Here is a 288,358-nt window from a genome sequence, read left to right as displayed (position 1 = left end):
TGATTACCAAAAAGCCTTTGATAGTGTACCCCACTCATGGTTACTACAGATATTGGAAATATACGAAGTAGATCCTAAATTGATACAGTTCCCAAACATAGTAATGAAAAACTGAAAACCACACTTAATATCCAAACAAATTCAGATAACATCACATCACAGCCAATACAGATTAAGTGTGGAATATACCAAGGAGACTCATTAAGTCCTTTCTGGTTCTGTCTTGCTCTGAACCCACTATCCAACATGCTAAATAATACAAATTATGGATACAATATTACTGGAACATACCACACAAAATCACACATTTGCTATACATGGATGATCTAAAACTACTGGCAGCAACAAATCGTCAACTCAACCAATTACTAAAGATAACAGAAGTATTCAGCAATGATATAAATATGGCTTTTGGAACAGAAAAATGTAAGAAAAATAGGATAGTCAAGGGAAAACACACTAAACAAGAAGATTACATATTGGATAACCACAGCGACTGCATAGAAGCGATGGAAAAAACAGATGCCTATAAATATCTAGGATACAGACAAAAAATAGGAATAGATAATACAAATATTAAAGAAGAACTAAAAGAAAAATATAGACAAAGACTAACAAAAATACTGAAAACAGAATTGACAGCAAGAAACAAGACAAAAGCTATAAATACTTATGCTATACCAGTATTGACCTACTCATTTGGAGTAGTGGAATGGAGTGACACAGACCTAGAAGCACTCAATACACTTACACGATCACAATGCCACAAATATAGAATACATCACATACATTCAGCAACAGAAAGATTCACATTAAGCAGAAAGGAAGGTGGTAGGGGATTTATAGATATAAAAAACCTACATTATGGACAGGTAGACAAAGAAAATTCTTTCTAGAACGAGCAGAAACTAGCAAAATACACAAAGCAATCACACATATAAAGACATCAGCTACACCATTGCAATTTCATAACCACTTCTACAACCCTTTAGATCACATAACATCAACAGATACAAAGAAAGTAAATTGGAAAAAGAAAACACTACATGTAAGCACCTGTATCATCTAACACAGCCACACATAGATCAAGACGCATCCAACACATGGCTAAGAAAAGGCAATATATACAGTGAGACGGAAGGATTCATGATTGCAATACAGGATCAAACAATAAACACCAGATATTACAGCAAGCATATTATTAAAGATCCCAATACCACAACAGATAAATACAGACTTTGCAAACAACAAAGAGAAACAGTAGATCACATCACAAGCGGATGTACAATACTAGCAAATACAGAATACCCCAGAAGACATGACAATGTAGCAAAAATAATACATCAACAACTTGCCATAAAACATAAACTAATAAAACAACACGTTCCCACATACAAGTACACACCACAAAATGTACTGTAGAATGATGAATACAAATTATACTGGAACAGAACGATTATAACAGATAAAACAACACCACATAACAAACCTGACATCATACTCACCAATAAAAAGAAGAAATTAACACAACTAATTGAAATATCCATACCCAACACAACAAATATACAGAAGAAAACAGGAGAAAAAATTGAAAAATACATCCAACTGGCTGAGGAAGTCAAGGACATGTGGCATCAGGATAAAGTCGACATTATACCAATTATACTATCAACTACAGGAGTCATACCTCACAATACCCACCAGTACATCAATGCAATACAGCTACATCCAAACATATATTTCTAACTACATAAATCTGTAATTATTGATACATGTTCAATGACCTGAAAGTTCCTAAATGCAATATAACATGTACCGCACAGTTAAAAGGAAGTCACACTTGATCAAGGTCCGTGTCACTGTCCATTTTTGACCAGACATAACGTCTGAGAATAGAAAGAAATAATAATAATAATAATAATAATAATAATAATAAAGATTTTATTGTCTTTAGGCCATTACAGCAATTGACAACGTCAAATGAAGTTACATATTATAATACAGTGTGATAAGGTATCGACTACTGAAATATTTTAGCTTATATTACAATAATTTGTACAGTGGGTCATCTGTTGGATTACTGCATTTTACAGTTGAAGAATTCATTGATATCATAGAACGGGTGGGCAATAAACCATTCATGCAGTCTTTCTTTGAATGTATGTTCAGGAAGATCCTGTATGGCATGTGGCAGCTTATTAAATAGTTTGTGCCCTGTGACTTCATAGCTATTTATTGATTTTGATAGTCTGTGGTAAGGCGTGTATATGTGTTTGATGCTTCTTGTGTTGTAACAATGTTCATTTTCTCTATGTTTCACATCTTGTATGTTCTTCTTCATAAAGATTAAGGCATTGTATACATAGAGGTTTATTACAGTCATAATTTTTTGTTTGGTAAATAAGGGTTTGCAGTGCGCCTTATGTGAAGAATTTGTAATTATCCTAATGGCTTTCTTCTGCAATAATAGGATGTCATGTATATGACTACAGTTACCCCACAAGATAATGCCATAGGATATTATACTTTGGAAAAATGCAAAATAAGATGATCAGATGTATGTTTCAGGTACACAATTTCTGAGTCGTCTTAATAAATAAATTACTCTAGATAGCTTACTACTAATATAGTTTACATGTTGGCCCCAGGATAACTTTTCGTCTAAATAAACTCCCAGGAATGTAGTGACTGCAGTCATCAGAGGACTTCTCCATAGTATCCAACACAGATATGTGTTGAACTGAGAGACTTGATTCCAAATCCCAGACAGCATTTATAGCGGATAGGGTAACACTAGAGATCAATCAGCACAACATCTACTGTTTGTGATCCTTCTCCACCAACGATCGCCTATAACCCAGTGAATATATCACCGAACATCTGACATCGCATCGAGACAGAATGCATTACAAATGCTGGAGAAATATCTATCGACGGCGGCGTGAGGGAGTTGCAAATACCGGTTTCATGCCACTTTCCTTAGCCCAATCACTTTCTAAATTCAGTAATTATATTACGAGGTTGTATCGTTGGCTACGTGTAAGCGCACTGTTGGTCTGATACTATACACTCTAACGATCACCGTCTACATTCAGTGTCAAGGTATTTGTCTGTAAAAAAAAACACTTCATTCAGAGGTAATGTCATACCTCGATTTATAAAGCCAATATAGCTTTCAATATGGATTCTTGCAGAACCAAGACCACTTGTGATAATAACAGGGCGCTGACTTATAAAAAATATGGGGGGGGGAGGCCCATCCTGGGGGCCTTGCTCTGGGAAATTTTCTAAATTTTAGATGAACAATGGTGAGTTTTAAAGTTTTTAAGCATTTTAGAGTCATATGATCAAAATTAGAACCCTGAAAACTGTACTCTCAATGACTCAACTCTCTGGGAAACTCGACTAGTGTGACATATTTTTTGGCTTTGAATATAGAAACAAAACATAAACACACACAGTATTTTAATAAAAAGCTACAGTAATAATCATGCTTACAGACTATTACATAGCAGTTAATATATAGATCTGAAAAGAGTGAGATTATATTTAAATAAATCCTAAACTATCATTAAAAGACTAAAGTATAAAATATTGCTGTCACATAGTAGTAGCACTTTGATTAATAAGTGAAATAGCAAGGACAAGGGTTCATTAAATAAAAACAATATCTCAAAGTTAATGATTTAAAACAATTAATAAAGTTAATACAGTATACCTAATACTTTCAGTCAACAGTATGTAAATAGCGAGATTTAATTAGGGTCTGACACCCTAAAAATATTTAAGTATTTGAAAATAGCTAATGCATTGTATTGTAATAAGTAATACAATAATAAACTATTATTAATATTTCGAAAATGAAAATTTAACATATGCACGTATTTAATTCTCTATTTTATAAAGATTTTTTATATTGCTCTAAGTGCCATTATTAGAGTGTCTTTAGAAAGGTGCAAATGTCGACCATCTGACTGGATTACTGAATACTGTAAGGTAGAGGGGTTTGGTTCTTGCTTGCTTAGTCTTGAATTGAGAACAACCGTGTGAGATGAAATAAGAGGTTTAATGTCACAATATTTTTCACCAGATTACAGGTTTTCACACAGTTTTCAACTCACCAACACAAAAACAGTGGATGTTGCCAACATCAAAAAGTGAAATAAGTTTATACACAACCATGTTAAATATTAACTCTCTGAAAGAACATTAAACTCAATGTTTAATTGGAAGTTTCTTTACATTAATCCTAAGCACAATAATATGAAAGTTTAATATGAAAGTTTAATTAGACGATTCTTCATAAAATCGCTCCTACACATATGTTATGATGTTGGTCAGTACTACAAAAATCGTTTCCTGCCACCCATTTAAGTGGTTGCCTGCATAACTCCCACATTGCGGCTTAGCTACGCCATAGTGGAGCTGGCTTTTAAAAACTAAAAGTGACTTGACTCACGTTCCTTGTTCTACCTTCCACTGAAAGACATGCATTGTATAGGAATGGTGTGTTAATTGCTGTCGATTGACTGTCATCCCTTTTTGAATTACATATTGATAGGCTAATATTCTGATAACTGTCGATTTACGTTGGATGTCATCTTCACCTTCTCATTGCGATTTGTAAAGGTCTCATGTAAGGTGCGAATCTGATCATTTATTCTGCCACCTTACAATATGAAGTCGTTGATGACTGGTCGGATATCCAATTCATCCAAAACATCTCTATGGTAATGACGAACAGCCAAGTTATGTAATCGCTTCTGTTCCATTGCTGATCAGAGGCATGACTTCAGGCATCTAAGGCCGCTAAATGACCATTCTGCTGTTGCTGTTGTGATCTGAACTACTTGGAAAAGCTTAATGCACTTCACTACTTCACATAACTTTTCTCCAACTGCAGGCTCTAGTGTAAAGTACTCTCTTACTTCACATACGTTTTTTAAGACCAGTTGTTTTTTATTAGTGACATCGGTTAACATATTATAGTGTAAGCACAGTCTCTCAATGTCTAGGTCATTTTTGAAAATTCAGTACATTTTTCCTAATTTGTTTCACCTCTGTTTACTAAATGCAAGCAGTCTCGTTCAACTGCAATGACCTGTGTGAGTGCAGTTGAAGCAAACCGCTCAGTAATGCAAGATTGCACTGTTTAACAAACTTCAATGTAAATAGCTCCATAGTATTCCTTTGGGATGTTGAATATGTACAGTGAGCTGTTTTCACTGTTTTCATACTTCTTTGGTATATTTCGATTCTGAGGAAGCGAAGGATCATCAACTTGCGAAGGTTTTTCTTTTAAACACAGTCCCCAAAAGTGTCCAGAACTAGTGCGCCTTCCATTCAATATGCAAATCAAGCCCTCACATATTTTTCCCCGATAAGAAACACTTAGATGAGGGCATTGAATTTTTTCATTGACATCCTCTGCTGGGTTCATTGCATGGCAAAAAAGATATAAAAAGAAATAAGTCTTGAATTGCAACGTTGACTCAAGGTAGTCTGCACATTTGTAACCTGCCTCTGTTCTGTCCTCTGCAGAAAATATTTCAAAAAGCTCTGGAAGTTTTTCGAAGTTTTTCAATATTCTCAAGATACTAGAAGCTCGCATAGTCCATCAACTCGGGCAGAGGGGTCGTAGACCAGCTTGATCGTTGGTGCTCTCACAGTGTATGCTTCTGAAAAGTGCCATCCTTTTGTTGGATTCCTTGATGGTGTTTATTAAGTCCCAGGCTAAAGCCATAATATCCCTTATAGACGTAGGATGGTGGAGACTGTCTACAACTGCCAAGTCTAAACTGTGAGCAGTGCAGTGCAAATGATGTGCTTTTGGTTGTATATCCATAACCAACTGTTTTAGTCCTTTGAACTTACCTCTCATATTCGAGTCACCATCATAGCATTGTCCTCTTAAGTTATCCATTGACAAATCAAGACGAGTGAAAACGTCTTTTAAAATACTAAACAGAGTTTGTGATTCAGTGTTGGGGGTCTCATATAAGCCAATAAAGTTTTTGTTGATGATTAAGGAATCATTGACAGTATGAATACAAAATGACTCTTCTTCGTGACTCGAAGAATCACTTGTTTCATCAACCATAATAGAAAAATGTTTAGTCTTCTTGATTGAAGCAAATAACTTTCTCAACACAGACTTTCCTAGTAGATCAATGATCTTGTTTTGAATATCGTGGGACGTCCACTTATACCGCGAACGCCCTAACCAATCTTTAAACTTGTATGTCATTCTTTCGGAGTTCCAACAAGCAAAAAAAATTTGAGTTTACATCTTCGTGCCCTCTAATTGCTAGTCCTTGTTGGCATAGAAATTGCACAGTAGTAAAAATTGTCTCAAGGGCTAAACGGCCTTTCTTCATATCGCTATCATTCAATTGGCAGGCCACACTTCGATTAGTGATAGAATTTATTTTCAGATCACCTTCCTTATGTGTGAACGTTTTTTCATGAAGACAGAATATATTCAAAACCTTTTTCCAGTTAGAAAACCCTATGGAAGTAAATGCATCTCCCCTTTTTTTTTGAAGAAAATTGTAATAGATTTTTAGAATCTGCCTCTTTGCAGGTTTTGCAAAAAACGTTTTCGGTAGACGCTTCATATTCTAGCCATATATATTTGATCAACCAAGACTTGTGAAATGATTTTCACTTACCGGCTTGTCCAGGTTTTGGCTGTAAATGGTTTACACCTGAAGAAAAAAAAATGGTTCAAATGGCTCTGAGCACTATGCGACTTAACTTCTGAGGTCATCAGTCGCCTAGAACTTAGAACTAATTAAACCTAACTAACCTAAGGACATCACACATATCCATGCTCGAGGCAGGGTTCGAACCTGCAACCGTAGCGGTCACTCCGTTCCAGACTGTAGCACCTAGAACCACACGGCCACACCGGCCGGCTTGCCTGAAGAAGATGAAGCAACTGATGACATGATAATTGTTGGAGAGTGACTTGAAGTATCATCAACTTCCAAGCGCGCCTTTTTGATAACAGTTTTATCCATTGCAAACTTAATTCACAATACACTAAGAGACTAAAGTAAATGAATGAAATATAGTCATATAAAATTGTCCACTAGACACTAAAGTCAGAACACTAAACACATCTGTAGCATGCAATGAACAAAACTGTCGACACTGAATGACTGCGACAGCAGGGTGGGCTTTGTGTAAACATAGCATCATAATGTCTTGAAGCATCAAGGCTATCCGAGGCACAGGGTTCCAGGCACTTCTGCACCAGTTCTTTTGATGTCGCCGCAGCCGCAGAGCTGCTCTGCCAGTGCCGGACTTTACCCAAAGGTTCACACACCGGGAAAAATTCTAAGTGTGCCCTCAGCACGACAACACTATCTTGATTCACAACACTCGTTTTCAGTTAACCTGCTTACTACTGTAATAATTATTTGTTTTTACTTATTACTGGATGTATTTTTAAAAGTAAATATCAACAAACAAGGAAAATAAAAAATTCCAAGATAATTTTGTAATTTTACAAAGCATAATATAACTAATAATTTTCTTAAATTATTGGTGGGGGGCTCCGCACCCCAAAACAAATTTTTCACGTGGCTCGCGCTCCTAGGCGCCCTTTGGAGTCGACGTTTGTGCATGGTAACATACAATAGTTGTTGCGATCGGGTTTTTTAACATCTGGCAGTATGTAAGATTATTACATCTCTCTTTCTAAGGCACAGTGGTACCACTCGCAAGAGAAACGTATGAGACATGTCCAACCATTTTTTATTTTCGGTCAGTATTATTTCATATTGCAAGCAATCAATTATTGACGAAGTATTATACTTAGTGGTAGGGGATGCGTGATAGGTTTGCCTTGAGCATCAGGCTTATAACGTATGTGTTTGTTTTCCGACATGTGCACAGGGAATGGCTTTGTCCAATCGTAAGGAAGGTATGGATTTGATGTGGAATACTGTGATAGCAAAGGGAAGAGTATGTAAAGTCATAAAAATGGTACAAATATTTCTATTTCCAGAGCCACAGCCGTCAGCGGGGTGTATTTCCGATACTTTACTCACTGTCGAATGTCGTTCAACTGAAGCTGCAATCGTCACATTTAATTGTAAGTATAGCGATCAAAAGTATATGACCAATTTCCTAGGACGATTCTGTATAGGGGTGCGTGGCGCGCCAGCAGTGGCCTGTGTCAGGAATGATTCACATTTCCCATTAATGGCAGGAGCCGTTCAGATGAAAGGCCTGTTGGGATGCAGGAATGTAGCTGACTGAACCGTGTCGTCCTCTAGATGGCCGAATAGCGAACTAATACTTAGTATGTGTCAGACAACTTTCGTGATTGCGTAGAAATTTGAGAAGATCAATATGGACATGTGTTCGCGCTGGACCGTTATTCCCTCCCATGTAAATTGTCCGTTTGGCGGCTTCTTCACACTTCCCATCTTTATTTGGTTGAGAGAACATCTGTTGTGGTGTGTGTTGAGTGTATCTAGCAGGTAAAAGACGGGTGAGGGGCACATTTGCTGATTTTCTAGACATGAGAAACACCTTAGTTGACTTTGTAAATTATAAGGAAGATTTGGAATCTGTTGTATCACCGAAATCAGTATTCACGAGTGGAAATATCAGTTTCCTCTATTTTATTCGAGTTTTCACTTAAAAGTCTTCACAGACAGGATAAGTTTCTGGTTACTCAATGGTTTACTGCATGGTCCACCTCGCTACGGTTTCGGGTTTGTAGAGAAATAATTTCCAGTCTATATCTTCGGAATTATGTTGTGCGAGTGATCGGTAGGATACTCCTATGTGCTTGGTATCGAGAAATATCGCGTAAATGCTATAATATTCTGGCAAACCATGTGAAAATACATGTGTTCTTGTAATCCCAGAGTCTGGAGATGGATGTAGAAAGCAATCAAATAGGTCGGGGCCAGAAGCAGTTACGTCTTTGCGCCGAGGGGAACCGATCCAGCCTTTGTACAACAGTCTTTGCAGTATATGTAGAAGTGTCCGATGGTCGCCACTGCATGTCCTATCGTGAGGGAGGTATATATTCAGCACATCGATAGCCTTAAAGGGAATGAAAGATTATTTTTAAGTGGAAAATTATGAGCGCTATAGATAGATTCGTTCCAGAACCGCGGTCGTAAAGAGAAGGCATATTCAGTACATTGCTTAGTGTCAGACTACGGCAGCATCCCTAATATTTAATTGTAGTTACACTGATAATTTGTGTCTGGTTCCCAATATTCTTGAGAGTCTGGAGATGGCTGTAGAATACATAGCAGTACAAGCAGGTCAGGGCCAGAAACAGTAACGCCTTTGTTCCGAGATGGGTCTTGCCCATCCTTTGTACATCAGTTCAGAGATTCTGAGAAAGCTTATAGCTTATGACGATTTGGCTTGTGGCTCCCCCTGGGAGGGCGAATGGTGAACTAATACTCTGTTTGCATTGAGTTGTCTTTGGGACCACGTGTGTCACATGTATACTCTGCAGAAATTTGAGAAGATTCAATACGATGAGTGTTTGTTTTGAAAGTATTGACAGAGTTCCCCTGGGATGTGAGGTCGTCCGCAGCCAGTTGGCCTCTCTCTCTGTTTGACACGCTCTACTGTGACTGCGGTCATGGGAAGCGTTTACGGTGGTAGTTTCCTCCGTGGACACTGCACAGTGGCACAGTGAATACGTGGGAGGTATTTGACGATCTGTAGATCACTTTTGCAGGGTACAGGCGATCTGTACAAAATAGTTTTATGCCACTGAATGTCTCGTCTGCAGTTAAAAGGCGGACATTGCTTCCACACCTGTAGCATTAGTAATTTGACAGGTAAATTCAGTAAGAGCCAATCAGAATGCTCCATTCATTTACAAGACTTCCTTTGTGCTGGGGCATAGGAGTCTCTCCACAGCCATGAAAACGTTTGTATTTCAGAGATGTTTGTTGAAAGCACCACTTAACGATTTCCAGAAAGGGTAACATATGATGGATAGGGTGCCTCATTAGGACCATCAAGAAGAATACAATCGGTGTTATTTTGGGCTATTTTTGTGTGCCATGGGAACATTTCACTGTGATGCGTCAGACACGCTCCGGGGGGGGGGGGGGGGGGGAGGTAAACATGTGCACGGCTAGATGCAGTTTGCATATCCCATTAGGATTGCTAAGAACAATGCACCCTGTGCTATTCTGAGATGCATTGGAGCGGATTTCTATAGTGCGACCTGTGATGTCAGTATCCATAGGTAGAGAGGCAGCATGCCAGCAACAGTTAACATGTGCGTATGGCCCAGAGGCGTCTTGCATGTGAGAGCTATGTGAACGCCCTGTCTGGTGTACGCATCCAGACTGTGACTTGGCTCTTATTTACATAGACATGTGACATCAGTATAACACTCGAAGAACTCTAACTGTATACCCGAAAATATATGCGACTTTTACCTGCTGGCTGCAGGCTGCAAATAGCCTTTGCAGTGTCACTGGCTTCGACATGTGGAACAGTTTGTTGATATATAGCAGTTGACGCTAGTTCGAAAGCGTTTGTTACGTGCACTAAGTGTTTGTGCACAACATTATTTTTGGCTGTTTAAGCGTCGTGAGCGTATTTTCAGGGACTTTTACTTGCACTATTTTGACAATTTACGAGTTGTGTGCGTGTCTGTTGCATTATTTTTCGAGCAGGTCTGTAGGCTATGCTATGCATTATTTCAGTAATTTACAAGTTGTCTGCATGTCTGTACATCAGTGTACAGTATTATTTCGGCAATTTATGAGTTGCTTGTGGGTCTGTATGCTGTGTATTGTGTCCCCAAGCACATCAGGGTGAGTGTTCTGTTCCAGTGTAAAAAATGTACTATGTTAAATCCGTCTCTAAATAAATTGCTCGAAAACAAATAAAGTACACTCCTTCCTCTCTCCAGCAGTCCAGCACAGGCTGAGTCATTTTTCCATCATTTTCCCCACAGACCGCCATGGGATGAAAGTGAGCTCTCTTGGCAGTACTGTGTACTAGGCCAATTGGACTCCAGACTCATGGTGGACACAGTGGATGGAGCTACTGCCTCAAATTGTTTAAATAAAGACTGCGTGCAAAATAGAGACTCATGTCCATCCTATCCAGCAGCCCAGCTCAGGTTGAGTTCTTTTCTTGCCATTTTTCCTTCACAGACTGCCATCTTGGATTATGTCATGAGAGGGATGGCAGCACCCTTTGGTGGCAGTACTGTGTACTAGGTCACTTGGACTCCGGACCTCATGGTGGACACACTGGGTGGAGCTACTACCTCAAATTGTTTAAATAAACACTGCATGCAAAATAAAGACTTATGTCCATCCTATTCATCACAGGCTGAGTCCTTGTCCCGCCAATTCCTAGGAAGAGGTGGTGGTTGGATAATTTAGGTTAGTGAATGTAACCCAAGTGAACTATGTTCCTGCCATTTTCTTAGGTTAGTGGAAGTAGCCAAGGTGTATTGCATTGTCCTGATGGAATTTGAACTTCCCGACATTTTCTGGGGGATGGGAGGGGAGAGTGAAGGGAGGGGGTTAGGTTAGTGGAGGTAGCCCAGTTGACCTATTTTCCCGCCAAAATTTGTACTTCCTGCCGTGACATCTTTGCGATGTTGCCTTATCTATCTCCGCCATCTTGAATAAATTGGCAACAATGGAGAGTCGGGTGCTACAAAGGTTGTTCTGCTACTAACATTACTGCTGAACCCAAAGCATGTCCTTCCTTTTCTCCTCCCACTTGAGAAAAAACAGTCCAATGGTTATTTTTCCATAGGTGCCCTAACTCGTTGAAAACGTGTGAGGGGTTAACAAAGCACCAGATAGATTTCCCTACCAAGGATCCAATACTTGCTGCAATGCCTACTGACGAGAATAAAATCTTAAAGCTTAAGATTTTTTTCCACAATTAGCGAGAACCCTTTACCATACGCTATGATTCATAATGTCCTCTCACTCCTGAGGTGGGTTGCAAAGGTGATCCTACACATCGACACAGACATTTTGCTGCTGCTTATGAAGTTGCATGCTCATACTATTCAAGTCTTAATCATTTGGATTCGTATGTTTACACGTTTGGTTATGGGATGATTAAGCACCATCTACATACTGCCATATGCATATCTACATCCTCTCTTATAGAACCTGCAGTCTAAATTGTTTGTTATTAAAATATTAGTCATTGTATAATGCAGCTTATTTTATCGCTGAGTATTACATTTTAAGAGAGTCAACTTTCCCCCAACTTACTGCTCTAATACAGCAATCTCTGCATCTAACTTCATCACAACAAGAACAATGAAGATAATATCTACAGAGTCAGCTACTATGGGACTTTATTCAAATCATATCTAAATTCTAAGCTAGTCATAGCTATTTCCAGTACCACAAGACCTGTTTTAATATACGCTGAAACCAAACAGTAAACCATCTATCTTAGCTCCTGAATGATTACTAAGACTTACTAGGGATATACTACAACAGGCCATCACTAATCTGCCTCTTTTTCTTGGCATGAATGATTCATGTATAATGTTGAAGGGAAATGATGGTACAAGTGACAGTCAAGTATAAAAATGAAAAAAATATTGAATGACAAGTCACAACTGTAAATTGTATTTAAGCCACGATAAAAATATCGTATCAGAATAAAAGGAACTGCAGATTGCACTCAGTGTACCAGTTCAAGTATTGCAGCTATTACAATAGTTTATGTGCAGAGTAATTAACAGGTTTGCTTATCACAGTAGAATAGATAATTTCATTATTACATCGTTCAACACCATACTAGATAACTGAAGTCATGTTGTGGGAACATGGAATGGTGCAGCTATGTTTCACTGTTGAAGCTTAGCCATGGTACATTGCTAGTCCATTGTTCTTCAGCAGAGTTAATTATTATGTTCTAAATTTACCTGTACTATATTACCTTTAATATGATAGAATGCAATCACATTGTATTGTTGCAGTAAAAGTAGGTATACTGAAATCATTGGAAGTAACAATCCAACAAGACACTCGATCTATTGCTGATGAGAATGAGTTTGATGACCATAACTGAAGATAATATTGACACTGTAAAAATACGGTCACCTATAATAACAACTAAACAGATCGTCCAATTCCATAAAAATATTGTAAGAGGTCCATGACTAAGGAATTTATTGCTAGCGCACTCAAGCAGATGTAACTTCGATGGATTGCTCACACACTGCCTGTGATATTTAAGCTACAACAGAATCGCAGACCAGAGAGCAGTAACAGCAGTAGTAGTAGTTGTAGCTCGCAGTTGGGCGATAAGGCCAGTCGTGGAGAATGATGGCGGTGCCTGAGCGATGTAGTATAAGGTAAAAGAAAAATACTGTTGTTTTTTATTGCCGTGCACATATGTTAATTGCTACAACTGATTTTTGTACTCTTGTTATATCACATTCCCATGTAAATGTCTTCATAAAATCCTTCAATAATAATTTTTCTTATAAAGATAAGTTTTGACAGTCATTCATCTGAATTTCAAGGTTTTGCTAATTTCTCCTATCCATAATCTACCGATTATCGTAAAGAAAATCAGTTGTTTTTCATACACAAAATCTAGTGTACAGCATTGCACTGGGCTGTGACAGAAAACATTCTTATAGGAGCAGATATATACGCATTATCTGGTGACATCATTGAGATAAGAATTTTCAGTTTATTCAGAATGATTTTTCAGGGTCATGACGCAGCACTGCTGACGTCCAGATTTGCCAGTTTAGATTCAGAGTCAATTAATTGTTGAAAGGTTACATAATGAGATTTCTGTTGAAAGGTTATATACGAGCAGTCAATTTTTTATTGCGAGGTTACGGAATTTATCTGTTGGGAGGTTGCAATATGTTTTGTTGTCCTGCAAGGTACAAAGCACATTGTCACAAAATTCGATCAGGGCGAAGTAACTGCAGGTCCAGAGAGGTTAGTTGACATGCCTCTGGGTGACTCCATGGTGTTACATTCTCACAGAGCATGCCTGGCGTTAATCGCTGAAATGTTGTAAGCAGCGAGGTGTGCCAGCCTGTGCAATGCGCAGCAAAGTGCGAAGTGGGAGAAGCCGCCAGAGGCTGAGGATAGGTGGATGGCAGTGTGGTGTAGGTGGTATTATGGTCCACGACAGGTGTGGCAGCATCGGGCGTTATGTGATCATCGGAATTGGCGGAGGGGGCAGCATATGTGGCGTAATGATTAGAGGCTGGTGGCAGTGGTAGAGCTGGTGTCATCCAGAGCATCAGTATCAACAGCGATATATGCAGTGGCGGTGGCGATTAGGGCTCCATCAGTCATGAAGTGAGGCGCTAAACCTACTGTATCCACGAAGGAGAGTGGGGGTTTGGTACGTTCGATTGATCTAGAGACTGTACTGGACCCTGCCTACCTATTTGTGCAACTGGTGGAGATGACTGACAGTGAGTCACATAGGGCAATATCGATATATTCTGGCAGAAAGTCACACATATTTAGTTGTACTTTGAACCGTTTGTATGTTAGCTGTGGAGGGGCCGATGCAGGGCATGCCACCAGGGAACTGGCTGAAGTCCATGAAGGGTTCAGTCTGTTTAAGGACATAATAGTGGTTTTTCCCAAGATAATAATTTCAAATGTGTTGGCATCCTACTTGACAACATGGCATGGACCACTGCAAACGGGGAGGAGGTGCAAAGTAGGCGTGACAATATCTATGCACAGCATAACATGGGAACAGGTGTTAGGAAATAGCAGACCACCTCATAGATGGCCAAGAGCTCTCTATCGAAAGTCGACCTCTTGTTCTGTTAGTCAACTTTCGAGAGAAGAAACGCAGCAGCTGTTACGCTGGCGATCTCTTTTTGCAGTACCGCTCCAATCGCACGGCCGCTGGCGTCTGCAATGATCACGAGTTGTGCGTGACGGAAGGGTGAAGGCGACAGCCTGCACGAGGTCGGTTTTAATCTTGTCGAATGCCGTTTGCATTCCAGGTGTCCACGTTTGCCAGTGGTGTTCTTACCGTGCTGCGGCTCAGTCAGAAGCACAAGTATTTCAGCTGCATGCAGGAAACAACGCCTCTGTCAACTGACGACTCCAAGGAAACGGCGTAGTTCTTGATAATCCAAGGGGCGAGGGAAAAGGCGGAATTGTTCCCTTTTCTCCAACGTGGGACGTATCCTGGAAGCATTAACCAAATGTCCAACGAATTAGATTAGATTAGATTAGATTTACTTTCATTCCAATTGATCCGTAGTGAGGAGGTCCTCCAGGATGTGGAACATGTCAACGAAGGTGACACGATTCCTGTAGTTGGCGTTTATTGTTATTAATCACGACGCCATGCCCCGCTAACTTGTCCAACACAGTGAGTAAATGAACTTTATTTTCATCAGGAAACTGTGAGAAATTATCACGTCATCTAGATAAGCACAGCAGAAGGACATGTTAAAAAAGAGTCCGTCAATAATTCTCTGCCAGGTCTGGACTGAGTTTTTTAACTCACACAGAATAAATAAAAACTCGAACAGATAGAATGATGTGATTATTGCAGTTTTTGGCATATCCTCGTCAGCCACAGGTATCTGTAAATAGACCCTTTTACAGTCAAAAACACTGAATATAGTGGCACCAGCAAGTTCGTGTGCAATGTCTTGTAAGTTTGATACAGTGTAACTGTCTGTTATAGTCTGGGCATAGAGGTACCGATAATCGCCACATAGTCTCCAAGTATTATCCTTTTTGAGGGCAGGCTTGACAGGAGAAGCCCAGGTACTGTTGGATAGCCATACAATACCAGCACTCAAGAGTTCGTCCATTGCAGCTTTTGCCGCTTTGAGTTTTGGGGAGTTAGGATGAGCGGGCGACAGCGGACCAGCAGGTCAGGGTGATGTTGATGCAATGAACTGTCCCTTCATGGATGATAAAAATAGTCTGCAGCTGGATGGGCTGGCGTGAAGTGTGTGTCGAGGGCTTAGCAATAGTTGTTATTGTGAATCGTCAATGTACAACGTAGTTGTGGAGCCACTGTCTATAACACTGGGTGTGGTCAGCTGAGCACAATTAGGTAATGCGATTTGATTGATCTGTTTTGAGGTCGACATATTGTTTTTATCTTCAGGCCGTGGGTGTAAATGTTGCATAATGGTGAGTTGCTGTTGTGCAGTATGAAGCTCGCTAGGTGTTTTGGCAATGTGTGAGCAGAGAAGCTCGTTGGTAGCATACATATCTGAGTCGGAATGCTGGAGTTTGGAGTCCGTGGCAGACATTGTGCAGAGCACATCCAGAAGCATTTGACATTTCAAGATAAGCTCGAGAGTCACCTCTGAATGCGAAGTAGGAGACAGCAGCATAGAGAGGGAATCACTGATCTTGCCGCTGATCAGCCTTTGGCCATCGTGGTGCAGGTGCAGAGCCTGCTTCGGGTCTGGCAGCAAACAGGACTGTCTGAAGAAATCAGCTCCTAAGATGGCCCACCAAGTACATCGAGGGCAAAGGTACATGGTTCCCGAGATCACTTGTGATGGAGGCAGGTGCCAACCACCGTATCACAGAGTCATTAGCTTCAAGCAGATGCATGGATGAAGGTGAAAGTATAGCAGGAGCTAGAGATGGTGGAATCGTCCTGACGTTGGCTCCAGTGTCGACTGAAATGTAAGAATTCAATTGTGCACCCAAAATGAAGAGGTGAGAGCCATGTGGTTGTAGATGGGACCTGTGGACACTATCACAAAGTGGTGATTTGCGGCGATATAAAGAGGATGAGTGACCTGGTGCGCCAGTATCAGGCCATGAGATCAGTTTGGGTACGAGCAAGGCTGTCTGCAACGTAGAATGATGGAGCCAAAGCGAGTGTGGAACCAGCAGAGGCAATGCGTGTGGACGGCTGTAGTGCCCGGCTGACTTTCATTGTTTTGACTGGCAGGCATGGGATTGTGACCGGGCAAAGGCGCACTGGTGGTAGTCCGCACTGTAGGCGTTTGTTTATGTTCCTTGCTCGGGAGAGGGCATGGAGCAGTAGCAGGTGCTGACTCGGTAGATTTCCAGGGGTCCAGTGGGTCTCAGTACATCAGTACATGCTGGGTTCCACTGCATGCACAGTAGGTGTGCAGTAGTGGACAGAACTGTAGGCAGTGCGTCAGCTAGGATCGGCTGGGACTGTGTGTTGTAAACAATGTAGGTAGGGGCGCTGTCAGCTGAAGCAAGGTTATGAAAATTAATCAACGAGCAGTGCTGTGCGAGCGCTAGGATTCTGTCAGCTAGGTGTACTTTGAAATCTAGTGGAGCGTTCTTGTATGTGGGCATTGCGATTTGAATGCTGTCTGGCTGTTTTAATAGCCACAATGTCTGCAGTACACGATCCGGGGGCAGGCTCGTATCGATTTGCAGGCAAAGTTTACACCACAGCTCTAAAGGCGTTCTGTGACCAAGTGATGTTTCGCTTATCACTAGATGAAGTTGTTACTCTGGCAAGTGGGATAGACGTTGAAGCAGAAGTGCCTTGATGGTTTCATACTTGTTCATTTGAGTGTGCAAATCGAACAAAAAGTCACCAATGAGATCGGAATTATCACTGAGGTGGTTGAGAAGTACTGCAAATTTGATATTGTTCTCAGTGACACCTGCAAGCTGCATTATGCACTCACTAAGTGCGAACCACAGCACAGGCAAGTGCACTTTCAATGGAGGGAGTTTCGGCCGATGGTGTGCATAAAGATTAAGGGCCTTTGTTAAGTGAGGTTGGCGCCATCATGAGGTCAGTGTTGCCCAGTGCAGCAGAAACATCAGCAGCAGCAGAGGCATCACAGAGCAGCTCATCGTAATTCAGTGAAGAGATATGTGGAACGGTAGGCACGGCAGAAGCGAAAGAGTTGGGGAGAGGGGTTTCATAAAGTGGTGAAGAGAAACACAGCATGGTAGGCGTGTCAGGTGCGGAAGCATCAGGATGGAGCATGTTGAGATCAGATGAAGGTATGTGTGGCACATTACAAGTGAGCTGAGCATGAATATGGGCGTGACCAGCGATATGTGGTGCACAGTGCTGGTTGACAGGAACCGTCGAATGCTGTGAGTAGATGGCATGCTCACGAGGTAATGAATCTGGAAGGCAGTTATCCTGAATTTGGTCATTACACACACATGGAGGAGTTGCATTGTGTGTGCGTCATGCATAGTGGTGGCGGCTGCAAGTAAATGTGGGATGGATGACAGAGATGTGAGACACTCATGTGACATGGCGGTGGTCGCGGTGTAGATGACGTGGACGAATGTCGCGTTTTGACATAGGCCATGTCGGGTAGTTCGCTTTTATGTCCAGGAAGATCACTTGAGCCCGCGCTATTTTCTCTGGAAGGCAGTAAAAGTTGCAAATAGCTTGAGGGTCGTTTAGTGGGAATCGTTGTTGGCCAGCTATCGTGGCACTCTAATGGTTTCCATATAGTTTTGCAAAACACTGGCAATGCTGATATACAGGGTGATTATAATTAAATTTAAACTTTCAAACTGCTGTAGGAATAACACCTCTGGTCAGAATGACATCAAATTGAAATGGAATATTATCAGAGAAGGGAGAAAACGTATGACAGAAGAAAAATAAGTATTTACAAAATGTAGCAATGCATGGCGCTGTAAGCATCATAATTTAATATTGGCCGACTATAAATGACAAATGAATCATGCAAAAATGCCTAAGACGTACGTTTGACATTAAACAAACTGTACTACTCAATGCGCATGGGTGTACAAGTGTGATACTGTCAGTTACGTAAGCCCATCCACCACGGCAAGGTCATATCACATCAGATGGGAAAAATCGGTGTTTAACTGTCCTGAGGCCACAAACCGCACAAAAAGCATCACTCACGTCGGTTTTTAATTGTCCTTAGGCCAAAAACCGCATAAAAAGCATCAATCAAAATCAAATCGGATTGTGATTGGGGCAAAAGATGTTCAGTATGCTGTCCACCGTTTTCTGCAAAAAATTGAAATCGAGAAGCAGCATGTTCCACAACTGATCGAAGTGTTTCTAGGGTCACATTCAACATGTGTTGCGCAATTTGTGTCTTCAGCTAAGTTTGCAATCGGAACACTGAACACAACATCTTTCAGATAGCTCCACAGCCAGAAGTCACACGGTTTAAGATCAGATGATCGTGACAGCCAGGCTGTAGGGAAATGGCGGCTGCTAATTCTAGCATTTCCGAAATGGCGCTTTAGCAGCTGCTCAACTGGATTTTCAATGAGTGGAGGTGTGCCATCTTGCATAAAAATGATCCCATCCACACATCCATGCTGTTGGAGAGCCGGAATGACGTGGTTGCGTAGAAGACACTCATAGCGCTTACCAGTGACAGTACAGGTAACAGGACGGGAAGCACCTGTCTCTTCGAAAAAATATGGCCCTATGATAAAAGATGTCGTAAACCTGCACCATACAGTGACCTGCATGTGGATTTTCCATTGCCCATATTCGACAGTGCTGTGTATTGACATTTCCTGTGAAATGGAAGTGACCTTCAGATGTCCACAAAATCTCCCACAGCCAATCATTGTCCACTTCCACGCGAGAAAGAAATTCTAAAGCAAAGATCTCTCTTGCTGGCAGGTCAACAGGAAGGAATTCGTGCACATGGATAGTAAGAAGGATGTTTTGCAGGATTTTACACACCGTGCTCACGGGTATTCCAATGTTCGGGTAATTCTCTGTGCACTACATGTTTGCACACCACCACTCGTCCCTCCTGCATTGCTGTCGCCACTGCTTCCACTGACGTCGAATCAATTTGTTTTCTCTCTCTACCAGGTTGCACACCAAAAGACCCTGTCTTTTCGAATTTCCGAATCATTTTCTCCAGACCCACGGCAGTCATCGGACCAACGCCTTTTTTCAAACCCTTCAGTGTCTGGAACTTCTGCAGAGCGACGTGTGCACAGTCATCATTCTTGTAATACAGCTTTACAAACAGAGCGCGATCCCGCATTGAGACAGTCATGGCGAAAGTTTCCATTTACGTATTCTGACACATACAGCGCCATCTATTGATCAATTTTCATACTATTTTTTTCTTCTACCATACGTTTTCCCCCTTCTCCGATAATATTCCGTTGCAGTTTGACGTCATTCTGACCAGTGGTGTTATTTCTACGGCGTTTTGTAAGTTTAACTTTAATTATAATCACCCTGTATATGATACATTATGGTGCACCCAAGTGTGTACAGAGTATTAACTTATACTGTACTTTGCAAGCATGAGAAAGTTATGGGATGGCAGATAGTAAAATGAGGTATTTTTTCTAATATATAAGTTGAAATGTTTGGTAGTCTTACGTGATTTTTAAATATCACAGTCTTATACAAGGGCCTGAAAACTATTTGAACAGGCAGCCACAGAGTGATAGAGGACATCCTGAAATAAAATGTTCTAACTCTCTAAGAATAATTCAAAATAAAAGTCTACTTTCCTTTATTGAAATAGTACATCTTGATCAATGTTGACACCCACAAGACCTTGATTCTATAAATAATTGATGTTTCCTGTCCTACTCAGCTCACGAAGCAGTTGAAAGATGCTTTTTACTGTTTGTTCCCAATTACGAAAAGATGGTCGCTCACCTTAAAAGTAGAGGATAACCTCCGCCACTTGCAACATGGTTTACTATAAAATAGTGGGGGGCCCATAGAACAGAACATAGAGAACGAAACAGGGGTTCTCCAGATAAATTCTTAATCCAAGTACATTCACTTTTGCACACTTTCCCTAATTGTATGTGATATATTATTTGACATAACACAATAACGTCAGCTATTATTAGCCGGCCGCGGTGGTCTAGCGGTTCTGGCGCTGCAGTCCGGAACCGTGGGACTGCTACGGTCGCAGGTTCGAATCCTGCCTCGGGCATGGGTGTGTGTGATGTCCTTAGGTTAGTTAGGTTTAAGTAGTTCTAAGTTCTAGGGGACTTATGACCTAAGATGTTGAGTCTCATAGTGCTCAGAGCCATTTGAACCATTTTGAAGCTATTATTAACGCACCAACATCCTTGCCACAGTGGTTCCAGTCAGATAACCGAAATTAAGTGTTGTAGGGCTTGACTAGCACTCGTGTAGGCAACCATCTGGGTCTCCTGAGTGCTATTAGCAAGTGGGGTGCTCTCAGCCCTTGTGAAGCCAATTGAGGAGCTACCTGTCTGAAAAGCGGTGGCTCCAATCATGAAAGCTGGCAAGGCCCAGGAGACCAGTGTACCGACAATATGCCCTCCATGTCCGCATCCAGTGACGCCTGTCGGCTGAGAATGACATGAAAGTCGATCAGTACCACTGGGCCCTCTGAAGCTCGATCGGATGGGGAGAGAGAGGTCATTAACACCATCCAAGGTGTAAGTGGATGTGGACAGATTTACAATGGAGTGTAGCACATTCCCATACGGCTGCCAATGATGGAGTAATTTCCCAGGTGCAGAGACCTCGTTACTTACTGTATGTATGATTGGTGCAGACGATAATGGGAACACTTCTTCCAAAACTGCTTCTATCATTGGTACCATTGACCAACCAGCACCCTTCATAGCTACAAAATTACTTACATCGATGTCAGTTGATGACTAACAACTATCGCAATTTTTCTGTAAGTATCTCTGCGCATTATTTATATTCTATAAAATCCTTAGCCTGATAATTCTGAAATTTTGAACTCCACAATTTTCCAGACAGAACTGACAGTAGATGCTGGCCTCTGAACTGTCTCTGTTTCAGTTTTGTACCTTTTAAAACTTAGAACATTATCTTTAAACTTGGCACAACATCATTATTACAAATAATGAATAGAGCACTTTCATCTTGTCTTTGTAGCTTAATAACAAAGATTAGTTAATCTAATTCGTTTTACAAAATTTAGGAATGAAAATTGGTTTTTCGTTAATAATTCAAAAAGTATATGAGATGTCCTCATGGAATCTTCTACCATACGTTTTTATGATAAACTGAAACTAATTCCAGAGGTAGAATTCTGCAACTTTAATACTAAGCCCTACTAATACTTAAAAAAGAGAATAAGTAATACTACAGCCCTCTATCATGTGTTTTTATGATGAACGATATCTGATTACAGAAATACAATTTTCTAGCTTTAATATTTCGCACCTCTTAGAATTTTAGAAAAAATGGATTTCTGAAATAACTTACCAGCGTACCACATTTACAATATTGGACCTTTTCATAATCTTATACAATCAGAGCAAATTTTGAAATAATGTTTAAACATTTAAGTACATGATGTAATCTGGTTGTTAGCTCCTCACAGCATGCTTCAGGTGCTCTGTTGAACTGACCTTGGCTGTGTAGCTGCGAAAAATCAATACTTTTCTCACCCCACTAGAGCCAGCTCCTTCCCTTTACTATCTCCCCCCCCCCCAATTTTCGGTGATAATATCGCTTAGAACAAACTCAAATATTGGAAGCAAGAGCTTATTAATGATTTCGTTACTTAACAGCACACACACACACACACACACACACACACACACACACACACACACACACACACACACATATATATATATATATATATATATATATATATATATATATAATCACTGATCTTAGTCACTATGGTGAGTGTACTATGATCATTTTCTTAATTCATTTTTGAAGAGGGAATGTCACTACGAGATGTGTTCTTCTTGCCACTCTGTAATTATACAAGGGAAAGGGAGGAGTCACTTTGGTTTCTGTCCTTCCTCACCATTCTTCCCACACCACTCAGAGGTTGCAATTATATGATGCCTCCATGTCCCTGAGAAACAAATAACATAGCCTTGGCTTCTGATTTCGTAATGTACTAAGGGAGGATGAAATAAATTCTAGATCCCTCCTCTTTCTCCTTCTTAACTTAAATACTGTAATAAAAGTCAACAGAAAGATTTTTTCTGTTTAAAGTCAATGTCCTTTTTCTCAGGATAAATTTTCAGTTATCAGTTTTCAAATAATTTTATTATGCTTTACCGTGTTTGCCAAATTGATTTGTCATTTTCAGAAACTATAAATAAAATAATCAATATCGTTTTTGAAGATTACCATTACAGTATATCACCTTTGTAGTAAGTGAAACTATTAATGTCCTCTTGCTTAATCTTTCTCTGCAGGACCTGATTCATGAACCCTGTTCTTCACAAAATTCTACATTTTTCTTTTATATATGTCCACATTGATATTTACCCTGTCGTCGTTTGTCTAGTTCGCATTATATTATTCTTTCAATAGTTGTTCCATTATTTTGTAAAGTTGAAGAACCTCAGTGAGCTTTTATCTGTGCATGGGTCAATTAGCAAATGGATTATCTTACTATAGAAGTATTTTCTTGTCAACAGCTGTTTTACATTTTCGTTTCTTTTATTAAAAACCGGTATCTATTATATTTACATTTCTCAATAATCAGCATTCCTTAACCTTTTTATCTGTCTATACTATTATCCACTTTTATCAACAGTTACATTTCAATTTATCATTTATCATTTATCTTAAGCAAGTGTATGCGTTTTTAAATAACTTCTTGAGATTTGGGGGAAATAGATATACTTCTCTCCTTTTGACATTTCTCCATAATTTCGTCTGCCTACTGACCCCATTACATCTAATTTTTTTTTATTGAATGGATCATCCTAATATCCTCATTTCTATTTTCTTATGCCAGCCTGCTGACCTTTTTACTCAAATATATGGCATGATCATCACACCATATCCTCACAACTCCTTTATGTTATAGCAAAAACGGTTTTCTTTGCCTCTATGTGGCACAGACTTATTACATTCTTTTATATACATACAATATATTAACTAATTTAAACATACTTAATGCAGAGTTCAATTCTTTAGATTTTAGAAAACTTCAGCTTTTAGTACTATTTTCTTATTTAATCATTACTTTCAGCTATTATAGCCCATACATAGTCTTCCTACTATCTTCTCTGGTCTTGTCTGAAGCTATAGAAATTCTTAAATTCTTTAGTGGAAACTACTCTCGCTAGTGCCGTATCGTATTTTTGGAATGTGAGATCTGGTAATAATACTTAAACTAGGAAGATTTTTACTCACTAGTAGGTTATTTACAAACATAAGTACATAAAATTCCGACTCACTAAGATAGGAAAAAAACTGGAATAAGGTTGCATCCAGCTGTGACTGCAAAGTATGCCACAATGTATATCTGCCAAAGAGTGGCAGACTCCCTACAGACTACGATCTACAAATTTCTTCAGATCCACAATGTTCCTGAGACCCAATATTTTCTTGTTTTAAGGGTAGGCCTAGTCAAGCCTGTAATCATTTACATTGCATTTGTCTATTATTCTGAAAGATCCTTGCTATACATGCATGAACTACTTGGTTTTTGCTGAAATCTTCTTGCATTTTTTTCTTCGTCTTAACTAACGCTAGTTCATCAATCCTAAAACTAGCGAGGGTAGACTTTGCGCCATGATTTTGTTTCCTGTCCAGTGGTCTTTCCCAAGTGTTTGTTCTCACATGCATTTTCTTTTTATCTGGGGATATTTTAATCAGAACTGGAAAATCAGCCATACTTGTAACGATATTATGTGGTTCCAGATTGAATGTCAGTTCTCAAGCAGCAAACTCTGTTGCAAAATGTTTGAGGTTGTTGATGATATCATTAAAGTTTTTATATGACCGGCCCATGCACAATAGGTTTGAAATGATCGATTTAATTCATTCACGACCTTCTACCTCATATTTCCTTGGGGGAAATAAGCCAAGACTTCTATGTGTCGAATCCCTGATTTCTCCACAATTTTTTTAACCTGTCTTATACAAATTGTGGGCCATTATTTGATTCTCCTCTAGAGGCAGAAAGGGGACCAAACAGATCTGTTGTGAGAAGTAGTGTCGTGAAGTAGTGCTGGAGGGAATTGACACCATGAATGCTGCAGGGCTGTCCATAAATCGGTAAGAGTACAAGGAAGTGGAGACATCTTCTGAACAGCACGTTACAAGATATCCCAGATATGCTCAACAATGTTCACGTCTGAGGAGTTTGGTGACCAATGGAAATGTTTAAAGGTGTCATATAGTCCTGCTGGAATTGCCTAAGTCCGTCGGAATGCACAATGGACATGAATGGATGCAAGTGATTAGACAGCATACTTATGTATGTGTCACCTGTCAGAGTCATATCTAGATGTATCAGGGGTCCCATATCACTCCAACTTCACACACCACACACCATTACAGAGCCTCTACCAGCCGACATGCAGGATCTATGGCCGTACACGTCCATTGCTCCATACAATTTGAAACAAGACTCATCCGATTAGGCAACATATTTCCAGTCATCAACATTCTAATGACAGTGTTGATGGGCCCAGCCAAGGTGTAAAGCTTTGTGTTGTGCAGTTGTCAAAGGTACACGAGGGGCCTTCGGCTCCAAAAGCCCATGTTGTTAATGTTTCATTGAATGGTTCGCATGCTGACACTTCTTGATGGTCTAGCATTGAAATCTGCAACAATTTGCTGAAGGATTGAATTTATGTCACATTGAACGATTCTCTTCAATAGTCGTTGGTTCTGTTCTTGAAGGAGCTTTTTCAGGTCGCAACGATATCAGAGATTTGATGTTTTACTGGATTCTCGATATTAACGGTACACTCGTGAAATGATTATATGGGAAAATCCATGCTTCATTGCTACCTCTGAGATGCTCATGCACCAACTATAATACCACCTTCAAACTCACATAAATCTTGATAACCTGCCACTGTAGCACCAGTAACTGATCTAACAACTGCGCCAGACACTTGTCGTCTTATATATGCATTGCCGACTGCAGCACCCTATTCTCCCTGTTTACATATCCGTATATGAATATGCATGCATATACCAGTTTCTTTGGCGCTTAGTGTATTTTAATCCTTGAATATGTTACTGACTTACATTTAGTTGTATTTTTATTGATTGTTGCCTACTTGTATTTACTCTTCTATGACAGCACTTCCATTTTTCACCTGTGTATGATATTCAGTTCTTTGAGTGACTGACCTTTCCCCACACTATTGAACTGTAGAATGTATTTTTGCTTGCTTTTCATATATGTTGATGGCTTCAATTTATCATAATGTGTTTATCAATTTGATGTAATTATGGTTTAATTATTTCAGTTTTGTTTACTTTGTATAATATAATTTTTTGGCATTCTATAGAGACTCGTATTTATGTTTCCATTTGTCTGTTTCTGGGCTGGATGAACGATTTTGTGGATCTCTTGTATGAACAGAAACTGATTTTGTTCTATTGGTAGCAAGCACACATTTACGTACATTTTGTCCTCTCAAAATTTAGTTGTTTGTTTGAGGCTGTGTGCCTCTGCATTTATCTTAGAACTATGATCGTTTTATGATATAAAATTTTTCATAATATAATTTGTGGGTTTCACACATAGTTATTATGAAGTAGATAAGAAAATATGGTGCCTACATTCACAGCCCTAACTGAGATATCACTGCTTTACATAATTTTTTTACTGTTTAGAGGGCACTGTGAAAGAATCAATAAGTATCTTCTTGGCTCTACTGCTTAGTATCCACATTTCACTTCTGTACAAAGCTATATTCCATATAAATACCTTCTTACTGTAGGTAACTCATTTGTACAAATATATAAATAATGAAAATGATAGGCCCAAGAACAGATCCCTGAGGTATACACTTTACAACTGAAAGACATTATGACTTTTGCACTTCAAATGGCGGCATTCATACAGTACACCAATGATACAGGATAGGGTGTCAATGTTAAGGTCTCTCAGAAAGAAATTTTGGCTTTGATGGTGAAGGGGATAGGGTTAAATGGTATGGTGTCATTATGTGCTAACATCCATCGAAAGTTAACCTATTTTCTCGATGCCCACACTTGTTATAATACCGGAATTTATGCTGTTGCATCATACCAGTCTTTATTTTTTTACTCTCTTCTCATGAAATTGTAAACATTCTATGAGAACTTGGGTATCCTTTCAATGAGTGTTCTTCCACAAGAGAGGTATGATATCTGAAAGCAAAAAATGATTTTTGTTTTATGCCACCTGGACAGAAAGTGAATAAACAAGACCACAAATTAATGGAAAGGTTATCATTAAATAATGTTTAATAACACTGAAAAAGGAAGCTATATTCAAGTATAAAGAAACAATCACAACAGATAATGTAAAAAGGCTTGATGTATTGACTTATAAACATTACTTGATGTGTTTGTATGTATATAATTTCTATGGCAGACAAATGTCGATGTTTTTAAATGTTTGACCATGTTAACTTTGTGAAGAAGGTTTTTTTTATGACTATGGCAATAGTTATTAATAAAGTATCATTTCTAGTCTCTTAATCCTGAATCTATATTCTGACATTTTGTAGCGCAGATGGGCTCTGATTACCTTATCTTCATAGTTCGCTACTTGGCTAAGTAAAGTGACATTTTGTTTAACTTCTGTGTACTGTGAACACACCTCCATTTTACGCCATTGTTACCTTCTCTAATAATTTTGTGATTGACATTTGAGCTAATTGATGGTAAGAGCCAGCTGCCAGCCAATTCGAGCTCTTTTCTTAGCACCAAGTGATCATTGTTTTGCTTGCTTTGCAAGTAAATAGCCAGTACAGACCCTTGTCAAATGTAGCCTGTTACATGCCTACAGGCTTGCACCCCTCAGCTGTAATACGTCAGTGACAAAGTTTATTTATTTGAGCTGTAGGTGTTTCATTCCTTTCTGCTCAAAATAACATTAATGATCAATTCTCTTGCTGTGGTTAATTTTTCGCGTTACTGGGGGCCTTATGGAACAGGAAAAAGGCTTATATACATGTGAATACATCAGAAACATAGATTATTTGCTCAAAAAAATACATGTACAAATAAAGTAACAATATTTCGATAGCAGTTCCTTATTCTTTGTGTCTTGTTTGTAACTGTTAAGTAATATTCTCAATCAGCTGGGCTGATTGCTACACTGCAGAATAATTTTTTACTTCAAAAAACTTTCCATAACATTTTCTATTCGTGTGTGGTGCAGAAAATTTCTTTGTTTACATCCCTTTCAGATACTGGTCTCGTTTGTAGAATGCTTGAAGTAAATTGTGAAAAGCATACAATGTATCACGAAAATAAAGCAGGAAACAAAATGATGAAACGTGAGAACCAATATCTACCTTATGAATATAATTGTTTCTGCTCTTACTGTGGTACATGTATTAATGCTATAGACTTTCTGCTGCATCTATGACAGATTTTACCTCTTGTGCAAGGCACACTATTTTTGCTATGTGTCCATGCATAAAGAGGAAAAAGTGTGTGATCTGTTACAGAACTACGCGCTACATAGAAAGCTGATAAATGGTATTCCTAAAGATGAATTCGCTGCTGCATTCAGAAAAAACTAAAATTAATCTGCTACCAGCTACACATATTTAGAGTATGAGGTGCTATGGGAATATTCACCATAAGAGTTCACAATGTGGGAAGAGTTACATAGGAAACATGGCATAAGATTAATAGGTTGATCATCAGTGATGAAAGCGAGGTATTGCTAGCTACTGACATTGGACAAATTCTTTTTTTTTTTTTTTTTTTTTTAGATGTGTAGAAAACTTATCTAAGGTAGAATTTTCTACTGAGGAGAAAACTCAGTTACAGAAATTCATGAAATATATTCCTGTTATTCTTTGATACTGTCAATGGGTGGGGGCAGGTGGGATGACGGGACGCTGTATGCAATCTGTTGATTCAACAAATGCATAGATAAAAATCCTACATCGAGATAACAAATTTTCTTTACTGATTGCCAGTTTTGGCAAAGTGGACGCTGTAGCTATGTGTGATTTGTGATTAACCTTGTCAGTTTACATAAACAGTTGAGATTTTTAGTTTAAGACTTTTTATTTAACTAGGCGACTTTGCTCTAGACAATATGATGATGTTTAATGAGTGTCACAAACTGAACAATAATTCAGGTTGATCTGAAGATGCCTCTGTAATGAGCCAAAATTGGTAATCAGTAAAGAAAATTTACGATCTTGATGTGGGATTTTCATCCACACATGTTTTAAGTATATTCCCACCATACCAATAACAGAAAGTCACTTACCAGCTATGATATTGGGAACAAAATCTGTTTGTACATAAATGAAAACGTCATGCACTAAAGAAGCACTTAGGGCTCAGCAACTGAGGGCAAACTAAATGCAGAGATCGCATGTTAGTGGTGTATACAAGAACAATTAACTTCACATTAGCACTAATAGTAAGATAAAAGAAAATGCAACAATAGCGATAGAGACTGATAAAGGCTATAGTCTTACCAAAGTAAGAGAGGATGATTATAACAAAAACATATTAATGCTTTTTACATAGAATGACTTTGTAGAAGTAGACAGGGACCTGAGCAAATTATTTCAATCCATGCTAAGAAAAAAGACCGAAAACAAGTAACTTCTGTTACTTTAAATGAGAAATGTGGTCTATTTGGAATGAATCCCAAGCTCGTGCTGGTCACTGCCTTAACAAAACTCCAAAAAGAGATCAAAATTGTCCATATCGTTACTAATATGAAAGAGGTTCAGAAGGCAGAATATAATTTTTATATAAAAAAGTAGTAATGCATATAGATTTTCAGCAAAATACAGTAAACCCAGTAGTGAAGTTTTTGCAAATCTGTCATTCACTGATTACAAGCTACTGGTGTCATTCAACACAGTCTCTAAACAAATGTGATGTGACAGCTGAAACTTTAAAAATAAAAGAGAAAACATAGTACAGTATGGCACCATGGGAAAAGACAAACTATTTAAATTTCTCAAACTATAAGAGTCTAGTTTAAGTCATAATTACTGTGAATTTGGTGGGAAAATGTATCAATAAAAATTTTATTTGGCGATGGGCAATTTCATCTCTTATTATTAGCAGCCATTTTTATTAATGATTTAGATACAGTGATATTTCGCAACAATCAGTTTATGGTACAGAGGGCAGCTATGTACAAACACTATCTAGATGATGCATTTGATACCTTTATTGTCCTGTCTCAATAAAGAAAGGGGAGGAGTATTTGCATGCCCTCCATATGACTATTAGCCAACAGCACCACAGTATTAAATACAGTCCAGAAAAATAAACAGAAAAGAAAATTAATTTCTTTGGTCAGACATAAAATAAATTAAAAACTTTAGATTTATCATAAACCAATGCAAACATAGGGGAATAATAGGATAGGATTCCAAACGCCCACCACAGAATAAAAGGTCGCATATTTTTGCTATAGTGGCTCGTCTATGAAATCTTCTGTTAGATGAAATAAAAGTACAACAGTTAGGTAGTCTGAAACAAATAGCATTAGCAGGCAGTTTCAAGAGAAGTTTACTCATACAGGTTCTCAGCAAGTACAAATGTGACAAGGACCCACATAAGGGTACTGTAATGAAGTATTATGGCTGTATTTAAAAAAAGATAGCACATGTTTTCCCCAAAGAGGATAAAGTAGCATTTTGGACAGCAATCAAATAGTGTTTTAAGCTAAGACATAATAAGAACAGGAACCACAAAGCTTCTGGTGTATATAGATTACAATGGTGTGTCATGTGATATTTTTCTTTCAAGCCAAACTGGTCGTAACTTTAACGCAAGATTTGAGGAACACATCAGTTTGAACTACAAAACTGCTTTTCGCCATCATTTCTGAAGTAAAAAGATATGCGGAAAGTAGTACTGGAAATATTATGAAAATTTAGCACATAGTGTGCATGGGAATTAAGTTAGACATATTAGAGCATGTGAGACATATAAATAGACATATAAATGAAAAGTGGAGCAGCCAGAACAATTATTGAATGAGTAGTCCTAATATAAGAGAAATAGTCTTCTTACTTAATCAGTGAAGTGATATGACTCAGCACAACTATCAACTGACAGCTGTAGCATAATAACACAACACTCTGCAGGCTATCATCAGTTGTGACAGCGTCTGAAGCTGTTGTCCATGCAATATGAATACAATTTATTTTAACTAAAGATGTAAGATTAGAAGCAATTTTATGAAATTTATCATGTCTTTAAAGGCACAGCAGTCAATTGACAGCTGTAGCAGAAAGTGGCAGCGATCTGTAGGCTGCAAGTACTTGCACTAGCATCTGCTACTATTCAGAATAAGATTTTTATATCTGAAGACATAACGTTTTTATGGCAGTTTGAACTATTTAAGAGTTCTTAAAGTAAAAACTGTAAAATATGCAATTCCAGCATCTGAGGCTGTTGTCAATGTAAAATCTTTATGGATACTGTTTTTGTTTTTAAGCAAATGTATAACTCTACAAGAACTTTTTATGAAGACTGGAGTAATTTTAAAGGTTTTTAAATGGGAAATGTTTCGTGTTTGGAATGCTCACATTGATAGGTAATGTTTTAAGTAAACAAAGATACAACAGTACTGCAGCATAATGATAGTGCACATGAGCACTTATTGAACACCGATGGCACCTTTCAACTACAGTTCAACCACATTTGCTGAGCTGTCCTGTTGTATGGAAGTCGTTTGTGACAATATAAAGCAGTTCAGACATATACTGTTAGAATAGAATGAAACTTTTATATATTACTCAGGAATATATTTTGCGGTAACAGCATAAAAATACAGGTATGTTATAACCACTGTGACTATCTTCTGTGATCTGTATGTATAGGATGTTTCACAACTTTTAACCTTTTGTGTTTGTTGTTGTTGTGGTCTTCAGTCCAGACTGGTTAGATGCAGCTCTCCATGCTACTCTATCCTGTGCAAGCTTCTTCATCTCCCAGTACCTACTGCAACCTACATCCTTCTGAATCTATTTAGTGTATTCATATCTTGGTCTCCCTCTACGATTTTTACACTCCATGCTGCCTTCCAATACTAAATTGGTGATCCCTTGATGTCTCAGAACATATCCTACCAAGCGATCCCTTCTTCTAGTCAGGCTGTGCCACAAATTTCTCTTCTCCTCAATTCTATTTAATACGTCCTCATTAGTTATGTGATCTACCCATCTAATCTTCAGCATTCTTCTGTAGCACCACATTTCGAAAGCTTCTATTCTCTTCTTGTCTAAGCTATTTATCTTCCACGTTTCACTTCCATACATGGCTACACTCCATACAAATACTTTCAGAAGAGACTTCCTGACACTTAAATCTATACTCGATGTTAACACATTTCTCTTCTTCAGAAACGCTTTTCCTTGCCATTGCCAGTCTACATTTTATATCCTCTACTTCGACCTTCATCGGTTATTTTGCTCACCAAATAGTAAAACTCCTTTACTACTTTAATTGTCTCATTTCCTAATCTAATACCCTCAGCATCACCCGACTTAGTTCGACTACATTCCATTATCCGCATTTTGCTTTTGTTGATTTTCTTCTTATATCCTCCCTTCAAGACACCATCCATTCCGTTCAACTGCTGTTCCAAGTCCTTTGCTGTGTCTGACAGAATTACAATGTCATCAGGGAACCTCAAAGTTTTTATTTCTTCTCCACAGATTTAAATTCCTACTCCTAATTTTTCTTTTGTTTCCTTTACTGCTTGCTCAATATACAGATTGAATAACATCGGGGAGAGGCTACAACCCTGTCTCTCTCCCTTCCCAACCACTGCTTTCCTTTCATGCCCCTCGACTCTTATAACTGCCATCTGGTTTCTGTACAAATTGTAAATAGCTTTTCGCTCCCTGTATTTTACCCCTGACACCTTCAGAATTTGAAAGAGAGTTTTCCAGTCAACATTGTCAAAAGCTTTCTCTAAGTCTACAAATGCTAGAAACGTAGGTTTGCTTTTCCTTAATCTTTCTTCTGAGATAAGTCGTAGGGTCACTATTGCCTCACGTGTTGCAACACATCTACGGAATCCAAACTGATCTTCCCTGAGGTCGGCTTCTACCACTTTTCCATTCGTCTGTAAAGAATTCGCGTTAGTTTTTTGCAGGCGTCAATTATTAAACTGATGGTTCAGTAATTTTCACATCTGTCAACACCTGCTTTCTTTGGGATTGGAATTATTATATTCTTCTTGAAGTCTGAGGGTATTTCACCTGTCTCATACATCTTGCTCACCAGATGGTAGAACTTTGTCAGGGCTGGCTCTCCCAAGGCTATCAGTAGTTCTAATGGAATTTGTCTACTCCCAGGGCCTTGTTTCGACTCAGGTCTTTCAGTGCTCTGTCAAATTTTTCATGCAGTATCATATCTCCCATTTCATCTTCATCTAACTCCTCCCATTTTTTATTCATTATTCACCCCACTCCTGCATTACCCATATTTAGATTTTGTATTTATAACCCTGTATTCACCTGACCAGAAGTCTTGTTCCTCCTGCCAACGAACTTCACTAATTCCCACTACATCTAACTTCAACATATCCATTTCCCTTTTTAAATATTCTAACCTCCCTGCCTGTTTAAGGGATCTGACATTCCACGCTCCGACCCATAGAATGCCAGTTTTCTTTCTCATGCTAACAACATCCTCCTGAGTAGTCCCCGCCCGGATATCCGAATGGGGGACTATTTTACCTCCAGAATATTTTACCCAAGAGGACGCCATCATCATTTAAGCATACAGTAAAGCTGCATGCCCTTGGGAAAAATTACAGCTGTAGCTTCCCCTTGCTTTCAGCCATTCGCAGTACCAGCACAGCAAGGCCGTTTTGTTTAGTGTTGCAAGGCCAGATCACTACAGCTATCTGTATCGCTGAGATACACAAGCCTCCCCACCAACGGCAAGGTCCATGCTTTATGGGGGGTAGGTTTGTGTTTATGAAACAATAATTAAATTGAAACCCTTAGCTGCTGACAGGTGTTGTTGATATACATGAAAGATGAAATGGGAGAGCTGAAAATGTGTGCCCCGACAAGGACTTGAACCCATGATCTCCTGCATACATGGCAGACGTTCCATCCATCTGAGCCACTGAGGGCACAGAGGATAGTGTGACTGCAGGGACTTATACCTTGCACGCTTCCCGTGAGACCCACATTCCCAACTGTCCATAACCTACATTCATAGTGTTCCTAATAGATATTTGCCCAGTCACTCATTACTCATGCCAGACTAAGCTGACGAGTCCTGTAAGAGTTTGGGCTAAGTGTGTGCATTCACACAGAAGAATGTCAATGGCCAGGTAGCCTTTAACTATATGAAGATGGTATCTGTTCCCGAAAGAACAGATGCCATTGATGACCATGCAGTTTCTCTAGAATGAAATGATAATTAAATTGAAACTCTTAGCTGCCGACAGGTGTTTTTGTTATATATCAATGGGGACAGCTGAAAATGTGTGCCCTAACCAGGACTCGAACCCAGGATCTCCTGCTTACATGGCAGATGCTCCATCTGTCTGAGCCACAGAGGGCACAGAGGATAGTGCGACTACACGCTTCCCATGAGACCCACATTCCCAACTGTCCACAACCAATGTTCATAGTGTTCCTAATAGATATCACAGGTCTGCAACATAAAAATTGTTTCAAATTTATTAAGTGATTGTTATAATGTTTTCAACGCTGATTTCGGGAAAAATAGTGAAAAAATTCCATCACGTACAGTTATTTCACCAACTGCTTGTCTAGTTTCAGCTTTATTCGATATTTCAGCTCTCTAGTGAGTTTGAATTTTGTTTTTTAGGATCTCCATAAACTTTTATTTAGCCGTTTTTATACTAGATATACATAAAATAAAGAGTGATTAGGAGAAACCAGCAGTATTTTCATGTCAGTGCCTGTCTCTCGCGCTTCCCCTTCCGCTGCCATCACCAAGGAGTGAGCTTCTGCTATTGTCCTGCAGTTCACAGTACCTCTTCACTCTGTGCTGTTCACATGTTGTTGTTACTAGTGCTTTAAAGTAGTGACTGTTTTATTGTGTTGTGAAGTTGTTTTATGGACAATGGACAATGGCTACCAGAGGACGTATAAATTCGCCAGATTGCTTCTGCTACATTTGTGGTAACTATACAGTTAAAAACCAACAAAGAAACATTTCCGATTTTGTTGAAAAATTATATTTCGCCTATTTTGAGATACTGTTAGGCGATCAAGATAAGCTTTGGGCCCCACACAATGCTTGTTCAGTGTGTGTTGAAGAACTGAGGCAATGGTTTCAATGTAAAAAGCAGTCCTAACGTTTTGGAATATCAATGGTTTGGAGGGAGCGCAAAAATCATAGTGATGACTGCTGTTTCTGTTCTTGCAACGTACGAGGTTTCAATTTTAAAAACAAAAAGGATGTTTCTTACCCTAATATTCAATCAGCCATTCGCCCTGTTCCTCATGGACCTGAAGTACCAATACCCTCTCCTCCAAATTCTTTGGAGGATATAGATGATCACGAGCCATTGGCTCAACAAGTTGATAGTGAAGAAATCAGAGATTGCTTCGATCGTGGCACAACCGATCCCATTCCATTCTCACAATCTGAACTGATGGATTTAGTTAGAGACCTAGGCCTTTCTAAAGAATCGGCAGATGCTTTAGGATCTAGATAAACATATGTTAGCTCCTGGTACTTCCTTTTCTTGGTATCGATCGAGAGAAAAGGATTTTGTATCTTTCTCCTCTTAAGAAGGTGACCTGATGTTTTGCAGTGGAGATTTTTTATTGATTCTTCAAAAAGAAGCCTTAAAGCAGTACTTCTACTCAAGGGCAATAAGTATGCTTCAATACCAGTTGGACACTCAGTTCACTTAAAAGAATGATATGAAAACCTTGAATTGGTTTTAAGCAAACTCTGCTATTCAGACCACAAATGGACACTATGTGGTGAACGAAAAGTGATTTCAATGGTGATTGGTCAATAAAGTGGCTATACAAAGCTGTCTTGCTTTCTCTGTGAATGGGACAGTAGAGACAGAAAGCAACATAACATACAATAAACTTGGCCCTTGAGAAAAACCTTACAGGTAGCGGTTAAAAAAGATGAGAGGAAAGGCCTTGTGGATCCCAAAAAGATGTTACTTCCACCATTTCACATTAAGTTGGGGCTGATGAATCGATTTGTTAAGTCATTGACAAAAGAAGGGGAGTGTTTCAGATATCTTTGTGGACAATTTCCTGGTTTATACGACGCAAAGCTAAAGGAAGGAAACTTTGTCAGACAAGACATTAGAAAACTAACGTCAGATCCCAACATTGTGGACAAAATGGAAACAAAAGAAAATGCTGCATGGACATCTTTTAAATTAGTTGTTACCGGTTTCCTAGGAAACAAGAGATCCAAACTATAAGATAATCATCACAGACATGCTCGACAACTTTAAAAAGCTGGGCTGTAACATGAGCATTAAAGTTCATTTTCTCCACTCACATCTTGACTACTTCCCTGCAAACCTTGGTGATGTAAGTGAAGAGCAGGGCGAAAGATTCCACCAAGACATCAGAGAAATGGAAAGAAGATATCAATGAAGATGGAATGTCAACATGAGAATAGACTACTGCTAGATGAGAAAAAGAGATAATCCTCAATGAGTCCACAGCCGTAAAAGCAATAAAAGAATCTTCAACAGAAAGTGAAAGCGTTATTATAAGGAATTATGAGCTTAAAGAGAAATGGAAATGTACTGGAAATGTAGTTTAGAACATGATTTACAAATAAAATAAAATTTTATAATGTTGGAAAAAATGTGATAAATTGCTTAAATTTTGTTATTATACCCAAAAATACTCCCTTTTTGAGAGAAAACCTGATGTGATAGAAAAAAATGGATTGCATTTTTGAAATCAGCGCTGAAAAGTACATACAAGTCAGTTATCAAATTTCAAACAACTTTACAAAAATATTTTTTTTGCAGTCCTGTATATTTGCCCATTCACTCATTACTCGCGCCAGACTAAGCCGACGAGTTCTGTAATAGTTCAGGCAAAGTGTGCACATTCACACAGAAGAATGTCAATGGCCAGGTAGCGTTTTACTATATGAAGATGATATCTGTTCGCAAAAGAACAGATACCATTGATGACCATGCAGCTTATCTAGAATGAAATGATAATTACATTGAAACCCTTAGCTGCCGACAGGTGTTGTTGATATACATCAACAGGGACAGCTGAAAATGCGTACCCTGACCAGGTCTCGAACCCTGGATCTCCTGCTTACATGGCATACAATCCCTCCATGTGAGCCACCGAGGGCACAGAGGATATCGCTACCGAACGGACTTATCCCTTGCACGCGTCCTGTGAGACTCCCATTCACATCTTCATATAGTTACAGGCTACCCGGCCATTGACCTTCTTCTGTGCAAATGCACACACTTTGCCCAAACTCTTACAGGCCTCGTCAGCATAGTCTGGCGTGAGTAATGAGTAAATGGGCAAATACCTACGAATGTAGGCTGTGGACAGTTGGGAATGTGGGTCTCACAGGAAGCGTGCAAGGGATAAGGCCTTTCAGTAACAGATACCATCTTTATTTTGTCTTTTTATTTTTCACGTTTTGCCATATGAAATGATTCGAAAAGTAACAGACTCATCTAAAATAAATCTCCGTCACGAAATGTGTAAGCAACTGTGACAGGAAATCATATAAATATTGAAATATAGTTGATGGTCCTTTATTCCAATGTAGTGCTGGATTTCCTTAGAGATGTAAATGTTTGCACAATGATGAATAGCCTCTCTAACAATTATGCATGACTGTTCATACTAAATAACTTATCTGACTGCAGTGGAAAGGTATACTGAGAAACAATTGCAGCAAATAATGAACATCTAAAAAAAATTCAATGCACTGTTACAGGATGCTGACTGTAGGGATGTGAATAATTCGTCGTGTAACATATCTTAATTTAATATACTTATAGATGGGTTTCTATCAGTGTTTAACAACTGCTTTCCCTAGAAAGCAATGAATTATTACTCTAATAACTATGAAGGGTGAATAAAACGAGTAGGAAGATTTAAATGTTCAGTAACGTAGATAAATAGATTGTAGTGTCATATATCAGCTAGGAACTTGAAACATTTAATTGCAGACTGGAGTATGAAGAAAGTCTGTGGCTCAAACCAGTAAACAGCTTATGAGGTGAGAAATGATTCATCATAATCAATCACTGTATAGAAAATTGTAAAGTAACAGAGACTAATGCCTAATAGGTGCAAAACAGATCAAAGGGCTATAGATAGAGAGATGCTGTAAGAAAACATGTTTGGTTGTCAAAAGTTGCAGTGCATGAAGCCTTCAATGACTACCATACCAGGGTTATATCAAAACATCTCTCACAAGACCCAAAGAAATTCTGATCATATTTAATAGCTGCTAGTACCACTGAAGTTAGTGTCCAGACACTCATACGGTGTGGCAAGAGCCATGACATACTGAAGATCCCTCAAACAAAAAATCGTGCACAGTTGTTGTAAGAAAGCACTGCTTAAAGCCGGGTTCACACACATTACTAAATTGACGCCACAGCTTGTGGCTTTGTGTAGTGGCACCTTGAGGTACTGTCCACAAAGGATGTCACGAATTCTACACAGTTTGCACAGCTTTCAACATGGTGTCAACTGAAATCATGTCAGTAGTCTTAATGTTATAACGCAGGTTATAGCACAAGAGGTGTAACAAGAGTTAAATGGAAGCAAGAGAAATCTAAATGTTGGATCTCAAAATATATTTCAGATAGGGATAAATAAGGGGCCACAAACACATTTACCTAAGAAATAACACTCAAAGACGAAAATGTTATGACAAGCTAATCAACAGTTGACATGTGAATATCAGCTGCAGACAGGCCGCTCTTCCATGATTTTGGAATTCATTGTATTCATTGACCGAGGCTTTTAGACTAAACAATTTTTAGTTTAAAATGCTATTTCTCGCATATAAATCCCAAATTTGTACAGTTCTTGATCTCAGAAATCACGAAGTTTATACAACTTGCTTTTTTCGTTATCAGCTTATTTATTTATTTATAAAGAAATCTTCAAGACTGTGGGATAGGTCTACGTCATTGGTTTGCACAAACACATTGATACATAAAATTAAACACTGGTCATTGTTCTTGCAGTTCAGAAGCTGCAAAAGTGTGCCCGGCGACTACTGTTTTGACTTCCTTCAGTAATAAAACGAAAACACACTGAAATAAAATGAAGTACAGCAGCAATTACTCCACAACTGTAAAAAAATCCGCATGTTTCGTAATAGAGCTACCAGGGAGCGCCAGCGTAAGAAAAGTAGCGTGACCAAGAACAAACTAGTTGAATTTTTTGTGTCGTGACGAAAGTCTTGAGTTGCGCCACTGAAAACTGGAAGTTCACCTATGTTACTGCACTCCATCTGCAGTATGCCACTAGATGTAACGACACTTTTGTTGTGTGTGTGAACCCGCAGGTGGACAGTCCACATGCGACGATCTGTAAATGCAATAAATCGCTGCAAATATGGTGTGTTTACACGATGCAAGTAACAATCTACTGCTTGCCTACCGACTATCAGGCCACAAATGAATTTTCAGTGGGAAGCGAATAAAACAACTAGGTTAACGTAACTCCAGAGTCTATTTCCTTTATTCAGAAATTCTTAATGGAGGAAATTCTGTTGTGATCTAAGTTCGCAACTCCTGTTGACAAAAAAGTAAAAAAATGTAAGAAACAGAAAGAACAAGCAAAATGGTCTAGACATTGGTGGCTAAGTGAACGCAATTTTCGAAAATAAAAATACTTCGCATGTTACAGGCTGTGCCCAACAGCTGGCATGATCATTTGCGGATAAATATGGAAACATAAAACTGTATTCTGGTGCTCATAATCCCTTGTAGAAAGAGAAAAAAGCACTTGTATGAGCAATTACTCTGCATGAGAGGCTGACGCTGACGTTAAGATTCGTGGCAACAGGAAGAAGCTACAAGCAGCTAGAAATCTCTACTGCAGTTTCGAAACAAGCAATGAGTGAAATCATACTCAACACATGTGAATCTATTTATGCTGTCCTAAAGGAGGATTTTATGAAGGTAAATAAAGTGCCTCAATTCTGTAACACATCAGTTCTGGCACATTACAGATAATAATACTTTTACCATTTGAAATTCATTGTTGACATATTCTTAAACATTATAGATCTGGCCAGAGAACTATTTTAGATTGTTTATGAGGTGGAATTTTCAGCTGACTGCCTTAAGTCTACCAACAACTTGTTAAAGCCCTTAGTATCAGAATATAAAACTCCCCTCTTTACTTTAGATAAGTATTCACAGTCTATGTCGAAAGTTTTACTTCTAGTACTGTAGTACCATAGTGAATTCTACAGTTCACCTCTAACTCACACTTGTAAAAAATCACATGTTATTTTTGGAAGTAAAGCAAGTGCAAGGATCCCTATGTCTATGAAGGTACTCCTGCAAGCTTTCTTATTATCTGCTGAACACAATATTTGGAGTACACTTCCTTTAGAATAGATAGGGCTTAGTTTTTATTGTTACTCTCTAACATAATGTTATGGCATAGGACGCTACTGAATGAAAGAATTTTAGCAATCCCTTTTTGCAGGTCAACATAATGTGAGTGATTTATAAGTGAAAAGCAAGCAGACAGACAATTTCAGTTATCAACATGCTAATGCCATCTCAGTTTGAGGAAATAATTTCTGTTAGTAGTAGCTAAAAAAAGGCATTGTGTGAGGTTATGTGCTATATCTGCAGTCATTTCCCTCAGTTCCTACTTATATGCTTTTTGTCTTGCAGCTAGGCGAATAGAGTTGCGAAAGAAAGTAATATTTAGATACTGTGATATTCTAGGAAAAACCAACTGTGTTTCATATGATCATCTTCATTGGAATCACTCAGGAAGCAGAGGATGTCAAAATACCACAGACTTGGCTTATATATTTCATCTTCCCTGGCGCCAGATCAGATCGAATAGAGTTCGTTACTTTGCTTAGCTCTTTGGCGTAAACAATTTCCAACGAATTTATTTCATTTTATTACCGTTTCCCTCTTTGCCGTAGGGTCAACCTCTCGTAATTTCCCTGTTAAAGAAATATAAGCTGCTGCCTTGTTATCTCGATCACTGTATTCCTTGCTCTTAATTACCCACAGACATGTGTGCCTCCTATACATTACAATAAGTTCAGCAATGAACTCTCTAGAGCAGGGGTGGCCAGAAACCGGGCACGCGGGCGGCCCTTTGGTATGCGGGTCGCCCTCTCTTGTCTTCGGCCGTGTTCTACGTATATACTCGTATATAAGCGTCCGACAGCGCGCGGCAGCTTCAGATGACAAAACACAATTCCCCCGTCTAGTTACGGAAGTGTCCTAGGTGAACGACGTCCGTGGCGCTGCCTGTCCGCTACAATTAGCGACGTTTGAATTCAAACTGTTTGAATCTCTTCGCTGCAGCACGCGCTACAGTGGGAGCGACAGCTGTGAGTATTCTCGCCAAAGCAGTGGTGCTGAAGCGCCAGCTGCTATGAAGTATTTATCATCCGATTTTTAAAAAACTATCCGGTGACAACATATGATTCTTCCGCCTCTTACAGCTTGATACCTTCGTTCGATGAAGGAGTGAATTTATTTTACATAGTTACTGTGCTGCACAAAAACTAAGTAAATTACTGCACGAAATTTTAAATAGTTGCAGAGGTAAAATCGTATTGTGTAGACTTCACGTGTAGTTCATGTTAGGCTGCACATGATTGCGTATCGAAACTGAGCTTAAAGTTGAGAACGGAATGATAACTCCTTTCATTCTCAAGATATTGGTTGTTATATCCGCAGACACGTCGCTCCCTGCGCGCCCGAATAGTTTCCTGCTCATCAGAAACGAAGTGGTCGTAAAAAATCGTCGTATTTCATAAAAGCTTTAAGATAACGAAACGAGGTTTTTTGAAAACGACACCACGCAAAAAGAACGTATATTGTTGAATAACTAACGCTTGAAACGTTTTGGTCAAATGTTTGAGCGGAGCGGAAAAAGACTCCCTATAAATTACACAGTGAGTTTTTGTCCGAATTTTCATAGCCAAACAAAGAGTGAGAAATGAACAAACAGAGTATTAAAGTGACTAGCATGACGACTCCTTTTGCAAGTAAACATTTAATTTCTTGACAGTAATCAAGGTAAATAACCAAAACTCAATTACTGATTTGAGGAAAATTTGCAATATTTCACGAACAGCTAGTGACATATATCTAAAGTAAGTGTTAGAAAATTAATCTCTTCAAGGCCTAGAATCGAATCAAGTACTATATATAGGAAATTCGTGAACAGAAGATGCAGAAAGGCAAATAAGGTGACAATAAAATCATGCTTTCTAAATAAAACTTGAGAATAAAGAAGCGGAAGAATTCGGTTAAATATATTTTGGAATGATATGTTTAAAAGAAATAAAATAGGTCAGAAAAATATTTGAAGTGCCTCTGAATGATACTCGGAATTATGCACAGAAAATAAGGTGCATCAAATATTTCTCTAATATGTTTTGTTTCTTACTTTTAGACAAATCATTTCGCAAAACGTTTAACTTTCTTTTCAAAAATTTTGTATGCTATACTTAAGCAGACTATTTAGATTAATTGAAACGCTTGCTTTGAACATTGATTCTTGATTAACTACATATCCAACAATCAAATATCATTTCAGTGTTGTTCATTGTGTTTTATTAGAATTTATCCATATGATGGACTGGGGTAGTTGTGTATATACTTAACGATCAAGTAATTTGGCAACATCTTAAAAGATACGAGGTGCATTCAAGTTCTAAGGCCTCCGACTTTTTTTCTAATTAACTACTCACCCGAAATCGATGAAACTGGCGTTACTTCTCGACGTAATCGCCCTGCAGATGTACACATTTTTCATAACGCTGACGCCATGATTCCATGGCAGCGGCGAAGGCTTCTTACGAGTCTGTTTTGACCACTGGAAAATCGCTGAGGCAACAGCAGCACGGCTAGTGAATGTGCGACCACGGAGAGTGTCTTTCATTGTTGGAAAAAGCCAAAAGTCACTAGGAGCCAGGTCAGGTGAGTAGGGAGCATGAGGAATCACTTCAAAGTTGTTATCACAAAGAAACTTTTGCGTAACGTTAGCTCGATGTGCGGGTGCGTTGTCTTGGTGAAACAGCACACGCGCAGCCCTTCCCGGACGTTTTTGTTGCAGTGCAGGAAGGAATTTGTTCTTCAAAACATTTTCGTAGGATGCACCTGTTACCGTAGTGCCCTTTGGAACGCAATGGTTAAGGATTACGCCCTCGCTGTCCCAGGACATGGACACCATCGTTTTTTCAGCACTGGCGGTTACCCGAAATTTTTTTGGTGGCGGTGAATCTGTGTGCTTCCATTGAGCTGACTGGTGCTTTGTTTCTGGATTGAAAAATGGCATCCACGTCTCATCCATTGTCACAACCGACGAAAAGAAAGTCCCATTCATGCTGTCGTTGCGCGTCAACATTGCTTGGCAACATGCCACACGGGCAGCCATGTGGTCGTCCGTCAGCATTCGTGGCACCCACCTGGATGAAACTTTTCGCATTTTCAGGTCGTCATGCAGGATTGTGTGCACAGAACCCACAGAAATGCCAATTCTGGAGGCGATCTGTTCAACAGTCATTCGGCGATCCCCCAAAACAATTCTCTCCACTTTCTCGATCATGTCGTCAGACCGGCTTGTGCGAGCCCGAGGTTGTTTTGGTTTGTTGTCACACGATGTTCTGCCTTCATTAAACTGTCGCACCCACGAACGCACTTTCAATACATCCATAACTCCATCACCACATGTCTCCTTCAACTGTCGATGAATTTCAATTGGTTTCACACCACACAAATTCAGAAAACGAATGATTGCACGCTGTTCAAGTAAGGAAAATGTCGCCATTTTAAGTATTTAAAACAGTTCTCATTCTCGCCGCTGGTGGTAAAATTCCATCTGCCGTATGGTGCTGCCATCTCTGGGACGTATTGACAATGAACGCGGCCTCATTTTAAAACAATGCGCATAATTCTATCTCTTTCCAGTCCGGAGAAAACAAATCAGAGGCCTTAGAACTTGAATGCACCTCGTAATTTGAGTTGCGGTGTAAAAAGTGTAGATAAAATTTAGTAAACATAATTGGTGACAGGGTTGGAGCTGTGTGGAGTTAAAATACACCATGCTCATAAATTAAGGATAATTGCATAATGTGGTGCCACACAACGTGGCACTACACAAAACTGGCGCTAATAGCATAGGCACATAGGGAACACAGAGGACACAGATCTGTAAGTCCACGTTATTCGTTATAAGATGAGAAAACCCTCCTGAAACACGCATGCTACAAAACGCCACTGTTGCCTGCGCATATACACCAACATCAGTATGGGATATGATCACCATGCACATGTACACAGGCCGCACAATGGGTTGCCATACTCTGGATCAGGTAGTCGAGCAGCTGCTGGGGTATAGTCTCCCATTCTTCCACCAGCGCCTGTAGCAGCTCCTGAAGTGTCCTAGGGGTTTGAAGACGTGCAGCGATATGTCCACCAAGAGCATCCCAGACGTGCTCGATGGAGTTTAGGTCTGGATAACAGGCAGGCCACTCCATTCGCCTGATATCTTGGGTTTCAAGTTACTCCTCCGTGATGGCAGCTCAGTGGGGCCGTGTGGTATCATCCATCAGGAGGAAGGTGGGACCCACTGCGCCCCTGAAAAGACGGACATACTGGTGAAAAATGACGCCCCGATACACCTGACCTGTTACAGTTCCTGTGTCAAAGACATGCCGGGGTGTACTAGCACCAATCATAATCCCACTCTACACCATCAAACCACGACCTCCATACAAATCCCTTTCAAGGATATTAAGGGGTTGGTATCTGGCTCCTGGTTCATGTCAGATGAAAACCTGGCGAGAATCACTGTTCAGACTATACCTGGACTCGTCTGTGAAAATAACCGGGGACCACTGTTCCAATGACCATGTACTGTGTTCTTGGCACCAGGCTTTACGGGCTCTCCTGTAATCAGGGGTCAGTGGAATGCACCTTGCAGGTCTTCGGGCGAATGAACCATGTCTGTTCAGTCATCTGTAGACACTGTGTCTGGAGACAACTGTTCCAGTGGCTGCGGTAAGGTCCTGAGCAAGGCTACGTGCAGTACTCGGTGACTGTCTGTGGGCACTGATGGTGAGATATCGATCTTCTTGTCGATCTTCTTGTGGTGTTGTACACTGTGGACGTCACACACTGTAGCGCATGGACACGTTTCCTGTCTGCTGGAATCGTTGGCATCATCTTGAGATCATACTTTCTGGCATACGGAGCGGCCCGTGCTGCAACCTGCTGTGTTTGACCAGCCTCCAGCCGCCCTAGTACTCTATCCCTCATAGCGTCATCAATATGCGTTCTTTGAGCCATTTTCAACACACTGTCACCATTAGCACGTCTGGAAACCTCTACACACTTACTCGCAGCACCATGCTCTGATATGCACCAACACACCTCTGCGTATGTGGACTGCTGCCAGCGCCACCGTGTGACGACCGTAGTTCAAATGCACTGCATGGTCATACCCTAGGTGATTAAACCACCAAACCGCCCACCAGAGCGTTGTTTCACCATTTATGAGCATTATCCTTAATTTATGAGCATGAGTGTGTAAGCAGTAGCCTGGGCCGATCCAAGATTCAAACAATGACCCTAATATTAGCTGAAGATGCAACTTTTTTTTTAACGCTGTCTGAGCGGTAACGATGGGAGTACTTTGAACGACAGGCGTCTAGAGCCAACAGCATAAAGCCTATTTTACACGATGACTCTAGCTTGCGCCACTCGTTGCATGCAACGAGTTGCACGCCAGTGGTATGGTATATGTCCGTAGACACCGCGCCACCAGAATGCATTTAAATTTCGTCGTTTGTGAGTGCTGTAATCGTGTATAAAATGAAAGTTTTGGCAGCTGTGCGAATTGTGGCGCAGCTGATGCTTGTTTGCATGAAATCGCTGCATAAGGCAAAACATTAAAAAAAAATAGGAAAAGCGTTTGGGTTCGTAGCTGAATAAAGAACCGACATCAGATCGGCTGGTCAGCGACCTTGCTGAAATAAATAGTCCTGGAAGACCATATAAGTTATATTATCTCTGTACTACAATTCGTGAATGGGAACCAGTGCTGTAACATTTTAAATAAATTAATATTGAATAAAGAATTCAGCTTCCCAAATTTGTGTAGCCTTCTCTCCTGTCAACCATTTCCTTTAAAAAAGAATCGGCCAGTTCGAACCATGGAATTTTAGTCTTGTAGACGTGAGCTGTTCTGCAGCGGGATGTTTTGCTTGCGTGTATTATTCTTATGTCAAACTTCCTGGCAAATTAAAGCTGTGTGCCGGACCGAGACTCGGACTCGGGACGGTTGCCTTTCGCGGGCAGGTACTCTATCAACTGAGCTACCCAAGCACGACTCATGCACCGTCCTCACAGCTTTAATTCTGCCAGTACCTCGTCTCCTACTTTCCAAACTTCACAGAAGCTCTCCTGCAAACCTTGCAGAACTAGCACTCCTGGAAGAAAGGATAATGCGGAGACATGGTTTAGCCACAGCCTTGGGGATGTTTCCAGAATGAGACTTTCACTCTGCAGCGGAGTGTGCACTGATATGAAACTAAGCCATGTCTCCACAATATAATTTCTTCCAAGAGTGCTAGTTCTACAAGGTTTACAGGAGAGCTTCTGTGAAGGTAGGAGACGAGGTACTGGCAGAATTAAAGCTGTGAGGAAGGAACGTGAGTTGTGCTTGGGTAGCTCAGTAGAGCAAACTGCCAGGAAGTTTCATACCAGCGCACACTCCGCTGCAGAGTGAAAATCTCATTCTGTATTCTTATATCGTTTGTGCATGTACTCCTATTGTTTTAATTGAGTGGTTCTGCTTTACAGCTCAAGTATTGTCTACCAATGCGTGTGAAGATCCAGTATGACAGTCTCAAAGGCAGCAGCAAGTCGCTGCTTGTTTTCCTAATCAACATCCTGCAAAACAACTAAGCATAGCACTGATACCCATAAAACGAACAGTTTCCTCCGTTCAACACTATATTTCACCTTGTTTACTCTCTACCTACAGACCTAATCTCAATACTCGTGTAACTAGTGTCGCCAACGTTGGAACAAACCGTAAATGTTTAGTTTTGCCAATGAGTTGCGCAAATGCGCGTCGCGCAATGTGGTCGCGTTAAAGCTGGCCTAAGGAACCCTCATCACCTGTCACGCTACGTCGATCCCTTATCAATTAATTAAAGCATCAGCTTAAGAGAACAGGTTAGGCCGTTCAGATTTCCGGAATGTGTCTTTTTCATATATGTATACAGTTTGAAAATTCACTCGAAAAGCTCGCAACTCCAAATGAATGCCGTTACTGAAAGGAAAGTGTTGGAATGCGATTCGTACAAAACCAGATTTACCGATTTAAGTAAAACTATGATGAATTAAAAGGGGCTAGCATGTGGTATTGGTCCCCCTACTGAAGTTCTGGTTGTAGTTACAGACAGAAGGTATTATTACCGGCCGGCCGGAGTGGCCGAGCGGTTCTAGGCGCTACGGTCGCAGGTTCAAATCCTGCCTTGGGCATGGATGTGTGTGATGTCCTCAGGTTAGTTAGGCTTAAGTAGTTCTAAGTTCTAGGGGACTGATGACCGCAGAAGTTAAGTCCCGTAGTGTTCAGAGCCATTTGAACCATTTATTACTACTGATTGTGAGTCGGCGAAGTCAACGAAATGCGAAATAAAGACTGTGGTAACATATTGACGTGTTGTGCTACCTAATGATTATGTTCGCGCTATATATAACTCTTTTTGCATATTTCAAGATCCTTTGGTCATAAAAACTAAAAATTCGTGGTAAATTCAGATAACATATAGTAGATTATCGTCATGTTTCAGATATTTTGAGGAATATTACATTAACACTGAAAAATGTAAGGCGATGGAGATCTGCAACGTGGATTTTACCTTAAAAGATAAACCGCAAAAACGTGATGTACATGGGAATATTCATGTATTTTACAGTTTGTAATAGGGAAGGTTGCTTTTATTTGTTTCGAGATCTGTCCGTGAGGATTTGTAAAATAATTCACATTCTTCTAATCCAAACGTCTCTATTACGTGTCCTGTGCCTACACTTATTTTAAAATCATAGGTAAACTGGGGGCAATATGCTACAGTGTTGAATATTCTTCCTCCTGAGAAATTTGTTTCGATTGCGGTATTGTATTCTGTACTGATGTGTCATAAATGCATCTTGAATAGTTATGCTACTGTAATTTTCACAGATTAAATGCTCATCGTTTTCCAGGTTAACTGAATCATTCGATACCACCATCATCAAAACAGTGGACGTAAATGACTCTTTTAATACAATATACATAGCCATAACAATAATTATATTTGTTCTTACGCCAACAAATTCGTTGACTTAGCAAACTTACCAACAACTTGTGACCTTTTAGTGTAGCCTAGATTTCGGCTACAGCCAAAAAATAGTATTGACTCACAATTGATGTCCGCATTCTATTTGTGTTCATATGCCGGACATCACAACTTAATTACATCAGAGTAAGTATTAAAATGCAAATACAATAAAGTGGTGAAAATGCTGTAACCCATAATCTTAATAATACAGCTGTATATCACAGTCTGTGGTTGAGTTGTTATTGAGAAATTAAATAAGTGTATATGCGACATTTGCGATATGGAATAATAAACATCTTCGTTGTATGTAAACTACTGCTACTCCTACAAATGCTCACCAAGACAGGGTGAATAAAAATAGCCACCGTGGACTAACAAAGGATCGCTGTGACGTGATCTTAGCGACATCTATCTGTTTGCTCGGTAGCTGAGGGTCCCTTACGATGTTGGCTGCAGTCTATGTTCTTGGGCTGCAGGCGCCTTTCTGCAAAAGCATCATTTAATTGGCAGAGTAGTCGCACCTGCGACACAGATCAGCTTGCAAGTGGCTTGATTTCATATTATGCAGTATTAGGAAATTCGTAAAACTTAAGTTATGTATGAAGAGCTGTATTATACTGTTACAGACTATTGGCACAATCGCATATACCTACAAAAATAAAAAAGAAATAAAAATTGAATTAAAACAAAATCTGAGTTTGCAGCTGTGTTACGTCAGTAATATTGACTGAACCACATAGTTCCTTGTAAAATTCTTACAACGTTTCAGTTGAGATATACTACAAGACGCAAAATCAAATACGAGGCGTGTTTTTTAAGTAAGGTCCGTTTTGTTGTAGACACTAGTAGTTCGCGCAGATACCGCAACGAGCGCATGCGTCGTTTACCAGCATGCCTCGGGAACAACTGTGCACAGTTTCAGCTCTGTAGCTAACCTGTACAGTTCTGTCCTGTGCTTTCAAAATGTTTAAGACTATCAACTCGCCTGCTGCGTGTGAGGTTCTCTTAGTGATACGGCTTTTCAGCAGGGAACCTGTCTGCTGCAGAATTTTTTCGACAAATTTGCAAAGTGTATGGTAATACTGTTATGAGTGAAAGCAAAGTGTGTAAGTGGGTACGAGAATTCAAAGATAGCTGTGACAAAGTCCATGATGAGGACCGCTCCGGTCGCCTTTCTTTGATTACATAAGGTTTGATGGCTTCAGTTGAAGCAAGGATTCGTGACAACAGGCGCTTCACAATAACAGGTCTCTCAAACTAATTTACTGACGTGTCGAGATCAGTGCTTTACAACATCGTTTCTGAACACCTAAAGTTTAGTAAACTGTGCTCCCGTTGGGTCCCAAAAGTCCTAACAGAGGACCACAAAAAACAAAGATTTGAGTGTGCGATGAAGTTCTTGACTCGTTATCGTGAAGAAGGTGACAGCTTCCTGAGTCAGATCGTAACTGGAGATGAAACAAGGGTTTCGCATATCACACCTGAATAGAAGCAACAGAGCATGGAATGGAGATACACACACTCGCCTCTAAAGGTGAAGACCAAACAGACTGTCCCAACGCAAAATCATGGCGTCGGTGTTTTGGGATAAGCATGGTGTTTTGTTGGTCGACTTCATGCAACAAAGAACCACTATCAATGCAGAAGTATACTGCCAAACCCTGAGAAAGCTACACAGAGCGATTCAAAACAAAAGATTCGGCTTGCTGACAAGGGGAATTCTCCTTCTCCATGACAATGCAAGACCTCACTCTGCAGGTCAAACCCGCAATTTACTGAACAGTTTTGGCTGGGAAGTTTTAGACCAGCCACTCTACAGTCCCGATCTTGCGCCAAGCGATTACCATGTGTTCCTCTGCCTCAAACAACACCTCAGTGGCAACCGTTACAATGATGACGACGTGAAAACGGCAGTGAACTCTTCGTTATCAGAGCTGGCGGCAAGTTTTTATGAAGAGGGTATTTTAAAATTGGTTGAGAGGTATGATACGTGTTTCAACAAACTTGGCAACTGTGTCGAAAAATAGAGTGAAGTATGTACTTTCTGAAAATAAATTTACTTTTTTGAAATAACCTTTTGTTGTGTACTTATGTTGAAATGGACCTTACTTTAAAAACATGGCTTGTAGTATATGTAGCATGCCTTTAGGGATGGAATAAATTATCATAAATACATGTGAAAGCCAAAAAGGAAGAATAAAATTTTCACTCTGCAGCCCAGTGTGCTCTTATATGACACTTGCCAGCAGATTAAAACTGTGTGTGGGCCTGAGACTCGAACTTGTGACCCTTGCCTTTCGCAGGCAAGTGCTCTTCCAACTTACATGTTTTTGTTTTTTTCCTTTGTTTAAAATCCCATTTTATTCGTAATTATTCGTAATTCTTCGTTACATTTGTTTGGGGCAAACATCCCCTGACACCCATTCAAGTTCATCGTTGATCCAATCACTTAGTTTTTCTTATTATAGAGGGCAGGTAACCCTGTGACTGAACATGCTGGGCTACCATCCCCCGCTACAAGTGAGCCACCCAAGCACACCTCATGACCAGTCCTCACACCTGTACTTCGGCCAGTACCACCTTCCAACCTTCACAGAAGCTCTCCTGCGACCCTTGCAAGACTAGCACTTCTGGAAAAAAGTAGAGCTGTGAGGACAGGTCTTGAATCGTGCTTAGACAGCTTAGTTGGAAGAGCACTTACCCAAAAAGACAAAGGTCCCAAGTTCCAAAAACAAAACAGAAATTTCATCATTATCTAATTATTTTCGTTTACTGAAGACATAATATAACTGATATCTGGTATGAACTGTACACTCACTGACAGGCACAGGTAGTTTATCACATTGTTGTCATTAAGTGACTTATGTCAGGTATGCACATGCTTTCCTCTTGAAGGAAGCCTATATTCTGCAGATTATGTCTTTCGCTTGCTTATGTAGAATTTATGTTACCACAACCCTCAGCAATGACAACTAGCAACCAATGAAATATAAATTCATTAAACAACTCACTACAATCACATTTAATGGTTGCATTAGCTATGGCATTCAGAGCAGAGCGTTCAGAGCATACTGAATTATCATTGGCTGTCGGAGCACATGTGATGTAGGTTGGCAGAACAGGCCTAAACCTGACCGCCATCATTCGTGACTCCAACAATAATATGGCAAACGGTCTTGAAAATGTCAGTATTGGAACAAAGTTTGTACCACCCCACTGTCCATTGTTGCCAGATGTATCCAAGATGGTGACATATAGCCATGGCAATAGCACATGACGTCATCCAAGATGGCGCCCATGACGTCAGCCAATGATGCAAGTACCGTTATTCAAGATGGCGGATTTTGGTGTGAAAGTGCCAGGCCTCCCTCTCCCAGAAAAATCATGGGAAGTTCAAATTCCGACAGGATAATGCATCACACCACAGTTATCTCTACTAACCTAAGAAAAATCGAGGGAAGATAGGCCACTTGGACTATCCCCACTATAAGTCATCCAATCGCCAATTCCTCCTATGAACTGGCGCCAATTTGAATTTTGATGGTAAAGAAAGGTCAATTCGCATATCTCTACTAAGCTAAGAAAATGGCGCCAAAGAAAGAACACTTGGACTAAACTCAGTCACCTGACTGCCACCTCCTCTTAAGGATTCGTGGGATTAGGATTAGACCAGTGCTGGACATAAGTCTTTATTTAAGCAATTTCATGCAACACATCCATCCAGTGTGTTCACCATGAGGTCTGGACTCCAACTGACTTAGTACACAGTACCAGCACCAGAGGGCACTCCCATCTGTGATGTGATCCAAGATGGCGGGAAACACTGTGCTCGCCAAGAGATCCAGACTCAGACTGACCTAGTACACAGTGCCACCACCAGAGGGTGCTCTCATCCAAAATGGGGGCTATGACGTCAGGTGATAATGCAAGTATGGTTAGACCTGTGACATCACAGGAACACTGATAGGGTTCTCACCCCAAATCCAAGATAGCGGCAGCGGGAAATTCAAAAAGTGCCACGCCCCCCTGCCAGATGGAAAATTTAAATTTTGTCACATTTTTGCGAGTGCCACTCCCACCTGGAATTGGAAGGAAGTAGTTAAAGTCTCTACCACGATCCTCAACCGACCACCACATCCCACTGACAACTCATGTTGGTGGGTTAATGTGTACTAATGTGTACTAACATATACAGTGCACAACGTCATAAGAAGATGGCGGCCATGACGTCAGTTGATGATGCATATGCAACATAGCCCAGGCAGAAAGTTTGAATTTTAGAGGGAAGGTAGGCCAATTGAGCTACCTCTGCTACCCTAAGAAAATGATGTGACATAAAGGACACTTGAACCACCTCCACTATCCTAAGCCACCGGACCGCCACCTCCTCCTAGGGATTTGTGGGAGAAGGACTCAGCCTGCACTGGGCTGGTGGAGAAAGGAAGGAGTGTATTTGTTTTGGAACAATTTATTTAGGGATGGAGTATATTTATTACACTGAGGCAAAACACACTCTCTGACATGCTTGGGGTCACGTCACACAGCCTACAGACAAGCGAACCACTAAAAGACTCTGCAAACATGCTTGCTAATCATCAACTGTCAAAACCATGCACCAGTCTTTATTTAAACAATTTGAGCCACTATCACCATCCAGTGTGTTCGCCACGAGGTCCAGAGCCCAACTGACCTAGTGCATAGCAGCACCACCAGAGCTTGCTGTCATCCCTCTCTCTTTCTCTCTATTGACATTCTAACGGGACACCTCTGATATGCAGATACTGATGTCACAGATCACGCTGTTCCACACCTCATGACGTGTGTGTGTGACACGTATATGAATGTCACAGATCGTGCTATAGAAAACTTGTTTCACCACTACTAAATAATTCAGTATACTGATGTGCAGACACGAAATCGTAAACTGTCCAAATAACTCATACCAAATAACTCATAGCACAGCCTACAGACCTGCTCGCAAAATAATCCAACAGACACAGGCAAGCACCCTCCGCCACCTCCTTTCCACTAGACCGCACAGGAGGCTAACGGCAGCCAGCCGTGAAGTGACGTGGCCATCAGCTCTCAAAAGACACACAGACGCCTGTTAAGGTCCCACACGCTTGAGGTGGTGGAGCCCCTTTCATACTTGACACCTGAGAAATTCCTCGTGAAATACGTAATCACCTAGGTGCTGGATGCAGGTGAAAGTTCGCTCTATTTTCGAGTATACAGTCACTGTTATACTGACATCACAGAACTCCAAGGCGCACTCACGCAGTCTCCATATGCAAGACACCTCCGGGCAGCATATGTTTTTACTGTTGATGATAGACTAGCTACAAACCTTCGCAAATGCATCTAACAAGGTTCTCAATCTTACACTCATGCCACTTGACTATGTAAAAAATAGAAACCGAGTCGAAATTGTGTAGTTTCCCAGAAATAGTTAACACTCGCTTTCTTGATGTCTCAGCTTGTATGCAGGAAAATTCTTGCGCTAACAGAACCTGTTTACGAAAATAACGCAGAATAACGTCGAATGTAGTCTTCCTCTCAGACCTAATGTGATACCCACTACGTCACATGTTACCCTTCCTGCTTTCACACACACAAACGTTCCCTCTGCTATGTAGAAGTTCCTAGATCCCACCACAAAGGATGTGAATGAATCGAGCATTACGATTGGCTCTTATCAAATTTACCCACCGAATTAAAGATGCCGCCGGTATCAAAGCACCATCCACCTTTCCTTTCTTTCTGGAGACGGGACCCTTTGGCACAGATCGCTAAATTGCACTCGCAGTTAAACCCACAAAGTTGTCTATAGACCATCAAATACATACGAGACACACAAGAATATTGGAAGCCAGGAACATATTTACCAATCTAACTACAATTAAATATTATTACGATTACCGCAACAGTCTGACACCGATCGATGTATACGTAATTTCTTCTCTTGATGGTTGTGCTTCTGAAACGAATCTCAGTATCTATAGCGCACATAATGTTCCACATAAAAAATCTCTCTCATAACCTCGCGGTTATCAATGTGCTGAATCTATACATCCCTCACGATAGGACACACAGTCATCCACTCTAGTCATGCCACAACATAAATCATAGTAACTTTACAATGCAATATATACACATTTTACACTACATAAGCCACAATTACTTTAGAATACAATATATACGCAATTTACACAAACAGTGCATTTATCTTTTAGATCTGTACAGCACCCGAAAAAATTGTGGTATGTCTACACCTACACCGGCTATATGTCACGATGCTCCTCAGTCCTAGGGAAGCACTGTCAGCCTTTTCTTTCTTTCTACAGACCTGACATTCAGCGGCAATAAACTATTTTACACTCATCACTATATTGCACCGAAAACTAAACCTCGGAAAATGCCATACATATCGTCAAATACGGATTGTTACTCAATTACACTGCTCTCCCACTGAGGACAGGAGCTTGAATACGAGTATTAGAGTGTGAAACCTATATCCATCCCAGCAATATATCACCGCGTACCGTGTCGATGTAGTAAACATAAAATTCATATCCTCTGCCATACAAAATCATCCCTTTTACATCAGAGCGCCCTGAGCGGACCAAAGTCGCTCGCAGAACTGTTCTGCAAATTCGGGATCCTTTGTCCTTGGCACAAACGCGTTACTGTTTCTGCTCTGAACCTGCTCCCTTGCTTGCTCGCTCTTCTACGCACATCTCCAGACTGGGGGATTACAAGAACACACGTATTTTCACACGGTTCGCCATTATATTAGACCTTTTTTCGCGGTACTTCTCGATATCGAGCACTAGGCAGCATCCTACCGATCGCTGGTGCAACATAATTCGCAAGATATAGACGGGAAATTATTTCTATACAAACCCCAAACTTTAGCGATGTGCAGTGTGCTGTAAGCCACTGAGTCACTAGAAACAAATAAAGAAAACTAATACTTCAAATCTCGAATACCAATGTCAGTGATGTAACAGATTCCGAATCATCCCTATAATTTACAAGCCAACTAAGGACTTTCCCATGTCTAGAGTACCGGCAAATGTGTCTTCCACTTGCTAGATGCACACACCACAATCGATCTCCTCTCAACTAAATAAAGGCACGGAATTTGCAGAAGCTGTCAAACAAACAATTTACATTGGAAGGAATAACGGTCCAGCGCAAACGCACCTCCATACACTATCTTCTCAAATCTCCACTTGATGACAAAAGCTACTCAACACATACTAATTATTAGTTCGCTATTCGGTCTTCTACACGATGGCAAAGTTCACTCAGATACATTCCTACACTCCAACAGGCCTCTGCATTCGGATGGCTGCTGCCGTTGATGGGTAACGTGAGTCATTCCCACCACAGGCCATGCATAGAAGGAATCATTCTAGAAAACCGGTCACATACATGTTTTATCATTTTACTTACAATGAAATGTTATGATTGCGGACTCAATTGAACGGCATTCGACAATGGGCGAAGTATCGGAAATACACCCTGGTCAAGGCTGTGACTCTGGTAATGGAAGTATCTGTACCTTCCTTATGACTGGACGTAGTCATCTCCTTTACACACATAAGATCACAAACAGTCACATTATAAGCCTGATACTCAAGTGCAAACATATCACGCACCCACCACTACTACTAAGAATAATAATTTTTGACCATTAAATGATTGCACATGATGCAAAATAATACTGACCGAAAATGAACGATGGGTGGGCATGTCTCTTAGGTCTTTCTTGCGAGTGCTACCACTATGCCTTAGAAAAAGAGACGTAATCGGTCAGACGTTACAAAAAACCTGATCACAACAAATACTGTATGTTTCCATCACAAGCGGTCTTGGTTCTACAGCTGCATGCAAGTATCCATGTTAAAAGCTACAGCCACTTTACAAATCGAGGTACGATCTTACCTCTGAATGAGGTGGGTTTTCCGGTCAAATACACAATAATACACAAATGTGTATTATTGGGCCAACACGTAGCCCATGATGGAACCTTTCTTTTCTGTGAAATTAAAACGTCAGGTTTCGTTGAATTGTGTGTTAGAAACTGTAAAAAGTGAGTCTTACTGTGATTTTCTACAAGCCATGAACTTAGGTCATCAACTGCACTATTTGAAACCGAGCCAGTGTTGCACACAACATCCTTTACTACCAAGCTAGTGTCATCAGCAAACAGAAATACTTTAGAGTTACCTGTAATACTAGAGGGAATATCATTTATATAAATGAGGAACAGGAATGGCCACAACACTTATCCCTGGGGCACCCCCAATTTGATTGTACCCCACTCAGACCCCACATCACAGCCATTGTCAACATTGTAAATAATGACCTTTTGCTGTCTGTTGCTAAGGCAAGAGGTGATCCAGTTATGAGCTACTTCCCACATTCCATAATGGTCCAACTTCTGGAGCAATATTTTGTGATCAACACAATCAAACGCCTTAGTTAAATCAGAAAATATGCCTAGTGTTCGAAACCTGCAGGACTATCCTGCAGAGGACGTGTTACTATTTCTTCTGACTGCCTGCTTGACAATTCCTATTAATTCACGTAGCCCTGCTGAGGTTCTCCATGGACAGCAGTGAGGACGCTGCTCCATCTCCATCCAGATTCTCGTCCTCCTTCATGTTGCACTATACCATGCTTTCCACCAGGGAAGGTAGTTGGGGCACCTTGTTTTGGTTGGCACTCGTGTCAGAATGGCTGCCCTGCCTACACTCTCCAGATGGAAGACTGAGAGTTTCGGTGCCATCAAAATCAGCTCAGAGTCCGGGTGGGCACCCTGGTACCCATCCCAGCTATGCCACCAATTTTGCCGGTGTCCCTGTTGCTAGGTGGTGTTACAGCCCCAATTTCTATATGTGTCAGTGCCAGTCAATGAGTCTATGACATCACAGCCCTCAGCAGCAGCTCTGGTACCCCTCCAGCCACTGGACAGGCCCCTCACTGGTTCGATGTCTCCATTGTGGCCTCATCCTGTGGCAGATTCACTTCCATCTTCCCCACCAGTGTCATGGATACGACTCTTGGATTGCCCATTGCTGCTCCTGTCAGTTTGTGCTCCTACAGCTGGTGTCAGGGTGCTCCTTGCATTGACCACTTTACTGACTGTGAATTGCTCTCCACTCCATGGCCTCCACAGATGTGTGCACTGTCTCCACATCATGGCCATCCACTCCTTGCTCGGGCCATCAGTGACACTCCACCCCCAAAGGGAGAGGGATATAGTGACCTGAGTAAGATTCCACACTCACAATCCAGGTGTGCAGGGTACGGTTTCACACAGAAGTTGCAAGATGCTAGCACTGGCAGAGGCCTTCACTCTCGGATGCATGCACAGACTCTGTGTAGTGCACTCTACGGCCAGCTGACGGCTTATAGAGTCAGGCCTGGCCAGCCTCACTTTTGTCATGTATTGATATTCAGCCTATGTATCTCAGATTAGTAGTGACACCATGTTGTGGAAAGTGTTTTCCTGTACCAGTATTCCTGAAGTAATAAAGTGTTGTGCTTGTTATTATCTGTGTTTTTGTAGACAGGACAACTGCAGCTTCTTTCAGTTGGGCACCTGATAAATAAGTTTCATCCATCATGTTTGCAACATATGATGTAAAGTATTTGGGAATTCTTTAGAAATCACAATTTTCCACATTCTTTCTGTTTACTCATTCGCTAACAATTAGTTGTTCAAGAGGAAGCAGACTATCGGACATAAGGATTTAATTATGAAGAAGTTCAGAAATGCACTGAATTTCTCTCAAAACAGAAATGTTAAAAAAGAGCAAGAAAGGTTTTAACTATGTTTTCTATTTGTGTATGCAACTTGTGAATCAAAGGAATTTGGTCTTGAAAATAATGTGTGAATATAGTGAAGAGTTCTGTAGATGAGACTTTACTTTTCAAACTGACTGTCTCTTGAAACCAGTCACAACAAAATTTGTATTTTCACCTCAAAAAGTTTATCACAGAGTATCACAGCGGCAGTGCCTTCTTGCCACGCACTGTGCCTCACCAGGTCTCTCACAGTGCTATCAGCTAAGGGCCTCGATTGTTGTCTTGCTACACACTTTGCATTTTTATTTACCTAACGAGAACTAATCACTTATGTTGCGCGACAAACATGTTTAACCCATTAACGCGTGCGTTGCCATATGGCAACGTTTGTAACACTTTTTTAAAATCGTTGATTGCACAACATCAACGAAGCGAGAGTGTTGGCAGCACTGAATTCCATTCCGCAAGACTGTAAAGATCAGTACAATTACAATACAACAGTTTTAACAATACATTTAAATTCTGCGGCGTAAGCAACGTTGGAAGTCGTTGATTGCTGAATGACAAATAAAATGAAGTATAAGTTCGAGTAAGTATGTTTTACACAGTAACTTACGATATATAATTTGGTTTTTTAGTATGGTTTTGCTTTAAATACTGAAAGATATATTCATTGGGGGTAACTGCTTGCTGTGAAATAAATTACGTTCATTTAGGCCGTTTGAACGTCGTCGTTGACATATGGCAACGCTAGGCGCTTGTACTCAGTAAAAGGACGAATTTTCGAAAGATTGGAGATATTTTGAGACAGCAATAGAGAAGAATGATGGATTATTGTATGTGCGGTGGCTGGACAACTCAGTTGTCATAATGATCTCTTCTTCATGTGGTGCACAAGAAGTTGGCCAAGTCAAGAGATTCTCGCAACTAAGAAAGCGAAACATAATGATTCCCAGACCAAAACTGGCAGCCAAATATAACACGTATATGGGAGGTACTGATCAGAATCTAGTATGCTGTCGCATTGCAATAAGAAGCAAGAAACGGTACTGGTGTCTCTTTGCATAGATGTCGCCATACAAAAGTTGGTTTTTGTGTAATAACGCAAGAAACCAAACTATTTCTCAGCCTGATTTCAAGAGAGAATTAGCAACAGTGTACGTGCAAAGACACCAAGCTTTACCAAAAGGAGCCGGGAGGCCATCTGCCTCAAGGGCAAGTTCCGACGGCCGCATATCAGATTCAATTAGGTTTGATAAGACTGACCACCTCGTCCAGCACACAGAAGGAAAGAAGAAGAAAAGGTGTGCACACAAGGACTGTAAATCTACTGTGAGAACAATGTGTTCAAAGTGTAATGTGCGATTGTGTATTGACTGTTTTATTCCATTTCATGTAAAATAATGCCGAGTTCAAGGTTTGATTTTTGATTATTAATTGTACTGTGTTATAAAGTATCAACTGTATGATGAAGACTGAATAATAAATCTGCACAATACTTGTATATGTAATAAGAAATTTCAATAACCTACTGATTTTAGTTGAAGTTGTAATCTATATAAATTTAGGTAGTGAAAGGGCCTAGCATTACCATATGGCAACATCAAATATCTCGCTAATGGCGGTAATGACTTTTGTCGAAACAACTCTGTTGTGTAATTTATGGCTTTTACAGACATAATAACGCAAATTTTTTAAAAAATCACGAAAAAATTAAATCCGGTGCTAATGGATTAACATTGTAAATTACATTTTATGCAATGCATAAATGTAAAATATGCATTGCATAAAAATGTAATTTACAATGTAAAACGTGTTTGTTGTACAACATAAGTTACTAGTGCTCAGTTAGACCATTCTCAACCAGTTTCATGGACTCAAAAACTATGGCATCATAACCATTTGACCTATAATACAGTAAGATTGTGTATTTTAATTATTATGTATAATACTGCCCATTGCCTAAAGTTTAGTTTGGAATGTTGAAAAAAAACTATGTTTTTTGCAGACCATAAATGAAGAGTGCTCAGTTTAACAGTTTCTGAGACAATATCAACACCTCACGAAGCTTATCATTATAATAACAATTTAACTTGTAATATTGTGTACTTTAATTATTTATTGTACTTAACTTTGCCCATTGTGTAAATCGTAGTTTCAGCATTAAGAAACAAGTTTGAAGCACAACACTTTGCAATTGGAGAGTAGCTTTGCTTATAATGTTTGGTTACATAAGAACCAGTGTCCCTTTCAGATGGCAGTCAGTTCTTTCCTGAAGATGGCGCAGTAAGCTGAAACCTAGTTTGAAATAAACAAAAACTCTTTGCTTTTATTTTCAAGGTGGCTACCCCTGCAACAGTAGTAGTAGTTCTCACCGCTGCTCACCCCACTACCTACAAAGATGTTGGCAATATTTGGTAAGCAGACACCTTGTTCCTTTGTTGTGCATGCACAACTATTGGTCACATGAGCACTACATTTAGAAAGACGACAACTTAAAGAGCTGACAAAAAAGAAAGAAAGAAAATGTGACTAAAGATGAGAAATGAGGCTGACTCCTCACCCTGAAAGTTGAGTTATGAATTCTAGTGCAAGGATACTCAACAATCTTCCAATCCTAACCACTTCAAAACAGTCACTCTTCTTCAAATTCTAGATTCAAGGATTAAAAAGTTCTATTTGCCCCATGGTAAGTAGCAGTAATGTTATAAAACAGCATGACAAGTAGAGAGCTGGAACTTTAATAGTGGCAACTGTTTACTTACAACGTATACAGAAGTTTTTATGTCCTACAAAGTAGTCACCATCTTTGTATATAACCCACTGACAATGATGTGGAAGTTATAGGATATCCTTACCAGTGCCAGTTGTGTTGATATTACGAGCGGAGCAGTTCTATTGCCTGACAAATCTCTGCAGCAGTTTTGAGGTGAGCGGTGTGAAATGCCTCCTTCAATATAGGAATGAAGTTGAAATCACAAAGACCTTCAATATAGGAATGAAGTTGAAATCACAAAGACTTAAGTGCAGGAGTATGGTGGGTGGTACAGCACTTCCCAGCCCCACTGATCGAAACAGTCATGATCTGCACCGTATCTGCCCAAACATTGTCCTGCACAATGATGGGCGGGTCCTACAGGAAATGTCAATATCTCTTTCTCTAACCTGATCATGTTTGGAACACAGCCAGCAACAGGTTTAGAGAAAGAGGTGGAGAAACTTTCTGCAGGACTCGCCCATTGTCATTTTGCATGACAATGCTCGGGAATATCAGGCGCAAATTATGACTGATTTGTTTGATGGATGGGGCTGGGACGTGCGGTACTACCCACTGCACGCCTGGGTATCTAGCCCTTATGACTTCAACTTCATTCCTAAATTGAAGATAGCACTTCATGCTATCATGTCTGCACTGTTACAGAAATCCATCAGGCAATAAATTGCCCCACTTACACTATCAGTATCGTTGGCACTGCTAAGGATATTCTATCACTTGTGTAAATTGTAAATAAATGGTTGCCACATTAACGTTCCAACTCTCACAGTAATGTACTTTAAACAGGACTCATTATATACAGATATAGGTAAGCACATTCTCTGAAAAATGCCAGTGTAAATCAAGTAAACAAGAAGCTACCAACAGCAGCATCACAGTCCAAATGATGAAGCTTATTATTAACCAATTACTGCCAGTTATGACAGGTAGCTTCAATAACTCCTTAGCCACGTGTTTTCCCTGAAGGGTGGAAAAAAGGGACTTATTAAGCCACTACCTACAAAAAACATTTCCACAGAATGCTAATTACTATGCTAATTGCATTCTTCTCACTGCTCAAGATCTTGGAATATAATGTCCATAATCATCTGTCAGGTACTAAACTACAAACAACCTAATACATGAATACCAATGAGGTTTCCAAAACATTGCAGCACAATGTTTACTTTAATAAAATTAAGAGATGACCTGAAGCTTGCCGTGACTAGACAAAAGGAGACTGTCATGTGCTTCTTAGATTTTAGGGAAGTCTTTGACACTGTTGAAATTGACATTTTATTTATCAAATTTAGCAACTTAAATTTCTTACCACATGCAGTAAAATGGTATTGCTCACACCTAAATATGTTTATACTTCCAATTGTTTATTATAGTGATGTTAACCTGCAAGGTATTTTTCAGAAAAGTTCACTGTGTCTGCGACTGATGATGAACATCTGTATTAGATATATCTGTGATTTTGGACACATTGATCATTTCACAATCATATGTGCAGCTAGCCTGGCTGTGTGCAGGCAAGCACATGCAGACTCAAAAGTCTTTGCACTGTCCTCCAAATCTTTCCTTGACCTTAAGACTCTCGTCTCAGCAACACTGCAGGAAATATTGCTCTCATCAGAGCAAAATCCATTCTGTCACATTACGTCACTCAGCTGTTTCCTCAAAGTCCTTTTCAGTAATAGGAACCTGAGTCCTGGAATGGCTCCTCTCATTATGTCGGTGAACTGAATATCATCTAAAGCTTCATAAGACAGTTGATGGTGTATGTACTGAAGCAACAATAATGTCTTACCTTTGCCCTTATATGCATTCCTTACCCAAATAGATCCTTTTTTCCAATTAGATATTCAGTTCCCAGTGCTCTTAGCTAGCACAATCTACCTAAATTTTTCTCTGAACTTCCTATGTCGGAAAATATCACTTCTGTTTACCTATAAATGCATTTTGCATCTGCCATTATTATTATTATTATTATTATTATTATTATTATTATTATTACTGGCAGCACAGCAGCAGCACTGCTAGTAAATATTTTATTAGTTCTTACAAGACGAGAGAAGGGAAGTTGCTACTCACCATACAGCGGAGATGCTGAGCCACAATAAAGAGACTCACACAATCATAGCTTTCAGCCATTAAGGTCTTTATTAGCAGTAGACACACACACACACACACACTCAAGCACAACTTGCACACATGTCTGCAGTCTCAGAGAGCTGGAACTACACTGCAGTGTGTTTGTGTGTCTACTGCTGACAAAGGCCTTAATGGCGAAAAACTATGATTGTGTGAGTCTTTTTATTGCACCTATCGCGACTCAGCATCTCCGCTGTATGGTGAGTAGCAACTTTCCTTCTCTCGTATTGTTACATTCCATCCTGGATTTTCCATTGTTTGATTTCATTAGTTCTTGGTTGATATTATTTATTCAAATGGTCTCTCTTCTCTATACACATACGTTCAAATCATTTTTAATTCTATTAACACTATTTCATTGCTATCTGGCATACTGATATTGAAATTATTGTTCTTTCTTGGATAACTGATGTGAAAAAATTCTGTATGTGTGAAATCCTCATTCAATGTAAAGAGGGCCTGAAAACCCTAAACTGATCAGATTAAAAAAATAAAATTGATGTATAGCTTGATTCATTCCATATCCTTGAACATTCTCCTTCTTGATGGGATCTACAGAAAACAATTATTAATTAATGGATGAGTGGGATGGGATCAAACAATAACAATGAGAGGCAGAGAACCCAATGCAAGCCCTTCAACAGCTGACACAATGGTGCTGTATAATAAGCTTTTAGAAGGTAAAGGTTGAGGACCACAGGAATCCCTTAACAAGAGGAAAGGGTAACGTGAGGTTGAATACCCACATATATGCTTTAATTTTCACATTTTGTGTTTCATATGAGTGAAAATAGATACAGGTATGCTGGATTTTATGACAAACACTCCACTATACACAACTTTTTCATTTAATTATTTTTTTTAAAAAATTGTATTTACACACAGCAATAAACATGTCAGAACTGCAATCCGTAAATCACAAAATTTAAATGTATGTTTCTGTAGCTGATGTTGAAATGCAAACATTATTAACAAATACAGTCAACAAACTGTGGATACTATAAAAAACAACATATATACAGATGAAAACATTCAGGCATTTTCATTTACAATTTTTGTCCTCAGGTTCCAAACAAAATATATTTACATCTTCAATTTTTTCTGATAAATGAAGATTTACAGCACACATTATTACAACTAATTTGTTCCACACAAGTCTTTTTTTCTCTGTATCTGAAATGAAACCTCCGATGTTTCACTCTGGTTAGATAGCAAAGCATTTCTTAGTATGATCACTCTCTTGCCACTAAGAGACAACACTATATGCGCATATTAGGTGTGCGCGCATGCTCGCTCACACACACACACACACACACACACACACACACACACACAGAGAGAGAGAGAGAGAGAGAGAGAGAGAGAGGGGGGGGGAGGGAGGGAGGGAGGGAGGGATGAAATTGGCTACTTCTTTACAGTGTACTTAAATACAATACTTATCTACTGAGATCCACACTTTTTAAAAACAGTGTCAAATTTATTGTTACAATAAAACAGCATACTGGCATCCTCTTACACAAACTACAGCTAGCACAAGTCAACAGGCAAATGCCTTTACCACTTTCATGGATAAGCATTGTGCACTGTATGCACTGATTTTTAATATTAAGACTTTCAAGCAGTATACAAACAGGCTACTACAAGCCATAATTAATAAATATAAGAAAAGAATTAGGAATACAGTGAATCACTTTTCAATTATAACCACTCTTCATCTCAGTTCATTCTACAAAATCACAGACCCGTATACCTCAGTTTTAGGTAATTTTAAAAACCTATATGATTCGCTGTATTCCCAAACTTTCACACAGTGATACATTCTGATAGTGGTGATGAAAAACCAGTGACGAGAACTTCATTCTGTGAAACCTCGATGTGGTATATTCCATGTCATACACATTCTTTCTGTATAGCAATGTAATTTACTCAACAACATCAAATTCATATTACAGTAACACTTCAACAAATTATTTATTCTTACTACATTCACTGATATCCAATAGTAACTTTGGTTAGCTGAAATTATGGTCCCATACAACACAAAAATCACAATGCGCACACAATTCACAAAATGTACTGAGTCCATATCACAATAAAAAAGGAAATGATGCAACAATGTCCTGCATCACGAACATAATCAACAATACTGGAGATAGATAGCTCCTTAAGTAGCAATCTTGATAATTTTTAGAATTAATCAATCGGAGGGCACTTCTAACTAAATATTTCCACTGTTTTTCTCAATAGGGTAGGTGTCTTTCGTAACACATCAAGTAACACATTCATTCACACAATATCAGCATTTTCTACAGCAGTTCACAGCAGGATAATTCTTATTCTATGGTGTCTACCTCAAGTGCAGATGGTAATGTGGTGATTCACAAACTGACAATTAAGTAAAAGGAAGGAATATTACCACAAAACACACACACACACACACACACACACAAATTACAAAAGTTGCACCACATTAACAACTACATACGTAAACAGAATTCAGCATGGGGCTGATAAATGAACTGTGCCCAATATTGTGCACACACTACACTAAAGAATATGGGCGACCGGAATAAAGCAAGTTGGTTTTTCAGTATATAAATGAATAGTATCTTTTCATATTTTGAATTGTGGAAGTGAACCCTGGTAACTACAATTTGTAGACTAGATCACAGTAAAAACAGCAATATCTGTACTTCCATAATGATGCAAAACAATCACTGTGCTCTTTAATGAGCATATGACAAGAGTTTTTAATTGAAAAGCTTTAACTCTGATTGTAAATGAGCAAATTTAGCATTAACATTATGTTAAATATGTCACCTACCCTAGCTCCTAAAATTTAATTAAGAGTATTTACACACACTGTGGTCTGTATCCCACTTCATATTTAACTAATCTGTTTTTAAAAATTCTAGAGTTGGGAGTCATCCTGAACAAAGTAATGAATCTGAGGTTTTTATGTTTTGCGCAAGTCACTGGAACAAAGATGCCATCAAATACAAAGAATGAATTTATCACTGTCTATTGTCACATAATCTACACGTGATGTTGTCAATCAGTCAATAATACCTTCAAATAAATTGAAAAACATTTGTGTAATGACAATTAAGGTAGTGTAACCAGGCATTACTTAAAAGAAAGAAGGGAAAGAAACACATACATTATTAAGTAAATTAAGACTGTTCAGGTGATTTGAAATTGCTTTTAGCTCTATTAAAAAATGGGATCCATCAATACAGCTACTTATTGCATTTCAAAACATATTTTTAAAGTGAAGAATAAGGTGAAAGTGGTAATTCTTCATTTTGGTAGAGGGCCACAGACAGAGAACACAAACATCATAAAAAGCTCAAATGAAATGTGTACTGTTTCAGCATAACCAGCATTTGTGAGAATTATGACCCTTCAGAAAATACTGAAGATTATTTCTAGCATTCTAGTCTTCTTGAGTTATCTAGTTGAAATTTGCTCAACAGATAATATATATAATATTGATACGAACATGAAGTCAAGAGCTGTTAGCAAACAGAAAATCAGGCACAAATGATATGTTACTCTGAATGCACTACCCAACATCTGTTGCTGTGAACATGTATGGTCAAACAGAATTGCAGATGGAGAAGGTTATGAAACAAGAATTCCAAATGTAAAAGATTATGAAACACTTGCCAAGAATTTGAAGTTCATGTATCCCAACCTGATGTCTTGCAGATACAGAAAATTATACTGGGAAGAAAAGAAAAAAAAAACTGCAGACTCGGCAGTGTATAAAGGCAACAAATGACTGACTGAGAAATGATGAACACTAGAAACAACAGTCATCTAGGCACTTTTCACTTTCCTGCTCCAGTGACTTAAGATATAAACACCATCACCGCAGATTAAATGCACTAAACAAAATCTATAATAATTATATGTTACATTTGTAAGGCACGGATTGTAACTGCAGTCACTGTGACAAAGATCAAAAACAGAATTGTAACTTCATCTATGATTATTTATGAGTTTGATAAAGTAAAAGAAAAATTAGGACATATTTCTTAAAATGGGAGAAAACAGTGATCTGTGAATGGCATTTTATGTAGTATCTTAAACACTGACGGCACTGTTGAATAATACATGAACAAGGTAAAATTTTTATTTGGTGTGAAATGAGAAAGGTGATTTCACTATGTGAACACGCTGTAAGAAATGCTAAGCAAAAAATTTCCAGTTACATATGAAACATCAATCTCATGCACTACTACATTATATAACTGCCAACTGGCAACTAATAAATAGGGGTTAATATATTACAATGAGCACACATGCTGTCTGTGACTGTCAAACCTTAGTTGGTTTGTCACACACTCCACGTGTAAACTATCAAAGCAACCATTTATCTTGCCACGATATCTAGTCACTTATGGCATTAAAACATTTTTAACCTATGAGATAACAGAAATAATATATTTTACATAAATATTCCTTAATATTGCTGAATCAACCAGTCAATTCTAAAGACAAAACTGATAATGAAAGAACCAGCTTTAATGTAAGAAATAAGACAACACTTTAAAAACTGAAGATTGTCTCAACTAAATTAAAATCCGTTTGTCAACTTCTTACTCGGCAGTGAAATGGTATTTAATGAAGTGAAATCAGCTTTGAACTGTGACTGATGATGATGAAATTTAACCTCGTAATTCAGAAATAAGCTTGCAGGTATAGGTTTTCAAGTGACTTGTTTTCGGAATAAGAGAACAAAGACTGTAACAAATAACAGTATTTTCACATTATAGATGGCTGCAGACTGACACTACAGAAACAAAGCTTTTTTTCTTTTTTAATCCCACCATGGAATTATCGGTCCAAGTGGGAAAACCTATACAATTATTAAGAATGGTACACAAAGTGTTCATCATAAAATCACACAAAATTATTTCCAAAATCCCAGACTTTTACAATAATATAACCAGGGAACATTATCGACTTATAGAAAAGGATTTGAAGGAAATGGCTGTGTACAAAATGAAGTACAGAAAATCTCACAGTGAAGATGCATAATGACAATTTAAATAATGCCACACATTAAAAATACCTGAACTTGTGTACAGGAGTTCAATTTCCATTATATAATAGTCTGGTGCTTTAATAAAGCCATTAAATAACATCACAGATTGAAATAATGTAACAACTGCCTTAATTTGTATGACTAAAGCCACAAATAGTTACATACAGATACATATAACCGTTTAATCATGTGGGTATACCAATGATCAATACGCTTCTTTTCTGTTGGTAACAGACATGGAGCATATTACCTAAAATAATTTAGGTCATTTTCTTATGCCTTACCTTGGTTTTTTAAACAAACCAACTCAAAAAGTATGAAAAAGAGATTAATATAAAGTTTTTAATACTTTTAGTTTTAATTTTTTTCATATCTTTGTCTTTTAATCTTTTTTTTATACTTTTCATTTTTACAGGAAAGTTCCGACATTATTCACAGTTTGTTTTTGTAACACTGTAATGAAACATGACATTCGAATTCACAATATAAGATCCAGGCTGTGTTCAATCATCTCACAGGGACTGTCTATAAGTGATCCAAACTGCCAAATATCATTCACTTATGCCTTCTACTTGCTGACAAAAGCTTTATTAACATACTAAGTACAATAATACAATATTTGCACCTAGCATATCAGAAACCCCTGAATATAGTCTCAGCTTTGTAAAGTGTCAGAAATTCAGTAAATATGTTATTCCAAATTTGTACTAAATGTCATTCACAACAGACTATAACAATCATACAGATAACACTCACCACCATACTGTTGTCTTTTAAACTACTACTATTATCTTCATACACTTACATTAAACGAGACATCACACAAAAAGCAACAAACATCTAAAACTGGGCACAGAATGTGTAGTAATGTACAAAATTAAAAGTAATGTTATCTAAGCTTAAGAATTTCACACCCAACCTTACAATAACAAAATTTTAGAGTATTTGGCTTCTCCATTGAAGACAGAATAATGTTTGACCTCTAGTATGATTTACTGATTTGTGAAGATGTAAACAAAAAAGCAACACTATTTTTTACATATCAAGCTCTTCCATTTGGAAGAAATAGGTAAACCTAAACCACAAAATGTGAAGGGTTAAGTATCCAGGACATGTTGATCAACACACAACACGGGCACAGCTCTAATCATGGACTGCAGCATGCAACAAATTTCAGATTTTGAGTAAAGACCTACAATCAAACAGAAAACTAATGTGGGACTGAAACAACGAAGTTATGGAGTAAATTCCAGGAAAGAAATATGTGGTAAGCGATCTGCATCCCATTTGAGAAAACACTGGAAAGGGCAAGAAATGACGAGAAAGAAAAGAGAACGACATTGTAAAAAATTACTGAGCAAAATGCCAAAATACCTTTAGTACGGCCTAAATTACTTACTTCAGATAGGTGACAATGGCAACACCAGAAACGAGTGCACCACTGCTGTCACCAGTGACTGTGACCAATCAAGCAGATGGAGAAAAATTACTTCACGCTGAAGTAGGGCATTTACAGATAAATCAAGTAGCAACAAGTATAAAAATTATAATAGAAAATCTGTGGCTGTGTATTTCAGAGCCAAAAATAACAGGAATCTCACTATCACAAACTTTATTGATAAATAATGTGAGTCATGTTACTGCCAGAACTCTCTGCAACAAGGTATGACACAATTCATCTTAATAGCTTATGAAGTTTTCAATCTTGCAGTGTATACAATTAATACAACTGCAAAATCTGTTTTGTTTAAAGGAAACAGAAACAATAACAACTTTCAGGAACCTAGATTTCTTTTTGCTGAGTAATGTGGAGTGCAAAATTTTTTATCAGGATTTATACAATGTAAAGTACAAGGCCTCAACAAGTTCCTGACAAAACTGAATCATCCATCCTCTATCACAGTTACAGCGACATTTACAACAAAGAATTTTAACCTTCCCCATTTTAGCTCAGTCTCAGAAGTTTCTGCACGAGTCATTGTTCACATGAAAATGTACTCACAATCTGTGCTATACTAGGGAAAGGGAGGCATGCATGATAAATAATAACAGTCTGAACTAATAACCCCTATCACTGGCAAAAACTTATTGTCATTATGAACATATTGATCCACATAAGGTGCATATACTTTTATATTCTTCATGTATCTCTTGATGATTATTTTAGCTCTTCCTTTAAAAGAATGCATATGTTCGTATTTTACAGCAAAGTATTTGGCATCTTGCTTTCACTGCATAGACAATCCCTTAATAGCAGAAACATGATATGACTTCCAGTTTCCTTTTATTTTCTATTTAAAACATGATAAGGTGTCAGAACTGCCAGTACCTTCCCTGCAACACGAGGTAGGTGGCAGAAAGCCATTGTCATACCTCAGGCATCTGCTTCTCAGCAGCATACAGGGTAACAGATGCAATGTAGTTATTAGGCATGACCTGCAACAGAAGACATGCTATAGAATATTAACAAATCTAGAAAACAAATATACGAGAGTAAATACTGACCAGAAACTCTCATTTAATGATCATGTCAGCCAGATAACAGAAAAAGCAGGACATCTTCCCTACAAAATGGTCAGAATTAACACTGATAAAGATAAACTGCTGCTACAGACACTTCAAAGTGTGCACTCTTCACAATGCACAGTAGGTTTTGTGACCAGTGCTGCTGTGTATCACTTAATATCACAGCTGCTAGAAAGGGATAAAGAAGTGTGCTATTATGACTATCATGTGGTTTCAGGACATCATCTGTGGAAACACTACACGCAGTGTTTGGAACATACCTGACAAACATCACCATCGAATATAAGGCTGCAACATACTGGCTGAAGATGGTTGAAAAAGACAAGATGGCAGAAATCAAAGGTGAGCACATCCATATATTGGAACAACTAAAACTTTGGACAAAGATACAGGCAAAGATCAGCACATTCCTCAAACTGGTGAACTATCAAGAATGGAGTTCCACAAGGGTCAGTCTTGAGTCCTTTGTTGTTCTTAATATATATTAATGACTTGCCATTCTATATTCATGGAGAGGCAAAGTTAGTTCTCTTTGCTGATGATACAAGTATAGTAATCACACCTGACAAACAAGAATTAACTGATGAAATTGTCAATACTGTCTTTCAGAAAATTACTAAGTGGTTCCTTGTAAACGGACTCTCACTGAATTTTGATAAGACACAGTACATACAGCTCCGTACAGTGAATGGTATGATGCCATTAATAAATATAGGCCTTAATCAGAAGCATATAGCTAAGGTAGAATATTCCAAAGTTTTAGGGTGTGTCCATTGATGAGAGATTAAATTGGAAGAAAAACATTGATGATCTGCTGAAACGTTTGAGTTAAGCTACTTATGCAATAAGGGTCATTGCAAATTTTGGTGATAAACATCTTAGTAAATTAGCTTACTATGCCTATTTTCACTCATTGCTTTCATATGGCATCATATTTTGAGGTAATTCATCACTGAGGAATAAAGTATTTATTGCACAAAAGCGTGTAATCAGAATAATAGCTGGAGTCCACCCAAGATCATCCTGCAGACATTTTTTTAAGGATCTAGGGATATTCACAGTAGCTTCTCAGTACATATACTCTCTTATGAAATTTGTTATTAACAACCAAACCCAATTCGAAAGTAGTAGCAGTGTGCATAACTACAATACTAGGAGAAAGGATGATCTTCACTATTCAAGATTAAATCTAACTTTGGCACAGAAAGGGGTGAATTATACTGCCACTAAAGTCTTTGGTCACTTACCAAATAGTATCAAAAGTCTGACAGATAACCAAAAAGTATTTAAGAAGAAATTAAAAGAATTTCTGAATGACAACTCCTTCTACTCCATAGAGGAATTTTTAGATATACATTAAGGAAAACAAACAAATAAACAAAAAATTAATAAAAAATAAAAAAACACAAAAAACAAAAAAAAGTTGTTATATTAACTTAAGTATGTTGTTAAATTAACTTAATTATGTCATGTATGGGAAAATTTGACTCGTTCCACATCATTACAAAATATCGTATTCATGATCCATGGAACTAGTATTAATCTAATGTAATCTAATCTAAAGGGAGAAAGACCCCAGTGATAAGGCATGCCATGTGAAAAACTTCTTTCCCGATCACTGTGAATGAAATTTGTTAACCCCATCTGGTGTATTGTTCATTTCCTTAACCACCCATGACCCTTATCCAGTGCATTTCTACAGAGTGGAGCTCAGTTAGGATCCTGAATGTACATGAAGAGAATACGAGTCTCTACAACATATTCTTCAAGAGTCACATTGTGGACCAAACAAAACAGCTGCAATTGACAGATAAAGACATTGGACAGTCACTATGAAAAACTAGAAAATGGACAGAACTGAATACTGTTGCAGACCACGCACCAAGAACACCACACAAAGAATACAAAGACAATCATACAGACAGACAACACACCACACAATATCTTGTTTATGACACTTCAAGCAAGAATACTGCTGACACAGAAGATGACAATGAGCAGCATTTAGAACAAATTATAAAAGAGCAGCAAAGATGACAACATGATCTTACTAATATCAAAAGCTATCATGACTACATGGACACAGTGAACACTAGACGTACAACTGACACCAGAGTAAAACTAACACACAAAGGAAACTCTAGAACATAGACGAACATCATACTTAAAATTACATACATTAAAAATAAAACTCATACCCAGTTATTGTAACCATTAAAGGCACTGTAATGATTAGGACAAGATTGTGCCTTATTATTGTATACCAAAATAACACACAAAAAGTGTATATCAACAGAAATAATCAATTTTTGAAAATATAAGATAATTGGATGGATGAAAAGTCTATTCACCAGGTGGCAGCAGGAGAGAACATATACAAAGGTTAATGAAATGAGCATGCTTTTGGAGCCAGTGGCTCCTTTTTCTGGCAGAAGAGGAGAAGGGGAAGGAAGAATGAAAAGGACTGGCAAGGTTTACGAAATGGACAGCCTTTTCCTAAAACTCCAAGAACTGTGGCAGACTTATTGGATGGGATGGAAAGGAAGCAAAGACTGATTGTTGGGGATTTCATCAGGCAAGTTTCAAAAACCGGAGAGCTTAAAGGTGGAAGATGGAGTAATAAGCAAGACAAGAGATCACAGACGAAACATCATGCAAGAGTTAATAAGAGCAGGAAGCCAAGTGCATTGTATATGGTAGAGGCAGGAGGGGGCGGGGGGCGGAATAGACAGGCCAGAAAACAAAAGGTATAGGAAGGTGAACAGGACTGAAAAAGGGAAGAGTTACAGAGAAGAAATGCTGAGACCACAGAAATTAATGTTAATTAAGACCAGGTGTGTGCTGAGAATACAGGATATGTTGTAAGCCCAGTTCCCTTGTGCAGAGTCTGGGAAACTAGTGTTTGGGAGTGGAATACAGATGGTGCGTGTGGTGAAACAGGCACCAAGATCACAATTGTCATGTTACAAAGCATGCTCTGCAAAAGGATATTGTGCATTGTCAGCATACACCCTCTGCCTATGGCCTGTCATCCTAATTGATAACTTGGTGGAAATTGTGCCAATGTAATGTTCACTTAGCAGCTGCAACATAACGTGTCATTTTACAGGTGGCTCTATCTTTAATAGTACACTAAACTCACACTAATCTGGCTCTTATTAGTCTGGAGCCCAGTAATCTGGCCCAAATCTGGTCCCTAGCTATTCAAGGAGAAATGATGTGAACAACAATGAATTCTCATTTGCAACAATGTGTTAGTTCATTACAATGTTAAACAATGCTACACATATTTGAAATTGTGGCTTTCTCTAGAGTTCAGTAGCGTGGCTTCTAAAAGAAAACACATTAGCAAGACCTCAATGAGAAACATGAAATTTTAGGTAAGTTGAACTGTTTCTTAGCAGAAAGTTATTGCTGCTGACTTTCAACTATTTGTGACATTGAAAAGGGAGATGATGTTTGACAGTATGGACGGTGAGTTGGGAAAATGGAAAGTTATGTGAAAGAATGAGAGTGAAGAACTGAATGGATCTGTTTATAGATGGTATACGACCACATACTACATGAATTGCAGTCAGTGGCCTGATGATAAAGGAAAAAGCAGTCACATTTAACAAGCATTGTGGTGACAGTAAACTGTTTGCAGTAAGTGTGGGTTGGCTGTGAAGCTGTCAAACTGAAAAAAAAAGAACATGGTGTGCAGCAGCTAATGGTCACGGGGGAAAGTCGTTCACCTAACAAAAAGATGCAGAATTGTTTGTAAAGAGGATATAGGAGAATACAGGAAGAGTATTTAGCTGATAACACCTTATACAATGCTGATGAGACTTGTCTCTTTTACAAGACGCTTTTTTTCCCCAAAAATATTATCTACCTAGAATGAGAAATTAATCAACAGAAACAGGGCTTAAACATTAATGGTTCGTTGTAACGCAAATGGGAGTCATAAACCACCACTTGTGGTGATCTTGTAAAATCCCAACACCCACACCGTTTTCAACACAGTGGTATAAATACATTACCAGTGCAATATTGTGCTCAGAAGAAAATAGGTGGATGTACAGAGAAATGTTCACTCTGTGGTTCCATGAGGTATTTGCACCATATGTGAGAAAGGAGCTGAAGAAGAAAAGCTTCCGCTGAAAGCTATCCTTATAATTGACAATGCTCCCAGTCATCCTTCCAATGTCACACTTAAAAGTCTGTTGCTATACAAGTATTCTTTTTTCCACCCAATGTGAAAACCCTGATTGAGCCCATTGTGCAGGGAATTTTGGTATCAATTAAAAGTCATTATCGACATGCACATGTTGTCTCCTTGGTGAATGAAAAGCGCAAAACAATCAACTTACAAGTTGTTGACAGCAATGAGCCAGTCAATTCAAAATCATCAATTGCTGACACTTTGTACATTGACATCTTCCACGAACTTCCGGGCGGAGCAGAAATTGATGAAGATGATGTTGCCAATTGACTGAATGAGGCAAACTGTGAGATATAGGAAACTTTAACAGTTAAAAAAAAAGAAAAGGCTCAAAAGTGGACAGGGAAGTAACAGTGATAGTCATGAAGAAGAGGACATAGGAGGAGACAGCATGAGGACTTCTCACTCTGATGGTATTGAAGCTACAGAAATCTTCATCAAGTACATTATGCAACAAACACATACATGCAGTACTGATGTAAAACTTTTAAAGCAGTTGCATGATAACAGATGCTGCCATTACTAAAAATTTGTGGCATGTTTCATAGAGAGTGATATATCACACATGTACACATTCAAAGAAAGTTTTTACCAAAAATGAATGTATCTTTGGATTAAATAAAGTATAGTCCATTGTAGTTAAACAAAATTTCAGACATTCTCAATAATCTGGTATGTCCACTAATCTGGTACCTATGTATGCAAGGAATGGATGGATTAGTGAGAGTCTAGTGTATACGTTTATTACAGGGCTGGTATAGATGGTGGTAGGAGGGTGCAAAGGCCAAGTCTTACAGTGGGGACAATCACAGGAGTATAATCCATAGTATAGGGAAGTCAGTGCAAAAGGAGTGTAGGGTCCAACCATGATATTGCAGACGTTGGGTAGGGGGTTGGGGCCATAAAGCTAATTTGGGGTATGATTTTGAGAAGTTATAGCCTTGTTGAAGTAGCTTATTGATTCATTGTCTCCTACCTCCCGCGACAATCCCCACTGTGTGACTCACCCAATGCACCCTCCTATCGTCACACATACCAACCCTATAATTGGCAAAATATATACTACTAATAGGAGAGCCACCTGTGAAATAACACATGTTATGTACCAGCTGTTATGTAAACACTATTTGGCCTCTTAATTTGGTCTGACTACCACCAAGTTATGAATGGACATAGACAGAAGATGCATACTGCCAACACACGATAGCCTGTTGCAAAGCATGCTCTAAAACATAAAAGTTGTGACCTCGGTGCCTGTTTCGCCTCGTGTACCATCTGGATTCTTCCCCTGAACACCAGTTTCTCAGAACTCCGCACGTGGAAGATGACATTACAACATGTCTTTAGTTAGCGCCACCCACCTGGCCTTAATTAACATTAAATTCTTTAATCTGATCTGACTATTGCCCCCCCCCCCCCTGTCCTCTACCATGTACAACATAATTAACTTTCCACTCTTATTAAATCTTGCATGATGTTTGGGGTGATCTATGTCTTGCTTATTGCCCTACCTTCCACCTTTAGTTTCTCACATTTTCAAATCTCATCTGGTACAGACCCCAACAATCAGTCTTTCCTTCCTTGTTGTCCCATCTGTAAGTCTCCCCTGATCCAGGGTTCTGGGTGACTTTTCCGAACTCTATCTATCTCCTAAAGCTCACCAGTCCCCTTCCTTCCCCTTCAAACATTTTGCAAGAAGAAGAAGCCACTGGCTCTGAAACCTTGCATGTTTCCTTAACTTTCATACATGTATTCTCTTGTCCTCACTTGGCAAGTCAGTTTTTATCTATACAGTTACATTATACATAAAAAGTGTATAAACTTAGAAAAAGGTCTCAGCTGTGCAGAATAGAGACTTCAATCTTTCGGAGACACTGTATCTGTGCAGCATGATGTATTAGAACAGTCTAGTCCATTTACATCTAATGTCATCCAGGAAAACTCTATCCCTGGACTGTGTTTGCGTTGGTGGTGGAACACTCTCAAACTTCCGCGGGGGGGGGGGGGGGGGGGGGGGGGGGGGGGGGGGCGGGGGGAAGAGAGCGGGGGGGAGAGAGAGAGAGAGAGAGAGAGAGAGAGAGAGAGAGAGAGAGAGAGAGAGAGAGAGAGAGAGAGAGAGAGAGAACACCTAGATAATAGCAGTGTATGGTCAGAAACACTTTCCTGGCATGGTAGTGATGACAAGACACAAATGGGATGAGAAAACTTGTTTAGTGCAGCAGAAACCAAAAAACAAGAACAAAACAGACCACCATCTCCATGAAAGTGTGTGTTCAAAATTACAACCCTGAACAATGACGCAGACCTCACATCTCTGTGTTGGAATATCAGATGTTCTGGGAAACACTGGGAGTGACTCAGACTTTCCCAGTAGCTATTGTGGTGTGTACAACACATTCTTCAACACTGTTAATGGGTGTTTCGTGCACCAGTGTTTTCACCCAAGTATTCAAGGCAAGTGAGGTATGGCAATCTTGCTAGCCAATGCAGCAGAATACTCTGGACAGTCAAATGTTGACAATGCATTGCATCAGATGGCAACAGGCATCAAGGCAGTAATGCAAGAGGGCCCCATCATGCTCAACCCGTATGGCAGAATGCAACGCAGTGGCTATGTGTGCATCATCCAATAGCTACAGGAATACTTGCCGAGAAAGATGAGACAGGATGCACCTGTCAATCATTAGAGCAACAAGTAAAGCCCAATGAGGTGATCCCAGGCAATGTCAACCCATACATTGAAAACTTTCTCTGAGCTGTACGGGTTCTTGTTGCATGTGGGTTTTTGTCCAACCAAACATGGTTATTATGTGGGTTGAATATTCCCTTCCGTGTAAGGTCGTCTCATCAGTGAACAAAAGGGCGGATGGGACATGTGGATCTGTTGCATGTATCTGTAAATACCACCATGTGAAGGGCTCCCCATCATCTTTGCCCATCAGAGTAGAGACCTTTCATGCACTTTGGTACTGGGAGATGAGTTTTTGCATTTGTCTCTGGGAGTCCATGGCCAGTTCTAGCAACGTGTGGACATATAGCCCAGAGTTCAAACCTTTTGTTAAGACTGCACAGTATTTGTTTTTATGAAGAATTAGATTAATCCATAAAAGTTTGTGATTAGTCGAGGATGATGTAAACGGAAATATCAAATTTTCCTAATGAGAACTGAGACTTTCTCCAAGGGTATAAATTCCACATTGCATGCTGTCCAGACATAACAGAGAACTTTTTGAGTCCTAAAATAGGATGAACTGCACAGTATTTGAGCAAGAATTCCAAACCATTATAGCTTATTAGCTGATAAAAAGTATGATTGTTTGAATAACGGGTTGTGGATTTAAATTATACGGCTGCTAGAGAGGGAGGGAAGGGGAGGGAGGGGTGGAGAGGGAGAGCGGGAGGGGGAGGAGGAGAGGGAGACAGTTGCTAGTGTGCAGAAATTAGTGAGACTATTTTTGTACTTTCGTTTCTGGAACAGTGTGTTAGTGTGGACTTAGTAGCAAAAACTATGTATTCAAAGTTGTTTTATCCAAGTATTTTAATTGATTTACAAATTACAGCTAGATCTAATGAAATGAACATACTTTATAGTAATGAAGCAGTTAATTCCATGCATTCCATTAACATGTGTAGTGCAGCTAATTTTTTTATCAGCTTTCTCAGCTGAGAAATATCATTTGTCATTTCAGAGCAGACTGTGCTTCTGAAAACTCACTGAGGCTAGTAATTTCAAAATTAACAGAAATATGGATAAGGAAGCTCTGACACATTGCCACATACGTAAAACACTTTTTAGTTTGCTTAGTTGGATATTCAGATAATTTGTGGTTTTTGAGGGAAATGTTTAATTTTTAATTTTTTTTTTTCAAACTGGTGTAGATTCACAATTTCTTGCTTGGTATTAGATGAGAGCTTGTTTAATATAGTTGCACCAGAGTACAGAGTCGATACCAGAAAAAACACTGTGGCAATATTTTAGTGTCTTGTACTGTGCATTTACAATATGGTTGAAACAATTATTGTCAGCATTGAAAATGATTAAGCAGTAAATGCACTGGGAAGTGAGACAGAATTCCAAGTTACTAAAAATGTTTTCTACAAGAAGTACAGTTGTCTTCATTAAATGGTATTCTCACTGCTAGTTTTTGCTGAAGAAAGACTTTATTTGCATTTGGTGAACTTCTCCACAAGATAATTCCATAAGACAAGGAGGAGTGAAAATATGACTCCTGTCTTTAGGTCAATGTGGTTGGTTAGGGGTCAGTGAGGTCATCAGTTCCTCAGTAAAGAGACTGTTCATCTGGAATTAGCGATGCAAGCCACAAACTTTATAAACTTATGAAAGCAAGGAAGAGTTGCAAAATCATGGCACTGAAAGCAATATTGATACCACACCTGAGAAATAATTTAATGCGAGAGAAAAGTATATGAACTAGGTGGGTTTTCAGAATCAGAAGACTGCTCCAACGATTCCCTTATCTCCTCATTTGATAGATCTCTTCTCCGTAACACTTTCAGTTTGTAGAATACATAATTATTACACAGGCACTTACTCCATGGGGCCTGGGGGGACTGAGCCCTCTCAAAAATTCATATTGGGGGGCAGTTGTATTAAGCTTTGTAAAATCACAAAATTATGTTGGAATTTTTTATTTTCCTTGTTTGGCGATAGTTACCTTTTAAAATACGTTCAGTAATGAGTTAATACAAATAATTATTATGGTAGTAAGCAGGTTAACTGAAAACGAGTGGTGTGAATCATGATAGTGTTTCAGTGCTGCGGGCACACTTAGAATTTGTCCCAGTGCGCGAACCTTCGGGTAAAGTCTGGCGCCAGTGGGCTAGCGCTGTGGTGCGACATCAAAAGGACTGGAACAGAAGCGCTTGGAACCCTCCGCCTCACGTCGCCTTGACGCTTCGAGACATTATGATGCCGTGGCTATATAAAGCCCACCCTGATGTTACAGTTATTCAGTGTGGACAGTTTTGTTCACTGCATGCTGCAGATGTGTTTAGTGTTCCGACTATATTGTCTAGTGGCCTATTTGATATGACTGTGTTTCATTCGTTTACTTTAGTCTCTTAGTGTAATGTGAATTAAGTTTGCAATAGATAAATTTGTTACCAAAAAGGCGTGCTTGGAAGTTGATGATACTGCAAGTCAACCTCCAACAATTATTGTGTCATCAATTGCTTCGTTGTCTTCAGGTGAGAACCATTTACAGCCAAAACCTGGACAATCCCGTTAGGGAAGATCATTTCAGAAGTCTTGGTTGATCAAATATACATGGATAGAACATGAAGCATCTATCAAAAAAGATTTTTGCAAAACCTGCAAAGGGGCAGATGCAAAAAATCTGTTACAATTTTTTTCAAAAAAAGAAAACAAGAAGATGCATTTACTTCTGTAGGGTTTTCTAACTGGAAAAAGGCTTTGGAAAAATTCCATCTTCATGAAAATACATTTACATATAAAGAAGGTGTTCTGAAACTATCACTAACCAAAGTGTGGCCTCCCAATTGAATGAACAGTTATATAGTGATATGAAGAAACACCATTTAGCTCTTGAGACAATTTTTGCTACTGTGCAATTTCTATGCCAACAAGGACTAGCAATTAGAGTGCACAAAGATGTAAACTCAATTTTTTTTGCTTGTAGTAACTCTGAAAGAATGACATACCTAAGTTTAAAGATTGGGTTCGGGGCGCAAGTGGACATCTCACAACGTTCAAAACGAGATCCTTGATCTACTAGGAGAGTCTGTGTTAAGAAAGGTATTGGCTTCAATCAAGAAGACTAAACATTTTTCTATTATGGTTGACAAAAGAAGTACTTCTTCGATTCACGAACAAGTGTCATTTTGTATTCATACTGTCGATGATTCCTTAATCATCAACTAAGACTTTATTGGCTTATACGAGACCCCCAAAATTGAATCACAAACTCTGTTTCGTATTTTAAAATAAGTTTTGCCTCATATAGATTTGTCAGTGGATAACTTAAGGAGGACAGTGCTATGATGGTGCTTTGAATATGAGAGGTAGGTTCAAAGGACTGAAAAAGTTAGTTTTGGATATACAACCAAAAGCATGTTATGTGCCCTGTACTGCTCACAGTTTAAACTTGGCAGTTGTAGATAGTCTCTGCCATCTTACTTCTATGAGGGATACTATGGCTTTAGCCAAGGACTTAAATAAACACCGCAAGGGAATCCAACAAAAGGATGGGACTTTTCAGAAGCATACGCTGTGAGAGCGCCAACGACACGGGCGGACTACGACTCCTTTGCCCAACTCGGTGGACCATGCGAGCTTCTAGTATCTTGAGAATATTGAAAAACTTTGAAGAACTTCTAGAGTTTTTTTGAAATATTTTCTGCAGAGGACAAAACAGAGGCAGGTTACAAATGTGCAGGCTACCTTGAGTCAGTTTTACAATTCAAGACTTTCTTTTGACTTCTTTATTGCCATGCAATGAACCCAGTAGAGGATATCAATGAAAAAATGCAATGCCCTCATCTACGTGTTGCTGATCTGGAAAAATATATGAGGGCTTGATTTATATATTGAATGGAAGGCGTGACAGTTTTGAACACTTTTGGGAATTGTGTTTAAAAGAAAAATCTTCACAAGTTGATGAACCTCCACTTCCTCGGAATCGAAGTATACCAAAGAAGTATGAAAACAACGAAGCCAGTTCACCACACACTTTCAAAACCCCAAAGGAATACTACAAAGCTATTTACATTGAAGTTTGTGAAATGGTGCAATCTTGCATTACTGCATGGTTTGCTTCAACTGGACTCTCACAGATAATTGAAGCTGAACAAGAGTGCTTGCTTTTAGTAAACAGAGTGAAATAAATTTGGAAAAATCAACTGAGTTTTTCAAAAATAACCTAGACATTGAGAAACTGCACTTACACTTGAATATGTTAGGCAATATCGCTAACAAAAAACAACTAACCTAACCTAACCTAACCCAAGTCGGTGCCTCTGAACTGTTACAAAATAATGCACCAAAATAAACATGTGCTTATCACAAGGAGGACTGTTGAACACTGAAAGGACAACAGTGCAAGTCAACAATGGCAAATGACGTAACAGATGCTGTGCAGACAGACATCTGGTTGTTGAAAAACTGCTTCTAACTGTATATGGCAGGAAATGTGCACCAACACTAACACAAAGCCATAGGCAAAATTTTATAATTTTTCCAAAATTATGACTAACTTGACAAATTAGGAAAAGTCTAAAATTTCATTAAAATAAACTGCATAGTTACAAATAGTGAAGATATTAATCATCAGCCTCTGAGGACTGATGGTAGGTACAGAGTTAATGAGGTGCTGTAACACCTGAACTGAATTTTTCCTGCCGATATAGCAGAATTGCTTAAATAATGCCTCATGACCACATACTTCAAATGGAAAGATAAGTTTCATGAACAGATGGATGGCCATTGGGTGCAGTCACAGCAAATTTCTTCACGGAAAAAATATGAAGAATGGGCATTAGGAACTGAAAAAAGAGGAAATATATTGTTCTGTTACATGGATGATACGTTTGTGTTGTGGAGAAAGGGCAGAGATAAATTAGGTCATTTTCATGAACATTTCAATGAGGTTAAACCAAAGATTCATTTCATTACAGAGGAGGAGGAGGAGGTAGGCCTTAGATTACATTTCCTTGATGTACTAGTCATCAAGGAAGAAAATAGTAGCTTGGGCCACAGGCTACACTAAGAACCTACGGGTGTGGACCATTACCTAGACTGGGATTCCAATCACCGTCCATGTCAAAAGTGGCATGTTATAAAAATGTTAGTGGATTGAGCTATGAACATTTGTGAACTGGTGCTGCTTGAAGAGGAAATGGAATATCTCACTAGTGCATTACTGGAAAATGAATATTTGTTTGTTGAGATAAAAGGAGAGTGAAGACAGCGACGAAATAATCATAGCAATGTACAGGCTTCTGTAAAATCCAAGGTTTCCCCATCATTCATAAAAAATGTTAGTGGCTGCATAGGAATGATCTTGACAAAATGAAATATGAATGTAGTCTACAAACCCACTTGGAAAATACTGATACACCAGCCAAGGACTGCTGCTGGATAAAGCAGGAATATACGGGGTACCATTTAGTTGTGGAGATGTGTACGTGGGTGGTACTAAGAGAACAGTGAAAAAATTATTAGAAAAACATATGGTAATTGCAGAAAGGGATAACACAGACAGATCAGCTGTTGCAGGAAATACTTTGCAGCAAGGAGATCGCTGGGTTTGATTTTATAAATTTCAGATACTGTCAGCCATAAGCAGATACCACAAAAAGTTATTCAGAAAGGCTTTAGAGATTATGATGCAACCAAATAATTTTACCTCAATTACCAACAAGTCAGAGTGTGTATCAGGCATTCGAAAAAGCTAAAGCACCTCTGTGAGATGCCTTCTGCAGACAGGGATGAAACCCTGAGTTCCAGTAAGAAATTCACCCAACCAAGGTGTGATAGACCAGAATATTTTAATAAGTGTGGTTTAATTAGGTAGTGATCTTCAGCAGGGGGCCACCTAACAGTAATGAGGCCAGTCTAGGAAGGATGTCGTTTGAGGTGTTGTAGGACTCTACATCTACATCTACATCTACATCTACATACATATTCTGCAATCCACCATACGGTGCGTGGCGGAGGGTACCTCATACCACAGCTAGCATCTTCTCTCCCTGTTTCACTCCCAAACAGAATGAGGGAAAAATGACTGCCTATATGTCTCTGTACAAGCCTTAATCTCTCTTATCTTTGTGGTCTTTCCGCGAAATATAAGTTGGCGGCAGTAAAATTGTACTGCAGTCAGCCTCAAATGCTGGTTCTCTAAATTTCCTCAGTAGCGATTCACGAAAAGAATGCATCCTTTCCTCCAGAGACTCCTACCCGAGTTCCTGAAACATTTCTGTAATACTCGCATGATGATCAAACCCACCAGTATTGAATCTAGCAGCCCGCCTCTGAACTGCTTCTATGTCCTCCCTCAATCTGACCTGATGGGGATCCCAAACGCTCGAGCAGTACATAAGAATAGGTCGTATTAGTGTTTTATAAGTGGTCTCCTTTACAGATAAACCACATCTTACCAAAATTCTACCAATGAACCGAAGACGACTATCCGCCTTCCCCACAACTGCCATTACATGCTTGTCCCACTTCATATCGCTCTGCAATGTTATGCCCAAATATTTCATCGACATGAATGTGTGAAGCGCTACACTACTAATGGAATATTCAAACATTATGGGATTCTTTTTCCTTTTCATCTGCAATAATTTACATTTATATATATTTAGAGTTAGCTGCCATTCTTTACACCAATCACAAATCCTGTCCAAGTCATCTTGTATCTCCTACAGTCACTCAACGACGACACCTTCCTGTACACCACAGCATCATCAACAAACAGCCGCACATTGCTATCAACCCTATCCAATAGATCATTTATGCAGATAGAAAACAACAGTGGACCTACCACACTTCCCTGTGGCACTCCAGATGATACCCTCACCTCTGATGACACTCACCATCGAGAACAATGTACTGGGTTCTATTACTTAAGAAGTCTTTGAGCCATTCACATATTTGGGAACCAATTCCATATGCTCGTACCTTAGTTAGGAGTCTGCAGTGGGGCACCGAGTCAAACGCTTTCTGGAAGTCAAGGAATATGGCATCCGTCTGATACCCTTCATCTATGGTTTGCAAGATATCATGTGAAAAAAGGGCGAGTTGCGTTTCAAAGGAGCGATGCTTTCTAAAGCCGTGCTGATGCATGGACAGCAACTTCTCTGCCTCAAGGAAATTTATTATATTCGAACTGAGAATATGTTCGAGAATCCTGCAACAAACCGATGTTAAGGATATTGGTCTGTAATTTTGAGGATCCGTCCCTCTACCCTTCTTATATACAGGCGTCACCTGTGCTTTTGTATGTTGGGCAAGAGATCTGCGATAAATGCAAGCTAAGTAAGGAGCCAATGCAGTAGAGTACTTTCTGTAAAACCGAATTGGAATCCCATCAGGAACTGGTGATTTATTTATTTTCAACCAATTCAGCTGTTTCACAACCCCAGGGATGTCTATCACTATGTCCTCCATATAGGAATCTGTATGAGACTCAAATGGCAGTATGTTTGTACAATCCTGCGTGAAAGATTTCTCAAATGCTAAATTTAAAACTTCAGCTTTCGTTTTGCTGTCTTCCGTTGCCAGGCCAGACTGATCAGTGAGTGAGTGGATGGAAGCCTTCGACCCGCTTACCAATTTTATGTAAGACCATAATTTCCTTGGGTTTTCAAGTAAGATCTTTTGCTAAGGTATGATGGTGGTAATGGTTGTATGCTTCGCGCATCGCTCTTTTTACAGCAGCATGAATCTCTACTAACTTTTGCCTGTCCTCATTCTCCCGATCTTTCTCGTACCGCGAGTGCAACCATCTTTGCTTCCTGAGCATTCTCCAAATTGCACTGTTAAACCACAGTGGGTCTTTTTTGTCCGTAACCCACTTTTTTGGCACATACTTCTCCAATGCGTGATTTACATTGTGTTTAAAATTTGCCCATAATTCTTCCACGTCCATCGTACCGGAAGTAAATGAAGTCGATTCATTTACTAAAGTGGGATGCTAACAACTGCTTATCTGCTCTTTCTAGTAAGAATACTCTCCTAGCCTCCTTGACCGACTTTTTAACTTTCATAACCATAGTCGTAATGACGACATCATAATCACTAATCCCTGTCTCAACACTGACACTGTTGATGAGATCTGGTCTGTTCGTGGCTACCAGATCTAAAATATTTCTATTACACGTTGGCTGTCGATTTAGCTGCTCAAGACAGTTTTCGGATAATGTGTTCAAAAGTAATTCATAGGACGGCTTGTCTGTACCGCTTGTAATGAATCCATAGACATCCCGGTCTATGCTAGGTAGGTTGAAGTCGCCTTCGACTAATATAGCATGATCCGGTTACTTCTGCGATACAGAGTGTAGACCCTCTTTGAATGATTCTAGAACTGTCACAGTGGAACCTGGTGGCCGGTAATAACACCCAACAATTAACTTTATTTCTCCTAGCCCTGTTAAACGTGTCCAGATAACTTCACAATCACACTCTTCTTCGACCTCAGTAGAAACAATGTTTTTGTCAACTGCAGTGAAGACACCACCTCCTACAGTGTCTAATCTGTCTTTCCAATACACGTTCCAACCCTCACTAAAAATTTCAGAACTTCCTATCTCAGGGTTCAGCCAGGTCTCAGTCCCGAGAATAATTTCAGTGCCACAAGCTTCCTGGAGGGCAGTAAATTCAGGAACTTTATTCCAAACACTCTGAAAATTTACTGCTAATATCTTCAATGATATAGCTGTTGCAATGTCTTTGGTTGCCACCCATGGCTGAAGGGTGCCATGGGTGGCACTGAAGTGTGTAGGAGACCCATCATTAAAGAAACACAGATGAGGATTGCAAAGAAGATGGTCAATCAGAAGGCTCCTGCCAGACAATATGGTACTTCCCCATAGGTGATGGTGCACACTGAAATCCTGAAGCAGGAGAAATGAAGGGGATGGGGATGGGGGTGAGGAAGGGTGGCAGAGGGGGTGGGTGTTGGATTAAGGTGGTCCCAAAAGGAAGCCCTGTAACTGGTAAGACACTGGAGGAAGATGCTGCTGTGACGTGAAGCTGTATTTTCCGGTGCTAACATGGAGCTTTAAACAATACCAATGCTTCAGGCACATGTCTTCTTGGTGTACATATGACCCAATATGTGGAAACTGTGGTCCACCATTTTACAAAAATACACAATGTGTGCTACCACCTGTCCATGTCAATTGCAGAAATGACCACCATCACTGAGCTACTACCATAATAAGAAATGCAAAACCCATGAACTGAAGGCCTCCTATTGCCTCTTATATTTTGGTGCTTGTGAAACATTTACAATGTGCTCAGTGAAATCTAGTGGTCCCTGAAGATGGTGCCACAAGAGCCATGTGAGGTGAGGGCTTATCAACCTCACAGTCAAGTTTTATGTCAGTTACCACTGACTACCTGGTTATAGTAGTAGCAAAGGTTGATAATGCTCCTGGATTTTGTGTTACTTAATTAGGGTAGTACACTGTGGGTATTGGGAAGGATAATCATTTGCGCAACTGACACAGATACACCATGAAGACATAAGCCCAAATTGTTGGCATTTAAAGCACTGTGTCAGGTGTGGGAAATACATCTTCACATTACAGCAGTAATACATGATTTTCACTTTCTCTTGATGCAAATCATCCTCAAAAGCGAGGATGATTGCTCCAGAATTAATATTGTTATCTGATGGGCCTAGACATACAAAATGGATTCTGCACATTCACACAGTTCAGCACCCATCAGCAGCATAAAGTATCTGAGAAAAACTATACCCTGCACCATGTATGTACTCTTCTGGAGCATTATGGGAACATGTACAGTACACCACCATGATTTTTACAAGTGTAATGCCCATGATTGGGTAGGATTCACAGTCCAAATTAAGATGTAACCACTTTGTAAGTTACTAAGGGAAGAAACTTCTGCAAATATGTTTTCAGAATTCTCTAAAAAAACAGTGGCTTAGCAGAGAGAAAGGACCCTCCACCTGTCTGTGTGCAAACAAACAATTGAGGGTTATGCTTCTGCAAGTCTCTTGGGTTTGCTTTCCTGCCATGTCACAGCCACAGAGGGAAAGTTTCTAGGGTCATAATGATCTCCACTGAAGAATTCTGACCTGTCTGAGCATCATAGCCAGTGGCTGATAGCTTATGTCTTTCCATGGTGGCAGGTGCCCACCATGATGCCACCTACTGCAAACACCTCGGGCATCAACGACGCATTCCATCGTTAGTCAAGGAGTTAACACTGTACAGGTACCTGACGACCCATCACATGGACTGGCTACTGTGCTGGGTATTGCATGACCTCCCCTGCACAGCCCCCAAACTTCAGTAAAAAATTGGAAAAGATGGAGGTCAAACAAGGAGTTAACACTGTACAGGTACCTGACGACCCATCACATGGACTGGCTACTGTGCTGGGTATTGCATGACCTCCCCTGCACAGCCCCCAAACTTCAGTAAAAAATTGGAAAAGATGGAGGTCAAACACAGATGTGGGAACCAAACTTAAGGTAACTGAAATAGGTGGTGTAAAATAAAGTAACAGGGTGGGAAAAGCCATAATCTGCATCCTACAAAAAAGCTAGGTTTTCAGCTGTGAATCTGTCCTAGAACATAAAAGTTTGAGAAAAGATATAGTCAAAGAGAAACATTGCAAGACAGGAAAGGAGGAATTACTGCAATGGCTTGGGGCCCTAAGCATGCCATGCATGAACTCGCAATATAATTGCAAGCTCTCAGGGGGCCTTTAGATCAAGACGATTCAGAGATGCTTTTAAAGGCAAAACATAGTGAACTGAGTTTCTTGATTAGATTATCTATGTGCTGGCTCCATTTTAAATTTTAATCCACTTGAACCTCAAGGAATTTTACACATATTAGTTTCATTTCATGATGACCATTAATGCCTACTTCTGGCACTATCATATCAGTACTGCACGATGTTTGAAATTACGTAATATGAGTTTTTGTGATATTAAGGCTTAAAAACTGTTACCTGTAAATCACTTGTAGGTCTGTGCAGCTATCCAGAGCTTTTTCAGCTAAGGTTGAGTTTTGATTTTTGATTAGTATACTTGTGACATCAACATACATTAATTACAGTTTTTGATTGACTCATTCGTTCAATTGTTTATCATTTTACGCAGATCCCCTCCTTTCAAGAATGTGTAACGAGTCAAGTTTTACATCAACAATTGTGTAAATTTAATCTGTGTAGTGTGTTAACAGTGAACTATAATTATACTGCTTAATGCTATTCATGCTTATGAGAGTTACAATTAATACAGTAAATTAGAAAGGAAGCAGCTACTTTGAAAACAGTGTTTTTCTTCTAGTTACACTAAGTATCTGCTGTTTACTGCTATTGAACAATTCTTTAACATCACTGCAAGAACATTTGTGTACATTAGTGACAAGAATGGGCTTGGTACTGATCCTTGTCAGTTGAGAGTGAGATAGCGACTGTGGAACGCAAAGTTTTCTGCATTCTTGAGTTTGCAAAAAATGAGTTGCAAATTGCAGTGCAGCGGGCATTTTGTATCAAATTTGATATTCAACCACCAACTCGCAAAAGCATTGGCCATTGGTTTAAGCAATTTAAACAGACTGGGAGTGTGTGCAAAGGAAAAGCACAGGCAGACTGCGTGTGTCAGAGGATGATGTCAGACGGATTCACGAAAGTTTTGTGTGCGGTCCCAATAAGTCTACCAACAGAGCCAGTTGAGAACTTTGAATACCCCAACCAACTGTGTGGAAACTTCTGAGACGGTGTTTGCTGTAAAAGCCCTATGAATTACAACTTGTGCAAATTCTCAATCCCAATGATAAAGAGAAGCATTTTGTAATTATGTGCTAGCAAAGATGGAGGATGACGCATTTCTACAGCATGTAATTTTTAGCGATGAAGTAACATTCCACCTTAGTGGAAAAGTCAACGGACACAATGTTTGCATATGGGTTTTGGAAAATCCACATTCACCATTGCAACACAAAAGATACTTACCAAAGATCAATGTATTCTGTGCCATATTCTGTACAAAGGTTTATGGACCATTTTTCTCTGCAGAAAGAACTGTAATGGGACTCACGTACTGGACATGTAGGAACAATGGCTGTTCCCTCAAGTTATGGAAAATTCCCAGGACTTCATTTTCCAACAGAATGGAGCTCTCCCTCCCATTGGTATCATGATGTAAGATGCTTTTTGAATGACTCGCTTCCTCAGCACTGGATTGGTCTCAAGGAACTTGAGGACCTGGCTCTGCACTTCTGGCCACTGAGACTATTTCTAATGGGATTATGTAAAGGAAGCTGTTTATGTCTTGCCTCTACCAAACAGTCTGAATGATCTGCAGAACTGGATCACTGCTGCCATGCACTCAGTAACAGCAGATACACTTTTGCGTGTGTGGAACGAGTTTGGCTACCGCGTCTATGTTTGCCATGCTGCCAATGTTGCTCACAATGAACATTTGTCACGTTTCTCATTATTAAATAATTATTAAAAACTAATTAATTACAAATTATTACAAGTTATTAAATTGATATCAAACATTATAAACAGAAGCTTTGAAACTTCCTTCTTTCATTGGTATAAACCTTGTTCATTTTGGATTTGCACTGAAATAAATGGGAAATTTTGAAAATGGGTCCATTATTTAGAATAACCCTGTATATTATCAAACAAAATTATGATCATTCTGTATTGAACAGCCCACATACATTTGTCAATAATACAAATTCTATCACACTTTTCTTAAGTACTGATGCTATTTTCTACTCTTAAAATGACTCAATTGAGGATAACATTCTTGAGTTACGTCTGCTGAGGTTTCTTCGATCCAGCATCCTTTAAGGATAAGGGAGAGCTGTTCAATAACGAATAAGCAATGGCACTGAATGCAGAGGACTACAACTGGACTAACAAAATCTTATAAAAATGTTCCACATTGGTTAATGTACAGAAGCTGAAAATTTAGCAAATTCTGTAAATACCCTGTGGCTAGCATAATATTCTGGGTGGCAAGTATACAATTTTGTGCTAATAATAATGCCTTGCTGATCAATAAAATACACATACCGTATTTACTCGAATCTAAGCCGCACTTTTTTTCCGGTTTTTGTAATCCAAAAAACCGCCTGCGGCTTAGAATCGAGTGCAAAGCAAGCAGAAGTTCTGAAAAATGTTGGTAGGTGCCGCCACAACTAACTTCTGCCGTCGAATATATGTAGCGCTACACAAACATGCTTTGTGGGCACAAAGATAAATACTGGCGCCAAAACCTTTTTTTTTTCTCGCTGCATTTTCATACATTGTCCAACAAAGTAAATACAAATTCCGTATTGTTCATCTTCGAATGTAGCAGAATTTCAATGTACTACGAAAATCCGACTGGCAAGACTGTTAGGGATGTTTGTCAATATGGCCAACTCTACGATCCGAGATTTTTCCTACCCGTGAGAAGAGATGGTTGCTAATAGGAACCTGATGAAATGTGAATCACATGCAGTATTCTCTTCACCATAAGAATAATTCGAAAATAAACATTTTTCCATGTATTCTTTCGTGTTTGCTGCTATCTCATTTAAATCCTGTCTGCCTAATAAACTACGAAACTAGAGTGAGACAACAGCAAACGCGGAAGGAATATACATATCGTGTCATGTTTATATTCGTATTATTCTTATGCCTAATAGTGATATAGTCATAAATGAAGCACGGCAACTGACTAGATTTTAAATGTAAGATGACTAATTTCTGTGCAGAATTTGATGTACTAAAGAAGCGGCCGCAAAGATTTTCAAACGGAGAAAAATTTGCGCCTAACTCTCGTTCAGGACATGTTCTATCATACGCAGTCTATTATTTGGTTCTTGTTGATCATTATCAAAGAAAGCAGCAGTGTAAGTAACAACAAACTGCAGTCTCTTGCCATTGTTTGGCTAATGAGACGATTCCTCTTTTAAAAAAAAAAAAAAAAAAGCGGCGGTAGCGGGCACAAAAGCAAGTCATGCCGCGAGCGGCGACAGGCCGTAAACACGCTCTATCAGAATGCGACAAACAATGCATGACACAATACAGTAATGCATTTTCAGCTTAGAGTGACGTAAACACATATAACAAAGAAAACGGCACTTATCAGATCAAAGCAAAATAAGCAATCGATTCAAACCAGACGAAGCACGTGAAAAAGGAAGGGTACCCGTATAAATACGGACGGAGCGCCTGACGCATAGCAATGGCTACCTGGTAAAGCTTAACTGCTAAGCTTACGCCTCGAACCAAACTACTGTAGCTGTATCGTCTTTCATTCGACCTAAATTGTGTCTCATTACAATGGACCAACTTTGTTTCGATTTGGAGGTGCGGCCTAGAACTTTTCTCTCCCGTTGAATTTCGAGTCTCAAATTTCAGGTGCGGCTTAGATTCGGGAAATATTTTTTTCCTTAATTTCGAGTCTCATTTTTCAAGTGCGGCTTAGATTCGAGTGCGGCTTAGATTCGAGTAAATACGGTATACGTATTTCAGAGTCACTGGGACTGAGTAAAAGCTTTCAAGTAAAATAGATCAGTTCTGTTTCAATTGCAAGCTCTTTTGTTGAGAGAATTTCAGGCATCCAAAATTGCATGGAGTCTCACTTTCAGATCACTTAGGTTTTGCAACTTTATATCAAATAGGAAGTACAAGAATCTCAGCTCACAATGGCACTTCATGCAGGTTAAAAATACAGCATGTGTAACTGGAATCAAAACTGGTATTTTTCATAAGAATATCTACAGTCAATACACTTTTGCTTTTTTCAACATAGTATCATGTAAATAATAAAACGAGGAATTTGCTTAGTAGGAACTGTGTGAACAACATGAATATGGGCTGCTAGATTTTTTCACTTAGACATTTTCTGATAGAATTAATGGTGTTTTCAGTGAATTAGATTAAAAAAGAGATTGATAATTTCACGCAGATGTTAAAGATTTTGAACTTTTCCCACAAATTATTTATGTTATGGTGAAAATTACCTAACAAAGACCAGCAATCCCCCAATCACCATTCTTTAAAGAATCAAATTCTCATGAATGAAACAGCTTCAGATGTTTGACTACTTCACAATTGAGTTAATGTGTTAAATACTTGATGTTAAGTATGTTAAACCTTTATGGCTAGAGACGCAAAATTCTAATAATGTTGGTTTTATCCGTTTCAGGTTATTCACCCACAGACTAATGATTAAGTTCCACAAAGGCTTGAAATTATTATTGAGGATTGTTGCAAGTCACTAAGAGCTGTCATTCTCAAATTTGGATGACTATAGTTTGGGTAATTTGCATGACGTGATGTACACTGCCTCAACATAAACACTACACTTGTTCTTCTGTGTTAGTCATCTACAGACTAATGAAAAAGTTTAGAAAAGGTTGACATTATGTGAAAAGTTTGTTGGACATCACTAATATTTCTCATTCTCAAATAATGGATGAATATAGTGTGGGTAATTTGCACAACGAGAGGTACGCTGCCCCAAGACAAATACTTGTCTTTCAGTTTTAAATCTAAAACATAAAATTATACCTCCTAATAAGTAGTTGGGACAGTATTTTAATTTTTTAAATTCAATCAGTAATTATGTGAAATACCAAAAAGCAAATTTTTGTTGGCCCTGAAAGCTGTTAGATAGGCTACGTGCAACTGGGTTCATGTATTAAGAACCATGAACCAGTTTAGCTGTTCAGTAATACACATGACGAATTCTCATAACAGTGACATTGAATTTAGCCCCAAGAAGATCAGTCAGCCACTCAGGCTATCAAACAATCAGTAATTTAACACAATTGTTCCAGAAAGAGATGTATTACCATGGACAATGTCCACAATGCTAAAGTGCATAGGTGAGATTTTGGCTAAGCAAAACATCACGACAAGTTACAGATCAGCAATGGGTTTTGTCGCGTAAGCAAAATCTAGTGGCTAAGAAAATTTGTGAGAGAAAAAGACAGGACACAATGGTGTATGTTCAAACAGTCATGTTGGCTGAAATCACTGAAATTAAATTAGCTAATGCAGGCTTGCCTGAAGCTGTACTGAAACGAATGGATAAAGTACTAGGAATAAATCAGCTTTGTCAGAAACAGTTCTACAGCTGTTTGAGTCAATAATATGGCTACTGATAATGAAGAAAGCATACACAAACAGTTTGAAATACAGAGCAAGAAGCTTGAGATGAATTTTCTACCCAGACTTTTGAAAAGTAAATGCGTAGTAAGAGAGACAATTGATAATAAGTTCCAAGCAGGACAGATGGTAAAATCATAATTTTATGATGAGTTTCTGCTGAGTGTGGGACCTCCATAAACCATGGTCAGCCAGAATTGTGATAACTCAGAAATCAATTTGACATTTAGCTTTCTTTGGTAAAACAATGTCAGTGAGGATAAGGGAGAGTGCTGAAACCAAAGAGGCAACTAACGTAAATCCTTCAGCAATGTGCAGTTGACAATTTGTAATGAATCCTGAACTGTTGCTGATTATACAGAATCCCACTCAGTTTGAAGCTATTCCAGGTGCATCAGGTGTATTAATGAATAATGTGGGAGATGAGTTAAATTTTGCCTCGACACTCCTCAATGAAAATGTGTTAAAATGAAGATACTTTAGATATTTATACTGGACAGAAAAACTATTCACTGGCAGTATTCATTAATGATTTAAATAATGAAAACCATACCAGTTACTTATTTTTGATGCTTAGCACAACATGTTTTGAGAATTTATTCTGATTTTCAAGTGCATTTGTGCATCTGTTTACATAAATATGTTTGGTGATGTCTGCATGTGTGATTTTCTGACTCTTGCATCTTTTTGATGATAGACTACAATCAGAAAATTAGACAAAATGAATCTTTGAGAGTTTTTAAATGCTAATATTAGAAATGGTATTTTTATTTGTCTACAAACAAAAAATATTATTTTCAACTTTAGCATTTAAAAACTCTCAAAGATTCATTCAGTCTGATTCTCCAATTGCAATCGAGAGGTCAACACTAGCGCAACAAGTTAATCACATGATATTCATTTGACTGTTGCCTGTAAACACGTGCCACATCAGTGCTCTTGGAAGAGAGCTATGGTGGTGACATGGTTCTGTTGTTGTTCCCATGTAGTGATTTGTTGACGGTGGGGAGGGGGGGGGGGTCGAGATTTGAGCAGTGATTAAGTACGTCGTAAAGAAAGGTATGAAAGCAAAGGACATTCATGCCTATTTCCAGGAGAGCTTAGATGATGATCCGCGCAGGGGTTGGCCAAGATGTATCACTACTCCAGAAATCATTGCGAAAGTGCACAAAATGGCCATGGAGGATTGCCGATTGAAAGTGAGTGAAATTGCATGTCATCCGAAAAGGTATATCACATTTTAACAGCAGAATTATAAACGAAAAAATTATCTGCACGATGGGTGCCACGACTCTTGATGCTGGATGAAAAACGCATGAGAATGGACAAATCGGAACAATGTTTGGCCTATTTTAGGAGAAACGACCCATTGTGTCAGGTGAACTTCTAAGTAATTTGTCAGTTGAAGACACGGCTCAATCCAAGCATCTCCTTAGACACTGTTCACCTCACATGTTATATGCTTCTAAGTACTGATGACATTAACTAATGGTTGCTTATGTTTATTCTAATCTCAAACTGAAGATGTTAAGCACACCATCAGAATTATGGGTTCTCATTTCTCAGATAATGTGTCTAATATATCTAAGTAGAAATGATTTAACTAGAGTAATCCATAAACCATCCAAAATCAGAGTGGTATCTTTCTTGCAAACAGCCACCAGCCTAGTCCCCTCTAGTGTCGTAGAATGAACTTGTAATCATTATGCGAGACATAAAAATAGACCTGCACCTAGTCTTGCTCTGTATACAATTTAAGGAGTGTGTTTTGTTCTTATATGAATATTATACTTCTGGATCCAACACATAACACCACCCACATCCACACCCTAATAGATACACTGAAGAGCCAAAGAAACTGGTACACCTGCCTAATATTGTGTAGGGTCCCCACGAGCACACAGAAGTGCGACAACACAACATGGCATGGACTCAACTAATGTCTGAAATAGTGCTGGAGGGAACCGACACCATGAATCCTGCAGGGCTGTCCATAAATCCACAAGAGTGCGAGGGGGTGGAGTTCTCTTCTGAACAGCATGTTGCAAGGCATCCCACATATGCTCAATAATGTTCATGTCTGGGCAGTTTGGTGACCAGTGGAAGTGTTTAACCTCAGAAGAGTTTTCCTGGAATTTCCCAAGTCCATCGGAATGCACATTGGACATGAATGGATGCAGGTTATCAGACCTGTCAGAGCTGTATCTAGACACCCCACACCATTACAGAGACTCCACCAGCTTGAACAGTTCCCTGCCGACATGTGGAGTCTGTGGATTCATGAGGTTGTCTCCACATCTGTGCAATTTGAAATGAGGCTCATCCAACCAGGCAATGTGTTTGCAGTCATCAAGAGTCCAATGTTGGTTTTGATGCGCCCAGGTGAGGCGTAAAGATTTGTGTCGTGCAGTCATCAAGGGTAAATGAGTGGGCCTCGAGCTCCAAATGTCCATATTGATAATGGTTCATTGAATGGTTTGCATGCTGATGCTTGTTGATGGTTCAGCATTGAAATCTGCAGCAATTTGTGGAGGTGTTCCAGTTCTGCCATACTGAATGATTCTCTTCAGTTGTAATTGGTCCCGTTCTTGCAGGATATTTTTCTGGCCGCAATGATATCGGAGATTTGAGGTTTTACTGGATTCCTGATATTCATGGTACACTCGTGAAATGGTCATATGGTAAAATCCCCACTTCACTGCTACCTCAGTGATGCTGTGTTCCATCGCTCGTACACCAACTTCAACACCACGTTCAAACTTACTTAAATCTTGATAACCTGCCATTGTAGTAGCAGTAATCGATCTAACAACTGTGCCAGATGCTTGTTGTCTTATATAGGCAATGCTGACTGCATTACCGTATTCTGCCTGTTTACATATCCCTGTATTTGAATACGCATGCCTATTCCAGTTTCTTTGTCCTTTCAGTGTCTAATGAAAATGAAGAGGACAGAGAGTTATTTGCACCATCAGACTTCTGCTCCTGATCTTTCTGCCTGTGATTAGATATTCTTACTGTACTCTTTGCAGAAATATAGAGAAAAATCTCACCTAATAATGTACAGCAACTTTAAACAAGTCAACGATGATGCCCTACAAAAGGGTAGTTCAGATATACCATGGCAGGATATAAGCAGTGAGCTGGAATTAGATAGCAAAATCCAGGAATTCAATTGCACAACTACTGTACTGCACAGAAACAATGCCTCTCAATGTTCAGTTAAAGTAAAGAGAGCTCTTGCTCCATGGCTGATTATGGAACTACACCAGATAATGAATAAATGAGCCTCTGCATACAGATGGTCCAAGTGAAATCCAGCATCTGACCTTTACTGTTATGGGCCAAAATGATGCACACCATGGACAAAGCCAAAAATCAGGCATACATATTCTATTGTTTGCAGGTAATTGAACAATGGAAAGAAAACTGTGCAGTTGGGTCATAATAAAGATGAAAATTTAATAATTTTCAAGCCTCGGCAGACAAATTAAAGAACTTTTTCTCAACAGGGCTCAGCTCTCAATTTACAATAAATTACCAGACACAAGGTGGCACTGGTTTTCTCAGAGATTTTCAAACTCTCTCTTGTTGGTGGTACACATAATACTGAGTGGAAACAAAGATTAATTTGCCTAATTCCTTTTTTTGTCAAGTGACTATAAGCCAATCAGTATTTATCCACAATACCTAACACCTTGGAGTACATTGTTTACGAACAGTTGATGGATTAGCTTAGAACATCAATGGTAAATATCACATGTCTTCCAAAAAACCATAACTCAGCAACTTCAATAATCAAAGCAAAATTATGACACCAAACCTACCACGCAAAGGCATAGAGAAACCATACTGACTCCACTTATTTTCAGGAAGACTTTTAATATTGCTGATATTGATACAGTACTTATCAAAATGAAGCAATTAAAATTTCTCAAACAGTGTAATATTGTGGATTGACAGATACCTTAAAAACAGATGCCAACAAACTGCCTGTGGGTTATCATCATCGTCGTTGTCGTCATGATCGAAACCTGTAATCTCAGAGGTCCACTACATTTCAGTCCTTGTACCACTGCTTTTCTCACTGCATGTCAATGATGTTTCATCTGTGCTACAGTCTTGTAACTATCGCTTGGTTGCTGATAACAACAGATTGTAAGTAAGTGCAAGCAATAAGAACACTGAGACTTCTTTTGTAGAAGCTGCTGTTGTATTAAGTGTGAATGACAATTTTTGTTCAGTGTGAGGCCGAATACTGAACCTAGGTTTTTAACTAAACTCTAAGAAGCCACAGACCTTCCTCATATCCCAATAGGAATTGATCAGCAAACTTTTCATGAAACCATTCCTTCTACACTCCTTCACAAATATCTCAGTACTATCTTTGATTATCATTCAAACTGGAAAGAACAAACTGTCTCAGTATGCAGGAAATCTCTCTCATCTACATGCAATTTAATAATTTAGAAATATTTTTCCACCTAAAATTAAACAAAAAATTATACAGTCTTAAGTTGTGCTACAATTTAATCCTGTGAAGTAGTTTAACACAGCACAAGAACTAAAAACTTCAGATGACTCAAGCTAGGCAAAACTACTTCCATAAGATGAGTGTAACATTTGGTTGTTTGAAAACGTCAGTTCTTCCATTGCTCAGTGAGGCTAAATCTAACCTGATAGGTAACATTATTTTCAAACACTTCATTTTCTCCAATTGTTTCCTAGTCATAAGTGTCCTCGGTATTTTTCTTCACGTATCAAGTACCAATCATCATTCAAAAATTGCAACCCAAGTTTTGGATACGTCCAGCATCTTGGCTGTACCTAGGCATGACACTAATGTTTTCCTCATCTTGTCTCCATTTCAGCCATACAGCTCTGAAAGAAAAGGAACTGCATCTTATCCAATCACAATGATGACTGCAAAAAGCTTCACAAGAAAGCTAATCAGATACACAGTGTTAAGTGTGAATCACCAAAGAAGAAGCCTCTGATAATTGTGTAGAATATGTCCAACAAAGTGCACCACAAACATCTGCTCAAAGACAGATACAAGCTCAATCTGGCTGTGCACATGCAAAAGAAAGAATATGAAGAGGTATGACTGACCTTAAAAAATGGACCCTGAGAGAAAACCTAAGTCGATCATGTAATGGAAGTTAGTCTTCATGTCTTTAAGCTTCTGCAGCAAAAGAAATGGTGTGTGTAGGTATCCGCCCTCTAAGAATGAATGATTATGCACACATTTGCCAAAATATTATAAATGTTGTGTCTTTGATCACATTGAGTAGGTACATAATTTTAAATATAGAGTTCTCTCCATTGTTTAGCAGAGGGCCACCAGAAAAGTGCATGCACAAAAATTGATGAGAAAACTTTCTGCATTTCATGCTGCAACAGGAACAGAAAATATGACTCACCTGGGAAAGACTGTGCAGCTTATGCACTGCTGTCACATAGTGAAACAGCTATAACAGACTAAGCACCCATCTAAAATACAAGTAAACAGAGTGGTCAACTCCATATCAAATCTATGTAAATCAAGTAACAGAAGATAGACTGCACAGGAAACTGACACACAATCCCCCATCAACAGTAGCCAGGAATTGGCATTGTTCATAGCCTGGTGTCAGTTACTTGGGATTATACTGCCAGGGAGAAGAGTGTCACATTTTGACAACATTCCAGCAATAATTAGTACAGAGGTTCTTGAGAACCAACATCTTGGCTTAATGAATTTCACAGTCAACATGATACTACGAAAGGCATTAGAGGTAGCAGTTGCAAAGAAACTTAGGAGACAGATCTTTCAAATGGGTCATCATGTACACAAAGATGCGGTGAATGTTAAATGAACTTGAGTTACAGCAACTTTTTGCAAGTGAAGCTGAACGTTCAGGAAGCTTAAACATAGGCAATATGACATACTGACCCACACACAAGACATGAAGGCACTTCCCCATCATATGCCGAATAACAACAGATGTTGTGATCTCCATCTGAGGAGAGACAATGTGGGGATCATCTGCATCCACTTCTCAAGCTGTGGGAACTGGTGACAGAAGAGTAATTCCTGTTGTAGCTATGACTCCAATAGGATGCTTTCCACCGTGTCAGCTGTCCAAAAAGCTTCTGAAAAAAGGGTATAATAAAGATGATGATGACTATCATGACATCACTACCATACCTACAGTAGCAACAGATGCGCATTTAGCTTTAACATCATCTGCAGATCCTCTGTTATTTCCATATGAAGTTGAGTGTGATGACCATGGTAGTACTGGAAAATATAAAAATTGCAAAACAGTGAAAATCAGAACTTCCTGTCTAATAGAAGAAATATTTACAGCATTTTGAACCCTACTAAAATGATATTCAGTTACTTTATATTAACTGAGAAATGTATGTCCAGGTAAGTTGACTGGAGAATCCCAGTGTACTGCAAATTGTTCTCAGATATGTTATCAGAGGTGGGCATCCTAAAGGGAGATCTATTACACCCTGTGCCTGGGGCATCATGCAGTATTCTTTTAAGAGTGAATAATTTGCCAACAGAGTTTAGTGAGACCTCCTCTGGCAGGTGTTCATGAGAAGAAATGAACCATTTGACATTGAACAATTGTAAGTGGATACTGTGAAAACATATGGACACACATACTTTGACCCAACCCTCTCCTCTCCGACATGCTTTCTTCACAATGGATACATGTACAAGGATAAAGATACTACAGATTAATGGTGTGTGAAGTAAACTGGCAATGATTGCAATACAAAAACTAATTGATGAGATAGGTGTTAAAACAGTCTATTTGTAAGAACCATACTCTAGAAACAATACGCTCCCCCATTTTCCTACAGGTAAGTTAACAATCACTAGCCATGATGAGGCAATGTCTGCCATTGTCATTACATGTGGGAAATTCACTGTAACTAAGGTGGCACTGCTATGTGACAAGCATATGGTCACAGTAGAAATGAAGGGTGTGCAGACAAAGTGGATTGTAGTAGGCATACACATGCAGTATTCTCATCCCACTGACTGGTTGTAGATAAACTCAGGGTCGTAGCTCTGCATGGATGAGATATCTCTCTCCTTGTTACAAGAGATATGAATGCAAGATCCTATTGTGGCACAGTGGCGAAATTACAAACAACATGAGACACTACAGGAGTAAATGTAGGAGTCAGAGCCCATTGTTTCAAATCAAGAAGACCTGCCAAGTACTTTCTAGGGATGAGCAGGTGTTGTCACCAATATAACTAACACTTGGGCAAACCAGATGGCAGCAGCTATGATTAATACAATGCTCTGCAAAACTTAAAAATTAGATAGATAAAGTAACATTGCATATTAACGACTTGATGGAAATTAATGAGAGTGCAGGAGCATGTTGCCAGAGGTCTCCCAGTCACGCACAGAAAATTGGATGTCACATGCTGTGAGTTCGGTGTGACTATAGCACCAAATGGGGCTGGATCCGTAACATGAGGCAGTTTAAGGAACAGTAAAAGACAGTGTGAGTCAATAAGTGAGCAGTTATGATGCACTGTGGTCATGTTCTTCATTACAACATGGCCCAGAGACAGCATTTGGAAGACTTCAGATGGGGAAGAAGGATGAGGTGTGACGAGTATTTGGGGTTTGGTACTGCTCACAGTATTGTTTCATGTGCAAGGGGAGTGTTCCAAATCCTACACACTGCTGCCCAAAGAAGAGGAAGTGCTCGACCATGGTCAGCTACAGCAGAAGATGATCATTAAATTGTGCAACAGACAAGCAGGGACCCACCCCAAACAGTGGGCACAAGTGCAACCACGTTTAACACGACAGAAGAGCACACAATTTCACACTCTACAGTGGCATGGTGACTGCTTGAGGGTGATCTCCTTGCCAGATGAACAGTCCCCTGTGTTCCACTGGCACCCATACATCGATGGCACCATTTGCAATAGTGCCAAGAACATGGGGACTGGACCAATGACTGGGGTCACTTGCTGTTTGTGGATGAGAGCATTCAGTATGAGTAGTGATTTTGGACATATCCTCATATGGGGAGAAATGAGTATATGTAATGCACCCAGGAATATTGTCAAACATCATTTTGGTGGTCCAGGAGTCACTGTGTAGGAAGGTGTAGTGCTATATGGGCATACTGATCCCAAAATCTTTGAACACAGTACACTCAATGGTGAATGTTGCTGCGATACTGTACTCCATCCCCATATTCATCTTTTCTGGAAGCATTTAGCCCCAACTTTATTTTTATGGCTGACAATATGCAGCTGTGTCAAACAGCACAATTGGAGGACCTCCTGGAATGAGAGGATGTCTGGAGAATGCACTGTCCTGCCTATTTCCCCAATCAAAACCCTATCATGCAAGTGTGCAATGTGTTGGGGAGCCTTACTGTAGCACGTCCACATGCACCACTGACCATCCAGCAGTTGTCAAACACAATGGTGGAGGAATGGAAGGCCCTGCCACAGGAGCTCCTTATCAGGAATGTGACCAACATGGGAGCACATTGCAGAGTATGCAATACTGTCCATGGTGATCACACACCCTGTTAAGAACCTTGTTACACCTTTTGTAATGTCCACGATGTCATTTCAGTTCACCCCATTGTATATTTCTATCAGTTACCTTCTGTACAACACTGATCTTTCTATGGACGGTCCATACTTCAATTTTTGCACACCAGAGCAGTACGCAAGTGCTTCAGTACCTGACATACAGTCATCATAACAAACTGTCTCCGAAGGAGAAAGAGGTAACAGTAGAGCAAGAAAACCAGAGAAAAGCATGATTGGGTTAGATACCAGGAAAATAGATCAGGCTGGCTTACTTACAGCGTTTCCAATGGAATCACTTCTGTTAAATGTAGACTTGGGTGCACAGATATTAAATGAACTCTTGCAAAGAACACATGACATTTCTACCCCTAAGAAAAGATAAACAGTCAGGCTATAATCGCACAGAGACCACAACTTTCCATGCTGAGAGGAAGAGCTTATCAATGTGCTTTGGGGCAAACAGAGCGCACTACCAAGTTCCGTGAATATAGAGCAACTGAGATGTGCTACGAACCATTGCTTCAGGAAACTGTTCTAAATTTCTATGAAGGCAATTGCAATTTGACATCTAGTGAAGAACATGTTATTAACTAAAAAGATTAAGGGCTCTACTGTTATAGCCACAAATCACAGAGACGATGGCTTGATGTGGCTGAGTGGATAGATGCAGCAGAATATCTGCTAACTGCCCCACTTCCTGATGACAACACGAACACAGATACTGAAATACAAGCACAACTAAAAAGTGGACTATATGACAATCAGATATTGTTGTTACCTTTTGCTTGAGGAAAAGTTGCTATCACAATTTACAAGTTCAAAATTGGAAAGCCACCAGGTCTAGATGGCCTCTAACTTGATGACTGCTAACTGCCCCACTTCCTGATGACAACATGAACACAGATACTGAAATACAAGCACAACTAAAAAGTGGACTACATGACAATCAGTCATATAGGCTGAAGCTCAAGATTGTCTGCTTTGTGACCAATTGCAGATGTATAGCGAGCTCCTGGGGCTGAATTGAAGCCAAAATGGATTCAGAAATGGGAAGTCAATGTATGACGTGGTTCATAGAGCTCTTCAGATTGTTGAAAATTCGGCTCTGAAGTATGCAACTGCACTCAAGACTGACACTGCAGGTGCATTCGATAATCTTTGGTGGCCTCCGATGTTTGCAGGTCTCTGAGCTCTCTGGGTGTCCAAATGTTTGTACAAGATCTCTGTCAATCATTATAGTGGACATAGCATCCGGAAGCTTATGGGGCAGAACAAGGTAATCAAAAAGACTACCAAATAATGTCCCCAAAGCTCCATAAATGGTCCACTGTTTCGGGATCCTAGTATTGAATCTCTATTACATCTGTTAGACAGAGCAGATACTGTTGAATATGAATATGAATGAGGAGGTATTGAATGGGATTGGGGAGAAGAGAAGTTTGTGGCACAACTTAACTAGAAGAAGGGATCGGTTGGTAGGACATGTTCTGAGACATCAAGGGATCACCAATTTAGTATTGGAGGGCAGCGTGGAGGGTAAAAATTGTAGAGGGAGACCAAGAGACGAATACACTAAACAGATTCAGAATGATGTAGGTTGCAGTAGGTACCGGGAGATGAAGAAGCTTGCACAGGATAGAGTAGCATGGAGAGCTGCATCAAACCAGTCTCAGGACTGAAGACCACATCATCATCATCATCATCATCATGTTGTATACATGGATGACATCCTAATACCTATGTCTGCAGACCCAGGGCGATACTTCAGAACAATGTGCTTGTTCACATGCAGCCATGATGCGCAGGCACCAAACTGACTATAGATTTTCATGAAATCATGTACACACTTTCTCCTGCTATAAATCCCTACCTGAGGCTTCTTAGTAATCCTATAAAAACAGCAAGTACCTACGCATTCTTATAGGTGAAAAACAGAACTCATACTACATCCATTACTCAGAAAGCTTCCAGCTTTTGGGTGAATAACCTTCAGTTGAAGAGCTTCAGAACAGTACTGTGACGAATTCAATGCAACATACTTCCAAGGCTCATCAGTGCCTTTTGCTCTAAACCAGTCAAGACTTTACTGGTGATTCTTGGTATTTGTCTGATGGATATCGTGGTATGTTACAAGGCAGTGTTGTATTGGTTGGGGCTTAAACAGTACAATCACGTGAACAAAATCACAGGAGCTCAGATTACTGGAAAAGACACTTATGAGCCAGGAAGTTAGATTGACAGCAGTCTGCCTGGGACACTAGCACTGCAAAGCTGGTATACAGTATATTAAGAAGCATTAGAAACAGGGGCAGATTGCAAGACATTGCCCCTACTCGATGTTTGGTGCACTTATTAATAGCTCATGGTCCATATCCTCAGCATCTGCATCAAGAAGGATATAATAACATATCAATCTGTGAATATGGACAGCAAGGTCCTGCTGATCATGTTGTCATGTTGTTTTCAGTAGCCCCACTTCCAGCTAGAGACAGAATGCAGATAATTACACTATGATCTGCAAACAACTGTAAGTGACCAGAATTTATGGATACAGTAAATATGACTCCAAGTCCAATATCTCAAACACCACTGTTCAACTTACTGTCTATAACATTACATGGATGATGTGAATATCAAAGTAAAATCAGCAGATCACAAGAAGTGTTTCCTACATCATAGAAAATGATTGATATATGTACCATGTGTAGAAGTATGAAACCGGAATTTTCCTATAGATAGTGCAAACCGTCAGTGTAGGACCTGTGAGACCACATCTGCAGCGTCATCTGCTTCCTGTAATGGCTGACGATGAATGCCAACACGTAGTAACCCAATGAATGCCAACCCGTAGTAACCCAAGTTCCATACGTCGGTATCTGTTTCAAACCTGTAAACATGTTGAGTTTTGTGCCTATGATCTACGATTTGCAGAAAGCTTTGGCTTTCTGTTATCATTGAAGAAACTGCTGAAGAATCACATTGAATGCTTGTTGAAACCTTCGGTGAACACAGTGTTTCGAGCGGTTGAAAAAATTCAAAAGTGGTGATTTTGACGTGAGAAATGACATGCATGGAAAACCACCAAAAAAGTTTGAAGGCAATGAATTGCAGGCCTTACTAGATGAAGGTGATACTCAAACTCAACAGGAACTCGTGGACTAATTTAATGCAGAAAGCCAGTCGTTCTCCACTGAACAGTGACAGGTGATGAAAAACGGAATGTTTTGAGAATACTATGCATCGTAAGTCATGGGTGAATCCAGGCAAACCATTGACATCCACTGCAAGACCAAATCACTTTGAAAAGAAGACAATGCTCTGTGTTTGGTGGGCTAAAACCTGGTGAATCCATTAACACCGATCACTACCAACAGCAAATGACCAATTTAAATTGAGCATTATGTGGAAAATGGAAAAGGGCATATTGCTCCATGATAACGCCCCATCACACACAGCAAAATGGGTCAGGAAAACAATCGAGTTGTTCAGTTGGGAAACAGTAGTTTTTTTTTTTTTTTTTTTTTTTTTTTTTTTTTTTTTTTTTTTGTGGTATTCATAGCCTGCTGGAGAGGTGGGAGAAATATATAAAATAGCAATGGAGATTATTTTGAATAAAATACTGTTTATCAGTTTCAAACAACAGATGTGTAATTATTGCAACCAAATCCCAGTTTCATACTTCTACAGCTGGTAAAAACATGAAGGAAAAATAAGGCCACTCAGCCACTCGCATGTGTATGCACAGGCTCAATGATTATTGAGGAATCTACATACCAATGTAGCCAGTGTAGCAACAACAGGTCTATGAGTAGCTGGCAAACTTCAAATTCGTCCAATGCTGCCAGTAAAAAATATATGTGGTCCAGTTACATTGTTGTTGTTGTTGTTGTTGTTGTTGTTGTTGTTGTTGTCTTCAGTCCTGAGACTGGTTTGATGCAGCTCTCCATGCTACTCTATCCTGTGCAAGCTCCTTCATTTCCCAGTACCTACTGCAACCTACATCCTTCTGAATCTGCTTAGTGTATTCATCTCTTGGTCTCCCTCTATGATTTTTACCCTCCATGCTATCCTCCAATGCTAAATTTGTTATCCCTTGATGCCTCAGGACATGTCCTACCAACCGAGCCCTTCTTCTAGTCAAGTTGTGCCACAAACTTCTCTTCTCCCCAATCCTATTCAACACCTCCTCATTAGTTATGTGATCTACCCACCTAATCTTCAACATTCTTCTGTAGCACCACATTTCGAAAGCTTCTATTCTCTTCTTGTCCAAACTATTTACTGTCCATGTTTCACTTCCATACATGGCTACACTCCATAACTTTCAGAAACGACTTCCTGACACTTAAATCAATACTCGATGTTAACAAATTTCTCTTCTTCAGAAACGCTTTCCTTGCAATTGCCAGTCTACGTTTTATTTCCTCTCTACTTCCACCATCATCAGTTATTTTGCTCACCAAATAGCAAAACCCCTTTACTACTTTAAGTGTCTCATTTCCTAATCTAATGTCTTCAGCATCACCCAGTTTAATTCGACTACATTCCATTATCCTCGTTTTGATTTTGTTGATGTTCATCTTATATCCTCCTTTCAAGACACTATCCATTCCGTTCAACTGCTCTTCCAAGTCCTTTGTTGTCTCCGACAGAATTACAATGTCATCGGCGAACCTCAAAGTTTTTATTTCTTCTCCCTGGATTTTAATACCTACTCCGGATTTTTCTTTTGTTTCCTTTACTGCTTGCTCAGTATACAGACTGAATATAATCGGGGAGAGGCTACAACCCTGTCTCACTCCCTTCCCAACCACTGCTTCCCTTTCATGCCCCTCGACTCTTATAGCTGCCATCTGCTTTCTGTACAAATTGTAAATAGCCTTTCGCTCTCTGTATTTTACTCCTGCCACCTTTAGAATTTGAAAGAGAGTATTCCAGTCAACATTGACAAAAGCTTTCTCTAAGTCTACAAATGCTAGAAACGTAGGTTTGCCTTTCCTTAATCTTTCTTCTAAGATATGTCGTAAGGTCAGTATTGCCTCATGTGTTCCAACATTTCTATGGAATCCAAACTGATCTTCCCCGAGGTCGGCTTCTACCAGTTTTTCCATTCGTCTGTAAAGAATTCGCGTTAGGATTTTGCAGCTGTGACTTATTAAACTGATAGTTCGGTAATTTTCACATCTGTCAATACCTGCTTTCTTTGGGATTGGAATTATTATATTCTTCATGAAGTCTGAGGGTATTTCGCCTGTCTCGTACATCTTGCTCACCAGATGGTAGAGTTTTGTCAGGACTGGCTCTCCCAAGGCCGTCAGTAGTTCTAATGGAATGTTGTCTACTCCCGGGGCCTTGTTTCGATTCAGGTCTTTCAGTGCTCTGTCAAACTCTTCACACAGTATCGTATCTCCCATTTCATCTTCATCTACATCCTCTTCTATTTCCATAATATTGTCCTCAAGTACATCGCCCTGGTATAGACCCTCTATATACTCCTTCCATCTTTCTGCTTTCCCTTCTTTGCTTAGAACTGGGTTTCCATCTGAGCTCTTGATATTCATACAAGTGGCTCTCTTTTCTCCAACGGTCTCTTTAATTTTCCTGTAGGCAGTATCTATCTTACCCCTAGTGAGATAAGCCTTCTACATCCTTACATTTGTCCTCTAGCCATGCCTGCTTAGCCATTTTGCACTTCCTGTCGATCTCATTTTTGAGACATTTGTATTCCTTTTTGCCTGCTTCATTTACTGCATTTTTATATTTTCTCCTTTCATCAATTAAATTCAATATTTCTTCTCTTACCCAAGGATTTCTACTAGCCCTCATCTTTTTACCTACTTGATCCTCTGCTGCCTTCACTACTTCATCCCTCAGAGCTACCCATTCTTTTTCTACTGTATTTCTTTCCCCCATTCCTGTGAATTGTTCCCTTATGCTGTCCCTGAAACTCTGTACAACCTCTGGTTTAGTCAGTTTATCCAGGTCTCATCTCCTTAAATTCCCACCTTTTTGCAATTTCTTCAGTTTTAATCTACAGTTCATAACCAATAGATTGTGGTCAGAGTCCACATCTGCCCCTGGAAATGTCTTACAATTTAAAACCTGGTTCCTAAATCTCTGCCTTACCATTATATAACATATCTGATACCTTTTATTATCTCCAGGATTCTTCCATGTATACAACCTTCTTTTATGATTCTTGAACCTAGTGTTAGCTATGATTAAGTTATGCTCTGTGCAAAATTCTACCAGACGGCTTCCTCTTTCGTTTCTTACCCCCAATCCATATTCACCTACTGTGTTTCCTTCTCTCCCTTTTCCTACTCTCGAATTCCAGTTACCCATGACTATTAAATTTTGGTCTCCCTTCACTACCTGAATAATTTCTTTTACCTCATCATACATTTCATCAATTTCTTCGTCATCTGCAGAGCTAGTTGGCATATAAACTTGTACTACTGTAGTAGGCGTGGGTTTCATGTCTACCAGTTACATTAATGCGACCGTAATTTATGTTTGGCATCAACGTGCAATAACCACTCACAGACAGTGGGTGGCAGCACTAGACATGGAGGATATACAAAGCATGCAGAGGGGACGTGAGAAACAGTGTAGTCATTGTTGTAAAACTGAAACAGGGTAATTTATCTGACATCCAAATGGGCATGGTCATTAACCATAACATATTCATTATTACTATTATTATTATGCACTGTTCACATACTATGCATATTGCAATGCTGATTCATTAAGGTTGTTTCATAATGTGTAAGAGATGTAAGGCAAAATAAACAAATAATGTAACGAAGACTCATATTATGGCATTTCATCCAGGATCTAATATCGATTATCATACACTAAATGAAACTCTATTGGTACAATTCCTACATTATCTGCTGGATAGCAAGCTAGATATTAACAAAAAGCTGAAATAATCAAAAATATTTTTTCAGTACAAGTGAGCAATAAGAATACTATATAAAATAGCTGCACACACATTTGTTCGGTCTTTATCAAAGACTTTTGTATTCTTACACTTATTTCCCATTATATTTACTGTTAATGATATTTCGTAGTAATAATACATTAATTTAGTTGAACTTCATCATTTTCTTCATGTGGATACCACAGTCATATATCTGTCACAGGACATTTTGAAGTTTTCCACCTCTGCTGTTTTTCGTAAGTATTAAATTTATAGTATCTTTCACGATTGGCTAATTTCAGCCTTCCAGGCCATTTTCAATTGCAGTAGGTGTCGATGTGTTGAAATCTCAGATTGTCTATACCCACCAGTTAATAATAGGATAACTGTACAACACATCGATACCTTCTGCACTTGAAAATATCCTGCAAGGCTGAAATCGGCCAGTCGTGAAAGATACAATAAATTTAATACGTATGAAAGACAGGTGAGGTGCAAAACTTCAAAATGTCCTATAGCTCAGCTTTGGTTCACACACTTACAATGCAAGCAAAAAAATAGATTTCCCAGAGACAATGTCTCCTTGCTTTGAGTTCCTAGTAGAATTCTGTATTCTGGTGCCAACATTTTTTAACAAGTCCCCATCACGCATAAAGCAAAAAAGTGAACCCTACAAATTCAAAAGCAAAGCAAATACATTTCTTAATGGCTACAGTTACAAATTAAGTTGTCACCATTATTAAAGCACTGAAGATTTTTTTTTTTTTGTTACAGGCCATTATCACTGCAAAGGTAAGTAACTATTACTCTTTGATAATTATTACTGCGCTCACTTTATTATTAATCTAGCAGCAGCAGTACAGAATACTTACTTAATGCAACTGAGAAAACAGCAGCATTTTACAAGTTTGAGCCTACTTGCCAATTTTACGAAGTTAAATTTAGTCTCTGTAAGTGCAAAGACTATATGACAGTGTAGTGATAGTTTTCAATGAATAAAGCATACAGACTGAGCTCGTACAAACTGCTGCTCTGCACTTAAGAAACACTTTGGCTTTTTTCACATTTCCAAAGGCTCTCTTTCACGATGAGATGTATGGAACATGACGAATGAATTGATTCAGGCCACTTTAAAATTGTGCAATCAACTGAGACTCAAACTTGGATCCTAAACTGTGAAAGTTTGACTATGAGGTTAATATATATTGTCACGTATGTGTCCCACTCTGGTATTTGGCTTTGTGGAAGGTGAATGCCACCAAAGGTTATGGACCTAGGATGGCTGTCAGAGGGCACAGTCTCATTGTAACATTGCGCTCACAGCCTGAGTGCACCACTTGTCTCACTGTACGAATACGCTGGCCAATGGTGTTCTTTGCAGCCAATATAAATATGGACACCCAGCAAATGGTCGGCGAGTTCTGTACTTGTGTCTGATATTGTCAATTACTATCATGACTATACTTCGGACTACTGGATAACAACCTTGCTTGGTCAGATTGTCTCTCTCTTTGCTCTTGACCTGTTGCCACATCACTACAGCTAAGATTTTCACTTTGCACTTCATTATTCACATAGGTTGATTTGGTCCTGAAACTGTCTGTGTCCTGTCCACGACCAATCAGCTGTGTTTAGCTTGGCTCCTGCTAGGGGTCATGTTCTCTTCCACAGGTGGCTCCAAGTGTTTCTCTCCTGGATTCTGATACAAGTGCTGATACCTGGCTACTAGCAGATATAGCATTGGGAATAAGGAAAACAAAAGTTGTTCGGTAGCATGGACACTAAACTGATTTGCCTGCTGGAGTAACAGCAGCAGCTATGCAACAGCAGCAGCTTCAGATAGACTTGTTATAAAAGTCGCTTCAGGTTCAAGCAGACAGATTCCGAGCAAATGAGGAAGCTTTGCTCCAGATCTCAGCACCCTCTGCAGAAAATGTCCCCATTCGTCCTCCACTGTCTCCACCTTCCAGAGATGCTGCGGAGGACTGGGACACATATTTGCATCGAGTCAAATAACATTTCTCGCTATTTCAAGTCACGGGTGATTCACTACAGTGATCGTTATTTCTGTCTTGGGAGTCATCGGGCACAACTTTCCATCTCCGCAAAGTAGCACCTCTGTCTGAGAACGTCGTGCTCTTCTTTTAGGAGATATACTTACTATGGACTAATTATTATTCACAGATATATCATGTGGGTGTTTCCAGGCTCGAGTTTCACCAATATTGTAAAGAGCCTTGAGAATAATATTGCTCCTGGGTCACTGAATTGCAATGTCTCAGCTGCAAATGCTATTTCACTTGCTCCAATCAAGAGTGCAAGGCTTCTTACGCAGACTCCTTGATTTAGGATGTTGTGGTTCAGCTGGGAGCTGACTCTGAGGCTTGCACAGTAGTGATGAAACTGAATAATCTATCACTGGAGGACTTCTTGTGCAATCGTCCACTTGGTCGAGATTACGCAGGCTGCTAGCAAATGACTGAAGGCAAGACCATAAGTCGTGGCAGTGAACATGCCACCACATGTTCCACAACCATGCAGCAAGTGTACGGTGACTATCAGGTTGCAGCAACATTGTGAATCATCATTGTCCGATGACGCTAAGGCGTCCAACTCTCTGGTCACTCCTCACTGATGGTCACAGGGACTACTTCCTTAATGCCCACAGTATTTTTCTGCTGACTCCCAAAGAGATTGTCTGAACTGCTGTGGGTCCTTTACACACAGTGGCAATGAGGGGCATCCCTACCTAGTGTGTAAAAGTTGCAGGAGCTCTTAAGAGCAGGGAATGTGAATGGGCATGTGTTTGAAAATCAATGCCTTAAAAGAAAAGGTAGTTTAAGACAATCACGTACGTGATTAACACATTGTGATATTTTCACTGTGAAAAATGTATGATAAGTGTAAAATTGAGACATCCCAAACCGTAGCGAGAAGTCATTAGTACGATACATAGAACATGCAATTAATGAAACCAAACCAAATATGCTGACTCTGGGCTAAAAATAATACCTCAAAGATGATGTCCTGGTACCCGTAGCAAAATGTTGAGCCAAAAGGATTGGTCGTGTTTGTTGAACTTGCCCTGTTCAGAACCACAGGTCGCTCACTTGGTTTAAGCTGCTCTGATATTGTGTCCCATTTAGTGTACGCAGATATCTGTAGACACAGAAAGGAAATTACTATTGATGACATTGAAATTAAGAATTTATGCTTTACATTGAAGTTGTTCCTTGCATAAATAGTGTCATTCATAAAACTATGTCTGACCGTTACTGGGATTGGAGACACATCTATTAGCTGCCTGCTTCCTTCAGACCCATGCCTTGAATCTGGTGGCAATGTCAGATGAAATTCACAGCGATGATACCTGTACAGTGAAACAATGTGGCTCAGACACAGGAATTTCCTGATTAGCATTTATTATAAAACTGGGCTTCACAATTAAAATAGATGAGGTGGGTCTCAATTATTGTCTACTCCATGCAAATTAATTAAACAAATACAACTAATCATTTCAGCTTACTAAATAAATTAGTTTTAGGACCAAAGACTAATAAAATATTTTGTTACCATATATTTGTTTATCCCGTATGCATTCCTATGCCATCGATCCGAATGTGATGAAACTTTGGTGAGTCATCGTGCATATGCCCATGAAGGTTTCTGAATTAGTACATCCATTTTATGATACGTGGCATGCGAGTTATTTCAACAAATGAGTGTATTTCATATGGTTTATCAGCAGTTTATGTGTTTTCGGAATATAAGAGCACACACATGACATTATTGAATTGAACCAAACACAAACATCAACATTTCAGTTCATATATTAACATTACAGGAGAAGTTTATTGCAAAACTCCAACTGCCAATTGACATTAGATTATAGATATCACAAACATGCTCTTTTCTTTCTCCAAGTGGATTTGCAACAGTTATTACACAGCATCATTTTTTCTGTCAAATCATTTATGCCAGCTAATCTACAAACAACTGGTCAATCTATGCATTAAGCATAAAAGACAAAAGCAACATGAGCTTCAGGAACAGACAAGCAACAGGAAGCAAAACTGGAAATCATTTGAGTACAAACTGCTTGAGCCTGCTCATCTGAAAGAGATGAGAAACAGGAAGAAAGGATGGAATCCATTTGAGTATGCAGTGCTAGATCTAGATGAACACTGCACACTGATTTACATACATCTTGCTGCAGTCCATTACCATGCTAATAATGTTTACAGTCTTCACTCACATGTGGTTATTTGGGAAAAAAATGGATGAATTATGTATGTATTGCAGTGCCCTCAAATTTAAGACTGAAACAACGGAAATGGGCTGTGCGGGTGGAACAGTGAAATTTCCACAATTACTTTCACTATCTGAACCATTATCAATGTTGATATTAGGTGACAAGCCAATCGAAACATTTACTGGCAAACAATGCACATACAGAACAATTTTTTTCTCTGCAACAGAGTGTGCACTAATAGGAAACTTCCTAGCAGGTTAAAACTGTATACAAGGTCAGAACTTGAACCTGGGACTTTTGTCTTTCGCAGGCAAGTGGTCTACTGATTAAGCAACCCAAGCAGGACTCATGACCTACACACACAGTTTTACTTCTGCCAATACCTCATCTCCTACCTTCTCAACTTCAGACAAGTTCTCCTCATATCTTGCAGAGCTATCTCACCTGGAATAAAGGATATTGTGGTGTGAAAATTTACTCTGGAAACATGCCCCAGCCTGTGGCTATGCCACATCTCCACGATATCCTTTCTTCAAGGTGTGCTAGACCCATACAGTATGAAAGAGAATTTCCATGAAGTTTGGAATGTAGGAGATGAGGTACTGGTAGAAGAGAAGCTGGGAGAGTGGGTCATGAATTGTGCAGTCAGTAGAGCACTTGACCAGGAAAAGCAAAGGGCTGTGGTTCAAGTGCCAGTCTGTTACACAGTTTAATCTGGCAGGAAGTTTCGTTTGCAAACACAATTCAATTTCCAAGTGAAATTTTTCACTGCAACAAATGTTGTGAATTACATGAGATTCAAAGTGCAGAGGCCAATTTATCACCATGCGAGTTAGTCAGATCACAAACTTTTCCAATTTATTTCATGGGAACCACTGCTGAACAAATTAATCAACATAGTCAGTTCAATATTTAGACTGTACGAGAATGTTGCTGTATTAAAAACTTGATTCTATCAACACAACAAATTAATTCGATTGTTGAACTAATGCCAGCTGATGACTACAGAGTTACAATTACAACAGACAAATCACCTGCCAGTCAAGACAAAAGACAGTACAATGTACCAACAACTTATGAAGTGGCGATTATTATAGATGGTGAAGAGTTTAAATGGCATGCCATAATTCTTCATTGCACGAATGGTGATATTCAGTGAGTCTCAGATACTCAATGCTCATACGAAATGTGAGACTGTAATATCTGGCTTTATTCTGTCTTGAAGAAGGGGGATATTATTTCAACATCAAATTTGAAAATGATAAAAACAGATGAACAAGAAAGTCAGTCCCGTGAGTAAACTATTCATATCAACTGATGTTTAATGAAAACACTGAAAATCACATACTGAAACATTGACAATTATTCCATCCATAGCTGTGTTGATGCAAATGTGAAAACTGAAACCGAACAACTACTCTATATTTGATTAAATCAAACCAAGTTGTGCTCTTAAGAGTACATTCTTTTATGTGATGCAGTTGCTAATGATGGCAATGTGAATCCTAATGAACTGGAAAAATTGGTTAAACTACAGCCCATATTTATAAGTCCCTTGCACATGCCATGCAAGAAGCATTGATGTATGTTCACATATATGAGCACCTAGATCTTTTTATTACATCCACATACAATCCTACAAGGGATGAAATAAAAGAACTTCTGTTAACTGGAGAATCATCATTGGATTGTCACAATATTTCCACGTGCGGGTTCAAACAAAAGTTGAAATCTTTAATGGGTTTCTTTGTCGAGTATCGTGTTTCTGGAGAAGCACACTGTTGGACATACTCCACTGAATGGCAAGGGATAGCACTGCCACATGCACACATTATATTTGGTTGATTGAAAAAGTCACACCATATGAAATTGATCAAGTCACTGCAGTAGAGATACCAGATGTTGACACTAAGCCAAATTGATTTGAAGTCATCAACTAAAACTTGATTCATGGCCCATTTGGCTTACTTAATAACAGTTCACTATACATGTCTAATAGGTGTTGTAGTCGTTGTTGTGATCCTCAGACCAAAGACTGGTTTGATGTCGCTCTCCATGCTACCCTATCCCATGCAAGCCTCATCATCTCCGAATAACTAATACAACCATCTCCAAATAACTAATACAACCTGCATCCTTCTTAATCTGCTTGCTGACTTCATCTATTCATCCTCCTCTACTCATGCTTCCCTCCAGTACTAAACTGCTAATCCCTTGATGTCTCAGAATGTTTCCCGTCAACCAATCCCTTCTCTTAAGTCAGTCTGCATCACACATTTCTTTTGTACCCAATTTTGTTCAGTACCTCCTCGTTAATTACATGATCTACCCATCTAATCTTCAGCATTCTTTTATGGCAACACATTTCAAAAGCTTCTATTCTCTTCTTGTCTAAACTGTTTATCATCCATGATTCACTTCCATACATGCATACACTCCACACAAATACTTTCAGGAAAACTTCCTGACACTTAATTTTATACTTCTCTTCTTCAGAAAAACTTTTCTACGACGTTGCAAGTCAACAATTTAAATACACTCTACTTCATACATAATCCATTATTTTGCAACCCAAATAGCAAAACTCATCTACTACTTTAAGTGATCCATTTCCTAATATAATTCCCACAGTATCACCTGATTTAATGTGACTACATTCCATTACCCTTGTTTTGTTTTTGTTTATGTTCATCTTATATCCCCCTTACAAGGCAATGTCCATTCCATTCAACTGCTCTTCCAAGCCCTTTGCTGTCTCTGACAGAATTAGAGTGCCATCAGCAAACCTCAAAGTTTTTATTTCTTCTTCCAGACCCTTAGCTCCTAGTGCAGATTTTTCTTTGGTTTCCTTTACAGCTTGATCAATGTACAGACTGAATAACATCAGCAATAGGCTACAACCATGTCTCACTCCCTTCTCAACCACTTTCATGCCCCTCAACTCTTATAACTGCTGTGTGGCTTTTGTACAAGTTGTAAATAGCCTTTTTCTCCCTGGATTTTATCCCTGCTATCTTCAGAATTTCGAAGAAAGTACTCCAGTCAAGACTGTCAAAAGCATTCTCTAAGTCGACAAATGATATATGCTAGTGATATATGCTTCTAAACCCTTACATTTGTCCTCTAGCCATTCTTGCTTAGGCAATTTGCACTTCCTGTCAATCTCATTTTTTAGACATTTGTATTTCCTTTTGTCTTCTTCATTTACTGCATTTTTATATTTTCTCCTTTCATCAATTAAATTCAATATATCTTGCATTACATAAGGATTTTTACTTGGCCTCATCTTTTTACCCAATTGATCCTCTGCTGCCTTCCCCATTTCATCTCTTAAAGGTACCCATTCATCTTCTACTGCATACCTTTCCCCTATTTTAGTCATCCATTGCCTAATGCTGCCTCTGAAACTTTCAACAACCTCTGATTCTTTCAAACTTATCTAGATCCCATCTCCTTCATTTCCTACTTTTTTTATAATTTTTCACTTTTCATCCACAGTTCATAACCAATAAATTGTAGTCAGAATCCATTTCTGGCTCTGAACATGTCTTACAATTTAAAATCTGGTTCCTAAATCTCTGTCTTACCATTATATAATCAATCTGAAACCTTCTGGTGCCTCCATTCTCTTCCACGTATACAACCTTCTCCCATGATTCTTAAGCCAAGTATTGGCGATGATTAAATTATGCTCTGAGCAAATTTCTTACAGGAGGCTTCCTCTTTCATTCCTTTCCCCCAGTCCATATTTACCTACTACTTCTCCTACTACTGAATTACCATGACTATTAAATTTTCACCACCCTTAACTATCTGAATAATATCTTTTATCTCAACATACATTTCTTCAATCTCTTCATCATTCATTCACAGAACTAGTTGGTACACAAACTTGTGCTACTGTAATGGTGCTGTGGACTTCATTTCTATCTTGGCATTCACTACACTGTTCATAGTAACTTATCCACATTTCTATTTTATTATTTATTATTAAACCTATTCCTGCATGACCCTGTTTGATTTGTATTTATAACCCTGTATTCAAACAATGGAAAATCCAGGATGAAATGTAAAAATACGACACACACACACACACACACACACACACACACACACACACACGAAAACGCATCTTGCACTCACGTCTGCAGTCCCAGAGAACTGAAACCACACTGCGAGCAGCAGCACCAGTGCATAATGGGAGTGGCGACTGAGAGGGGGTAAGGAGGAGGCTGGGGCGAGGAGGGGAAGGGATAGTATGGTGGGAGTGGCGGACAGTGAGGTGTTGCAGTTTAGATGGAGGGCAGGAGAGAAGGTGCAGAGGGGGGAGGGCTTAAGTAACAGAAAGGAGAGAAATAAAAAGAAATTAAAAGACTGTGTGTGGTGGTGAAATGACGACTGTGTAGTTTTGGAATGGGAATAGGGTGGCGGCTGGGTGGGTGAGGACGGTGACTAACGAGAAGGTTGAGGCCAGGAGGGTTACGGAAAGTAGGATGTATTGCAGGGAAAGATCTCATCTGCCAAATTCAGAAAAGCTGGTGTTGGTGGGAAGGATCCATACGGCACAGGCTGTGAAGCAGTCATTGAGATGAGGGATATCATGTTTGACAGCGAGTTCAGCAACAGTGTGGTTCACTTGTTTGTTGGCCACAGTTTGTCAGTGGCCATTCATGTGGACAGACAGCTTGTTGGTTCTTATGCCTACATAGAATGCAGCAAATTGGTTGCAGCTTAACTTGTAAATCACATGACTGGTTTCACAGGTAGCCCTGCTTTTGATGGGTAAGGTGATATTAGTGACCGGACTGGAGTAGGTGGTGGTAGGAGGACATATGGGACAGGTCTTGCATCCAGGTCTATTACAGGGGTATGAGCCATGAGGTAATAGATTGGGAGCAGGGGTTGTGTAAGGATGGACGAGTATATTGTGTAGGTTCGGTGGATGGCGGAATACCATAGTAGGAGGTGTGGGAAGGATAGTGGGCAGGACAATTCCCATTTCAGGGCACAATGCAAGGTAATCAAAACCCTGGCGGAGAATGTAACTCAATTGCTCCAATCCTGGATGGTACTGAGTTACGAGGGCAATGCTCCTCTGTAGCCGGGCTGTTGGACTTTGCGAAGTGGTGGGAGACTGGAAAGATAAGGCACGGGAGATTTGTTTTTGTACAAGGATGGGAGGATAATTATGGTCAGTGAAGGCTTCAGTGAGACCCTCGGTATTTTTTGAGAGGGACTGCTCGTCACTGCAGATGTGACAACCACAGATGGCTAGGCTGTACGGAAGGGACTTCTTGGTATGGAATGGGTAGCAGCTGTCGAAGTGGAGGTATTGGTGGTTGTTAATATGTTTGATATGGACTGAGGTACTGATGTAGCCATCTCTGAGGTCGAGGTCAACATTTAGGAAGGTGGCTTGTTGGGTTGAGTAGGATCAGGTGAAGCAAATGGGGGGAAGTTGTTGTTGTTGTTGTTGTTGTTGTTGTTCTGGAGGAATGTGAATAAGGTGTCCTCACTTTCAATCTGTATAGCAAACATGTCATCAATGAATCTGAACCAGGTGAGGGGTTTAGGATTCTGGGTTTTTAGGAAGGATTCCTCTAGATGGCGCATGAATAGGTTAGCATTGTATGGTGCAATGCAGGTGCCCATAGCATTACCGCAGATTTGTTTGTAAGTAATGCCTTCAAAGGAGAAGTAATTGTGGGTGAAGATATAGTTGGTCATGGAGACTAGGAAGGAGGTTGTTGGTTTGGAATCCATAGGGTGTCTGGAAAGGTAGTGTTCGATAGCAGTAAGGCCATGGGAATTAGGAATGTTAGTGTACAGCGAGGTGATGTCAATAGTGACAAGCAGGGCACCGTGTGGTAAAGGGACAGGAACTGTGGAGAGTTGGTTGAGGAAATGGTTGGTATCTCTTATATAGGAGGATAGGTTCCGGGTAATAGATTGAAGGCGTTGGTCTACGAGAGCAGAGATTCTCTCAGTGGGGGCACAGTAACCGGCCACAATGGGGTGTCCTGGGGGGTTGAGTTTATGGACTTTAGGAAGCATGTAGAAGGTGGGAGTGCGGAGAGTGGTCGGTGTAAGTAGAGAGATGGACTCTGGGGAGAGGTTCTGGGGTGGGCCTAAGGCTTTGAGCAGTGATTGGAGATCCTGCTGCATTACTGGAATGGGATCACTGTGGCATGGTTTGTAGGTGGAAGTATCTGACAGCTGACGGAGTCCTTCTGCCACGTAATCTTAGCGGTTCAAAACAACGGTGGTGGAGCCTTTGTCTGCAGGTAAGATTATAAGGTCGGGATCAGTTTTTAGATGGTGGACTGCAGGATCTCCCATCACTAATCAAATCCTTAGGCCTATCCCAGAAGATTCTTCCAGTGACTGACTACATTATGACTGAGGTACTTACCGCACTAGTGAACTGAAGTTTACATCAGGACATGAGTTCGCCAGTCAGTAGAAGGATCTAATTATAATTTTATGCCCACCCTGATACTGAGTTTTGCTCAAACAATCTTGCATACAGCTTCAACTTCTATCTCGGTAGATTTGAGTTTCTCATCTATTGCAACAAATATACCACTTCCATTTCCCATTAGCCTACCCTTTTCATAGACGATTAAATTTTCCCCAAAATTCCCACTGCAGTCAACTTCAGAAATCAACCAGATTTTTGTACATGGTATTATGTGAGCTTCAGTGCCTTTTTGGTGTGCTCTTTGTTGCAAATGTTTTGGGGCAGTGAACCACTAAGATTTTAATACTCTCATCTGCAGCGGGGGGGGGGGGGGGGGGGGGGGGCATTTTCTTAGATCTTACACTGATACTTCTGGGTCTCCTACAGTTATTTTGTTATCTGGACAAGTGGAGAGTCACCTAATCTGAAAAATCCTTGTGTGCACCTCACACACAGTCAGCTACCTGGTTAGCAGCCTCTGATGTGCAATGCACACCTAAGCCATTCAAGGGGTCTTTACACTTCTCCAACCTATGGTGCAAGCCTAAGGCCTAAGGAAGTCAGAGCCTAGCTTGTCACAGAACCTTGACAGCCTCTGGTTCACACCTTCTGGTTCAAGCCTTCCACTTGACTCAGAACCAGGGGAGAATAATCTATTCTGGAGACAAAGCTGCAGGTTGTGAGCTTCATTGAAATCCATTAGCATGGCTGTGTTTTCTACCTTCTTGGCCAGTCTCCGAAATGACTGAATTATGATATCACATCCCAGATGACAGGCATTGTTTGTCCCAACATGTGGTACAATGTGCAGTTTCCTACATGCTGTTCCCTCAATGCTTGTTGCAACAGGCTCTTCAACATACTGAATGAATGTGTATGTTTGATCTAATGGGCACCCAACAGAGAGGTCATCAGTGCCCTTACATTTATCAAAATAAATGAGTGTGGAGATGAACTAAAAGTGTTGTGTATAAATGCACTCAAAATGACCACACAGTCACTCTGCATCACATGTACTAAAATCAATTATGAGGGAAGAGACTTAATCAAGAAATTAAAACACAAAGAAAATAAAACACAAAAGAACTAAAAGAAAAGCACAAGGAAATGTGACTGGCTGACCACGAACAAAAAACTAGGATGAGCCAGCCACCCTTCGACACGTTAAGATCATCTCCCTAAAATCTAGTTAAAAACGTTGGAAAATTAACAAAACTTTAAATGAATGTGGTTAGGGTTTTAATCATTACATAAAATAGACAGCAGATCCGCTGGCAAATCCGCCGCAGTCTGCTGTTCAGCATATAAAATGCGGTCCAATAAAATGTGGCACACTGATCTGCATGCCACAAGCACCACACATTGGAGGGTCCTCTCACCAGGTAAGAATCCACGTGTCACAGGGCTGTGGTCTATGTGAAGATGAGTAAGAAGGACTGGGTCCCACCGACGTGGCTGGAAGGAAGTACTCCATGGTTGAGTTGTGGGCTTGATGACATGGAGCTTGTTATCAGTTACTGCCAGCCACTCGTCTTCCCATTGACACATGACCTTGTACTTCAACAGCAAGGCGATAGCATGCAGGGGGATAGCACACCGAAATACCAGAGGATCATGACACGCCTTCTTGGCTGCTCGATCCACCCTTTCATTCCCCGGAATTCCAATGTGCCCAGGTACCCAGCAGAAAGACATCTCCTTCCCAGTCATTGTAGTTGTAGGAGGGCATCCTGGATGTTCTGGGTTGCTGTATATGCTGGGTACAAACACTGAAGAGAGTAAAGAGGGCTCAGAGAATCTGAGCATACGAGAAATCTAACACCGAGAGAACATCTCATCTGCTCCAGTTCTGCATCGAAGATGGTAAATTCTGGAGGCAGTCTGACCTCAAGGACATGATCCGGGAAAACGACAGAGCAACCAACAGAGGCCCCCTGCTTAGACCCATCCATAAAAATAACTGTAAGGTCATGGTCATCAGATAAAATGTCACAGAATATTGCATTAAAAATGGAAGCAGGTGTGCTATCTCTCCTGTACCACTCCAAATCTAAAATCACTCTAGGTCTCTCCAGTAACAAGGGAGGCAGAAGGTTAAAACCCTGGATTTGGGGTTTTATTGGCTCCACACCAAGTGACTTCAGCACAAGCTGCACTGAGATCCCAAATGGCATCGTGGCTTGTGGATGGTTGGAAAGAAGACGTTCCAGAGGTGGATGAGCAACAATATGGTGTGCAGGTGAAGTTTGAGCTGCAAGGAACTTACACGCCTGACACACCATGAGGAGATGGTACCAGGTGGTAAGTGGCAGTTCCTCTGCCTCAGCGCAGATGCTAGGTATGGGATTGGTCTGATAAGCACATGTGGCCAGCCATATCCCCTCATGATGGACAGCGTCAATGATATGCAAGTAAGAGGGCCTCACTGAGCCACACCCCGTGCAAACGTAATCCATCGTGAACAAAGATGCACCCTGTCTGCTCCCCAAGACCTGTGGCTGCGGCACTTTATGATGTTCAGTGCCTTCAGGGTTCTGGCTATTAGATTTCACAGGTGTGGTAACCACGACAACTGGGAGTAAAAAATGAGGCTCAGAAACCACACTATGTAGGATGGTGTCCCCCATATTCAAGGCAGGCAAATTAGAAAGACAATGAGAATGATTAAAATGAACACACACACACTTATCTGCAGAAAACTGAAGACCCGTCTTTTTGGTCCACTCTCTAACTGCTGCACTTTAAGTTGCAACTGACGGCTCACCGTTGCAACACTGGAGGAGGAACAGAAAACATCAAAATCATCTACAAATAAGGAGCACTGTGCAGGGCTCTTTGCCATAGATGTGATACTGTTGATGGCTATGGCAAAGAGGGTAGCACTTAAAACACTACACTGAGGATCACCATCCTCCTACTCAAATCAAGCAGACAGTGTGTCACCAACTTGGGTCCTAAAAAACCGCTGAGACAGGAAAGACTGTATGAAGATGGGGAGGTGGCCACGAAAGCCTGCCTGATTCAGTTGTGTGAGAGTACAGTGTCTCCAAGTAGTATAGTATGCCTTATTATATTGAAGAACATGCCGACACAGTGATGCTTGCGGAGGAAAGCCTGCTGAATAGCTGCTTCTAGGAGAGTCAGATTGTTGACAGTGGACCGAAATCTTAGGAATCCACACAGACAGCAGCTAAGGAGTCGCCTGGTCTCTGACAACCAGACCAGACGATGGTTAACCATTTGCTCCAGGGTCTTTCCTACACAGTTTGTTATGTCAATACTCCAATATCTATTGGGACATGTACAGTCCTTTCCTGGTTTGAAGAGAGGGATCAGAATGGCCTCCCTCCATGAGTTGGGGAAGTTGCCTGTCTGCCATATTCGGTTAAAAAATTTGAGGAGGATTTCCTTTGATGCCGCTGGCAAATGTCTAAGCCTGCAGTACCGGATTTGGTTGTGACTGGGTGCAGTGTCACGAATCTCAGCCAGTGCCGATTTGAGCTCCTACATGGAGAAAGGGGAGTTGTACGCCTCAGAACTGTTGGACCTTAAGTCCAACTTTTCCCTATCTACAGTCACACGATAGCGAAGAAACACTGGATCCTGGCCTGCATTGGCACTAGTTTGTGCAAAATGTTCGACCAGTGTCTGAGCAATGTCTCTGGGTGTTGTCTGGAGGCACCCCTGTTTCAGCACTGCTGCTATCAGTAAACCGCTGCGTTTACCAGAAATCCTCTGGATGGCTTCCCATACTTTTTTAGAAGAAGCAGAACGATTGATGGAGTCCCTAATGACGTGTCGAGTCTTGGCCCTCGTGACTCGAAAGGCCCTACGGTTATCTGCTGTCGGTCGGCATTTAAAATGTCTAAGGGATGAACTACTTTCCCAGATTGCGGAAAGGCACTCATCTGTCCACCAAGGTACCAGTCGCCTCCTAAGATGATCTGAGGACTGTGGGATGGAGAGGTAAGAGGCACGATGGATCACTCATGTGATGTGGTCCACCCATCCTTGGATGCTGTCGCAGTGTTCGAACACAGCCAGCTGGCTGAAACACGTCTAATCAGCCCCACTGACCATCCATTTTAGGGGCTTATTTCAGGTGGTGAGCCATTTAATAGGTGAAGGTGGATTGGGAAGTGTTCACTGAAATGAAGGTCGTCAATGACCTACCACTGAACAGAGTCAGCGAGGGCGGGAGAACAGAAAGAGAGTTCGATGGCTGAGAATGACCCAGTAGCAGTAGAGAAATGTGTGAGTACCCATGTTCAGTACACACAGCTCGTGAGACATCATGAGGCCTCCAAAACCCGACCCCTAGGGCAAGTATTGGTCGAGCCCCAAAGGACATGATGGGCATTGAAGTCTCCCAGGAGGAATGATCACGAGAGTTGTGTGATAAGATCTGTTAGAGCCTCAGAGTCCAGTGCATCTTGTGGAGGTAAATACAGTAAGTAAACAGTGATCCTTTGACATACATGAATTTGAACTGCAACTGCTTGCAGGTCAGTGGCCAAGGGGTGCGCATTAGTGACAAAAACTGCAACACCTCGTTTGGCCCTTTCCCCGAAAGGTCATCCTTGTGATATAGTGTGTATCCCTGTAGTACAGGGCACCTGCATCTTTAAAATGTGTTTTCTTGTAAACAAAAGCATAAGGGACGTGCCTGTGCTAGGAGTTTCTGTTCCTCCACATGTGCCCTGAACCCATTCATTCCACTGTAGCATGGAAGCCATGTCATCAGTGTGGTTTTAGTTTACCCCTATTTTTGCACTGAGGAGGTGAAGCACTTTAAGAGCGAGGGGGAGTGGTGGGGCTGCCTGGATCCAAGGCATCTAACTCCATGATATCCTCCTCAACAGGAGTCACACAGGAAAGAACGACATCTGACAACGCTTGGGGCAGCTTTTGACCTGAATGTTGTGCCTTTTCCTGCACCCTGTCCCTTTGAGGATGGGGAGGGGGGGGGGAGGGGACACTGAGAGGCACACTTCTTTTCTTGTACCTTCTGGATGCTCACTGCGGAGCTGTTGGTCTTTCCTGGTGCACCTGCCTGAATTGCTTTGTCCTTACTCTTTTTCCCTGCAGGTACAGGTACAGGTGCTCGTGGGGGATACAGGCACACTAGGCATCGCCTGTGTCGAAGTGTCCACCTTGGGAATAGGTTTTTGCATGTGGAAGAATATAAGGTGGCAAACATAGGGCGTTTCATCACCTTATATTCTTTTTGGCTTCAGCATAGGGGATCCACTTGGGTCACTTTCAGTCCTGTATTTTGCATTCTTCAGCAAAAACGGGGCAGTCTAGACTCCAGACTGGATGGTTCCCAGAGCAGCTGATGCAGATCGCCAGAGATGGGCAGTCAGTCCCAGTGTCATGAGCGGCTTTTCTGAAATTACTGCAGATCGCTTCACCTCCACAATTCATGGTTGTATGGCCAAAATGCTGTCATTTATAGCACCACATAGGGTTTGGAATGTAAGGCCGAACATTAAGTCAAGGGAACGCTGCTATAAGATATTCAGGTAGTGTCGGAGAACTGAATGTGAGAATGGAAGTGGCAGTCTTTTCAGTTGCTCAATTATTCCTGTGCGTTCGTTGCTCCACATCGACTACTCCCTGGGATGCCCATTCTTGCTTCAATTCTGCTATGTCCATGTCCATGGTATCTTGGCATGTGACAACGCCCTTACTGGAGTTGAAAGAGGTTTGCATCTCAACAATGATATCATCATCACCCAGTTTCTGCGATTTCTTAAGAAGGTCTACCTGCTTTAACCTATTTTATAGATTTTAATGTTCCAGCAAGGCCTTCCAAACCCTTATGGATAAAAAAGGGGGGACACATTTTCAAATGACCCCTCCTTCCTCTATCACCTGGAACACATTGTTATTCATGACTCCATGAGCCCTGTTACTGCAGCCGAAAATATTCTTATTGTCGGGAGGACTAGCCCCTTTCATTCTTTTGGATGAATGGGTGTGAATACTCCCACACAGCGCACCCTTGCCACTGTGAGGAGGAGGAGAAGATTTCGAGGGTTCCATCTCGGTCCCAGGAGCAGCGAGGGAAATAAGGGTCCACTCACACAGAGACAGCCATGTATCCCTCAATGTGCTGCACACATTGAGATTGAGAGGGTTTTTTTATACAAGTGTGTCTCGTCCTCGCAATCCGGGCGGTCAAGTCAAGATCCTCATTCACTGAGACACACAAAGTTCCACCGCCATGCCACACGATGGTTGCTGAAGCATGCCCAGAGCTTATGACGACGGGGGATTGGTGGTGCTTACCAGTCCCCAGCTCAGGAACCCCAGGGTCAGCAAGTCCATACCCAGCAAATCAAACGGAATGATGACCCCTGGGCATACATACTGAATGTACAGCTTGTTCCTTCCCTTCACTGCCATTTCCTTAAGATACTGCATATATCTGAACTACCAAAGATTAATTTACCACTACCCTTTTGCATTTGCCTCCCCTTGACACAGGACTCAGCATTTTACCCAAAAGGTGAAGTGAGTATCACTTGTTCAGTTTTGGTTTCAGTGGAAGACAGCACCTTGAACTTGTTGGTTACAGAGGGTGGGCATAGCACCCCGAGTTCTCCCTGGTTCCTATCTCCCCTTCACAGGACACCTAGACCTACCATTTGCACATCACTCACAGTCAAGACAACAAGCAGTGATAGATCATGTATTTTCTGCAGGAGGACAGTATCCACAGGAGAGGGTATTACCTGCAATATCTCTCAAACTCTTGGGTGCCCACCCAACACACTCATTCGCAGCAGCTTCCAATTGCTTGATAGCAGTTACAGCGATTCCCAGCTGCTTATAAACAGCAACTAGCTTATCTTATGTTCAAGAACAGCATACATAGTAAGGTTGCATGGTGTCAGGTGCAATATTTTACAGAATAGTAAAAAGTAACTTTAAACTAAGGTTGCTGATTATCTTTTGATTTATGGGTCCGATGAGCTACAAATATTACCAGCAGTCTTTTAGAGCTGAAGTGAGTAACAGCCAGAGCAAGATACATATTATGACAACAGAAAGAACTTGGTACATAATTTACTGCTGGAAACAATACACACTCCTACTAAAACAGAAAACTAATTTGACACAGTATGTTAGTTATCTGTGGTAGCTGTAAATCACAAACGCCAATTTACTGCAAAATGTGTCATGCACAGCATCCACAACTTACGAAAATTCTTGAAAATATATGTTTGCAAGCACCCATAAATTCTCAAAAATGTACCTTCTTCACATATATATACAAGGTGTTTATAAATGAATATCGAGGTTTTAACACTTTATAATATTAATTACATTAAACTTACAGTTATAAATTATATGTCAAATGAAAGAGCAACTCAAACAGTTTTACCAAGAACCTTATAAATGTTAAATGTGAGCACCGTTTGTCACACAGCACACATCAAGTCTATAGCTGAGTTCGCAAATGACAATGACAGAGCTTGCTTTGCATGGCCTCCATGTTCACCCGATCTAACGCCATGCAATTTTTTCCTTTGGGGTTTCATCAAGGATTGTGTGTACATGCCTCCGCTACCAGCAGACCTCCCTGAATTAAGAAACCAGATTGAATCAGCTGTTGCTACAATCACTGAAGACACACTTATCAACGTTTAGGAAGAACTCAGCTATAGACGTGATGTGTGCCATGTTATAAATGGTGCTCACACTGCACATTTATTAGGTTCTTGGTAAAACTGTTTGAGTTGCTCTTTCATTTGACATATCATTTATAACTTTAAGTTTAATATAATAAATATTATAAAGCATTAAAACCCTGATATTCATTTATAAACACCCTGTACAATGAAATTAAGGAATGGTTGGTTTTGAGGAGTATACCATGGCCAAAAGCTTCTTCAAAGTATAAGTTAAGGTTACAATTGACAATACAGCAAACGTTATTCATGGCACTCACAAATATTCGAAAAAACACAATATATCACGATATACAAAAATACTGACACAATCAAGATTATGTGAAGAGGACACAAACAGTAGAATGTTAGAATCCAGAATTTCAAACTGGACTTATCTGCCACATGCAGTCTAACGTAAAGAAAAAAAAATGAAAGTTTGCTTATATATGTAAATAAATGCATAGACTGCATGGATTTTTTGCTTAGATGAATTTGAGACATCTCCTTCACTGGCAAGCCACAGATGAACACTGATCGATCAGTTTATCACACTCAAAAATGCAGAAACTGTGTTGCAACAACAAAGCTCATCTTCTGCATGCCGCAGCTAACAATGCAATCTTGTCAACGCTGGTTATGAGGGATATCCACTCTAGAGCCAGCAATCAGTTCAATATGATGGCAAATACAGCACTTTAAAAGTACAAAATAACCACGCTAAGCAACTAATCATTGGGTTTCACCATATTCACTGTTACTCTAGAAAACATACACACATCTATGTTGAGTACTGTAATTTGGTGATATTGATAAAGTAAATTTGCAAATATTGTCAACAAAGGAATTAATATGGCAGTTTTTGGAGTGGGAAATGCAACAGCACCTCAATGAAATTGAGCAATTATAAATTAGGAGCTACATTAGTACCTATGAAGCAGTATGGCATATTTCATTATTTCCAGTCCATGAGAGACATTAAGCAACTGTTAATTTGTCATTATACTTTCAAAATAGGAAGCAAGGGTAATTCACAATGGATAGGGCATGTACTAGAATACTACTAACACATCAACAATGTTATTTGCATTTTTCTCAATCCACAGGAATGATATTATTGGCCAAAAGACCCCATCTAGGGTCATTCAGCTGCCTGACAACACTTCAGCGACTTGTTCATTGCAGCGACTTGTTCATTGATGAAGATGAGAAGAAATGCTTAGGCCAAAACAAAAACGAATCTCCAAGTGAAGAAAATCTCCAACCTGGCCGGAAATAGAACCCAAGACCAGACCCAAGACCCAAGACCAAGTCCAAGTCCAGAGGCAGTGACACTAACCATGGTCTGTGATGCTACTTTATTCTGATGTATCAATGTAACACAAATGGAATGAACAAGTTTCAGTGTCACAAATAAGGTAAAATAGTTGCAGGACATCTCAATTTATATTCAGCCAATGTGTTAGGCAGCCTGTACACTATTCATCCAAACAATGCAGAATGCTTTTACTTGTGATTATTGTTAATTAACATTTGTGGATCGACATCCTTTCGAGAATTAAACAGTAAACTGTAATATATGTGCCACTTATCATGAAGTATGCTAAGAATTAAATCATCTTAAAAATGATGTGCACTGTGACAGTTAGCTCACTGATGCATCAAATAATTGCTCAACCAGCACAAATATGCATTTTTTATTTTTAATGGAGCAGTCCTTGTGCCATAAAAACATGAAGCTGCACATTATTTACAACAATACTAACAACATGCTTCCCATTTGATCAAAAGATACTTGGGAAAATGCAAAGACTTCATTAGTGAAAGCGTCCTACACCATTTGTGTATTATGAATCAGAATCCAGAGATTCAATTCACACCAAATGTCTATAATGATGCCCTGGGTTCTACTGAGGGCATAAATTTGATAATCACTAATGAAGAGCTGCTATAAACGAGAATGAGTGTGCTACATCAATCTGCAAATGACTTTCATTCATGATTTGCAATGACAAACACAGTTTTACATCAACGAACCGGGTACATTTGTTCAAATAAGTCTTATGAAATTGGTTCTAGAACAATGTGTGCTTAGGACAGAACTATGCACACAATCATAAACCAAAGCAGTGGACTGTACTTCCTAAATGTGGCCAGAGGCACAGGCAAAAACTTTTCTCGTTTATTTTGGCAATCATATGAGCATGCAAAAATATTACACTGGAATTTCAGCAGTTCTTATGGATGGTGGCCGAACAGCACATTCAGCCACAGAAATTGTCGTTGAATATGCAAATCAGTGACATACCAACATGCAATATCAACAAAAAATCTGGAATGGATAAAATACAACAATCATGTCAACTCACTGTACGGAACAAATGCGCTTGAGGCACAACAAAGTATTTGATGCACTTAATCACATAATGAAAGATTTGAAAGGTAGTGAAAAGGTTTTCTGTGGTGCACTCATTTTATTGCTTGGTGATTTCTGACAAACTCTACCAATTATGTCATATTTAATCTCTACTAATGAATTCGGTACAAGCCTTAAATTACCAGTTTTACAGCAACATGTACAGAAACCAACTTTGAAGATCAATATGCTTTACAACAATATAAGGTGTCCACTGAAAGTCTTTCACAACAATCACAGGATATTGGGGATGGAAAAATGGCAATTGATGAATCCACACAATGTATCACATTACCAACAAACTTCTGTAAAATCAGAGAAAGCACTCCCAAATATCACACATATTTACAAAAATGATCAATGGCCCAGTGCATTTGCTGTATAAGCAGCCCAAAAGCAGCAAGTTCAATGCAATGAATTTCAGCATTCAAAATGAAATATGAAACAAAGCAACAACATATCACACCATTGATACTGTAAAGAATCAAGATGAAGTTGTCAGATATTCAACTGAATTCTTGGATTCACCTGACTTGCCAGCTAAGATGCTGCACATTTCAACATTAAAAATTAGCATGCATATCACTCTTCTCTGAAACATAAATGCACTTCATGAAAAGGGTGATGAACAATACCACTGGAGTTATAATTTTAAGTGGAAAATTAACAGGAGAAGATGTACCACTGTCACACGTCCCAATGATTCTGACATACAAGCTATCTGAACTCTTAACATTTGCAGTTCCCGGTGCAACTTGCATTTGCTATGATCATCAACAAAGTACAAATGTGCGGACTAAATTTGGCAAATCCATGCTCCTCACATCATCAGCTGTATGTGGCCTGCTCAAGTGTTGGAAAATATTCTGATTTATTTGTGTACATACCAGATCGAAAAACAAAAAAAAATTATGTATCCAAAAGCACTTCAATAAACTGAATTTGAATCCAAACACTTTCTTTCTTTGAATGGCATTGCAACATATGCCAGGTACCCACCAGTATCCAATGTTTCTACATTTTAACTTGAGGCATCACCATCTGAGTGGCTCACAGTTCATATCATATAAAGATAGAAAAAAAAATGGATTTCTAATTAATCAGAGGTAATAAAATGTTACAATACTGGACAGACATTTCTACTGAATTATTTGCTACAATTCTCAACAAAATTTTCAGCCTATGCAACAGTGTATTTTGTGAATGCAGATTTTCAGGAAGGGTACATCGGAAGGTCAGTTTGTATGGCCAAACATAATGCACATGCTCTCCTGGATTTCTGTATATAAATGTGGGCCACTCACATTTCATGCCTTCAGGATAAAGGCACTCCAGCCCATCAACACTGTTTACAAACAAGCAATATAACAATACAGTTAAGTCATCTAATTGTTCATTTAGCTCTGTGGACATTATCAACAACATTCAAACCAAAAGCAAAAGAGTGAGGCAATTTCTCGTTTCCTTTCTTCCGAAAGTGCTATTTCAAAAAGGTATGCAGGAGAGTTCTGTTGAGCTTGGAAAGTAGGAGATAGTTCCAGCAGAAGAGAAACTAAGAGAGTGGCTTGTGAGTCATGTGCCAATAGCTCAGACAATAAGAGTGTTGCCACAAAGGCAAGGTTCTGGGTTTGAGTCCATGTACAGCATGCCATTTAAATATGCCAGACATTTTATTTCTTCAAAATGTGTCTATGTTGGTCTCAAACCAAGAAAAGCATCTTGGAAAGTCCACCATTCAGAAAAAAAAGAACAACATAGTTCTGTAGTGAACAATTTATAAACAGTTTACATTTAAGTGGACAATACAAAATAACTACACTTTTATGTAATGCAGACGACCTTAAAATATAAATTCAAACTGTTAAAATTAACAAACTTTTATGTGATATTCAAAACAAGCTTCTCATGCGATTCTAGGAGTGTCATATTCTTCTCCATTCTAATATTAGGTAGTGTTTCCAGTGTCAACAGAATCTACTACGATCTGCAAATGTTTACATCATGAATACTTATTCCAGATATAACTAAGTTTTGTAAGAAAACATTACCCATGGAATTCATACAGGAAAATAAGCAATGCACTGCTGACACAAAATACTTCCACAAGGAAGTATCTATGTTCTCTATGTTAATTAACTCTTGCTTAGCTTGACTTCTACGTTCCTTCTTACAACAATAGTTTATTCATGTTTGTTGTAAGTGAATTTCCTGACTGTACAGTTTAAATAAATATGGTACACAGTCACATTTTTTACTGTACATAATAAGTTCTTGGCCTAGGCTGAAGACCGTTTTTGTAGAGCAGTATACAAATGAAGTTACTTTCATTATTATGTAATTACTTCAACATTATATCTTTACTAAACCATATATGAAAGGTGACTGACATATACTATAAACTTACATATTGAAGTTGTAGTGACCAGGAAAATTGGTATGGAGAACAAACTTCTTTACTTTTTGAGTCTTAGCATCAAATAAAATGTCCTGAAATGGTAAATTACAAGTAAATGTAATGGCAGATGATCTTACAAAATATGACTAGCATACATTTCACAATACTTGGGCACTTACTATCCCCAAGGTGAAATAATTGTAGAAGAAATCTGAACGTCTGGCAGTAATGCGGCGGTGTGCATTTGGACTGTGTATCTTCATTTTATCCTCAGACTTATAAAAAACTCGTGATGGTGCACCAATAGCCGTGGCAACGTCTTGGCATGTATCACCAAACATTACTTCCCTGCTAAGATTCTGCTTCCTTGGTTCAAGCATACGAGATGAACCTACAAAGCATTTAAACAAAATTAATTAAATAGTTACTAACATTTTATGGCAATAATAAATAATAATGAAAGTTCAGTATACTGATTAGATTTATAGATAATTATTAAAGTAAGATAATCATGTTCAGTGGCAGGAGGAACAAGACTTCTGGTCAGGTGAATACAGGGTTCTAAATACAAAATCAAAAACGGGTAATACAGGAATAGGTTTAAAAAATAGGAACGCGGGTAAGCTACTAAAAACAGCATGGTGAACACATTATTGTAGCCAAGATAGACACAACGCCCACACGTTCCACAGTACTACAAGTTTATATGCCAACTAGCTCCACAGATGACGAAGAGATTGAAGAAATGTACAATTAGAGAAAAGGAATTATTCAGATACTGAAGGGAGACAAAAATTTAATAGTCACGGGGGTCTAGAACTTGATAGTAGGAAAAGGAAGAGAAGGAAAAGTAGTGGGTGAATGTGGAATGGGGATAAGGAATGAAAGAGGAAGCTGCCTGGTAGAATTATGCACAGAGCGTAACTTAATCATAGCTAACACTTGGTTTAAGATCTGTTGGTTATGAGATGTGCATTAAAACTGAAGAGCCTACAAAAAGGTGGGAATTTAAGGAGTTGGGAGCTGGATAAACTAAAAGAACCAGGGGTTGTAGATAGTTTCAGAGAGAGCATTAGGGAACAATTAACAAATATGGGGGAATGAAAAACAGTAGAAGAAGAATGCGTAGCTTTGAGAGATGAAATAGTGAAGGAGCAGAGAATCAGGCAGGTAAAAAGATGAAGGCTAAAAGAGATCCTTGGGTAACAGAAGAGATACTGAATTTAACTGATGAAAGGAGAAAATATAAAATTGCAGTATATGAAACAGGCAAAAAGGAGTACAAATGTCTCAAAAATGAGATAGACAGTGCAAAATGGCTAAGAGGGGATGTCAAGAGGACAAATGTAAGGATGTAGAGGCATATATCACTAGGGGTAAGGTAGATACTGCCTGCAGGAAAATTAAAGAGACCTTTGGAGAAAAGAGAACCACTTGTATGAATATGAAGAGCCAGATGGAAAACCAGTTCTACGCAAAGAAGGGAAAACAGAAAGCTGGAATGAATATATAGAGGGTTTATACAAGAGTGATGTACTTGAGGGCAATATTATGGAAATGGAAGAGGACATAGATGAAGATGACATGGGAGATATGATATTGCGTGAAGAGTTTGACAGAGCACTGAAAGACCTAAGACAAAACAAGGCCCTGGGAGTAGACAACATTCTGTAACAGTTATTGACAGCATTAGGAGAGCCAGCCATGACAAAACTCTTCCATCTGGTGAGCAAGATGTACAAGACAGGCGAAATACCTTCACACTTAAAGAAGAATATAATAATTCCAATCCCAAAGAAAGCAAGTGTTGATAAGTGTGAAAATTACTGAACTATCAGTTTAATTAGTCACGGCTGCAAAATACTAACACAAATTCTTTACAGACAAATTGAAAAACTGGTAGAAGCCGACCTCAGGGAAGATCAGTTTGGATTCCGAAGAAATGTTGGAACACGTGAGGCAATACTGACCCTACGACTTATCTTAGAAGATAGATTACAGAAAGGAAAACATACATTTCCAGCATTTGTAAATTTAGACAAGGCTTTTGACAATGTTGACTGGAATACTCTCTTTCAAATTCTGAAGGTGGCAAGCGTCAAGTACAGGGAGCGAAAGGCTATTTATAAGAGTCGAGGGGCATAAAAGAGAAGCAGTGGTTGGGAAGTGAGTGAGACAGGGTTGTACCCTATCCCCAAAGTTATTCAATCTGTATATTGAGCAAGCAGTAAAGGAGACAAAAGAAAAATCTGGAGTAGGAATTAAAATCCATGGAGAAGAAATAAAAACTTTGAGGTTTGCTGATGACATTGTAATCCTGTCAGAGAAAGCAAAGGACTTGGAAGAGCAGTTGAATGGAATGGACAGTGTCTTGAAAGGAGAATGTAAGATGAACATCAACAAAAGCAAAACGAGGATAATGGAATGTAGTCGAATTAAATCAGACAATGTTGTGGGAATTAGATTAGAAAATGACACACTTAAAGCAATAGATGAGTTTTGGTATTTGGGGAGCAAAATAACTGATGAATGTCGAAGAACAGAGAATATAAAATGGAGACTGGCAATGGTGAGGAAAGCATTTCTGAAGAAGAGAAATTTGTTAACAATGAGTATAGATTTAAGTGTCAGGAAGTCTTTTCTGAAAGTATTTGTGTGGTGTATAGCCCTGTATGGAAGTGAAACATGGGTGGTAAATAGTTTAGACAAGAAGAGAATAGAAGCTTTCGAAATGTGGTGCTACTGAAGAATGCTGAAGATTAGATGGATAGATCACGTAACTAATGAGGTGGTACTGAATAGAACTGGGTAGAAGAGAAATTTGTGGCACAACTTGACTATCTGTTGATAGGACATGTTCTGCGACATCAAGGGATCGCCAATTTAGTATTGGAGGGCAGCATGGAGGATAAAAATTGTAGAGTGAGACCAAGAGATGAATACACTAAGCAGATTCAGAAGGATGTAGGTTGCAGTAGGTACTTGGAGATGAAGCTTGCACAGGATAGAGTAGCATGGAGAGCTGCATCAAACCAGTCTCTGGACTAAAGACCACAACAACAGGTAGCGTCAGGAAACTTTTGCATAACTGATAAAGCACAAAGTAATACATAAATTTGTGATATTACTCCAGTTTTTATGAAATGTCACAAAATCTGGCATTTTTTCCCTGTTCCTGTGTAAAAATATCAAATCTGAGAGTGGCAGCTTACTAATTTTGGTAAACTGATAGTTACTGAATGTTGAAATTGGATTTTTGGTTTTTTCCTCAATGTTGAGAATTGTGTATAATCTTAAAAAGGCAGTTTGTTTCCTGTGTAAAGAACTATGGCTCTAGGCATGACATCAAATAAAATTATCCTACCAATGATCTCCATTCCAGCAACAGAATCAATCCAACATTTCCAGAGACTTGCAGAAGTTTTCATACAAAAAATGTCCTGTTTTTGGGAGACCTTCAACATGGTCACCAAAAAACTGCATATTTTCGTAGTAGGAACACACATATATGAAATATATAATATGCAGTACCTTAGTGATGCAAATACATAAATCAACATGGCCTCTGATCAGCTTTCAACCTAACCTAAGCCCCGGTCTATGCAACATATGTTGTCACCAAAATCATCATTCACAAAATACTAAAAATAATACTGAAAAACTATTGACAAACATTCTCAGATTTACCACTAGAAACACATTTGCATGAGATCATGTCAGTTTATGTATTTGCAAAGTTAAAAGTCATTTATTTTGTGACTTTTGTATTTTTATTTGTGTATTACCAAAAATATCCGATTTAACTGCTGCACCACATTAATGAACTCCCCAATGCATGCAGTTTTTGGTATGATTTGTTACACAAAAAGTAGCAGGAAACCCGATGTCTCTATAAACAGCCAAATGAATGATGTGCTGAAGGTAGTTTGTCTTCCACATTCAGATTTTGACTCTGCACAACTGTTTTCAAAATACAGTGAAGTGTTTATGGATCAGTGGTATAAGGTCTCTGGGGAGAACTTTGCTTCCTGCTGAAAAATTTTCAACAGTATATAGTTACACAGTTACTTATTTTTAACTGATTAGATTTAATAGGTTTAACACAAAAGATTTCTTTTTTAATATTGTGAATAAATGTGATTTGTAATATCAATGAAGATAATGATAGGGGTATTTTCATTTTCAGCATAACACTGAGAAACAATGACATAGGAAAAAACAAAGAACATATTGTGCATCAAAAATAAGCAATCAGAAACTAATACAAAAATTGGCAAAAAATAATGCCAAAGCTGGCATCAGAATTGGAAAAAAACCTGCCTACAAAATATAAATGATTTTCCCTGTTCCTAATCACAGCTTACTGTTCTTTACCTTCAGTCACTTTTCCTCTCCCATGCTGCAGTAAACTATGGCATGATACTCCCTCTCCTACCAGTGTTGGGTTGTTTTCTCCACCAAGCGCATCCATTACAGTGCTTGTATGGCACTATGGGAATTAAAGTAAATGAATTTTTCTCCTTAATAACAATCCATTTTCCCTGATACTTACACAAAAGGATAGAACTCAACGAAAAAACAGAAACCCATTTTCCCTGATACTTACACAAAAGGATAGAACTCAATGAAAAAACAGAAACTTAACGCTTGCTTATAGTATTTAACTAGCTTGCACTCAGGTATTCACGCCCTCTACTGGCCTCAGTTACTTGTATAAACATGGATGTATGCAGGCCACCACTATATGCTATGTATGGCTGGTATGCATGGCTGTTGATCATGTTAACATTTTTTATGTTCTACTATGCCTGTTATAGATTTTACTTCAACTACTTGAACTTACTTAGTTATTCCACTGTTTTTCTATTTGTAACAAATCTGAAGATGTCAGTAGCCCACAGTGGTAACTGTGAGATATGCAATTAATGTGATCAAGATGGACCTTTGCAAATAAAGTGCCTTAACATGACTGTGGACTGATTTACAGACTTAGCGTCTGTAATTGATAAATTTACCTAGCTACTCAAAAGGAGTTTTGTGAACAACAGTATGATATGCAGCTGAATGTGGACATCAGAATGTTTTTATGTAAGCTGGTTTAGTATACAGGCAACTGGGCACCTTCCAACTCTCCATGAAATATTCCATAGAACAGGGCTCATAGTGCATCTGTTAAAGAACTTGGGCCATGCTGCCTCCTTCATTATTCTGTGTTGTTTCATCTCACTACCCAAAAGGCTGTGGTTATCTGTCCTTACACAAACCACCTACCTGCCCCTGACTGCGAAGTGGTCCCTCATCTTTCAGCTGTGGAATGCATACATTCAAAGATGGCTTGAAGACAGTGGAATTTATGAACTGGTGTTCTGGTAACATGGTGGATCATACAGGCAACTATGATTCACATTTCCTGAAGACTGTCACAATATTCTGACAGCAACCTGTGTGTGAAATATTGCATTTTCCCTGTTGAATATCAACCTTGGAGGCTCTTATAGACATTGCTCTAGATGGCAAGCAACTTTAAATGAGAAAATTGGTACAGAAATGTAAGTTGGATTACCTTCTACTCAGCTGTGAAAGGAGGAAAGTATGCTATAATGAAATATCAATTGTGAGGGAAGAATCTGATAGCAATGATGAATGTGCCTCAGGCCTATCGTTCAGAGGGTCTCCCAATAATAGGTTCTCTCCACAGCTTGATCACTGGAGCAGGCAGTTGCAGAGACCCGTAGAATTTTACATCTATTAAAATGTAACAGGTAGGGAGTTGTGAGGATGGCAGACATGGCTGCATACATTGTGACAGCAACTGCTGTTATGACAGTAGAAAGCAAGATCAGAGTGCTACAAATGTGTCTCTTGCACTGTCTTCCCTTTGCTATCAGTCCTAGCTCCTCTCATGCATTTCAAACCCTTTTATTTCCCACTTGGGGATAGTTATGTATTTATTTATTTCACCATGTCTTTTATCATGGCGTATTTATTACAACAGTTGAATTTGTCAAGCATCTTGTTGGTTCCCTCAGACTGATTTTAAATATCCTTTGTTCATAGGTCATATTGTGATTCAACAGTCAGTTCCTTTTATCGAGTGTCTGATAATCATTTGGTCCCTGATCCTATTTCCTTTTCGATGGTAGAATCAGAGTATTTGCAATGGAGACTCCACTCCCAAGTTTCTCTCTGCAGGTCTGTTGAGATGACTTTCTGAGTTGCGAGGCAATATCATCCCTCTGTATAGACGAGACAATGGTTTTTATAGAATGTGCAATTTTATACACTTTCAGGTGCTAGTATAGGTACTGGTTACAGCTCAGATGAGGATTCTCTCTTCTGAACTGTTCCTGTTTTGGCTACTGAAGCTAATGACCAAAAAACATTAGTAGTTTTTGATATCATCACAGTTTTCTGTCTTTTGAACCTTATATTTGTTTTGTGATCTTTATGTGTATTTTCTATTTCCCAGAAAAATACTGAATGATCCTGGCTCCAAGCAACCCTTTATACACAGTAGTGTTGATGAGCAGTATGTTCCCACTGCATAGGTAACTTTATCACATTTACAAATTTCTGGCTCATGCATGAAATAGCAGTATATCCATAACGATGTCATTGAAATGGACTTGGAATATATGGCCACACTTTAAGACAGATACAATCAGCTGTTATATAATCTCATAACAATGGGAAACTAAATGCCTGTCTGCTTTTTTCCCTTTTTTCACATTTCATCAATTACACCCTTCATTATAAATTTAAATGTAAGAGGTAGTTCACTACTACCACTAATTTTCGAGTTCATGGGAATCAGTATTTATCACATATCTGCAAAATAGAACTTCCTTACTGAAATTAAGGGTGTTAAATTTTATACAAGTACTGGAATCCATTTGCATTCTGTTAACGGTTTCTTTTCTCTAAGCACATTATTGGAAAAAAGTGACAAGTTTTTTAAATCGGAAAACTGGATTCTCTGACTTGAACTACTTTACAATTTCAGTGTAAACAGCTAGGAAAGTGTTCACTTAATAGTCATTTCAAGGCAGCTAAATAGTGACAACCCCTTTACAATGTACCATAATCTTATTGAGAAATACACAAATTTGCCAAATGAGAACAATTAATGTATTAAGAATTTAGAATGTAGCCTTAATTTTGTAACTGGTTTTACCTATTAATTTACAGAAATGCTGGAACTAAGATGTGATTCACTTGCTAGCTTGTTAACTCTGAGGTTTGGTGTGACTGTGGTGGTGTTGGTGATTGATTGTTTTTTTTTTTTTTTTTTTCTTCTGACTGCTATGACTTTATTGGTGTTCAACATGTGGACATAAATAGGGTTTTCTGACATTTTGTTCGATATACATTAGCAACACTAGGGTAGTTGGCATGATCTCCATCTCAACAGAGAAAAGAAAGAAGGAAGGAAAATTTGAGTTTAATGTTCCATCAATATAAGGTCATTACAGACTGAGGAAAACCTTGGATTGGGAGAGGATAGTGAATGGAATTGGCCAGCTCCTTTTTAAAGGAACTATGGGTGGAAGATGATCTGAAGCATATCCATCCCGAATCTGAATCCGATGTCTTGCAACTGCACTATCTTGCTTGATTATACGGAAAACATTATTGCTCTAGCCATAAAGAGAAAAACAGTCAAGTGAGGAGAAATCACTCATTAAAGGTGTGCCCAACCAGTTGCTAGTGAACAAATTCAATCATCCTTATTGCAGTACAGTTTTCAAAGTGTGAAGAGTAAAATTAATGGAGGGTTACACAGATTAATGAACTATTTTCACCTCACTGAACTGACACAGTACACCTCTGTGAACATCAAATTACTACTCATTTGTACAGTCTGTTAAGTGATACAGAATTTAGGTTAACATATTTAGGTTAACACATTGGGCCAAACTCTTTGCCTTTACAAATGTCTGCTTGTGTCTGTGTATATGCGGATGGATGTGTGTGTGTGTGTGCGCGAGTGTATACCCGTCCTTTTTCCCCCCTAAGGTAAGTCTTTCTGCTCCCGGGATTGGAATGACTCCTTACCCTCTCCCTTAAAACCCACATCCTTTCGTCTTTCCCTCTCCTTCCCTTTTTCCTGATGAGGCAACAGTTTGTTGCGAAAGCTTGAATTTTGTGTGTATGTTTGTGTTCGTTTGTGTGTCTGTCGACCTGCCAGCACTTTCATTTGGTAAGTCACATCATCTTTGTTTTTAGGTATATTTTTCCTTCGTGGAATGTTTCCTTCTATTATAACCATATCATATATATATATGGAAACATTCCACGTGGGAAAAATATATCCCTCAAAACAATCCTTGTAACCATTGATGCCACTTCCTTATACACAAATATCCCGCACGTCCAGGGCCTCGCTGCGATGGAGCACTTCCTTTCACGCCGATCACCTGCCACCCTACCTAAAACCTCTTTCCTCATTACCTTAGCCAGCTTCATCCTGACCCACAACTTCTTCACTTTTGAAGGTCAGACATACCAACAATTAAAGGGAACAGCCATGGGTACCAGGATGGCCCCCTCCTACGCCAACCTATTCATGGGTCACTTAGAGGAAGCCTTCTTGGTTACCCAGGCCTGCCAACCCAAAGTTTGGTACAGATTTATTGATGACATCTTCATGATCTGGACTCACAGTGAAGAAGAACTCCAGAATTTCCTCTCCAACCTCAACTCCTTTGGTTCCATCAGATTCACCTGGTCCTACTCCAAATCCCATGCCACTTTCCTTGATGTTGACCTCCACCTGTCCAATGGCCAGCTTCACACGTCCGTCCACATCAAACCCACCAACAAGCAACAGTACCTCCATTATGACAGCTGCCACCCATTCCACATCAAACGGTCCATTCCCTACAGCCTAAGTCTTCGTGGCAAACGAATCTACTCCAGTCCGGAATCGCTGAACCATTACACCGACAACCTGACAACAGCTTTCGCATCCCGCAACTACCCTCCCGACCTGGTACAGAAGCAAATAACCAGAGCCATTTCCTCATCCTCTCAAACCCAGAACCTCCCACAGAAGAACCACAAAAGTGCCCCACTTGTGACAGGATACTTTCCGGGACTGGATCAGGCTCTGAATGTGGCTCTCCAACAGGGATACGACTTCCTCAAATCCTGCCCTAAATGAGATCCATCCTTCATGAAATCCTCCCCACTCCACCAAGAGTGTCCTTCCGCCGTCCACCTAACCTTCGTAACCTCTTAGTTCATCCCTATGAAATCCCCAAACCACCTTCCCTACCCTCTGGCTCCTACCCTTGTAATCGCCACCCCGTGTAAAACCTGTCCCATGCACCCTCCCACCACCACCAACTCCAGTCTGTAACGCAGAAGGTGTACACGATCAAAGGCAGAGCCACGTGTGAAAGCACCCACGTGATTTACCAACTGACCTGCCTACACTGTGACGCATTCTATGTGGGAATGACCAGCAACAAACTGTCCATTCGCATGAATGGACACAGGCAGACAGTGTTTGTAGGTAATGAGGATCACCCTGTGGCTAAACATGCCTTGGTGCACGGCCAGCACATCTTGGCACAGTGTTACACTGTCCGGGTTATCTGGATACTTCCCACTAACACCAACCTATCCGAACTCCGGAGATGGGAACTTGCTCTTCAATATATCCTCTCTTCCCGTTACCCACCAGGCCTCAATCTCCGCTAATTTCAAGTTGCCGCCACTCATACCTCACCTGTCATTCAACAACATCTTTGCCTCTGCACTTCCGCCTCGACTGACATCTCTGCCCAAACTCTTTGCCTCTGTATATGTCTGCTTGTGTCTGTATATGTGTGGATGGGCGCGCGCGCGAGTGTATACCTGTCTTTTTTTCCCCATAAGGTAAGTCTTTCCGCTCCCGGGATTGGAATGACTCCTTACCCTCTCCCTTAAAACCCACATCCTTTCGTCTTTCCCTCTCCTTCCCTCTTTCCTGACGAAGCAACCGTTGGATGCGAAAGCTAGAATTTTGTGTGTATGTTTGTGTGTGTATCGACGTGGCAGCACATATATATATATATACAGTGTCAATCAACAAAAATATGCCCCCCCCTCCTCCCCCGTCCAAAGTCCATCTACACTCTTCTTATACTATGGTAACTGGAGCCACAAATTCCCTGCACAACTAAATCTTAAAATATGTATGCATTCTTGTACTATGAGATGAGGAAGCATGCACCATTAAAGGAAAAATGTGCATCTTTTGTTGTGATGCGTTTTATTTTATTTGACACATGTACAACAATCAGTTTTTCTGAATTCTCCACCAACTAGGGTAGCTCTGCACCTTGCAACATTGAGCTAGCAATCCCTGGATTCATGATGCAAGCTGGTTCAAATCCATCCACTGGAAACTTTGAAAATGGTTTTATGCGGTTTCCCATTTTCAGTTTAGGCTAATGTCAATTCCTTCTAAATTCCTTTCTTTCCTGGAGACTCTAGTTCTCTGCTTACATACAACAAGTTGCATCAAAGGTGAGCCAAACATCTCTTCCCAGACTCCCCACACTAAAAGTCATATTTACATTTAAAGGCATCTAACGGTCATCATTTTCTACTATGTATCTGTGCACAAAGATGGCTTACTTGTGGAATCGCAATATGGCATTTCTTCAAGTTTTACTATAACAACAACATTTTGCTGTGAAATGTCTCATTCGTAATATCATTGGAAATCCAAGTCCAAATGTCACAACTTAACATATTAGTAAATAAATATAAATGACATCATCTATTTTACATTGTAGAGGAGTTTACTGGCATCAGAGACTATAAGTTTATAAACAAAAATTCATTTATGAAGTTGCAAGGTCGAACACACTAGAAGTCTAGCTGAAATTAATGCGTGAATCAGTGTTACGGAGCTAAAACTGTAACTCATAGTATTTGTGTATTCCATTTTGTTTCATACATACATTTAGTTGCTTTAGTTTCAAGTTCAATATTGAAATAATAATTTAAAGAAGAGTTCTTGGTCACTTAAGGAAATTGAAAAATTTTAATGAAATGAAAGCTACTTTAATAAAATTTGAGTTTAAAGTGAGAAACTTTGGATTCTCTGATGTGCTGATGAAGTTCAGACTTGGTTTCAAATACTTTGTAAATTTAAATAAAGGATGTAGTAGGAGAATGATAGCTATTGTTAAAAGGGATTTGAAGCCATTTAACATTATAAATTATTCAACCCAATAATAAGATTCTTGTGCTCTGCTATAGTGAATCTTACATTAGAAGACTGACTTACGTTCTGTTTACAAAGAGTTAGTATATTACGTTCACATTTTAATTGGTGTAGCAATAGAGTAAAGTTAACATATTGCGAAATAAAGAGATATTTAATTTCCCATAATTTCCTCCTTAATCCTATAGATCAAATACTATTTGTACAAAGGCTACCAAAAGCTCATTACGTACTTAGAATAAATAAATAAATAAATATACAAATAAACGTGTTTTCACAATAAAATGAAAAACAAGAGTCTATTTAAGGTCTTCTTTAACACATTGGACCCTCCCTTTGACAAAGTCCTTGCTACATCCTGGAGACGATGACTCAATTGTTACAAGAGTCACCATATATTATGGAGGATGAACCAATCTTTACATCAAGTCTTTTTTGATGAAGTACTGGTCTAAAGGGATACAAGAAAGACTCTTCAAGGATCTTCCCAACATGGAACCACTTCATGCCTGACAGGGCAGTATGAGAAAGTACATCAAAAAGGGTAACACCAAAACAAGATATCAGTTCATCTCATTATCTTATCACAACATTTAAAGTGAAATTGCCGAGATATAAAAGAAAGAAATTAGTAAGTGTACAAGAGTCAAATGTAGGAGTTCATGTCCTACTTCATTCCACTTATTTAATTAACAAAGACACAAAAGCAGGAATAGACAGTGTGAGAAACCACAACAATAACATCACAGCAGGTCAACTGACAATATCATCACCCATGTAGCACCGAGCAACATAATGTGCCGAGTGAACAGCACAATAACAACAATCACCACAACTATCCTAATGAGCATAAACAGGCAAGACAAGACCATAAACACAACTCTGACCATGCAAACAAAACCATCATCATCAGTGGTACAACAGACAGCAAAACCATCAATCTGACCATAATTGGTGCAGCTGGACCCCTGATAAGAGTGTGGAGGATGAGAACAACTGACCATCTACCTCTGTAAATGAGAACTAATTGTGCCCTTATTATGCCCTGAGACGACAGTTGTGGTGCTGAGGCAGTGACAGATTGATTCACCTAACATGTTACAACTATGGAAATGACATTAGCAATGAACTTTAGTATCATGTAAATCGCTGTAATGATCAAACAATGGAAAATCCAGAATGAAATAATTACAATATTATGAAAATGATAGATTACTACTCAGCAAATGGCAGAGATGCAGAGCCACAGATAGGCACAACAAAAACACTGTCAAACAAGTAAGCTTTCAACAAAAAAGGCCTCCATCGGAACCAGGCAACACACTATCGGCCTCGGCAGCTAGAAACTGTGTGTGTGTGTGTGTGTGTGTGTGTGTGTGTGTGTGTGTGTGTGTGGGCGGGGGGGGGGGGGGGCCACACGTGCGCGCGCGCGCGCGCGCGCACACACACACACACACACACACACACACACACACACACACACACACACACACACCTGTGTTGTCCTATTTAGGTGAAAGCCTTTTTGGCTGAAAGCTTACTTGTTTGACAGTCTTCTTCTTGTGCCTAACTGCAACTCAGCATCTGCATTATACAGTTGAGTAGTCACTGTAATGATACACATTCTGCGTCCGCAATTATTGCATATCTATGCAATGTTTGGATCATCATGATTCTGGATACAGGCTGTGCAGTTAATGTGGTCTCTGCTGATTTGTTTACAGGAGTATGCAAATATGTAAAGGTACCAAACTTGCACGCCAGTAACTGTCAAGATTCTGGGAGTTGTAGACACCAGATATCATAGTATAAATTAAAGGCTCACCTGCCTATTAAGCTGGAAGTGTAATGATAGAATTCATATTCCTGGTTGTTGGTTGTTGAGTGATGGGCAGTAAATCATGAACTGAATTTCTCATTTCAAATCTCTGATAACTGTGATGTGACCCACCACATACCATCCAAGAACTGAAGGATCAAATTTGGACGGAAGTTAATCAAATTCCAGGGCCATCCCAGTGAAATGTGAAGTCTTAGCTTCTGTAAAAGGCTTGAAATCTGTGTGTAGGAAAATGGCAGATACCTACATGATATTTTCAAGTGACAAACATTTTAAATTGCAAGCACTGTAAATTTATGTTATATTTCTTTTATATACACATAGACAAACACCATCTGAACAGGCTTTGAAGGCCCTTTGGTACTGACTAGGTGCCATGTTATCTTCAGCCCTTAAGCATCACCAGATGAAGTTACAGATGGGCACATCGCTCTCCTGGCCATTGTCAGTTTTCTTTCAAATAGCTGTGAATAAATTTGTATTGCTGGTGTTAGTTCCAAAATCGCATGTTTCACTGCCACACCTTTTATATTATGTATCCTAAAGACTGACATTGGCAATGGTAAATTCTGCCAGGGCATGAAAGAAATATTTATCAGCAGTGAGAATGACTATACAAACAAGCAGCAACCTGGCTAAAAAGGGGTTCTTCATATTCAGAATTACTTAGGAATTAAGCAACTGAGTCTACGTATTTGAGCAATAATCAATGGACTGATCTAACAAGGATTTGTTAAAGTATTTAGATCTCCTTCAAGAAAGGCCTGTAATAATCAGAGGTTATGAATGCCACCTTTTGTTATTCCATCCAAGACCTTCCACTACAATTATTACTCCATTATGTGGGCAAACATACCTGCTGTCACCAAAGAAATTTGCAAAGCCGTTGGACAGGAACGTAATCAAACCATCCACAAGCCCACATTGTAGCCCGCTATTTAAAGTAGTGAAACAAGGAGGAAATAGTAGACTTGTTTTAAGTGCCAGGGCTGTTAGGAATATTTTATCATTCTGGAGCAGACCAGGAAACAGAATAGATTCAGGAATTCCACAGAATTAAATGTCTAACTAGCATAGATAACCATACTGCCAACTGGCAGATTCCTCTATAAATAAAATATATTGCTTTTACCTATCCAGGAAGGTACTATCAATTTAAAGTGTTGCCCTCCGGCTTGGACATTAGTTCAAGTATGTTTATCAAAGCACTCTATCTTGTACCAGGATTTGAGTTACTTGACAGAGTAACCTTGTTTGTGGGCGACTTATTAATACCAACAAAAACATTTTAACGTCATGCTGATGTTATAGAAAATATATATGCAGACTTACGAAAACAAAATTTAAGCATGAAAAGATTAAATTCTTATGTTAAACTTGCTAAGTAAATGTGTACCATCATACCGGTCTAAAGATTGCCAGGCTGCATTTGATAAAATTAAACAACCCATACAAAATCAAAAAGCTGTGTCTTCCTACTGATGATTCCTCAATTGGCATCAGCAACTGTCTGTTTCAAGTAATGAACATAGATTGCAAACCTATGACTTACACTAAAGCATTTGCCAGTCATATTTTATCTTGATGCGAGAAAATGTATTCAACCACAACGTTAGAAGCCCTCGCAGCACTTTGGGTTTTTTTTTAAAGTTCCATTGGTACCTTGCATGAATTGTACCAAATTGCTTTGTGACCATGAACATCTAAGTTTTCTACTGTGCAGCAAGCTGTTGCATGTATGCTTAGCCAGACAGATGGTCACTAGTTCTGCATTGAAATAATTCATGTTAAAGGTGAAAACAACAATGAAGCAGATGCACTTGACCTGAAGGTTGATAAAATGTACCAGACTGCACGAAGAAATCTTTGGATTTCAGAATCTTGCTGATGAAAGATGTGAAACACTGAAGAACTATGTGGACATGTGTAAAAATATGAGAAAATTACAGGATACCAATCTGAAGTGGAGTAAAGTATGGTATGTGCATCGTGCATCATGCACCATGCACCCAAGACATTTCGGTGTTATTAAATGGGCAAATCAAATTAATTCCTACTGTTACTTTCCCAGTATGAGACAGAAGGTACGAAAGATATTAAACACATGCTTGGCTGTCAGAAAGCTAAACTATCAAACAAATGCTTCAGGGGAAAGTTGTGTGTCATTATACCAAACAAACCCTTGTAAATTGTGGCAATGACATTTTCATTATGCACATTAAACTGTAAACAGTCTTGAGTGTTATGAGGTCTCATCTATCAGGAGACTTGTGAATGATTACATTCCAAAGCTTGACAAGCCAGCATCAATCTTATCAAATACAAATAACTTCACCAGCATAAGCTGGAGAAATTTCCTCAGTGGAGACAACATAACACAAGTACTGATTCCACTTTACCATCCTGAGACAAATGCAGTTGGGAGAATATGTACAGAATTTAAGATTCATCAGAACATACTGTTCTACTAAACAAACTACCTGGATAAATTATATAACATCATTTGAAGAGATATCTAATAGTTCATAACACACTTCAACCAGTTGTACTTCAAATAGATTACTGCTTAACAAATTAGAAAATGATGAGTGGGTGAAACCATTTCAACAGCTCCCTAGAAATGATTTTTCTTAGGAGGTGATAGTAAAACAAGCTCTGGTAACATTGACAGATAAAGCTAGATACAGAAAGCACTAGACAGAGAAAGCAACACTTTAACAGAAAATTATCTAAAATACAGAAATTTCATGTGGGAGAGGGAGTACTAGTTAGAAACCATGTTAAGTCCTTACTCTTTACTAAAAAGAGTAAGAAATGGCAACTGATTTACACAGGACAATTCAAAATCACTGCAATAACCCATGCTGCAGCCTATTTACGTAACTATCCTGGAATTAATGAGATTAAGGGACCATACCCCGCCCAGGATACTTCCAGTAATGTTTTACAGCAGTATTTGTAGACGGTTAGGTATGCCATGGGTTTACTACAATGTAAATACACTCCTGGAAATTGAAATAAGAACACCGTGAATTCATTGTCCCAGGAAGGGGAAACTTCATTGACACATTCCTGGGGTCCGATACATCACATGATCACACTGACAGAACCACAGGCACATAGACATAGGCAACAGAGCATGCACAATGTCGGCACTAGTACAGTGTATATCCACCTTTCGCAGCAATGCAGGCTGCTATTCTCCCATGGAGACGATCGTAGAGATGCTGGATGTAGTCCAGTGGAACGGCTTGCCATGCCATTTCCACCTGGCGCCTCAGTTGGACCAGCGTTCGTGCTGGACGTGCAGACCGCGTGAGACGACGCTTCATCCAGTCCCAAACATGCTCAATGGGGGACAGATCCGGAGATCTTGCTGGCCAGGGTAGTTGACTTACACCTTCTAGAGCACGTTGGGTGGCACGAGATACATGCGGACGTGCATTGTCCTGTTGGAACAGCAAGTTCCCTTGCCGGTCTAGGAATGGTAGAACGATGGGTTCGATGACGGTTTGGATGTACCGTGCACTATTCAGTGTCCCCTCGACGATCACCAGTGGTGTACGGCCAGTGTAGGAGATCACTCCCCACACCATGATGCCGGGTGTTGGCCCTGTGTGCCTCGGTCGTATGCAGTCCTGATTGTGGCACTCACCTGCACGGCGCCAAACACGCATACGACCATCATTGGCACCAAGGCAGAAGCGACTCTCATCGCTGAAGACGACACGTCTCCATTCGTCCCTCCATTCACGCCTGTCGCGACACCACTGGAGGCGGGCTGCACAATGTTGGGGCGTGAGCGGAAGACGGCCTGACGGTGTGCGGGACCGTAGCCCAGCTTCATGGAGACGGTTGCGAATGGTCCTCGCCGATACCCCAGGAGCAACAGTGTCCCTAATTTGCTGGGAAGTGGCGGTGTGGTCCCCTACGGCACTGCGTAGGATCCTACGGTCTTGGCGTGCATCCGTGCGTCGCTGCGGTCCGGTCCCAGGTCGACGGGCACGTGCACCTTCCGCCGACCACTGGCGACAACATCGATGTACTGTGGAGACCTCACGCCCCACGTGTTGAGCAATTCGGCGGTATGTCCACCCGGCCTCCCACATGTCCACTATACGCCCTCGCTCAAAGTCCGTCAACTGCACATACGGTTCACGTCCACGCTGTCGCGGCATGCTACCAGTGTTAAAGACTGCGATGGAGCTCCGTATGCCATGGCAAACTGGCTGACACTGAAGGCGGCGGTGCACAAATGCTGCGCAGCTAGCGCCATTCGACGGCCAACACCGCGGTTCCTGGTGTGTCCGTTGTGCCGTGCGTGTGATCATTGCTTGTACAGCCCCCTCGCAGTGTCCGCAGCAAGTATGGTGGGTCTGACACACCAGTGTCAATGTGTTCTTTTTTCCATTTCCAGGAGTGTATATACTACTGAACATTTTTACCACCATGTGCCTATGTACGAAACTGCATATGATGTACCTTCACACTCATAATGTGTGCAATTTCAGGGATCACATTTCCCTACAGTTTGCCAACTTGCTTATCAAGGCCACCTGGGTCAGCCCCCTGACATGCTCTGGTTTTATTTAAGGGATCACAAACAAGTGCTCAGCCTATAACTTACATGTTGCTGTATAAAGTATACTGTGTTCCATAAATCATGTTTGTTATTTCTGCAACAAACTTGGCAGCCAGTGAGGGTTACATTTTCTCTTAGTGTTAGTGTCAGTGCTACATTTCCCGACAAACGTCTTGATGGAAGAAACACTCCAACATCTCATATTCAGCAGCAAACTTTCGTGGAACAACAGCAGGCTCTAGCCACTGCTCTCAATCAAGTGACATCTGTGTGTTTGCAGAAGGTTACTCTCCTGTCACTGCAACCGTCACCCTTTACAGCATACAATTAATCGGCTGCAGATACGGACTCCTACAAGACATGGTTATGCCAACATTTCCAAGTTTTTCGTAGGGACAATACAAACCGTGTGGGCTTTCTTTCTCGCCTGGCTTTCGCTGTGCATTTATCAGTTGTGCCAACCTGTGCCTTTACAAGAACTAGCTAGCTTGTCATTTGATGGAATGTGCATGCTTCTCAACCTATTACTGTGACAGGAGGCATGTTATTATAATATGTGTAGGATTTTACCATTGCCAGAAATGCCAAAACCTATCTTAAGTCTGGACTGCAGAATTACACAGGTTGAGCCATCATCATAAATTTGTCATTAGTCCCCATCATGAATTCTATGTTGATTGTATGATGCATGGTGACATTATTTGTCTGGCCCAGGATGGGAAAGTCTGCGAAAAAGTGCTTCAATGTGAGAATCCGATGCTTACAGATGTGCTCAATATAGCACAGTCCTTTGAAGTGTCAGAGCCACAGGGAATCAGTTTGCTGTGTGGGGGGAGGTATTAAAAGTTTCTCAGTCAATTCCTGTTAGTTATGCTGCAAGTGCTCAGGAAGACGGGGAGGCCACTGCAGCAGTACAACCTTCGACTCAGCATCGCATGGGGCAGTGTTGGTTACGGCCACAGCAGCAACAGGCTACATCAAAACAGCGGTGTGCGCCCCCCCTTCCAACTTGCCTATACTGCTTCGTCCAGCACGAGCATGCTGTGTGCCCTAAGCGTTGGGCTGTTTTTCAAACATGGCAGACACAGTTGTACCGATGGACATAAACTGTATCTCTGCAATGACTATCTCTGCAATGACTGTCTCTCCAAAAAAAAATTGTTTATTGACTTGTGTATGTTTAATAAACTGCTAAAAATGCAAGTAGACACAGGAGCTACAGTTATTTTAGCAAATGCACAAACGTACATGGACTTGTGCTCGCTTCCCCTCACACAGGTTTCACAAAAGTTGGTTAGCAACAATAAATGCCAGATTCCGATCCTAGGTCAGTTCCCTGCTCCAGTCTGTTCCAAATTTGTTGTATGCACCCTCACTTCCCTTGTGGATCATTCCCGTACCACGACCAGTTTGGGTTAGATGCGTTTAATACTTTCCGTTCCTATGTTGCTGACAAGGTAAATTTAGTGTCAGATCATGGTCCATATCAGCAACTGGAGTCCATCTGCTCTGAGTTTCGTCTCTGTTTTCTCCTGGGCTCAGCTGTGTTGCCCGTTTTCAGACCCACTTTATGACGACAGAGTCCACTCGTCCTTGTTTTTCTCCCCCCGACGCCGCGGCAGATGCCTGTCGCACAGTGCAACTCTATCAAGGCTGAATTAACACCATTTGGTGTTGCTTGATGTCATTCTGCTTATTTCTTCCAGTTCTTGGGCTACACAACTGGTGATAATTCACCATTAAGAAGCCGATGGGTAAGCTTTGCCTCTGCAGCAACTTTTGTTTCACGATTAACGCACAGTCTGTGATAGGTACATACCTTTTGGTACACACTGATGAGTCGCTTGCAAAATTATAAGGCGGCCACTGCTTCTCCATGACTGATTTGTCAGAAGTGTGGGTTCAAATGGCTCTGAGCACTATGGGACTTAACATCTGTGGTCATCAGTCCCCTAGAACCTAGAACTACTTAAACCTAACCAACCTAAGGACATCACACACATCCATGCCCGAGGCAGGATTCGAACCTGCGACCGTAGCAGTCGCGCGGTTCCGGACTCAGCGCCTAGAACCGCTAGACCACTGCGGCCGGCTTTGTCAGAAGTGTATCTCCAACTCCTCTTAGATGAGGCCATTAGGTGTCTCCTCATTGTCAATACACCTTTCATCCTATACCAATATCAATGCTTGCCTTGTGGCATTGCTAGTGCGTCTGCAATTTTTCATGATTTTTTAGAACAGCTGACAACCTCTGTGCCTGGCTGCATCAATTACCTCGATATCTTTTTTGGATTCTTCCACCGAAGGCCACCTCAGAAATCTCTGATTATTTTTCTTGTTTTGCAGTCTGTGGGTCTCAAGTGCAATCTTGCCATATATCAATTTTTTTTAGCTGTCAACTGAGTACTTAGGTTTCATACAGGGGTCAAACCATTTTGTCACCATGTTGATGCAATTGTGGCTTTGCCACAGCCGACCTCTGTTAAGGCACTGCAGTTGCTTCTAGATAAAGTTGTGTACTACCATAAGATTATTCCAGACACATTCACTGTTGCTCAGCTCCTGCATGCGCTTCTGCATAATAATGCGTCCAAGCTTGCAACTAACTGTCCACTTTGCTTAAATCTCAGCTTCAATCTGCTCCGTATATGGCCACTTTTCAGCTGGGTCAACATCTCTTGTTGGCTACAGATGCCTCTCAGCACAGTCTTGGTGCGTTGTTGGTGCACAAACATGTGGAAGTGTCTAAACAACCCACTGCTTACACTTATAGGACTTCGACTTGGAAGGGAGGCTTTAGTGTAGAGACAGCCACGGCGTGCCAAACTGCACGCATGTACAGATGTGCTGCATGCGTGCCGTCCAGGGCTCGGTCCGCCTTGCCACTACTCAGCTTTCCTTGGTCTTTCGTGGCACTGCTCGGCACGGTGCGACATTACACTAGCTGTGCGATGCGACATCTTTTCATCCGGCGTAGGGTGCATTAGCTGATTCGTAGTGGCAGCCATGCTTATTCCTCGCTATTTGTTAGCGATTTGTAGGAAGTTTATAAGTACTGTACAGTGGTTGTTGCAATTGAACACACGCTCACAAAGAGGGGGGGTAGCGACACAACGTCACAAGCCTTCAGAGCTGAATGGCAATTGCAATATTTTTTTTGAAGAGAAGGATGAAAATTCTCAATGTCTATTATGCAGTCGCATACTTGCCGGGCACCGCAAACTTGCAATAGAACAACATTATAACACCACACACAAAGGACTTAATGATTTTGTTGGGAACAAGTTGGCGGAATTAAGAAGATTTAGTGTTATGCAGTGAGACGGACCGAACGCGAGTAACACTTACAAATCTTTGTGATTCCGATGTTTGTATTTGTACATATTTGTAGTTAGAATTCGAATTTAGAGTTCACTCAATTTTTGTTTCCTTTTTTTAGCCTTCAACCGAACGTAGCGACCTGTCTATAAGAGCAAGCTACAAAATAGCACTCAAAATTGCAAGAGCGAATCAGCCTTTCAGTGATGGTGATTTCATCAAGGAGTGTACTGTTGAGGTGGTGGAACTCTTGACGCCACTGGAAGTAAAGAAGTTTAGTGAAACTAGTCTTTCCAGACAGACAATAGCTCGCCGCATAGCTGGTATGGCAGCGGATGTCTACTGGCAGTTAATTGATAGTGCCTGCAAGTTTATTGCATTCTTGATTGCTTTGGACGAGTTGACCGACATTTCGGACACAGCACAACTAGTGATTTATGTTGCTGGAGTCGACACAAATTTGCACATGACGGAAGAACTGTTAGATTTAGTACCAATGAAACACACAACGACGGGTACCGACTTGCTAAAAGCAGTTTAAGAGGCAGTTGAAGCAGTTGGCATTAATTGGAAAATTTTTGTTTCAGTCACCACGGATGGAGCGCCAGCAATTTGAGGTGCTCAAAATGGGCTTGTAGCATTGTTGCGTAAAAAACTAGGACGATCGACAGAAGATTTGTACAGAATTCATGGTTTTGTACACCAAGAAGCTCTTTGTGCTAAGTATGCAAATTTGGAGCACGTGATGAAGCTGGTAGTCACCACAGTGCATTTTTTGAAGTTGCATGGCTTAGTACACTGTCAGTTTCAACAGTTTCTCATGGAACTGAACGAAGAGTAAGGAGATGTTATTTACCACTGGGAAATACGTTGGTTAAGTCGAGGATCATGCCTCAAAAGATTTTTCAATTTAAGACTCGCTATTGTTGAGTTCCTGAAGGAAAAAGGAAAGGCAGAGCCAAAATTAGAAGAGCCAAAATTAGATCGAAAATGGCTTGCAGACCTCACCTTTTTAGTTGATCTGACTGCACACTTCAAAACTCTCAATAAGACTTTGCAAGGTGAGTAGCAGCTTATTTCTGATCTGATGAAAAATGTGGATGCATTTAATAAGAAACTTGCATTGTGGAAGGAACAACTCATGAAAATGAATACTGCCCACTGCCCTACGCTCTCTAAAGTCAGAGAGAACGCAACTTCTGATGAATTCGTTTCTGTGTTGGAGGAACTATTTAATTTTCTTAACGTTTTCAGGACACTGCCAGTCTGACATCTGTTTTTGAACTATTTTCTAGACCCTTTGCTGTTTCAGTTGAAAGTACTCCAGTGCATTTGTAAATGCAATTGATCAATCTGCATAGTAATACCAGTTTAAAGGACAAATTTTTTTACGTAAAAACTGTCCAGGAATGTTACGAAGGTTTTCCTCGAGAAGAGTTTCCCCGTCTCCCCAATGAGGCTGCAAAAGTTATATCAGTGTTTGGATCGACATACGTGTGCGAAAGGTTTATTTCGATTATGAAACTAAATAAGTCAGGATTACGTGTCAATCTGAGTGATGAAAATATGACAAACTGTTTGCGTTTGTCCGTGTACCGTCAGCTTGTGCCAGATATGTACTTTATTATGCCTACAGTGAACCAAAAATAATTAAATTAATTGTGATAATTTTGTTGTATTTGTCATATGTTTTGTTGAGAATGTAGTTATTGCAAATTTTGTACAGTAGTTCCAGAATATAAAATTTGCTTGTTTCACATGTAGTTGGAATCACTTATTCCACATCATACTGCATGCTGTAGACTACTTTCAAGTCTGTTTCTATATCTCAGCTTAAATGTTGTAAGAATTTTACGAGTGACGATGTGAGAAGCACAATATTGTTGGTGTAATGCAGTTTCAAACCCAGAGTTATTGTTATTTTTCTGTAGGTGTACGAACAGCCAACAAAGATTCAGTATTGCTCAACATGATGTGTTGTACAGAGCTTAATATTATCAAATGTCGTAATATGAAACTAAGCCACATGCTAGCAGGGCGGTGTTGCTTACGCGAATGCACTGTCGCGTGCGGCGTGTTCATAGTTCCACGCATGCGCGCGCAGTCAGCTGGTGTGGCAGTGGGGGACGTGTGACGTCAGAAGGGAGCGATGCACATATGCCACGTTCTTGGCCATCCCTGCTTTAGCGACTACGTTTGCTCTCAAGACATTTCACATCTTTTTGTATGGTTCCAAATACCACTTACTCATGGATCACATGCCACTGGTTGTTCTTTTCAACCCTTAGGCTTCAGTGCCAGACAAGGCAGTGTGGTGTCACCACCAAACACCACACTTGCTAGGTGGTAGCCTTTAAATCAGCCGCGGCCCGTTAATATACGTCGGACCCGCGTGTCGCCACTATCAGTGATTGCAGGCCGAGCGCCACCACACGGCAGGTCTAGTCTACACAGACTCCCTAGCACTCGCCCCAGTTGTACAGCCTACTTTGCTAGCGATGTTCACTGTCTACATACGCTCTCATTTGCAGAGACGACAGTTTAGCATAGCCTTCAGCTACGTCATTTGCTACGACCTAGAAAGGAGCCATATTCAGTTACTATAATTACTATCTTCAAGAATGTATTCTGAACAGATAATATTGTGAGTCATGTACCATCAAGAGCGATGTTCATCATTAATGGATTAAAGTTAAGTATCCAACTAATTACGTCCGCTTTCTGAATTCTCATTCCTTGTCATGTTCCAAACCTCATGTCAGTTCTTCCCTCCTCATGCCAGCCTGCGTGAGCTAAAACGCGTGCATTTCGGCCTCCACTCGCAACATGGTGTTGGCTCTTCTGCTAACACAAAATTAGCGATGAGGAGTAAAAATGGTGTTCTTAAATATACTGACATATGTCATTGAGACTGCCCTGATTTCATTGTGTAATGGCTTCACCACAATTTCCAGATGTACTGCCTGAATTTTATCGCTTACAGAATCAGCAGACGCAGGCATTACTGGATGGCCTTGGACATCTCGTCCAGGATCAATGTGCAATGCAAAACGATGTGGCACCCGCTACTCCACCGCTAACGCAGCCACAACATGCAGTTGCACCGACCCTCAGACCTTTTGATGCTGCACTGGAAAGCTGGACGGAGTGGTCACACCAATTTGGATTCCATCTCGCCGCCTACAGAATTCAAGGTAACAAGCGGCAGCCTTTTCTTTTGTCGTATGTCGATGTGCAAACCTACCGTGTGATAGTCCAATTATTTCCCTGACGCAATGTAGAAACTCTGTCCTACGAAGAAATTCTGTCTGCATTAGATGCATATTTCAAACAATCAGTCAATGTAGTTGCGAAACGGTATACCTTCTTTCATACAATACGTACGGCAGGTCAGACTAATCGGGAGTGGGTTGCAACCTTGCAAGGCCTTACTAGGGATTGTGCTTTCGTGTCAATGTGGACTCCAATATTCAGATACTTTGGTACATGATGCAATTGCACAGAACGTTTCTGATGTTCGTATAAGGGAACAGATTTTGAAACTAGTCAATCCCTCTCTTCAACAAGTGATGGACATATTGGATCGGCAGGACACACTTGACTTTTCTCAGGAATCATTTGAAACTTCGCCAGCTATGTGTCAGGTTAACTGGCCCGCCGGGCGAGCTGCACGGAGCAGTAAACAGCCCTCGCGCCCGGCCGCACCGCTGCCTCCAGGCTCTCAGCCACATGTGCCGCGCCGGCAAGCAAATGCAGGGCTCAAATCATGCCCGCGGTGCACTAATAAACATTCGCGCGAGAAATGCCCGTCACGCCAAGCTCTTTGCTTTTACTGTAATAAAAAAGGACATGTTCGGAGTGTTTGCCAGAAAAAGCTCAAATCGAAAACTCAAAACCATTACAGGCCCTTTACTTCACGAAGGAATTGGAATCGAACCACGGATACTCAGGCTCGCAAACCTTCACCCATGGAAATTCAACTCTGCCCAGTGCTACTCTCTCTAAAAGTGACTGTGTTCGTCCCACAAATAGTGTGCGTCGACATCGCCGGAACTCCCGGCAAGTCGCAAGTGATTTTGTAGCAGTGTCAGTTCACGCTGCACGAGACAGTCGCTCTTGTTGTCAGCAGGACAAACTTTTTGTAGACTTGGACATTAACGGCAAAGTGATACCATTCCAGCTCGACACCGGAGCTGCAGTTTCACTGATCAATCAGGACACTTACAAACTGCTGGGCACACCTCCGTTGCATGCCGCAAATGTAAAGTTAACTAGCTATTCAGGTCAAGAGATCCCTGTGTTAGGACAGTGCTACCTTCTTGCAACATCCAAAGTACAAACAAAACTTGTGTCATTTTACGTCCTACGTTCTTCTTCTGCAGTGAACTTGTTTGGTTTCGATTCATTTCAGTTGTTTAACTTTACTATAGCAAATCAGGTCCTATCAGTGAAGCAGACTGTGCCTTCTGACAGTGTTTCTCGTCTATGTGAAGAATTTGCAGACATTTTTGCACCGGACCTCGGTTGTGCTAAGAACTATAAAGCACATTTGGAACTGAAAGTAAACACGCAACCAAAATTTTTCAGAGCGCGTAATGCTCCCCATGCATTGCATGATGAGGTCGCAAAAACATTACACGATTTGAAATCACAAGGTGTAATTGAACGGGTGCAGGCTTCTCTCTGGGCATCACCCTTAGTAATTTTACCAAAACCTTCAGGAAAATTGAGACTTTGTGTGGACTTCAAGGCAACAGTGAATCCACAACTAGTGGTTGCAACTTTTCCTTTACCTTGCCTGGAAGATCTTTTTGACAAACTGTGCCCAGGCACATATTTTTCGAAGATGGACCTAGCAGATGCGTACTTGCAAATACCGGTGGACAAAGAATCCCAGCGCGTTTTGGTGGTTAACACGCATCTTGGTTTGTACAAATTCAAACGACTGCCATTCGGGTGTGCATCTGCCCCTGCATTGTTTCAGCAATATCAACGAACTGTTTGTGCGTCGGTCCCTACTGCAGCAAACTATCTGGACGATATTGTGATCTCTGGAAAGACGGAAGAAGAACATTTAGCCAATCTCAGAGTATTATTTCAGGTCTTGCGACGTACGGAAGGACAAATGTGTGTTTTCTGATCGTGACTTGCCATACCTGGGACATGTACTCAATGCCCAAGGCATACATCCCAGTCCCACGCACCTCCGTGCCATACACGACTTGCCTTCGCCACAGAATTTGAAGCAGCTGCAGAGTGTGCTGGTAAAAATCAACTATTATCACAGATATGTGCCGCATGCCTCTTCCATTTCAGCTCCGCTTCATCGCTTACGCCGTAAAGGTGTTCCATTCGTCTGGACGCCGGAATGCGAACACGCCTTTTGCCGGTTGAAATCGGCATTTCTTTCTAATACTTGCCTTACACCATGTGATCCCCAGAAGCCCTTTTTGTTGATGGTGGATGCATCGGATTTCGGGATCGGTGCTGTGCTTGCCCACAAAGATGGCTCGCACGATCGCCCTATTGCCTTTGCGTCCAAATTGCTCTCGTCCGCGCAAAGACATTATTCATAGATCAAGAAAGAAGCATTGGCTCTCGTATTTGGTGTTACAAAGATTCATGACTTCTTATATGGTCGTCACTTTACCATAATCACAGACCACAAACCTCTGACATCGCTTTTTCATCTGATCAAGCCTGTACCTCCATGTACAGTGCAGAAATTCATTCGCTGGTCTATTTTCCTCTCACAGTACCGCTACGATATCTTGTGTCGGTCCACTGCTAAGCATGTAAACGCTGATGCGTTGTCCTGTTTGCCTGTTGCTGAGGATTGGTCATTCGATTCCTCCGAACTTACTTGCATATTCATTGATTTGGAAACCGATGACATGGTTGAATCGTTTCCGATTGATTTTCATCGTGTAGCTACAGCCACAACTGCCAACCCTGCGTTTTGTTGCTACGCAATGGCCCTTGTCAAAGTCACGGATTGGGGACCTGTTGGTTCGCCAATTTTTTCTCACAAGGAGAGACTTTTTGTTTGACGTGGTGTTTTACTCTTGTGTTCTGATAATGATCAGTCCAGGGTCGTGGTCCCACATTCGTTACAGTCCTCCGTCTTAAAGCTTCTCCACCAAGGACATTGGGGTCTAGTGAGAACGAAACAACTTGCTCTTCTGCACTGTACTTGGTTCGGAATCAATGACGTGATTACGAATATGTGCTCTTCTTGCATGGTGTGTGCCGAACAACAATCAGCACCACCACGGAAATTCTTTGCATGGCCAAAAGCCACTTCCCTTGGCAATGCTTACACATCGATTTTGCTGGTCCATTCTGGAATGCTCGATGGTTGGTTGTGATAGATTCATTCAGTAATTTTCCTTTTGTTGTCCGGCTGTCTTTCACGACATCATCTGCCACCATCCAAGCGTTATCTGCTATCTTTTGCATTGAAGGTCTTCCATAGATAATTGTTTCCGACAATGGCCCACAATTCATGTCCGCAGAATTTCAGTCATACTGCAAGGCCAATGGTATTCAACCTCTGATGTCCGTGTCATTTTCGCCACAGTCAAACGGTGCCACTGGAATGATTGGTCAGGACTTTCAAGTCACAGATGTTGAAGTTGAAAAAGTCACATTCTCGGGAGGACGCGTTATTGCTCTTTTTGTCCTTGTATCGCTCTCAGCCCCGAGGTGGTCACTCGCCGGCTGAGTTGCTCCACGGTCGCCATCATCGAACCTTGATGTCTTTGCTACATCCGTCGCATCAGGTTCCTGTGCAGCGGCAGACACCTGCTTTTGTCCCAGGCGACGTTGTCTACTACCGCCACTATCGAGGTTCACGGCGTTGGCTCGAACGGTGCATTCTTCACTGCCTTGGACACGCTATGCATCTGGTTTTGGGGGCCTCTTGTGAGGTGCGCCAGCATCTTTATCAGCTGCGCCTCTGTCGTCACATGGGATCTGCCGCTTGGCGTCTGATTTCAGCGATGGTGCCATCCGGTCAGCACCCCGAGGACCCATCTACTGGCTCACCTCAACCCCAGGTGTTACCGACGCTGCCTACCATTTTGCCCCATGGCCACGCGCCGCTGCCGCCTGTTCTCCTGCCGGCGACGCCTGCAGTTGACGCGTCGCTGCAGCCGCCGGGCACCCCCTTGGTTACGTGCCGCCGATTGTTCCCCATGACCAGTTGTCCTCCGACAGGGAACTCTTGCCCACTCCAGACCATATGTCGTCTTCGCCCATCGGGTGCCCCGGCCCGATGGAGGTCGACCATTTGGCCCCTCCTGTCTCTCTACGGGCGCATACACCGCATGTTGGCGTGCACCCTGGAATAGGTTTTCAGGCGGTCCCTACCTCCTCGCGGTCCGAATGGCAGGGTGCGGGTGGCACAGCCTTGCTTGTTGTTAGACTTCAGTGCCAGACAAGGCAGTGTGGTGTGACTGCCAAACACCACACTTACTAGGTGGTAGCCTTTAAATCGGCCGCGGTCCGTTAGTATACGTTGACCCGTGTGTCGCCACTATCAGTGATTGCAGACCGAGCGCCACCACACGGCAGGTCTAGTCTACACAGACTCCCTAGCACTCGCCCCAGTTGTACAGCCTACTTTGCTAGCGATGGTTCACTGTCTACATATGCTCTCATTTGCAGAGACGACAGTTTAGCATAGCCTTCAGCTACGTCATTTGCTACGACCTAGCAAGGTGCCATATTCAGTTACTATAATTTTTATCTTCAAGAATGTATTCTGAACAGATAATATTGTGAATCATGTACCGTCAAGAGCGATGTTCATCATTAATGGATTAAAGTTAAGTATCCAACTAATTACGTCCGCTTTCTGAATTCTCATTCCTTGTCATGTTCCAGACCTCACATCAGTATAGTTCTTCCCTCCTCACGCCAGCCTGCATGAGCTAAAATGCGTGCATTTCGGCCTCCACTCGTAACACGGTGTTGGCTCTTCTGCTAACACAAAAGGCAGCATGTTTGCACTGATGGGTTCTCTCGTGTCTCATTATCATTGTCAGATGCATTACCAGCCGACAGTGAAACACACCAATGCCGATGCCTTATGTCGCCTTCCAATTGGGCCAGACCTACTGTTCGATCTGGATGAATAGCTTTGTTTTTAGTTAGACATTGAGAATCAGAAAGCGGTCGATGGTTTTCCCATCTCTAGTGCCACAATCACCTCAGCCATTGTGGTGGATCCTCTACTCAGTCAGGTCCTCTCCTGTGTGCAGTATGGTTGGCCAGAAAATCCCCCGGGCTGTGCCTTGGATCCCTTGCATAATTACTTCTCCCTCCAGCACCGCCTTCTGTGTTTGACTGGGTTCTTTTGTTAGCTACAGAGATTGTGATTCCTGCTTCCTTAGGCCATAATATACTGTGGATTTTGTGTTTTGGTCATTGGTGGACCTCTCGCACCAAAGCTTTGGCCTGTCGACATATGTATTAGCTGGGCATAGTTGGGGACATTATGCGGCTTCTCACTGCTTGCACACACAATGTTCAGCAACAGGCAGCCCCATGGGCATCTTTATCTCCCTGGTAAACGTTGCAGCACCCGTGGGAGCTTCTAGTTGTCGATTTTGCTGCACCCTTTCTAAATTAGTATTGGCTCATGGTACTGAATGCCTATTTCAACTTTCCCTAGATGGCATGTTGCCCGTCCCATCTGCAGCAGCCACTATTTTGGCCCTGTCCAAGATTTTTGCAATTTAGGTGCTATCATATACCATGGTTACTGATAATGGCCCCCAGTTAGTTTCTCAAGAATTTGCATCCTTTTACCTGGCTATTGGTGTTTGCCATTCACAACTCCCCCATTTCATCCTCAATCTAATGGTGAGGCTGAATGCATGGTTTGGACATTTAAAACTCAGTCACAGAAATATGTTCCCGGAAGTTCCTTTAGACTGCTTGTACGATTTTAATTTGGTGGGGGACAAGAGCTACATGGACCCCAGCCACGGACCCTCCTTCAGCTGTTGCATCCTACGCCACCTCCAAAGGTGTTGCCTGCTCCATGAGTGTTCCGTCCGGGTGCTCCTGTCTGCGCTCACGGTTTCGGCCAACAACAGAACTAGGTTCCTGCCTTCATAAGGCACCTGTGCTTCATCCACACTCCTAACGTTTGGAAGTCCGGTCACTTCGACCAGCTGCGGCCGTGCTTTGCAGTGTCTGTTCTAGAGAGCCCACCACCTACCCTACCCCTGCCACCACTGACACCTGTTCCTGTGTCACAGATGGTCTGATTCACGCCACAGTGGGGTCATTGCCTGGCAGATTGCTGTCTTGAGTTCCTGCCTCTGCACCACTTCTCTACTGCCACTGATAGTGCAGTCTCTGCTGCACCTGATGCCGCAGCCGCCACCGCCTCCGTTGCTGGGCCCTGTGCGGCTGTTGTCTCCGACGCCCATGCTGACGCCTCTGGTGATGACCTCAATGAGGACATCACTATGGAAATGCTATCCCCAATTCTGCCATACAGCCTCTCATGAGAGGGGAGAACGGCACACCAAATCACGCGTCACTGCTTCCACTCCTACTCGCCAGTGCCTGCCTGCCACATGCTGCAGCACCTGTCATCAGTTGATGAAATGGACATCAGCGCCATCACTGGTGTTTTCTGTGACTCATAATCTCAGTGGCTTGTGAGATCAGTGCTTTTATCCCCACAGTACCAGTGATTTTTTGATATCAGTGCTTTTTTTGGTACCCGTGATCTTTTTCCAGTATCAGTGCTTTTTTTCTGTCACGCAATTTTTCCATACCTAGTGTTTTTATGTATGTATATGGCTTTCCCACCCCCTTTGTACCTTTACTTATGATGCGTATTATTTCAGGGATCGCACGTTCATACAGTTCACACTCCCACTTAGAGATGCCACCTTGGTTGGCCCCTGGTGTGCTCTGGTGAACCACCAAGGAAACAGTAATACTTAAGCAGTCACAAACAAGTGTGGCCTATTCTTTATGCTGTATTACTGTTGTCCAGTCAACGTGTTCAGTGTTACACACAACCTGTATCTTACATGCTGCTCTACACGGTACTACGTTCCATAAATCATGTTTGCTCTTGCTATAACAGCATAACAGCATTCAGTCACAAATGTGACAAAATGGTGCTTTAAAAGCATTCAGAACCGAGGTTCTGTAAGAAAAATCTTTTCATGTGGTTGAAGGCTCTGGTTCTGGTTTTCCCTAGTCTTTCACAAGACCTGATCAAATGGTGAAACAGCACAAAGAAACTTCTAATCCAGGGTGAAAAATATAATCCAACCTCATGAGTAGATAAAAATAAAAGGAATCATTAAACTGATTATGTACAAAGAAAACTAATGTATTACTGAAAACTACATGTAACACTACTTTAATATTGCAGGATATGTGAAACAAAGTTATTATGTATAGCCATTTTCCTTTGCTTCATGTCACTTTGTCTAAATCTGTTTTCCTGATTACTTCAAGGTGACAAATAACTTTGAATTGCAATATATTTCTACCTCTACCTTCTCAAGTTAACCTAAAATCAAACAAAATGAAAACTGTACAAAAAATTATGAAAGAAACAATAAAAAAAAACCAACATGTCCTCCATCCAAAGATATGACTGAATAGTGGAGGGAGTGAAATTAGAATGGTGATAGAAATATTTACATACTACAAATGTCTTTCCGTGTTAAGGGCAATGTAACATTAAATACAGAATTTCGTGACTTGCAATATTAGTAATGCCTGATCTAGGCAACAAAAATGCCTAGATGATCTGTGCACGAGTTTTTAAATCTTTGTTGCACTTACTTTCTTTGCTTGCTACACTACGTCTGTTATAAAATACATTACAGCTGTTTTTCATACTCCATTTTGCTGATGTTTGTCCATGAGAGAACTTGTGGAGGTACATATCTCTTTCTTACAATAAAACCCAACTAGTTGGTGAGCTTACTACAGCTCAATATTGTGTTTATTTCAAAGAACTCAGACAATTTGTCAGTGATTAATAGTTTTCATTTCATGGTGACGAGAGTGAAGATGGAGTTACTGTTATGTGTAATGGTATCTGTGAATGTGTCTGATGCTGTAACAAACTGACACACTGATTGCTCATTTCTGTTTGGTATATTTCTAACACTACATTTCTGCAACTTCTTTCTGAATTTTCATTTTTATATAAGTTACAACTAAATCGTCATGTCTTAATGCTGTAAGTTATCAGGTAGTATAGGCAAATAAAACAAAATAACTAAAATATATTGTCACATTAAACCAAACACTAGGACAACAAACCTCTCCAGTCCTTTCCCTTCACCCCTCTTCCTTCACCTTCAACTCTTCTGCCAGAAGAAGGAGCCTCTGGCTTCGAAAACTTGTAAAAGTTAAACCCTTTTGTGTGTGTGTGTGTGTGTGTGTGTGTTCCCCTGCCGCCGCTTGGTAAGTAGATTTTTTATCTATCCATTTACAATATATAATAAAAATTGCATATTAAAGATAAAAGTAAAGATTCAACAACAAATTGTGAAGTATACCATTCAAGGCCTAGCCAAAACTCAGACTGCGGAAAATTACTGTAAGAAAGCAGGTGTTGCCTTTTTGGCTGGAAATAGCTTAGAATAAATGGATAAAAGAATGGAGAAAAGTATTTCCTAACAAGATATTGCTGCCAAAATTTACAGAATACCCAACTGTAGCCCACAATTTCCTTTGAAATAAGATATGCACAGTCATAGGAATCTTTCTTATTTAAAAAAAAAAAAAAAAAAGAAAAGAAAAACTACCTAAATATACAATGATATTACAGAACAGTTGTTTTTTAATGAGGCTGCTGTTGCCACAAATATCTAAGAAGCACAAATTTAGTTTATAACTGATGATACAGCACCAATTTTGCGCAAGACTAAAAAGAAAAAAAAGGTATACACAGACTCTCATGCAGTAAATTCCAGATGTTGGTTTAAGTGTGTAAATAAACATGTGAAATGCACAGAATTTTTGCTGCTAAATTCATGACATCATCTGCAGTAGGAGAACCCTGTAATGTTAGTTTATAACACTCAAAATAAGGAAAGTCACGTAACACTAAGAAAGCTCATCTTCCACTTCGGGCAGATAATAGAGATAGTAAATTACGTAAGTAAGAGCACACAAAAACACAGACAGAAAGGATAACAATATCTTAAAAATTGCAGATCACCATACACTTAATTGAAAAGAAAGTCCAATTTGAAACCAAAATTCATGTGATCAATATTGCTCGTTTTGGGCACTAAGGAGCTTCCAATTAATTTATTATAAAATTGCATCACATAGTTCTTAACCATTTATTAAACTTGCCAAGTTATTTCAGAACAGAATTCTAAATTATGATTATTAAATATAGCTATTTTGGAGATTGCAATATTGGGTACTCAACACTTAAACAACTAAGGGACAGTGGATTATTTTACCTTCAGTGAAGAGATGCAAACGAAGGCCACATGTAGTTAGTCTCTCCCGAATAACCTCTGCACGTTCCAGATACAGGTGGTTATGGTAGCAACACAGTGGTAACTGCGGTGTGCGACATTCACTCAGACTGCTACCGCTGTACACTGATGTCCGAGAGACCACCGGTGAAGATCCATTAGGAAACTGCAGAGACCCCAGGCCATGTGCATAACCTGGCTGCCAAAGACATAAGAGTGTTACTTCTATTCTATGTATCATAATTTAACAACTGAATCTTTTTGAGTACAAAAAGTTAAAATGTGGCTCTCACTTTATTCAATACACTTGCATTTAGCAGTATCAAAAATGAGTTAGACATCTCTCACCTCAGTGTACACAATAATTGGGTAGGTGTGACCCAGTCTTGCAATGCAGCTGCCATACTAACAAGAATGATGATCACCTTCAAGAGTGCATCAGAACTGTCACTGAAGTCAACACTTGCATTATGGTTGCACACAATCACTAATATAACACCTCCGCCACTCATGGGATTGGAAGCAACAATACGTGAATTGAAAGTTATATTTCTCAAACCATGACATGACCTCCAAATCCATGAGATCCTAGACTGTTTTCCTTCAAATTGGATTAAGTACTTGAATTCAGTATGGCAAGTTATGAAGGATAATTTCAACACCTAAGAAGAATGGTGCTAGACATAGAACTTAACCATAATGTATCAGCAAGGTGTTACAGATCTCTCTGCTGGATTGTCTATTTTCAGTTGCTAGTAATATGAAAATATTATGAAAGGCCACTATTCACTGTATACCGGAAATGATGAGTTGCAGAGAGGCACAACAAAAAGACTGCTAAACAAGTAAGATTTCATCCAAAAAGCCTTCTTCTGAATTAGGCAAAACACACACACACACACACACACACAAATGATGTGCCTGTCCTTGACTCACATTTCCATTATGTGCTGGGTAGCAATTTATCCTTCCATAGTATTGCCATTATTCGATCCTGAATTTCCCATTATTTGATTCTGCTAATAATATGATATTTATGATTTTTTGGATACATCTGTCTAGGTGCAATTTATATTTTGATTGGTGAAATTTGCCTTTATTTATTGAGGTGACCTGAAATACATACTACCTGTAGATAAATACAACTTAAAAATCATTATTATGCAAGAGGAATTCATTCCAAAAAGGAATGTGTGAACTAGACTCAACCAATTATGGGAAGTGCCTTATACAATGTCATTGTGAACAACTGAGGACTCTGCAACCTTTCCTCCAATGACTTTGGAGCTCATGAACAAACTATAGAATTCATGTTTAAAGAATGTCTTCTGCAAAAATACATTTGTAAGACTTGGACATTTTATAGATACCACACCTTCAGCCTTCAACTGTCAACAGCTGCTGGATATAGTGTTATGAGATGTCCTATCTTCCCACATTTTGCTCTGTTTTGTGTAACAGCTGCTGTTATGTCGTTTAAATCTATACACAAGAAACAAAAATCATAAGAGATATGCTAATTCTCTTGCATGAAGGACTGAGTAGGCCAGCAAGTGGCTAGCATATTCATATTACTACATGCTTCTTGTGTGATGAAAAAAGCTTTACAAAAGACCAACAAATCAACTAGGGATATTTCAGTGTATCCAGTTGTGGCTAATTTCTTATTATGGGAATCAAGTATGCCATTACTCTTTTGTTGTGCTGATGACACATTCATGACTTGGTCAAATAGTGTTATGGCTCTTCCCCATTTCCTTGATATGATGAATATCATGCCTTCTAATATAAAGTTCACAAATCAGATGAAGAGAGACAGAAAATTACCATTATCGGACATTTCAGTTAAACAAAAATTTGATGAATTTCTTTGTCACACTGTGTACTCAGACTAATGCATACAGGCTTTTATCTTGGCATGGAGAGCTCATATTATTTGGCTAAAAAGAGAGAAATTTAAAATACAGAGTTCCACAAAAGACACCTGGGAGGGGTCCACTAGTCACGCAGTGTGTTTGTCATCTGTTTCTGCTGTGTCTGGCAGTTGGCATTATGAGTAGTTCTCTGACACCAATACTTTCCGTGCATCCCCTACACTGGCTGAGTGTACTGGTATATTTTTTGTTTTTTCAAATGCATCATTATTGCAACTGCGCCAAGTCATGGCTTTCCCTGCCTATATGTCGCTGGGCCTCGCCCTCAGAAAAACCACTTGTGTATCTTCTATACTGTATGACTTAGTGTTCAGGTGTTTTGTTTTGAGTTTCCTGTTGAGTATCCATTTGGCATGGTATACATGAAGGATTAACAAGTTTTTCTTGAGTTGAACTATGCAAAAACAAATTTGTGTGTGGAAAGTAGGCCTGAATTCATATGAAAATTTCCCAGTGTGCATGTTCCCAATGATTCAATGATATGCAGATTAGTGAAGAAATTTCAAGAGACTGGATCTGTGTTACAAAAATGAAGGTCTAGGGAACCTAATGTTTTAACCAAAAATAAATTACAGGTGATAGTGGAGACCTTGGAGAGAAGTCCGAGAGAAACTCTACACTGTTTGGCACTTCAGACCGGTATGTCAAGAGCATCTGTTCACAGAGTTGTGCGCTCATTCATGTTGAAACCATATAAAATAATCATAGTGCATGAACTGAGGAACTCTGATACTGTTGCTCAACATCGTTATTGCAACCAGCTGTTACAATCTGTGCATGATGGAGAAGCTGATTCTGAGATGCGTGTTTTTTATAATTAAGTATGGCTGCATGTGTCACGGTATGTAAATTCTCAGAACAATCGATGCTGGAGCTCCAAAAACCCTTACAAATTACATCAACAATCTCTGCATGATGTGAAAACAGGAATGTGGCGTACAGTTAGCGCAAAACGGATTACTGTACCACTCTTTTTCCACAAAACAATACGTTCCAACAGGTATGTGAACAATATACTGCATCCTTATTTTGGTAACTAATCCCTAATGAAAAGATGTACGTTTACTTCATGCAGGACAATGCAAGTCCACACATCGCCACTGCTTCTATGACAGCAATATGAAGTGTTTTTGACGACAGGATAGTCAACTGTCCTCTTCGTTCTCCAGATATAAATCTGTATGATTTTTATCTCTGGGGAATGTTGAAAGACAAGGTGTATGCAACCAATCCCCACACACTCGAAGAACTGGAAGACAGGATTGGACTAGTCATTTTCCAGATTTTGGCAGTCAAAATTCGTCAAGTGTTTACAAATGTTTTCATAAGATGTCTGGCTGCTCTTACCATACAGAGGGACATCATTTTGAGCACCTACTGTAAGTAAACGTAATCTTAAATTAAACAGATGGCAAAACTGTATATGCTTAACTCAGGGGACGTGCATATGCAGCTGACTATGGGCAGATTAGTGGCCAATAGTTGGGTGTGACGGCTGCTGGTAGATGCGGTGGTGGCGGCCGGTGGCTGAATACCGCACGAGCTGAGGAATCCTCCTAGGCATCTTTTGTGAGACACCCTGTACTTAAATATATAGCACCATGACCATTTCCAATAAGAATTGCCTGTATTCTAAGATAACACATCTATTAATGGTAGTTTGGAGAACAGAAATGGTAATAGGCATTGAGTATATCATACCAAAAAAAAGAAAAAGTGGACAACCATTACAAATAATTCATTTGCAACACTTCTGGCTTTTGTAGTGTTCCACACAGTAAAATAGCTAGAAAACAAGGAGGAATTTTATCAAATTGTGTTTGCCGAAGAGATTAAAAAGTGCTCCACACCTATAAAGAGACAATTGTGCCCTCAGGGTATGTGTAATACACAGGATTAGTCACCTAAAACTTGCACCGGAAATATTGCAGAAATCAACTGACCTGCAGTTTTCAAGACTGGACTGGTAGTCAGGGGGTCATATTAATTATCAGCCAGCCAACAGATGGTAATAATACTCAGAAAACGTATTTATTGTGCATACACACACATCTTTTTTTTAATGGAGTATTGCCTATTGACAACAACAAACTAAAAGTAAGCTAAATTAGAATGCCAGTGGTGTTTGTTGCAGGAGTCTAGTGTGAGTCTTTTACAAAACATTGTACTGTGCAAAGTTTCCACACTGACACTTGTTTTGTGCCGTTCAACCTGTGTAGTTGCTGGGTACAATGTTGTTCATTTGTACCGTTCAACCTGTGTAGTTGCTAGGTACGATGTTCATTGTTACGTTGGCTTAAAGTGTGCTTGTGTATTCCTTGAGCACACTGTGACTTGCTGTGACTGATCAGTTGGTGTGTGTCAGTCCAAGCACTATGTAGCGAGTGGATGATATAGTGTATGGAGAGTGTAGGAAGAATGCAGTTTGTATCTTGTACAGTGTATGAAACAAGATGTCCCAATAGACATCCATCATATCAGCAATTATATATCAACCTCTTCAACCAGTTATGTGAAAATGGTAGTGTAACACCTAGACAAGGTAACAGAAGAAAACAAGTCAAGACAGAAGAAGGCAATTAATGTTCTTGTTGCTGTTGCAGCTGATCCACACATTAGCTCCTATGCAATCACACGAGGAAGGAGCACGAGTTAAGCAAGTGTATACACATTCTCCATCAACAAATGTGCATCCCTATCATGGAAACAATTATGAGAATTATACAGGGCATTAAGACAAGATACTCCAGATGTATCATGTTTATTGATGAAGCCACATTTACTAAATACGCCCACATAAACTGCTGAAAGAAGCACTATTGGTCTATTGACAATCCCCATTGGCTTCATCAGGTGGAACATCAGCATGCATGGAATGTAAATGTGTGATATGGGTTGGCTGTATGGTTGTTGAAGTTAAAAGGGACCAAACTGTGAGCTTATTGGTCCCTTCATCCTGTGTATATTGAAACAGGAATAATCTTTGGAGGAGGGGCACAGAAGGCCAACCCTGTGAAGCCCAATTGTAAGCAAGATACAATATGACAGAGATAAAATCTAGGAGAAGTAGGAGGGGAGTGAGAGGGGTAAGATGTGTGAGCTGATTTGTCCAGAATGCAATTGGAGGTTCCTCAAGCACGGTGGGAGATGAACCCTCTGCATATGACCAGCCCCACCACAGCGTACGTTAGCCCCAAAAAAATGAGCAGTCCAAACAAGATGATAAAATTTTAGGAAAGATAAAAAATTAAAAAAGGGCAAACATAAAAGAACAAAGAGAATAAAAAGGTGAGAAAGGTAGGGGACTGGCCAGACAGCTGAGCAAGGACCGCCATGGGACCCCTGGGCTAGAGCAGGTAAAGGGTGCCCCTCATGCAGTCAATGAGGCCAAAGTGCCCTACCTCATAGAGGCGAATAGAAATCATCTTCATGGGTGAAACATAAAACCAGGTCAGCCGCTTGGGCGTCATCTGCTAACACTGAAGGCAGCGTATCAGGAAGGTTAAAAGATTGCCACAAAGCAACCACATTCAGGCAATCAAGTAGGAAGTGAGCCACCAACAGGTGGACACAACATCGACAGTAACGTGAGTCTTCACATTGGATTATGTGGCTATGCGTCAGCCAAGTGTGGCCAATGCATAGCCAGCAACATACAGCAGATTCCCTGCAAGAAACATGAAGGGAAGACTGCCATGTGGTCTTGCTCTCCTTTATTGCCCTCAGTTTCTTTTGGGACTTCTGGGAGAACCATTCCGAGTTCCAGACATCCAACGACTGATGGTGTAGAGTTGACCAAGGTCAAGTTCTGGGTCCACCATTTCCAAAATCAGCATCCTGGTAGCCAACTTTGCCAAGTGGTTGGCATGTTCATTCTCTGTGACCCCAACATGGCCATGGTTCCAAACAAAGAGAACTAGGCATCCAACTTGGTGGAGACCAGAAAGAAAATCCTGGATAGTTGTGACTAATGGGTGGTGATGATAGAACTGGTTTACAGCCCGAAGACTGCTCAGGGAGTCGCTGCAGATTAGAACCATCTTGCCAGTGCACAAATGAGCATGACTAAGGGCTCATTTGATGGCCACCAATTCAGCAGTGAAGACACTGTAGTCATTCAGCAAGGAGCATAGTTTAATGCACCTTGCATGTGTGTATGCAAAACTGATTTGTCCATCACCCTTTGAGCAGCCAGTGCAAACAACTTCTGAACCTGGAAATACATTGAGGACAGCCAGGAAAGGGTGGCAAAACACCATGGGATCAATTGAATCTTTTGGTCCAAAGGATAAATTGCAGCAGATCCGAGGTCGAGATACATGCCATGGGGGCGTATGCAATTTCTCTCTTACAAGAGGCGACAGTGGGAGAAGTTAAAGAGTTCAGAGCAGAGACATGCAGTCAAACTGCAACTGTGACTCCAGTTCTGGATCTCTGTTGCTGGAGGTGGACCTCTCTACTAGGAAAAAGGACAAGTCAGCCTCAATGCTAAAGGGAAGTGCCAACATGTATAATGTAACTGAGTAGCTGTTGGTGCCAGATCTGCAGTGGAGGGATTCCAGTCTCCTCAAGCAGGCTGTTCACAGGTCTGGTTCAAAAGGCTCCTGTTGCAATTTTGACCCCACAGTGGTATACTGGGTCAAGTGGCCACAAGGCTGATGGCGAGGCAGAACCATACACCAGACTCCCATAATCAAGGTGGAAGAAGATCAGGGCTATGTGCAGCTGCAGAACGGCAGTGTTGTCAGCACACCAGCTGGTGTTATTGAGGTAACAAAGAGTATTAAGAAGTATCCAGCACCTTAGCTTAAGTTGGTGGAGATGGGGAAGCCACATCAGCCAGGCATCAAAGACCAGTCCCGAAAAGCAACGAGCCTCCACCACATTAAGTAACTGGTCATCAAGGTAAAGTTCTGGTTGTGGACAAACAGTACGACAGCGACAGAAGTGCACGACATGAGTCTTGGCAGCGGAAAGCTGAAAGTCATGGGCAAGGGGCCATGACAGCACCTTTCGAATGGTGCCCTGCAGTCAGTGTTTAGCAATACCCACACTAGAGGAGCAATAGTGAAAGCAAAAATCATTGAGATACAAGGAGGGTGATACTGAAGACCCCACAGCTGCTGATAGACCATTGATGGCCACTAAAAGGGGAGGGGGGCACTTAATACAGAGCCTTACAGGAACTCATTGTCTTGGATATGGGAGGGGGACTGTGGGAAGCACCAACTCTAACCCAGAAGGTACGGTGCAGCAAGAAGTTCTGGACAAAAATCTGAAGCGGGTGCCGGAGACCTCACTCATGTAAGGTAGCAAGGACGAGGTGTCACTATACGAGGGTAATCCCAAAAGTAAGGTCCCCTATTTTTTTATAAGTACATAGACCTGTTTATTTCTACAATGGTTTACATCAGTTAACAGCTTGAACATTTAGCTATTTTTTGACATAATCACCATTTCTGTCGATGCATTTTTGTAGACGCTGTGGCAGTTTTTGTATGCCCATGTCATACCAGCTCGCTGCCATGTTTTCAGAAAGTTATGAACCTCTTCTTTCACCTTGTCGTCGGAGCTGAATCGTGGGGACCACAATTAACGCTGACAGGTACTGTGAGACTCTGAAAGAACTCAAACGGGCAATTCAGAACCGGGGAAGAGGAATGTTGTGCAAGGGCGTACACATTCTCCATGACAACGCTTGCCCACACACAGCTCAGCAAACCGTTGCTCTCCTGCAGCAGTTTCAGTGGAACATAATCACCCCCCCCCCCTCCCTATATAGTCCTGACTTGGTGCCAGTGACTATCACTTGTTCCCTAGGTTAAAAGAAGATTTGGCCTGAAAGCGATTCAGCTTCGACGACAAGGTGAAAGTAGAGGTTCATAACTTTCTGAACAGCATGGTGCCGAGCTGGTATGACATGGGCATACGAAAACTGCCACAGCGTCTACCCATCCACAAAAATGAATCGACAAAAATGGTGATTATGTCTAAAAATAGCTAAATGTTCAAGCTGTAAACTGATGTAAACCACTGTAGAAATAAACAGGTCTATGTACTTATAAAAAAATAAGAGACTTTACTTTTGGGATTACCCTCGTATGATGTCATAAGCCTTTTGTAGATCAAAGAGGACAGCAATTAGGTGTTGACGTTGGTCGAAATCTGTCCAGATGGCAGACTCCAGGCAAACTAAATTATCAGCAATGGAACAGCCATTGTGAAACTGCCCTGGAGCAGAGCCAGAAGACCACGAGATTAAAAGAGCCAATACAGCCGCCGGATCACCATGTGTTCGAGTAATTTACAGACAACATTGGTGAGACTAATCACCGAGGAGGTGTATGTGGCCCCAATGGTTGAAACATAGCATTCCCAGCATTCTTGCTTCTTGTCGTTTTATTAAGTGAGAGACCCAGGCACAGAGCCGTTTAAAGGCAATGAGGTGCTCAAATGACGGATGCCACTTATGGTGTTGGAGAGCCTGCCTGCAATATCTAACGGTCTTGGTGATTTCTGAGGTCCACTATGTGATGTGGGATGGTGATCCACCAGCTCATAGGACTGTTTTTCACAGACAGAACACTGAGTGCACACAACTGTCGCAGCCTCCTAACAGACCATCTTTCACGGGTGTCAGATGTTCCTCTGCATACTAACACGAACCTGTGGTAGCAACAGGATAGCTATCTGGCTCATAGTGCACTAAGTACTACAGCATGTCTTCGTGAATTGTTTCCAAATCACTGGATTGGATGCAGAGGATCTGTACACTGGCTAGCCTCTTCGCTGGATCTGATGCCTGTAGACCTTTTTCTGTGAGGAAAACTGAAAGACTATCTACAAGGACATACTAACTATACTCGATGATACGCAAATGGTATATTACTGCAGCCTGCTCGGACATCTCTGCTGAAATGCTAGCATGTGTGCAGCAGTCATTTCATACCAAAAGAAAGCATGTACTGCCACTGTCAGTGGTCATTTTGAACACAACCTGTGATTATCAACTATCTCATTGCTGGCCAGAATCCACATTACTAGTGTACACACTTGAATTGTTCTTTAGTGTGGGCTAACATGAGTATTGTGTAAGTGTTAGTGTGGGAACTTTTCAAAACATGGTATCTCGTAAACTCGCATTAAAATCCTGCAACAAATGACATTCTAATTTACCCCACTTTTAGTTTGTTAATGTCAATAAGCATTGTTCCATTTAAAAAGTGTATGTCTGCACAAAAAATACACTTTCTAAGTATTACTTTAATCTGTTGATAGGGTAACAATACGAACTCCTGACTACCAATCCATTCTCTGAAAACTACACATCAATAGCACTTACCATTTCTGCAATATTTACAGTGTAAGTTTCAGGTGATTCACACTGTATAACATTCCCCATGGATGTGGTAGTATCTGTATTGAACAGTCCATTAAGTCTGGATCAGATCACTGTGCACAACATCGTCACTACATCAAATACAAAAATCTGAACACAACAGCAGTGGCTGAAGACAGCCTTACAACAAGCATTAAATCATGTTTAATGAAAAATGCCAGTGTGAAGCATCAAGACCTGCTGGTTAGATAAAAACTTTATCAGCAATTAGTTTCAGCCATGTGACCATCATTTGTCAATCCTGAGCGTAATAGAAGTTCTAGAAGGAGATTTGAAGAGAAAATAAATAGAAAAATACTATACACACAGATAAAGGCATTCACATGTTAATCATTACACAATACACTTAGACAGGTAATTCCATGTCATTAAATATATCATCCAAAATTAGTTATCATCACCACATGCGAGATGGATTTACAGAACTAAATCTAGTTGAGGTAAGTTAGGTAGAACATAGGTATGGTACACAATGTAAGTGAATCTCAATAAATATAATACACAAATGTGAGACAATTAATATTTAATGTACCAATAAACGTATATTATTTAGGAAACGGTAGATCTTTCAAAATCATTTAGTCACTGTTGTCTGCTGCAAATAAATGTATGCTTACGTCCACTACTGCCACTTCTGAAGATATCAGAGAGAGAAAAATAAATAAATAAATTTAGTGAAGTAGTCAAATTTAAAATATTAAATGACTGCTTGTTGCGATAAGATGAAAGAGAAATACAGCATCTACTAGATGTTTTGAAGAATGAACCAGCATTAAGCTTTTCATCATTTGGATTTCATTATAAGCCCTATGCTTGAAACATTCCCTAATGCATTCCAATCTGTTTTCTTACCTCCATGTGAACAAGTTAATCTAATATTCTTCCCAAACATGCAGCCTGAGAATTCGTATGTTGTATTACTTCATACCAGCTGGCATGATAATGTCCTCCTTGTTACAACCATGAAGTACTGACTGAGCATTGTGTGGGACCTCTACCACAGAGATCTAACAGGGATCTCACATGTTTGTGTGACCCACAGGACAGTGTCACATAAATGCTGAAAACTCGAACTGGCAGATACTGAAGACAGATGCTAGCTTTCCCACAAAAGCCTACTTACAATGTTTCAACAATCAGTATTAAAAGAAGAATCAGGAAATGCAGTTCAGTCTCCTTCACAAAGCTCCTGTAGCACCGACAAAGAAAGAGATTACACTAATTACAGTGCTCATAGCATGGACAATGTAGCCTTGGATGCTTATCTGACTCTTTTGTTAGTGTGTTGGAAGAACACTGTTCAAAAGCTTGATCATGATTTCAATCTGGATCATGATTTCAATCTGGTTTATGAGCTTTTTGATGGTGAACACTTTAACTATGTTAACTATATGATGAGCCAAATCAAACATCTTTCAGTCATCGAATTTCCAAAATGGTATTTTATTGGGCTACCAGTTTCGGTGATTTATTATGCCAACTTCAGGCCACCTGACTGACATGTAGGAAGATTCCAACCTCAGTTCAGCTCAAAATAGGGCCCAGCATTCAATGACTGCTTGATACAGCAATCACTTCAAACTTCATGATGTTTGAAGTGGCCATTGTATCAAGCAGAACTCCAAAGATAACAGTCTTCGAATACCGGCCCCTATTTTGAATGGAAATGAACTTGGAATCTTCCTACACGTCTGTCAGATGGCCTGATGATGGTGTAATACATCACCAAAACTGGTAGCCCAATAAAATAACAGTTTTGGAAATTAGATGGCTGAAAGGTACTTGCTTTGACATTCTGTTCAGATCAGCCGAGGCCCACAACCATCTCTAAAAAGATGGACATACAGAAAATGTATGACGAGTGATTACCTTTACTCTTTCCATTGTTTGTTTCCCATGCAGAATATTCCATTATGAATTTTTAATAATGACTCAAATTGACAACACAATCGCTCATTATGTTACTTTGTGTGCTATACCGATCTTAATTACAGTCTGCAATGTTTCAACAGATCTTCAGGCAAACTTGGTAATGACCAAGTGGTAAAAAGCAGCCCGTAGAGGAGGTAGATTGAAGGAAAGTACTTTATTTGTAACAACCAAAAAGCTATGCAGGAAACGTGAATTCTTTCATCAACTAAGAATGTTGAGTTTTGTAGATGGTATTAAAACGACAATGCAGCTTCCCATTTTTGTGCCATTATACACCAAGTTTTGAGTGACATTCAGTCAGTACTTGACCAACTCGATAGAAGGAAGAAAGATTGGGTTTAACGTCTGGTTGACATTGAGTTCATTAGAGGCAGAACACAAGCACGAACTGTGTCAATGATGGGGAAGGAAATGAGCCATACCCTTTCAAAATAATCATACTGGGTTTTGCCTGGAGCAATTTAGGGAAATCACAGAAAACATATATCTGAATGGCCAGACGTGGGTTGGGTTTGAACTGTTGTCCTCCCAAATGCGAGTCCAGTTTGATCAATTTAAATGTAGATTTGAATTATAGTGCCACATCTTTAGAACTCTTACTGGTTAAAATTTACACCAATCTCTTTCAAATGAAAACCTAAATCAAGTCTTATCTGTCTGTTCTTTGAACCTCTTCACAGCTGAATGTAGCTACTGCAATACAGTTATAAGGCCGGGTAGGAAGCAAAAGATGCAAAATTATCCACAAATAGCAAACATTTAATAGGACTCTTTATTGGACATGACATTTGTTGAGGTGTTTCAAATCTGCCTTGGGGGACATCATTCTCCCGAATAAAATGGTTTAATGTGGTATTTTCAACACAGTAGTCGAACTAACCAGGAGAAAGCTGAATAAGCATTGACAGAATCCTTGCAAGACAAATTTGTGAAGTTAGTGAAGAATGTTATACCTCCTAGGAGGATCATTCACCTTCCCAAGAAAACACACAAACTACATGATTTTATTACTGGAAATACTCTTGTATGGTTTTCTCCACTCAAATTAGGTTATAAAAGGTGGAGTGATAAGTGGCTAAAGAGTCTTTGGAATTCAAAAATCCCTACAAGGCTGCAGTTGAGCATCTGTTCACAACTCTTTTTCTCTGTAGCTGATGAATATGATACTACATAAAGTCTCTGGACCGGGTTGGTACTCATCAAGAGTAAATTGCAGAAGTACGAGGGTAAGTCAATTATTATCCGCAGTTTAGTTATATTTTTGTTTATTTTGGTAGTAGTGTCATTTTGTGTTGACAACTCATGCTTTGTTTATTTGTTGTTATATCTTTACAATTTTCAAGCTGCTAGGTTAGTTTCATTATCGCTGCTGTGCTGTTATCATGGCTGCTCCGCTGTCTATTTGCACCAAAGAAGATCAATGTTCAGTGATCCGTTTTTCGTGGCCGGAAGGCGTATCAGGGGCCGAAATTCATCGAAGACTTTCGGTACAGTATGGGAACACTGTTTTGCCACAACTGAGTGTCTATGAACGGATTGAAAAATTCTGAAATGGTCGCACAAGTGTTACACACGATGAAGAAGCCGGATGACTGTTTGCTGTCACAAATGAAGAAACCATTCAGTGATCATGTAAACTGATTCTCTTAGACAGATGATTAACTATTGATGAAGTGGCACATTGTCTGCAAATTAGTCATGGTTCTGCCTACAAAATTATCCACAATAGACTTGGGTTTCATAAAGTTTGTGCAAGATGGGTCCCAAAACAACTCACACATTTGCATAAACAAATTTGTTTGGACATCTGCAAAAAGCATTTGGATCACTATGGTAATGAAGGGGACAACTTCTTAAACAGGACCATTACTGGTGATGAAACATGGATCAATCATTACGAGCCGGAGAGTAAACAGCAGAGTATGGAATGGAAACACCCAAATTTGCCGTGCAAGAAAAAGTTCAAGAGACAACTGTCCACAGGAAAACTGATGCTTACGGTTTTTTGGGACGCACAAGGCCCAGTGCTGGAACATTATGGGGAAAGGGGCACAACAATAAACAGTGTACGTTACAAGGTGCTACACAAATTTTTTGGGACTGGTGCTGCCATCTGTTGAAAACCTTACCCTTGGACTAATGGTCACCATCGCCCTCGAAGTAGTTTCCATCCGCACGTACATACCGGTCCCAGCGCTTCTGCCACTCATCAGACTTTCTGGAAGTCCTGTTCTATGAGGGTGTTTATCACTGCCAGCAATGCTTCTTGAATCCTCTCTAGAGTGTCAAACCAACAGCCTTTCAACTTGGGTTTCAGTTTTGGGAATAGCGCAAAGTTGCAAGGTGCCAAATCTGGCAAGTATGGTGAGTGGGGTATAAGCACCATGTTGTTTTTTGCCAAAAAGGTCCTGATGAGCAAGGACGTGTGACAGGGCATGTTGTCGTGACGCAGCAGCCAGTTCCCTTGACCTCAAAGTTCGGGCCGTCGTCACCACACGTTTTCACAGAGCCGTCACAAAATGTCACAGTAGTACACGGAATTCACTGTTTGGATGGATGGGACGAATTATTTGCGCACTATTCCCTTGGTATCAAAGGAAATGATCATGCTCTTCACTTTGCTCTTCACCTGTCTCACTTTTTTGGGTCTTGGAGAGCCCGGGTGTACGGCTCATGCTCTGTCCCCCAAACACTTGTTGAATCATTGCAGGGGTCTCCGTAGCACTTTTCCTGAGATTCGCACAGAATTTGATACACACGTGCTGTTCTGTTCACAGATCCATTGTAAAACAGCCACACACCAAACACAAAGTATTAAGGAAATCACTGTGGACACGCAACACATCCTCCCAGCTGAATGCCACTCAGCACACTGACTCATCTACTACTCACACTTCCAGATAGCAGCACCAGTCCCAAGACTTTTGGAATCCACCTCGTACAGTGAGATGCTTACTGCCAGGCTAATGCCTGCAATTCAAAGCAAACGACGAGGATTGCTGTCAAAAGTTGTTGTGTTGTTGCACGACAATGCCCGTCTGCTGCCCACACTGCTGAAATGCTCCAGAAACTCAAATTTGAAGTACTGGATCATCCTGCATACAGCCCCGATCTTGTCCCTTCTGACTATCACTTATTTAGTCCACTCTAACAGGCATTAAGTGGCCGTCAATTTGCCTCGTATGAAGCAGTCAAAGAAGCAGTGCATTCCTGGCTTGCAGCTCAACTGAGAACCTTCTTTTATGAGGGCATCAGGAAGTTTGTACAACGATGGACCAAGTGTGTTGAAACGCAAGGATTGAAAAATGATGTTCCTGTAAGTTTCCTATTTGATTATGATAAAATTTTATAACTACTTTGTGGATAATAATTGACTTACCCTCCTATTACTAACTCCTCCTAATTATCAGGATACTATCTGCAAAAGGAAAATTTATTAAAACAATAAAGGAGTTCACATTTTAGTGTCTGACCACAGATGACACAGCATGGAATAATGAATCACATCTGGTGCATAATTGTTTCTCATGCCAGGGATAGTGCAGGTCCAGACACCTGCATGGAAAACTGGTTGCTGTATATTTCCTTGCTTGGGAAGAAGTTCAACTTGTCTCTCTCTCTCTCTCTCTCTCTCTCTCTCTCTCTCTCTCTCTCTCCCCCTCCCCCTCCCCCCCCCCCCCCCCCCCCCCTCCATGTTTTTGTAGGTCTGGAACACTGGTGTTTGCTGTTCTTATACTCACAAATTTTTGTAGTTGTTATGGAAGAACTGATATAATACAAAAATTCTTTGAAGATATTTTCTTGTTCTTTCATTACCTAATAAACTGCTGCTTTTCACATTTGAAAGGCGAAAGAAATTTTCTGTTTACAAGCAACAATGAAACTTCCACAGGAATTTCTTGCATTTCACTGATTGTGTGGCAGCATTCCACACTCCACCATGGAATAAGCTGCCTTCTACACTACTCAGATGCTCTTGGAATGTCTGTTTCAGTAGTTTGGTAAATATCAATGTAAATGTGATTCTGTATTGGAGATCAAACACAACTAAGTGGTTGCAAGGTGGCTAGTTCACCCAGCTGAGCATCCTTGTAGGTGACCTAATTAAAGCCCACTCTTCCAGGATGACAAATCCATATTAGGATGTGGTAACTAGAATCCAGTTTACTACTCTCTTCCCATTCAGTAGTACCTATGAGAGCATAACAGCAAAATATATCAATATCTGGTGTTGACTCTGTTGCAGTGTCAAGGTTTCTATGATTCGACCTGGGGCAGAGTACATGGTTTGTGCACTGAATGCCAAACAAGAAAAAATTCAGGCAGAGCCTCTATGTCTAGAGAGTCATAAAGTGCAAACCATTAGTTTCAGTGACATATGTTCTGATGGTAACTACTTTTAATTCAAAAGTAAGTGGGTTTGGTAAGTGGTGTGTGTCAATAAACACAACAACATAGGCCCTATCACTATGAAGGTCATTCCTTTCATGCACCTTATAGCATAAATCTTCTAGAAGCACAAGCCAAAGGGACTTCTCTGGGCAAGAATTTGTAATGCACTACTCCAGTGGCAGTGTACCACCAAGCGGACCCTCTCCAAAATAGTAATTGCCCAAACAATAGACAAAAGCAAACTGGTGCTTTTCATTTATTATCATAATGTTCTACCAAGAACCGACGGAAGATTCTGTTAATATGCCAAAACAATTTCATGAGACAATGAGTAGTCATACGCAAATCCAAAAGAACAACCAACAGGAAGTCAAATGTGAAGCCAAAGTAATTGTCAACAGTGTACAAATAAAACCTGAATAGCAAACTGAGAGAACAACCTAGAAAAAGCATGTCATTGTGTCCAAATAGTAATGTCAGTGACCAGAAAGCTTCAGACATATCAACACAAGTGGCCCACGAGTGAGGCCTCACTTTCCTCTTTGTTTATATCATCAGAGGGTCTTTCCAATTCACATGTTGCTGACACTGCACTTAGTGTGTCTGAACTGAATCTGGTAACAACACTAAATCCCCCCCTCCAATAGGCACATAAGGTCAGACATAACCAGACCTGTGCCTCATTTACCGAGGCACAGCGGGCATTGCTCAAGTAGCCCCTTCAGTGGCTCCAACGCCATCTCAGTTTCTGGTGTTTCCATTCCTGTGGTGTCTTATTCATTTGCTGGCTGCTCTAGAAGAGGTTGTGTTCATTGCTGAGACACTGAGTTTGTAAGCAAGGGTAGTGTTGAAGTAAGTGACTCAACGTCCACAAGTTGCCAGTCCTGTGCCAGTTTGGTCATCAGCTGCTGACACTGTTGGTAATGATAGAGTGGGCACAGGTTGTAACAGCACGGTGGCCTGTGCAGGATGCCAACCTAGGAGCACTGACAGTCTGCAGGGCAACATGAAAAACACTGTCATTGATAGTGGTGGGGATGGAAGTTCCCTGTGCCGCTTCGAGGAGTGGAGATGGTTCCTGCCTGTGTTGAAGCTACAATTGGTTTCTGTGACAGAGGAGGTGCTCTAGCCCAGCTGGGATGAGCAACATTTGGTGGCCCTTGTGGCCGAAAATCGTGCCTGCTTCCAACCATGCTCTTGACCAAATGTGCGAGCTGACACAGCAGCAGCAGCAGCACCAGCACCAGCACCAGCACCAGCACCAGCACCAGCACCAGCACCAGCACCAGCACCAGCACCAGCACCAGCACTCTGTAATTAGCAAGTTGTGTGACCAGTTTAGGAGTCGGTGGGGCAGGAAGCAACAGATCAAGCACCCAGGAGTGTGTGCGGCCTGGGTCTGTGCACCATCCCAGCCGGGCTTCACTTGTTAATTGGGGTAGACCAGTAGATAGCAAAGGCCATATCAGTGGGCAGCAATGTGAATGCCTTCCTCATTTGTGCCTCGAATGTTCCAACTATCCACTCAGCTTCCAAGTTCGAGGCTGGCAGAAAGGGGTCGTGGTTGGATACTGTATTCCAATGCATTGACCGACTGCCTCTGTAGACAATAATACTGCTCCCTGAACAACATTCAGCCTATGTTTCACAGCAAAGTACACTGAGATGATAAAACTCATGGGATATCTCCTAATATGAAGTTATACCTCCTTTTGCCTGGCATAGTGCAGCAACTCGCCATGGGATGGACTCGACAAGTGGAAGTGCCTTGTAGAAATATTGAGCTGTAGCCATCCACAACTGTGAAAAGTGTTGCCAGTGCAGTATTTTGTGTACGAACTGACATCTCGATTATGTCCTATAAATGTTTGATAGAATTTGCCAAATCATTTGTTTGAATTGTTAAGAATGTTCTTCAAACCAATTGAAAACAATTGTGCCCTGGTGACATGGCAGAATGTCATTGATAAAAATTTCTCGATTCAGATGAATCAGAGGACTCATTCTATTCTGTGTCAACACAGCCCACACCATTATAGAGCCACCATCAGCTTGCACAGTGCATTGTTGACAACTTGGGTCTATGGCATTGTGAGGTCTGCACCACACACTAACCCTACCATCAGCTCTTACCAACTGAAACTGGGATTCAACTGATCAGGCCGATACGGTTATGAGCCCATGACAGGCACTGCACGCGATGCCGTGCTTTTAACAAAGACACTTGTATCGGTCGCCTGCTGCACTAGCACATTAATGCCAAATTTCACCGCACTGTCTTAACGGATACATTCGTCGTACGTCCCACATTGATTTCTGCAGTTATTTCACACACTGTTGCTTGTCTGCTAGCACTGACAATTCTACGAAAACGTTGCTGCCCTCGGTTGTTAAGCAACGGCCATCGGCCACTGCATTGTCCGTGGCGAGAGGTAATTTCTGAAATCTGGTATTCTCGGCAAGTTCTTGACAGTGTGGATCTCAGAATATTAAATTCCCTAATGATTTTCGAAACACAATGTCCCACGCATCTAGCTTCAACTACCATTCCATATTCAAAGTCTTAATATCAGTCATTTTGGAAACCTTTCCAGATGAATCAACTGAGTACAAATGACAACTCTGCCCATGCACTGCCCTTTTACACCTCGTGTAAGCGATACTAATGTCATCTGTATATGTGCACTTTTTTTCTCTGTCTCACAACACATCACCTCAGTGTATAATTTCACAATGCTGGGTTTGATTCTTTCAGGAGACACTCTGGCCAACCACCCTGTATCACATGAGGGTGCCCAGGATAGCAGCCACAGCTGTTTTGCAAGCAGTGACTGGGAAATCTTTCAAAGTGTGGCACAAAATCTCGTCATGGGGCAAAACATCTGGTTCCAGATGGTCTAACTCAGTATTAGGCACTATGGAGAAGTGTGATAACACATCTGTGTTTGCCTGCAGTTAATAACTTTGCTGTACCGATGAGAGTATCTTAGATACAAAAGCAATTGGTTGTGGTGTACCTCTGACACCATTGTGCGAGAGAAAATATTGTGATATGTCAGTTGTAAGGGTCAGGAACTTGCCTGATATGAATGTCACTAAAGCATAGGGCTGATCACGTGTGGTTTTCAACTACAAGATGACCAAATGAATAAAATACCTTATTCCTCAAAAGTTTCAGTGGCTATGTGAGGTGAGCTGCCTGGAGAATGAGCTTTGCATAGTTGTTCACTTTCCCAGAAAAGACTGCAATTCTTGTAAGGCTTTTAGGGTCAGAAGTTTCAATTGCATCAACATACTCTGCCATCAGCATGACCCCTTTGCTGCTTAACGTACACCCCAAATACTGCAGACAGTGCAAAAAACTTGCATTTGTCTATTCTCTCCATTCTCCAGCAGCTGCTGAAATAATGTTTGTAACTTTTGCTTGTGCTCTTCCCTAGTTGCACCCATCACCCAAATGTCATCCAAATAGTTTACACACTTCAAATACCATGAGTTAATTGCTCCGCACGCACACATTTAGAAAATTCCTGGTGCTAAAGCGATTCCGAAAGACAACCTCCTATATTGATACATTCAAAAAGGCATCTTTGGCACCAGAATTTTGAGTCTAGAGGTAACTGCAGCAAGAACTTTACTAAAACTTCCTGTGGCCAAAGAATTCTGTAAATGTTGATCTCATTTTATATGTTAATAGTGGTCTTAAAATCACCACAAATTTTGATGGAGCTGTTTACTTTCTTGAAAATGACCACTGGCGTCACCCACTGACATAGCTATGATTGGCACAATGACTCCAAAGTTGTCTATCCTGTTTAACTCTGTCTTTACTGTGTTACGCACTGCAAAAGGAACTTGCAGTGCACAGCAAAATTTAGTCACAGCGGACTGCTTGAGTGAAATAAGCACTTCAAACTCTTTGGCCTGATACAATGTTGACTGTTAGATTCTCTAACAACCATGATAAATCCTGGAATGCTACTCATCTGGATACCAGGTTCACCTCACCAAATGAAGTGAATGCCATCTAAACCAAAAATATTATTAACTTTTCCAAATTTGCGATGGGATGACACAGCAGTCAGTGATGAACATTTTGAAGAGAAACAGTCTCAGCTGCAAAACAAGCTACATTATTTTATATTTTGCCAATAACGCATTTCACCTTGTTTAGGACATTTTCAAACTGACCTACACAGAAAATACAAACTTTTCTTAAAAAATAGCATGACCCCATTATAGTGAAACAGCCAAAACTGTATCTCTTCAAAATCAAAAACATTTACAGCTGATGATGAACACTCAACCATGAAAGTGATTTGACATTCCACATTATTTGTGTCCTGTCCATAATACAATTCACCCTCACAAAGGTATCTTTAGCCAGATATATGAAGCAAACTGCCACTGTGCCAGCTGCCAGAAGGGGTACCCAAACAATGATAGGCTTCCTGATTAATACAAGAAACTACAGTCCCCATTGGATCATAAAACCACTGATATCCAAATCCATCAGGAGTTTATTAGGTGGTTGGATGGGTTCTTCTGAGACTGGAGTTGAATCAAAACTAGCACTGGTCATGTTCTGCTGCACCGAGTGTACAGTCAAACACCACAGCATTAGCCTGTAGTGCTCTTTCCCTGTGTAGCCACACTGCTGCTATGTGCCCTCATTTGCGACAGGCATAATATGCACTGACAAAATTTGGACACTGGTGAAGCTTATGACAACTCAAACAGTCCAGACAAGACTTGAGCATCAATGGGGGTGAATCCAATGTTGAGGGAGATCTTTTCTTATTATCTAAAAAATGTGATCTATGTCAAGAAGCCTGGCTAGGTTGTGCCTCTTTACTATGTCCAATGAAACCTAGTTGGGAACATGAAGTGTCTCCTTGCATGGGACTTGCACCCAGAGTGTCATCAGGAGGACTAGCTTGCCGGCAAACAGTAGAGAGCAGAGCTATTCACCAACTACCTGAAAATGCATTTTGAGCTGCTGCCAACACCTCAAATGTCTTGGTAATGTCAGCTTTAGGCTGAATCTCTTTGCTCAGTGATAATCAGACAATCACTGATTCATGAATCAGCAACAAGACCCTATAGTTCATACATTTCTAGGTGCTTTTACACAGATGATGACTTGCAAATCTGTTATCCAGTCGCATTGGACTGATCACTAAACTTCCTTTATTGCTTAAACTGCAATCACACTGCCACAATGCGAGACTGATGACAGTTGCTGAACAGCAGCAGACTGCACAGTTCAGTAAATTCAAATGCTTCAGGGTTTGTGTGCAGAGGCAGCTTTTGTACAGCTTCATAATAGCAATGACAACTTGAGGCAAAGGCTGTCCCACAGATGCTCGACCCGCAGGCTGACCATCATGTTTCAGATCAGCTCCGTATTCTGTCTGATCAGTACCTGCACCTGTTCCTGCTGTAGTACTTGTTGTAACATCTGTTCCCACTGTTGTTCTCACAGCCTTATCTAAAGCTACCCAAGCTCCAGGAACTGCTGATCTATTGTTATGAGTGATTTCACATTTGAGTGTCAGCTTCGTCATCCCTCTTATAATGCACTACCCAAATGGCAGAGTGCCACTACACACTTTCTGTCAAACTCTAACTGGCTAAACAAGAGCACTGGACAACAGCTGACCAAACAAGTCCTAAAAGAAAAAAAACTGACAGGAAGAGAAATGTGAAACCAAAAGAATTGTTAACATTGTACAAATAAAACCTGAATAGCAAACCGAAGGAATAACCAACAATAAGCATGTCACTGTGTGCAAATAGTAACTATTTTGTCAGAGGGTCTTGCCCATTCACATGCCAACTGCAGTGAGGCCGTAAAACCGTACAATTCTGAAAGGCCAACCATGCTACATTCACCTCTGTATCAGTGTCCGAATTCTTTTAGGATACTAAACTAGACACTGCAATTCCTTCAGCAAAAGTTTTGAATCTATTCCTGTTCTGCTGAATAATGGGAGCTTTTATCTTTTCATGTTGCTGGTTAGAGGAAGGCATTACAGGAAGGAAGTAACTGTCAGCTAAAATTTTCTAATGTAAGAAAAAATATTTTCTAACATCTGCAGGGTTGTGATAGATGTCGTGCCAAATAGCAGGAAGAGATCACACGAGATTAAGGTTCCTCATCATGTTGATGATGAGGTCATCGGGGACAATAAAGGCGAGGAAGGCAGTCAGTTGTGTAGCTATCTGCTTTTAAAAATAAACCTTCCTGACATTTGATTTAGGGAAAGCACGATAGATCTAAATCTGCATGGCTAGACGGGAATTTGAAATACTGTCCTCCAAAGTGTTAGACCAGTGTGATAACCATTGTGACACTTTGCTTGTAAAATACTAAGAATCTAAGTTCCTTAATTGTTATGGGAGTCAGTAAAATTAATTTGAATCATGCAGTAACAATTTGCTTTATACTCTTAACACGCAAACAAAACATGCTGCAGTTTCCACTGAGGTAATATGATATGTAATATGATATGAGATGTGACTCTTGATATGAGGCAGAAGCAACCCACATCGGTGGTTTGCATGGAAATGTAGTTGAAGTGACCTTGGTTGACACCGAGGCTACAGCAATACACTGACATGTATCTCTATTTTATGGCTCAGCACAACACAGTATGCTAGTTACTCCCTGCAACTGTGTCATAAAATAGATGGGGAGGGAAGGGCGAGAACCAAAATTTAGGTAATCAGATGTGGCTTTTTTTAAAAAAAAAAAAAAAAGTTTTGTGTAAATTAAGCCAAGCTACATGCAGCTTTCTACTTAGTTCCTCAGTAAAGCTTTTACTTTTTGTGTAAAAACTTAAAAATCACATTTCTTACATTCACATGTGCTCTCCACCATGCAGCCTCTGTCTGTCTCATTCGATTCTGAGGAAACTTTTGGTAAAAAAACTTTATAATTGCATATCACAGCTTTACAAGGCCCTATTTTCCTTTTTTGCTATTGTCCACAGTTGTTATTTAAAAAATAAGTAAACCACTGGACATATTTAGAAGGACTTGCAATAAAGAAAACATAAATATGCTGGCCAGTTTATGTTTGGTTTATTTAAGATCACACATTGCAGGATACAAAATTTAACTCGTACATCAAACTTGTTTTTAGCACTGGAAGGAAAGCTGTTTATCTTACCAGTCCTGAACAGATAAGTGATATATTTTGATGTTTGGCTGTGATGAGCTACAGCACACCACCCTTGATGCTATGACTGCACACCATGCAGAGTTGTGGCTTATGTTCTTCTTTTGTATGTCAAACAATGGGAGAAAATTGTTTCTTTTGTATGTGCTTTATAAAGTCACTTAACACTGCATTAAGACTTATTTTCATTTTAAAATTAGAGAGAGACAATTACAGGGCGACTGACAGAGTTAGCTATATAATTTATGCATCAATTTTTCTAGTTTGCACTAACAGATTAATTCACAAAACATTCTGTAACTGTTTTTGTTCACGCATTGTGTTCCAGTGAGCTAGGAATGTTAAACAGGATTCTGATTGTGATGTAACTAAAGCATACTGTGTTCTGGACGTCATCAACTTGAAGATACATTTAATGCGAAATTATTTGAATCTGCCACAAAATTGGACGAAAGCGGAGGAAATGTGTCACCAATAAGAAACAGAGATGCAATGGCTAATTATTTTGCAAGTGAGACTGGCAAAGTGCCTTGGCAGAATATGAGCTATGATATGCTTTTCTCTTTACATGTACAATTTTGTTACTGTCATTGTTTCATCTTATTTTTGGTAGTTGTATATGCAAACTCTTCTGAACCATAATAAAATGAACTAATCTGCTACTGATGACTCTTCCTCACACTATCCACCAATCCAATTTAGAGCAGCACTTACTGAATGTAGTTTGTTAAATGTTCCTTTTGTATTGGTGTAAGTATTAATAGTTCCAGTAACATAACTGTCTAAAGTGAAAATGTAGCCTATTCACGTGATGCAAAGAAATCAGTGCAATTATTGCCTCTTATGAAAAAGTATGGAACAGATCTTTCTTCACACCTTGTAAGAAATTATAATGCAAGCTGTCACTGACACATCTGTACTCTCCTGTTGCTTGTTGCATTGTTCCAGAGGAAAAACAAGCATCACACAAATAAGTGATGCATCTCATGACCTTTCCTGCAATGTGTCTTATTGCATATTGTATTGTCTTAGTGTGTGCTGACCTAACAAATTTTTTTTACGATCGTGTTTCAAATACGATAATGTTAGATTTACTTTGTTTCCTTATTTCATTTCTTGTACGCTATCATAAGTCATGTAACAAACAACTTTAATTTCAGAAATCTTTTTTGTAATATTGCATGTAGAAGTACTTTCTTGTTGCCCATAAAAATATGTAGCTTGTACCGAGATAATTTTTTATCAATAATGTAATTAAATGAAATCACTAAATTCAGATTCTTTTAATGGTTGGCAGTAGACTCATTAAAAAGGGGGAAGTAGGTTTTATTTTCAAATCTTGTGAACAGAAACCCACAAGGAAACTGACCACGGTACTATGGAGAAAACACTCCTCACTTCAAATATTTTAAACAAATAATGGTGCACCTACAATCCAGGCATCTAGATGGGGATTTGAACCCTGCTCACCATTGACATTAACCATTGTGCCACAATGCTCAGGGACTTGCACAGAAGAATCCAAAAGAGGAACTGATATGACTTGAGAACAATGTATCAATGAAGACAGTCAATTGCCAAGAGGTGACTGTGATGAGGGTGAACATTACAATAAGTGTCTGAAACATCACGGAGACTTCCTCTTTACTTTTCAGATCAGATTACTGCAGTACCACTATTTTAATACTTCAGTAGATATGCTTAATCACCTAATCAAACTTCAGATAATATACATGGAATGTCATCCAGCAATTTGTGTATGATGTTGGTTCGTGGGTGGAATTATGTTACACAAAACTGACAAAATTAAAAGCATAAGCCAAATTTCACCCCTACTCTCTTCTCCATAAATTTTTGAACTATATTATCTGCAGTAAATGCCTGCTTTCAAAAACTTCTGGACATAACATTATAAAATGTTACTGACACTTTGGCAATTTTGTAAAAGGCTTTTCTGTGTGTCCTCGAGCAAAATGTAAGGGTATGCTGGTAATCTGATTAATATGACAGGATACTTAGTTTTCAAATTATTCTACTTCATATAAACTGTATTCCAAACTAAAACAGCATGAAGATCACTTTTCTATTGCAAAGAAAGGAATTTTTGTGATGAAACAAGCAAGATTAAAGAGACACTAACAAAAAGCAGAGATAAATACTTTGCACAGATGTGAAGAGAACTTGAAACACATTTGGTTGCTCTTTCAAACTTGGCTGACAGCTCTGATTGTCAGCTTCAGTCCAAAGACTGGTGTGATTCGCCATCTATGCTAGTCTATCCTGATCAAGTCTGTTCATCTCTACATAACTACTGCATACTGCTTCCATTTGAAGCTCCTTAACATGGTAAGGTCTGAACACCCTCTACAATACACAACCCCCCCCCCCCCCCCCCACACACACACACACACACACACTCTTCCTTCTGTTACAAAACAGACAATTCCTTGATGTCCTAGGATGTATCCCACTAGTCCATATCTTATTGGGCCATAAATAATTTCTTCTCTAGTCATGTTGATTCAGTACCCCCCCCCCTCACCAGTTATTCGATCCAACTATCAAAACCTCAGCATTCCTCTGTATCATCACATTTCAAAAGCTTCCATTCTCTTCTTGTCAAATTTGTTTATCATCCATGTTTCACTTCCATACATGGCTACACACCATACAAATACTTTCAGAAAAAGCTTCCTAAATTTTAAACCTATTTTTGATATTAATAAACTTCTGTCTTCCAATAACTTTTTTCTGTTTCCAATCTGCATCTTATATCCTCCCTATTTTGGCCAGTGACAGTTGTTTTGCTGTACAACTAGCAAAACTTGCTGATTACGTTTTGTGTTCATTTCCTAATCTAATTACCTCAATATCACCCAACTGAAGTACATTCCATTACTCTTGTTTTACTTTTGCTGATATTCATCTTTTCAAGACATTATCTATTCCATTCAACAGCTCTTCCACACCATATGCTGTCTCTAACAGAATTACAGCAGCATTGATGCACCTCCAAGTTTTATTTATTTCCTTGAACTTTTGATCCCTTTTGCAAATTTCTCCTTGGCTTACTCAGCGTTCAAATTTAATAACATCAAGGAGTGGCTAGAACTGCGTCTCACTCCTTTAACAACCACAGCATCATTTCATTTCCTCTGACTACGGCAACTACAGTTTGCTTTCAGTACACATTATAGGTAAGTCATAACTCCCCCTATTTTATCCCTGTTGCCTTCAGAATTTCAAATAATGTATTCCGGTCAACAATACCAAACGCTCCCTGTAAATCTGAAAATGATATGTTTCCCTCAGCCAGTTTTTCCAATATTCTGTACGTACTTTGTGTCAGTGTTTTGCAACTACTATCTTCAGTAATATTCACACCTGAGAGCACCTGGCCAGCTCTTACGGCCACAGATCTATGTACGTCAGTGTTATTAGCCCTTCATTCTTGCTTCAACTCTACAATCCTACAATAAGGAACATGAATCCTATCAATGCTGACACAGCAAAGAGCCTAGTATGTGTACTTGGAAAACAAGTCTCAGCAATGTGGATATTCTCAAAGAATATAGCTCCCCTCAGAACCAAGCAATAGAGCAACTTTCCATACCATTAAAAATGCAGACAACGTATGTAGGCAACAAATACATGAATCTAGTTGTTTTTTAGTAGCAATGAAGCCATGTATAATAGAGAGTGAGCTACTATTTTCCCCCAATAGGGCAGTGGTGATGCACGGGAAATACAATTCCTTAGAAGAGAATTTTAAAACTATAACCAATATCTCACATCAAAAACGTAACAGTACATGTTTTAAAAACTATTTGCCTTCAACAGTAATTATTTTCTTTACTCACATTCAAAATGTTTAATATATTTCTTTGTTCTTTTCAGTGATGCAGTTAAATGTCTTGTGTACTGTATAATAAAGAGAAAAAATTCTGAGAATGTATGTTCGGAGTACAGCATTGTATGGTAGTGAGAAACATGGGCTGCAGGAAAAACAGAACAGAAGAGAGTTGAAGCATTTGGGATGTGGTGCTACAAACGAATGTTGAAATTAGGTGGAGTGATAAGGTAAGGAATGAGGAGGTTCCGCAAAGAATCAGAGAGAAAAGAAATATGTATATGTGGAAAACGCTGACAAGAAGAAGGGACAGGATGGAAAGACATCTGCTAAGACATCAGGGAATAACTTACATGGTACTAGAGGAAGCTGTATAAGGCAAAACTGTAGAGGAATACGGAGGCTGGAATACATCCAACAAGTAATTGAAGATGGAGGTTGCAAGTGCTTCTCCAAGATGAAGAGACTGGCACAGGAGAGGAATTAATGGCGGGTTGCATCAAACCAGTCAGAAGATTGATGAATCAAAAATAAAATAACAGTAATAATAATAAAAGAATAATAATAATAATAATAATAATAATAATAATAATAATAATAAACCCCGTGGAGGCCCGGGAAAAGAATAGGCCTCCGGTATATTCCGTCAGTCGTAAAAGGCGACGAAGAGAACAAACCACTAATAGGGCTAGCCCACCTTTTAGTGATTACTTGGTTCAGGACAGAACTAATGAAGCCTCGGACAAGCGCCGTCATGGTCGGGGACGACGCTTGAACCCTATGCCCGCCCACAATGGTAACGACACTGCTAGCCAACTGGAAAATGATTTAAATCCAAGTAGAGGTGTTTTGCAGGATATGCTTCCTGCAACCACCCTAGAAGGGAAACAAAGACAGAGGATGAGATGGTCAGATGAAGTTAATCGACAGCTCATGTTCTGTTATTACCAAGCAACAAACCTAGGAACCAACACAACTGGATACAGATCACAAGTATACACAACATTTATTACCAGATACCCGGAATTAAAATTTTTAACAGAACAACGACTAGCTGATCAGATCCGTGTAATAATAAAAAATAGCAGGATACCCCAGTCAGAATTAGAAAACATCAAACAACAAGTACAACAAATACTGGAACAAAATAATGTGCAATTAGAAGAAGAAAATACAGTAATGGACTCAAACATCCCAGAGAAAACAAACAAAGAACAAAACGTGTCAATTAAACAATCAGAGGAAAACGAAATCTTAAGACAGCCACCAGAACAAGCACAAATAGAACATGAAGTGACACACATGTTAGATATAGAAGAAAAATTTCAGTTGACATATATAGAATACAAAGACACAAATACAGACATTAGACCATTCTTGCATAGACCACCAAATAACCCACAAGTCGAAACAACAATAACAACTATCAACACAATCATACACAACAAAATAAATGAAAATACAACTATGGAAGAGTTACAACTACTGGTTTATGTAGGGGCACTCACTACACTAAATATACACACTAGGCAGAGATCAGAACCAACAAACACACAGAAGGAACCCACAAAACCAGCATGGCAACACAGGCTACAGATCAGAACAGAAAAACTGAGAAAAGACATTGGACAGCTAACACAATTTATAAGAAATGAAATATCAGACAAAAAACGAAAAAGGTTAGGTAAAATCTCACAACAAGAAGCAATAGAGCAATTAGATGAAAAGAAGCAGAAATTACAAGCATTGGCCAAAAGACTTAGAAGATACAAAAAAAAGTGAAAATAGAAGGAAACAAAACCAAACATTCAACACAAACAAAAAGAAATTTTACCAAACAATAGATAACACACACATTAAAATAGACAATCCACCAAACATAACAGACATGGAACACTTCTGGAGCAACATATGGTCAAACCCGGTACAACGTAACAGGCATGCACGGTGGATACAAGCAGAAACAGACTCATACAAGATGATACCACAAATGCCTGAAGTGATAATTTTGCAACATGAAGTCACCCGAGCAAATAATTCTACACACAATTGGAAAGCCCCTGGAAATGATAAAATAGCAAATTTCTGGCTAAAGAAGTTCACCTCAACACATTCACATCTAACTAAATTATTTAACAGTTACATTGCAGACACATACACATTCCCTGATACACTTACACATGGAATAACTTATCTGTAACCTCAAGATCAAGCAGACACAGCAAACCCAGCTAAATATCGACCCATAACATGCCTATCAACAATCTACAAAATATTAACTTCAGTCATTACACAGAAATTAATGACACATACAACACAGAACAAAATTATAAATGAAGAACAAAACGGCTGCTGCAAAGGAGCACGAGGATGTAAAGAGCAACTGATAATAGATACAGAGGTGACATATCAAACTAAAACTAAACAAAGTTCGCTACACTACGCATACATTGATTACCAAAAAGCTTTTGATAGTGTACCCCACTCATGGTTACTACAGATATTGGAAATATACAAAGTAGATCCTAAATTGATACAGTTCCTAAACATAGTAATGAAAAACTGGAAAACCACACTTAATATCCAAACAAATTCAGATAATATCACATCACAGCCAATACAGATTAAGCGTGGAATATACCAAGGAGACTCATTAAGTCCTTTCTGGTTCTGTCTTGCTCTGAACCCACTATCCAACATGCTAAATAATACAAATTATGGATATAATATTACTGGAACATACCCACACAAAATCACACATTTGCTATACATGGATGATCTAAAACTACTGGCAGCAACCAATCAACAACTCAACCAATTACTAAAGATAACAGAAGTATTCAGCAATGATATAAATATGGCTTTTGGAAGAGACAAATGTAAGAAAAATAGCATAGTCAAGGGAAAACACACAAAACAAGAAGATTACATATTGAATAACCACAGTGACTCCATAGAAGCGATGGAAAAAACAGATGCCTATAAATATCTAGAATACAGACAAAAAATAGGAATAGATAATATAAATATTAAAGAAGAACTAAAAGAAAAATATAGACAAAGACTAACAAAAATACTGAAAACAGAATTGACAGCAAGAAACAAGACAAAAGCTATAAATACTTATGCTATACCAATATTGACCTACTCATTTGGAGTAGTGAAATGGAGTAACATAGACCTAGAAGCACTCAATACACTTACACGTTCACAATGCCACAAATATAGAATACATCACATACATTCAGCAACAGAAAGATTCACATTAAGCAGAAAGGAAGGAGGAAGGGGATTCATAGACATAAAAAACCTACATTATGGACAGGTAGACAATTTAAGAAAATTCTTTCTAGAAAGAGCAGAAACTAGCAAAATACACAAAGCAATCACTCATATAAATACATCAGCTACACCACTGCAATTTCATAACCACTTCTACAACCCTTTAGATCACATAACATCAACAGATACGAAGAAAGTAAATTGGAAAAAGAAAACACTACATGGCAAGCACCCGTATCATCCAACACAGCCACACATCGATCCAGACACATCCAACACATGGCTAAGAAAAGGCAATATATACAGTGAGACGGAAGGATTCATGATTGCAATACAGGATCAAACAATAAACACCAGATATTACAGCAAGCATATTATTAAAGATCCCAATACCACAACAGATAAATGCAGACTTTGCAAACAACAAATAGAAACGGAAGATCACATCACAAGTGGATGTACAATACTAGCAAATACAGAATACCCCAGAAGACATGACAATGTAGCAAAAATAATACATTAACAGCTTGCCTTACAACATAAACTTATATAACAACATGTTCCCACATACAAGTATGCACCACAAAATGTACTGGAGAATGATGAATACAAATTATACTGGAACAGAACCATTATAACAGATAAAACAACACCACATAACAAACCTGACATCATACTCACCAATAAAAAGAAGAAATTAACACAACTAATCGAAATATCCATACCCAATACAACAAATATACAAAAGAAAACAGGAGAAAAAATTGAAAAATACATCCAACTGGCTGAGGAAGTCAAGGACATGTGGCATCAGGATAAAGTTGACATTATACCGATCATACTATCAACTATAGGAGTCATATCACACAATATCCACCAGTACATCAACACAACACAGCTACATCCAAACGTATATATACAACTACAGAAATCCGTAATTATTCATACGTGTTCAATAACCCGAAAGTTCCTAAATGCAATATAACATATACCGTACAGTTAAAAGGAAGTGACACTTGATCAAGGTCTGCGTCACTTTCCATTTTTAACCAGACTTAACGTCTGAGAAAGTAAAGAAATAATAATAATACTCTAAATTGAGACATTACAACACGGTCATAAAACCAGAGTGCCTTTATGGGGCTGAAACGCTAATTTTAAACAGAAAAAAGGACATTCAAGAAATCCAAAAAAGAGAAAGAAAAGTAATCAGAAAAATTCTAGGTCCAAAATATACTGAAGAAGGAACATACAGGCTAAGAGCAAATAGTGAAATTCAACAATACACCAGCATATATTCGGATATGAAAAAACGCAGATTAAAATTTTATGGGCATATTAAAAGAATGGATGCTACCAGACTAACTAAACAAGTAGTGGAATTCTACGAAAATCAAAGTAAAGCTAAATTTGAGACAATAAAATGGATTGCTGCTATAAAAGAGGGCATGAAAGAGGCAGATATAAAACAAGATGAAATTCAAGACAGAAAATTATTTAGGCAAAAAATTCATGACTGGGTAGTTGGTCAAGCTGAAAAACCAAAGAAAACTGGAACCACATGGTCTGATGAAAGGAAAAGAGCTCATTCCGAGAGAATGAAAACAATTTGGGCAGAGAGAAAGTCTAAAAGAAAATAACTGAATGCCCCGCGATTGTACTTCGCGTGGTCCAGTAGGGCCCAAACGTGAATAATAATAATAATAATAATAATAATAATAATAATAAAGATAGCATACATGATGGAGACATTATCATTTTCAATGTAACACTGAAAAAAATGCAAATTACACAAGTAAACAGCAAAAAGAAAAAGCAGTAGGAAATATGCAGCAGATTCTATGAGTAAGGAGGATTGGGAAAGCACAAATGTTAGGAAGAACAGAGAACTGCTGCTAGGTAGCACTTATGGCAGAGGCACATGTCTTCAATCACAGGAGAAGTTAGGGGAGGAGTACAAGGATGCCATTTTCAAGCCAAGTCCTGGGTTAAACCACATGACTGAGGATTTGGGTCCTTGTGTAAGAATTTCAAAATGGATGATAAGGTAATAACAGTGAATGAGGCAGGGAACAGCTTGGATATGAATGGGGGCATACAGCATAGATGTTGACCTGAGTAAGATAGCTTCCCAAACTGATAGCACCAATGTCAGCAAGGTAGAGCTGTTCCAGCAGCATGATCGGCCTCATCTTGGCAGTGCTGCACACCACCTCAACATGGAGCTGGAGATGGTGCTGATAAATGCTGACCGGGCACACACTGTATTGGTGCCAGGTGTGGACTATTGGGAGGTGGGGCTACACTAAACATGGTCTGTACCTCAACCGTGCTAGAAAAGGGAGGTTAGTGGAGTTAGTGAGAATATAGCAGACGGGTGTGCTGTCACACTTGATCAAATACGTGTTCCCAAGGTTAGGACGATTACACATTTTCTCAGATAAACCATGACAATGGGACCGAGCGAGGTGGCGCAGTGGTTAGACACTGGACTCGCATTCGGAAGGACGACGGTTCAATCCTGCGTCCGGCCATCCTGATTTAGGTTTTCCGTGATTTCCCTAAATCACTCCAGGCAAATGCCGGGATGGTTCCTCTGAAAGGGCACGGCCGACTTCCTTCCCCATCCTTCCCTAATCCGATGAGACCGATGACCACGCTGTCTGGTCTCCTTCCCCAAACCAACCATGACAATGGGTTCCCCTTCCTTAAATTATCTCAACCAGTTTAGAGATTTCTTCATTGTGTGCACAGAAAGTAGAATGTACCCCAGTGGAGCGCACAGATACCACAAACATTTGCTCAGAATTATAGTCCATTAAAACTAATGTACACCAGCCTGAAGTTTAATTACAATCTTTGAACAGTGTCATGGTATGCATTACAGATTACTGGTCTAGAGATGATGAGTGCACCATACACTGAGCTGACAAAAGTCATGGGATACCTCCTAATATTGTGTCGGACTTATTTTTGCCATGAATAATGCAGCAACTCTATGTGGCATAGTCTCAACAAGTCTTTGGAAGCCCTCTGCAGAAGTATTGAGCCATGCTACTCCTATAGGCATCCATAATTGCAAAAGTCTTGATGGTGCAGGATTTTGTGCATGAACTGACCTCCCAATTATGTCATTTGACAGGTGCCAAATCATTCGCTTGGATTGTCCAGAATGGTTTGATGAACAACTGCGAACAATTGTGGCCTGGCAGCATGATGCATTGTCATTGATAAAAGTTCCATTGTCGTATGGAAAAATGAAGTCCGCGAATGGCTGCAAATGGTCTCAAAGTGGGCGAACATAACCATTTTCAGTCAATTATCGGTTCATTTGGATCTCACGACCCAGTCTATTCCACGCAAACATTGCCTACACCACCATGGAGCCAACACCAGCTTGCACAGTGCCTTGTCGACGACTTGGGTCCAAGGATTCGTGAGGTCTGAGCCAAACTCAAATCCTACTTTCAGCTCTTACCAACTGTAATTGGGACTCACCTGATCAGGTCATGGTTTTCCAGTCATGTAGGAGCCAACTGATATGGTATGAGCCTAGGAGAGGTGCTGCAGGCAATGCCATGCTGCTAGCAAAAGTACTTGCGTCAATCGTATGGTGCCATAGCCCATTAACAGCAAATTTTGCCACACTGTCCTAACAGATATGTTGTCATACATGTATGTCCAACATTGATTTCTGTGATTATTTCATGCAGTGTTGCTTGCCTGTTACCACTAACAATTCTACACAAATGCCATTGCTCTCAGTTGTTAAGTGAAGGCCGTTGGCAACTGTGTTGTCCGTGGTGAGAGGTAATGCCTGAAATTTGGTATTGTCATCACACTTGTGACATTGTGGATCTCAGAATAATGAATTTCTTAATGAATTCCAAAATGGAATGTACCATGCATCTAGCTCCAATTACCATTCCACAGTCAGTCTGTTAATTCCCGCTGTGCGGTTGTAATCACATCGGAAATCTATGCATCTGAATCACCTGAGTACAAATGACAGCTCTGTCAATCCACTGCCCTTTTATACGTTGTGTACACAACACTACCACCATCTGTATATGTGCATATCGCTATCCCATTACTTTTGTCACCTGGAAATAGTATCAGCCATCACAACTAATGTAATAATATTTTGAGATATGAATATTAACATGGATGTTAATGGTGAAATTAGTAACAACTTCTTAAACATTTTGAGCAGTTTTGGGGTTGCGCAAATGGTACACACAACACCTAGAATATCAAAATGTTCAGCACTGGTCTTAGATCACAAGCTTACAGATACAGACAGGGAAAATTGTAAGTATTTGTATGAAATCTCGATCTTTTTTGTAACTACTGTTAGATAATAAAGCAACAGACAGGCTTGGCAAAACCCGCAAAACTGCAGGCTAACAGAAGAATCCTCTCAGAGTGTAAATTACATGCTTTTTCCATGGAATTGGCAAATCAAACCTGGGAGACAGTGACAATGGACGAGATGTGATCAAAAAGTAATGGGACTTTTTTTAATTTCGTGGGCTTTAAACATTCAATTTTAAAATTTTTTATCTTGTTGGTACACATGTTTCTGATGTATGTTGGTATTTTCAGCTGTTTCGAATTTTTAGTTTACCTCCGACAGCTGAAAATGTTATACATGTTTCTGAGCGCTTGGCAAATTTTTACTTTCGAAATAGATGGATCCAAGAATTTTTATCAAATTTTGCTTGAAAAATAGAACAGAGTGCAGCACCACATCTGAAATGTTGACTGTGGCTTTTAGCGAATCTATTATAACTAAGACAAGAGTTTACTAGTGGTATAACCATTTGAAAGAAGGTTGAGAAGACACCAAAAAAGACAACTCTCCTGGATGCCCTGGCATATCAATTACTGATGACAATGTGGAACAAGTAAAGAAAATGATTCTAGAAAACTGCCGAATCACCACCAGTGAGGTTGTTCATAATGTTTGCATATCCTTTGGCTCATGCCAAGCAATTTTTTGGGGTGTTTTCAGTATGAAATGTGTAACAGCAAAGTCTGTTCCAAAAATAGTTGAATTTTGAGCAAAAACAATGTCATGTAAACATTACTCAGGAACTGCTGAAAGAAGTTGACCACTACCCACTACTTCTAATGAAGGTTATAACACATGATGAATTGTCTGTACACGGGTAAGGCATCAAAACCAAGGTCCAGTTGTCCCAATGGAAACTGCCTAAAAATTGAAGTTCAATCACACATAATGGTTCTTCTCACTGCTTTCTTCAATTACAATGGAATAGTGCATCATAAGTTCCTGCCTTACGGTTGTACAGCCAATCAGTAATACTGCCTGGAAGTTGTGCGCTGTTTGTGTGAAGCGATCTGAAGAAATTGACCAAAAGTGTGATGAAACTACTTGTGAAAATTACATCTCCCCCTCATGCCTCAATGCTTGCTCATGATTTTTTGGCAAAAAATAAAACCGTTATGTTGCCTCAGCCATCATACTCACTGAACATGCCGCCCCCCCCCCCCCCTGCAAATTCTTTCTATTCCAGAGGCTGAAGAGAAGCATGAAAGGACATTGTTTTGCCACCATTGATGAGACAACAACAGAAAGGAGCTGAACACCGTAACAAAAAATGAGTTCCTGAGGTGCTTCCAGGATTGGAAAAAACACTGGCACATTTGTTTTATATCTGAGGGGGATTGCTTTGAATGGGACAAAGTTGGTGTTGATGGGAACGAATAAGTACAGAATCTTTAAGAAAAACAAAAATTACCACGTGACAAATAAGTACAGAATCTTTAAGCAAAGCAAAAGTTTCCATTACTTTTTGATCAAACATTGTAGATGCTAAGTTCTCTAGATTCTGTACATTGTTTAAATTAGTTTTTGAGGAGGTATTTCCAAACCACCTCTACAAAACACCCAAAGAAAATAGATGGATAACTATGGATATCAGAAAGTCTTCACAGAAACTTAATTTTGTTAGTTCTTTACAAAAGGTTTGCACTAATTCACAGTTCCTAGAATACTATCACAGGTATAAAAAATACAGAGAGATACTGCTTGTTGAAAAAAAAATATCATTCACTGATAAAGTACTGCATAATGCAGAAAATAGATGCAAAGCAGTGCAGGTTATCCTAAAACAAGACACTGTAAAAGGCAGACACAAACGTAATAGCATGCAAATCAAAAACTAGGGTATAATAACAGAAAGTCCCTAGGAATTAGAAAATTTCGTAAATGATTATTTCTTTGGTATTGCGGAGAAACAGCAGAAAAAAAATCTTACTACAACACATGTAGTGTCCACAATGTATGACACAGCAAGCACAATAATGTTTCCCACAACAAATCTTGAAGTAAGGAAGACAATACAGAAATTACAAAGTAAGAAGTCAGCAGGTACAGATAGAGTCCGGTCCCTGCTGACACAGTTTTTCAGGTGGACGGAGGGCATGGCAGGAAGACAAACATGGAGCACAATGGCCCTGGAGTCAGTTTTCTGAACAAACTGAAGTTAGCTCAAGGGGCATAGCAGCATCTTCATGGTCCCGAAGTAATCAAATGGCATTCCCAGTGTGTGAGGCAATGAAGAGCAAACCAGGCAAATGGGGCAGTCAAGCTATTAAGACACTGGCCTCATACTCAGGAGGATGAAGCTCACTCTGTCCAGCCATCATGATTTGAGTTTTCCGTGGTATTCCTAAATCACTTCAGGCAAATGTTGCGATCATTCCTTCATTGAGGCCACAGTTGCCCACCGGCTCCACCCTCGTGGAGCACATCTATGTATTCTGTGTATATTTATAGTTTGAGTTATTGGTTTTCACCATATTAACAGGACATTTCCTACATCAATGTGAGATAGTCTTTCGATGAATTAAAATTAAGTAACACTGCCATTTTTGCCCTCTGTCCTTACATACTGTCAACCCACAGTTACTTCTAGCATATGACATTAGCTGATATCATATATTGGGAATAGGTTTCATGCAGTATAGTGGAAAGTGCTATTGACAAACCTGCCAACCTCTCCAAAACGTTTTGATGTTCCCATCCAGCTACAGAGAAAAACAATGGAGTGCAAGGAAAGATTCTCTCTCTCATTGACAGGATGATTTTCCATTGGAATTTTCCCTTCAAGGAGTCCCCCCCACCCCTTTCTTTTTTTCCCTACTTCTTCTTCAGTCATCAGTCTTCTGATTGGTCTGATGTCACCTGCCACAAACTCCTCTCCCGTACCGAACTCTTCAGCTCAGAGTACCACTTGCAACCCATGTCCTCAATTATATGCTGGATGTATTCCAATCTCTGTCTTTCTCTACTGTTTTTACCCTCTACAGCTTCCTCTAGTACCACAGAAGTTTTTCCCTGATGTCTTAACAGATGTCCTAGCATCCTGTCCCTTCTTGTCTGTGTCTTCCACATATTCCTTTCCTCTCCATTTCTGTGCAGAATCTCTTCATTCCTAATCTCTTCAGTCCACTAAATTTCCAACAGTTGTCTGTAGCACCAAATCTCAGATGCTTCAGTTCTCTTCTTTTCCAGTTTTCCAACAGTCCATGTTTCACTAGCATATAATGCTGTGCTCCAAATGTACATTCTCAGAAATTTCTTCCTCAATTGAGGCCTATGTTTGGTACTAGCAAACTTCTGTTGACCAAAAATAATTTTTCCCCAGAGCTAGTCTGCTTTTGATGTCCTCATTGCTCTGTCCATCATTGATTATTTTGCTTCCTAGGCAGTAGGAATCCCTAACTTCATCTACTTCGAGACCAACATTCCTGATGTTAAGTTATTCACTGTTTTCATTTCTGATACTTCTCATTACTTTCATCTTCTTTGATTTACTCTCAATCCATATTCTGTACTCATTAGACTGTTCATTCCATTAAGCACATCACATAATTCTTCATTTTCACTGGTGATAGCAATATCATCAATGAATCATATCACTGATATCCTTTCATCTTTAATTTTAATTCCACTCCTAAGCCTTTCTTTTATTTCCAACACTGCTTCTTCGATGAATAGATTGAACAGTAGTGGTGGAAGACTACATTCCTGTCTTATACCCTTTTTAGTCCAAGCACTTCATTCTTGGCATTCCACTCTTATTATTCCCTCTTGGCTCTCATACATGTTGTGTGTTATATATTACCCATTTCTCCCTACAGCTTATTCCTATTTTCATCAGAATTTCAAATATCTTGTACCACTCAATATTGTCAAACACTTTTTCAGTGTCAGTTAATCCTATGAATGTGTTGTTATTTTTCTTCAGTCTTGCTTCCATTATCAACCACAATGCCATAGCTGCTTCTCCAGTGCCTTTACCTTTCCTAAAGCCAAACTTTTTCCTTTCTTCTGTATACTATTCTTGTCAGCAACTTGGATGCCAGGGCTGTTAAGTTGATTGTGCGATAATTCTCGTACTTGTCAACTCTTTGGAACTGTGCGGATGTTATTTTTCCGTAAGTCACATGGTATGTTGCCAGACTCATACATTCTATACACAAAGCTGAATAGTCATTTTGTGGACACCTTCCCCAATTATTTTAGAAACTCTGATGGGATGTTATCTATCCTTTTTGCCTTATTTGATTTAAAGTCTTCTCTTTTAGATTCTGATTTTAATACTAGATCTCTTATCTCTCCTAAATCAACTCTCGTTTCTTCTTTTATCACATCAGACAAATCCCCCCCCCCCTCCCTCCCTATAAAGACCTTTTATGTATTCTTTCAACCTATTCACTCTCTCCTCTGCATTTAGCAATGGAATTCCCACTGCACTTCTAATGTTACCAGCCTTGCTTTTAATTTCATCGAAGGTTGTTTTGACTTTCCTATAAGCTGAGTCAGTCCTTTTAGATTTCTTCACATTTTTTATGTAGCCATTTTGTCTTAGCTTCCTGCAATTCCTATTTAATTCATTCCTCAGTGACATATTTCTGCATTCCCAAATTTCCCTTAACATTTTTGTACTTCCTTCTTTCATCAACAGAAGACATATTTGTACTTCCTTCTTTCATCAACTGAAGTATTTCTTCTGTTACCCATGATTTCTTCACAGTTACCTTCGTTTTCACTTACTACTGAGCTATTCCTCGTTGCAGTATCTACAGCCTTAAAGAAGTTCAAGCAATCTCTTCATTCCTTTGTACTTCTATATTCCATTTCTTTGTGCATTGATTCTTCCTGACTAGCCTCTTTAACTTCAGCATACTCTTCATCATTACTGAATTGTGATCAGAGTCTTTATCTGTTCCTGAATACGCCTTACAATCCTATATCCAATTTCAGAATCTCTGCCTGACCATGTTTTAATCTAACGGAAATCTTCCTGTATCTCCTGGTCTCCTCCTCTTGTGATTCTTGAACAGAGTATTGGCTATTACTAGCTAAAATTTATTACAGAACTGAACTAGTTTTCTCCTCTGTCATTTCTAGTATCAAGCCCATATTCTCCCACAATCCCTTCTTCTACCCCGTCGTCCTATATTAACTTAAAAACTGACATTGTATTTCACTCACATCAATGCTGTCCAAGACTTTAAGAACAGCTTTGTTTTCTACTGGTCATTTTTGCACTATTATGTTTATGTGTAGGAACTGGTCAGTCAATGGCTGTCCACCAGGTCTGAGCTGGGCATTCAAATGGAGTGTACAAGACATTTCATACCCAGCTACTATGCAACCACAATCAATCTTTTTATTAAGTCTGAGTACAGCCAGGGAGTTCTGCACAAATGCTATTGATTATGTATTACTTACGACATCTACATTGGCTTGTCTTCATCCCAAAATTTGAACATTGCACATTTTTTTCGGCTGCTTTCTCTAATCACAATATGAAGTGTACTATAATTAGGCTACAAGAATATAAGCATTCAATTTTTTTTTTAAGGGCACTTACCTGGAATTTTGATTCAACAGGAAAACAAAATGAAAGGCCCCTAAAATTCAGAACAAACAATTGTTTTTCGGTATCCAGGACACCAGGATGCGTAGCTCCAAAAGACCTCTCGATTTGTTCAATACTCGGCAGTACTTCTGGGGAGTTGAACGTAAGACCACTGCAACAGCCGATGGACAGTTAGACAACATGCTGCTTTCTGTATAAAATTACACAAAAAGAAAACACTTACCAGTATTTTACTTTGACCAGTTTCATGTTGTAAATTTCTATTATCTGAAAAATAAAAAATAAAATATTGTACAAGTTAGTCTCTGAAACATAGTCTCAAATTCTCATTTTGGTTTAGAAATTATTCAATTAAAAACTACATTCACAACCATACCTTCAGTCTCTGAACAATTGGGTCAAATATTAATCTTATCCCATCCTGTGGCAAGTTAATAATAAGATCTGCGCCTAAAGGGTTCTGCAAACAAAACATATATCACATAAAAAATACCTGAAGAAGCTTTAAAATGTGAAAAAGTGTACATCGAAGTCAAATGCACTAAAAATTTAAGCTTATTAAAAGTGTTAACAATAAGTGTCTTTGGCATAAAAATTAACTAATTTTCATTCCTACAAAATTTTACGCTTGTTACTCTTGATCAAATGATTTTAACTTTTAGATCGATTTTCAGAATTTACTTTCAGATAAAAATGCCTCATATTCCATGAATATGGAACAAAAAAGGTTGTGTTAGATTTTACGTACCATTCCCCATCCCTTTTCCAGTGTACATATTTTCTAAGGTGTATGACTCTGACCAAGTGCTAATGCCATTGGTTTAATTCAAGACCTTTCCACAGGGTATTCCAGGATCAAAGCACAAGACACAGTTCTTGAGGATCCATGCAAGTGATGTGATATGGGTAGTAAACTTGACTGCCCTCTTAGTACTATTCAATGTGTGCGAGAAGTCCCTGTGCACCTGTTGACTTTGTTGCACCCAATGATTCAAAGAGAGGGAAACTATTTACTCACTTCCACCACCAGTGTTGCCACATACGCACAGCAGGCAGCAAGCACATCACAACAGGCAAGAGATACACCTTCTTTTGTCACATCACATTAAAGGGCATGATCCCGTGATACCTGGAGGGGAATAAAGCTGCCAGCACAGTAACAATAAGCCAGTGTCATATTCAGTCTGCATGTGCTAGCTACCCTCTTGTTGACAACTTATGCTATGAACTTGGACTATGTGTGGTGTTTGTGTCTGGCTGGATTTCTCACAGCAATAAAATAGGCCAACTTCAAATGCAGGCATGCAGCATTCCACAGTGTTTCTTTGTGTAAGAGCAATCAGCAAGGAGATTGTGTTGTCTGCCAAACTCTCAACCTGTACACAACTTGTAATTAGTAGTCTTTTACACATAAAGGGAACGAAAGCACAGCGTGACAGATGAGAAACCCATTCATGAAAAACAGCTGAACTTCGAGTACCATGGTCAACAATGTATGACCACATTAAGAAAGATTTGAAGTTGAAAGAATTTAGACCTGTTTTTGTGAATGAATTATCTGACAACAACAATATGCAGGCATAACTGCTGAGATGCTCTGCAAGATGTCAAGGAGGAGATTGAGACACACAGGTGTCTGTAGAAGGCAAGATATAAGGAAGAACATATTCAGTATTTCAAACTAGCTATACTTCTCTTAAATTATGACACAATATCAATGTTTTCATCTAAAAAGATCTATTCAAATCACAGTAATCCCTCATGAAATTTTCACAAATCAAACATTAGATTATAATTGTGGAATAATCTTCAGCACACAGAAACGGGGTTTCGTTATCATAAAACAATTTCCACACACAGCCTGCCACAGGTGAAACATTTAAGGAACAATTTTCCCAGTATAAGGTTCAGTTATTACAGCATTACAATTTGAATGAGTCAAAGATGGCTGCAGAAATGAGAATCATGAGTGAAGAAAGCACTACATTCAAACTCTTCCCTAACAAATGGAAGCATCCATACATTCTCATTCACTGAGAACCACCAATGTGACAGTCATACACTACTGGGACAATAATTCACGAAAAAGAGGAATTGTAACTTATTAAAACAAAACAATAAAGGGTAGCTCTATGAAAAGACAGAAAAAAATAACAATGGAAACAACACATTTAATATTTGATTGTGAATGGATTACTCACTGTTATTTCTAGATAGTGACACTGTTTTTCCATTACACTACCCTGGATTACCCAGTACTGTATTGAAAATGCGTAACATAATGCCTTCTTCTACTACTACAATCGTCACTACCACTATAAACTATTCTGACACCATCTACTTCAGTGTGATATTTCTGGTGCAATAGAAGCCAAAGGAATGAGAAAATGATAGTCAAAGATGGGTGAAAATGCAAACATTTACAAAATTTGCATGAGCATTTCTTTCCAAAGCAAAAGTTTGTGCCCACTAATTTATATTTTCATCTTATTTACATGTGAAATCGGAGGCCATTAATGGCATATAATGAATTGAACACAGTTCATCTTCAAGCTCTCATGAAATGGGAATTACTCTATAGCACATCTCCAATTTACCATTATTTCTTCAGTGCCCCATATGCATTTCAGTACCCCACAAACATTAGCTTGTTCTACTTTGCACGATGTCAAGTAGCTTTAAACTAATTATGCCAAGATTTCACTAATACGTTTACACATCACAGTTGTGTTATATAAGACAATTGATTGTAGGCTATATTTATGGTATTAACATTTTTATCACTGCTGTTTGTTACTGTACTGCACCTACATCATCGCTTGCAAAATTTGTGCAGTGAATGTAAATCTTCAGTAATCATAATATAAAGAAGAAATGTACCTGGATGAAGTTTCAGTCCATTACAATAAAAGTTATAGTTAACAACTATCAACACCAAGATCGTTAGATATTCAGCACCAGCTCAGACTGGACATAGAAAGGTATCAGCTAGGGCCTTCTTTAAGGATCACCCCTACAAGACAAATATTGTCCAACTACTATGGTATACAGCTCAGTTTCACCCTCTTACAAAATTGCATCATGCTTAAATCTAACTGGCAATGAAATCTGAAATGTATTCCTTGCAATAACAGAGAATGAAACCAACAGAAGTAATGCTCACTACACATTCAGTTGAAGAAGAATACTCTGCAGATTCTCACTTTATTGTCCGGCAAACTTACGACTTGAATTATACTTCTTTTTTGATTTCAGCTGTTCATTTTCAATCTAAAAGGAGGTACTTCAAATTCCCAGACATTAACACAAGGCAAATGAAATTTTGTAAATTCATCTTGATAATGATTCAGCAACAGACTTTCTACATCTTTTTGCAGTTACCAACTCTCTCAGACACCAGTTTCACTCTTTTCTTTTGCTTCCAGTAATGTTGTTCACCTACAGTCATTGGTCTTGTCACATGATACAGAACAGTTTCAACTATATTTACTGTTTTTTCAACCAGTGAACTTAATTTTTTCATAATTACTTTGCCTGAAATGTTTTGATGTCATTACATTCCTTCTCTCTCTCTCTCTGTTGTACATACTGATAAAAAGAACTTTCCTGAATAGCATGTGAACAACAGTAGAGGGTAATTGCATAAAATGACGAATAAACAGCATTGGTGCTGTTTATAGCGAGAACAAAATTCTAGAAACGAAACAATCCTCCTTTATAATTTTCTGTAGTGTATTTCATTATCTAAAGTAATACGGTAGAAAAGAAGGAGAAAATATTTTTCTGGTATCTCCATGAACACAGTAAACTAATGCTAAACAATATGATATTGCCTGCTTACCGAATCACTGTAGAGCACCTGAACGCCTTTTATGATGCCCACCTGTGACTGAATTATTGCTACTGCTTGCGAAAAGTGCATTCCTGTGGATTGGAATGAAAAGAAAAAAATTAAAATAATTGTAAAAAAACCACTGCATTAATTGGAATTACTTTCACTGACACTAATACTTGCCAGCTACTATCAGAAATAAAATGATTTCAGATACTACTCACTCTGCTCTATCAAGGTTACCCCTAATGCAACCCTCTCCAACGTAACTCTAGACAGTTTATATTGTGCTTCATATTTCTCGTCAAGTTTTTCGTTATGATCAGCAGTTACAATATTTTCTATTTTCTCATGCTACCGTACTTCGTTTGATCATCTCAGAGTCTTGTCGTTGGTTCAAAACAAAAACAATATTACGCAAATAATTCACAACAAACATGGTAAAAGGCTTACCTAAAATAAATTCCCATTGTTCACACCCTAGACTTCTTTCTGGTACCAACTCAAGTTCGAGCATTTCTTCAGCATGTAGCGACAGAACGTTAACTTAGGTTCCTCTTCCACAGTGACAAACACGAATAACGCAAATTTTCTGTTTAATACGCAGCTCCTTTGTCTGCTCCCCTACGGCGCCATCTTGCTTGTTTTATACCTCAGCTGTCAAGACAGTGACGTAAGAACAGCTGGGAGATATGAAACCTACTCCTCGTTGTTTGTTTACAATCTCAGCTGATCACTGTTAGATCAAGTTTAAGCTCTGTGAGACACTGCCCATAGATGAAATATAATTCTGAACCATGCTTATGATTTGGCAATATCAACTCGTAATTAGACATGTAATAAAAAACAAATTCTGATACGACACTGCAAGTGCAGTGAACTCGGAGCGATTCGATCTTGTCTAGTCTGTGGCCTTTTGTTTAAAAAAGATGCCGTATAACTTTTAAATGGTGTAAAAGGTCAATACAAGAGTAAAGACTACAAGTGTATGAAAAAAAGGTAAATTTTGAAATAGTCTCTTAGAATTGAGAATATTAATAGTTGTTAGTGGCAGTTGTGTTGATTTATTTCGCATGCATCGTTTAGCTCTAAACGTATATACTAAACGCGCATAAGAAAGAAAAGGCATCTCGCATCAGTTATTTCGGTGTAACAATGTACTGAGAAAGCTGATTCCTGTCTGCACTACTGGTGAACGGTACTGCGTTTTAATATCATACCAGTAACATAAGAATAATCACAGTGATAGGCGGCCATAGTAAAACTTCGTATCTGGTACCGGATGCATCCAGTAAACTTTGAAGATGAGTGTTGGCCATTGTTTTACAGGTAGAAGGTCTGGTAACAGTCTTCTTGTTACTATTTAGAGTTTCAAGCAATAGAACTTTGATAAGCGTTGCGGAATCTTAAGGTAAAATTAGTCGAGTCACATCTGTGGATAAAAATAAACTAACAGTTCCAAACGTTCCGCAATATTATAAACAAAGGGTAGGTAGTCTGAGGAAGAGATATGATACTGAATAAACATTGACGGCAGAGATTAATCCTGCAAGAAGTTGTCTAAATCGTGAGACTTGTGTAGCCGGAGGTAGAAGATAAAATTGTATGGGCTGCGCTAAATAGCGATATTAGTTGCTGTAATGCCGTTAGTGAAAGGGAACCGCAGAATGGTAGAGAGAGAGACAGAAGAAAAAAGGGGAAAGACACACAAAATCATAATGATCAGTAGATGCGTAAGTACTTTGGTCAGGTTTGAACATAAAGAGCACATTGCCCCAGAAGGAACACCGTCGACCTTCTTGGTTCTCCGTTCTTTTCCCCTCCATCCCTCAACTTCATCCTACATATTCAATTCCCTGTGGAAATCCTCATGCCATGCTAACCTTAACGTGAAGACAAGCTTTTGCGCCTTTTTGTGTCCTTTAATAGAGTGCACTTTTCTTGTATGTTGGAAACAATGTCTAAAATGCTTTGTTTCGGGCGTCTTTAACCATTACAGAGTGAAATGTTCCCTTAAGTGTTTTCCGTATAAATGATATCTAGAAAGTTATTTCAGTTCGCAGTTTATGTCGTAACTTCGTCGCAATAGCAAGTGTGCAAATGCGTGGCTCCCACTAGCAGGATAGTGACGTCACGGACAAAGACAAAAACAATGTGGGTTCTTCATAGTTATTTGTGATAATTTTTAAGAAAATCGAAATGGCCACCACATGTTAAATGCGCTTAGTTAGACTCTTTCTCGATGTACATAAGCTTTCAGCCGCTGACATTGCCGTCAGATTTGAGAAGTGTGAAGTGGAAACGATACCCCAGACCATTTCGAGTACATTTGTGCACACACAGGCAACATATCATCTAACGCACCATCTCTCCCCCCCCCCCCCCCCTTATCTCTCAGACATTAGTTGCCTTTCCTTGATGTGTAAATCTAATCATTGAGGCAATGGGTTATTTTTTTCGTTCAAAATAGGTTGTGGGGACCTCACCATCGTTGATGTAAGATATTACAAAAGAAGACTTTTTGACAACGAGCAACCAGCAGAGAGAATATCTTTGACTCGCTTAGTTCATTATGAATTAAGTATCATGTGCATGAGTTTCTATATCCACGTTTAATAATAAGTATTTACTCGCGTTCCGCTCCTTCCTGTGATCATTCCCAGCTGAAATGTACACGGTGGCCACCCCGAAACGAACAACTGTAGCTACTTTAACATAATAAGAGTCTTTTGTTGAATCGCATTCACTTCTTCAATGGATTCGTGCCACAACTGCTGCCGTTATAAACAACGTATTGTACTGTCGATTACAAAAATGATTAATGTGTGTACAAACAATGTGTAACGAATTTCGCCCTGCCTGACGATTTTGGTGAAGAGTTCAACCTTTCCTTGCACCAACAAGACAATATTCTGCCACCTACTTCAAGTCTACATAACATCACCTTGTGCCATATTACCAGTCCATCTGCATCAGGCATGACCCAACCAAATTTGTTCATAACCTCAAGCAGGACCAAGTCTTCTGGGCCACATAAGAAGATTCTCAGGTTGTCATCCACACTGTGCATATTTCCAGGAATCCCATCTGCCATCACTATCAGCCAACGCTTCCTAGCACATCATTGACAAAATTTCTATGGATCATGTGTGCAGCTGAGTTTCCACTCTGAACTACTGCACTTCCAACTGCAATACCTGACAACATGGTCCACAATCATTCATGCTGCACAGCCACGGCATCTTCAATTCTGTTATAAGTTCATGGTCCTATTGAGCAACATAGAAGAGCACACCCATGTCATCAGTGACATCATACAAGCCCCTAGCCGATGGCAAATTCAACACCATGAAGGCAGCGTTGCTCTACCAACACACAAAAAAATCAGAGCAATATTTGCAACAAATAATTTATGAGTAAAGACTGGGCAACAGGCCACAATCTCAGCTTTGGAAGCATCTCTATACATGAATCAGCTGAACTCTCATGACAGACAGAACACTACAGACGCTATTTCTCCTCAAACTACCACCCCGGACACAGATGGCAAATGCTGTCACTGCATCCTCATGCAACACGCTGCCCGTAGCCACAAGCAGCTGATGCAAATCTGAGTAATTATATATACTCATGTGAGTGACATTACAGGTCCCCAATGTGAGGGCAGTGACCTTCGGCTAGCAGTGACAGCCATGCCCACAACTGACAACAAAGTCCTCACACAGGCAAACCGATGCAACTGTGGCTATGTCGGTTTCATGCTTGCTTTGGCGACAGAGCATTCAGCTGCTCCACGTCTTACAAGAGCCAAAATGCAAAGACGCTGTTTACAATGGGTACTCCAGGCCACTGCACTCTGGTCACTTACACCCAAAACACATCGGCCACACTAGTCTTGTCCCGTTTCTGAGTGACAGTTGTAGGCTGTACGTGTGAGACAATCAATAAATCAATACTTCCTGATTGATACAACCTCAGAAGTGAGCATCTTTACTAGGGAGAAACCACCAATGGAGCTTACGATACCTGTCATGCAACTGTAAGCTGCAAATGATACTCGTATCAAACTTTCCAGAACTGTCACACACCCTGTGGACTTCAGTCTACAGTTTCTGGTCACAGATGTTTGAAAACCAATCTTGTGCACAAATTTTCTTTGGGATTTTCGTCTCCCACCAGATCTAACACAAGGTATTCTCTGGACAACCAACTGTGGAAAATCGGTACACGGTGTCATCAGTATTCCACAGCCACATCTTCAGACATTTCTGGAGGAGACTATTCTGATAACACTTCCCTAAATCTCTACACATGACTCCCATCTGCAGCTACTTAATGACCGTCAGGTTTTAGAATAAAAAATACAAACAATAACAACAAGTTATGAGAAGCTCAGGCCATGGAGCAAGAATCTAATACTGCATTTCGAAATACTTTAGTCAGTGAATAAAGTGTAAGCCACACAGTCTTACCTGCTACACGTAAAGCAGGAACAGCGTCACCATCTCCAAGTACCTCGTGTGAAAGAGGCAGCACCCACCTTGACACTGGTCGATGGCACGCACATGCAGTTGGGACATACTGCACTGTGTAACTCATCACAAATACAGGTCAGTACGATGAACGTTAGCTGCAGTGTGCGTGCATCTCCCACCTGTACGCTCAGTGTTCCCCAGACAATGTATGCGCCATTTAAACAGGCAAGCATTAGACGCAACACTATGCACAAAATTAATACTAAACCAGGTCCATCAATTCGCCACAAAGCACACAGATTGGCACCAGACAGATTATAAGGAGATAAAACTGCAATCAATGAATTACTGCAAACTGGCATTTTTGGGGAGTCAGATAGCCCATGGGCTTTGTCTATACACTTAGTTACCAAGAAAGACGAAACATACAGATTATGTGGTGATCATTGGGCCCTCAACGCTTGCATGGAAGCTGATAGTTACCCAAACTGAAATTCACAATTTTATGCACACCTTAAGGGGCGCTTCTGTGTTTAGCGTTATATACTGTAAAAAAGCACCGCAAATTGCCATGGCTTCTGAGGACATATCTGAAACAGTGATAATAACACTGTTAAGGCTCTAGGATTTTTGTTTATGCCTTATGATTCGAAAAATGCAGCCCAAACATGGCAATACTTCAGTGATAACAATCTCTTCAAACTTCCATTCTGTTACGCACACTTGGACAATATTTTAGTTTTTTCAGCATCTCTGTAAGATCATGAGGAACATCTTACACTCATTTTTGAGATCCTTGAACATTTTGATGTAGTGATAAATGATGACTAATGCCAACTTTGAAACATCCAAAGTAATATATTGGGGCAAATAGTCGAAGTGGGTTTTGACCCATGACCCAATGCATAGAACTTACCCATCAACTTCCACAGCCCAGGAATTATCATGAGTTATAGCCTTTTTTGGCATGATTAATTTCTGTAGGCATCATTTTCCAATAGTGGCAGCCATAAGGCACTGTTGACAAATTGACTGGCGAAAACACATGCAGCAAGCAGGCTCTCACTCAGACCCTTCAAATGCAACAAGCATTCACCTGAATTAAATTCAGTTTGCTACATGCTACAACGTTAGCCCATCCAAGCACAACAGCTCCTTTGTCAATAACCTCCGATGTGAGTGACACTGCAGTCAGAGTTGTGCTTCAGCAGACAGTTGCAAGTGACCAAGAGCCATTACACTTCTTCTGACAGAAGCTAATGGAGTCTCACTGAAAGTGGTCAGCTTTTGATAGAGAACTGCTTGCTGTACACAATGTAGTGTGACTCTTCAAGGACAGACCTTCACTGTTTACATGGACAACTGACCACTAGCAGATTCCATATGTAATTCAGCAAAAGACTGTTCTCCATGCTGTTTCCACCACATTCATTATGTTGCACAGTTTACTACTGGCGTTCAGTATTTCAAGGATGCAGACAATGTCAGGATTGACTACCTATCTCGAGTAAATGCATTATCAGTTGACATCAACTATGACAAACTCGCCAAGGCCCAACACCAGGATGTGCAAATCTGCAGTCTCCTATAAGGCACTATGACTGGTTTGTTGAGGGCTCCACTATCCATGCTTCATTCACACAAGTCTGCTGAGACATTTCACAAAACTACCTCTGCCCACTAGTCCCATTCACTATGTCGAAGCCTATTTTTCATAGCTTGCATGGACTTTCACACCTGGGAATAAGTCCCACTACTGTAGCTGAGTCGGCGTAAGTTGATCCCCCAGTTGCACTGGGCAGGGTGCTGCAGCTTTGCGGGCCCACCTCAATCAATAATGCAATGTGATTTTGTAAACAACTATGTGGCAACGCCTCAGTGTTGTCACAACTCTCTAGATGGCTAGTGTTTGCACCTGCAGCCATTAGTGAAAATAACAACAGCACCGTGAGTTGTCAAGGATCATCTTATGCTGTCTCGACTACAAACATGTTAAAGATTGATTGGCTTGTCTGGATGTGATCCGAGACTACAAATTGTTACACAAATCTGCATGGCTTGCCAGCACCGCACGACTGGTCGTCATGCACATCCAAAACACAGACGATATGAAATACCCAAAGGTCAGTATGACATGTCCAACTCCACATGGTCAGCTCTGTACTGGACTTGGGGGGTTTCCAGTATATTCTTTCTGTGATTGCTCACATCACACACTGGCTTAAGGCAACACCCTTGCATGGTGGAAATGATGGCGAGGGCGTTTACACGGTTGTGGCTATCACATTCAGCTGCCTGGCATCCATTATTACTGACCAAGGTGCCAATTTGAGCCTGCATTATTCTCTGAAGTCCATAACCTCTGTAGCATCAAGTACTACTGCACCAAAGCCTGTCATCCCCAGAGCAATGTTTTGATGGAACACTGGCACTGAACACTCAACGCAGCACTTATGTGTCATAGGGGCAAGTGGACAGAGTCTTTAATCTGGGTTCTTTTAGGCGCGCATTCTGTGTTAAGCTGCTCAGTTTAGCAGTTGATTTTGTCTCCATGGTACAACCACGAACGACTATGGAGCTACCAGCTCTAGTTTAAAGACTGAAACAACAAATCATGAAATTAAGGATACCAGTGTCATAACGCAACTGCTCAACAAGAATTTTCGTGCACAAGGCTTTAGCAGACTGCGAATATGTCATGTTATGAGCCACTGTATTCTGGTGCACATCGGATACTGAAATGGAGACACGATACTTTCGATGTTTCCCTATATGGGAAGCCAGTTACCATCTCAATGCGTTCTCTCAAACCCGCCTGGATTTTACGAGGTGCAATCAGCACAGATGGTGCAGGGACTGCTTGAATTGACAACAGAGTGTCACTCCAGAGCACAACAGGACATCACACATTGAGAATACCGACAACACATTCTAGGTGAGCCTTAGTATACACCAGTTCCAGCCAAATGACGTAAACGCGGAACTGACAGACGACTTCATCATGGTTGAACGGCAGCATAAGGAACGACAGGTTGAAAACGATTTTATTTTCAGACAGTTCACTAGCCTTTACAAACTACTTAACACTGTTGAACTTGCAATGATAGGACACAGCCATCAGCTGATGGTTTCATAACGATCATGCCTCCTAAGAAGCAAATGCTGCCAGCAAACAGACAGTCAGAAGTTGATAACAGCACTCCTTCTCACCCTTCACCTCCAGAGCTGAGTACTCCGCCACTACAAAGTGATAATGTCAACGCTGAGTAGCAGTCCTCTCCTGGAAATTGAAATAAAAACACCGTGAATTCATTGTCCCAGGAAGGGGAAACTTTATTGACACATTCCTGGGGTCAGATACATCACATGATCACACTGACAGAACCACAGGCACATAGACACAGGCAACAGAGCATGCACAATGTCGGCACTAGTACAGTGTATATCCACCTTTCGCAGCAATGCAGGCTGCTATTCTCCCATGGAGACGATCGTAGAGATGCTGGATGTAGTCCTGTGGAACGGCTTGCCATGCCATTTCCACCTGGCGCCTCAGTTGGACCAGCGTTCGTGCTGGACGTGCAGACCGCGTGAGACGACGCTTCATCCAGTCCCAAACATGCTCAATGGGGGACAGATCCGGAGATCTTGCTGGCCAGGGTAGTTGACTTACACCTTCTAGAGCACGTTGGGTGGCACGGGATACATGCGGACGTGCATTGTCCTGTTGGAACAGCAAGTTCCCTTGCCGGTCTAGGAATGGTAGAACGATGGGTTCGATGACGGTTTGGATGTACCGTGCACTATTCAGTGTCCCCTCGACGATCACCAGTGGTGTACGGCCAGTGTAGGAGATCGCTCCCCACACCATGATGCCGGGTGTTGGCCCTGTGTGCCTCGGTCGTATGCAGTCCTGATTGTGGCGCTCACCTGCACGGCGCCAAACACGCATACGACCATCATTGGCACCAAGGCAGAAGCGACTCTCATCGCTGAAGACGACACGTCTCCATTCGTCCCTCCATTCACGCCTGTCGCGACACCACTGGAGGCGGGCTGCACGATGTTGGGGCGTGAGCGGAAGACGGCCTAACGGTGTGCGGGACCGTAGCCCAGCTTCATGGAGACGGTTGCGAATGGTCCTCGCCGATACCCCAGGAGCAACAGTGTCCCTAATTTGCTGGGAAGTGGCGGTGCGGTCCCCTACGGCACTGCGTAGGATCCTACGGTCTTGGCGTGTATCCGTGCGTCGCTGCGGTCCGGTCCCGGGTCGGCGGGCACGTGCACCTTCCGCCGACCACTGGCGACAACATCGATGTACTGTGGAGACCTCACGCCCCACGTGTTGAGCAATTCGGCGGTACGTCCACCCGGCCTCCCGCATGCCCACTATACGCCCTCGCTCAAAGTCCGTCAACTGCACATACGGTTCACGTCCACGCTGTCGCGGCATGCTACCAGTGTTAAAGACTGCGATGGAGCTCCGTATGCCACGGCAAACTGGCTGACACTGACGGCGGCGGTGCACAAATGCTGCGCAGCTAGCGCCATTCGACGGCCAACACCGCGGTTCCTGGTGTGTCCGCTGTGCCGTGCGTGTGATCATTGCTTGTACAGCCCTCTCGCAGTGTCCGGAGCAAGTATGGTGGGTCTGACACACCGGTGTCAATGTGTTCTTTTTTCCATTTCCAGGAGTGTAGTGTTCCCTGACGACCGCGCCCCTACCTTAGCAATTATCACTTGTATTAAGAAGGGTAGTAGCCATCAGTACTATGTACCTTCTTCTCACTGACGAACAGTCCAGCCATGTCCTGCATTGCAGCTTACCATGGCACGGCTGGTCACATGGAACTGCTCGAAGATGACATCAGCAGCTGGAACCTTCACCGGCCTTCTTCCAGCAGTGCACCATACACTGAAGGGGTGGGGGCGAGATAGGGCTCTGTGGGGACCTCACTGTTGATGATGTAAAGTATTAGAAAACAAGACTCTTTGGCAGCGAGTTTAACTGCCCATAGAGAGAATATTTTTCACTTGCTCAGTTCGTTGTGAACAATTGTATTGTGCACATGTGTTTCTTTGTATGCCAGTTTTAGTAATGAAGTGTGTGTTAATTACATTCACTGGCATTCTGCTTCTTCCTGCGAGCATTCCCAGCCAGAATATCCACAAAGTACTACACAGACATTCCTTAGCAACAGAAATAAGCTTTTTAATTTTTTCTGATATTAGTTATTAAAAGACTCAATCACTCATTTGCATTTAAGGTAATTCCTGAGAGTTTTAAAAGATTTTAGTGGTAGCACAAAGGACTAGACCTATTGCATTGGGTAACTTAAAAAAGTGTGCTATCTATTAAACTGAGTAGAAAGAATAAAAATATAAAATTTATTTTTGTTTTTAGTTTAATAATGGAACTTTTTAGCTCTATAGTTTACCATGCGTGAGAAAGTACGTAAGGACAATGAAATGTGTAAAAAATATCTTTTGCAAGATGAGTGAATAAAATACCGTATCAGATTTGGTCACAGAAATATTTAGTTAGGATTCGAACAAGAAATGATATTAAAACAGAGTGGGAAGATATATATCTAGCAGTAAAGAAAGCAGGAGATGAGGCTATTGGGAAGAAAAGGAAATTCAGTAAAAGGCTGCACTAAAGTGTGACATTTGGTGACAGGAAGGGTTTGGGTTGTTTTGGGGAGAAGACCAAACAGTGAGGTCATCAGTCTCATCGGATTAGGGAAGGAAGTTGGCTGTGCCGTTTTAAAGGATCCATACTGGCATTTGCCTGGAGCGATTTAGGGAAATGACGGAAAACCTAAATCAGGATGGCCAGACATGGAATTGGGCGACAGGAAGGTGTGGGACAGCAGCTCTCTGCTGAAGGTAGGTGGAGGTGCAGATGATATAAACAGCCAATTACCTGTTAAAGTTCTTTATTTCCAGACATAAACAAATATGAAACATTGTGTCTGCAGCATGCAAACGAGAAGCGTTGGGTTGGGTGGGGTTGGGTTCTTTGGGGAAGGAGACCAGACAGTGAGGTCATTGGTCTCATCGGATTAGGGAAGGATGTCGGCCGTGCCCTTTTAAAGGAACCATCCGAAGCATTGAGCAATGGATCTGAGCACACTGACAGGGCTGTGTTGACACAAGTGTTTCTCGTGGGAGGTGAACAGTGCAGGTCGCTGATAGCCAGGACTAGGCATATCCACCCAGTGTTACTGATCAGGGTTACAAAGATGAAACCACAGGCTGAGAGCGACGGTGGGCAGAGGCAGGCGGCAGCGGACACTTACAGTGCAGCGCTGGCTGGATCTCACTTTGAGCCTCAGATAATGAGGCAGCGACTGAGTGTTGTTTGTCAGGGCCCTGAATGGTCAGGCAGCAGACGGCTGTTTGTGTCCTGGAGACTGCGGTGGCAACTGTGTCGTGAATATGGCATCAATTGGCACAGGTTGGTTGGTTGGTTTGGGGAAGGAGACCAGACAGCGTGGTCATCGGTCTCATCGGATTAGGGAAGGATTGGGAAGGAAGTCGGCCGTGCCCTTTCAGAGGAACCATCCCGCCATTTGCCTGGAGTGATTTAGGGAAATCACGGAAAACCTAAATCAGGATGGCCGGACGCGGGATTGAACCGTCGTCCTCCCGAATGCGAGTCCAGTGTCTAACCACTGCGCCACCCCGCTCGGTAATTGGCACAGGTCAAGCATCAAAACATGGCTGTGGCGTCCCATTGATGAGAGGATGGCTCCAATGGTTCAAATACAACTGTCTGGAGCTGAGTGTGGTGAAGACATGCTTCTGCCATATTCCTCTGTATTCATGGACCCTTGGGCTAGTGTGGAAGCTTCCTGAAAGTTGATTATTGTCCCAGATGCAGACATTGCTATGCAGAAGGAGATGACATTAGAGCAGCTGCTTCTGCTTGGGTTGCTGTGTTGGCAGGTCATTGACTGAGGCTGCTGGCCATGGCTGCATCCTAGGTATAGCTCTAGGCCCCTGCCTTTACCCATGTCGTTACATTTCTTACGTCCTTAGAAAATCTGGTCCACTGGGTTACTACCTGAGAGGTTACGTGCAACAGAAACACTAATATATTTACCATTGTCTTTGCACTTTACGTTTTCCTGCACAAGTCTGATGTAAGCACTTCTTGAGTAACTTCCACCTTCGCATGTAGTTATTCCCTTTTCTATGTTACACTTTATTCAGTATCTCATACCTACATTGCTTGAACATGGAGTTTGTAGATCCCATTTTTGCGCTACTTTACTTCAGTCTCTGAGACTGAGTCACCACTGGTGCCAACGTGACTAGTAATTTACATTTTGTGTGGCTACCATCTGATCAGTGGAGGTAAAAAGGTCAGATGTAGCACGCGATTTAGGTTTTCCTTTGGCAGGATCTTAAAGTGTAAGTCTGGCAGGTAGATCACTGAGTAACTAATGTTCAGGGTTGTGGTTCCAGTGATGGTGGCTGAAATCCATAAACACAGGATGGGGTAGGGCAAGGAAAGTGTGGAAGGGCGAACCCAGAACAACGGCGTCAATTATTGTTTGAATGGTTACATTTGTTTAACCACCAGATAATAGCATGAATAAATAAATACAATAGTCACAAATAATTATGAGCGACAGGATAAGGCTAATGAGTTGCTTACAACAATACTCGGCTTTAGAAAACGATTTTACCTCAACAAGCTATAAAACACAGTGCCAGAATAAATACAATTTTTTAAATCAAACAGGCCCTTCATACACAAGAGAGAAAACACACTGCTAAAATCAGCATGAAAATTTAATCAAGTACCAAAACAGCAAAACAAATCTAGGTTGTCCACACATGAGGCAAGCACAATCCCAATTTAGGCTCAAACCAGTAATTGTGGTTAAATTATTTGGAAATATTTGCATAACATAAGTAAGTTTATAAAGATCTTAGCTACCTGAACCTCCTAACATGGGCAATACAAGCATATTCTAGAATAGATGTACACTTCAAATAAGGTTCCATACATCAGAACATAAGTAATATAGCCACTACTTGACTTAAAATTTATCAGTAGGCAGTGTGAACCAGCATGCTGCAGCAGCTGTGGATGCGCCTCAAGGCGGTGCGGTGCGTAACAGCAAGAAGCTCCCACGGCCCCACTGAAAAACCAGCCGCGAAGCACAGAGGATTCAGTAGGGCTGTTAACGAATTCCAAATCTGTGAAACATAGTCAGACAAACAAATTAACCAAATATTAATGGCCACCTTCTTGAGAAATGGTCAGCATAATGCCTCTTAATATCTTACAAAGATGAAACCACAGGCTGAGAGCGACGGTGGGCAGAGGCAGGCGGCAGCGGACACTTACAGTGCAGCGCTGGCTGGATCTCACTTTGAGCCTCAGAAAATCTATCTTTAACCAAATTTACAAAATATCAAGAATGCATAGTAGTGGAAAAGGTAATGTATTTTAAATCATTTAGCTTAATAAAATTTGATGCAGGTAAACTTAATAAATGCCCAGAGAATAAGATGTGACAGTAATTTAACCAAACCACATGGGAAGGAACCTTGCATGGAGCAAAAATTTACGTAAGGAAAATGACGAGCTTACCTCTACAAGGTGCTACTTACTAATGAGACCTTACAAACAATACTTCCTTCCATGGCTTTTAGAAATGGAAATCTTCAGCACAGTTTTAACACATATATTAAATATAGGAAATTTCTGTTAAAAAGGCAAACAAAATGTAAAATAAAGAATTAAATGCAAAATTCTTAAAGACATTTAAGATCACAATGTAACTTGCAAAATTTTTGCAACAGCTTATTGCCAGGATACTATGGCACAACCGATGGCCATATCAGTGGAAGAATCTAACATTAAGGTTAACCACTGAATTTAGTCTTTCACCTTGCATATAGCTAACAGAAATACATTACAGTGAAGCTTTCAGTATTACACAGAAATCCCCAATACATGCACAATTACATATACAGCCAATGAACAATCTGAAGCAACAGAGCCTTAGCTCAGATATTTACGCTCAAATAAATATTTCAGTAAGCCACCGAGCGAAGGCCAAGGTGGTGGGTGTATCGTAGTGTGAGAAGTACTGACCACAAACGTGTGGTGAGCAGATATTTGATAATCCTGAAAATATCCAGTGCGGCTCCCAGCACCCAGTCCTGCACAGCACGTAATGATATCAAAGCCAGACAAATCAGCGGGCGCAGACATAAGGACGCTGTATTCAGCTCAGTGTTGTTAACTCCGACTTCACCAGTTACACCAAGTCTTGTCATAAACAGAGCTAACGGCCGACTGGCACAATATGTCTGAAACTCGGCATGTGATGCCCTCTACTCTGCTGTCACTCCCTGCCTAACTCTTACTTCCCCACCAACGCTGCTCAAGGTCTACTTTAGGACTCCTCTTCCAGAGATAACAGCGCCAAGCTAAGACTGATTCGTGCTGCCAATAGTAGCGCCAGTGCGTAATGCCCAAAATCGAGGCATGCGAAATCGATTTCCATCCGTCCACGGCTCAGTGGCAGATAACCAGCATGCATGTCCGTAAATGTGATACTGTGTATCATTTATTAGCAATCCTTGTCCCACTACTCTGAATGAATGCAGTTTTACTCGTAATTATCTTCATAGGTCATTTGATAGAAGAATCCTTGGAGCAAAACTGTAGTGGCCTATGCTGGATATGGACAAGTGCTGGTAGCTCCATGTAGTATCAGAGGCAAAGATGCCAGGAGGGTAGTGCGGCTTCAGACAAGAAATTGTGGGAGGATTCCAGGAGAGCTTCTGACTGAGCAAGGCAGTGGTCATTTTAGAGTTCACACAGGACTCGTCCAATAGGACATGTCGAAACCTACCCCGAAATTTTTTATGGAGAAAGAAGACAACGAAAGAAATGCACTGCCAACATTTTAGCTGCTAAAAGAGGCACTGAAAGTATTTTGTAAAAAATGTTGAAGTTACACATTTTTGACGCGCGAAGAACAGCTTATAACAGCGGTTTGTACAGCCCTGCCCGCGTATTGCGCGACTCGGCGAATCACTCACGCAGTGCCGCGAAGCGGAATTACCCGGAGTTCACAGACACTAATTTCAAGCACCTAAAAACGTGGTTTACAATGGAGCGAATGGACGCGAACACGTGCGAATGAGCATTTGCAGAAAATTCACTACCATTCGCTTGTATATCGGTAGAATCGTTTATACTAAAGGGAAAGGAAGAAACACGAACATTACCTATGAACGAAATGGTTCAAATGGCTCTGAGCACTATGGGACTCAACTGCTGAGGTCATTAGTCCCCTAGAACTTAGAACTACTTAAACCTAACTAACCTAAGGACATCACAAACATCCATGCCCGAGGCAGGATTCGAACCTGCGACCGTAGCGGTCTTGCGGTTCCAGACTGCAGCGCCTTTAACCGCACGGCCACTTCGGCCGGCTTACCTATGAACGCTGTGTTGTTAGTTTTTGGAGCTAATATTCAGCATACAGGATACAGCTATATCTTGGTAGAGCCACAATGAGAAACTTTGCTATTCAGTGAGGATTATTTTGCATGGGGAGAGCCCGTTCTTGATGGAGTACGCAAAATGGCGCAGGGAATGAAGAATTTAAGTGTCTCAATTTATATGGAAGCGTGACATGGGTGGAGATCATGCACTTTACACGGAATTGCTTGTCCATCTCTCCTTAATACTGGTCCAAAATTTTCCTTGTATGTCGGTTGAATTATTCCCTAACTTTTCATTACCATTGAGGGGAAATTTATAAGCAGAATACTAATTACTGTCGACGAGCGTCATCTCAGGAGATGACACAGCTAGAGTTTCCACTAGCCGTGTAAGGTCTAATTATCATAATCTTTTTTGTTTATATTTTTTCTAAAATAAAAACGGTCTAGGGGGAAAGCACGCCCCTCGAGATACAGAGAGCGCGGGATCAAATCCCGTTCAGATCACAACTTTTTCACTATAATTTTTAACCGAGCATTCACTTCTTACAGATGTTGGAGTGGCCGCGAAAGGCATGTGGTTCGGATTCCATATTAAACTGCAAGTCTCCAGGATTAGGGACACGTAAGTGGCGTCCGGTTGAAAGACCTACAAGAGGTCTACTGGGTACACCACACAGAATTCTCTTTTGCTCGTGCTTATTAGCTTGTTTGCTCTGGTGAACACCTCGCTTAAACTATACCTTCATATCCGCAGTTCAATTCTTGCACATGTAATTCTGATAAAAGTGGCTAGCAGAGAATATAAAATCATGGCATTGTTTGATGTTACAGACGATTTCCATCAATGAGGACTTGTAATTTGTTGAAATGAAATATGTTTTGCAGTACTACATTTTATGGCAATTCCTGCAGGCCATCCCTTATACTAATGTTTGAATGTTGTACATTCGACTGTGACTGAAACAGTTCTTTGTTTATTCCCTGTAGTCCTCACAAAAATGCGAAGTGTCTATTGAATGACAAAAACCAACATTTTTCTTGCGCCAGGCACACCGGACAAAGGAAAAACTGATGCACTCAGGCATTTCGCAGTAACCACTAGTTTTATTTAGATAGAACTGGGATGGAGTCAGAAATGGTTCCGGCCGTTGTTCTGCGTATTGCACTGCATACCTGGCGTACTTAATCAAACTCGTAAAGTGTGGCGAAGAAAACTGGTAATGCACAAATGACTGGAGGTTAAGAATACTGTTCCGCTGAGAAACCTGAAATGAGAGAGAAGTATCGGAAATTATGTTGTCTGATAATTTTCTGAAAAATGGTTTCCACTGCAGAAAAAATTCTTTATCGAGAAGCTGAATCGCGCTAGTAGTTCCAGGCGAAATCCACATTACATCTACAGATGTTTCGTCGTCCTCCACAAAAACAGAGGCATCGTTATGTCCAGACCGTGAATCCAACAAAAGCAATGCATTAGTTTCTGCAGCTAGTAGGAATACGTTTCGAACGAAGGGCTGATAGGTTTTTTATGGCCTCAGTATGGTGAGGACTGGGGCATACACTTGAAGCAATGAAAAGCTGTCCCAAATATTCCACAGCATGAAGAAACAGTATTTTTCCTTCAAATTAGTGCACTAAACCCACTGAACAAGGAGTCAAAATTGGCTGCTAGATCCTGTGCATTTTTAGCAGTGACAATGATATCGTCTGAATAATTTGCCATCCTCGGAACATCCTACGTGAAGTGTTACAAGTAGTATTGTTACAAGCAGTATTGGAATATGGCCAGTGCCCTGGCGTCGCCAAAGAGCTGATAATTATACAAAACGGCGTTTTGAGATCAGGATAGTCTTGGAAATCCATCCAAGGGGAGCTGTAGGTGAGCACCCCTAGGTCAAGTTTTGCGAGCACCTTGCCTCCTGTAAGGCGCGCCATGATATCCTCGACTTTAGAAATAGAGTAAGCGTTCATGACGGACAGGGAATTGATAGTTGACTTAAAATCCCCACAAAATTTCTATGATCCATTCAGTTTTTCAACGATTATAATAGGTGTCGTTCACTCACTGTTTGTAACGTTGATGAGGATTTCTTCTTGTAGGCGTTGCAACCCAAGGTGAAGCTTGTTACGCAGAGCAAAAGGAACATACCTTGCCTTAAAAGACCCAGACATTGCCAGAGGCAATAAAGAGAAGTGTGCATCGAAGTCAGTGACAGCAGTTTATGGATTTGAGAAAAACAAACATATTTTGAACAAAGGTCCTGCAGGTAGAAATTTAGGATGAGGGGCTGGAAGAGATTCGTTGAATCGTGGACTCATAAACCAAAGGCACTGAACAGATCCAAAACATATTGCTCGTGGCCTCCATCGTGTTGACCCTGAGGATGTGTAATAACAGAGATGCTGCCTGGTACTAAATCCAAGTGCTGAACTGACCCTTTACCTTGATGGTGTCATTACTATAACTTTTCAGATACTTAGAAAAAGTTTGGTGTCTAGGGGGGGGGGGGGGGTCCAGGAGGCAGTACATCTCCCTACTGACAATATTGGTTGATGATCCAAAATCGACTTGAAAAACAACTGTGACGGTGTAGATGGACATTTCCAATGTTAATAACTTATCAGAGATATAAAGAACATCCTGAACAAGAGATAAATCAATACCATATATTCAGTCAATGTTATCAGAATAAGAATCCCTTGAGTCCAGTTGGGCACGATTGCCATTCATCTTCGTCAACGTTCGGCACACTTCAGCTTGTGTCCATTCTTCCTAAAAGCTATGTATTTTGTCCTTTGAAAGTCTCACTGCTGGCACTGACGCGTTACAAAAGTTACTGGATGATGGTACAGGGGTTGGCCAAAAAATATGAAACAACCATGAGAAATGAAACTTCCAGGCAGGTTAAAACTGTGTGAGCGACCGAGACTCGAACTCGGAACCGTTGCCTATCGCGGGCAGGTGCTCTACCACTGAGCTACCAAAGCACGACTCACGCCCGGTCCTCACAGCTTTACTTCTGCGAGTATCTCGTCTCCTACCTTCCAAACTTTACAGAAGCTCTCCTGCGAACCTTCCAGAAGTAGCACTCCTGAAAGAAAGGATACTGCGGAGACATGGCTTAGCCACAGCCTGGGGGATGTTTCCAGAATGAGATTTTCACTCTGCAGCGGAGTGTGCGCTGATATGAAACTTCACACAGTTTTAATCTTCCAGGAAGTTTCATATCAGCGCACACTCCGCTGCAGAGTGAAAATCTCATTCTGGAAACCATGAGAAATGCGTGCTTGAATGTGCGAGTAAATGCAGATGCTAGCCAGTAAGTTGCGCTGTCGTATTCGACCAAGAACGGCACCTGTGTAATGTTCTCTATACGTTGCAAGTGTCAGTCGTGGTCAGAACAATGTTCTGTGTAGTTAGGTTTGTTTTATGTCAGAGCAAAGTGGATTCCAACATGGGCAAATTGTTGCTGCTCGTATGACGGATGCTTCCGTAACCGAGGGAGCCGACGTGTTAAGTATCTCAGGGAGAACCATGCGAAGATTTATACCGAATACAGGGAAAGTGCAAAACATCATCCGTTAAGTCACAACGTGGACGAAAGTATGCGTTGAATCATCGTGACAGACATTCATTGAAGAACAGAATTGTGACGAAAAATAAGAGGACGACATTTGCAAAATCACGAACCCTGTCGACCAAAATGATATGAACAAAGCTCTATACGCTGAGAATTGCAGGACAAGCTGGAATTCCAAAATCGCTCATCAGTTATGCAAACACCCATAATGAGACACCTGGACTATGGAGCAGTGGAAGAAAGTCATGTGGTCGCATGAGTCATGTATCACTCTGTTTCCTACTTCTGGCTGAGTTTACACCATAGGAGATGAACATGGCGGGGTTTTGGTTATGATTTGGGCAGCCATATCATGGTGTTCCATGGACCCCACGGTTACTCTGAAACTTCGCATTACTGCCAAGGATTTAGCGATCATTTTGTCTGATCAGGTCCGTCCCAAGGTTCAGTGTTTGTTCCACAGTGGTGATGCTGTGTTACAAGGCAACAGGTCCACATCGTCCAGGACTGGTTTTGTGAGCACGAAGATGAACTGTTGCAGATCCTCCGGCCATCTCAGTCAAAAGATCTCACTCGTCTTGAGCTTTGCGGTGTACTTTGGAGCGAAGGTTGTGTGATCACTATCCATCTCGTCATCGGTTTCTGAACTTGTCACTATTTTGCAGCTAGAATAGTTTAAGATTCCTTTGAAAGCCATACTGGACCTGTATCTATCCATTTCGAGAAGACTGGAAGCTGCTTTGAGTGCCAACAGGTTTCCCATACTGTATTAGGCATGTTAATGTGTTGTGTTTTCGGGGTTTCTGTATTTTTGTACACTCCCTGTAATTTCTGGGTGTGCTGACCCCTGCAACACCACATTCGATAATGTCGTTTTCGGGGTTTCTGTATTTTTGTACACTACCTGTAATTTCTGGGTGTGCTGCCCCCTGCAACATCACATTTAATAATGTCTGTCTGATGTAGCAGTTTTGGAATAGTTCGTAGTTTAGCTGTACGTGTGGCGAGACTCCATTCATTCCAAGACCACCACTGATTTGTAGGAGTAATATATTGGTAGTAGATGGTAATTAGAGTTTTTAGGTTAAGTAAGCTGAAATAATCACAGTAGGATTATATTTTACACTCTAGTACTCTGCATGCTGTACCACGTTTCATATCTTTAGATTAGATTAGATTTACTTTCATTCCAATTGATCCGTAGTGAGGAGGTCCTCCAGGATGTAGAACATGTCAGAAAAACAATACACGACAAATATTTTCAAATACAACAAATAAGCTAATGTACCATTCCACAGGTCCCAAGTGGAATGTTCGTCATTTATAATGAACACTATATGAAAGAGTCATTTTACAAATACTAATGCACTGAATTTAAAATAAAAATGTTTATTTATAAGGTAATAAACGTTTAATACAACTACTATAATAGTTATTTACAATGAACACATTACGGCACTGAAATAGTGCAGAAGTTAGATTGTACTTAACACACACTCACTCACACACACACACACACGCACACACACACATATTTACAATGAACACATTACTGCACTGAAATTGTGCAGAAGTTTTATATATATATATATATATATATATATATATATATATATATATATATATAAATCAGTTGGTTTTACTGAGAAATTCATCAGTGGAGTAGAAGGAGTTGGCCACCAATAAAACCTTTAGGCTTCTCTTAAACTGAATTTCATTGGTTGTTAAGCTTTTTATGGCTGCTGGCAAATTATTGAAAATGTGTGTTCCTGAATAATGCACATCTTTTTGTGTAAGATTAAGTGACTTTAAATCCTTGTGAAGATTATTCTTATTTCTAGTATTGATTCCATGAATTGAGCTGTTGGTTTGAAAAAGTTATATATTTTAATGACAGATTTCATTGGGAAGCAGTAGTTCGTATCCCTAGTTCCCTAAATAGGCTTCTGCAGGATGTTCTTGAGTTAACACCACATATGAACATCCTGCGGAAGCCTGTTTTGGGGCCTAGGGATACTAACTACTGCCATACTGTATAATCATTTCCAGAAACTGCTATTGTAAACCAGACAGCAGATCATTGTAATATAGAAAATAAATGAGTAACTAAAATGTTCGTCTACTCATGGCTACTTTGCTGGAGGAGTGCATGACCAGCGAACGAGGTCGGCCTGGGGGACAGGGCTGGATCTGGGCCAGATGAGCTGGACGGCAACAAACACCTGCAATTGGTCCTGCAGAGCTGCCGAAGACCTGATAGACTTTTCAAATGCACGGATGAGGGGAAGGTATGTAGCTCTTGATTGAGATTGAGCTTTAAGAGGTCGTTCTGTAGTCCTTTACCTGTGGAGTGGACGAGGATCATATCCCTAAGAAGCGATTCGGCATAAGTCTGTTTGCACTGAGGATTACAACACTGGAAACTGAAATCTCTAGAAAGGCCTTGCTAGTGGCCGTGCGGTTCTAGGCGCTACAGTCTGGAGCCGAGCGACCGCTACGGTCGCAGGTTCGAATCCTGCCTCGGGCATGGATGTGTGTGATGTCCTTAGGTTAGTTAGGTTTAATTAGTTCTAAGTTCTAGGCGACTGATGACCTCAGAAGTTTAGTCGCATAGTGCTCGGAGCCATTTGAGCCATTTTTGAAAGGCCTTGCTGACAGGCTATCCACTCCCTGTACTGCTGCCAGTTTTGTTTATGGCAATTAAAAAACTCGTGGCAGGCACTGACAATACACTTGGGCATCAAAATAATACCACAAACAGGATTTTAAATGTTCATAAGGTAAAGCATGAGGTTCAGCCACAGGGTAGAGCTCCTGCAAGAGGTCATAGATTTCTACTTCTGCGTATACGAAAAAAATGCCCTCTGCTGGACGTCTCTTGAGATACTGTGGGCAATGAAGTGTTATTCAAAGTGGGAGACACAGTTGGCCCAGGGCTCCATCTTTTTGTCAGACACCTAGAACAGTGCGGGCGCCATCTAGACTCTCTTTGCCAATGAACCAATCATGTGAGAATTTCTATGATATGGTGGGGAAGGAAGGCTGCCGTCTTCTCGAACATCAGCTCTTGAGCCATTTTTGTAAAAATGGTATGACTTGAATGGTCAAGGCCATAGATGTAGACATACTGAAACATACAGCAAATGTTAGTCCATCAGAAACTTGGAAAACATATGAGGAAGCACCGTGTAACTGGGATGTAACACAAGCATGCGGAGTGAGTTCACAGAAGAAAACCTTGTTGCCAATTAAAATGTCCCACATCTTGTTCGACGCAAAGAAACCAAAGCTCAAGTAGATACAGAGAAGCGAGTTTACTGAAACGAACATAAACTTCAATCCTCCTCTTCAGGTCGTAATTACATAACTAAGTCTCTGTCTTTGAAGTCAGTGAGATGCATAGATTCAGTGGACCATCAGTCAAGGAACACTGGATTCGCGAGGAACTGATTGTCTCTGATCACACAAATACTGGTCCGCAGCTTGTGGTCTCGTGGTTAGCATTGATCATAGGGTCCCCAGTTTGATTCCCATCTGGGTTGGGTATTTCTCTGTGCAGGGACTGGGTGTTTGTGTTGTCCCCATTTGTGAAAGTGGCTAAGTTGGACTGTGTAAAGAATGGGACTTTGTACAGGCACTGATGACTGCACAGTTGAGTGACCCACAAACCAAACACCATCATACAAAGACTGCAGCAGGCCAAAATACTGAAAGCCCTAATGTCCGAACTGTAGAGACCAAATCGTCGTGTGACTTGAGAACGACTGTTAGGAGCATTGGAGGCGAAGATCCCAGGCAGGTAGACTGGTGTCAGATAACAGGTCATGGGAGGATTACAGGAGAGCTTCTGACTGAGAAACCGGAGTAGTTGGTGGTGTAAAACCCAGAGAGATTGTCTATGGAGAACTGACTAGCAATAGCCACATCCCAGCTAAAACACTATTAAGAAACCAGGATATGGTGAGATCTATTTTCGAGAATGTGATCCTGTAGAAGCGAGTAGGTCCACATTGACTCTGCCCTCTAAGGGTTATGCCACTGCCATCAGTCGGCGATGTATGCTATGGCGGTGTTTACTGTTGTGACCCCTGTGACTTTTGGCATAGATCACCCATGGTGCAACACTTCTATACTGGAGGGCTATGAGCTCTGGCATAGCAGAAACAGGGCATACTTGGATGAACCAGTGTCCGTGAGTATCTGATTTGTGGAGCAGAGGGTAAATCACATATTTTGGCACTGTGGTAATTCCATGGTGTAGAATAGGCCATAAGACTTTCTATTAGGCGTTACCAATAATATTTCGTGTACTCTTTAATGCACAAATTTCTGTAGGATTTCCCATGTTACTGGTCTGGTGTGGATAACAAAACCCTCAAACTGCCAGTCCCTGCATGATAGCAGTATCTATACTTGAGCCCTCAGCCTTGTTCTCTCTTCTGTGCTGATGACGCTGGGCATATGGTGGCTAAGAATTCCAATGGTCTGGCAACCAGGCTCGAACGTTACACAGTCCTTAAAAGAACTGACCCCATGGTAAAAGTGTTGCTGTCAGTTGCCCTCAGACAACATAAAAAGAGTGTCTTGAAATTCTTTGGTCTTAGTGTGCATGTCGGTTGTAGTTTGGGGAGAATGTGTAAGAGCTTCACGATTGCTGGGTGTCAGCTTTATCCATACAGTCCTCGAGAACACCCATGTCGTGGTTTATTGCATTTGCTGATTCCTGCATATGAGTCATGAGAGTGGTAGCTGTCACATGTAATTGATAGGTATTGTTCACCATGGTCTTTTCGAAACTTGTGAGCTTTGTGGTGTGCAATTCAGTGGTCTCCTGGTTCTTTTCGACATCCGTTTGTACTTGCTGGATCACCGTGTTTATCTTTTCTAGGTCTTCCGCGTAGTCATTCTTTAGGATCCCACCACCTGCGCCTAACCAGCCCCTATTTTGTCAGGCCTGCAGGACTATACCTGTAATGGATTGGAAACGTATGGAGGCTGATTGCAATAATTAATGTTACTCTCCAGTGCCATCCAATCCGTCCTATCTTTGCATCATAATTTCCGTTTCCCAAAGGAATCTTCCAGTCACTGAATTTCAGTTTCTATAGCCATATACTAAAGTCCATGCTCAATGTCTGCTAATGTTCTGACACCACTATATCGGCCTTCTGAGTGAACAGTACCTCACCACTCAAAGGACATACCTTGTGAGACTCTATCGCTTTATATCTGCCCAACAGGCTCAGGAAGACAACAGTGATGATGTCTTTGTTTTCATATCCCCCTTTGTCTTGCACTCGACGACTTGAGCTGGAGCTCAATCCCCTGTTTTGCATGAACTGGTCCTGCATTGGATTTGGATCACACTCTATTGGAATAGAAAATTACCTGATAGTTTGCCTGTCCCTTTAACGACCTAAGAGCGTAAGGATGACTGTTGGGATATCCAGTTTCACTTTCGTGGTCTTACCTCCCCTTTCCTTCTTTGCAAACACTTCCCCATTGGAAGGAGCTACTGGAAATTGAAGCAAAGCCTCTGATGCACCCTATGGACGTTTGTGGTTCCATTTGGAAGCTTCACTTTGACATTGACTGGAGACATCATCTCGACTACCTGATAACGTCCTTGGTAATGTAAAATGTACTTTTTAATTTTTACTTTCAGCACGTAAGTGTTCGTTAACATTACTCACTGCTGGACTTGGTAATAGACAGCTTTTTAATTATGGGTGCCTACCTGCTGTTCTAAAGCCGTTGTATTCATCTATTTAACTCGCTGGCAGATATTTGTTAACGTTTTAGCAAAATAGCGAACGGAGGATGTATCTTATCCAGCAGGTGGGTTGCATAATTTGAAAGGGGAGGGCATTTTTGGTCAGAAACAAACTCATATGGCGATAATCTCGTATTTTCATGCATGCTGGAGTTATATGCTGCTACTACATATGGTAGCAGAGCGTCCCAACCACTATGGTGACTATTTATGTAAGAAATCAGTATTTTTTCTACCACTGTATGTATTCTCTCAGTCCTCCATTAGTTTATGGATGTAGCGCGCTGGTTCTAAACTTCTTTAGGCATAACAGTCAACGCAACTGCTTCAGTAACTGATTCACAAATTTAGTGCTCGACCAGTTATTACACAGTCTCTGGTGTTCTGAACTTCAATATTCATTGGTTAACCGCAGGCTGTGTCACTGTTTCTGCCTTTTGATTTGGTGTAACGGTCATCGCCAGAAAACGCGAGAAATATCGTTTATAGTTAACTAGCACCCCACCCAAGCGTCGCACAGGTAACACTAAATACGTATGGCCGGATGAATTCCGTGACGAAACGATTGAGGTAGCACACGCGACTTGTCGGCGTACTTCAGCGTCAAGGAGTGAGCAGACTGCCCGGTCACAGCCCCTCAAACAATAGGGCCCGTTTGTCTCAGGCGGCGCACCTCTACGGCCATATAAATGTCGGTGGGGTGGTCACACAAGTTCCCCGTTAGTACCAAAATCCCTACAGTACTTCGTGTGAGCAGCCTTCACCCACGGTCTGAAAAACGTGGTCGGTAACTGTAAGTCATACTTCAGTCAATTTACGCCAAATATTTATAAATAATATACATGAAATTTCCTCATGAATCAATTTATCTTTTAGTAAATGTCGTGTGATTAGGGCCTCCCGTCGGGTAGACCGTTCGCCGGGTGCAAGTCTTTCGATTTGACATCACTTCGGCAACTTGCGCGTCCATGGGGATGAAATGATGATGATTAGGACAAACACAACACCCAGTCCCTGAGCGGAGAAAATCTCCGACCCAGCGGGGAATTGAACCCGGGACATTAGGGTTGACATTCTGTCGCGCTGACCACTCAGCTACCGGGGGTGGACTATCTTTTAGTGAAAATGTTATCAAAATCCCTACAATAGTTCTTGAGATTAGTCTTCATATATGGGCATAAAAATATGGCGGGAGACTTTAATGGACAACATCTACAGAACGATAGTGTATCTAAGCATGTACAGATTCCGGTGATGATAATTTCATGTTGCTCGGTGTTCTGGTGCAAATCTTTCAATTGGATGTCTCCCTAGGCAGTTATCAAAATGTTCAAATGTGTGTGAAATCTTATGGGACTTAACTGCTAAGGTCATCAGCCCCTAAGCTTACACACTACTTAACCTAAATTATCCTAAGGACAAACACACACACCCATACCCGAGGGAGGCCTCGAACCTCCGCCGGGACCAGCCGCACAGTCCATGACTGCAGCGCCTTAGAGCCAGTTATCCAACTGGGAGAAGGTGACCTACAGTTAAATGTGGAATCCGAAATATGTTTCATTTCTAGCGATTCACCACCGCATTGAGAGGTGGCTGCTAGGTTACAAAACAAAGATAAAAGTCCACAGTCTAACCGAGATCAATGCCACAATCTTCCAGCTGCCTGACATGTTCTTTACCACTAGACCACCAAGCCCAACTACGATGCGGTTTTGGGAAAGGAGGCATACATTTTAACATGAGATCTGAAACACATTTTACTTCTGGCAAATGTCCACATCATGGAGAGGCGAATACTAGTGAAAAATCCATGGTCCAACCACAATTCGATACTGTGCGCTTTCAGTTTCCAAGCATGTGATTTACTGCTAGAGCGCCAGACTCAACTTAAGTTTCTGCTTAAGCTTCACTGCTCTCTGGAGTTGCAGTAACTGTACCACTAGATGACAGTGCCATCGTTTCCATAGTAGTGACAGGTTTTAATTCATTATAGTTCATCCAATTTTCATAAAATATTTGTAAATTATATAACCAAACCTTCCTCAGTAATCATTCAATCTATTAGCCAAAATTGTATCAAAATCTATTTAGCGAACCTGAATTGTGCCTGCTTTGCGAACTGCTGACTATCTGGGTTACCGGCTTCAGCTTTGTTCCATTGTTCTGCCCTTATACCAATACATACTAAGGTTGAAATTTTATGAGTAAGTTTGCATTATCATGAGATTTCCCTGGATGATGTAAAACCTCAAAATCAAATTCCCTTATCTGTAAAATCCAGTGGGTCAAGTGACTAGTTGGTTCTTTGAGTCCCAAAAGCCATTTCAACATTTCGTGATCCATTTTGACCTTAAAAAGTAATAGCAAAAACAGATGACGCCAAAGATTAATGTTAGATGACGCCAAAGATTAATGTTAACATATCCTTTTTTGTAGATGAAGAATTCTTCTCTGCCTTACTGAGCATTCTAGAAGCATAGGCTGTTGTGTGATGTTTCTCATCTATATCTTGGTTCACAACACGTCTTCGAGTATGAGTGGTTGAATCACACAATAATATAAACTGTTTCTGACAGACTGTGAAAGTGATGACAGGACCAGCTGTAAGTAAAATTTTTAATTCCTGAAAGGCTGCTTTGCAATCTGCAAGCCAGTGAAATTTTATTCCCTTCTTTAATAAATGTGCAAGGGGTCTTGCTACACCTGCAAGTTTAGGAATGAATATTCTACAGAAATTAGCAATATGAATAAATGAGTATAACTACTTTCTTACACTAGGCATTGGGAAATTCTTTGTGGCTTGTATAAGTCATTGAACAGCTCATACACCATATTGGCCTATAATATGGCCTAAAGCTAAGGTTCAGTCAGGCTGCACATAAACGATTAGAAACCTTTCATAGAAGTACCACACGCTCTTATATGTACTTGGAAAATACTGTGATATCGTTCATTTACACCATGAATTGTTTCAGTTTTAGACTCTGTAGAACTCTATCTAGTAAGCAGTGTCTTTTCCGAACCAAATGGCATCCAGCGATACTGATAGTGACCAGATGGATCCGTAAACACTGTCTTGGGGTGATCCTCCCATCCTACCTCTAACTGGTGGTACCCCTTTGCACTTTGCAACTTTGTGATTGTAAAATAAAGGCATTGTCCGATATTTTCCAAAGTTTCTGTAATATTAGGCACTGGATAAGCATCCATAACCGTTTAAATGTCTCTAATGACAGATAAACTTATTAGCTTTACTACTATCTGAGGACTTTTTCAGAACCATGACAACAGGTGCCCATCAGGGAATAGTGCTTCTTCTACAGTTCTGTCATGAAGCTGTTAATTAATGAGTAATCTATCCCTGTTTGTAGATGGAATGGAAGTCCATACAGTTTTCTGTATATAGGTGGCTCATTCCCAGTGCTGCTAATTGGCAATGGTCCAGGCAGGTTAAATAATTCCATTTATTTCTCCAATAACCTCTCCATGTCCACCCTATCACATTCTTTCAAATGCTGCACTTTTCCCCTCTGTGGTAAAATTGACAGACTGCGTCACTTGAGAGCCTCGCTTCTTTGAAACTAAAACTGTCTACATTGACAGCACTAATTGATTTCTACCAAATTCTTGCATTTAGGATAAACTATTCATATGAAACATTGTGTCTGATCCAGTTCCTTGTTTTCTGGCAAGGGCTGAACTACAAATAAAGAATTAATCGACAGACCACCTCCTGCATTTATCCAGAGGAGCTTCCCTGTACCTTTCAGAACTGTATCCTATGATTCGAATCTAAGAGACTTCAGGGTTTAGTAGGCTTACCTGATATCTCGGGTGTGCTTTGTGACAGCTCAGTTCGTTCAGCAGTAAAACTGAGACAGAACAATGTCCTATCCAACTCGGCTATGTGCAATTGCAGTTCAACTTCGGCGTGTTGTTTAATTAGGAAATCTAGTACATGTATTACATGGTAGTTCATGATTATGGTAAGGATGACTTCCACACACACCTTGAACTGTCTCATGCCCACTCAGAAAACCAAAGCTGCTGAACTGAGCTAATGAACACTATTACTACCTACAATGGGGTTGGTTCAAATTTACTGTACCAAATATACCCCGGCTTGCCACAGATGCCTGTGGTTCTGTATCCAATAAAATTTTCCACAACCTTCCTCTTACATAGCCAGCTGGACAAAAGTCTGTCAATAACTTGGCAAAGGGGTTTCCTGTGGAATGTTGCACAGTGGTCACAATGCTTGCTAACCCATTTAATGTAGGTTTGCGAGTTTTACCCTGAGCCTACATTCCTCGCACCTGTGGACAGAGGGCCCCATCTGCATTGTGGTTTCTCACAAAAGCAGTGAATGGAACCCAGATGGCTACATCTATATCATTCTAATCCTCATTAAAAACTACTCTCTCTCAGCTCCATCACTGAGTCAATCTCAGCAACAGCTGATGCAGTTGCTAATGCTTCGTCCAAGATTTTTTGGAATTCCATGTACACTTTTTGCGACGTTTTAGCAGGTAGACACAGCAAAAACGCATCAAATGCCCCTTGTTCCGCTTTTTGTAAAGTAGTCATATTGGCGCCTTCATCGTCAATCAACTCATATGTATATATATCAATATTGAGTTTTCTGATTCAGTCCACAACCTCTTTCTACCAATTCCCCTTGTTTTTGGACTACTCTATTAAGATGCTCTCGATAATAACTAGACTAACCCTTCCTGTAAGTCTTTGAAGAACTGGTCATCCCGTAACTTCTCACTGCATGTTACGTTCTAGCATCCAATACTAATTTTAAGCGAGCTATTCTTAACAACTGCTCGCTTTCACAGTTTCCTAACTTTGCGCCTATATGCAGATATCTTCTACAGATTCACCAGGTAATGGGATTACTAATGAGGCAGTACTAGTATCAAGGATGGGTGGAGGCATGCTAGGAGTTGATTGTTCTCTTCTTTCGCCCCTTTAATCGATCAGTTTCCCTATGCAACACTTCATTATGAGTTTACACTTAGCTACATGATCCGGCAAATACTGAATCGTCCCCTGGGCTGTCACTTTATCATTGACAGACATTCTGCTTGTCTGCTACCACCACAAGCGTTCAGTATACCCGAACAGAAAATAAAGAAAAGGAAAAAAAATGTAACCAGGCAGGCCCAATAGCTTAAAGTCGCCACTTACTTGTATTATTACGATCACTGCCACTGCTGCTGAATTCTGTCATTTCAGCTTCTAATAGTTCTTCTGAAGCCAAATGTAATGTGTTTCGATACAATACAGATGATGTAGGCAGCCAATTTCTTGTTAAAGTTATTTATTTACAAACACGAATGAACGTGCAATAGTATGTCTGCAGCAGGTAAACGACAGGTGGCAGGCATTGACCCTTGGACCTGAGCATGATGGCATGCACGCACGAGCACAAGCATTTCCCATGGACGGAATTGGTACCATACAGCTTTGCTGCCTTTGCATTGTGGAGGACAGTTGTTGCTTGGTCAGGATGAAGGAGCGACGAAGCGACGACAAAGTGGCTGATAGCTGCGGCTACACAGGTCTGCCCAGTAGTACTGCTCAGAGTGATGAAGATGGAACCACAGATTTCAGAGTGGTAGCAGGTATCGTTGGACCCCCCCCCCCCCCCCCCCCCGTTCTGTGCTGGTTGGACCTCACTTGGTGCCTCAGACCGTGGGACGGCAACCATGTGCTGGCTGTCAGAGACCTGGGTAGTCAGGCAGTGGTCGGTGGTCTGCTGATCAGAGCCACAGTGATGGCTGTGTCACAAATATGGCGTCGACTGGCACAGTCTGAATATCATAGCATGATCCAGCTATCCTTTCGAAGACAGAAGGTTCCAGCAGTTTAACTACAGATGCATGGAGCTGACCATGGGGAAGACACACCTCTGCCACGTTCCTCCATGTCCATGAACCCTTGGGATAGCATGGAAGTTTCCTGAAAGTGTCCCAGATGCAGGAGTAATCATATGGAAGTGGCTGGCATGGAAGCATTTGCTTCTACTGGGATTGCTGTGGTGGCAGGTTATTGACAGTAGCTACTGTCAGTGGCTGCGCCCTAGCTTCCTCTTTGGGCCCCTTATTTAGCTTGTGTCATTACAAAAAATATGGAATGGAAAATTTTCAAAAGCTGTCATGCAAAAATGAGTAGTTTATCTAAAGCTGATGCTGAATTGGAGCCCAGAAAATGAGGAACCGTATAAAAGTCGCGGAAATAATGTTAAGTCAATAAAAAGGAAACTGAAGCAATGATATTGGAACATATTAACAACATTCAGTAGAACATGTGCATGGTAAGCAAGATGTTGCTTATAAACTAATAAAACATTTTAACAGTGATGAAAGAGAAACAACCAATATAAATATAATTGAAGAAGAATCATGGACCCAGTATTATACAATTACAACATAATGAAAGCAAGAGCAAAGTAGAGGTATCGATGCTGTGGGAAATGACCCAATCGGTATAGAGGTACTTAATACAGTATTTAAAAATATGAAAGCCCTGAGATTAGGTAAAATGAATTTGAAGCTGTCCGAATGTGGTGGGGTGGTTCTTAAATTCAGGTACTTAGATTTAATCAACCTTTGTTGGGAAAGGATAATCATACTTGAGGAATGGAAGAAATGCTAAAGTAATCTCACCTGATTGAAGTTCTTGTAATAACTAACATGGAATAGGTCTGCTAGATGCCGACTTCAAAATATATGCTAAAATAGTAAACAACAGGCTTAAGCTTACAGGCTGTTCTTTATTTTATAGAAAGAAAAATTTGGATTAAGAAAAGGTGAGATCTTGTACAGCTGATACATTTAGCTTAAAACAGTTATTGGAGAAGAGGATAGAATATACCTTAAAAAACCTACATCACCTTTGTTGACTGGGCAAGAGCTTTTGATATGGTAGTTAGAGAGCAGTTGGGGAGCATAGAGATAAAGAAGGGGCATTCTCAACAATTAATTCAAGTTATCCAAGATATGTATGCATAACAAAAAATATTTAAAATCTGGGAAATATGTAAATGGAAAAACTGTAATTAATCAATGAGTATGCCAACGCTGCAGCCTCTCTCCAACCCTCTTCAAATTATGTATACACAAAATAATTAGAAACTAGAAGGAACATGTGCACTTTGAAATAAAACTGACTAGCAGTCTGTATATAAATACTATGCTATTTGCAAATGTTCAGTTTTTCCTCCAGGAACATTAGGTAAGCTTCATGAATCATTACATATATTAAATATAATTTGCAAAAGTTATGTTCCAGATGTCTGTGATTTATCTTTTCAAGATGATGACAAAGTGAAGAAAAAGCTTCATCGATTTCAATACATCTGGGTGACCAATTTGGTGAAAATTGAAGGATAATGTGAGAGAAGAGATTAAACATAAATTTTATAAGACTACTGATGTGCTAACATTGGTGTATGACAGTGAGATATAGGTGAACTAAACAAATTATTGAAACAAAAAACAGTCCTCTGAAATGCAGTTCCTCAGATCAGTGAAAAGATACTTCCTAAAAGGCAAAAAATGCAATGTAGCAATAAGGCAGCAATTAAATATATCCTCACTGAATAACAAAATTTCTGAAAACAAGAGAAATTGGAAAAACCATATTTTTAGAATGGGGGACAACAGAGTCCTGAAGCATGCGCTTAGATATTGTCTTACTGGAGGAAGGGATGTTGGTCAATGCATGAATAGATGGCAGGAAAACTGATATCACAACAGTCTAATAATCTAATCCTGGAAGTGGAAGTCTTTGACTTTCCATCCAAAAAAGTGGGACACATTAAATATAAGAATATAATATACTGTTTAAATGCATAAGGTTTATGGTACATTTGAATAAAATACTCCAGCATCTTGTTAAATTTTGGAAAATTTACCATGAACATAGTTGGAAATTGATAGACATACTAAAACATTTTATGTACACAAATGACACTGAAGACACAAATTTGCATGTGATATGAAAGTGTATGCATGTGAAAAAAGTGGTCCAACTAAAACATTCACATTTTTATGTACTACACGAATACATAATAAAAATGGGGTTCCTATTTTAAAAAATCGCAGTTGATATCCGTCTGACCTATGGCAGCGCCATCTAGTGGGCCAACCATAGCGCCATCTGGTTTCACCCTTCAAGCTAGACAAGTTCTGTTCTTTGTAGTTTTTTCGTTTGACACTTATTTCGTGACTTATTTCGTGAGATATTTGGGGCAGTCGCGGTCAATCGCGGTCAATGGAACACTCTCTCTCTCTCTCTCTCTCTCTCTCTCTCTCTCTCTCTATATATATATATATATATATATATATATAAATGCTTAATTACAATTGTATATTAATTAGAAACTTATGTGAGTACATATTATTTGCACACATTTAGAGTTCACAATTAATTATGGATAGTTGAGGCAACAATACTCATATACTTATTTACATGCATATATCTAATTGTTTGATTATTACATGCAGTTTTACTGTTACATACAGCTACCTCAAGCACACTGCTTGAAAATCGCTTTCCAAGAACTCATTAACTGGGTAAAATTATTAATCTTGTAGGAAAGTTTTTAAGACTTTCCTGAACTCATTGAAGGGAGTCAAGTGAGCTGTTTTTGGCAGTTTGTTGAAGAATTTAAGGTTCAGGTGTTTACAGCTATTGTGTGTGAGAGAAAGTATTGAGTATGATAAAACTATCATGTGGCTGTTTCTTGCATTGCGAAAATGAATATTACTTTTTAGTCTAAGTTTGTTTAATGTTTCTTTAGAACAAATTAGACAGCTATAGATGTAAAGGTAGGGGACTGTCATTATGTTAAATGTTCTGAACTGACTTCAACAAGTCTCTCTGGGAGTCACACCTAGAATACATCTAATAGCTTTCCTCTACCATTGAAAAATGTAAGCTAACTCTGGTGTATTTTCCCACAACAGTATACCATATTGCAGTTTTAAGCGGAAGAATGCATAATGAGATTAAAGCAGCAGATTCTTATGAACTCTATGACTTCATTTATGCAATAAAACTCTTGCTAGTTTGGTGCTTAAATAATTTATGTACCCACCCTACAACAGTCTTTCATCGATCACATGTGCAAGTAATTTTTATTCACAGACTTCACTAGTCTGAGACTGAAATAAAGTTCTTGTGTTTTTGTTTTGTTAATAGACAGGTGGTTAGCCAGACACCAGTGATTAGTCATCTCAACTATTTCTCTGTTGTAAGTTTTCAGCTATTGTTATCAGTGTGATGTCATCAGCATACAGCACATTCTTATATGGCAGATGATTCAGAAATCATTTATATACAGACTGGAAAGAAAGGGTCCAAGAACCAACCGCTGTGGTATTCCACATTTTATTTTCAACAACTGTAGTGCCTGATTATTGCATGTACTAACAGTAACCTGTCAGCTAGATAGCTTCCAAATATACTGAATGATTTATCTCTAATGCCATAGTGAGCTAATTGTATTAACATGTTTTCGTGTGATATAGAGTTGTAGGCTTTGCTCAAATGTATAAGTGTACCACATGTAGCATGTCTCTTTTCAATGCCCTCTTATACAATATCTAACAGATTTCCTACTGATTTTACTGTTGACAAATCTGATCTAAAGCCAAAGTGGTTTTGCATTCAGTAACTTGTTTTTTCAAAACAGTCATATATTTGTTTCTGTTATTTTTTATACAACTGGAACACAAACAGGCATTATATACATTATGTGATTAAAAGTGTCCGAACACCCCCAATACATATGTTTTTCTTATTAGGTACATTGTGCTGCCACCTACTGCTAGATACTCCATATCAGCGACCTCAGTAATCATTAGACATTGTGAGAGAGCAGAATAGGGTGGTCTGTGGAACTCACGGACCTCGAACGTGGTCAGGTGATTTTATGTCACTTGTGTCACACGTCGATGCGCGAGATTTCCACACTCCTAAACATCCTTAGGTCCACTGTTTCCAATGTGATAGTGAAGTGGAAACTTGAAGGGACACGTACAGATCAAAAGCATACAGGCCGACCTCGTTTGAGGTGTGAGAAGGGATCTTGCTATGGATAATGGATCTGTATTAAAGTGTGGTCCATCGTGTAAATATTTAGGATCACTTATGTCGGCTGAAAGTTGAAATAAAGCAAAACATACGCAAGAGAAGATGGCAATCAGGCAGTTACATTCCATTATTTTAAAGAAAACAACGTCTAAACATGTTAAAGTAGGAGATACGAAACTACGTTTGAGAGCATTGCTCTACATTATGCTGAACTGTGAGAAACCTACAAGGTGAGTGAGAAGAAATTAAAGCCAATGGAAATCGAGTTACGCAGCCGACGGTTGAAGAGAGTCGTATTGTGTAATAGACAGACATCCATGCAGACAATCAAACAGGAATTACAAACTGCATCAGGATCCACTGCAAGTACTATGACAATTATGCGGGAGGTGAGAAAACTTGGATTTCATGGTCGAGCGGCCGCTCATAAACCACACATCACGCCGGTAAATGCCAAACGACGCCTCGCTTGGTGTAAGGAGCGTAAACATTGGACGATTGAACAGTGGAAACGCGTTGTGTGGAGTGACGAATCACGGTACACAATGCGGCGATCCAATGGCAGGGTGTGGGTACGGCGAGTGCCCGGTGAACGACATCTGCCAGTGTGTGTAGTGTCAACAGTAAAATTCGGACCGAGTGAGGTGGCGCAGTGGTTAGCTCACTGGACTCGCATTCGGGAGGACGACGGTTCAATCCCGCATCCGGCCATCCTGATTTAGGTTTCCCATGATTTCCCTAAATCGCCTCAGGCAAAGGCTGGGATGGTACCTTTGGAAGGACACAGCCGACTTCCTTCCCCATCCTTCCCTAATCCGATGAAACTGGTGACCTCGCAATTTGGTCTCCTCACCAAATCTACCCAACCCACTCCCACTTTCAGTAAAATTCTGAGGCGATGGTGTTATGGTGTGATCGTGTTTTTCATGGAGGGGGCTTGCGCCGCTTGTTGTTTTGCGTGGCACTATCACAGCACAGGCCTACATTAATGTTTTAAGCACCTTCTTGCTTCCAACTGTTGACGAGCAATTCGGGGATGGCGATTGCATCTTTCTACACGATCGAGCACCTGTTCACAATGCACGGCCTTTGGCAGAGTGGTTACACGACAATAACAACCCTGTAATGGACTGGCTTGCGCAGAGTCCTGATCTGAACCCTATAGAACACCTTTGGGATATTGTGTGCCAGGAAGTTTCATATCAGCGCACACTCCGCTGCAGAGTAAAAATTTCATTCTGGAAACGTTTGGGATATTTTGCAACACCGATTTCGTGCCAGACCTCACTGACCGACATCGATACCTGTCCTCAGTGCAGCAATCCGCGAAGAATGGGCTGCCATTCTTCAAGAAACCTTCCAGCACTTGATTGAACGTATGCCTGCGAGAGTGGAAGCTGTCATCAAAGCTAAGGCTGGGCCAACACCATATTGAATTCCAGCATTACCGATGGAGGACGCTACGAACTTGTAAGTCACTTTCAGCCAGGTGTCCGGATACTTATCTATGATTTATCAAAGCTGTGAAACACAAGCAACAAAAATTATTTTGATACAAAGAATGGCTGAGTAAAAACAGAATCGAAACCCAAGCAAAGTCGTTGGAACACAAGATCAGTCCAGATTGAATACTGAGAGAGAGAGAGAGAGAGAGAGAGAGAGAGAGAGAGACAGAGACAGAGAGAGAGAGAGAGAGAGACAGAGAGAGAGAGAGAGAGAGAGACAGAAAATTAATGTCAAGCTGTAGTCAAACGCTGTACGAAATGGCGCAGTGGAGAGCAACAGGAAAGTAGCAGCAGATGTCCACGAGCACGTATTTAGGCACAAAACTCCGCACGAGGACGAATCCATTGTACCTTCTGCTTGCGCTGCCTCTGGTGCCGCGAGGAACTGTTATTAAGTGATATCCGCATATCTTAGACTCCATATCTATACCGCAGCTTGGCGGGGAACCCGAGTCATTGTCCAATATAAGTAGTAACATTTGTGTTCTGAGATAATCAGTGTTTTAAAATAATATTTGTCTGTTAATTCTTTTCTATACCTACAGTAGAACTGTTTCCTCAGCATTTAATGAGTGTTAGTATTAAATTAAAAGAGGTTGCTGATCGTCCTGAGTTAGTTTCGTGCTTGTCAGCATCGATGTCGGCCGTTTCATCTTCACTGTTGGAAAAAGCCCACCTCTAAACTTTTCCATAGATCATCATCTCCTGGGTGTTTTTCAGTGTTATATAACCACTTTCCATTAAGTTGTCGTGTCTGCTTTCTGTCATCCCTCGGAATCAGCTTCCCAGGTCCATCCATTTACCTCGCACCACGTCCTGCCTATCTCCATTTTGTTTTCATTATAGCCGTAGTTATATCTTCCATTACAGTCTGCTTCCGGATCATTTTTTTTTTTTTTTTTTTTTTTTTGTCCGCAGGCTTAGCGAGGGCCTGAGCTAGGGGGTTACCGTATTCCAGTTTCTTGGATATGCCAGATGCGGAAGTTATGAAGCAAAATTTTATCAAAATACAACTCAAAACTACTGAAAAACTGTATTTATTAATCACTAAATATATTAATGCTGCCACTTCAGGTAATGCTTTCTCCAGTTAATTTAACTGAGAAATCTTACAGTCCGTATCAGATTGTTAGTAGCTCTGAGATTGGCTGGTGATGCAAGGAAGAAAAAAAATTGTGAATTGATGGTACAATACTACTGAAAACTTTCAGAAGCCTGGGCCATCTGTAATTTATCAGCTGCAAGGAGAACAGCGGCGAAGGGCGAAATATTTTTGAGGTATCATGACAGATGGCACTCAATTCACTTCATTACTTGTTGAATGTTGTTCGATAGAGAGCGTAAAGAGTGAAAATCTGAGGGCGCAAAATCAGGTGAGTAAGGTGGGTTCGGAATGACTTCCTAACCCAACTCCTGCATAGTGTTTATTATTTTCAGTCTATCAGAATGGGGCGGGTGTTATTTAGCAGTAGTATCAGTCCACGCAGCCTTCGTAGTCGTCGTCCTCGGATTGTGTCTGGAACGAGTCTCAATTGTTGACAATAAATGTCAGTAGCGATAGTTACACCGAGGGGAAGCAATTCATAGTACACCACACCGTTTCTGTTCCACCAGATGCATAACGTTACCTTTTGTGGATGCACGCGAGTGTTTGTATGGGCAGTTCATTCTTCGTGTGGGCTCAGTCAGTCCTTTCTTTTATTTGTGTTAGCATAAAGAGATCATTTGTCGTCGTCAATAGCGATACTGAATAGAAATAGTCGGTGTTGTTCACGAGCCAACTGATGACGAGCAGACGAAGTTGGACAAATGGCCACCTGCTGATTTTTGCGATTTTGGCTTAAAGTATGCCTACCGGACAGAGCGGTTCTAGCCGCTTCAGTCTGGAATCGAGCGACCGCTGCGGTCGCAGGTTCGAATTCTGCCTCGGGTATGGATGTGTGTGATGTCCTTAGGTTAGTAGTCCTAAGTTCTAGGGGACTGATGACCTCAGATGTTAAGTCCCATAGTGCTCAGAGCCATTTGAACCATTTGCTTAAAGTATGCGGTACCCGTACATCTGACTTTTGATTTTTTCCCCATTGCACACAAATGTTGCACGATGGTGGAATGAACACAGCTCAGCACTTTCACCAGTTCTCGACTACGCTGACGTGTATCATTGTGGATCAATGCATTTAAACGATCTTCATAAAACCCCGAAGGTCTTCCTGAATGTGGAGAGTCATTAATGTCAAAACGATCCTTCTTAAAACGAGAAAACATTTTTTACCTGTGCTCTGTCCAGTGGCATTGTCTCCTTACACAATGCAAACGTTTCTGGCTGTCTCCGCTGCTATCACCTCTCTAGTGAACTCAAACAGAAGAATATGTCGGAAATGTCCCGATTTCTCCCATTGGCACTCCATTTTCTAGCGTCCACAGCTCCACTCACTATCTCCAAACGACAAAATGGCAATATGTAAACTCAGATAGCAACAGTGAACTACAAATAATAAAATGACAGTGGATAAATAAACAGATAGAAATGGGAATGCCAACATGCAAAACGAAAACGCTCTACGAACATATTCACCAACTCGATATAACTCAAATGAGACCATAATAATGGACGACCGCATCGCAAACCCGCATCCTGTCGACCCCACTGTAGCAAACTGACGCTTTTCACAGAGGTGACAGTAGAAGTTTTTGTGATGGTCACCAAGCAAATGAAGGCCCCACTTAAAAGAAATACAGATAACTTACATCATGTATCTGTCTCTCGTTGAACAACCTTCAGTTTTTGAATGGTTTTCGCATTCAAAGACTGAGTCTCTCTGTCAAGAGTCAAAACTGGTGATACAGTCAGACTGCACAATTTCCGATTCAGGTTTATCGGAAACTTTGTTGAGAGAAGTCTGTTTAGTTTATCAAAAGAACTCCAAATAATTTTTACTCTTCTGTTTATTTCTTTTCCTGTGAACCCAGTTGATGATATCAGCTGCCCTAGACACAAAAAAATTATCAATTGGCTCACTGACTTCCGTGTTAATTGGTACAATTTGCCTTCCAGGCTTTTGATTACTTGAATACTACTGTAATTTATTTCCGAGCCTATTTTAAAACTAGTTTTGATAAGTTCTTCCATTGGGATGTTTAACTTTATCTGCACTAGGGGCAAAGAATTGAAACGTCCCCTTAGAACAATTATACATGACTGTGCTTAAACTGACACACAATATTTTTAGCGCAACGCAATCTGACTTTCAAAAATCCCTACAAAAGAATGGCCCTGACTAACATTAACCTATACCTTTCACAAATCACTTACCTTACAAAAATCTTCGTTACTCGAACTACTGCAATACAGCGAGCGCCACTACTGTCAGCTAAATAAAAGATTCAAACTACTGAAGGCACTAACTACTGATAGGCATAGTTAGCAAATGAAAGAATTTAATAGAGAACAAACAATGTATTTACCTTAATAGTCATAATATATATATTAGTTCATGACATCCAGTCTAACAAATTTCAAAACTCCGCCATCTCTCTCCCCACTTCCACCACTGCTGGTGGCTCACCTCCAACTGCGCAACGCTACGCGCTGTTCACGTCCAGCTGCCCAACACTACAATGGCAGACAACAATGCAAACTAGCCGCAGACTGCACACAGCACAGCCAGTGATTTTCATACAGAGCGCTACGTAACGTTGCCAATAAGAAAACATAAACAGCCTACTTACAGAATGTCATCTGCAAAATGACACTGAGAGAAATTGTTGTGATCTCCTTACGTGACTGGTCTTTCAGTTCGGTATTTCTCATTATCCAATGGAAGCGGCAGCATTGATATGTACAGATAAGCCTGTTCTTTGTACACGTAGAAACCGAGCTCCACCGAATAAATTTCTGAGGTTGTTCAGGACTATTTTCTATGTATATTGGTACAAGGAACCTGTGGTTTTTGGTGTCTCGTTTGAGTAATTGCATTTCGTTTGATGTCTTACTCCCCGTTTATCTCTGTATCCGTACTGTACTGAAAATACCTGCACAAGGTGTAAACGTCGACGGTATGCTCTATGTGTCTTGTTCTCTAGATCGCGAAGAATTCAAATCTAACGCCGTCCGTTATGAACGTATGTATGACCATGAACTCAGTTGCTGCAAAATCTCCGCCGTGTCCAACTGCTGGAGGCTGCTATCAGCGTACAACGGACCGAGCTCCCGTAAAGTTAACGCAGCAGCGGAATGGTGTCATGTAAGCGGAAGCGTTATCAGCCAAGGTCATTCGCCAGACGCAGTGGCTCACTGTTGTTTTCTTTCCACAACAGCAGCGTATCTGAAGGTCCGATACGCGGAGGTTCGTGCACCGCAGTATGTACGTATGAATGATATTTGCGGTCCTGCTGAACTAACGAGACAAAAGCAAAAATGAAGACGTCACCTCTCCCTTGAACTCGCAATGTTTATCTGTTTCATAAAAAAACACTGCTTAAATACTACAACAAAGCTTAAAACCTAGAAAATCCAGCCATTTAAATTAACAGTGATGTTTCGCAGCAGTGCTAAGTCGCCGAGGCGAGGGCGTCTGCTAGAAGCAACAGCAGTACCTGTTTTTTTACTCGTAATTTAGTCGTTTTTTTCTTCTGTACTTCTATAAAGAAGTCAACAATAACTGTCCTTGTGAGATGAGTAGTGTTTATAACTTTTTTCTTAGTGTTTGCGTATCTTGTGAGCGTTAATGTCATGTGAACTGAATTTGTAGTATAGTGATAGCCAGGAACCGTTACCAGGTACAGATCCGAGGTGGAAGGGAGAGGGGGGGGGGGTGTCAAGGAGGGGGTCATGGCCCCAACCCCAAAAAGGAAAAAGCGTTGTATTAACCACTGATGCAAACAAATTACTATGAAGATTTTGAAACATTTTATATATTTTATTATTATTATTACAATTATTAAACTGATAGACATCTGAAGAATTTTAAATCTGGGGATGACTGCAAATTGTACACTCCTGGAAATTGAAATAAGAACACCGTGAATTCATTGTCCCAGGAAGGGGAAACTTTATTGACACATTCCTGGGGTCAGATACATCACATGATCACACTGACAGAACCACAGGCACATAGACACAGGCAACAGAGCATGCACAATGTCGGCACTAGTACAGTGTATATCCACCTTTCGCAGCAATGCAGGCTGCTATTCTCCCATGGAGACGATCGTAGAGATGCTGGATGTAGTCCTGTGGAACGGTTTGCCATGCCATTTCCACCTGGCGCCTCAGTTGGACCAGCGTTCGTGCTGGACGTGCAAACCGCGTGAGACGACGCTTCATCCAGTCCCAAACATGCTCAATGGGGGACAGATCCGGAGATCTTGCTGGCCAGGGTAGTTGACTTACACCTTCTAGAGCACGTTGGGTGGCACGGGATACATGCGGACGTGCATTGTCCTGTTGGAACAGCAAGTTCCCTTGCCGGTCTAGGAATGGTAGAACGATGGGTTCGATGACGGTTTGGATGTACCGTGCACTATTCAGTGTCCCCTCGACGATCACCAGTGGTGTACGGCCAGTGTAGGAGATCGCTCCCCACACCATGATGCCGGGTGTTGGCCCTGTGTGCCTCGGTCGTATGCAGTCCTGATTGTGGCGCTCACCTGCACGGCGCCAAACACGCATACGACCATCATTGGCACCAAGGCAGAAGCGACTCTCATCGCTGAAGACGACACGTCTCCATTCGTCCCTCCATTCACGCCTGTCGCGACACCACTGGAGGCGGGCTGCACGATGTTGGGGCGTGAGCGGAAGACGGCCTAACGGTGTGCGGGACCGTAGCCCAGCTTCATGGAGACGGTTGCGAATGGTCCTCGCCGATACCCCAGGAGCAACAGTGTCCCTAATTTGCTGGGAAGTGGCGGTGCGGTCCCCTGCGGCACTGCGTAGGATCCTACGGTCTTGGCGTGCATCCGTGCGTCGCTGCGGTCCGGTCCCAGGTCGACGGGCACGTGCACCTTCCGCCGACCACTGGCGACAACATCGATGTACTGTGGAGACCTCACGCCCCACGTGTTGAGCAATTCGGCGGTATGTCCACCCGGCCTCCCGCATGCCCACTATACGCCCTCGCTCAAAGTCCGTCAACTGCACATACGGTTCACGTCCACGCTGTCGCGGCATGCTACCAGTGTTAAAGACTGCGATGGAGCTCCGTATGCCACGGCAAACTGGCTGACACTGACGGCGGCGGTGCACAAATGCTGCGCAGCTAGCGCCATTCGACGGCCAACACCGCGGTTCCTGGTGTGTCCGCTGTGGCGTGCGTGTGATCATTGCTTGTACAGCCCTCTCGCAGTGTCCGGAGCAAGTATGGTGGGTCTGACACACCGGTGTCAATGTGTTCTTTTTTCCATTTCCAGGAGTGTATATGGGAAGTGAGGCGGGGGTGAGGAGGGAGGGAAGGAAAAGAGACAGGAGTATTTAGACTGTATCAAGCAACTGCTTGGATTAGTAGTGTATTACTTCTTGCGAAGCTTAATATAGGTTAAGAAGCATAGAGACTGTGCCTGTCATGCACAGATGCTGAAAAAATGGGTCGCTGGTACTGCCATCGCATCTAGAGTTAGTCAGAAACACCGATGTCACAGCACCTTCCGATCTGGCTCAAGTGGCTGTTTAAAAATAGCTTGGGGTGAATGCTGAACAGAGGTGGGATCACGAATCTCCAAGTGGAAAACGAAAGTGGGTAATGGCCACATGGCATCCCCTTGGAAGTCTCTTCTGTGGGGACTGGATTTGATCTCCTCGATACATCTGGGCAAACACAGGGTGTGGGTTTCATGTTCTCTGAGAGCCCCAACGTCAGGTGAGTGATGGAACCCATTAGGGAACTAGCAGCCAGGTCAGGAAAGGAGGACGATGTCCACCTGGTATGCTCGCCATGGCCTGCACCGGCAGGATCATTAATCTCTAGGAGGAAGGTGAATGTGTTTAATGGTCACGTGGCAATCCCCTTACGCCTTAAAAACTGAGTTCTTTCCCACTGCTGTGAGCACACATGAGCCTGAATGGGACACCTCGTCTGTTGGGACCTATCTGGACAAACGTAGAGTAGAGCATTGAGAGCTCTGACAACGGGTGAGTGATGGCGCCCATTAGAGAATTAGCAGCCAGGTCAGGAAGTAAGAAATATGTCCATTTGGTTCGCTCGCCAGATGGAGAACTGATCGTAATCCACTGGTTTTGGAACTGTGTGGGAGGTCTCAACCAAAGGCGCAGACAATTCTGTGCCGATCTTTTTACAATTGTCTCTCGATCTCTGCTGCCGCATGGAGAACTCCTGCACCCTTCTAAATAATTCAGGCATGCACTATACGCATGGAGGGGCGACTAGTGTAGTAGAGTGTGCGTCACAAGCACATTTTGGTTTTTGGCATAGAGAAGCGTCTCCACAGGTCCAATCAATTACATCTTGGTTTTGAAAGGTGAGCACATCAGCTCCTTTAATTACAGAGGCAAGTATTCGTCATGGCAAATCGGAGAAAAAAATCATTGATAGAGTATTAGTCAACTGCTGGTGCGCCCATGGATAGTTTCCAGAACAAGTCTCGATTATACGAGGGCAGTTCAATAAGTAATGCAACACATTTTTTTTCTGAAACAGGGGTTGTTTTATTCAGCATTGAAATACACCAGGTTATTCCCCAATCTTTTAGCTACACAACAGTATTTTTCAACGTAATCTCCATTCAATGCTACGGCCTTACGCCACCTTGAAATGAGGGCCTGTATGCCTGCACGGTACCATTCCACTGGTCGATGTCGGAGCCAACGTCTTACTGCATCAATAACTTCTTCATCATCCGCGTAGTGCCTCCCACGGATTGCGTCCTTCATTGGGCCAAACATATGGAAATCCGACGGTGCGAGATCGGGGCTGTAGGGTGCATGAGGAAGAACAGTTCACTGAAGTTTTGTGAGCTCCTCTCGGGTGCGAAGACTTGTGTGAGGTCTTGCGTTGTCATGAAGAAGGAGAAGTTCGTTCAGATTTTTGTGCCTACGAACACGCTGAAGTCATTTCTTCAGTTTCTGAAGAGTAGCACAATACACTTCAGAGTTGATCGTTTGACCATGGGGAAGGACATCGAACAGAATAACCCATTCAGCGTCCCAGAAGACTGTAACCATGACTTTACCGGCTGAGGGTATGGCTTTAAACTTTTTCTTGGTAGGGGAGTGGGTGTGGCGCCACTCCATTGATTGCCGTTTTGTTTCAGGTTCGAAGTGATGAACCCATGTTTCATCGCCTGTAACAATCTTTGACAAGAAATTGTCACCCTCAGCCACATGACGAGCAAGCAATTCCGCACAGATGGTTTTCCTTTGCTCTTTATGGTGTTCGGTTAGACAACGAGGGACCCAGTGGGAACAAACCTTTGAATATCCCAACTGGTGAACAATTGTGACAGCACTACCAACAGAGATGTCAAGTTGAGCACTGAGTTGTTTGATGGTGATCCATCGATCATCTCGAACGAGTGTGTTCGCACGCGCCGCCATTGCAGGAGTCACAGCTGTGCACGGCCGGCCCGCACGCGGGAGATCAGACAGTCTTGCTTGACCTTGCGGCGATGATGACACACGCTTTGCCCAACGACTCACCGTGCTTTTGTCCACTGCCAGATCACCGTAGACATTCTGCAAGCGCCTATGAATATCTGAGATGCCCTGGTTTTCCGCCATAAGGAACTCGATCACTGCCCGTTGTTTGCAACGCACATCCGTTACATACTCCATTTTAACAGCTCCGTACAGCGCTGCCACCTGTCGGAAGTCAATGAAACTATACGAGACGAAGCGGGAATGTTTGAAAATATTCCACAAGAAATTTCCGGTTTTTCAACCAAAATTGGCCGAGAAAAAAAATGTGTTGCATTACTTATTGAACTGCCCTCGTAAATGGTAGCAAGGCACACATAGTGCTCGAAACAGAAATCTGCCTAACTGCAGAAGTGAATAGCATCAGAATTTTAAGTGCTGTCTGGAATGTGCAAAGGGCGTTCAAAAAGTTTTGCACAGTTGTCACTATTTTTTTTTTAATTTTTAGCAGGAGGAGAATGAAATTTTTTGTGAACAGACTTGGAACATTTAGCTATAAGTTGGTATATAAAAGTATTTTATTTTATTTACAGTTGAGCCATAATGGACCGTGAAGTAGATGTCAGGTTGCGACAACGGTCGGTGATGGAGTTCCTCTTCATTGACTTTTTGGGACCTGGCTCCACAATTAACTGGAACCGTTACTGTTTGTCATTGGACAAGCTGCGACGTGCCATCAAGAGCACAGACCACAGCTTCAGGGTCAGCTCATCAGACTACACTATGACAATGCCAAACCCCATACAGCCCTTATGACGCAGGAGAATATCAGGAAAATGGGTTGGAAAATTGTTCCTCATCCTCCCTACAGTCCGGACTTCGCTCCGTCTGATTTTTACGTCTTTGGTCGTCTGAACCCCCACCTGCGAGGTAATACATTTGATAGTGAGAAAGACCTTATTTCATGTGTCAAGCGATGGTGTAAATGTCAATCTCCAGAATTTTGCCAAAGTGCATTTACATCATGGAAAGAACGTTGGGCCAGATGCGTCACAGCTGATGGAGGCTCAATGTATAGCTAAATGTTCCAAGTATGTTCACAAAAAATTTCGTTCTCCTCCTGTAAAAGCTAATAATATTAGAGACGACTGTGCAAAACTTTTTGAACATTGTATGTTCTAAAGATAGGCTGGAAGTCGGTGGTGGAGGTGTGTTTGTAGCCAGAAACAATACGATAATACCTAGTTAGCTTAACACAGATTCCGAATGCGAAATGGGTGGAGGTAAGTGTGTAAAAATGGTTCAAATGGCTCTGAGCACTATGGGACTTAACATCTGAGGTCATCAGTCCCCTAGAACTTAGAACTACTTAAACCTAACTAGCCTAAGAACATCACACACATCCATGCCCGAGGCAGGATTCGAACCTGCGACCGTAGCAGTCGCGCGGTTCCAGACTGCAGCGCCTAAACCGCGTGGCCACCGCGGTCGGCGGTAAGTGTGTATATAAAACACTGTAGATCCCCTGCATCATGAGTCATGGTGTCGAAACATTTCAAGGAAACAGTAGGTCGTGCGTAAATATCTTACTTACGTTATAATATTAGGGGGAGATTTCAGGTTATCAGAGACTCTAGTGATGAGAGTGGTTGGCAAAAACAGAAATTCGCAAGATGTTTTTCTAAATGCCTTATTCCAATATTCCCTTGCGTAATCGATCAGAGAAACTACTCGCAAAGGTATGTTTTATATCTCCTGGTCACAAAAGAGCAAAATTGGAAATTTGTGGTAAGGTCTTATGGGAGCAAAACGCTGAGGTCATCGGTCCCTAAGCCTAAACACTACTTAATCTAACTTAAACTAACTTACGCTAAGGACAACACACACACCCATGCCCGAGGGAGAACTCGAATCTCCGACGGGGTGAGCCGCACGGACCGTGAAAAAGCGCCCAAGACCGCGTGGCTACCCCGCGCGGCCACAAAAGAGCACGAACTTTTCTGATAAGCTATTATAGAGCAAGGAATCAGTTGCTTATATTATAAGGTCATTGTAGCTACTGCAACTGTCAACGTGGATGTAAAGAAAGGTAGAAAGATAGACCCGTTTAAAGAGTGTCACAAGAAATATTACCTGAGCAGTCAAAGTATTCTGAGTAGCCAGTACAAAGTATTCGTGTCTGAGACTGAAAATGTGTCTAATTGGACAAAATTCAATAAGTCTAACAAATAGGTATGTGCTGGGTGAAGTTGTGTGGGAAGCAAAAGAACAGTGGTTTGAATTCTGTTACACAGCAAAAAGGGCTTCTCTGAAGATTTAAATGCTGCCAAAAGTGTTGTTGACAAACAAAAGATGAACGAACCTAAAATGAGTAGATGAAGCATTCGATGAAAATTTGCCTATCAGTCTAATTGACTAACATAATATTTTAATTTGCTCCAGAACAATTTTTTATTGACTTAACATTGAATTTGAATTACTTTAAAATACTTCAGAACATTTATGGAAGTACTGTGGCTTTAATGTATCTCCTTTTTTTTAAGCATGTATGCAAAAACTATTAACAGCATTTATATTCTTGTGATTCGTGATTTGAAGTTTAGTTAGTTAGTTCGTTACTTTCATGTTCTATGGATCATTTTGCACGATAAATCGTCATGGTGTGGAACGAGTCATTTTAAATTTACGTTGCAAATTAATTTGTACATCTATTTCTACTCTAAACATCACCATATAATAATTTTTTTCCCAAAATGAAAACAAGATATACAGATTGAGTTAGCAATTCCTACCCACCACCTTTTGCACATTACAAACATAGAAATTCTTCTACAGAATAGAGGGAGTTGTCAAGGAGAAACTTTTTAAATTTATTTTCAAATTATACCATGCTGTCTGTTAGACATTTTATATCTCTGAGTAAGTGGTCAAAAATTTTTGTTGCAGGACTGTGCACTCCTTTCTGTGCTAAAGACAACCTTAATGTTGAGAAATGAATGTCATTTTTTCTTCTAGTATTGAAATTATATACCACATTGTTCCTTCTGTACTGTTGTGGATTATTTACAACAAACTTCATGACGAAATAAATATACTGTGAAGATGTAGTCAGAATGCCCAACTCCTTAAACAGATGTCTACAAGACGATCACGGCTGAACACCATATATTATTCTCACAGCACATTTTTGGGCAATGAAGAACTTCTTTCTTAAAGACAGTAGGCTGTAGTGATTAGTGGCTTCAAATTTGGAGTTTGTCAATTCTGTTTAATTCAGTGTGCAGAAATAACTACGATCAGTGTTAAATGTTCATTCTTTGGAAACTATAAAATCACTGAGAATCGGTACTTTAAAATTTCATGTGCAAGGATGAACTTTAATTTATCGCAGTCAGGTGAAGGTTATTAGTCAGGACCATAATTTTAGTTAACCATTGTGCACTCAGTGGGGATTTATACTACATCACTGTAGTGAGAGATCTCACATGGACAGGAATTAAGAGTGTCCAGGATCTGGAGTGCGAAGGTATACGGACAGTTTAAGAACATTCAACGTTCACCTTCTGATAGGCACATCGCCACGTTGCTGACCCTACCATGACTAATAAACAACTGATTTTAGAGTAGGTTTATGATGGTAATAGGCAAATAGGTGATTGGCAGCAGCGACTGCAACATCTACGTGAGACGCAGGGGGTGCTAGATGACTCATAGGAATAATAGTGTGATGTGGTTCAGTTCATCCGTCTGCGGAGGTGCTTGGCGAGTTCGTCGCTGGCAGCGCGCTACTGGCTGCCTAGGTGGAGGGTTGAGGTTCAGCGAGATTGACGTCATGGAGCCACAGGTGGCATGGCTGCACAGTGGGTTCTGAGCCCATTTGCTCGCTCACATTTCTTTTTTTTTTCTTTTTTTTGTAGTAGTACAAGCGTGTTCGTGCTGTTGTATCCGGTGGGTCCAGTACCTGCCAGGTGGAGACTCGGTACTGCCTCCCAACCTCACTGGGCGAGTCACAGACGAGCATCACTGGTGGTGGCGGCAGGCAGTGGTGTCACACTCTACAACATGACTTGCGCTTTGTCAACTGAGGGGCTGCAGCTGCAACAGCATGGGTCCAGCAGTAGCACACCAACCCACTTGGTGGCTGTTCGACCTACTGGCTGGACTGCACGTATTGATGGCTATATTTAAGATAAATTTTGAGGACAGAATTCTAGTAAGTGAACTAAGGAACCATGGAAGGGAAAGACAGTTACAAGAAGTACTTAGGAGACTTATCTAGTGAAACAGTTTTAAAAGAGAAGCTGAAACTGTGGGAAGTGTTAGTGATATGGAGCTAAGCGATAAGATGTCCGTAGTATAAAAGGAGGAAACTAGAAAAAAGGAAGGTGACTCTGGGAATCAGGAAGCACCAAGTTTATTCAGTGGTGTGAAAAGTATGTTTACAGAACTCAGATATGATTTAAACAGACTATGAAATAATAATTGCAAATTGGAATCTAAGTTGAATTCTAATAAAAGAAAATTAAATAAATTTGACAAATTAGACTCCAATAATTGATAATGAAATACAACCTTAATTTGTTAAGTTAGAAGATAAGTTAGCGGCTAATTGTAATGAACTGGAATCTTATTTTGATAAATTAGAAGATAAACTACAAGCTAACTGTAAAGAGTTAAGAAATGTATGAAAAATGAATTTGCTAAATGTAAAGAAACGTCGAAACTTGAGTGTAGTCAAACGAGAGAGTTGATAAAAGCAGAAACTTCTCTTTTGATAAGGAATATTTAAGATACTAAACAAGACATGGCAGAGTAACATCAGGTTACCAAAACAGAGAAGATAACTGTAAGTCAAACAGTAATAGCTTATTTTATTGATAATATTAGCAATATAAGCCAAATGAAGTTTGGAAAAGTGATGGTCAAGAAAGGAACAGTGAAAGACAATGATTAGTATTATCTATGTTGGTTACATCTCAAACAGTGGGCAATATACAACCAGCTGCATTTATAAAGTCATTTGACGGGGTGTTTCCCAAAGATTGGTCTGAAATTAAGAGCATTGGAATTATTGTTGAGCATTTAAGAGGGGAAGCTGCTGAATGGGAAAGTAAATATTAAAATAAATTTAAAACTTGAGATAAGTTGCAAACAGCCTTTAGGAAGACATTTATGTGCCCTAGTGAACTTACCAAATTGTATGACTTTAATAAGATACAGTATGAAAAATATTTAGATTATAAGAAGTACTCAAATGAAAATTTGAGCTCTGAATACAGTGTGTTTCAGGGAAGATTTGTTACTAGTAGTAATTGTAATTGATGTATTGGTTTTAATTGTATTGGGATAAATATATGAACTTTGACGAACATGTGAAAGGAGCATTTAACTATGAATGCGTTTTACATGATTTACTATCTGGATTACTGTCAATAGTAAAATAAAAGTATGTTAGTTGAGGACTTTGTGTTGTATTGTGCATATAATATGTATGTCCTGCATCTATTAGAAAGAAGAATGGCATTTAACGGAAAACTAGAAAGAAAAAACTTTATTTATTGCCCAGATACAGGAGGTGGTTATCTTCTTTCATGCCGAGGGCCCACAGGAACACTGCAGATGTGGCGTGCCTCTCATTAACCACTGACAGAACTGAAAGGACTTTTAATTTTGTCAACGATTATTTAGTAAAAGTTACACTATTATGTTTACTTTAATTACTTACCTGAGGCAAAGTTAGCCTTATTTTATTATTCATTTATTGTTAAATGAAAAGAATTTAGTTAAAAATTTTAACTATTTACGTAACACAAGGGCTGTTATTATGTGTTTAATTGTTTTTAGCTGCTGCAGTGGGAAGTCTAGTGTTAAACAGAATCGTGTTGAAGACACTAACCACAGCACTCCTCGACACATCCGACAATTCTTGCAATTTCCGAAATGCTCGTGCCGAGCCTCTGGGCTATCACAGTCTGCCCTCGGTCAAACTCAGATGGATCGCGCGCGTTCCCCATTCTACACATGGACAGCTAGCTCACTGACGCTACTTGCACTGTGCGTGTGTTTGCCTAGCAATCATTCCTCGCCTGGTGGCGCTGATATCCCCTGGACGTCGGGGGTCATAATGCTCTAAATGATCAGTATCTTTCTAGTGTGTACCATACTTTTCTTCAGTGTTCAACGTCGTATAAAAGTTTCTTAATTATTAATGCAATGACGAGTGTATAATTGTCATGAAAATATACTTAATTGGAAATGGTATTTTCATTATTAATGAGTAAGTAAAACTGGAAAATAATGTACATCATAGACATGTTTTAATTACACATTCCAATACGCACAATATATAAGGATTGTTTATGAGTATTAATGTTACACAATGTTTGTAGTTATGATCAGTCTATAATCAGCTTTTCTAAATCAGTCAAAAGCATTTTACAAGTTCCTGAAATGTTATTAAACTGATAGAGAACAATGGTCTAATTGGTTTTGTTCTGATTCCCCTAATTTTGTGCACAGCTGCTTGCTAAAGGGCCAATAATTGGTGTAAAATTGTGCATCATAGAAGCACAAATTTTACACGTCTGTCGTTGGCGATAGACAAATATGTGTTTCTGAGATATCGGTTTTTCAATTCTAGAAGTTTCAGGGCCTTACTTTAGTGTAATTTTGTTATAAACATAAGTGAATTACTGGTTCGTGACATGTTTAGTACCTACGACATGTCAGGATGAAAACTGTATTTTTTAAAGCTCCATTTTATACTGAAGAGCCAAAGAAACTAGTACACCTGCCTAATATAGTGTAGGGCCACCGCGAGCACGCAGAAGTGCAGCAACACGACGTGGCATGGACTCGACTAATGTCTGAAGTAGTGCTGGAGGGAACTGACACCAAAAATGCAGCAGGGCTGTCCATAAATCCGTAAGAGTAGGAGGATGTGGAGATTTCTTCTGAACAGCACGTTGCAAGGCATCCCAGATATGCTCAATAATGTTCATGTCTGGGGAGTTTGCTGGGCAGAGGAAGTGTCTAAACTTAGAAGAGTGCTCGTGGGGCCATTCTGTAGCAATTCTGGACGTTTGGGGTGTTGCATTGTCGTTTTGGAATTGCCCAAGTTCGTCGGAATGCACAGTGGGCATGAATGGATGCAGGTTATCAGACAGGATGGTTACATACGTGTCATCTGTCGAAGTAGATGTCTAGATGCATCAGGGGTCCGACATCATCCAACTACACACGCCCAACACCAATACAGAGCCTCTACCAGCTTGAACAGTCCCCTGTTGACATGTAGGATCCATGGATTCATGAGGTTGTCTCCATATCCGTACACGTCCATCCGCTCGATTCAACCTGAAACGAGACTCGTCCGACTAGTCAACATTTTTCCAGTCATCAACAGTCCAGTGTCGGTGTTGACGGGTCCAGACGAGGCGTAAAGCTTTGCGTCGTGCAGTCATCAAGGGCACACAAGTGAGCCTTCAGCTCCGAAAGTCCATATCGATGATGTTTCGCACGCTGACACTTGTTGATGGCCCAGCACTGAGATCTGGAGGAGTCTGCGGAAGGGTTGCACTTTTGTAACGTTGAACTATTCTCTTCAGTCGTCGTTGGTCCCGTTCTTGCAGGATCTTTTCCCGGCCGCAGCGATGTCGGAGATTTGATGTTTTATCGGATTCCTGATATTCGTGGTACACTTGTGAAGTGGTCGTACGGGAAAATCCCCACTTCATCGGTACCTTGGAAATGCTGTGCCGCTTCGCCTGTGCGGTGACTATAACACCACGTTCAAACTCACTTAAATTTTGGTAACCTGATATTGTAGCAGCAATAACCGATCTAGCAACTGCGCCAGACAGTTGTTGCCTTATATAGGCGTCGCCGACCCCAACACCATATTCTGGCTTTTTACAAATCCCTGTAATTGAATACGCATGCCTACAACAGTTTATTTGGCGCTTCAGTATGTAACTGCTGTTGGACTGGAATGAGTGGAAACTGAAACTTTACACCTTCAGCGCACACTAATTTTGGCTACAAACTTAACAGAACGAAACTGAGTGAGAGAAGAAAAACAGTGCTAAAGGTATTTTCAACCATTTACAAAACCCCTCTACATGCGACAAACTCTACGATTCTGTTGACACTCGACTACAGCGTTTTCGGCATTTAACGGTGACAAAGATTCGTAAGGAAAAGAACCGCCGAAACGATCATTTCAGTTTACCTCAAATTTAAAAACAGCCAGCTAATGGCTAAATAACTCAATCGGCAAGAACACTGCTAGGGGTTTGAGCCCTGTCCGACGCACCGTTTAATCCGTCAGAAAGTATCAAGATAGCGTTCACTCTACTGGAGAGTGAAAGGTTCATTCTAGAAACAAACCACAGTCTACTGCTAAAGTATTTCTCCATGGTATTCCTTCTTCCAGTACATTTTTTCTAAACAAAGAAAAAAAGAAAAAAAAGGGTACTCTCGCTCTGTGTATCATGTAGCGACAATTAAAGTTTCCACACTGACATCAGTTCACGGCTGCTGAAATCTTCACGCCTTCTTACTTTATTCTTTGTATTAGTAACAAGACGTCTGACGTTCGTAAACCAAAAGCGTACATAGCCTATAGGTTGAAACAACTGCGATGGAGGATCAATCAATTTAACGAACATCAGATTACTGACAGTACAAAGATGGAATGAACCTCTTCTACATGTGACAATGAGATTTTTTAGTGAAAGCTCACGCTAACACTCACTAGTAGACATTGGAAAAATTTCATTGCATTGAAAAGAGGAAGGAAGGACGCTGGCATTTTTCTCTCCATCAAAATAGCCCCGATATCCTCTATGTACTCCTCTCCCTGGAAGACAAGGCGACGACATACTATTTTTATTCTTGTTTTACCGTATGTAATTCCAGGATTATTAGATAATCCCAAGGATTTCAATCAATTCAGCAACATGTTACAAATACCTAAGGCAGAAAGAACCATTACATAGCTCATGTGTGTCAGTGAAAATATTTTTGGGCACTTTCGTGTCAAGCAGTTTCGTTCGTAAATAAAGAATTAAAGATGACAGTTCCCTAAATGTTATCTGATATATAACTAATTCACAATAGTTCTTTTAATCATTGTGTTTTTCATTTATTGTGCAGTTTGATCAATAACGTTAGTACAAGCATTTTCAGAATGTAAAATGCGGCCCATGTTAATAACTTCGTTAATTTCGGCCTCAAAATTATTGAAAAGTTGATTCTCTTTTTCGACTTTAAAAGCAGTGCAAAATATATTTGCTGCCACCTCCTTTTCGTTTTGAAGCGTTCTAATGCTAGCATTTTCTAAAGTCTCATCTTTAGCACAAAACAGTATTTCGGCAGCAGCCTGATGAGGAACTTTCGTTATGTTTAAATATTATTTTCAGCAAAGAAACCCTCTCCTGTTTTCTTCAGTCAGCCGAAGATGAGACCAATACGGAAGCCCAAGGATGTTCGACGTTTATGCCTTGCTTATTTCATTCTGCTCCCAAATGTCCTTATTCTTTGGAAATTTTGCAGCCAAGTTTTTTTGTTTGAAACAATTAACCAGTCATTTTTTACATAAAATGCAATTTTTCGATCCAAAGTCCAACATTCTGGACGCTCATTTGACTTAGTATCATATACAAATTCATTATCCGTATTTTCGTAAGTAGGTTTAGTCTTCAAGTGTACATTTTCAAGAAGTTTCAGCATTGCAGCGCGTCAGCAATCGTAAGTATCGAAATAATTATACAAAATCCGCCTCGATTGCACACCGATTGTGCAATCGAGGAGGATTTTTTAAATTATTTTGAACATTTTCACTTTTATCATCCACTGACAATGTCGAAATTCATGACTTTTTTCCACTGTCGCAAGAATTGTTGGTAAGTTTTAGCTTTTTAGATGCAGGAGTACAAGTAAAATATGTAATTAGTAATTTTGCTCCTCGTCTTACCTTAGCCTCTAAGCTAGCTTGCAGTGAAAGGTAGAACACTCCGTACAACGACGCATACAACCAACAAAAAGTAGACGATAAAGAGTAACCAAGCAAGCCATGTCCCGTCCGCTTCCTTATAGAATGAGAAAGTAAGCTCACTGGCTTGTTGAGAACAGTTACCTACTGCTTCGAAACTTCGGAACAGTTAAAATGTATAGCTTTTCCCACCACATACTGCTCTGCCATCGTTCATATTATGATTACCAACAAGAAAAATATGAAATAAATCCGATTTACGTCCGGGAAATAAATCGTTGGCAAACTTTTCAGTTCTCCAACATCGTAAAGAAGCTATCTGTGGACAGAACAGTTTACGCGTATCCGTTCCTCAGCTTTCTTCCAGTGGTTTCAATCCCACAAAAAATACAGGTGAGCTTGTGTGAGGTTTGGAAAGTGGAGTGTTGTAATGGCAGAAATGAAATTGTGAGTTGTGTGTGTGTGTCTATGTGTGACAGGGGGGGGGGGGGGGGGCAGCGAAATGTGCACAGTTTTAACTTGCAAGGAAATTTCAGAATCGCGCACTGTCCACTGCAGGATCCAGCAACATCCTCGCATTCAAAGCAGTTCTTTTAAATACGATAACTAATACTCGTATGTACGACAATAATAACATTACAAAGAATACAACGTGCAAAGAAAATAACTACGTAATAACTTCTCTTAGATATGTGTGAACAGTTTGTTTTATCATGCGGCACTGCACAAGAACTCAAATGAAAATTGGCTGTGATTCAAGAGAGCGCTAAAGAAACTCGAAACGACAGGCACACTCGTATGAGTAAGCAAGGACAGCGGACGGAAAGAAATTCTTTTTTGAGTCAGACTCCATGCGCTGCGGCCACGTCATGCATTAGCTCAGCAGTTGCATAACTACTTGTAAATTACGAAATTATTCATGGAAAATGGTACTTGAGGACTACTTACGTTATGTCAGTTCTGCGTTCTCCCTGAGAACGCCGCCCGACTGGGTGCCTCAGCTGGAAAGCAATACAATCAGGAAGTGTTCTAGCCGCCATTACGGCGATAAAAAGTATATTGACATGTAGTCTATTGCGAAAGATAGTGAATATTTAACTGGCAGAATGTGACCATTATCAAAATGTTATTTACTTTTTACTAGTGTTCAACTGACGGATATTATACTATAAACAAATAAAAACAGAAACCTTTTGTCCTCCTTCATATCTATCTACATATTACCGTACCAGCTCATTGTTATGGAACAATCTTGAAGCTGGTAGTTGGAGCACCACTATTGAAACGTTCTACTTGGCCACCATGGACCGCGATTAGAACTCAGGATGCGACGTGAAACCCGACTACAGTACAAATTTTGGAAACAAACTATTTGAGTCTGCAAGAATGTGCGGAACAACTAGAAAGAGTCTGAATGGCTTCTGTAGGAAAGATTCAGGAATGGTAAGCGTATAAAATTTAAAATTCCTGTGGATATGTGACCATGTCTTGATGCGATAAATTTACCGACATTCAGCTACCATTGCAGTCAGATTTCATGATGTTGACTGTGGGCACTGCTTCATGAATGCTTTCGGCTGTTTGTCCCTCCAACTGCAAATTAGACGGTGGCGAGGCATACAGGGTATTGATTGGATGGTAGGCTCAAGAGGAAAAGATATCAATTTTTTATTGCTAGGAACATTTGATGTTAATTTTTGTCGGTTGTTTTAGGCCAATCCAGCAGAACCTGTCGCTGTGACGTATTGTTGCTTATGTTCCAGCCAATAGCGCCTGGAACCTGACAAGGCTTTCTGCTGCCTCTGATTTTATGTTTATGCCGCGCTGTGAAGCTGTTCCACATGCGCTGTCCATCCCATAGACGTACTAACTAAACAGGAAAGAAGACCGTTCAAATGTTTTGTGAAATGGTTTGTCTACAAGTAGGAAACAGAACAGATAAGTGAAACTTTAACTTACCTTCGAGTGATTCTCGGAATTATGTGCAGCAAATGAGGCGCACCAAATATTTCTCTAATCTATTTTATTTCTTACTTTTAGACAAATTGTGAGATATTGGTTGAGCTGTTTAGCATTCTCCTAAGTTGCTGCAAGTCTGATCCCCAGTGACGTACAGCGAACAGAAGCCCCTCATAACATCATAAGAAACTTAAGAGAAGCAATGTCTCACAATGGCTAACGTCTTATTAAACGAAAATTACTAGAGTTGGCCCAATTAACTGTGAAAGTACGGGCACCACATCTCACACGGGTATATTAATGAAGGGACTCATCTAACTACAAAAGGAAACTAGTGCTCACTGTATTAATTTGGTTTATTGCCACAAGACATCAAATAAAATGATTTACCCTCAGAATCAAGCATATAAACATTTATGAATGGACAAAAATTTGGAATTCCGAATTATAGCTGTGGCACAGGTAGGTGGACATACAAAAGCATAATATGAAGCTATTTCGTGGATACATGCAATGACTGCATAAATGTTTAGTAATGTAAAGAAAGATGCCAAGAAAAGCAAGTACGAACACCAAATGTTTCGCCAAAATGCATGATGGGTGCAGTTAGCTGGCTGTGAAAGTTAAAACTCCGCAATTAAACCCAGGTACAATTTACTTAGCTTCGCGTCCACCTCAGCTCATCGATTGCATCACCGACTCATACTTACCACTCCTAAACGGTTCGAGTGCGAAAGACGGCTGCAGTAGTGGCTGGAAATCCTGGGACCAGCTCGCCTCCGTACTCTGTTCTAAGTCGGAGACATTTCTCTCCCCGCACGTATATTCTTCAGCCCACCAGAAGCAAGTGCACTCTTTGACGCCCCTGCAGCAAGTATGTTCTGACTTTTCTCTCCAAAACCTGGCTGGTTCTGCCCGCATAGGAATCTCGCCAGCCAGTTGCAACAGATCTTGTGAGTTCCAACCAATAATAACTAATAAACAGTTGTAACAACTTCATGTTCCCACGGGTTTTGTCATAGACAACCAGTAACGGAGTAGGGAGGGAAGGAAAGCAAAGAACCTATCTCATTACACGGCAGATTTCCAACCTCAGTCACCCAACAGGTTTGCATATAGACACGCATGTGAAAATGTGCCTTCTACTGAAATAATTACTGTGAGCCAATCACAGACTTTCTTACTCAGATTTAAATGAACATTTCTGCGTGACAGACTGTAGCCAGTGGCTGATCCCATGATTTGAAGCTCAGAGTTTTGCACCTGGCTTTCAGATATAATCTCTTCAACAGGTTTCCTTCTAGCGTCTCACTACAAGCTTCCAGGCTCTTTCAGTTGCAACCAAGACTTTAATAATATGGCAAAGGTAATGTATGTAAATCAGAACACTGGGAGGAGTTGTGGTCTAAATAACAACTGATTTATTCTTTCCTAACATCACATGACAAATGATGGCTAAAAAATGCCACATAAACATTTCATCTGACAATCACTTTCAATAATATGCAGTCAACGGTTAACAAAAGTGATCAGCTGGGAACCAATGCACCACACTAACCACAACTGATCGCTTTGTCTGACTTGATAAATACACTCCTGGAAATGGAAAAAAGAACACATTGACACCGGTGTGTCAGACCCACCATACTTGCTCCGGACACTGCGAGAGGGCTGTACAAGCAATGATCACACGCACGGCACAGCGGACACACCAGGAACCGCGGTGTTGGCCGTCGAATGGCGCTAGCTGCGCAGCATTTGTGCACCGCCACCGTCAGTGTCAGCCAGTTTGCCGTGGCATACGGAGCTCCATCGCAGTCTTTAACACTGGTAGCATGCCGCGACAGCGTGGACGTGAACCGTATGTGCAGTTGCCGGACGTTGAGCGAGGGCGTATAGTGGGCATGCGGGAGGCCGGGTGGACGTACCGCCGAATTGCTCAACACGTGAGGCGTGAGGTCTCCACAGTACATCGATGTTGTCGCCAGTGGTCGGCGGAAGGTGCACGTGCCCGTCGACCTGGGACCGGACCGCAGCGACGCACGGATGCACGCCAAGACCGTAGGATCCTACGCAGTGCCGTAGGGGACCGCACCGCCACTTCCCAGCAAATTAGGGACACTGTTGCTCCTGGGGTATCGGCGAGGACCATTCGCAACCGTCTCCATGAAGCTGGGCTACGGTCCCGCACACCGTTAGGCCGTCTTCCGCTCACGCCCCAACATCGTGCAGCCCGCCTCCAGTGGTGTCGCGACAGGCGTGAATGGAGGGACGAATGGAGACGTGTCGTCTTCAGCGATGAGAGTCGCTTCTGCCTTGGTGCCAATGATGGTCGTATGCGTGTTTGGCGCTGTGCAGGTGAGCGCCACAATCAGGACTGCATACGACCGAGGCACACAGGGCCAACACCCGGCATCATGGTGTGGGGAGCGATCTCCTACACTGGCCGTACACCACTGGTGATCGTCGAGGGGACACTGAATAGTGCACGGTACATCCAAACCGTCATCGAACCCATCGTTCTACCATTCCTAGACCGGCAAGGGAACTTGCTGTTCCAACAGGACAATGCACGTCCGCATGTATCCTGTGCCACCCAACGTGCTCTAGAAGGTGTAAGTCAACTACCCTGGCCAGCAAGATCTCCGGATCTGTCCCCCATTGAGCATGTTTGGGACTGGATGAAGCGTCGTCTCACGCGGTCTGCACGTCCAGCACGAACGCTGGTCCAACTGAGGCGCCAGGTGGAAATGGCATGGCAAGCCGTTCCACAGGACTACATCCAGCATCTCTACGATCGTCTCCATGGGAGAATAGCAGCCTGCATTGCTGCGAAAGGTGGATATACACTGTACTAGTGCCGACATTGTGCATGCTCTGTTGCCTGTGTCTATGTGCCTGTGGTTCTGTCAGTGTGATCATGTGATGTATCTGACCCCAGGAATGTGTAAATAAAGTTTTCCCTTCCTGGGACAATGAATTCACGGTGTTCTTATTTCAATTTCCAGGAGTGTATGAATCTGTTGTATGGACCAAAATTTACGCTACTATCATCTGTACTCTACTATTGCACAAAGAAAAACATGGTTCCAAAGAAGAGGGTGCTGAAAGCATTTATTGGAGCCCTACACCGTGGCAGCGAGTACTTTACCCTTCCACAGGTGAGGGAGCCACAGCACAATGCGCTCGCCGAGTGCAGTCACAGACAGTGGCAATCTGTTATTAACGGCGCACGCCCGGAAATATGCAAGTACACATTCCCGCGTTCGGCTGATTCGGAACACAGATACTTCCTTATGAGCCTTTCAAACCCTGGTGGATTCCAGTGTACAGGTGAACCCGTTTGCTCGTCTGCCAAACCAGTTTGACTCTGTGACATGACTATGAGTGATGGAATATGTCAAAGGTTTAGACGGCTGACTCAAAACAAATAAGTACACCCACGCGTAGCTTGTTGTGTGCATTAATGCAAGAAGCAGTACCTCTGATGGTTCAGATGGTGACTGGCTCAGGCTCTAAGTGGCAGACTAGCAAAGGACACACGTCTCACTGTCTAGGTAAAGACTTGCTGTTCTTCACTAGCATAGCGCCATTACAAGAATGCTCTTCTCTTTATCGCTTTCTTCCGCAGATTGGTAGCATAGCACATTTGCAAGCGTAGACTACACCCACTTTAGCACAAGCCAATTACGAGCTGGAGCTTGGCATTCGAAGTTGGGAGACACCCCCCTGCTCTGCATACACAGATTTGACCAACCAGCTATTTTAAAAATTAATTGGGAGAAAAGGAAAAAAGATTCACCTTCGCTCCCTCTTTCCTAAACGTTTATGCCATGTCTTTGTTAAAAGCATGAGTTGGATGGAACCATAGCCCTCCATAGAAAGATCGTTATCTCCCATGTTGCGTCCATTTCGAACTTTCTAAAGAACGGCCATAAACTTGCAAAAAGCCTTATGCCTTAACAGATATGTTTTGAAGCAGAGTTTGGATACCTGGGCGCCACTGCCCCGTCCCGCGGAATTCGCGAAAACTCTCAACCGTCTCATCCACTTTCTACCTAACAAGGGCCCATACTCTGCTTTGTTGCCAGTCAACCTGCATGTACGCAGCTGCTGACCGACTGGCGCCACCCAATGTGTCTGCACAATGAGACCGGAGGACTTCACTGTCGGTAAACACTTTCACCCAGGTTCCACAGACAAAAGCTCCCCTTGGCTCTCAACTGCTGGACGCCTTTACTGCTGTCAATTAACTCGGCACCCTCTTCCTTCGAAGACTTCACTTGAGTACACAAGCAAAAGCATTAACTACTGCCAACCATTTCATCATGTGAATGAAGTCAGATCATGTCAAATGTAGCAACCAAGTAACAAAGATCACCTTCCCCATGAACATTAAGCAGCATGACACCGTATCAAAAGTGAGAGTGCCCTGCAAACTCTCACAACTTCCCCATTCCTCTCCAATTTATTCTTGGGGAGTGTCACACTTTAAGATGGTTAGTGTGTCATGGAACAGAATAAACTGTGACACTTTAGTTGGGTCATTATCAAAGAAATAAACATGAAACAGTCTTTCTTCACCATAAACCCCAACACAGTGTTATGCAATGTCTTGACCACATTCAACCAGGGGTCCTACATACACTCTCTGGTGCAAGCCTACAAAATTAGAGTGTCAAAAACAATGTAATGGGCATACCATTGGTCATATTCTTGTATACCCAGATTTTGATGACAATTGCTAAATGGTTACAGGATCATGCAGACATTTATCTACTCATTCATCCTGAAATTGGGGCCAGAGAAGGCTATTTCCCTAACCAGAATGTAATATTGTTGTCTTGAGGATTCTCTGCTCCATAGAAAATTACTACCCCTGCTCAATTATACACATGGCTGCATTCATTCCTTGACAGAACATCGACCACAAACGTTCTCACATTCATCAAAAATAAAAGAATCATAGTATTCTTGTAGCATGTGTCATTTGTTCATCTTACTTCTTTAGTATGTATCTCTCTGTGCCTTTAGTACAAAGATGTGTCAAGATAACAAAACAACATATAAGTGACATAAAACAAAACAAAACAAAACAAAAAATAATACATGAGTTCATTAAGAGAAATGAAACTTGGTAAGAAAACACAGAAAATACATGTAATCCTGTACAAATGAAAACTGCAAGGCTCATATACAACAGATTAATGAAAAACGACTAATATCTCCTACAGCTCCCTTCTCAAAAGTCTTTAGGGAGTCCAATTTTTTAAATTTACAATTGTCACTCGAATAAACACAGCACTACACGTGTCATGTAACAGGTTAGATGTGGCAGCTATGCAGGATGAGTTTGCCAAGATGAGTTACCCCTTTTACTCGTCATGTACAGTACAGGAAGCAGCCTCAGTGTGGCAGGACGTCCTCCTTGTCTGTGGGCAGCAATCAGTGGCGTCTCGATTACGGATCATTTTGGAAGATGTGGTAGTCGACAGTTCATTGCCGTCATCGAAAACATTCATGGGATGAGTTAGGCAGCATATGGAAACAGGTTTGAGGTGAATTACCACCTGCCGTCGCCATCTACGTTGTCCCCTGTCTCCAGAGACGTAAGTTCCTCCATTGAGCGCTCTACAGCTCTGCCCCTTTGGTCACGCACGCCCTTTCATTCTGCGGTAGGTTCAAAAATGTTTAAATGTGTGTGAAATCTTATGGGACTTAACTGCTAAGGTCATCAGTCCCTAAGCTTACACACTACTTAACCTAAATTATTCTAAGGACAAACAGACACACCCATGCCCGAGGGAGGACTCGAATCTCCACCAGGACCTGCGGTAGGTCCCATGGGACCTTGGAAGCTGGAAGCGGTGGCAAAAGTAGTCACATGCCACCAGGGCACCAGCCTTTTGTTGACAGCTCGTAGCTCATCCGCACCTGCCTCAGTTCATGCAGCCTGATGAGGTCATGTTGACCAGCTGCCCTACTATCGTTATGTGGGTCACTGCGACCTGCCACCAGCTGCGCCCCCACGGCTAACAGGGCTGGTGGACGACCTCGGCTGTGCCGTCTCACCCAGCTGCTAAGGCTGCCCCGTTGTCAGCGTCCTCTCCAACTGACTGATACATCGCCACCCACTCAGCTCCCATTGTCTGCACAATGCTTAGATGTGGGCTTAGTGCCGTGTTTCTTTACAAATATTTTCACAGGATGAAAGAGAATTATAATGAAATTGTCAAGGATTCCTTTACATGATTACTCCAAGAAAAACAAAAAATAAAATGATTTTCAGAGCTCTTTTGACAAAAAATAAAATCCAGTTTCATTCTACAATTATTCTTTGATTGTGTTAGAGCAATACTTTTAAATGATTAATTTTCTGTCTCTAAATCTTTATAAACTTATGTAGTGGTGAGGTCATGTATTTTACGATAGTGTAGTGTTGATTTCCCACAACCGTTCATTCAACTCAAAGTACTAAACCACCTTAGACTACACATTCACTTCAGTCTCTCTCACACCATCTAAGTCTACTACTTACTTATGCAAGGCAAGTACTATAAAAGATATACAATCTACTGAAGGTACTAGAGATTACTTCCCCATTACTTAGGCGTTATGGTGGCAGTAACGCTGGTGTATGGCGTGACTCTCAATGAGTGCCGACTTCACCTACCTGCTCTCTGTCCTAAGCTGGCAAAAAAATCCTGCTTTGATATTCTCTTTTTGCTGAAACCGACACAAAAATTTCTCACACTGGTGTACAAATTTTCCATTCTAGCTGCTGAAACAAACACAAAAAAAGCACATGGTATTAGTGACATTTGAGTGCAAAGCTCCATTTCTTCCGTTCCTCTCTTTCTCACAAATTGATGGCATGTCTAGCTCGCTCTGCAAAATTCATACCAAAGTGACTTGCACATTCCGTGTTCACGCACGGAGTACAAACAATCTCCTAAGATCTACCACTCAGGCGTTTGCGAACCACTAGCGAAAGCCCACACGAATATCGTCACACAATAGTGCAGAAAACCACATGCGTAAACCACAAGCGAAAAACCACGGTGCTGACGGGCCCAGGCGAGGCGTAAAGCTTTGTGTCGTGCAGTCATCAACAGTACACGAGTGGACCTTCGGCTCCGACAGCCCATATCGATGATGTTTCGTTTAATAGTTCGCACGCTGTCACTTGTTGATGGCCCAGCATTGAAATCTGCAGCAATTTGCAGAAGGGCTGCTCTTCTGTAACGTTGAAGGATTCTCTTCAGTCGTCGTCGGTCATGTTCTTGCAGGATCTTTTTCCAGTGGCAGCGATGTCGCAGATTTGATGTTTTACCGGATTCCTGATTTCACGGTACACTCGTGGAATGGTCGTTACCTGGGACATGCTGTGTCCCACCGCTCGTGCGCCGACTATAACACCATGTTCAAGCTCACTTAAATATTGATAACCTGCCACTGTAGTAGCAGTAACCGATCTAACAACTGCGCCAGACACTTGTTGTCTTATGTAGGCGTCGCCGACCACAGCGCCGTATTCCGCCTGTTTACATACCTCTGTATTTGAATACGCATGTCTATACCAGTTTCTTTGGCGCTTCAGTGTATGTTCCATTAATTGATATTCGTTTGTGTCTGATGTATAGAAGGAAATTCTGTTTCCCACAAGAATAGCTGTTTATCCAATTGGAACCGTTGGAGGGTGCTGGTGTAACCTGAAACTTTTCTGAGACGGATGAGGCATGTGAAGGATCTTCAGCAACTGTCCAATCTGGTCCCCTACAAATAATGAGAATTTCAATGAATTAAAAATCATGTTCCCAACCGCAGAATGGGACTGCTTAAGTAATAACGAGTTAAATGATGGTAATTAATAAATCAATGCAATTACTCTGTTAATTTATGCATGAAACGAAATTTTTCCAGCCAAGTGAAACCACCAATGGTTCGCCTGAGTAGAGGACCATCAAAAAATCGCTGGGAGTGGAGCAGTTATCGTGTTCACCAGTCAATTACTTCGGGAAATTCACAAGATGGTGAAATCTATAGAATTTCGGGGACATTAATTTCAAATTGAAGCCGTTACCACCCAAACACATAGGGGCACCAGTTCCGCCTACATTCGCAGAACTGACGCCACTACAGGTTCACCAATCTGAGTGCCAGATGGCGGAGCTGCCCCACCGTCAGAAAGCAGCAAGAACCGTTTTGACTGCCACCCACAGTCAAGTTTGCTACAGGAACCTTTTTCTAGAGGGCTGTTCAAAAAGAGCGCCGGTTTTGAAACGGTTGGTAAATTTTTGTTTATCGGTCGGTGACATTGTTTTGATTTGTTTCTACTTCCAGGAACATTCCGATTGCTGATTCAGTTTGAATCTCTCGCATTCGGAGTCCAGCCATGGAGCAGTTCACTTTTGGGCAACGTGTTCTAATTGTGAAAACGTTAAAGTTATGCAGCAACTATCAGGCTACGTCTCGCGATTCTGCAGCGTAATGAGGCACCGAATGAATCAACAAGTTCGCAAACTTGAGACAGGTTGTACAGTAAACCTTAAAAGTCCTTGACGCCGTCGTTCTAGCCGAAGTGAGCAGAACATCGCGGCGGTTCGTGACTGTATGACTGTTAGCCCAATGGGATCAATTCGTCACCATTCCCAACGACTGGGCTTAAGCTGTTCTTCAGTGTGGATGATCCTGCGATATGATCTCCATTGCCACTCCTATAAAATTCAACTGACGCAGCAGCTGAAAATGACGGATCACCAGAAGAGACGACAGTTTATTGACTGAGATCTGAGAGGAAGTCAGGAGGGCGACAGTTTCGCATACAAAATCATCTTCAGTGATGAAGCACACATATAAATGGTTTTATGAATAAGCAGAACTGCCGTATCTGGTGGTCAGAAAATCCTTGCATGATCCAAGAAAGGGATACACATCCACAAAGTGTCATAGTTAGGTGTGACTTTTGGTCGGACGGCGCCATCGGCCCTTATTTTTTTGAAGATGATTCAGGACAAGCTGCGACAGTCAATGGACATCTATAGGTACAATGATAAGGCAGTTTTTGGGGCCTTATTTGGATGGAATGAACAATGAAGAGTTGTGGTTTCAGCACGAAGGTGCCATCTGGCGTACTTCCCGCGAAATTATTCTGTTGCTCCATGAGCTATTACCGAATCGCCTCATTTCTCACAATGCTGGTCATCAATGGCCACAAAGGTCATGTGACTTACCTCTTTGTGACTCTTTTTCTTTCGGGTCATCTTGAGTCAGTGGAGTACGTCGATAAACACTGAAGTATCCATGATTTTAAGGAGGAAATTCGACTAGTTGTCAGTGAAATGGATTTCGAAACTTGTCATGCAGTCCTAATGAATTTCATGGAGAGAGTTCTTGCATGCCGGCGCGATAGAGCAGGTCACATGACTCACATTTTTCATACATGAAATGGGAAGGTGAGATGAACATATTTAGGTATTTCGTTCGTCTTTTTTTGTAAAAATAAACTTCTTATTTTGATATTTCAAAACCAGCGCTCTTTTTGGAGCACCCTAGTACGCACACTGCAGTACTCCATCTTAGTTGACAAAAACACAAAGAGACGGACTCCGGGCCCCTTTCTATTGTGGAGCATGGTCGGTCACCTATTTCAATGCAGTTCATTAAATGTATTTGCAGTTGCGAATATGGACAGCCATCAGCTGTGAAGTGGAATGACGATTATGAGAATCTGTGCCAGATCGGGATTCGAACCTGGATTTCCCGCTTATTGCGACCAGTCGCCTTAGCATTTGGCTATACATGTACGACTCACAGCAAGACCCGAATTCATACATGTCGTCGCGATCCAGCACAAATTTTCATTGTCGTCATTCTATTATACAGCTGGTGGTTGCCCATATTCTCAGCTGCAAATACACGAGGCGTGTTTTTAAGTAAGGTCCGTTTGAATATAAGTACACAACGAAAGGTTATTTCAAAAATTTATTTTCAGAAAGCACATACATCACTCTATTTTTCGACATAGTTGCCAAGTTTGTTCAAACACGTATCATACCTCTCAACCAATTTTAAAATACCCTCTTCATAAAAACCTTCCATCTGCTCCGACAACCAAGAGCTCACCGCCGTTTTCATTGTAACGGTTGCCACTGAGGTGGTGTTTGAGGTGAAGGAACAGATGGTAATCGCTCGGCGCAAGATCAGGACTGTAGGGTGGATGGCGTAAAACTGTCCAATAAATCACGGGTCTGACCTGCAGTGTGAGGTCTTGCATTGTCATGGAGAACGACAATTCCCTTTGTTTTGAATCGCTCTGCGTAGCTTTCTCAGGATTTGGCAGAATGCTTCTGCATTGATAGTGGTACCTCGTTGCATGAAGTCGACCAACAAAACACCATGCCTATCCCAAAACAACGACGCCATGATTTTGCGCTGGGACAGAGTCTGTTTGGCCTTCACCTTTACTGGCGAGTGTGTGTGTCTCCTCCATTCCATGTTCTGTTGCTTCGATTCGGGCGTGATATGCGAAACCTATGTTTCGTCTCCAGTTACGATCTGACTCACCTTCTTCGTGATAACGAGTCAAGAACTTCATCACATACTCAAATCTTTGGTTTTTGTGGTCGTCTTTTAGAATGGGAGCACAGTTTTCTAAACTTTAGGTGTTCAGAAAAAAATGTTGTAAAGCACTGATCTCGACATGTCAGGAAATTCGTTTGAGAGACCTGTTATTGTCAAGCACCTGTTCTCACGAATCCTCGCTTCGACTGAAACCACCAAATCGTCTGTAATCAAAGAAGGGCGACCGGAGTGGTCCTCATCATGGACGTTGTCATAGCCATCTTTGAATTCTCATACCCACTTACGCACTTTGCTTTTACTCATAACAGTATCACCATACACTTAAACCGTATCACTGAGCGAACCCCACACGCGGGGGGGGGGGGGGGGGGGGGGGGAGTTGATAGTCTTAAACATTTTGAAAGCACAGAACAGAACCGTACAGGTTAGCTACGACGCACGCGCTCGTTGCAGATGCGCGCGAACTACTAGTGTCTACAATAAAACGGACCTTACTTAAAAAACACGCCTCGTATTTAATGTATTTCACAACAGATGTAGACGGCGCAGTGCCTGTTTCTTTGGACATGCATGCACGTCCAGATGAACTTTCCATCGTAATTCAGAATAACACAGGCAGTGGAATATTGTATTCATTGCAGTTCTTGGTCAGCTGCACTTCGTTATTAGTAGCAGTATGGAAGTTGCAGCTGTTCCATCGTACAAGTACTGGCTACCATCACTTTGGAGCCAGCCTTGGGTAAACTCAGTCAGATTTAGTAAACACATTTGAGGTAGAGCGCTCGTGGCAACATCGGTCGCTGTTATCATGTAGCTACGCTGTTTGAAGAGAAATAAAGCGGCATTACGATTTCGTCGATGCTACGTTTTGTCGTGCTATCTCCGTCTAAGCGTTCCTACTATGTCGTGACTCCAAATGGTTAAGAACTGTCTTTTGTGATTCTCATTTTCCAGGCATAGTCTCAGTTTTTTTCCGATTATCACTCTCTTTAGGGACTGGACGAATTAACGTTGTTCCCCGTTTCTTTCTCGATATTTTTCATGTGTATTTATCTTGTGCTACAGAAAGACGGCTGCTAGCCATATAACACGAAATTGTAAATTGGCTAAGTTCCATTCTTTGTGAAAAGACTATGTCGCATTAATCGTGTTTTTATCGTCAATGTATTTGATTTATTTTCAGTTCACTGTCGGTTACTGGTCTGTAGTTTGGCTCCGTCACCATTCATTAAGTAAGCTATTAATTCAGGCAGCAGAAAGAAACACTTGCTGCAGGAGAAGATGAAGGATAACTCCGTAGTCCAGGAAAAAAGAAGAGTAACAGGTGATAGTGTTTTATCTACCGACAGGGAAACAGCGACAGGGAGTACGTTTCATTAACATCCAAACATCTATAATCATAAACACCAATAACAGCTATAATACTACTACTAACTTTCCTGTAGGCGCCATCTAGCTTTGCCACAGTCATACACACACTACTACAACTTTGCATTTCTCCCCCAAGCCTTTCCTGCGTTGCTATTTTATACATACTGTCAATCTCATTATTTGGACATCTGTATTCCTTTTTACCTATCTCACTCACTGCATATTATACTTCTCCTTTCTGCAATTCAGCTAAATATACCTGGTGGTTATAATTAAATTTTCCCTGTTTAGCCTGTTATAACACGGAAACTAATTACCGTACGAGTACCAAATTTGGTAGCATTAATGTCCAGAGTGTGGGGTGCATGATTTCCATGCGTCACAGCGTCACCATCCAGTTCCAACTATGGCCACCAGGTGCCGTGATCAGTCATAGCGATTCATAGTCTCACAACTCAATCAGTCACAGTGCACATGCTTACGTGTCACCATGAGCTTGGACAAAAGGAACAGGGTTCAAATGGTTCAAATGGCTCTGAGCACTATGGGACTCAACATCTTAGGTCATAAGTCCCCTAGAACTTAGAGCTACTTAAACCTAACGAACCTAAGGACATCACACACACCCATGCCCGAGGCAGGATTCGAACCTGCGACCGTAGCAGTCCCGTGGTTCCGGACTGCAGCGCCAGAACTGCTAGACCACCGCGGCCGGCAAAGGAACAGGGCATTATTCGTGAAGCTCTACTATCAAAACAACAGTAATGTTGCAGCTACACTTCGAGAATATCGTCTGCTGAAAGGATTATGGAAGAGTTCTCTATCTCCACCTGCTGTGCGGAGCATGATGAAGTCCGAATGAGTTAATTCGTCGCTCTGTAGTAAAAAAAGTATTTCTGAAAAAGAGAAATTTACCTACATCGAATATAAATCAAAGTTTAAGAAGTCGTTGTTGATGGTATTTGGCGTACAAATAACACACCTTACACTGAATTCTTGAAACAATCCGAGTTAAATCGATATGTCACAAGTCGTAGTTACATGAAAATGTACAAAGTTTTGTGATAGGCAAATCGAATAAACAAACCGACATTTCATGCATACAAGCCACTAACACACACACTTGCAACTGCACGCAAGTAATTTCACAAAATCGAGCAACGAGCCGCAGCTCTGAGGAAAGGAGAATTTTATGATGTCAACGCCTGTCCCATATTAGACCGAAACCTTCACAGCGGGACATCTAGCTGACACAATGCAACACTGGAGCCACTGCGCAGGCTGCCGGCAAAAGCCGCCCTTGTCCCTGCTTTTAAAGACAACACTTCCAAAAGCCTTTCTGCAGGTACACGGCTGGAGATGGCAGATAAACGTCTGGAGAAACCCATCTCAAAACATTGGTGACTCACAGTAGCTATTTGTGTTAAAACTCATGTGAAAAAGAAACTGTTTGTCTCAGTATTATGTAGCAGAAGTTAAATTCTGTCCTAAGAAAGAAACGACGCCTATGACAGGCTACAGAAACTGTAGTGGGTGGAGTTATAACAAGTACAAACGCTCTGATTGGCCAGTAAGAAAACACATGGCCACCAGCTTTGATACAGGCAATTGCAGACCGAAAAATCCGATCTTCTCTTGCAGCAAGTCGTCGAGACTTTGAGCAAGGCGATTCGCGCCGCACAGAGACCATTACGAGAGGAATTACGTGAACACTTGTTCACTAGCTTGCCTTAACTCTTAAGGAGATAAGCTGCAAAGTCTCCTAGTATGCAGAACTGCACCGAGCACTGAAAGCTTGCGAGAGATTTGAGGGCAACACTGTACATGCTATTCCAGCCAAATAGTGTGTACCATGCCAGTTAGCTAGGGAATAAGTATGAGTCTCAGCTTCACCGAAGAGTTAGGAATTGTGACAGACTGGTGTTTAACAGTCTAGTGAGATTTACAATAGTTTCTCGCGTTCACAGCTCGCGCCAACAGCAGCCATTGCCGCCGCCGACGAAAGATAAACACGTGTGCTCGCGCTACTCCAGCAAGTGACATTCAGTTGACACTCAGAACTGCACTCGTTTCGTGTCTCCTAATTTTTTGTACATTCAACCTATAGTTAAACACATTCATGATTGTCGAGCTTAATTGAAAGGAAGACATGTGATATATCCAATCTAATGAAAAGGATTGATCAACCACTGCAGAGTGCTTTATACTCTGAAGTTACTGAACTGTTTTAATTGTGCTACTATCTTTGCAGTGATATTTACATACTCTACAGAGACCCAATTGAATTAGCCGGCCGGAGTGGCCGTGCGGTTCTAGGCGCTGCAGTCTGGAGCCGAGCGACCGCTACGGTCGCAGGCTCGAATCCTGCCTCGGGCATGGATGTGTGTGATGTCCTTAGGTTAGTTAGGTTTAATTAGTTCTAAGTTCTAGGCGACTGATGACCTCAGAAGTTAAGTCGCATAGTGCTCAGAGCCAACCCAATTGAATTTTGGTTATTTTCATTGTGTATTTTAGAGCTTAATTGATATCTCTGGCATCAATTGTATTTAATTTATTTGTATTTTATCGTCCCCCAAACATGGTCATCAACCATCTTACTATTAAAAAACCTTAGAATAGTTAGGAATTTCGTTTCATAATTGTGAGCACCCACAATCAATATTTTACCATCCTGTATGTATTACAATTATTATTGTAAAGTCACACTAAGAGTAAAAATAAAACTTAACAACGAAAATCTAAGATTTTCATTTTTTGCCAACATATAGTTACACCTGAACCCCTTCACTAATTTCTGTTAGCGTTAGCGTTTCCTTCACAAGGAGTGTAGTGGAACCGACATTGAGATCATTGTATGATTACTTCACTGACTGTACTGCTGCACTCTTCTGAACTCTGCACTGTGAGCTGGTGTCTTCCTACCTTGCAGGCCGTAGGTTCAACACAAATTCCTAAAACACTCACTGAGCGTCATTGCACAACTGTGGTAGGAAGAGATTAGAACCAGTCTCACACAAATTAGAAGCCTTGTGCGGAAGTGAAACATGGGCAACAAAAAGTTCAGACAACAAGAAAATAGAAGTTTTTGATATTTAGTGTTATAGGAGAATGCTATAGAATAAATGGAGAAATTAAATGACTACCACAAAATTGAGAAAAAGTGTACAGCACAATTTAACTCAAACATGGAATGTTTATAAGACACGTCTTGTGGCATCAAGGCATCGTTAATTTTATAATGGAGTGGAGTGTGGGGGTAAAGATTGTAGAATGAGACCAAAGATTTCCTATAATGTCTCTTTAGCGTTCGTCCCTGAATTTCGCTTGAAGCAGCACGCCATTCATCCTCTTATATCTACCTTCCTCTTCATGAAGTGCATGCCACATCGTTCATGGTCTGCTGCATGTGTGACATTCTTGTTAGCCCCTGGCGATTCCTTCATTCAACATTTCCTTCTTCTATTGTTCTAATGATGATGTGTCTTAAAATTTCCCCTACGAGTCTGTCTCTTCTTGTTTGAATGTGCCTTCGCAGGGCTTTCCTTTACTCTTCTCAGCAGCTCTTCACTGGTAATCTACAGGGCTTTTTGCCATATTCTCCGTTGTTTTCCTACTGTCCCAGTTTCACATCCACATAGGGCCACACTCCAAGCAAATGCTTTCATGATCTGTTTCCTTATTTTATGAGTAAGTTCTTCCAGAAATTAAATTCAGCTTTGGCCTGCTGTATTCTGCTCAGAATTTCTTTCAGGCTTCTAACATCCCTTGTGAACCTGTTTCCCAAATAGGTAAATTCCTCTGTCACTTCTAGCTCCTCTCTTCCAATTATTTTTCTTAAAGTGTCATACTCTTCTTCAGTACTTTAGTTTTTCGCTTGTTAGTTGTCATACAACACTTATTACAGAAAGTCCTTTCCATTGTGCTCAGGAGCTTCTCTAGATCTCCTTTCATCACCGTGACCACTGCAAAATCATCTGTGTAATGCATCGTGTCTATCGTCTGCCGATTACTTTTGATCCCCGCCTCAGTAGTTCCGCAAACTTGATCTGTACTTACCTCACGCCTTTTCTGGTTTCTGCTTCTTATTCCTCACGGAAATTCCTAATCACAGCCACTTTGTTCTTATGAAAACTGAGTATCACCCTTCAGCACTCTGAACATCTCTTGCCAGATAACACTATCAGATGCCTTTTCCGGGCCTACAAAGGCGATGTAAGTTGCTTTGTTTTTCTCTATTTCCTTTTCGATGAGAACCGTCAGTGCCAAAATCGACTCTCTTGTTCCTAATCCTCTCCTGAATCGAAACTGATCTTCACTTAGCATATTCTCTGCCTTCTCTTCAATTCTCCACAGAATTATCTTCATGACAATTTCTTATGCATGCATATTAGGTTTAAGGTTCGGTACTGTTAACATTTTGTACCTGCTGCCTGTTTCGGTGCAGGAACTGTGATGCATTCCTGGAAGTCGGTTGGTGTCTCTCCTCTGTTATAGACGGATCTAATCGTTTCAGGAGCATCGTTTTTATGCTGTCACCAACATCCTTGATTAGTTCTGTAGGAATGACATCAATATCGTCATGAGTATGCTAAGACGGATGAAAGGGATGTAGGCTGTAGTAAATAAAAACGTTTCTGCGTCAGTCACATACCTGTTTTGCTTCTACGCGTTTCTGTGGATCGCACCATCATCTTCAGGTGGAGAATTGTTGAGTTACATAGCTGGAGAGAACAGACGCATTTCTACCGCAGCAGACCAAGTGCAAGACGGTTATGTTGCCTGTTTTGCTGATGATAAAATTATGTAAAATTGATGTATGCCTGTATTCGTCGTGGCATTATATAAGTATAAATGGCCCAGTTAAAGTTGAAAAGCATAAATTTGTGAGTTAAGTGTACTTACAAGGGAATTAGAATCGAAAGAAGCTTCTTAATGCTGCCTATTACATGTGTTCTCCATTGTACTTTGCGTTTCTGCCGACACTCCAAAGTTAATACACATATCAGAGATATTTCTGCTCACGTAGAGTACTCGTAAGTACGAGGTGCATTCAAGTTCTAAGGCCTCCGATTTTTTTTCTAATTAACTACTCACCCGAAATCGATGAAACTAGCGTTATTTCTCGACGTAATCGCCCTGCAGACGTACACATTTTTCACAATGCTGACGCCATGATTCCATGGCAGCGGCGAAGGCTTCTTTAGGAGTCTGTTTTGACCACTGGAAAATCGCTGAGGCAATAGCAGCACGGCTGGTGAATGTGCGGCCACGGAGAATGTCTTTCATTGTTGGAAAAAGCCAAAAGTCACTAGGAGCCAGGTCAGGTGAGTAGGGAGCATGAGGAATCACTTCAAAGTTGTTATCACGAAGAAACTGTTGCGTAACGTTAGCTCGATGTGTGGGTGCGTTGACTTGGTGAAAAAGCACACGCGCAGCCCTTCCCGGACGTTTTTGTTGCAGTGCAGGAAGGAATTTGTTCTTCAAAACATTTTCGTAGGATGTACCTGTTCTCATAGTGCCCTTTGGAACGCAATGGGTAAGGATTACGCCCTCGCTGTCCCAGAACATGGACACCATCATTTTTTCAGCACTGGCGGTTACCCGAAATTTTTTTGGTGGTGGTGAATCTGTGTGCTTCCATTGAGCTGACTGGTGCTTTGTTTCTGGATTGAAAAATGGCATCCACGTCTCATCCATTGTCACAACTGACGAAAAGAAAATCCCATTCATGCTGTCGTTGCGCGTCAACATTGCTTGGCAACATGCCACACGGGCAGCCATGTGGTCGTCCATCAGCATTCGTGGCACCCACCTGGATGACACTTTTCGCATTTTCAGGTCGTCATGCAGGATTGTGTGCACAGAACCCACAGGAATGCCAACTCTGGAGGCGACCTGTTCAACAGTCATTCGGCGAGCCCAAAAAACAATTCTCTCCACTTTCTCGATCATGTCGTCAGATCGGCTTGTGCGAGCCCGAGGTTGTTTCGGTTTGTTGTCAGACGATGTTCTGCCTTCATTAAACTGCCGCACCCATGAACGCACTTTCAACACATCCATAACTCCATCACCACATGTCTCCTTCAACTGTCGATGAATTTCAATTGGTTTCACACCATGCAAATTCAGAAAACGAATGATTGCACGTTGTTCAAGTAAGGAAAACGTCGCCATTTTAAGTATTTAAAACAGTTCTCATTCTCGCCGCTAGCGGTGAAATTCCATCTGCCGTATGGTGCTGCCATCTCTGGGGCGTATTGACAATGAATGCGGCCTCAATTTAAAACAATGCGCATGTTTCTATCTCTTCCCAGTCTGGAGAAAAAAAATCAGAGGCCTTAGAACGTGAATGCACCTCGTACACGTTACTCTCACAATCCCATGCTTGTTAAGTTTAACAGTGCCTTTTCTAAAAACACAATTTTGTCACCTGAAAAACACACGATGTAACCTGCCTTGCACTTGGTCTGCTGTAATGAAAAGGCATCTAAGCTGTCTGCTAACACTTGCTGTGTAGCTAAACAATTCTTCACCTAAAGGTGATGGTATGAAACGCTTAGTGGTAAAATAAATATTTGGCTGACGCAGATAACTGTTATTATAGTTATTTGTACACATCAAAAGATGTTTTGCATCACCCCAGTTCCCAGAACTCCTGAAGATAGGCGTTGACTGTGGATATTGTATCACAGACACAGTTCCATTGACTGTTCAAAGATGTCACTAAACCCACCCAAAGACATAAACAACCATGCACCTATCAGACGGAGGGGGTCCGACAGCTGATCAGTTGCAGTCACTCCACCAGGAAGAAGGTACACAGCTAGTGTTGTCTGTAGACAGTCAATACCGGTCAGCATTATTACTTTGTGCCAGGAAGGGCTCTCAACAAGGGAAGTGTCCAGGCTTCCCAGATTGAACCAACGTGATGTTGTTTGGACATGGAGGAGATACAGAGAGACAGGAACTGTTGATGACATGCCTTGTTCAGGTCGTCAAGGGCTACTAATGCAGTGGATGACTGCTACTTACGGATTATGGCTCGGAAGAACCCTAATAGCAACACCACCATGTTGAATAATGCTTTTCGTGCAGCCATTGGACGTCGTGTTACGACTCAAACTGCGCGCAATAGGCTGCATAATGCGCAACTTCACTCCCAACGTCCAAGGCGAGGTCCATCTTTGCAACCACGACATCATGCAGCGCGGTACAGATGGGCCCAACAACATGCCGAATGGACCGCTCAGGATTGGCATCACATTCTCTTCACCGATGAGCGTTGCATATGGCTTCAACCACACAATCGTCGGAGACCTGTTTGGGGGCAACCTGGTCAGACTGAACACCTTAGACACACTGTCCAGCGAGTGCAGCAAGGTGGAGGTTCCCTGCTGTTTTAGGGTGACATTATGTGGGGTCGACGTATGCAGCTGGTGGTTATGGAAGGCGCCATAATGGCTGTACGATACGTGAATGCCACCCTCCGACCGATACTGCAACCATATCAGCAGCATATTGGCGAGGTATTCGTCTTCATGGACGACAATTCGCACCCCCATCGTGCACATCTTGTGAATGACTTCCTTCAGGATAACGACATCGCTCTACTAGAGTGGCCAGCATGTTCTCCAGATATGAACCCTATCGAACATACCTGTGATAGATTGCAAAGGGCTGTTTTTGGACGATGTGACCCACCAACCACTCTGAGGGATTTACGCAAAATCGCAGTTGAGGAGCGGGACAATCTGGACCAACAGCGCCTTGATGAACTTGTGGATAGTATGCCACGACGAATACAGGCATGCATTAGTGCAAGAGGAGGTGCTACTCGGTATTAGAGGTAGCGGCGTGTACAGCAATCTGGACCACCACCTCTAAAGGTCTCGCTTTATGGTGGTACAACATGCCATGTGCGGTTTTCACGACCAGTAAAAAGGGCGGAAATGATGTTTACGTTGATCTCTCTTCCAATTTTCTGTACAGGTTCCGAACTCTCGGAACCGAGGTGATGCAACACTTTTTTGATGTGTGTAGTTATCAAGAGTTACACTCGTCACGATGCCGTCTTCTATGGACGACGTATTAACCCTAGAAGTGTACACCAATGTCACTCTGGAGTTATTTGTTTGATACTGTGCATGCGCCACTGGACATACACAGCCGACTGCAAAGAATGTGAATTCAGCAATGAGTGAGATTTAGTGATCCTGGTGTGTACATTGTGTAACTGTTCTGTCACAAAGTGTGAAGTTCATTTGTGTGAACATGGCATGTAGGAATGATATTGTACTAATGGAAGATACGGGAACCGTTGTTAGGAAAACACAATTGTGAAAGTGATGTTAATAACTTTCGTGATGGAAGTGATTCTGAAGCTGATGCTCCTGCACCAGTTACGGACAATGGCGAATCTCATAAGTCTACCGAATCTTCACACAACGATGAGGACAACACAATCGTCCACGGTAAGAACAATCATCATTGGAACACAACTGTGCCTTATAGTTCGGGCCTGCCAGCTGCCGATAACGTTGTAGTCCATATTCCAAGAGTGTGGTAACAATGAATGAAGGGATTTATGTGCGACTGAGAAAACCTCAAAATATTAGTGTAACATATAGATTTCATTAAGTAAATAGCATCTTCATCTAATTAAACTGCAAATAGAGGCTTTAGATCCGGTTCGATTTCAGGTTTCTTCACTAAAAAGAATATATACATAGTCTCGAATTCTGGACACATTAATACTACTACTGATAGAAAAAGTACACGAGAGAGGTGAAATAAAATGAGTTTAGTACATTAGAGTCCAGTTCCTCTATAGAATATTTTCAGGCAATATCTCAAGCAAATAATTGAGTATCACTGTAACCCTGCTGTATGCTTCTACATCTACATCTACGTAGATCCGTACTCTGCAAACCATCATGAAGTGTATGGCAGATGGTATGTCCCGTTGGACTAGTTATTAAGATTAGTTCCCATTCCACTGACGTATGGGGTGCAGTAAGAATGTTTGTTCAAATGCACCTGTGCATGCAGTAATTATTCTAATTTATCCTCACGATCTCTATGTGAGAAGGTTATAGTTTATTCCTAGAGTCATCATTTGAAGGCGGTTCTTGCAACTTTGTTAATAGACTTCCCAGGCTTAGTTTACGTCTATCTTCAAGAGTCTCCCAGTTCAGTTCGTCCAGTATCTCTGTGACTCTTTCCCACAGATATTCTCTGTATACGTTCAATATCCCCAGTTATCCCTGTTCGGTACAGGTCCCACACACTTGAGCAACATTCTAGAACCTATAGCGTGAGTGATTTGTAAGTAATCTTCTTTGCGTACTGATTGCGCTTCTCCAGTATTCTACCAATAAACCGAAGTCTACCACCACCACTGAGCCTATGTGATCAATCCATTTCATATCCCTCCACAGTGTTACACACGGATATTTGTATGAGTTGGCCAATTCCAACAGTGACTCATAGATATTACGTTCACAGGATACTACGTTTTTTCGTTTTGTAAAGTAAGTGCACAGTTTTACATTTTTGAACGCTCAGAGCAATAAATAAATAAATAAAAAATAAAAAAGAAGACTCTGAGCACTATGGGACTTAACATCTGAGGCCATCAGTCCCCTAGACTTAGAACTACATAAACCTAACTAACCTAAGGACATCACACACATCCATGCCCGAGGCAGGATTCGAACCTGCAACTGTAGCAGCAGCGGGGTTCCGGACTGAAACACCTAGAACCGCTCGACCACAACGGCCGGCTCGCTCAGAGCAAATTGTATGTCTTTGCACCACTTTGAAATCTTATCAAGAGCTAACCGAATATTTATGCACCTTCTTTCAGACAGTGAAACGTCCCCTTAGAAAAATTTATACAGGACTGTGCTTAAACTGGCACACAATATTTTTTTAGCGCAACGCAATCTGACTTTTAATAATCCCTACAAAAGAATGGCCCTGACTAACATTAACCTATACGTTTCACACATCACTTACCTCACAAAAATCTTGGTTACTCGAACTACTGCAATACATAGAGCGCTACTACTGCTGGCTAAATAAAAGATTCAAACTACTGAAGGCACTAACTACTGATAGGCATAGTTAGCAAATGAAAGATTTTGATAGAGAACAAACAATGTATTTACCTTGGGGGGGGGGGGGGGTGAATAGTCATAATATATATAGCAGTTCATGACATCCATTCTGTACTCAA

General features: G+C 40.7%; 1 protein-coding gene and 1 long non-coding RNA gene across 2 annotated transcripts; one reads left to right on the top strand and one right to left on the bottom strand.

Moving 5' to 3' along the window:
- Window positions 1–58,720: 58,720 nt before the first annotated feature.
- LOC126091979 (uncharacterized) lies at window positions 58,721–71,157 on the top strand. Its single transcript, XR_007521290.1, has 3 exons — window positions 58,721–58,840; window positions 60,592–60,668; window positions 70,960–71,157. It is a non-coding gene; the product is annotated as an uncharacterized LOC126091979 (long non-coding RNA).
- On the bottom strand, window positions 69,300–210,317 carry LOC126091978 (PHAF1 protein CG7083). Its single transcript, XM_049907343.1, has 11 exons — window positions 210,145–210,317; window positions 209,701–209,783; window positions 206,236–206,319; window positions 206,083–206,126; window positions 205,851–206,010; window positions 165,950–166,166; window positions 132,698–132,909; window positions 132,528–132,610; window positions 112,587–112,686; window positions 112,329–112,475; window positions 69,300–70,652 (listed from the first exon to the last, which is right to left on the bottom strand). Exons 1-11 carry the CDS (start codon window positions 210,206–210,208, stop codon window positions 70,584–70,586), a joined length of 1,263 nt encoding a protein of 420 aa, XP_049763300.1. The 5' UTR covers window positions 210,209–210,317; the 3' UTR covers window positions 69,300–70,583.
- Between the last annotated feature and the right edge of the window lie 78,041 nt (window positions 210,318–288,358).

Source organism: Schistocerca cancellata, chromosome 7 (genome assembly GCF_023864275.1).
Source record: "Schistocerca cancellata isolate TAMUIC-IGC-003103 chromosome 7, iqSchCanc2.1, whole genome shotgun sequence".
Taxonomy (NCBI): Eukaryota; Metazoa; Arthropoda; class Insecta; order Orthoptera; family Acrididae; genus Schistocerca; species Schistocerca cancellata.
The sequence above is the reverse complement of the archived record's forward strand: the minus strand, read 5'-3'. Positions and strand labels throughout refer to the sequence as shown.

Bases quoted from the DNA above. Each gene is read 5' to 3' on its own strand.
- LOC126091978 (XM_049907343.1), bottom strand. From the start codon at position 210,208: ATGCTCGAACTTGAGTTGGTACCAGAAAGAAGTCTAGGGTGTGAACAA. The intron at 132,910-165,949 runs GTAAAATAATCC...AATGCTTTGTAG, and splicing joins TTTGCATCTCTTCACTGAAG to GTTCATCTCGTATGCTTGAA. The intron at 112,476-112,586 runs GTCAGACATAGT...CTGTGTCTACAG, and splicing joins TGTCTCCAATCCCAGTAACG to ATATCTGCGTACACTAAATG.